The sequence below is a fragment of the Lygodium microphyllum genome, chromosome 5 (assembly GCF_053477565.2).
Source record: "Lygodium microphyllum isolate KBCC chromosome 5, Lygodium_microphyllum_v1.1.10, whole genome shotgun sequence".
Lineage (NCBI taxonomy): Eukaryota > Viridiplantae > Streptophyta > Polypodiopsida > Schizaeales > Lygodiaceae > Lygodium > Lygodium microphyllum.
The window spans coordinates 141894104-142179097 of record NC_141139.1 but is presented as its reverse complement, the minus strand read 5'-3'; the positions used below and the strand labels follow the sequence as shown (position 1 = coordinate 142179097).

Here is a 284994-nt window from a genome sequence, read left to right as displayed (position 1 = left end):
CCTTGAGACTTGCAATGGGCAAAACAAAACTTAAAACATAAGCCTCATAATTTTGAAAAATGTACCTATAAAACAAAAACTTGATTAAACAATTTTGAGATCTTGCTTAACAATAGATTACATTGAAACTTTACCAAAACATATGGATGCATACCATTGGAATTTTCTCTATTTTGTAAAGGGGCACATCCATTATGTAAATATCTCATTAAATTCCTCTCTCCAATATATGAATATTGCACACGGCTTCTAAAAATTTACATATTGCAAACAAAGTGATGTGTCTTGCACAACACCCATATGGCAACTCCCACCAAATTACATAACTATTATGAAACATAAATTAGGTTAAGCTTTGAACAATCTCTAATTTTGTTACCATTTTGTTAGTTGAGCTACTTATTAACTCTACATGAACCATTTGTTATCTTTTTCTACATGCATGTGATGGCAAGATAGTATTTGATAAATGGAAGATTTCAAGAAAACAGGGAAGACATGAACACATAACCAAAGACAAATCCAATGTTTAACACCATCTTTATGCATCATTTGTCATCAAAATTGAGTGTTTTTTCAAATGATTGGTTGCATTTGAAAAATGCAACACTTAATTAGATAGATTATTTTTAGAAAACATGTACACTAAGTTGCATTAAGCACTTCCAAAACATCATATACAAATTCAATGATCCATTACAATACTTGGTGTATTAAATTGATAGTGCAATGTAAAAAAATGAGCAACAAATATTTCCAATAGAAATTGGAAATGCTTTCAATCCAGCAAAATTTGCATGGAATACAGTAAGTGAAAACAAGATTGGCACATTGTGTAATGTATTAATGTGCATATGGCTTGTTAATGGTAGGCACAATCAAGTAATATATAGAAATATGGATATATGTGGCTTAGGGTTTTTCTCTCCTTCACTCAGTGTGATACCTATACTTGTTTGGATACATTCAAAGCCTAGTCATTGCATATGAAGAGTGTGCTAGAGCTTCTATTGGTTTTGACATTGCTATTCACAATGCTGCTCCTGCAACAATACATGATGCTTCTACAATGCATGATGCTTCTAATCGTGTTATTGCTTCTACAACAATGATTGTTCTTTTTCATGCTACTTTTGTAGGATTGGGACTCCTGTGTAATTCTGTAGCAAATGATGCTCATCTTCATGCTACTTCCACAATTAATAATGGTGTTTGTGGTGTTGCTTTAGCAACACATAATTTTTGATTGCACTACTGCTTGTGCAACTAATGATGCTTCTGTTCATGTTGATGGTGCTGAGTTTTCCCATGCTCAACACCATGTGCATATTTCCACCATGTGCACATGCCTCTCTCCCTACACCTCTCTATTGTAGAGAGATGAATCTACCTGCATGCACTTTTAGCCCTCCACCCTCATCGTCCTCAGAATGTTGGCCATGACTAACTTCTTGAATCCACACATGCTCCCTGCCATGAGAAACCTTCATTCATCTCTCTCCTTGCACAACCTCACAATACCCATTGAACTCTCCACCTCTCTCAACATCCTATGTTGCAATGAAAATGTAAGAGGAAGCATCTTAAGTATAATAGCTCGAGGTATTGTTGGAGAGAGAATCTCAACTTGAGTTATCATTGGAGAGTGTAAAGATTGCAAGCTTATGTGTGTGAGAGAGAGAGAGAGAGAGAGAGAGAGAGAGAGAGAGAGAGTGCCTCGTAAGGTGGGGCCACACAAACACCATAAAGATGAGATTATATAGATACATACATACATAAGACATCACAACCCTTAAGTGGTGCAATGAAGAACTTTGTCTGCATAACTTTGTATATGCAAGCTAAGCTTCCAAATGATGTATGTGCTGGGCTCTATATGCCCCTTATATGCCATGGCAATCTCTCCTATAGGCCCTATCAGGAGGATGTGAAAATTTAGTGCTTTGCTTAGCATTTGATTAAAAGTTAATAAAATGTGCTAATGTAGCTTGCACATGTGAGGTTTAAGTTAATTATTTTACAGTGCGGGACCCAGGATTCCAAGGTATCAATTGGTGACAAAGACAAAAGTTGTAATAAGTTATGTTTAACATGTACAAGGTCGTACTCGGTGTCACATTTTGGCCTATATGAATTTATTCACCACTAATGGTAGTGGTCACATTAGAGACTAAGCATTAATTAATTAAATTAATGTTGATCTAAGGGCTAATAATTGCTCAGGGATACTTGCAAGCCAAATTGGCCTAGCCAATTTAATTATTGGCTAGTGGATTTTTTTTTGGGAACTAGAATAATTATTAAATTAATTTTCTCTAACACCTTAAAGGAAGACTATATATATATATATATATATGTATATATATATATATATATATATATATATATATATATTGTGTGTGTGTGTGTGTGTGTTGCTTGAATGAACTACATGTGGCATCGCATGCAAGTGGGGTTCTTTATAAGTCTTGATAAATTAAATTTTAAGATATATATATATATATATATATATATGCTAGCCACATAGGATTTTGTCAAGTTTGGTGATAGGTCTGGTTGATTGTAAACTAAGAGATAGTGTGTGTATTTAAAAAAAAAAAGACAGAAGAAGGTTGAGTATATAAGAAATAAAGAGGCATTTTCTTTTGAAGGGTGATATGATGATGAAAAGAGGAGACGTGAGCCTTTGAAAAGCTATTTGTGACTCTCTCAATCTCTATCACACACGCACGCACGCACGCACACACACACACACACACACACACACACACACACTCTCTCTCTCTCTCTCTCTCTCTCTTTCTCTCTCTCATAGATACATTTCTTTTCTATGAATATATAGTATGAACTAATATTTTAGTGGTTAACACATGCATGTAATGTGTGCATATTTTGAAAACATCCACAAATGTACATATACTATAAAAACACACACACAACATATATACACACGTACACATGTATGCATGCACATATATGTGTAAATATATACACTCATGTATATACATATGCACACATGCTTGTGTACATGAAAATCTATGAGTGATAAATAAATAAATAAATAAATATATAGAGAGAGAGAGAGGAAAAATCATTGAGAAGAGAGAGAGAGAACCATGAAAGAGAGAAGAGAAGAAATAAAGAAGAGGAGAGAGAATGGATACAAACTTATAAAACATGCATATACACACATGCAACCACATATATCCATGTTAAAACACATACCTACACACATACATGTATGCATACACACACATATATAGACATGCACACACATGTACACAATATGCATACACATGAGGTGAAAATCTTTACCATTTATTACTTAAAGGTTTGCTCAGGTCACTCTCGAACCAAGGATAAAACTCTATAATAGTTTGTGGTACAAGGAGGAGAGACTTGGTATTCAAGAAATAAAGTGGATTTTTGGAAGGACAAATTAATAATGAAAAGGAGAAAGATGAGTCTTTAAGGTTGGTACATGGCTTTTTTTTTTTTGAAACACACACAGTCTAAGAGAAAGGTTGAGTATACAAGAAATAAAGAGGGGTTTTCTTTTGAAGGGTGATATGATAATGAAAAGAAAAGATATGGAGAAAGGTTGGTATAGTGGAGTCCACCATCTACACTATAGGGTTGCAAAGGAGGTGTTGTAGAAAAATTGAAGGCACTATAGGAGGAGATACTAAGTGGACATGTGGTAGGACACATGGCACGAAGGTGAGTAGAAAGGGTGTTTGCGTGCGTGCGCGCGCGCACACACACACACACACACACACACACACACACACTCTCTCTCTCTCTCTCTCTCTCTCCATATGGCAATGTAGAATGTTAGAAAGAAATTTTAAACCATTAAAAATCACAAAAAACAATAATAGTTTTTGAGTCTTTGTTACTCAGTAGTGATAAAAGAAAAGTAAGGCTTGTTATTTTCATTTTGTTTTTGAGGAAAAGAGGAAAGTGGGGTTGTTTCTGGGTGTTTTTTCTGGTTAATTTTTGGAAAAAAGGAAAGGAAGTAGGGTAACATAGAGGGAAGAAAGAAGAGGAGAGTAGCTGACCATCATCAGTAGCAACAGATGTAGTGGGAACTCATGCTCGATCGCTAAGACCCACCGACCACTTATTATTTCAAGCATTTCAAGCCAAATGCAATGGCTATCTCTCACCTAGCCGTACATGCTCTCAACCTACAAGTGTAGTGAGCTTACCTCCATGCCCGACCGAGTTGCCTCCTCTCATGAGCACTTCGGTAGCTCCACGATCCAAGTGCAAGCTTCAAGCGAGCTCGATCCTCAAGCTCCACACTCCAAGCTCCATTGCCACGAGCAAGAAAAGAAAAGAAAAGAAAAGAAAAGAAAAGAAGAGAGGAGAAGATGGAGAGCTTCTCCACCACAATCCCTCACCCTAACATACTCACTCCTCACACTCTCACACTCCCTCTCTCAAGCACAAGCTCAAGCAAGCAAGAAGAAGAAGAGAGCTACTTTTGGCCGCACACAAGAATGAGCTTCTTCATTCAATTTTTGCTTATTATACAAAATCTTAACCCTAATTCTCTTTGGGCTCTCATCCCCTTTTTGGTCTCGCATTCCTCCAACCCTTCTTCTCCTCTTCCCTATTGGCATGGCCTCAACCCATTCCTCTAACCATTTGCAATTTGCACGGGTGAGAGCTCGATGCTCTTTTACAAAATAAATCATGGTGTGCATTGCGCTCTTTTACAAAAGTATTGTCTTGCACTTTTTCTTGTGCACCTCTCTCCTTGATTTATGACTTTTTTGCACTTGTGTTTTCAGATTTTTCTTGGCGCGCCTTCGTCTTCCATTTCACTTTTGCCTTGGCCTTGTCTTCTAGTTTAGATTTTTTAGATTTTCCACCTTGTTTGTCTGAGGGTTAACCCGTCTCCTAGATGAGTACCAGTCCCATGGCACTCTTCGTTGTAGGTAGCAGACTTTGGCATGCATCGAAGATGTGGGTGAAAGGGACTGTTGTGGTTTGCCATGGAGGAGTTTTGGTGGTGGTGCATATGAAGGTCATTGATGGCACTTTGTTGGCCTCATTGGCTAGTGATAGAGTGATAGGGTTGTTGGAGTTGGTGATAGGGCTATTCTTTGTTGGGAGTTGCACTCTTGGCTGGCACAAGCATGGTGTTTTGGGGATTCTGCATATAACAATTCTTTGGTGGGCTTGCATGATGATAAAGGACAAGAGTTCAGAGTTGTGTTGATGAAGAGTTGACAGTACTTTCATCGGAGTCTTCAATACCTGCAATTGAAAAACTCTCATATGGTCTCTCCATAGGGGTTAGTCCTAGTCTTCTTATCGTGCACAAGACGTAGTTTGATTAGTTTGGGAGATAGGTCTAAGCAAGCCGAGAGTATTGTCCATCACTTGAGGACCCAAACTATGTATAGATTGTGATGCAGATATTATATGAGTGCACGTGCATACTTAGATATTACGTAGTTAGAAGACTACTAGGCTAGTTCCTTGTAGCAATGTGTGGATGAAGCGAGGGTTCAATGGGGTGGAAAAAACTGTCAATGTTGAGGAGAAGTACACTTGAAGGCTTCTTGAGACATCAGTTGTGATTTTGACAACATGATGTAGCATAATTAAGCTCATTGACACCAAGATTAGATTGCGGAGGTCGAGATTAGATTTAATCAAGTAGTGGGGGCCTTCAATATCGATGGTTGATCACCATTGTTGAGTATACATGAAAAAATAAAAATGAAGTGCACTACTTGGGGGTGTGCCTACCTCATTGTGCAATGTTGCATGGTGTCCATGCTAGTGAAACTGGGAGTTTGGTCGGGAAGCCTGTGGTGTTGTCCCATACTTGAGAACCCAGTTTGTGTACAGGGGAGGTGCTTTGGGTGTCACTTAGGGAGAGATATCTAACCATAGGTGAGCATAAACTCCCTAGGTGTGTCCTGCACTTGATGTGCCCTAAGTGTGAGGTGGGGGGACAGGAAGGGCTAGGGGATTAGACACGGAGCCAGCTGACCAAGGCCACCAGACATGCCTAACTTGAGGACCCCTAGGTGCAGTGTTTGTGGCACTCTGATACATGGAAAAGCTCATTGTTTCTTTCCTTTTTCTTTGTGTAGGTATTTTGTTTGTTTTCTCTTTTCTTTTTATTTCTCTTTTATTTTTGTTTTGGAGATGCATTGGGAGGGGGCATGCTAGACATCATCCTTATGCTCTACAGTAGTTACATTTTCGAGGGGGCCTAAAAGATTTACCAAGAAATGCATGGCTTGGTATGGAGCCCTTTTCTCTTTTAAATGTACTTGTTGTGGCCATGAAGAGGGCTTAGTTCTTGCACTCGTTCTTTTTTTTTTGTTGATTTGATTTAGAGTTACGTCCTTCTTCTTGGACTGGCCGGCTCCAATGGCTCCTGTTGAGGTGGCTGCATTTGCTGTTTTAGCTCCCCAAGCCCTAGCAAGGAGAGTTCCTATGAGGTTCAGTGAGTTGAGATTAGGGGAGCATGTTGTTCCTCTACTCCTAAGCTAGTGTTAGACTTTAGGTGTTGCGGCATGGAATCCATGTTGGAGTAATGTGCCAGCTTGTAGGCTTAATCTTTGATTCCATCTTCGTTAGAGCAATCTCCTCCTCCCTTTTGTCTTAGTCGTTCTTCCTCCTCTTCTGGCATTTTCTTGCGCTCTTCTTCTAGTCTCTTCGATTCCTCCTTCACCCTTTGCAACTCATTGTTTTCTTTCAATGTGGATTGAGTTCTTCTTATGTGATTTTGAGAGTGTGAACTTTTCCTCTCCCCTTGGCTTGACAATTTTTTAGCCTTGCTGCTCACAGATTGTCCTCTTGCTCTCTTACTGTTGAGATAATTGGTCATTCTCCTTTTTATTAGTAACTCTCTCCATGTTGTCTTGCTATTCCTTGTAGACTTCGTCTTCCCCCTATTCTCTAGCTGCTAAAAGTGAGATGGTTGGGCTTGATGGGGTGGGAGAGTGATGCTCCTCTCGGATTGGTGATAGCTCCCCAGGATCTTCTCTACTACTCTTTTTGCCTCCCCTAGATTTTCCTGAATGATGGCAATTAACACTCCTCCAAAGCATACAATCAAAGCCTTGGAGGCAGGTTGTTTCCTCTTGAACTTTGCTATAGTAGCCGAAGACTCGTTTTTTGCCACCCTTGGTGCTGTGGCTAGTACCTTTGCCGATGCTTGTATTGTCCTTCGGACGTAGGCGTTTCAATTTTCCTCGTCTAAGGCATTGGCTGCAAGACTCTCTAGCAATGGTACACCTATTTTGTTCCAGAGAGCATTACATCTTTGGCTTGCAAAAAGAGGATGTGGGCCATTTTAACTTGTAGGCGAATAGTGGGGTGCTTGATGGCCATCGTGTTAATGTTCCTTCTTTTATTGAAAGTTCTTAGGAATTCTATTCATCTCCCGTAGTCGATTTTTTGGCCAACCTTCTCCATGTATCTGTGGGGATTGCAGTGGTGGACTATTTGTCTCATCGTGCCTTCCTTATTCACCAGCTCTCTCAAATTGTTGATGATGCACTACTTTGGTTGGTTGTAGACTTGTGTTTTAGTGGCCAATCGATACCTGTTGTTCTCTTCCTTTGAGAACGAAAGTTGGCCTACCATCTCGAGTTTCTCTTTGTAACATATGAGACATTAGAATAATTGAGGTAGCAATTGGAGTGAGCTGTGCATGGACAAGGGACAGAGCGTTTGGCGAATTGAATCCTGGTTGATGAAGAAATGTTTGTTAATGTTGAGAGTGTGGCTCCTACGTGGATGTAGAGTTTGGCCAAGAAAGGGAGAGTAGCCAATGACTATGCTTTGGGCCATGCTCAAATGCAATGTGTGTAATCTACAGGGGTGATTTTCTCTTCCAGTGGGGATTGTGTCATGGCTCTTTGTTTCTTGATATTTCTGTGCTTTCTCCATAATGGTTATTGTGGGGTTGGTGGCCTTGTGTTGACTTAGACATTGAACACTTTCTTATAGAGACATGTGTCATCCTACATTCACTTGGCAACTCATGAGAGTACATGAAAGTCATATGCTTTAACCATAATGAACATGTCCAGCTCAAAAATACATCACTTATCTGAATCCCATAGTGTTGACTTCGATGTATATCACCTGCACTTGATTATCATTGCTTGTGTGTGTGCGCTGACTTTGCTACTTTTGGTATTATTTATATACAATCATAAAATAATTTTTTTATTTATATACATGTTTATGAATCCATGTCATTTCATGAGGATAAAAAGCAATTGTAGAACTCAGGATTGTACTGGAGTGTGGCATACGTATCTAGTAATCGTGGTAGCCTACTCAGTAACAACAAATATTTTGCAACATCGAGTAGCATGGTGCCTTGTCTGAGTCTACTAGTAACATGTAGCTCCTCCTCAATGAGAATTTTATCAATCAGAGAGTTCTCTTGACTAGTTCCAGCCAAGTCCATACCTTGAATGGTAGTTAGTACTTGAAATGAAGTTCACACTATATAGATCGGGTCTCTTTGAGACCGCCATTTGGCTAGTTGCTCCTCTAAGATTGGGCTCCAAGTTTGGCCATTGTCATGTGGTTTCCAAACCAATGTTTTTCAAATTGACTTCGACCCTCTGATTGTTGCTTTAATTGCTCTATCTCTAAGAGATTCGGTTGGCAAAGCACTTCATTGAATGTCACAGTTAAGCGTATTTCATTGGCTTCCTCATTAGAGATGAGTTGCATGCTTTCATGTAGGAGCTTGTCATAGTGCTTGTTAAGATATTCTTGCTCTTCCCGGGATAGTGGATATGACAAATATTCTTCAAGCTTCTCCCTAGGTAATGTGCCCATGTTTGCAAGGACATAGGCACGTGCGAATAATTTGAGTTTAGCATCCAACTCAGTCAAGCACTGTGTTACACTTCTATGTTCGATGAGGGCTTGCTTGGTTGCTATCTCATGCAAGGTTTTGGGAGTTTTCCTAGGCTTTAGCATAGGTGGGGGACTCAGGCCTAGATGAGAAAGATTGGTCAATGCTAGGATTGCTCATGTCCTCCAGGTTTTCATGTTTCTCCTAAGGCTTTGCTGCTATTGTGTTATGGTTCTCCTCGGATGTGACTAGTATAGTTTCGTCAACCTGTTGTGACAGTGTTGTATCCACTCTTGATTGGTCAATGTACGTTCTGTTATCGGTGGATTGAGTGTTGCAAGCAACTGTTGATGTAATGGTTTCTTTGATTTATCAAAATACATGGATGTGTCTAAGGTTTCACCGCCATTAGGAGAGATGGAAATGGGTTCATTTGTGGTGGGTGGACTCGATTTTTTATTCCTTAGCTCTTCAACACTATTGGTCTCAATCTTCTTGGTGTCTACAGCCACTTGCAACTACCTTTTTTTGTTGATTTCTTGTCTTTTTCTTGGGCAATCGAGGTATATCCTTTAAAGACTCAGGATTCTGAACTAGGTCAACCATTGATGTGCTTGGTTGGGCCTTAACATTCTGTTTTTCTGGTGTGTCCTCGTAGGACATAGCCACAGCTTGCTGAAAAGCCGCACTAGGTTGTGAGGGTACAATTGCTTCTCTTTTTGGAGAGTCCAACTCTTAAGCTAATTCCCCTCTGTTTAGCCCCTCATCCGATTTCATTAGCAGTTGCTCTTGGTTAGGGCATTTGCTCTAGACTCTTGTTCTTACCCATTAAAACATGCCTCTATTGCTTCTTATCAGAGCGGGTGTTGTTTAGAGCTATTTTTCTCTTGCTCTGGAGGTTTGGGTGACTCTAGTGTAGAACCAAGGTTGAGGTAAAATTGTCATAACTTTTGATATGCTACTCCAATTGGGGCATGCCACATGTTGAAACAGAGCTGATGACGAGTACTTTCAGCCCAGGTAGGATGCACATTCTTGAGATTTGGACAAGTACAAAACTATTTTAAAACAATGTGTAGTTTGCATGCAACAACAGGGGGTGGTCAAATGGGGTCATAACTCGCTAATCTTCAGCTTGTTGGGCCTCTCGGGGGTGAGAAAATTCACTGACAATAGGCTTGTGGGCGCCAAGAGGCTTCTTCCAGGGGGGGTAGGCATTGCCATTTGATGAGGTACTCCTTGATGGATCGAGATCTTAAGTGCTTATCTCGTTGCCTTATGATTGCCTCAGGGATATAGTGAATGATACCTTCTTTATCTATGGGTGGAAGCTCTTCCATATAGTCCACTAAGGTACCAATGAAGGGTTTCAATTGGGTGACATGAAACACATTATGGATCTTGGTAGTCTTTAGGATCTAGTAGGGGCCATAGAAGTAGTGGGCCAACTTGTTCCTACTGCCCTTTTTGAGAGTAGAGTAGTGGGACTTGGACACTTTCAAGTGGACTAGTTCCCCTTCTTGGAATTCCAAATGCCTTCTTTTCTCATTAGCATAGAGTTTCATGTGGGTTTGTGCATTTTGAAGATTCACTTTGCATTGCTGAAGTAGGTCTTGCATGCAATCCAACTCGGCTTACTTTTGAGGGTTGATCTTATCATTGAATAAGACTATAGGGAGGGGGACCTTATACCCATATAATGCCTCAAAAGGGAAAACCCCAATGGTAGAGTGGGTGGATATATTATAGGCAAACTAAGCCAAGTGGAGCCATGTATCCCAATTGTGTTGTACATCATGGCAAAAGTACCACAAATATGTCTCAAGCCATTTGTTTACTCTTTCAATCTGGCCATTAGTATGGGGATGGTTTACAATGGATGGAGCAAGCTTGGTACCCATAGATGTGAAAACTGTCAACCAAAATTTGCTCATAAACTTAGCACCCCGATCATGTGCTATGACTTGTGGGTAAGCCATGCAACTTGAAGATATATTCCATAAATTGAGTGGCCACCTGAGAGGCAGTGTATTGTGTGTTAGTGGGGATAAAGTGGGTAACTTTGATGAGGTGATCAACTACCACATATATACTGTTCCAACCTTTTTTAGTCACGAGGAGGCTAGTGATGAAGTCCATTATGATATGAGTCTATTTCCCTTTAGAAATAGGGAGAGGCTACAAGAGGCCAGCAAGCCTAAGTGTGCTGTCCTTGTTCTATTGGCATGGGACACATTTGGTCACAAATTCCTTGACATCCCTCCATAAGCCTTTTCAATGATGAAAGCTCTTGGCAATCCTGTCATATGTTTTTAAAACACCCAAGTAACCAGTAGTGGGACAAGAATGTATCTCTTCCATGATCTTTTGTGTGAAGGGAGAAGTGTGTGGGATGATGATCTTGCCATGGGACCAAATAAGGCCATGCTTGAGCTGATATTGGGAGTTTTCACCCATGACCCCATGCTGCAATTTCTGGAAGATGTGGTTGAAGTTATCATCTAACAAATAAGCTTCTTGAATCTCTTCAATCCAATCACTATGTAACTTTGAAATAGAGGATACTCTGCATGCCCACATTCGAGAGAATCAACCACTATATTATCTTTTCCCTGAGTGTGAGAAATATCAAAGTCATAGTTTTGCAATGTTGCCATCCATTGCCTTTGCTTAGGAGTCAAAGTGGACTGAGTTAGGAAGTACTAGAGGACTCGATGGCCACTTTTTACTTGGAAGTGGTTGCCATACAAATAGTGGTGCCATTTCTTGATAGCATAGAGGATGGTCAATATCTCATGGTCATACACATTCATTTGCGGCTCCTTATCATTAGGCTTGTGGCTCTCAAATGCAATCACACCATGCTCTTGTAGCAATACTATAGCAATACCCCTGCCACCCACCATTGGTATCGCCAATGAATGGTAAACATCTTATAGAAATCAGGGCAAACAATATGGGGGTAGAAGTAAGCATTTCCTTCAACTATTTGAAGCTATGATCAGCAATGGCATCCCAAAAGAACGATTCCTTCTTTAATCGATCAGTCAAAGGTGCTGCAATGGTGGCATAGCTCTTAATGAAGCGTCTATAGAATGAAGAGAGACCAAAGAAGCCATGTAATGAAGTGGTGGTGGATGTGGTGAGCTAGTCCCTAACACATTGCACCTTCTTAGGGTCAATATGTATGCCATTTTTTCTCACGATGTGTCCCAAGTAATCCACACATATCTGCATGAAGATACATTTACTCTCCTTAGCAAAGAGTTTATGCTCTCTCAATATGTCAAACACCCATTTGACATGTGCCAAGTGCTCCACTTGTGACTTGCTGTAAATGAGGACGTCGTTAAAGAAAATGAGCACAAACTTGAACAGAAAGGGTTGAAGAATTTATTCGTGAGACTCTGAAATGTGCTAGGGGTGTTAATCAACCCAAAAGGTGTCATTAGAAAATGAGAAAGCATGATCAGCCTCCTGAAGGCCGTTTTGATCTCATCTCCCTCACTCATACTATGAATTTGATGGTAGCCAGAGCACAAATCAATCTTAGTGAAAAAACATGCCCCCTTCAACTCATCCAGCAAGTTATCAATCCATGGGATGGGTAGCGGTTCTTAACTGTGATTTTGTTCAAGTCTCTATAGTAATCGATCCACATGCAGAAAGAGCTATATTTCTTCTTAACTAACAGGATAGGGGATGCATAAGGGGAAGAACTCGATTCAATGAAACCCATCTCCAACAGCTCCTTGACTTGCTTTGCAACCTCTTCACATTCACAGTTGGAGAGTCTATAAGGTGGCTTGTTTATTGGCTTGGAATGGGACTCTAAATCAAGTGGATGGTCCACTTGCCTCTTAGGGGGAAGGGTTGTAGGCATTTGAAATAGATCACTATACTCTTCAAGTAGGGCCTACAAATGAATCCTTAGATACTTCAAAGGGCTGACTTGAATTGTCCTTATTCAATTGCAAGGCAAAGATCTGTGAGCATTTTTAAAACTCCCATTTGAGTTTCTTTGTTGTAATGATCTGAAAATTAGCATGATCTTGAATTCCCTCTAAAAGCGGATGAGCTGTCTATGCATCACAAAATCCATGTAGAGCTAAGAGAAGTCCATAGCAATTTTCCCCAATTGTTTCAGGCAATCACAATCCCAGACAACATCAATGGAACCTATATCTAAGGCAATTAGGTAAACCAATGACACATAATTTTCAGCCAAGCATAAGGGAGCTGTGGGGCATACATGTGTGGTGATTTCTTCCTCTCCATTGGCTACTTGGACCTTCAAGGGGTGGTGTAATTATATGGGGGTGCATTTCAACAGGTCAATGGCTGATTTATTAATAATAATGTGAGTCCTACCACTATCTGCAAGGATGAAGACATGCTTTCCATGGATACTGCCTTGAATGCGATGCAAGGTGCTGGGGCTCCGTGAATCCGTCCAAGCATCCAAGGAGATGGAGCAAAGGGAGGTGGTAGTCGGGTGGGATGTTAGATCCAATATTTGGGATGGACACCTGCTCGGATCAAAAGGGAACCCATCCTCCAGATCCTAGATTTGCTTGTGATCCACATCCTTACCATGCTCAACATAGTCAATGGGTAAGTCATCCTCATCATTGTGCCAATCTCCCATGATATACATGCTATGAACCTTGACCTTAGCTCTCTTGTAATGGGAACTTGAAGGCATGGTCGACAATGTATTTATTCCCACATTTAAAGCATTTCGTTCTTTCACAACATTCGATGAAATGAACTGTTGGCCATCCACTAGAGCCATGGGAAGGTGTGATGTAGTGGATTTTTTATTTTCAGCATACTTACTCTCAGCATTAGGAGCCAAATGTTATCCCAAAAGTGCCCTATTTTCTTTTAGCATGGAAGGCGGGGTAAGAGGATATTTTGTGGCTGTTATTAGGCGTAGAGCTGCATCAAAAACCACCTCCATATGGGGCTGATCTTGAAGGGATACGGGGATGTCCATAACCTTACAAAAAAATTCATTGTTACAATACTTGCATATCTCTAAGCCAATTCAATTGCTTCAAATAGTGTGGTAGGATTTTGGGCCATGATATCCATCGATGGACTGGCTTACAACCCCCCATAGATATACTTATGCAATTTGGCATAATCATCGCTAATACTCTCCACATACATGGTTAAGTTCATAACTAATTTGTGTACTCACACACACAGTGAGATAAAGTTGGTCAAGAGTGTACCATTGTCTTGCCAACCACTCTTTTTCCATAGGGGACACAAATACATGAAGCATATGCATTTTAAAGTTTTCCCAATCAATGAATTGATGATTCTCTTGATTGATATAGCCCCACCATGTGTGAGAAAATCTTTCCAAGTGAAGAGAGGAAAATATAATGTTCTAATCATCAGTACGGGGGTAGATATTGAAGTAGGAATCTAACTTGGACATCCATTCCTCCAAGTTCGATGGTGAGAGGAAAAGAAGTGATGACCTACTAGTTTAGCCATTCTACCGTGAGATATGTCTGAGTCTCCAGCCATAACTCTTGCTTGATCCAAAAAGTTGAGACTAACTGTTGTCCTTCCTGCTCTACCTATGCCTATAACTTGAGTAACTAGATTTTGGGATTTGAAAAGGGAGAAAGGAGAAAGAAGAAAAGGACCAAAGCTTGATGCTCTAATACCACTTGTAACGAATGAAATCGAGAGGAGAGAGGAGGAATAATTGAAGAGAGAGAAAGCCAGAAAAAAGAAGAAAAAGGAAGACTAGAAGATGAGTGAGAAAGACAGAAAATAAGAGAAAAAGGAGAAAGCCATGGAAGCTGAAGATGAAGGTGAAGAGTATGTTCTTCATAATAGCTGGTTGCCCTAAGTTGGGACTCTTACACCTTATATACCCCGGTTAGTGTGATGGCTATCTAACCTCTAGTTTCTATGTATCCCGCTCGTTACAGGAGTACATCCACAAGGTTCTTGAGTAGTTTTATATATAGGATATTAAGCCTATATTGGATGTTCTGTATCTTTTCATGTAAAGATTAGTTGGCCGATTGTTTGCAGTTTGATGAGCAGAAGATGGCTAAGATCCTTTATGTATCCCCACAGTGGGAAATTTGATATATGCTATAATAGCCACGTGTCCTAACATAGCATTTGCAGTGGGAGTTGTGGCATGCTTTATATCTACACCTAGCAGATGACATTGGGGTATGGTGGAGTATCATGTGGTACCTTAAGGACACTCTAGATATGTGTGTATGTTATGGTGGTTGGGATATATGAATTGTGAGGTACACTAACTCTGATTATGTAGGACATGTAGACAGTAGAAAGTCCACCTTTAGCTATGTCTTTACCTTTGCTGGAGGTGACGTTTCTTGGATGTCTAGGGTACAAACATGCACAACCCTATGCACTACAGAGGTAGAGTATATTACACCCACTTAGGTTTGTGAGGAGGCTCTCTGGTTAGGTCATCTCATTGCAAACCTTGGTATTACTAATGTGGTCCCTACACTATATTCGGATTCTATGAGTGCTATTCAATTGGCTATGAATCCAGCCTTCTATATGAAGACAACACATTGAGGTGTCTTAAGTAGTCCATTAAGCTTCTCAAGATCTGAAATGACCACAATCTTACATATTTGCTCACTAAAAGTCTCTCAGTGGAGCGTTTTACATTTCCTAGAAAGTTAATGGGTATTGGATGAGATGACGTACTTCCTCATCCTATTGTATTTGATATACATTCGTACTTTGTTACTTTTTTCTTGTTCTCTTCTCACTAGGGGTGCATTCGCCTTTAAGTGTAGGTTGTTGGAGTAAAAGCACACGTGTCTAATTGCCTGTGTATTCATCATATTGATAGTATCCACACACTTGTACACTACAAGTGGCGAGCACCCATTATATCACTTTATTTTTTATTTTTTCAGTGATATTTGAATAAGGGAAGGCTAGTCACACATTATGACTATTGGAGTTCCCATATCTTGTGTCTCTTGCTCTTGCTCTCTTGCTCCTTCCATCATAGCTCGTGCTTCCACTTGCATGCTTCCACTTAGGGCTTTCCCCTTCATCAACATAACATGGAAAGTAGTACCTATATTGATGCTATAGATCAACTTGGATATATGAGGCCCAAAGCCCATGATCTGTATGAGATCTGCAAAAAAAGGCCATTCTAACAACCTTCTACTACATGTGTTTCACATACTCTATAACCATTTGTGCATTCAAGATATTATGAATAATGTTTTTGCCCTTAATAAAGACATATTGATGAGGATGAACAAGATCATGTTAGTGTTTATGGAGATAGTTTGCCAACACTTTTGCTAAGATCTTATACATAGATCCCATCAATCAAACCAATCTCCATTGCATAAGTTTTGAAGGGGAGGTAACTTTAGAAATCAATTGAATCACCCCCTCTTTCCATGATTAAGGCATACTATCAAAGTCCCAAACTTGTTAACACATGACAACTAGAGGTTTTGCCAATAGAGATGCATAGGTGCCAAAGAATTCATTAGTGATATAATCCTAGTCAAGGTGCTCCAACTGCTAGAATGACCACTATTCGCATACTACTTGCAATTGATGCTCATAAGAAATGGTTAGTTTACCAAATGGATATTAAATCAACATTCTTGAATTGTGACCTTCAGGAGGAGGCATATGTGGCTTAGCCACTAGGTACCAAACACATTGAGATCCAATATTACTATGTGCATGATTTGATCAAGGATGGGATAGTAGAGTTTTTCTACTATCCAGGAGCAAATATCTTTACCAAAATGATTATGAAGGATCTACTTCAAGCTCATCTTCAAAGACTTAATGTTGGGTTGAGGATGTAATTCATCTATGGGTGGACATTGAGGGGGGTGTTAGATATGTTCAATGCCTCACCCTCCTTTTAAGGTGCCACTTATGATCCATGGTGCTCTAAGTTTTAAGGTCCCCATTATGAGAAAAAGCCATGTGTGAGCCCAAACATTGATTGTGTCCTAACTTGTATTTCAGATGAGGTCTATGTGATTGGATGGCAAAAAGGAAATCTTTGTGGATCTAGCCTTAGGGTTAGATAGAGTAATTATATTAGTAGCAACTCAAGGCACTATGCATCAAGTTACAAGGTGTGGAAGGTATCAGTGGGGGGGTCTCAAGGGGTCCAATGAACCCCCTAATATAGGGGTCTGATGGCAATACCCTCTGCTCGATAGTAAATGAAATAGTCCTTTACTGATCAAGAAAGGTTCATCATATGGTTAGACAAGCCACCTAGACTACCTTCTCGAGCTACAAAAGGAAGACCCCTCCAAAACCATTATCAATCTATCTTTCACCTAGTTGGAGTTCGTTCAGCTAACCTTAAGCTCTTTACCTATCACCTATCTCGATTGCCATCTAAGCTTCACAATAGAAGTGCATGTGTGGATAGATCCATCTTTGTATCAATATTTTGAAACTAAAGCAAATTTTATTATTCTCATACATTTTGTGTACTCTTTACTCCTTGCTTAGATTCTCTCCACTGCATTGTGTAATTTTTGTAACTCCTCTATGGGGCTTCCATTTCAAGCTCAAGACTCTATCACATGAGAAGAAAACCATCAACAAACAATGATGGACTAGAGATGGAGTTTTATGATGGATGGGAATATATGGAGTGACCATTGGTCAACGCCACATGAGATTATCAAAGCAAAGATGGGGGCATCATCTATGGTGGTTGATGTCCTAATCTAGGTAGTAATACCATATTAGAGAATTTGGGAATCTCCCATGTTCCTCTTTCAAATAAGAAGTAAAGATTTCATCAAGTGGCTAAATCTTAACCCCATATTTGGGAGTGGGACTCAGGGGGATTGCTTATATAGTATCTAGGGAAAATTTCACCTTCAAGTGTAAGTTGGTTTCATAAATATATATGGATACTGAGCTACCACATGGGTTACATATAGCTATTGAGCAAATCTCCACTGCAATGCATCACTTAAGGATTGGGATAGGAAGATGGGAGGGTATGGAGATTGAGGATCGCATATGCCAACTTTGTGATAGAGAGCTAGAGACTGAGGAGCATTTCATTTGTCAATGCACAATATATTATGATATTTGAGGTAGATACTATTATATATTTTGAGAGGGTTTTGGCTCTTTAGGACATGTGATGTAGTTTGAGGATTAGAGATGTTTGGAATTTTTTCTTTTGGAGCTTCATAGGCATAGAACTACTATTCTATCGAATAGAAACCCCCCATAGCCAACCACAATTAGACAAAGGGCCATCACTGACCTTTTTACTATCACACTGTCACCAGAGTGGCCCACCATCACCAATAGATAGCTAGCAAGGCCAAGTCATAAAGGAGCTTCACTTGGAGGGGATATTGGATAGATCATTAGCACTTAGTCGAGTGAGATGCCCACACCCACCTAGAAGGAGGCCTAGACGCCCTAATCATACAGAGATTAGAGCTATCATTGAGCTCCATAGAAGACAAATTTGAGGCACCTTGACCACAGAGGGCTACATTTCCACTTGAGGAAGATCCTTCATTGAGGAAAAAAACATTTCTATATTTTCTTTTTCATCTTTCTTAGTAGTATTAGGTACATCTGCACCACACATATATTCTTATAGAGCATATCGCCTAACATCTAGTCTCATAGGCATATCTTGATCATTTATCATTTATATTTTAAGATGAGAGATACATTTCTTTGTATGTTTTGGTGTAGTCTCATAGGCCACATTGGCCTTTTAGAGACCTTAGTACACACAAACACACACACAGAGTGTGTGTGTGTGTGTGTCTACACATGCACATAGACATAATGGGTAATTTGTTTTTTTTTCTGTGGTAATAGTTGTTAGCCTAGCTTGTTAGTAGATAAAAAGGTAAAGCTTATGAAATCATGAGTGACACTCTAAAAGATTCCATAGAAAAGTTTATCATGCATTAATTTGTGAGTTGTCACAATAGAAAAGAGGTGTTGAAGTAGTTGGTTCATATATTCCTAAAAACTAATGTTTGAAAAGTATTTAACTTCTCCAACAGTTCATCCATCACCTTGATGATGTTGCTTTAACTACTATTAAGGCTAGTGTCACTCTTTCTAGTCCATACATAAAAGAATAAGGTGATGCAATGTGATATTATTCATAGTCCCTTTTTTCTCCCTCAAGCAACTCAGTGTGTGGGCGAAAGCAATCCTCACCTAGGCAGACGTATCAACACACAAGTAGCAATATATGGGTGGTGGATACCCAGCCACATAGGCATCTCTAACATCATCAACAATAGAAGGGGGAAGGGATAGGGGTACCCCTAGAAGTTTATTCACATCCACTTTGAAGAAGAATATTACCCCCAAGAACCCATATAGAATCATGCAAGATGAATGGGATCTTGTTCAATAATCCACACTCCATCATTTTTCATTGAGGAATGCCCAACTCAACCAGCACTATAATAAGTAAAGTTACCACTTAGAAGTTGTTCAACAAACCACCAACAATCTCATAGCTTGTGTGCATATCCTTCAAGTAGCCATAGAAGAAGTAGAAGCTATTAAGAACGCAATCAAGGTGGTGGTGTAAGGGCAGACTTAGAAACAAGAATCCTCTCCTCTTACATTGGATTCCAATGCACACATTGTTAAGGCGGCACATAAGATGTAGAAACAAGTTGTGTGTCCAATTCAGAGATCTTCGTGTAAGATGGTGTGAAGATATTGAAGAGGAGTTTGGAAATACTAAGTACCAAGAGAAATACATTGAAACTTGTCACCCCATGCTAAGATAAGCAATGTCTTTGAGAATTATGGTTTATTTTGTGTCCCAAGCCATGAGAGATCCAAAAATGAAGGGAGCATCAATCCACCCTTGTTCTTGGTGGGCTTGATAGTGAACTCAATCCTTTGAGATAGGGTAATAAGCTAAAGTGCACCAAGATGTGGGTAGCACTTGAGTTCACACCAAATGAGCTCAATGAGGATAAACTTGGAAGGAAGGCAAGTGAGCCTTATGTCATGCAAGCAAGACTCTCATCTAAGAGTTTCAAGGCCCCCTTAGAAGAGGGTCTCTTTTGTTACGGCTCAATCATTTTTCAATTAGTTCTATGCAATAAACACCTTGAAGTAGATTGTATTTGGACATCAAATGAATATGGGGCTAGTCTTATACCTGTATGAGGTATCTTAAAGGACATCAACAAACTTTCTTCAAGTAGACAAGATTTCTTCTTTTCTTATGCTTGCCAAAGGGGAGAGATAAAGATTTGACATAGCAAGCATCCTATCCAAAATGCCCTTTACCACACTAGAGATACTATAGTAAGATCTTGGCCTTTGTTTCTTACAATAGAGACCAAGCACATACTCAAACACTTTGGTCTCAATGAACATATTCACACTAAGGCCTAGATCATAAGCAATGTGGGAATTGGTGGCTAAATGTACCTGTTTCCACGACTTTTTCAGCCACAACTAGTTTCAAACTCCAAAGCACATCAAGTGGTGAGTGAGGGCATGGTCTACAATAATTTGCAACTACCTCACTAACAAAGATGATGTATATATTCATTATTCTTGTTACACATGCAACTGAGTACTAGTTTTTAGCTAGAATTTTCTCATTGTCATAGATTTTTTTTTACAAAAGCTATTTTCCTACCTTTTCCTCACATTTAATTGAAAGCACGAACATAAAAGGATATGCTTTTTGGTTTATTTATTTTCTACATTTAACATTTATTACATTACAACTTTATTAACAACATAGTTCATAATGAGATTTTTAATGTTGTTAAAATAATAACTAACCACGTCTATTTTAGGTTATTCACGTTATTGATTTAATAATTAACATTAAACCTAAATTTAATAAATAATAATAATAATACTATTTTACATTTAATACTATTAGTCTATTATATGCTAATTGCTTATACATACAAAGTTAATACACACAATTGTTAAAATTTATATGATCATAAAGAAATAATTTATATTTTAGGAGTTAAACCATGTAATTATTGTTGTCTATAATGCTTATAAGTTAGCTAAATGTTTATTATGACTCTCCCTCTTTGTGTCTTTATATGTAGTACTATGTTCTTACAAAGTTATAGTACAACATAGTAAACACACAAAGCTATATTTTACAAAGTTTGTGAAAATACTAAAATATATAAAGCCTTTAAGCAAGTCTTTCATTTGTTTTCATTATCTTTTGTGAGAAGTTACTCATCAACAAAACATCACAAGCCACATGAGCGAAGCAAAACATCTACTAGTTGCATGCAATAGTAGTGCTCATGCCATAACTACATGTGACAATGGAAGAATGGCTCGACAAAAGGAGTAACGATGATAGGACAGGTGGTGGAGGTGAACAACAAGTGAAAGGGACAATGGTGGGGCAGAATGGGTGGTGAAAGAAGCACTGGTTGCTAGTAGTAGGTAGCAGCACATGCTTGAAGCTTGGCATATCATGGATGTGATATATATATATATATATATCCAAAATACATTTAGGTTTTTTTGATGTAATTGAAATGAGAAAGATAACTTTAGAGAGAGAGAGAGAGAGAGAGAGAGAGAGAGAGAGAGAGAGAGAGAGAGAGAGAGAGAGAGAGAGAGAGAGAGAGAGAGAGAGAGAGAGAGAGAGAGAGAGAGAGAGAGAGAAGAAGAAGAAGAATAACTTGGAATGAGAGAAATGGTAACATAAACTTACTCTATATTGACATAAGAATGATAGTGTTGTGGTTGAGTGCGTGAATAGGAGGGAATGCCAATGTCCATAGCACCTTATACAAGAAATAAGAAAACAAAGACAAACGTTAAAGAATAAAATTCCAAAATTATAAGAAAGATGCACAAGCACTTTAACAAACATTTCAACATAGAACCATGCTAGCATGGTATTCCCCAAGGGTTTATAATTATGGGGGAGAGTGCTCTTCCCCTATAAAGTAATAATATTGCAATATACTATGCTATTCTTTTCTTTTCTTTTGTGCATTGTGGTAGAGACCAAGAAAAATAAAAAACTTACATTGATATTTGGTGTTTATCTTGTTATCAATATATTGGTTGTTTGTATATTGGTGTGCATCCAAAAGTAAAGCTTCTTAACCTACAACAACACTAAGCCAAGAACAAAAAAATATTTAAGATATGGTTTAATCATTTAAATATATTATAACAACTAGTTTTACATATAAAATTGATATCAAGAATGAATTTTTGTCTTCATTATCATCTACGAAGCCTCTAGACAGCACATAAGACTTGATTATCAATATCCATTTGTCATCCATCCTTCACATATATAATATGTAACTAAAATATGAGCTAGGAATTTGAATTTATTGTATGAATTGGTTTTATACATTAAATTGAATATCAAAAATTTCCTCCCATCTTCATTATTAGGCATGAGGCCATTGAACATCACATAAGGCTTGATTATAAAATCTTATTGTCAACCATCCTTCATGTATTAATATGAAGTTTAACAAGATATTAGTAGACCATGAGAAAAAAAAAGGGTGTAACATCACATGCTATGATGGAGAAAAGTTGTCACGCACCTTCCCAAGGCAAATGTAACACTTGGTTCATCTTAATGTCCATATAAAGGCAATTGACAATAGTGCTCTATCCTAAGGATGTATATATAGAGGATAAAGACATAGAAACATTTTACAATGATTTCTAACTAGTAATAGTCACATATTTGGACTTTTCAAGCAATCGCATTAGTGGTAACATACCTAAGGAGTTATGTTTGGTCAATGAGTTACACAATCTCAATCCTTCAAGAAATTTGCTAACACGAAGAATCCCAACTAGTCTTGCAAGTATACACCTTAGAGTTATTGGATCTCTTGAATAATTCCCTTACCGGTTCAATACCAACTCAACATTCAAAGTTGACATATTTTGAAAATTCTAGTCCATCTTATAACAATCATCTATTTGGTCCAATATTAAGAGGTGATCCTATGACTTGTTTTGTAACTTAAGTAGCACATCTATTAGTGAATTTGATGTGGATCATAATTTAAGCATATATTTGAATAAATGTTGTGCATATCATTGTGAATGTGCAATAGGAAAACAAATTGACTCATTCAACAATTAATCATATTTGAACAAAAAAAATCTCTATGGTGTCCACTTTTCGTTGCCCTCAAAGGCCAATGTTGGACACCATGGAGGGACAAGCCATATACATAAATCAATCAAACTTAGGATCATTGTCAAATGCATATAGTTACAACACTAGGAATAGGTGCCATTGCTTTTGTTGCTCAAGTGGTCATGAAAAGGAAAAATAGGATTAATAAGGACAAAGCCCATTTGAGTTTTTATTAATACTTTGCATCCAAGTGAACTTTTTTGAGGCAACAAATGCATATCATATTTCCAACATTATTGGTTAAGATGGTGTCAACACTACTACAAAACTGTGTTTGAGGCATGGAATAGTAGCTATTGTCAAAAGATTTGAGATGTTTAAGGTGGACAAGGAAGATAAAAGCTTCAAGGCAAGTATACAATCTTGGGTAAAAATCACCATAGAGAAATTGTGAGAGTTGTTGATGCCTTCATATTAAGGAATACCAAAGCTATGATTCTTGTATTCATAGATAATGGGATTTACATATAAGTCCCACACACTTATACAAAGCTTGTTGCAACATGGATTGAAACTATAATTTCAAAGTTGCATTGGGAGTGGCACATGGCATGTTTTACCTACATAATGACAGAGGATGTTGAGATCTTCAAAAAAGAAATACTACAATCTATCTAACACTTTATTTAGTGCATTCTTGCAGGACCCAAAAATTGGTAGTAACTAAAACTCCTCCAGTTTGTGAAGGTGGCTTCTAAGTCCTCATTAAACTAAACTACTATTAACTAATGTAGTTGTTAAACTAGCTTAACTAAGTATTAAAACTATTAAATTTAAAAATCAAGTATCAAATGAATTATTAAATTAACTTTGAGATATATTGAGTTAAACATGTAGGACCATGTAGGCAATGCAAGACATGTTGATATGCTTTTGAAATTGGTAATGCTTGGAACACTTTCAAGCAAGAAAACTAGCAAAGAAAGCTCCATGGGCCTCCTCAAATGCCAATGGTACCCTTGTTAAAACACCTCTATGCAAAGAGAGCATGAATTACAAATGTAGTATGCATGTGGCAATGCATATCGACCTAGTAGAACATAGAGGCAAATTGTATCTATCTAGCTACCACTAATCTTGAAGGTACGACTTTGATATGGTTGAATATCCTTTTTATCTTGATAATATTGATTGGACTTGGCTATGCTGACATTGGAATCAATAGTTGAATGGAACTTTGATGTCCATCTAGTGTGCACACAAACCTGTTGAAGAATAAGATAGGAAAATAAGTTTTCTTTCCTTATACCTTAAATACAAACAAACATGTTTGATGTCCAAGAGGTTCGAGTTTTGCTTTTGCTTCTCCAACAAGTTTCAACAAAATCAATCTCTTCTAATTTGCTAAATACAAGCAAACACATTTTTTCCTTATATACAAACTTGTTGGAGAAGGAAAAGTAGAAATCGATTTGGTGATACCTTGGATTAGGATGGTTGACTTACGTTTTAGGCATTAGAAGCTTGGAATGTATTGAGGAGTCAGCGTGAAACACGAAATCAAACAAGGATTGAGAACTTGGAGAATCAACCAGTACTAGAGAAGTTTGTTGAAGGAGAGACACTTGAAACATTCATTACTTGAATCAAGAATGTGCATGACCAAATGACTCGTGCTAAGATACAAAGACTAGTGAGGATCTAGCTCAAAGGTCTCTTCAGGTTTATCCACCAAAGTTTGATGGATTGATAATTTCCCTAAATACTCAAGTGACACCCCAATCTTTGACATTTGAGGAAATTTGTGCACTACTAGTGGAGAAGGAGTTGTAGCTTAAAGCTCGAGAAGGTAGCAATAGTGCAAATGTGGCATTCTCACTAAGGTGAAAGCCAAAGGTGGTTCCTCTACCAATGGTGAAAAAAAGGAAAACAGTGGTAAGCAAAAGTTTCAAGAAGAGTGCTTCTACTCAAAGAAAAAAGGACATGCAATTGTAGATTGTCATATCAAGAAGGCAGATGAGAATAATGGCACCATGAATATTAAAGGGAAGGGGATTGTCAATACAACTAAAGCATTGGAGTTATTCATGGTAGTGACCATTGAGGAAGTGTGTTCCTTGGTGCAAGAAATATCTACCACTAATTAAGGGTATTGGATAGTGGTGCATCCTACCACATGACCAATAAGAAAAGTCTATAAGTATCCTTTGCAAGAATCCATTACTATAATGGTTGGCTATGATGCAAAATTTCCCATTGAGAGAACATGTATTGTTTCCTTTGTTATTGCAAAATATAAACTCAAAAATTTTTCAAATGTATTGTATGTTCTAGAGATTAAGAGAAATTTGTTATCAATTTTTCTATAGTGCAAAGATTATCAACACTATTGGCAAGGTTGTCTTCAAAGGAGAAAGAATGAATAACCTGTATGAGATAAGTACTCTTACAGCCACCACTAGTGTGGGCACAAGTAAACTTTGGCATGAAAGATGTGGTCACAGTGGTTTTGTAGTGTTAAAGGAGATGCATAAGCAAGGTATGGTTGCTCACCTACTTGTTAACTAAAATGAAGGAACCATGTGAAGCTTGTATAATGGGCAAGCAAAAAAGAAAGGCATTTTCACAAGAAAGCAAGAATAGAGTGAAGGCTCCTCTAGAGTTGGTGCATGTTGACATGTGTGGTAAAATGCCTACACAAGCCTTTGGGGGATATTCTTATTTTATGTTGATTGTCGACCACTAAAATAGGAAGATGTGAATGTCCTTCCTTCATGATAAGGCTCAAGCTTTTGATAAGTTTAAAGAATGGCTAAAACTTATTGAGAATGAAACATGGAAAATTGCGAAGAAGTTTAGAACAAATGGCAGTGGTCAGCAGAGTTTGAAGACTTTTGCAAGAGTAAAGGGTTTAAGCAGAAATTGACGACACCTCATATAACTCAATAGAATGGATTTGTTGGATGCCAAAAGCACACCATTGTGGGAATGGCTGGATACATGCTTAAGGGCAAGGGAACCAATTTGGGTGGAAGTTGTTAATATTGTAGTCTATATTCTCAATCAAAGCTACATATGGGCTCTTAAGGGAAAAACTCCTCATGAGGTCAATTCTAGTAAGAAACCATCCATCTTGTACTTTAGAACTTTTACATATGAATGTTGTGCACATGTTCCAAAGGATAAGAAAAACAAGTTGAAACCACATACAAAATATATATTCTTGGGTTATAGTGACGAGCACAAGTATTATAAATTGTATGGCCAGAGGCAAAGAAGATCATAGCAAGCTATGATGTGGTGTTCAAGGCCACCTAATGCGGAAACACTTCTTCCTAATGTATTAGTTGATATTTCTCCTCTTTGCTATTGAAGCCCTTGCCTATTACTCCTTAGAGCCCCCTCGTTTCTAATACCAGGTAGAAATTACACGGTATAGTGGATAGAATCTGAGCAAGAAGTAAATAATATATAGCAAATATGAGAAGAACAAAAACTACTTTCATTTCAAAATATTGATATAAAGATGGCTCTGTCCACTCTTGGGCTTCCATTGTGAAGCTTAGATAGCAATCTAGACATATGATAGGTGAAAAGCTTAAGGCTAGCTAGAAAAACTCTGATTGGGTGAAAGATAGATTGATAGTGGCTTTAGAGGGTCTTTCTTTTATAGCATCCGAAGGTAGTCTGGTCAACTTGTTCAAGTCGACTTAGCTAGGGAATATTTCACAAAATATTTCCATTACCACTGGGTTGGGATGCTGCCCCCAAACCTTGCCAGGGGGGCCATTGCCCCCCTTGAGACCCCTCGATTTGATAACTCCCACACCCTGCAACTTGATGCATTATGCCTCGAATTGCTACTAGCATAACTACTATATCTAACCCAAAGGCTAGATATGCAAAGGTCGCCTTTTTGCCATTTGGTCACATAGACCTCATCTAACATACAAGTCAGGATCCTCACACATGGCTTCTCCTCATAATGGGAGCATTACAAATTAGAGTTTGGATCATTGGTGGCACCTTATAAGGGTGGGTCATTGAGTATATCTAATAGGAGTGTGGGTGTAACAAATGTAACAAAGAGCCATAATTTGGTGTATGGTTCATGGAATTGTATATGTGTACACTGTCTCTCCAAAACATCCAATGATGCATATGCTCATGCTAGTCGAGCCTCCAACGTCTCTCTTCAAGAAAATTGTTGCCCTTTGAAAATGACTCCCAAGTATACACACTATCTAACAGGCTCCAATAGCTCTCCATTAAAATTAGGCAAATACTCAAATCTAGTCACCCAAGTGGTTGAGGTGTTGAATATCATAACCTAGGTTTTCTCAAGGTTCACCTTAAGTTCTCTATCTTTGCAAAAGACTATTAATGCATAGAACAAATACCTTTGTAGTCCTTTCAGTGAGTTGGATATAAGCACAATGTCATCTACATAAAGCAAATTTGAGACCATCACTCTAGCTAAAGCGGCTCCAACCTTTTCTTCTCCATTAATATAATCTGAGATGTCATCTTCTATGCAGGCCCCAAAAATGGTGGGTGAGAATGTGCTTCCTTATTTCACATCGATAGTATTGTTGATTGAGTTTGAGATATCCCCTAGTGCCTATACTTTGCTTGTCACTGTCTCTCTAGAGCATAAATACTCCATTGTATCTCCTTGAGGAAACCAATATCTTGTAATCTCCTCATGAGTTTGGCACATGGTACCATATCAAATGCCTTATGGAAATCCACAAAGCGACAATATATCTTTTTCTTGTATGCTTTACATTTCTCAATAATAGCCCTGAGAGTGAAGATATGGTCAAGTGTGATATATTCATGTTTGAAACTAGCTTGACCTCTCGATCTTATGCCATGCCCCTTAGCCAGTCATTCAAGGCTTACTTCAAAATGGATCTATATATCTCATCTAGCATGTGTCTATGTGTGTGTGTGTGTGTGTTTTTTTTTTTTTTTTTTCAAAAAAGGCCAATGTGGCCTATGAGACAAAACCAAAGTACATTTCTATCCAATGTCATCTCATCATGAAAGTGAAAGAAACATGCATCCTAGTATAAGGGTAACATTTAAAGATCTCTATGTCCAAAAAATTGAATGTATAAAATGTCTAGCTACAGTAACTCCTCTCTAAATATCAAGATCAACACATGATCACAACCATGATATGATTCATGTAGCCCTGCTAATGTATCAAGGGGTGAGTCTCCTATGTCTCGTAATGATGGCTTTGATCTAACTATAGTATCGGGTCCTCACTCAATTGGTCACGTGGTCGAGGTCACCATGCTTGACAAAGTGCAATGACCCTATTTAGTGTGACTCCGCAGTGTGGAGTAGGGGTAGCCTGGCAAGATGGATCTATGTCTAGTGAACTAGTAGTGCCTATGTGGTTTGATCTATGAAAGAAACCTGTCATCGCTCTTTGCGTGGGTCTCTCTAGGCGAGCTAGTCTCTTGTCTCGTAGCAGTGTTGTGCAATGTCTTTGGAGCTCCAGGACTCATATGCCATGACACGACAAAGAGGTCCAAAGCTCTCATAGAAAAGATAGTGATACCTTCCCTGCATGTCATAGTACACAGTACATCTACATATATAGTGCTCCTCAGTCTCAAGCTCTTTATCACCCATAGAGGTGATATATCCTATCCTCTATTGGAATATCTATCCATCTACTTGACTCTATCCTCAATTGATGGGAGGAGGTGCACATTTGTCCAATAATAGCTTGCATAGTGTAGGAGAGGTGCATGTCCATATACTATGGTTGGACAATAAATCCATCCTAAAAAAGGTGTAGGAAGTGGCTCCAATAAAACTCCATCTTTGGTCCTAGAGGGAGTGATGGCTAGGGATCCAAGTCCTCCTTGTCTCAATTCCTAAGACATCGGCCCTAATGACTAAATTTGGCTCAGATTGACTAAGAAATACCATATTAGAGAATTTGGGAAATTTCCAAGTCCCATTTTCAAATAAGTGATAAATATTTGACCACGTGGCTAAATCTTGATCCATATTTGAAAGTGAGTAGGACAATCCAAGTTATAGTCAAAGGGTAGGAATCGGTTTAGGGTTTAGGAATTCTTTAATTTCATGAACTTTTTTGGAGAGAGAGAGAGAGAGAGAGAGAGAGAGAGAGAGAGAGAGAGAGAGAGAGAGAGAGAGAGAGAGAGAGAGAGAGAGAGAGAGAGAGAGAGAGAGAGAGAGAGAGAGAGAGAGAGAGAGAGAGAGAGAGAGAGAGAGAGAGAGAGGAGTGTTGGCAACTTGCCACGATTGGCCCTTTGCACCACCTTATCTCACCCTAGCTTGTTCCACCTACGCATAGAGAGAGAGAGAGAGAGAGAGAGAGAGAGAGAGAGAGAGAGAGAGAGAGAGAGAGAGAGAGAGAGAGAGAGAGAGAGAGAGAGAGAGAGAGAGAGAGAGAGAGAGAGAGAGAGAGAGAGAGAGAGGCTCTGATTGCACCCTGCTCTTGCACGCCTACCCCACTTCGTCGACTTGGTTCTATGCCGCCCTGCTTTGCACTACTACCATTTTTGCTATGTGACTTGACCTTCGTCCTATGCAGAGATTTTTTGACTGGAGCACATCGAAAGGGCTTTGGGGTATTAGTTGCAAAAGCGTATTCATTCCCAGGTTGATCTCATAATTGGTATAGTGCACACACAGAGCTTGTATACGTAGACCGATTTTGTTCAAAACTGAGATAATTTATCAGGGTTTGAAAACAAAGATTATAATAAGCATTAAGCTTGGTTATGGAGAATCTCCATGAGTCAAATGGTATTGATATGGCCTTTCTTGACCAGAATATCGAGAATGGGGATGATAAAGATTTGTTCGAATCGAATGGTGACTCATTAGCAAAAGATTCTGGGTAGTTGATGGTTGGGGATGAGATGGGTAAACATCGTAAAATGTTGATTGATGAACCAGTCTTGTGTACCTAGAATTTGCCTCAGCCAAAAGTTCATGCATCATGTTCTCAGCCTGATGGGCCTCTTGAGTTTGTGCTGGCCACTACCAATAATCTAATGTCGGATTATGCTCAAGCCAATGAGGGTAAATCAAGTTCTTTACCGAAAGGGAAAATTACGGGAAGGACTCCTTTGATCACTAGAATTCATGCCTGGTTGCAGTCAATGCTTGTCAGTGCTGAGATGGGTCAAGATGATGCTTTAGGACAAGTGCAAGCCCCTCTTGCTAAAGATATTTATGCTGGATTGAAGGGGTTTTTTGAAGTCCTTTTTCGTTCCCTAGAAGTGCATGCTTTTATTATGCAACATATCCCTTTGTTTATGGATTGTCAGTTAGTACACATGGTCCCTCGGGGACCTATGGAAAAATTTAAGGAGGTACTTAGGCACGTATGTCCAATTTGGGTTGAGGTGGTTGATTTTCTTGCACATCTTTGGAGACTTCTACCTTTGGTATTGAGAACTCTTGGTGAGGTGTTGGTGGAGCCTCGATTGGCCTCTTGCAACAGGAATACGGCCTGCATGCTTTGGGATATAGGGAAACCTCACCCGCCGGTTTGAGGTTCCAAGATTGCAATAATTAGTTTACGAGCTGAAATGGGGTACATTTGCTGGTCACTATTTTAGATGTGGCCAATTGGGCCATTTCATTTATGAACGTGATAGAAGCCCAAATGTTTTGCAGAGTTCAATGGTTCTTGACATGGATATACATGAGCATCATCCGCACCAACAAGTGGTTGACTAGCCAGAAGCTGATCATGTGCCCCTTGTCCAACATGGACATGATGATGGAAAGAAGGATGCTTCTCAAATTGGTATAGAGCATGCATCACTTTTGGTTGGTCGAAATTCGCCTCTGTAGGATAATTCTTGGGTTACTCTGGTTAGGACGCAATGCTAGACGAGAGTTTCATTTGTCTGCTACCCATCCACCTCCGCAGCCTATCACTCAAACTTTTCAACGTAGATGTAGGGTTCTCTACATGAAATCTCAACCCTCATGTTCTCCTGCAGTCACTGTGGAGGATAAAAGGGCTTTTTATTCTACTTTGTGCTTTGATGCGTGTGGGGGGCTTGAGCCTCCTCATGATATTTTCCATTCTTAGCAAAAGCAGTTTCCTTCCCATGATTCGATTGCTAGTTTGCAGAGAGGGCAGATCTGGTAGATGTGATCCGAAGTAAGATGGAAAAATTTTAGGAAGCTAAAGCTGTTGATATGAAAGGGAAAGGGGTGGTTCAATAGTTTTCTTTCTCTATTTTATCATGAGAAATGCTTTATGGAATGTGAAAGGTGTTTCTTTGGATAATAAGTAGTATCGGTTGTGGAAAGTTGTGTTAGTTGGAAATTGGGACGTTTTTTGTGCTTTGGAGTATAAACAACATGCTTTGCCAAGATCTACCTATGTATACAAGGATTATTCAGTTTTTTTAGTGGTTGTGTTCCACATAAATTTGGAGTTATGTTGGTTGTCAAATCCTCCCTACAACCATCTATGGTTTCTTAGGACCATCACAGTAAATTTATGATTTTGGAAATCCTATATGAGGGAGAGGTTTTGTGGCTAGTAGAGGTGTATGCTCCTTCTACTACTCACGAACATCGTCAACTCTGGGATGATTTGCACTGCCTTTCGATGGCTCATCCAGTCTTTGTTATGGGTGACTTTAATGCCTGTGTATCTATGGATCATGGGACTTCATAGTACTCGGTCATGGATGGTCCTGAGGGACAAGCTTGGGATGCTGTGGCAGCTGTATCTTTGAAACAAGACATATGGTCTTGGATGCATCCTTCTCATGTTGGATATACTTATTACTGTTTGCATGGAGAATGATTTGCAGGCCTTGGGCTGTCACGGAATTGTGATTTCTAAGGGAAACATAACCAGACACTTGGGCTATCCTATTGGTGTGGATGTAGATCCCCGTACATTGCTGGATTGGATGTCATCTCGTATTCATGATCGGTTCATGTACTGGAAGTCTCAAGGCTGGCCTCTTCATGTGAGACTTAAGGTTTCTCAATGCATCATGATCAGCATGATTTCGTTTTTCCTGCCTTTGCTTCATTGGACCAAGAAGTCTCTTTTGGAACTGGTTCAACCTATTTGATTCATGTTGTGGAAAGAGAAAGGGAATTGCTTGGGCCAAGTGTGGATTTCGTGATAACATATTACTACTCCTAAAAGGAGGGGGGGGGGGGAGCAATTTTGTTGGATGTTAACTTGCATATGGCAGCCTTGAGGCTAGCTCTTTTGTAGGTGTTATGTATAGAGAGTCATCCCTGGTTAGGTATTGCAAATTTTTATATAGAAAAGACTGGAATCTCTCATGGTAGCACGGTTATTCATGCTTCTTGGTGGCATGTGCTTAATTTCACAAGACCAGTAAAGGTCTCCCAGTCTTTTCTCCTTTCTCATTTGATTGCATTTTGGTAGGTGATGTTACATTTTGCAGTTTGGTGCCCTCCTGATTCTCGTAAGGAGGAGAATTCGATGCAATGTGAAGTGTTGGCTACTTCCACATTTTTAGATTGACTTGATAAATATTTCTATAGAGATAAGTTTAATCGAATGGCTCATTTGGGGTTGCAGATAGTCCTTGATAGTGTCATTCCTAGACATGCCTGTCTTTATTCTTTTCAACATATCCGTTAGCAGTTTTGAGTACCTCGAGGTTATCATGACATTTGGTTGTCTATACAGGACATGCTTTTGAGGTTCTCCCCTTTGCCAGTATTACAACCATTGTCTCCCTGGCGTGATTGGAAGTTTGTAATTCCTGATGATTTTGAGAAAAGATTAGCTAACCAGATTTATCATCAAATGGTGGAGGCCAAGAGATGGGTCATGGGAAAGGCTAAGAAATTGTGGCATATTCGGGATAGAAAAAAGAAGTGGTAGGAAAGATTCATCTAGCTTCGGAAGTCTAAGCTTCCATATCAAGGTAAAGTGTTCATGTGGAGGCTGCTTATTGGTAGTCTTTCAATTGTTGATCTGATGCATGCTCGCAAGATCTTTGCTGGTTGTTGTGTATTCTACACTACATGCGATGAAACAATGCTTCATCTCTTTGTTTCTTTCCTTGTCAAATAAATTTGGAGTTTTGTTTCCCATGTGTGGTTTGCTACAACTCAGCACCGGATATGAGTTAGTTTGTGGCTTATGGGAAAGATGACTTATTCGTCCTCTTTGCACTCATATTATTCCTACCTTTTGCATTTCCTTAGATGGACAACCTTGTGGCATATTTGGCATACTTAGAATGCCTTCAGTTTTGATTCAGTATTCAGTATCCATGGTCATGTGGCCCGTGTTCGTGGTTTAGTGTTATGGCAAATCTCCTCTATGGTCTCAGTTGATCTAGTCCTTCCTGACATTGCTGCTCTGTGTTTGGATATTGTTTGCTCCACTCCAGCTGTCCTTTCTGAGTAACATTTCTATGTTAGAGTTGTGGTAGACTTTTAGTTGCATCTGTGCTTTTTTCTTTGCTAACCTGATGGTGTGTTACAAGAAATGGGATATATAATGATATCTAGTATACTAATTTAGGTGTATCTAATCATATGACCAATCATATTGAATGGTTTGGTGACATGTAAGAAATCCAGGTTATATGTAGATGAATGATGATTTATACCAACCAATTTCACACACTAAAAAAGTTTTATTGTCCTTGCATGATGGCCGGATAAAGAGTTTATCAAATGTATTACATGTGCTATTAATAAAAAGAATTGAATGTTCGTTGGCCAAGTGATAGAACAAGGGTTGCATGTTTGATTTAATGCAAAATGTTATTTTGTAGAAGACTTTAATAATAAGTGTAGGTTGGTTGTAAAATAAAGTAGAGTTGTTCACTTCAAATAACTGAAATTCTTACTATGAGTGCTACTAAATATGCTAAAGAAAAAGGAGTGGTTGCAGACACTAAAATATGACACAAATATATTGAATATGTAAATGTGCAAATATTAAAATTAATACAATATAAAGGATTGGTTAGAGGGTTGCTTGTTTTTAGAGTTGCAAAATTTTATAAAATGTGAAGCATATCAGTTTGATAAGTATGTAAGACAACCTTTTTCACATGATAGAGATAAGAGTAGAAATATACTTGATGTTATGCATATAGATATTTGGGGACATATACAGAATGTATCTCTTGGTGGCAATAAATATTTTGTCAGGTTTAATGATGATTATTTAAGAAAGTTATGGATATATTTCATGAAGAAAAAGAGTAATGTATTTAAGTATTTCAAAACTTTCAAGGTTGCTATTGAAACAAAAGAAGGCTTGAAAGTTAAGTGCTTGAGGTTAGATGGAGAGGGGGAGAGTACATCTCTAATGAGTTCAGTGACTTCTTGGGGTCTCATGGGATAAAGAGACAATTTACTTGGAGGTATATCCTACAAGAAAATAGGGTTGTAGAAATAAAAAAATAGACATATTGTAAAAGTTACATAACCTTTGATAGCTAAAAAGAATATGCCAAAATATTTTTGGTTTGAAGGTACTCATACTACTCTCTATATTATGAACAAAACTCCTACAGCTGCAATTTATGGAATGACTCGCAAAGAATGCTTTATAGGCAAGAAGCTCGATGTGTCATACTTGAAAATGTTTGGTTGTATTGCATATATCCGCATGCTAGATGAGCTACAAAACAAGCTTAATCCAAATACTAAAAAATATATACTTTTATTGGATACTTTTTAGAGCAAAAAGAGTATCGTTATTATAATTCTATCACATGTGAGTTCAGAGTGAGCAACGATGTTATTTTTTATGAGATGAGTAGTTGGTATGCATCTAGTAGTGATGCATTGAATGATGATGATGATCATGATAGTTAAATGTAGAAAGAAAGGCAAGAATCATAGTCTTAGTGGATCAGAAACATCATCTAGTACTCTATCTAAAGTTAGCGATTGGTTTGGGAGACTACAGAGTAGTCCCACATCTTCAAGTGCATCTATAAGTGTTGTTGGTAAAGACAATGAGAATAAGAAAGTATCGGATAGTAATGATGCATCTACTAGTCATTTGGGATTTGATGGAGATTCCAGTGGTTCAAAGAGTTTGGATGATGAGTTGTATTCCTTTAATCAGGATAGCAGGTGTACTAAGAATACATGGTAATGTAAAGGCTCCATTGAGTGATCCAGTTGTACGCAGTCTAGTAGAGTCGGATACACTGTTAAAATATTTGGTTTTAAAGGTTATATAGCTCACCATTATGCTTATGTGGTAAAGGTGTTTGAGGATGCTGAGTTCATTTATTTTAAGAATGATGTTAGTTATGCTCATTGGGATGTATCAACAGACGAGGAGATAGCTACATTAGAAGCCAATAAGACTTGGGATCTAGTACCATTCTCTAAGGGAAAGAAAGCTATTGGAGCAAGTTATGAAGATTTAGAGCATCCCACATATGTGTGCATGTTAAAAAATGTGCTCTATGGGCTGGAGCAAGCACCTAAAGCATAGTCTCACAAGATTGGAGAGTATCTTGTCAACATTGGCCTTTATGTTTTTGATGTTGATCACTCTATGTGAGAAAGGTAGATGCAAGCTTGGTCATCATAGTTATCTATGTGGATGGCTTGATTATTATAGATGACAATGACAATGGGATTACTAAAGTCAAGGACCTTTTGAAGAAGAAGTTTGAGATAAAGGATTTGGGTAAGTTGAGGTATTTTCTTGATATTGAGGTGATTAGATATGATAATGGTATATGGCCGTCCCAAAGGCAGTATGGCTTGGATATGTTATCCAAGTATGGTATGCTAGCATGTAAGCCTCTTTCAATGCCATTGGAGAAAAATGTGAAGTTGAGTGTTGATGTTGGGGATGAGATAGAAAACCCTACTATGTTCAGGAGAATAGTAGAAAGTTTGATTTACATGACTATTACAAGGCGAGACTTGAGCTATGCCGTTGGTCTTGTCAGTCAGTTTATGCCTATAAAGCCTCATTTGGATGTAGTTGATGTATGTGAAGTCCACTCTACATTATGGACTTTTTTATGAGGCAAGTAAGCATATATAGGTGTTTAGATACACAAATATAGATTGGGCTGGTAGCATGTCCGATAGAGATCTACCAATGGATTAATGTTTTTTCTTGGTAGTGCAATAGCTACATGGAGCAGCAAGAGGTTGTGCTCCATTCTCCTTCGGCATGAGATTTGCTTCTTGCCCATGCTTCTTGCCCATGCTTCTTGCCCAACAACCCCTCTTCTTTGAGAAATAGGGACTAGTAGATAAAACCATAAGTACAGAACTGCATAATCGAAAGATGGATGTTTGCCCTGAATCCTATCAATACAACGAAGTCAACAAGCCACAATAGATAATGAATTATTTCCATCAAAAGTTCTCTTACAACTAGTTCTAACTAGTGGTCTCTCAATAAGGGTCAACAAAGTTGCTCCTCTAGTTCTTTGATATCTGAGAACACATTGAAGTGGCATTACTATCCCTACTAAGAAGAGAATGATTAATGTAGAGGCTAGCACAAATTGATGTAGAACCTGATTGATACATTGATATAAAGAACGAAAGCCAACAACCTATTTGGTAAATTTTAGATATGGAGGGTTTACACTAGACCCATAGACTTGGGTTCAAACTGGAAACATATCATTCCCAAATTGACTTAAGAGATGCACATTGTTCCATGGCATCCCATGGCAGATTTCCAAGGCTTGCTCAGGTAGGCATGCCCATATGGGTGAAAGTTGAGTATTGCAGAATGGTTTATTAGGCCCTTCTTAAGGATGATATGGCTGTAGTGGGCCATGTGTTAGTGCATGCTAGTTTGAATGCAAGTAATAGAAATTGACTATGCATGCTATGGGACACAACTAGAAAGAGACCTAATTGGTTGCACCTCAATTGTGGTGGTATGAAGCCTCTTTGGTTTTGCCTCAAGTGGGGAATTTTTGCTAGCTACCAATGTTTCTCCTTAGGTTAATTGAGTCACTTTATAGCGGAGTGCCCACGCCAAAAAAGCATTCTAGTGGATCATCTTGTGGGATACTTTTGCTAGCCACAATTTCTCATGTGGTCAATTAAGTCACTTCACAATAGAATGCCCACACCGTAAAAGTATCCTAGTGGATTAGCCTGATTAAAGCAGACCCTCCTGTTCTATTGAGTAGCAAATTATTCGACCTATCCAATCTTGTTGAGATGTCAAGCTCTACATGAGATGACATCCACTACGTGTCTTGGTGATGTGGCACGATATTATTCATTAGCTTGTTAGGTGATCAACATAAGGATACGCTAGTGATTCTAGAACTGGACTACACATACATAGGTCATCCTTGGTTATGGCACATTTATTGTGCTACCTCTTCTTTTCTAGCGGGTTCACACTTAGTGATCACGTGTATATACGCTATAATACTTTCATATTAGTCTTTAATCATGTTGTAGACTCAGTTATTTTGTGTGAAAGACGAAGAAAGAATAATAAGTTTTTAGCCCTATCTCTCTGTATTCTCAAGTCTCCATTGCTTTTGTGTGTGTAAGCTATTGGGTGTTTCACCTCTCTTCTCTCTTGTCTGTGTTCATAGTATCAAAGCCATCCCAGGGTTGCGCGGATCTCAATTGAAGGCTGAGGTGAAGGCGTTGGAGCATGGAAGTAAGTAATGTAGTAACACGTAAGAAGCTCTTCCACCTTACTTGATTTGCCTTACGTTATAACTGTAGGAGGCTCCTAAGGGTGATAGGGCTGCATTCTCCAATTACAGTGAAACTTAGTAAGTAGAAACAACGATGTATATATTACAAATATGCCCTTTAGGGCTTCATGCTATGACTGTTGGCATTTGAGGTTATTTCGACCTCCGTTCTAGACCTATAAGTGGTTCGAAAAGTAGTTTCTAGATATAGTATAGTTTCGACTATGTCCGCCATTTACAGATGTATAGATTGTAGATTTCGAATCTATAAGGTTTTAGGCATTTCCTGTTTTATAGATACAAAAGGCATTTGCATACAGATTGCAAATTACACTTATTGTTTTATAGTTAGTGAAAAAGGCTGCATACTTAGTTGTGGTGCACCTAGTATCAACTTACTTATAGATTACAAGTTTTTGCAAGGTTTTCAATTTTGTCAAAATGTCTAAAAACTTCGACTAGATTGTCAATGAGAAGCTTGATAAAAACAATTATCTTCATAGTTTAAGATGATAAATTTATAGAAGGGAAAAGGGTGACACTTGAAGTTCCTGCATGAAATGCTACTACAACACTGTTAAAGGCTAAGAAAGATTGGGAGTAGACACAATGTAAAGTCATGTATTGGCTCTCTATCAATGTCACAAATAATATGATGGTCTATTTGCAGGAATGTGAAATTACCTACTATTGCATGGAAGAATTTGGCAAGGCTGTTTGAAGTAAATACAAAGGTCAAAAAGTTGCAGCTTAAGTCAGAGTTGAATCAATTGAAAAGAGGGAACCTGTTTGTTAATGATGATGCCTTGAAGATTAAGAGTGCTATGGAAGCTCTTGGATCTATTAGGATGGTAGTTGATGATGATGATGATGTACGTGCATGCTTAGATGGACTTGGAGATGAATACAAGAGCTTCAGGTCATTTATAAATACGAGGGATGATATCCCTTATTTTGGAGACTTGGTTTATATGTTGATAGTTGGGAAGAATAACCTTAGCTTGGATTTATCTTTTTCTCAACACAAAAACAAGTCTCAACAAGTGTTTTACTCTACTAATAGAGATAGAGGTTGTGGTGGAGGCTAAGGCGGTGGTCTTGGTCAATATTATGATGTGCAACAAAATAAAGAAGGACAGTCCCAAGGAAGGAGAAGCCAAAGAGGACAAGTTGCAGATTCTAATAGGCAATAGAAATTTGTGATAAGAGAATGCTGGCATTGTGGTAAAAAAGTCCACATTTCTAAAAATCTCTTAAAAAAGAAAATTGAAATTAGAAATGGAAAAAAGTAGCAAGGTAACTATGCATCCACTAGTAAAAACAATGATGATAGAATTGAACATTTGTTTGTTATGCAGGACTTTATGAATACTATGACTGCTGATGGTTCCTCAAAACTCAAAGAATGATGTATGATATGTAGATTTAGGTACCTCTAACCATATGGCTTCTCATGGAGAGTGGTTTAGAGAGATACACAGTCGAGAGTCTTTGGGTAATATGGAGAAATGGGATGATATAACTCATCCCATTACTCATGTTAAAAATGTTGCTTTGAGTAATAGGATGACAAAACTAGGTACTTAGTTGATGTGTTGTATGTACCAAATATTATAAAAAACTTGGTTTTTATTGATAAGATGGTAGAATAGGGATTGTAGCTTGGTTTACATCTAATGCTTATGCAGAATATCTAAAAAATAATTACATGTTGATTGCAAAAGGGAAACATATTGGCAAATTGTTTGCTCTTGATGTAAGTCTACCTAAAATGGATGTTGCCATGTTTGTATAAGGTTTATGTGTTATAGCTAATATTGAAATTTGACATAAGAGAATTGGTTATGTGAATGTGCAATGGTTGAAAGACTTGCAATCAAAACAAATCGTGGATGGAGTGCCTAAGTTTATAGTTAATGGGATGCATAAAGTATATGAAGCATGTCAACTTGGAAAGCAAGCAATGACGTGTTTTCACATAAAAAACATGTATGCAAGAAGTCACTTGAATTGATACATTCTGATGTCTGAGGTCCTACAAAGACTATGACTTTGAGTGGTTGTAGGTAATATGTTTCCTTCATTGATGATCATACTCATAAAGTATGGGTTTACTTTATGTGTGAGAAAAGTGAGGTATTCACTCACTTTGAAAGCTTTAAGGCTTGGTTGAAAAGGAGACAAGGTTGTATATTAAATGCCTAAGGTCAGATGGAGAGGGAGAATATCTCCAATGAGTTTTTTAAATTTTTGTAGAAAAATAGTATATAGAGACAGTATACATGTAGATATACTCTACAACAAAATGGAGTTACTGAGTGAAAAAACATGCATATTGCACATGTGGCTCATGCACTGATGTAAAAAAGAAACGTACCTCATTACTTCTGGGTTGAAGCAGTTGCTACTGTTGTATATATTATGAATAGGACACTCATCATTGTTGTTGTATATGGTATGACACCTAAAGAGAAGTTTATGTGTAAAAATCCAAATCTATCCCATATGAAAGTAATTCCATATATTCCTTATATGCACATTCTTAATGAGTTGCACAGTAAATTGGATCCCAAAGCATAAAAATGTGTATTTATTAGATATTCTCTTGAGCAAAAGAGATATAAATGTTATAACCCTATTACACGTGAGCTGAGAGTTAGTAGGGATATTGTTTTTTACAAAATGAGTGGTTGGTACGATAATGTATAGAATGCAATTAGGATTGATGATCATGCGAGTGTGGTTGTGTAGAAAATACGTTAGCAATCACAGACATTGAGTGGATCACAAGAGTCTCCTAGTTAGGGTTCTGTTGATAGACCTTAGAGTGGCAAATTGAGGTCATAGGTTTCACCACTAAGTACATCACATACGACAAGAAAAGCTAAAGAGAAAGTTCGAGACTCACCTATTGTGACAGATATATCATTAGGTTTCTCTCATGTTGATGTTGATTCAGATGGCTCTAAGCAGAGCTTAGATGAATAGTTTGGGATTCCATCTGTTAAAACACTTGGCATGCGGAAGGTATAAGAGGATGTTAAAGCATTTGGTAGTGATCTAGGTCCATGTAGGTCAAGTAGAGTGAGAAAGCCAACACAGCAATGACATATGATAACTATGTAGCTCATTACTATGCATACAAGGCTAAGGTTATACATGATGTGGAGCCCATTTATTTTGAGGATGCTGTGGCTAATGAGTATTGGAATTATACTATGCATGAAAAAATGACTGTACTTATGAATAATGATACATGGGAGTTAGTACCCTTGCTTGAAGGCAAGGAAGCTATTGGATGCAAATGGATTTACAAGATCAAGCATAAATCAAGACGGATCTATTAAGCACTATAAAGCACGACTGGTTACCAAAGGGAATACACAAACTCATGGCATATGAGGAGACCTTTGCTCTAGTTTGAAAATGGTACGAGTGTCATAGCAGTGGATGCATTAAAAGTCTGCATCATGCATTGAATGGATGCTAAAAATGTCTTCTTGCAAGGGGAGTTATAAGAAGAATTTTATGTGGAGCAACCACCTGGTTATGTGAATGAGAACCATTTAAATTATGTATACAGGCTTCGTAAGGCCTTGTACGGATTAAAGTAAGCACGTAGGACATAGGATCACAAAATATCTTGTTAGCATTGGATTATGTAGAGCACAGGCTGATGATTCACTCTATGTATGTGAGAGTGATGCAAGTATTTTGATCATTACTATATATGTGGATGATTTGATCATTGTGGGTGATAATGAGACGGAGATTGACAATGTAAAGGGTCTTCTCAAGGTTGAACTTGAGATAAAGGATTTGAAAGAGCTGTGGTATTTTCTTGGCACAGAGATAATTAGAACTCTAGAGAGTATATGGTTATCACAAAGACAATATACACTGGATATGTTGAAGAAGTATGGTATGGTTGATTGTAAGCCTATTTCTATATCTTTGGATGTTAATGTTAAGCTTAGTGCACATGAGGATGACTTGATTGAGGATGTCACTATTTATTAGAAGATTGTGGTCAATCTTATCTATTTGATGATTACTAGGCCAACATACCTAAACTATACGATTGGTTTGAAGAGTCAGTTTATGCAGCTTCCATATAAGCCACATTTAGATATAGTATGATGCACATTGCGCTATGTCAAGTCCACATTGGATTATGCTTTATTCTATGGTGCAAATGTACAATTTGGATGCTTTGGATGCAATGTGACACACATTGTGCTATGTCAAGTCCATATTAGATTATGCCTTATTCTATGGTGCATGTGTACAATTAGACTTGTATGGTTATATAGATGCAAATTAGACTGGTAGTATTTTAAATAGGAGATCTACTAGTGGTTTTATGTTTTCCTTTGGGAGTGGTGTTGCTACTTGGAGCAGCAAGAAACAATCGACAATTGCCTTGCCTAGTACGGAGACAGAGTACAAAGATGCTACAATTGTAGCATGTGAGGTAGCTTGGTTACGCAAGCTACTTGGTGATTTAGGAATGCAAGTGGATAACAAGGTTATCATCTACTATGATAACCTTAATTGCATTCAATTGGCTAGAAACTCAGTATATCATGTGTGGACCAAACACACAAAGGTCCATTACCATTTCATTCAAGAGCAAGTTTTGGCGAGTGATATTGACTTAGTTTATGTTGATACAAAGGAGCGAGCTGCTAATATTTTTACCAAGGCCTTGGAAGCTGAGAAGCTTCAACGCTTCAAAGCTATGCTTGGAGTTCACGAGCTCATGCTAACATCCAAGGGGAGTGTTGAGATGTCGAGCTCTATATGAGTTGACATTCACTACATGTCTCGATGATGTGGCACGATATTATTCACTAGTATATTAAGTGACTAACATGAGGATACACCAATGATTCTACAACTCGACTACACCCACATAGTCCATCCTTGGTTATCACACATATTGTGTCACCTCTTCTTTTCCAGTGGGTTTACACTTAGTGAATGCGTGTACATACGTTGTGGTTCTTTTATAGTAGTCTTTTATCATGTTGTAGACTTAGTTTTTTTGCGTGGAAGAAGAAAAAAGAAAAAGAAGATTTCAACCCTATCTCTTTGTGTTCTCAAGTCTCCATTGCTTTTGTGTGTGTATGCTCTTGAGTGCTTCATCTCTCTTCCCTCTTGTTTGTCTTCACGTTTAAGGTCAAGCAACTTGCTTTTCCATCTGTTTTGGAAACACATGGATAGAGGCTCAATGAAATAAAGATAGAGTAAAGGAGGCCCCTATGCCCACAGTACCTACTGATCCTTATTCATTGCAGGACTCTTTGTAGTTCTTTGCATTACCAAGACAAGTCTTCTGATACGATTTCTCTTTGAGTTTCTACTACCCCCAAGGATCCTTAGCCTCCCAAACAACAACCACCACAACAACTAGCTTTTGATGTTGTTGCCCGAGTTATCACACCTTGGGATTGCAAGTATCCAAGCTCTACCTCCCACCTTGTAGATGGGCCTTCCTCACAAACTGAACATCAAAGGCCCAACCACTTCATTGTATTAGAAGACTTCTTTGAAGATAGTATATTGAAGATATTGACATCAAAGGCCCATGCTCATGTGGCCAAATCCCATCAACACTTAAATCCTTTTTGTTTGTTTAGTCACAGGGTGCTTTTTGCACTCTCGTGCTTCTCCACTTGCTAAATCCATTGTATTTGGTTCATACATGATGGCCTAGATTTACCTTGTACTTTGGAACCGTGTTATCTTGCACTTTTTTTATAATTAATATAATTACTAATTGAGAGAGAGTCTCTTGCAAGAATTGTTTCTTCTGTACCATTGTAGTGAAGTCTTCCCGTCACAAATTCATTTCTAGCTCTTTTGCTTGGAAGATTTGGACTCTTCTCTTGAACACTTGGCTTGTGGTGGTGGACACAAGGATGCATTGCTTGACTAGGTTTTTGGAAAAGCTAAATATAATGGTTTGCCTCAGCCTAACCTGAAGATTCTATTTCACTTTTTCAGATTTTGGGATTGCTAGCATATTTGGGTCACTCACAAGGAATTCAACATCATGTCCAAACCTTAAGGATCTTCTCCAGTGGAAGCTTAACCTTCTACAACAAGGTGATATCTTGGTCAGAGATGATTTAGTCCCTTGGCATATGGCAATCTTCTCTATTCCTTTGCCATGGCTTTCCATCTTTTATGCACGATGGACTAGAGCCATCTTGCATCTTGTAATCTTGCAATCTTGTACTCGTATTTTTTTGTAATTAATACAATTACCTGAGAGAGAGAGAGAGAGAGAGAGAGAGAGAGAGAGAGAGAGAGCTTAATATTTACGAAAAAAAAAGAGAGAGCTTAATAAAAAAATAAAGGCATTGCGTGTACACAAAGAGAGCTTCCGTACTTGAAAGATCTTTGCAGGCCATGTTTTTTGCACTACATGTGATGTGACATTGCTTCACCTCTTTGTCTCTTGCCTTGTTGTGCGACAAATCTGGAATTTCATTTCTCGAGTGTGGTCCTTGGTAACTCAGCACCACATACCAGTTCGTTCGTGGATTATGGGAAATATGTCCTCTATGCCTTCTTTGCATTCAGATTGTTCCTGGCTATTCCATTTCCTCAGATGGACAGCCATATGGCATATATGGTGTACTCGCAATGCCTTTATTTTTGATTCAGCATCAGGTATCCATGGGCATGTGGCCTGTGTGTGTGGATTAGTGTTATGGCAAATCTCTTCTATGATGTCAACTATCCTGGTTCTTCCGGATATTGCTGCTCCCTGGCTGGCGATTGTTCGCTCTACTCCAGCTGTTCCTTCTGTGTGATTTATTAGTACTATTCATGTAATAGGTTGTTCTGAGAGCCTGCACGCCTCATGTAAATATTTCTGGTGAGAGAGTTTATGTCTGTTAACTCTATGCTGACCTGATGGTCTATTGTAAATATTTACTTCTTAATACAATTATCTTCACAAAAAGAAAAGAGAGAGAGAGAGAGAGAGCTTAACTGCCTAGTACTTGTACTCCTTGGTAAAGATCAACTTGTGCGATATACATATTTACATCTTGCAACAGTTGTTGCACTGAGAACAAGCACAGGGTATACAAAAAAAATAAATAGTCTCGGATTGAACCTTCAAATAGATATACAAATGAAAATTTATGAATACTCTCATGCCTGATGTTTTGTGTTATATAACACTTGACTGGCCTGTGGCTTCTCCTGCCTAGGGTTTTGATCATTTTGGTAGTGTACATGTTGAAGCGATTGTTGTGATCCAGACAGAGTAAGCCTTTCCATAGAAGTACACAAATATACAGCATTTCCAGCGGCTGTCTTTGACAAGTACACATTCTTTGTTCGTAACTTGAGGAAACTTCCTTCGGCCATGCACCAGGTAGTTTACCCCGCTTCTCTATATCATGATCTCAAATCAGTGTCTCAGATTCATTAAGGCAATACTCAGTAGTGGCTGATACTTCCACATTGTTGAAATACTCAAGTCAGTGTCTCAGATTCATGAAGGCAATACTCAGTGGTGACTGATACTTCCACAATGTTGAAAATGAAGCCTCTTCAGAAGACCTCATGGTTTGTTTTAGTATTATATGTGCTGTATGTAAGCATAAGAAACACAATTTAGGCATTTATATCTGGATATGTTGACAAAAGGGGTTCATGGCTACTGTTTTCAGGCAGGTTTAAGCTCAAAGGCTTCAAATGTGGAAATAGATAAGCTGTCTTCAGTTCTTGGAGTATCTCTTCCTTGAGGCCTTTTTGTTCGTCTTCCAGATCTTTTGTTGATGTCATCTGTAGCATATGACAAGCAACATGAATCCAGCAATATGACAAGTACGACTGTGATTTCTAAATCACCAAATATATGTTTTGTTAAGTTCATTGTTAAGACAAAAGACAGACAATTGCTTTTTTAATATTCATAGGTTTGTTAAGTTGATTGTTAAGACAAAAGACACTGATAGTTGCCTTTTTGATACTCATACTGCAAATCTTTTATCAAGATTGATGTCATTAGTCAGATGTACTTGATATATATACATGAACACTTCATACACACAGACTAACCTGCACTGAGATGTCCCGGAAGATTGGAAGAAATCGCAAGTTGCAGTAATGCTGGAATATGAGTGTGAATACTAGAAGTGGAAATGACAATGAAGAGGCAGTTGCCTTAGACTTCACCCCAAACATGCCAACAGCAACAATCTGCATGAGAGATATTGAGAAAACCACACGATTGTGGACATGGGGCCAGTATTGGCCACCTGTTTCATACGCTGGCTCATACTTATTAAATACCTGCAAAGGACAGCCCAAATTCCACAAATATCAAAAGAGAGAAATTCAGTAAGATCGTGCACTGAACAGATCCAATTGAAGCACTGAACTGCAAGGATTATTTGAAATGACACTTTTTCTAAACAGTTAAGATTGAGTAATTAAATAGCCAAAATGCCGCTCAAAATGCCAGGAATACAAACATGTTTGCTAACTGTAAGGGCATGCCTAATGTGTCTAACTACACAGTCTTGAATGAGGCAAACATGAGTGCTAGAAGCCATACAAAAGGATAAAAATTAGAGTTCCATATGAAGCAAACAGTCAACTTTCTAGTAGCAACAAATGGAAACCTTTATCGAAATTTTCGGATCCTTGTTTCTCATTTTATTGTTTGGTTTATGTTCAGTTTTTTTTTTTTTTTTTGCAAGTAAAATGTGGCTGATTATATTACTCAAAAAAGCTGATTACAACAGAATGCTTATGCTCAACAGACTAGCTGGAGCTGATGCAAAGTCACCAATACATCATGTATACAAGCCTCTCAAGGCGGTCTGGGGGGGATGGGGGCAAGAAGCCATTGGGGGGGGGGGGGGGGGGGGGGGGGGCGTGGTATGTTGCCAACTGAGGCTACCTGCCTACATCACGAAGAACAGACCTTGGCCGCCCCAAGTACGCATGAAGTGACCGCGGAGCTCCTGTCGAACCCTGGACTTGCCCTGTACCTGATCCCATCGGCTGCAGAGGGAGTGGATGATGGAGGTCCAGAGCTTTGCTAAGGTTGCATGTGCTGAAAGTCTCTCTCCGCCGAAAGCCTCCTGACACCGCGCCTTCCATATATGCCATCCTATAAGACTCCCTATGCTCCCATACCTCCGAGCAGTCTGTTGTGGGCTCCAGTACTTGGCGGATGGGTAGAGCCTCCAGACCGACCACTGCACACAACCTTGCCTCGATCATGAATATCGTGTCCTGTATCCAGGCCTCATACAAAAGGTGACGGCCCTGGCTGACTGTCTGCCACCAGAAAGCTCCCCATGAGATACACCCAAGGCTGGGTGTTATACGGCGAAGGATGCGGCATGCTCCTCTCCACACGAACTGCACCTCCTCACATGAGCAAAGGCAGTGCTTTGGGGTTTTCAAAGGCTGCTGTGTGCAGCGCTTACAACCTCCCTCCTGCATCTGGACAAGCCAACTTTCCACCGCCAAGCCTCCATGTGTCACCAGCCATAAAAAGTACGACACCCTCCTCGGCCTCCAACTATCCCATAGGTGGCACCGGAAGGTCCATTGGAAGGGCTCCGTGATGCTGTGTTCCGCCCAATGCCTGCTGTGTGACGGCGCCCAGTCCATATTCTCTTGCATCAGTACATGTCTCCCAATCCTGGCAGTGTACTCTAGGAACCTAGCTGGCTTCTTGGTGACCGTAGAGGCCGGCCATAGCCACTCTCTTGGATCCCACTCCAACTCATCAAGTGGTCTGCCCTCACAGATCCAAAGGCGCCACTCCTTGAGCTCCTTCTAGAAAACATAGGGATCCAGTTGCCATGTCTTCCCCTTAAGGTCCACCACCCGAATCCTCCTCCATGAAAGGGTGGCGATCCCCTCATCCTGCTGCCCTCTGTTAAGGGCTAGACGTCCCCCCTCCTGAACGGCGAAGAAAGTCCCCTGTGGGGCGCTACCCACTCTACTTGCCACCTGAAGGGGGATGCTTGCTGGTGAGAACCTAGCTGCCCATACCTCCCCGGGCTCTATCGGCTCTCGTATCGAGGGAGCAAGCCACTCCGGAGGTATTGCTGCGTCTATCTCTCTTCTCAACTCCACTCCTCTTTGGCAGCTTGATACTTGCTACAACACCTCCTCGTCCACCATCTTGTATACCTCTTGCCATGTCTTGATGGTACGAGCCAGGCCGGCCTCCCACCCAGCCCACTAGATGTGGGGGCGCTCACCTATCTGTGCCCCTTCCCGATCTTTGACTTGGGGGTTCGAGATCACCGGCTGACGGTCTATTTCCTCCTGGCAGCTTGGGGGGCTCTGGATTAGGGCCTTATGGAGGCCTTGCCACATGCGGAGTAAGCTGCGAAGGAAAGGTGATCTGGACTGACGTGAAGACCCATCTCAAGGACGGCCTCCACTCACCGCCAAGTCTCGGTCTACAATCCTGAAGGCCCTCCTACAAAAAGACCTTCAAGGTCTGCCCACGTGGTGTGAGACCACCGACAACTAGCTTGCCCAAGAGGGCCATACTCTGATACTCTAGGTCTATGATTCCAAGCCCTCCCTCTGACCTATGTTGTATGATGGTCGCCCACACCACCTTGGCCCTGGAATCCTTGGAATCATCACACCTTGACCAAACGTCCTCTAGGCTAGCAATGGCTGCTCGCGCGCGCACCTCCTATGCGTGGAGGGTGGGATCTCCTGGTGCCTCCTGCAATAATCTCTGCGTGGCTGCAAAGTCCCGCCGGAGTGCTCTCTCCTCCTCCCAACACTGTTGCCTGGCTTGTATGGTTGCCTCTTGGCAGATTCTACATGACTCGGCTAGGACCTCTGTAACCTCCTCTGCTATCCGGTTCCTCCTGTCCCACTCTCTCGTCCAAATCTACTCTATCTGTCTCATCACCTCCTCCCTCCTATAGATTGAGTCAAGGATGACAGGATCGTGTGTCTAGGGCGGATGCTGGGGGGTCAAGTGTCAAGAGAACCGGGCAACATGGTGCCTGCTAACTGCTCAATCTGGCCTCCATGAGAGTCTCCCTACTCTCCCACATAAAACTTGTCCAACCGCTCCAGCAGGACTCCACCTAGCCGCCTGTATCCCCAAGAGAAGTCCAACGACCTCTCCCTCCTGTGGAAGGCAGGGTCTTTCCAGGCGTCACGTGCTCTGACTGCAAGCAAAAATACCGCCCATGCCTCCTGTTCCTCCCCAGCCATGCCCTGGAAGTTTCTGCCTCTGCCCTGCTGGTCCTCCAGGGCCTCTAGGTTGTTGAAATCTTCTCCAACAATCCAGGGGTCCACCTTTGGGAGTCCATCTGCAATCACCCAGAACTTGCTACCTGCCCTAACCTCCGTAGGGGCATAGACATTGAGGACTCCAATACACGAGTCCCCAATATCCAATCTGATCCATAGAACCCTTCCTGCCACTATCGTCCCATGGTCTCGTACACAGGCGCTGAGACTCGGGCCAATAGAGGTGCATACGCCTCCACTCCTGCTGTGGGCAACTATAGCTTACTCTTAGTAAGTGTGAAAGCCTCCCGGAAGTACCTTCCCAACCCGTTGGGCCTGGGTAGGGGTGAGCTTGTGCTCCTGTAGAAGCAAGATGTCGATCCGTCTGGCAAGGGCAGACTGGAACTACTGCTGAACAATCAACTTCCTAGAACCATGTGCTCCACTGTAGTGGAGACTATTCACATTCCAAGATGCAAGGTGTAAGCTCATGGGGAAACCTGACTGACCAAACATGCATCTGTTCGGTGTGGATGCTGCTGAGGAGGAGAAACTGTGAGGCATGTAAGCGCGCTTTGCCGCCGGTCTGAATGGTGAACTTAAGTCCCCCATGGTGGCCCTCAACCATAGGGGTGATAGATGCTCCAGGTGATACTATCAATACATCTATCAGCCATGTTGAGAATTGCGTCTTTGTACACTGGTAGAAACGGGTCGCCTATACTGGGGGCCACTTGATCACGTCCCTCAGAGCTCTCCACTGTGGAGGGGCTTGAAAGATAATGCTCACGTGTGGGACCTCGGCACTAGCCCACCAGTTAATGTCCATCATGTAACCTGGCCACTGTTGTGCAAACAGTGCTAATCCTTCATCTCCCATCCACTGAGAGATGTGATCCGCCACCTGACTCTTCAACTCCTTAATCTGTGTAGTCGTCCACTCCCTTGAGTAAGAGGACTGAAGAAAAAAGGCGTAGTTTTGGTCCATCCGGTGGTGCTAGTAGATGGACCTTGCCCCTCCTTGACTTACGAACCACGAAGATCCCCACCTCTAGAGGTAGTGGGAACTCTCCGTGCTCCGCAACTCTCAGGTAGAACCATGGGCCACTGCGGAAGAACTCATGTGACAATAGCTGTGCCTATCTTGGGAAGGTGTGGCGGGTGGCAGGGGCGGATGAGTTGATGGCTATGTGGGAGCGGGAAGACTATTGGTGTGCGGAGGAGGTAGGTGTGTGTGGTTCATCACCTCCTATGGGAGAAGGGGGGGTGGGTCTGGGGGGGCTCACCTAACACGGGTGCGGATCAGGGGGGGTGCTCAGTAGGGGGGATGGTGGGGGGGAAGAGGATCGAGGGATGGTGGGATGGATGGAGATGCATGGTGGGTGTTGGGGGGGGGGGGGGGGGGTTTGGTGGACCTAGCAAGGGGGGGTTGTGGACCAAGGTCAGTGGAGGGGGGGGAGGGGGGGGGGGGGGGGTGGGTGAGGGGAGTGTGGGAACTCAGGTGAGGCAGTCTGTGGCGCGGGTGGAGAATGTGGGGGGCTGCGGTCTTGTCGGGTGGGACGGACGGGGGGGCTGTGGAGTGCTCTGCCGAGGGGAGGTTCCTCGCTCGGCCTTCACTCTGCTGACGAGGTTGGGTCTGAGGAGCTGGCTGTGCCCCCCCTTGCCGTCTCCCTCTATCGTCTCTGGATCCGTGTGAAGCCATCAACGTCCACCTACAGATCTGTGGGCAGAGTCGCCTTGGCTCCGAAACGCGTACAACCTGCTATCTGATGCCCAAAGTCATGGCAGCGCAGGCACTGCCTTGGTTGCCTAGTCCAATGACTTGCTGTCTAAAGGAGTTCCCGCTTGCCTCAATATCTAGGACCTGTGGAATATTCTTGACCTCTTTCATTGCCACCCGTACCTTTAGGACTCCTGCTGTTGTCACTGCATCCGTGAAAGATGCGGGAAGGACAGTGCCAAAGAGCCGTCCAAATTTTTCCACCAATTGGCGATACTCAATTGCCAGGCTGGGGAAAAGAAGGGTGATCGGGTGTCGAAGAAACCTGTTGTGGAGTGCAAACGCCTCCACAGTAAAGCCACTGTACCGAGGGACCATGTATATGACCCCCTTTGTGGACGCATATGGTGAACTGGCGAGTAACTGGCGAGTTGCGTCTGTCGAGCTGAGCCGGACCATGAAGATCCCTTGGCCCAATAGAACCGCCTCCACGATTTGTGCTGTGCCGATGCGCAGCGTGGAGTGAAGCCAGTCCCGAAGCTGGGCCTTGGCTGGGGAATGTCCTACTACCTGACCATAAATCGTTGTTTCCATTAGCTCTAGCTCCTTAGCTCGGACGGCTAAGAGCTGCTTCTCAGAGAGGACTACGTGCAAGGTGTTTGACTGGGGGGCACTTGTTGAGTGCGCCGACGTCTGACCATAGGTTGCCATTGTACGTCCCTACTGGGAACCTACCTATCACGCTGCTGTGCTACCGGAGGGGGGAGTTACTGCAAAGGGAGGGAGCAACTGGAGGGGGGGGGGGAGGGAAGTTACTGCTTTCGAAACAGGTGGTGTGTCTGCCAGGCCGGGCCTCACGGCGGAATAGGCGAGGGGTAGCGCGCGGGGGAGGGGGTGGCGGCCAAGGGGGGGGGCGGGTGGCCAAGGGTCATGGCGGGAGGACAGCTCCTCAAGTGGGAGGACCGGACGGGATCAGGCGGGGGCGGGGGGGGGGGGGGGGTTTCCAAGCAAGGGCGAGCAGGTGGCGTGACCAAGCAGGCGCGGGCGGAGGCATCGAGTAGGGGCGGGGCGACGCTGTGGGGTGTCAAGTAGAGGCGACAATGAGTAGGGGAGAGGGGTCAATTAGAGGCGGAGGCGGAGGCGGACGGGGGAGTAGTGGGACAGAGGCGGGGGAGCTAGCGCGATAGCGGGGGGTTGGAGCGCAGCGAACCCGACGGGGGAGAGCGTTTAAGCAAAAAAATCAGAAATTTCAATTGCTCTTATCACTTTCAGAAATTCAGCTTTAAGCACTAAATACGTTCATGGACAAACGTACTCTTAAAACACGATTCAGGCTAGGTTCTTCTGCATCTATGCTCATGCTGAATGTGATAAGAATAAAGATGTGTTAAAATCTTATCACAGCTTTAAGTATTAAAATATGTTCATGGACAAATGTACTCTTAAAACACGATTCAGGCTAGGTACTTCCGCATCTATGCTCATGCTGAATGTGATAAGAATGAAGATGTTTTAAAATCTTATTACAACTTCCATGGTTTTCATTCAAAAGCCCAACCTTTGTCTCACAATGCAAAATGGATGGCTGAATGCATACTACTGGTTTTTCTTGTAAATGAAATGCTCATTTTTTCATTATTGGATAATCCCTTAATTCAAGGACTTGCAGTAGGCTTCAAAACATAGATCTTCTCCTCCAAAGTACCATTTAAGAAGGCTGACTTGACATCCAACGAATTCACCAGCCATCTCATATGGCTGGCTAAGGCAAGAATTTCCTGAATAGTATCTGTGTGTTGTAGGGAAAAGTGTCGTTGAAGTCCACATCCAGCCATTGTGCAAAACCTTTGGCAACCAACCGTGCCTTGTGTTTATCTAGTGTGCCATTGCTGAGGTACTTGGTCTTGAAGACCAAGTACTGCAGCCTTCTTTAACTTGCATATCTTGTCATTTGAAGGTGAGAACCTAGGGGCTAGGAGGCTTCTCAACATAGATCATCAACTCCAAATCACCATTTAAGAGGGCTAACTGGACATCCAACTAGTTCATTGGCCATCTCCTATGGCTAGCTAAGGCAAGCACTGTTTGAATAGTATCCATGTGTGTTGTACGAGAAAAAGGTGACGTTGAAGTCCACACCAAGACATTGTGCAAAACCTTTGGCAACCAACTCTGCCCTGTGTTTATCTAGTGTACAATGGCTAGGAACCTGGTCTTGAGGACCCATAGTCATAAGTAATGCAAGGGACAGACCTTTGGGACCCTAGGATATTGTCCCCGTGATGACTCCATAAGGCAAGGGACAGGATGTTGGGATCCCTAGCATCCTGTCCCCATGACGACTCCATACGACTGGAACACTTCACTTTTGAAAGTGACATCACTTTTCCAAGTGTCACAAGGTGATGGGAATGGGACATGTCACGAGACAGCTCAAGCTAGTTGTGATGGGAATGTGATGGAGGTCTGTGATGGGGGTGTCCAATGTCTCTAAATTGTAGCATCGTTGATTGATACATTTTGTCCATAGTGTCTACCTGCAACATGGCCAACTGCAAAGGAAACTATTACAGTGCTGCGTGGAAAAGGTATCATACTAATTGAAAACACAAATGCCTATTGCAAACAGCCCAACTTCTCACTTGTCTACAGCCCTTGTCTACAGCCAATACAGCCAACCCCTACAATTATTTGCAGTCAAACATCTTCTGCAGCTAGCCCCACGACTTCTCGCCTGTCTACAGCCAACGCGGAGTTCAAGGAAACTTTTTTGCTATGCACTTTGCCTGAACGTTGGGACACTTCTAGGACAGAGATCAGTAATTCTAATACTATGCTGCTATATTCACATGTGGAGAGCTTTTTACTCATTGAGGAGCTCAATAGGTAAAATATTTCAGTAAACAAGTCTTCCAATGCGCTGCATACTATAGACAAATCCCAACAAAAGGGCAACTCTGACAACAAAGCATGCAGCAAGTCTTGTGGTAAAAATGTGGTGTGCCATCATTGTGGCAAGAAAGGGCTCTTTACGCGGAATTGCTTTAAGTGGAAGAAAAGGGCAAAGGCAAAAACACTGATGATAACAAAGATGAGAAAAAGGACAAGCAACATGCAAAGAAGAGCACTGCGAAGATACAGGAAGCCAGAGTAGTCAGTCATGAGAGTGATAGTGGTAGTGATGTACTCTTTGCTTCCTCTTTTAATGCACAGTCATTGATTGCAGATTCTAGGATGATGACATGCACACCTGGATTCTTGATTTAGGTGCTTCATTCCATGTAACACCACACTATGAGTGGCTCTTTGACTATAGTGGTGGTAGACCTCATGTTGTCTAGTTGGGGGACAACTATGCATGTGACATTGTAGGACATGGCAGTGTGGAGTTGGCATCTCAACACGGTTCAATGTTCACTTTGCATAATGTGAGGCATATACCCCAGCTCAAGAAGAGTTTGATAAGCATAAGGTAGCTAGATGATGAAGGCTATCGCACCGCTTTTGGGGATAGCAAATGGAATAGATGTAGGGTCTCCAAGTTGTTGCTAAATGCTCTAAAAGGGATACTCTGTATCCATTACATGTATGGATTGTGCGTGATCGAGTCATCGCCATAACTAAGTAGCCAAGTGTGTCTTTGTGGAATAGCCGATTGGGGCATATGAGCCACACTGGAATGAAATTGCTTTCTCGTTTGGTTTATTTGCCATGTTTGAGGTATGCTGATTTTGACCAGTGTGATTATTGTATTTTTGGCAAGCTTGCTCAAGCATCACATAAAAAGTTTCTTTCATTAAAATCTTCACTCTTAGAGTTGGTACGATGCAACGGTTGTCTCTAGGGGAAAATAAATATTTTCTCACTTTTGTTGATGATGCCACACACAAAGGATGGGATTATCCGATCAGTCTCGTAAAGACAAGGCTTTGGATAAGTTCAAAAAATTCCTAGCACTTGCTGAAGATGTGACTAGCAAGACATTAAAGTGTCTTTGCTCTAACAATGGTGGGGAATATGTATCAAAAGCCTTTTAGGCCATTTGTGATAGCAAAGGGATAAAAAGGGAGCTCATTGCCCCTTATAATTTGGCCCAAAACGGTGTTGCAGAGCGTATGAATAGAAACATTTAGAAGAAGCTCCATATCATGTTGTCTCATGCTGCATTACCTCATGAATTTTAGGAAAAAGGCTGTTATAACAGCCATATACTTGGTCAATTGGTCACCAAACAGGTTTTTGGGAAAGAGAGTCCCTCAACAAGTGTGGTCGGGCAAGCCACCTTTGTATATACACTTGAGAGTTTTTGGCTGCAAGGCATTTGTGCACATATGCAAGGAACAATGCAACAAATCGGAACCAAAGTCCTTTAAATGCATTTTCCTAGGATATGGTGACGAGGGTGAAATGGGGTATAAATTATGGGATCCTGAGAAAAGGAAAATTATATGTAGCAATGATGTTATCTTTTACGAAGATCGCATGCATAAACAACCCGAAAAGATAGAGGAAGTGAGAAGGGTTGTGTTCCGAGAAGAAATACCTGTTGGATAGCAAAGGGTGCCTGTTGTACAACAGCAGATACCTGCTGTAAACGACCCTATAAATGTAGGGAATGATGCTGAATTTGATTGGCAAGAAGTTGCCCATGATATACCATAGTTTCAGTAAGAAAATGTGCCATTGGAACAATCGAATTAGGCAAGACTGTTAGCAGTCATGTTTGTCATGCCTTGTCATCTCCTGCTTGTGAGCCTCAGTCTGAGTCAGACGAGGACATTAGGAGCTCTAACATGTCTGTCATGTGTTTTGATGGAGGAGGCTAGTCACTCTTGACTGGCTGTCAGTTTGCATTTCTATGCATTCCCTTTATTTGTTGGGGTCCAGTGTGCATTTTTAGGGCAGTTTTTGCATTTCCTGGGCTGTCCACACCTGCCAGGTATTGTCCCCCTGTTTCGGGATTTTCTGGCCCCAGATGTGCCACCTCAGCATTTTGCGACGGACTGCATTAAATGCAGTCGGCCCAGTATTTAGGGCCCTTGGGGCAGGTCGGCCAGTTTTGGGCTCTTTGCTATATATAGCCAGCCCCCCACACTTGGCAGATCATCTCTCAGTCTTCTTCCTCTTCAGCAGGTGCACACTCCGACATCCTTTTCCTCCGTGGTGGTGCTGCCATCGTCATCAGCCTGATCTGGTGCCCTCACTGACGCTGCGGGCTGCGTGCAGGGACTGATCAATCTCCTTCTGCTTTCCCGTTTGTATCAGCATTCTTCTTTTCTTCAGTGCAGATTTCATTCTTCATTTTCTGCTTTCTCTCTCTCTCTCCTCCTCTGTGTTCGTGTTTCTTCTTTCGTTGCGCACTCTCACATGGTATCAGAGCCAAATTGAGAGCACGGAGGTCTTCATCGACTGGAGAGACACCACACCTATCATCTGTTGCTGCCCCCCTTCTCTCCAACAGCCAGGCGGCCCCTCCAGGTGGTCTATACATTTGCGTTTGCTGCATCAGCCCCTTCCAGAGGCTGCCACGTCATCAACCAGCCCCTGTCTACTTGCGTTTTCAGCTGGGCGGCCTTCTCTTCAGCTAGGCGACTCCACTACAGGCTGCGTTTTGCATCCAAGGTGGTCGTTTTCACTCCTGGCGGCTTCTCTCCAGCTGGCGCTTCTCTTCTTGGCTGTGTTTTGGTGCCTGGCAACTTTCCCTCCGGATTTTGTGCCCTACACAGCTGCTTTTTCACCTCCTGGTGATAGGCGACCTGATTTCTTGGAGTTTGGTGGTTCTTCTGGTGGTTGGTGACCCTTCTGGTGGTCATTCTTCGGCATCGGCACAGTTTTCTTTGGTGTTTGGTGTTTTGCAAATTTAGAAGATGTCTTATCATCAGTTTACAGGTTTTGATGACTCAGATGATGAGCTTTTGTCTGGACATTCATCTGAACGGAGGCGTGATTTCTATGGCGAGGATCGTCATACGAAGTCTATTCCTCGTTCTCGTCCCCCTTCTATTCATGTATCTCGGCACGCCCCTTCCAATGGGCCGAAGATGCAGCCTTTGGTACCCCCTGTACAGGTACCCGTACTTCCTCAACTGCCCAAAGAAGACCGGTTGGATGGCTCCAACTTTTCTCTATGGTCCAGCAAGGTGGAGTGTATCTTGGACTCCTTCGATCTTTGGGAGCTTGTTTCTGTTCCTATTCCCCGGCCTAAGGTGGATCCCGCAGATGGGACATCTATGGATCGTGCAGCCTTATGGGATCAGCTTAATTCTAGAGCCAGATCTTTCCTCTTTCTGAGTTTGCAGGATTCTGTCCTTGTTCATGTTCACAGGTTGAAGACTGCAGCAGATGTGTGGAGAAAGCTCGCGTCTCTCTATCAACAGAAGACGTTTGCCCACTGGATATCTCTCGAAAAGAAGTTGCGGATGCTCGCTATTGATGATAGTCCTTCCATGAAGGACCACATCAACAGATTACAGGATATGAGGGATGAGCTTGCCTCCCTCGGCCGGACGATATCTTCTGAAGACATGGCTATGATTCTTTTGACTCAGCTGCCATCACCTCGGTTTAATGTCTTCTACACCAGCCTTCTTACATCGAGGACCCGTGAGAAGCTTCTATGGGAGGAGCTATCCCCGCTTGTCTTGGAGCATGACGAGCGACTGAGAGAGATCAGTGCTCGTGGATCCGACTCCACTAGAGCCTTTGTTGCAGGTTCGGGAGGACAGAAGAAGAAGAAGAAGTCAAAGGCTAAGAAGAAGGACAGTTCTTCCGGCTCTGACTCAGATTCAGAGAGACCGAAGTGCCCACACTGTGGGAAAGGGACACATCCGGAGGAGAAATGCTGGAAGAAGTACCCTCACCTTCGTCCGGGAGCGAAGGGTGGATCTACATCGGAGCCTTCTTCTACCTCTATACCAGCTGTTACCCATGAGTCAGTGTTCCTTCATATCCATGCTTTGGAGGAGGATCCTTCTTCCGTGGCTGCAGTGTCTTCTGCGTAGCCTTGGTTAGTGGACAGTGGTGCTTCAAGTCATATGACTCCACGAGGTGATTTGTTACAGGATCTCCGTCCATCAGAGGGTTCAGTCACTGTTGGTGACATTTTATCGGTGCCTATTAGTGGTGTTGGCACATTGCCTTTGTTTACCGACCGACCTTCGAGCTCCTTTTCACAGGCCCTACATGTTCCGGATTTGGGTCTTCCCCTCTCAGTTTATGGCCTTAGGAGGCTTGGCACACGAGTGATCTTCACCGAGCATGCCGTTGTTATTGAGGATTCTTTTACAGGAGCTGTCTTATCTACAGGTTGGCAGGAGAGCGGGCTTTACAGGCTCCATTCCCCTTCTTTGATGCAGGGTTCTCCAAGGCAGTCTATTGCTACACCCATTCCCGCTTGTGCACCTTCTATTCCACAGGTTCCTTCCCATCCCCCACCCTCTCCTCCGGTGGTTCCCTCGTACCCCCCATCCCTTTCAGAGGGGGACGATCTCGATGATGCGGCTGTGGATTCCCTGGCCCCTAGTGTTTTAGAGGGGGATTTCCAGGATCGTGAGGAGCTCCTTCAGCAGCAGTCTACTTCGACGGACTTCATCGACATTGGCATTCCTCTTGCCATCCCCGGATCCATTTCTTCTTCGGCCTTCAGCCACATCCAGGATCTGAGAGGGGGTGTTAGCAATCATGTTTGTCATGCCTTGTCATCTCTTGCTTGTGAGCCTCAGTCTGAGTCAGACGAGGACATTAGGAGCTCTGACATGTCTGTCATGTGTTTTGATGGAGGAGGCTAGTCACTCTCGACTGGCTGTCAGTTTGCATTTCTATGCATTCCCTTTATTTGTCGGGGTCCAGTGTGCATTTTTAGGGCAGTTTCTGCATTTCCCAGGCTATCCACACCTGCTAGGTATTGTCCCCCTGTTTTGGGATTTTCTGGCCCCAGATGTGCCACGTCAGCATTTTGCGACTGCATTAAATGCAGTCGGCCCAGTATTTAGGGCCCCTGGGGCAGGTCGGCCAGTTTTGGGCTCTTTTGGCTATATATAGCCAGCCCCCCACACTTGGCAGATCATCTCTCAGTCTTCTTCCTCTTCGGCAGGTGCACGCTCCGACATCCTTTTCCTCCGTGGTGGTGCTGCCATCGTCATCAGCCTGATCTGGTGCCCTCACTGACGCTGTGGGCTGCGTGCAGGGACTGATCAGTCTCCTTCTGCTTTCCCGTTTGTATCAGCATTCTTCTTTTCTTCAGTGCAGATTTCATTCTTCATTTTCTGCTTTCTCTCTCTCTCTCCTCCTCTGTGTTCGTGTTTCTTCTTCCGTTGCGCACTCTCACAAAGACAGCATGCTGAACCCTTGGAGCAGTAAGCTGTTAATGCACATTTGTAGGTTGAACAACTAGCAAACATTGATCATTGGGTCCATAGGTCTACCAGAATACCAAATAGCCAGATAGGTTTGTTCCTGGTGCGAATTATATTGCTGATTATGTCATCTTGATAGATTGTGGTAAACCCTCATGCTTCAAGGAAGTAATGGACAGATTGTGGTGAACTCTCTGTCCATTGCTTCAGAGAGGACAGCAAGAAATGGCATAAAGCTATGCTCTCACAGATTGAATCTCTAAAGAAAAATGGTACTTGGTATTTGGTGCATTTGCCTAAGGGGCAGAAAATCCTACCATGCAAATGGGTTTACAAGATCAAGGTCACTTCTTTCCCATAATCCATGAATGAATTGATATCCAGTGGTGAGTTGCCGTGGACCACACATGGGAAACAAAATTCCAAATTTGTCTAGCAACAGGGGAAGAGACAAAGAGATGAAGCATTGTTTCATCACATGTAGTACAGAACACACGACGACTAGCAGAGATCTTGCGGACACGCAACACATTGCCAGTTGGAAGACACCCAATAAGTAGCCTCCACATGAACACTTTACCCTGATACGAAACCTTAGACTTCTAGAGTTGGATGAATCTTTATTGCCACTTCATTTTGCTATCCCGAATATGCCATACTTTATTAGCCTTTTTCGTGACCCATCTCATGGCCTCCACCATTTGATGATAAATCTGGTTGGTTGGCCTTTTCTCAAAATCATTAGGAGTCACGAACCTCCAATCACGCTAGGGAGAACACGGCTGTAATACTAGCAAAGGGAAGAACCTCAAAATCCTGTCCTATATAGATGACCAAATGTCATAATAACCTTGAGGTACCCAGAAGTGCTGACCGATACACTGAAAAGAATAAAGACGCGCCTGTCCAGGAATGACACCATCAAGAATTATTTGCAATCCCAAACGAGCCATTCGATTAAACTTATCTCTCTACAAATCTTTATGAGGCCAATCCAACAACCTGGAAGTAGCTAGCACTTCATGTCCCAACAAATTCTCCTCCTTACGAGAGTTAGGAGGGCGCCAAATTGCAAAATGTAACATCGGTTACCAAGAGGTGATCAAATGAGAAAGAAGTAAAGACTGAGAGACCTTTACAAGTCTTGTGGAATTAAGCACATGCCACCAAGAAGCATGAATAACCGCGTTGCTATGAGAGATTCCACTCTTTTCTATGAAAAATTTTGCAATATCTGACCAAGGATGATTCTCTATACATAATGCTTGCAAAAGTGCTAGCCTCAAGCCTGCCATATACAAGTTAGTATCCAACAAAGCTGCCCCCCCCCATCCGTTTAGGAGTAGTAATATGTTTCCACGAAATCCACACCTAGCCCAAGCGATTCCCTTTCCTTTTCCACAACATGAATCAGATAGATTGAACCAATTCCAGGAGAGACTTCTTGGTCCAAGGAAGAAGAGGTCGGAAAAACGAAATCATGCTGATCATGATGCATTGAGCAATCTTAAGTCGCACATGACGAGGCCAAACTTGAGACTTCCAGTACATGAACCGATCATGTATACGGGATGACATCCAATCCAGCAATGTACAGGGAGCTTCATCCACACCAATAGGATAGCCCAAATGTCTAGTTATGTTTCCCTTAGAAATCACGATTCCATGCCAGCCCAAGGCCTGCAAATCATTCTCCGTGCAAGAAAGCAGTGTAGATTTCTAAGTGTTAATATGAAGTCTTGATGCAATAGCCAAAATATTCCATGCAACCATTGCTCGATTAACATTCGAGCGATCAGCCTTAAGAAACATGAAGGAATCATCAGCCAAAGATTGCCCCAAAAGTTGGGCCCCACTATGAAGAGTCAGACCAACAATCTCCCCTCGATCAGCCAACTTGTCCAATAGTGAAAACATCAGATCAGTGACTAAAGCGAATAGCAAAGGGTTGAGAGGGCAGCCTTGTCAAAGAGACCAACACAAGGCAATTTCATTCGTGATCCCTCCATTAAGTGCGATGCGGGCTACAACACCCTGACTAATAGTATCCACGAGAGAAATCATACGAGGCCCAAATCCCATGGTGGTCATTAGCTGCCGCAAAAATGATAAGCTAACACGATCAAATGCCTTTTTCAATATCAAGCTGAAGCATAACCACTTGTTGGGCTGAAGCTTTTGGGCTGAAGCTTTAGCATAGTCAATCCCCAATTGAAAATTCAAAATATTGTGCATTATATTCCAGCCCTTAATGAAACCGTCTTGGTGTGGATGAATTCACCGTAACACCTTGCTCATCCATCAAACACACATCATTTTCACGAGCATATTTATGATGCAATCAAGCAAAATATTTATGGGATTGATAGTTATTGTTGTCTAAAGCTTCTGAACTGGCCAGCAATTTGTATTTAGCATATTCCACTTCCTGTAAAGATTGAACTCTGTCTTTCAACCATTCAATGAATATGAGCAAGTCATCATTGGAGTCCCCCAGCTGACACAAAGACAATGAGTGGGTCAACAATGCTTGCGCATGCTACAATTCAGCATGCAAAGAGGAAGCATGCTGAATACCATACTGTCGGGATAATGATCAAGCATTATCCCTAAATACAACCCATGCTTGCATCCCTTCAATGAGGACTGATTTTGCAAAGAAGTAAGGACATTGGAGCTAAAAGCAGTAATCAGTTGCTGAATATATTCCAAAAACTGATTTTGCAGCAGAAAGGACTGATTGAAATGAAGAGGCAAATGGGCAAGGAGGGCCTTAAAGGCATGGACAGGTCTGTGATTAAGCTCCAAGACCAAAGGATAGTGATCTAACAAGACATGCTGTTTCTCCACCCACATATCAATAACTTCAGGAAGAAAAGAATCACTCTGGCAAATATAGATCTGATCCAGTCGGGCCCAAGTATTTGGGTGCTAAAGAGAGCGATAAGTATATCTGGCGGCCAGAGAAGGATGCAACCAAGATCACATGTCCTGTTTCAAGGATACAGCTGCCAGAGCATCCCAAGCCTGTCATTTAGGACCATCCATGACCGAGTACTATGAAGTCGCCTGATCCATAGATACACATGCATTGAAGTCACCCATAACAAAGCTTGGACGACCGGCAGTGCAAATCATCCCAGAGTTGACGATGTTCTTGAGCAGTAGAAGGAGCATACACTCCCACTAGCCACAAAATCTCTCCCTCATATAGGATTTCCAGAATCATAAATCTACTGCGATGGTCTTGAGAAACGAAAGATGGTTGCAGAGATGATTTGATGGCCAACATAACTCCAGATTTATGTGGCACATGTCCACTAAGAAAAATTGAATAATCCCTGTATACATAGGTAGATCCTGCCAAAGCATGTTGTTTATGCTCCACAGCACAAAAAACATTCCAATTTCTAGTTAACAAAACTTTCCACAACTGATGCTGCTTACTGCTCGAAGAAGCACCTTTCACATTCCATAAAGCAATTTTCATGATAACAGAGAGAAAGAAAACTACTGAACCATCCATTTCCCTTTCCCTTTCCCTTTCACATCAACAACTTTAGCTGCTTGAAATTTCTCCATTTCACTTCGGATCACATCTACCGCATCTACTCTCTGCAAACTAGCAATCGAATCATGGGAAGGAAATTGTTATTGCTGAGAGTGGTAAACATCACAGGGAGGCACAAGTCTCCCTTGTGGATCAAAGTGCAAAGCAGAATCCGAAGTCCTTTTATCCTCCGCCGCGACTGTAGGAGGAGAGCGTGAGGGTTGAGGTTTCATGTAAAAACCCCTGCCTCTACGTTGAAAAGTCTCAGTGATAGGCAATGGAGGTGGGTGGGCAAAGAGACAAACGAGACTTCTATCTAGCATTGTGTCTAACCATAGCAACCCAAGAATTATCTTGCAGAGGCAAATTCCGACCAACCGAAAGCGATGCACGCTCTACACTAGTTTGAGCCACATTCTTCTTACCATCATGATGCCCATGTTGGACAAGCGGCTCATGATCTGCTTTTGGCTGCTGAACCACTTGTTGAGGATGATGCTCATGCATATCCGTGTCAGGAACCATTGAACTCTGCAAAACATCAGGGCTTCTATCAAATTCAGAAATGAAATGGCCCAATTGGCCACATCTGAAACAGTGACCAACAAGTGCACCCCATTTCAGCTCATAAACCAATGTTTGCAATCCCGGAACCTCAAATTGGACTTGAGTCGTGGGCGAGGTTTCCCTATATCATGAAGCATGCAGGCCCTATTCCTATTGTGGGAGGCCAACCGAGGCTCCACCAACACCTTACCAAGAGTTCTCAAAACCAAAGGTAGAAGTCTCCAAAGATGTGTAGGAAAATTGACCACCTCAATCCAAATAGGACATGCCTACCTAAGTATCTCCTTAAATTCCGCCATAGGTCTCCAAGGGACCATATGTATCAACTAACCATCCATAAACAAAGGGATACGTTGCATAATAAAAGCATGCACTTCCGGGGAGTGAAAAAGGACTTCAAAGAACCCCTTTGGTCCATCATAAATCTCTTCAACAAGCGGGGCTTGCAGTTGTACTCAAGCATCATCTTGACCCATCTTAGCACTAACAAGCATAGACTGCAGCCAGGCATGAATTCTAGTGATCAAAGGAGTCCTTCCCGTGAAGTAGAAGATGGCTGCCCTCTCACGGAAGGCAGCAATCTGCTGTAAAGCCAGATTTGTACCCTTGACATTTACCACATGTTCGCCTTCTAGTAAAGAACTCACTTTACCCTCATTGGCTTGAGCTTAATCCGACATTAGATTATTAGCAGTAGCCAGCATAAACTGGAAATGCCTGTCAAGCTGGGAGCATGAAGCATGAGCATTTGGCTGAGATAAATTCTGGGCACACAAGACCGGTTCATCAACCGACTTTTTACGACGTTTACCCATCTCATCCCCATCCATCAACTGTCTAGAATCTTTTGTTGACAAGTCACCATTTGATTCAACTGAATCTTTTTTTTTTTCCCAAGAAAAGAGAACTCTATTAATAACACCTCGGAGAAAGTCCCCCTAAGGTAAATACAAAGTACAAGAAACTCTATGAAGAGTAACTAAGTACATCAAAGATAGAATGGTTGTGTAAACAACCAATTTGGTGGGCTAAAGTGCCAAATCATTTGAGGGGTAGTGTGAAAGAAGGTGTTTGAATCCCCAATCCTCAAGAAAGCCTCTCTTTTCTTCCTCATCCTCTCAGAGCTACTCTGCAACCTCTCCCATCTCCCATGGAGAGCATGGACTATCTCTGTTCAAATCCTCGATAAAGACTCCCCAGTGGGTATATCCTGAAGATCAATGACCTGGCTACATCTCACAGTCCATATGTACCAAGCTATAATGCTGGAAATCAGCTCCCATCTCTGACAATGTCCCTGAGTCCACTGTGTCTGTGAGTAGTCTGGGGTAGGTATCCTTCTCAGATGCTGTCCAATGATTAGAAAAGAAATGCTCCCCTGAGTGTTCTCATAGCCGCAAGCTCGACCTTTGTCTGTGACCCAAGCTGCAACCCCCCATGTCGCCACCATGGATTCTGCTGTACCATGGAATACTATCCTAAGAGTTCTCCTCCAAATCTCTTGGGCTCTAGGACAGTCCCAGAGGCAATGTCTCTGTGTCTCCTCTTGCTCACCACATCGCACGCAAGCCACTGGGTCCTTGCCATATCCAAGCCAAGTGCCAACTGCTAAACTCCTATGGGCTAGAAGCCATAGAAAGAGAGATATCTTCCTGGGCCTGAAGCTATCATGTAGCCGCCTCCAAAAGTCGTATAGGAACTTATCTCAGACTCCCTCTCTATGCCAATGAGGGATGGTTGCAGGCTGTGCTCTAATCTTGCTCATCTATATCCTTTGTCCCAATCTAGTAGTGTAGACAAAGAAGGGGATGTCGGATGGCCTATCAAGGAAGGGATCCCTCCACACCCACTCTCCTGGATCCCACTGAAGTCTCTGTAGAGGCCTCCTCTGGTATGCCCAATATCTCCATCCATCTATAAGACAAGTGGTTGGGTCTGGGTCTATGTGCCATTTTCTTTGAAAGTGTGCCACTACTTTGATTCGCTGCCTGGAGCAGCCACTAAGTGCTGTAAGGTCAAGGTCCTCTTATTGGAGGCGGCCATCCTCCTCAACTGTGAAAGTGAATGTCCTATCTCTGCTAGATGCAATGACTGCTAGAAGGATATCCCCTCTAGAGAAAAGACCAATCCAAGTATGAGAGGAAGCTGTTTCAGTTTGCCAATCTGGTGGAACCCCTTCGATCATCACGGCCTCAATCATAGCCCCGAGACCATGTAATCTCTGCCTTTGGGTCTTCTGTGTAACTCCTGAAATGCAAACCACTCCCCCACTGATGTAGCGACCTGTAAAGAGAATCTCCCCCATGCTAAGTGTGTCCGCTGCCCAATGGTGTGGCCTGACTCTGATCTCAAATAATGATTAAAGAGAAGAGGCTGTCTCCTCTTCTCTTCAATAGTAGTCGGGGGGAGCTGGTGGATCCCTAGAGATACAAATCTCCAAGCTCTAACAATGGCAGCTGCAAATCTGACCTCGAAGCTCCTCCCTAAATCTCTGGTGCTCATATCCTAAAATATCCAGTGAATGTTGGGCTGCCATGGTCCTCCATGTATAGGTGTCAAGTCCTCTAGCCTCCCCATTAGAAGTTTCTTCCAGGGCTCCTCTCTTGGAAGCAGACCCCTAACAATGAGCTTGACCAATAAGGCTTTGCTTTGACTATCTGGGTCTATGATCCCCAATCCTCCTCTGGATATAGGCTATATGATGACATCCCAAGCCATGTTTGCTTTGGCTGGACTCCCATCTCCTCCTGGCCAAATGAAGTTCCTAATGAGGCGTTTCACCATACACAACCTAGAGAATGCCCAACGAGAAGTGATGTACCACATGGTTGCAAGAAGAACTTGGTTGGCAACCACTACTCTTCTTGCCAACGAGAGTCTTGCCAAGCTCCAATACAAAAGCGTATGTTTGATGCTCAAAAGGAGGGGTGCTAGCTGGTGGTCTGAGGTAATGTCAATCCCCACATGGCATCCGAGATATCTCACAGCGGTCCCGCCGAGAACCCATGTGAAATCCTCATGTGGTCGCCACTCTAGCTGTCCAGTGTCACATATCCAAAATCCAAAGGATTTGTGCCAATTAATTAGTGCTCTTGATGCTCTGCAAAATGTCTCCATGGCTGTTACAAAGGCTCTAAAGTTGCCCTCATTCCCATCCAAGTAAATTGCTCTATCATCAGCAAACTCCACATCAAGAAGCTCCTCAAATTCAAGGATGGGAAGCCTGATACCTCTGATACCTATAGACCTCTCTCTCAAGAAGGAACTCATGGCCTCTGCTACAAATAGAAACAAGAACGGAGCAAGTGGACATCCCTGTCTAATTGATCTATGGATGCTGAATCGATCTCCTCTTGCCCCTCCAATCGTGACCTGGCTATGTGTTGAAGAATAGAGAACTGCTACACCCTTGACCCACTGCTCTAGAAAGCCCATCCTAAGCATTGTGCCCTCCAAGAACTCCCAATCCATGCGATCCTATGCCTTCTCAAAGTCGAGAAGGAGCACAATAAGGTCTTGCCTCCTCGATCTAGCCAAAGCTGTGGTCTCCCAGAAGGTGAAGACGTTGTCCAAGATGCTGTGCTCTCGGACAAATCCTGTCTGAGTGGGGTGTATAATATCTGACATCAATGGTGCCAGCCTGAGACTAATTGCCTTTGCGAGGATCTTATAGGCAGTTCCAAGCAAGGTGATCAGTCTCCACTGTGTGATCTCCAATCTATCTCCACTTCCTTTCAGGATAAGATGAATCAGCCCCTCAGAGAGTCTCTTTGGCATAGTCCCTAATGCCATAATCTCCTGAAAGGCTGAATGAAGGCCTTTTTTGATAAGATCCCAGTAGCTCACAAAGAAGGATTTATCTAGTCCATCTTCCCTTGGACACTTGCCTGAGGGTAGTGCCTGAAGTGCCTCCTCCAACTCCTCCTCTCTGAAATGGGCCATCAGATTTCTGCTCATCCTGTCTGTAACCACCCTCTGCGTGCTCTGCCAAACTGCTTCTCTATCTCTCATATCCAGGGGGTCTAGTGGTGGATCCTAGTGGGGATGTATAGTATTGTGTGGCCACCTGTCTCGCCTCTAGAGGGCCTGTGCAATGGATCCATCAGCTCTCCAGAGTCTCCGAACACCCTGTCTAGAGTGTTTAGGCCCTGTGGTGCGGAAAAAATCCCTATTAACCCTGTCCCCAGATTGAGTCCAAAAAGAGGCTCTCGCATGAAATATGTACTCTGATCTAGCTTCCTTCATGGAATCAATCTCTGCCCTGGCAGTATGCATCCTCTCAACTATCCATCTGCATCCTGGCCGTGTCTCCTCCTCCCTCTGTAAGGCAACCAATGATGCCCTAGCAGCTCTTTCCTTCTCTAGAAGGCTCTGTCTCCTCCTTGTGGCCTCCTTTCTGAAGAGGGAACTAATATCCTGTAGGCTCTCATCCAAGTTACTAGCTGCCTGTCCAGCTGAGAAGGGTCTAGATCTCCAACACTGTGTGATTGTTTCTCTAAGATCATGCTCATAAAACAAGTGCTCTGGAATCCTGACACTGGAATGGGGTCCCCCTACTCTCTCAAGAAGAAGTATCTGAATCTGAGTGGTCTGAGAGGGTCGTGCCAGGTATGATGCCTGTAAGGCCGCCTCTGTTGCAGGCTCAGTCATCCACATAAAATCGATCAATCCTGGAGAAAGTCTTGGCTCCTATCGCCCTGTCTCTCCTGGAGAACTGAAATGAGCCTGTGGTCTTGCCAAACTCTGCTGTGAACCATGGGTCCTGGCCTCTAATCTGGAATAAGAACTCCTCCCAAGCAGCCTGCTCTCCTCCCCTAATGATTTCTGTGCATCTGCCTCTCTTGTCCTCAAGAGCCTCCACCATGTTAAAGTCACCACCTACCATCCAGTGATCAACCTGTGGTACTGACTGAGGGTGGTCCAAAACTGTCTCTCGTCTCGTTGGCCATTCGGGGCGTAAATGGCCAACAAACCAATGAGTGCCTCCTTCACTCTCACCGAGACCCACATGGCTCTCCCTGGAATTAGAATACCCCAGCCCTGTACCGACTGAGTCCACTGCCCCCCAATACATATACATACTCCAGCCTGTATCTCAGTAGCACCTATAGCTGCTACCCAGTAAGCATGACTCTAACCTGGCAACAGCTTCCCGCAACATTGGGATATCCTGTCTGCTGAAAGATGGTGCTCCTGTAACATTAGAAAATCAATCGATCCTCCTATTAGAGCTCTGTGCAGATCCTGTCGCATGAGGCTCCTGCCCTGCCTAAAGTGACAACCTCCGAAGCCTCGTACATTCCATGAGAGTATCCTCATGGAGTGTGTCTCAACCTCTCGGACCGGCGTGGCTATACAGCCCATGCCTGCCTCTGCTGCCTCCTAGTATATACCCGATCATGTGTCCTCTCCGCTATCTGTGCTGCGGGGTGTAATGGGGGGAAGTCCTCAGAGTAGGCATCTGAGTCCTCTACCTCCTGCTCACTGTCCTGGGCTATCAGGGCCTCTCCTGCTTGTTGTGTGTTGGCGGGTACCTAATGGAGCAATGGTCTGGGGGACTGTGGATTCCACTGAATCTTTGTCATCTCCATTCCTGATATGCTCGTCTAGAAAAGCCATGTCAATACCATTTGACTCCTGCAGTCTTTCTTTTTTCCGTAATGGATGTTATATTTATAAAGTACTAAACGACAAAAGAGTTACAAAAGTCATGGCAAAGATGCAAAGGAAATTGCCATATGACAGGGAAGTAAGTCCTCCCGAGGAAGTAAGTCAGAGTGCCAAATGAGATCTATCTGCCAATGCAAGAGACCTTTAAGCCTAGCAATATGTCCCTGAACATTAGAGGCTGAATCAAAAAGAAAAACATTCCGAATGGTCCAATTGTGCCAACAGCCCCAGTATCTAACAAAGTGAAACAAGATCTTCATATGCGACTGTGCCAGTGTGGGGTATTTGGGCCGCACAAAAACCCAATCAAAAGGGCTTAGCGAACCGTGGCCACAACGGCTGTGGCATCCTTTAACAGTGGCCAAATAGACAACCGGAGTTTTCCACTTCAACCCATACCGGGCATTCGTGTTGAAGCAAGCGTTGAAAATCTGCCATTGGGCGCCATGGCACAACATGGACCAAACGGAAATCAAAAGAACAATGATAGTTTAGTCACGATGCTTCTCAGATTTCAACAGCACCTCATAAAAGCCTCGAGGCCCAACAAAAATCTCTTCAACACACTCCCCTTGTAGTAGACTTTGCAGCCACTAACGAATATAAGAAAGCACTGGGATCCTACCACTGAAGAAGAGTATAACAGCACATTCATAAAACACTGAGAATGAGTGCAAAACATTTTTAGGATCCACAATGGCTTCTAGAACATCTTCAGTTTCAGAGTTAGAAAACGCTTCATGATTATGTTGAACATAATCACCAAGCAGAGTGTTGGCAAACTCCAACAAATGCTCCCAGTCAACATCCTCAGAATCCACAGAATCAGAAGCAACCTGAGCATAAGAACGTTTTTGATGATCCATTGTATCTTCCGAAGTATGCTTGGTGCGTTTGCCCGTAGGCTGGAAGTCAGAACCAGGTGGCATCTCCTCTGTGCAAGGAACCATATCCTCTGGTTCCTCTGTTTCAGAATCCGGACCAAGGGCTGCCACCGTTTGGTCAATAAAAGCCATGTCCAGACCAGCCATGTTGTATCACCACTTTAACAAGAGATTTGAAGCTATTTGCAGGGCGCTCTCTCTCTCTCTGTGCACGTGACCTGTGTGATTAGGCACTCCCTTTCTCAGATGATGTCACTTGCTGGCTAGGGTTTACTGCAGCACGGCGCCACTCCAGATTTAAGACAAGCATGATCACGAGAGCAGTTCTACGGTCGAATCTAGTGGGCATCTGTAGGGCAAAACGTTATAGGGCAGGAGATCGGTGCTTCAAGCCACAGCTCTGTCCAACAGCCCGGGATTAGAGTAGGTCGTCAGACCCACGGAATCAAATGATGCAGAACAGGATGTCAAGGAATGTCTGAACAGGTCGATGATGATAGACACGAGTAGGGTAGGAGATAGACGAGCAAGGCCGAAGACAGGAAGGCAAGAGGTAGTCACACGACAGTCTGTAGGGAGTCTCGTCCTTCCACAGGTAGGTAGGTGTCCGCAGGCAGGTAGGTGTCGCAGGGTAGGGAGTGACGACGTCCGTCTTATGCAGACTACGCTAGACAATATAGGCAAGGGTTTGATCAAGTCGATGCAGAAGGGCAGTCGCGACAGGTCGCCATTCTCTTGACTCCTGCAGGCTCTCTCTCTCTCTCTCTCTCTTTTCATGAAGATAATTGAATTAAGTAGTAAATATTTACATCAGACCATCAGATCTGCAAAGAAGTAACAGACATTAACTCTCTCTCACTGGAAATATTTACATGAGGCCTGCAGGCAATCAGAACCACCAGAAACATATTACATGGATAGTAGTAATAAATCACATAGAAAGAACAGCTGGAGTAGAGCGAATAATCGCCAGCCAGGGAGCAACAATATCCGGAAGAAACAAGTCAGCTAACATCATAGAAGAGATTTGCCATAACACTAAGCCACGCACACAGGCCACATGCCCATGGATGCCTGATGCTAAATAAAAAATAAAGGCATTCCGAGTATGCCATATATGCCACAAGGCTGTCCATTTGAGGAAATGGAAGAGGCAGGAAAATTTTGAATGCAAAGAAGGCATAGAGAACATATTTCCCATAATCCATGATCGAGCTGGAATGCGGTGCTGAGTTACGGAGGACCACACTCAGGAGATGAAATTCGAGATTTGTTGCACAACAAGGCAAGAGACAAAGAGGTGAAGCAATGTCTCATCACATGTAGTGCAGAAAACACAATGACCTGCAGAGATCTTTCACGCACAGAGCACATGTTCCATTGGAAGATCCCCAATGAGCAGCCTCCACATAAACACTTTACCCTGATACGGAACCTTAGACTTCCAAAACTCGATAAATCTTTCCCGCCACTTCTTTTAGCTATCCCGAAGATGCCATAACTTATTAACTTTCCCCGTGACCCATCTCTTAACCTCTAGCATTTGATGATATATCTCATTAGCTAATCTTTTCTCAAAATCATCAGGAAGCACAAACATCCAGTCACACCATGGATACAATTGTTGTAACGTAGGCAAAGGAGAGAACCTTTGAAGATTGGTCTGTGTATGGACGACCAAATGTCACTATATGCACGAGGCACCCTAAAGTACCGAGCGAATACGCTTGAAAGAATAACGACGGGGTTGCCCAGGAATAACATCATCAAGGATTGTCTTCAACCCCAACCTAGCCATCTGATTAAACTTGTCTCACTGCAAATCTTTTTGTGGCCAATTCAACAACCTTGAGAAAGCCAGTATTTCACCTTGCAGCGAATTTTCCTCCTTACGAATATCCGAAGGACGCCAAACTGCAAAACGAAGCAACTCTTGCCAAGATGCAATCAAATGAGAAAGGAGAAAAGACTGGGAGACCATGCCACCAGGAAGCATGAATAACCGTGATACCATGAGAGAAGCCAGTCTTTTCTATGAAGAATTTAGCAATATTTGACCAAGGATGACATTGAATACATAGACTCTGCAAAAGGGATAACCTCAAAGCGGCCATATGCAGATTAACATCCAACAAAGCTGCACCCCCCCCCCCCCATCGTTTTTGGAGTAGTCACATGCTACCACGAGATCCATACCTGACCAATCGATTGCCTTTCTTTTTCCACAACATGAATCTGACAGGTTGGACCAAATCCAAAAGTGACTTCTTAGTCCAAGGAAGCAATGGCAGAAAGAATGAAATCATACCGATCATAATGCATTGAGCCAGTTTTAGTCTGACATGTAGAGACCAGCTCTGAGATTTCCAATACATGAACCTGTCATGAATTTGGGAGGCCATCCAATCCAGTAAGGCAGAGGGAGCAACCTCCACACCAATAGGATATCCCAAGTGTCTCGTTATACTACCCCTTGGGATCACAATTCCATTCGAGCCCAAGGCCTGCATATCATTCTCCGTATAGGAGAGAAGGATAGATTTTTGAGTATTAATGTGAAGACCCGAAGCCAAAGCAAATAGTCTATTTTTTTTTTTTCGTGAAGATAATTGAATTAAGTAGTAAATATTTTACATCAGACCATTAGGTCGGCTTAGGACTCTCTCTTCGAAAATATATACATCAAACCATTTGGTCAGCATTCTCACTAAATCTCTTACATTCCGTTACAACAGACCATCAGGTCATCAAAGAAAGTGACGAAAGACTATCAAGACTTTAACAGAAAGAGAAAATCACACTGCTAGTGTAGAGCAAACAATAGCCAGCCAGGGGGCAGCAATGTCAAGAAGAACCAGGTCAATTTATATCATAGAAGAAATGCTATACCACTAAACCTCGCATACGGGCCACATGACCATGGATGCCTGAGACCGAATAAAAAATAAAGGCATTCTAGTACGCCAAATATGCCACAAGGCAGTCCATCTCAGGAACTCGAACATGCAGGAATGATTAGAATGCAAAGAAGGCATGGAGGGCAGATTTCCCATACTCCATGAACAGGTTCTTATCTATAGTTGAGTCGTAGAGTGCCACACGCGAGAAATAAAACACCTGATTTGTCGTGCAACTGGACAAGAGGCAAAAAGATGAAGCAATGTTTTATCACATGTAGTGAAAAATACACAACGACCAACAAAGATCTTTCGAGCACGTAGCACCTCTCCAGTTGGAAGACCACCAATTAGCAGTCTCCACAAGAAGACTTTTCCTTGATAGGGAACCTTAGACTTCCAAAGCTGAAGGAATCTTTCTTGCCACTTCTTTTTGCCATTCCTAATATGCCATAATTTATTCACCTTTGTAGTGACCCATCTCCTGGCCTCCACCATCTGATGGTATATTTGGTTAGCAAACCTCTTCTCAAAATCATCCGATATCACAAACATCCAATCACACCATGGATACAATGGCTGTAGCACTGGTAAAGGAGAGAACCTCTGAAGTTTGACTTGTATGGATGACCAGATGTCACAATATCCTCAAGGTACCCAAAAATGTTGACGAATACGCCGAAAAGAGTAAAGCCGGGACTGCCCAGGAATAACACCGTCAAAAACTGTCTACAACCCCAAATGAGCCATCCGATTAAACTTCTCCTTGCAGCGAATTCGCGTCCTTGCGAATCTCAAAAGGGCGACAAACTGGAAAACGTAAGATCTCCTACTAGGATGCAATCAAATGAGAAAGGAGAAAAGACTGGGTGATCTTAACAGGCCTCGGGGAATTAAGCACATGCCACTAGGAGGCACGAATGACCGTGTTACCATGGAAGATGCCAGTCTTTTCAATGAAAAATTTTGCAATGTCTGACCAAGGATGACTCCGTACACATAGCGCCTACAAAAGTGCCAACCTCAAGGCTTTCATATGCAAATTAACAACCAGCAAAGCTGCTCCCCCCATTTGTTTAGGTGTAGTCACATGCTGTCATGAAATCCAGACCTGACCCAAACGGTTCCCCTTCTTTTTCGACAACATAAACCTGATAGGCCGAACTAGTTCCAAAAGGGACTTCTTAATCCAGGGAAGCAGTGGCAAAAAGAATGATATCATACTGATCATAATACTTTGAGCAACTTTCAGTCGCAAATAGTCTCTCTCTCTCTCTCTCTCTCTCTCTCTCCCCTGCAGGCTATGCAAAGCAGTCTGCAAGAAGAAACGCAATCCCAGAGTCGGGTCCAGCACTCCCCACAGCCCAGTGCCCTGGACAGAATGTATGGTATGGGTCTGCACCCAGCGTGTGCCAATCCCAGTCCCAAAGCTGACCTGCACTAGCAGTCAGCACTGCCACTCGTGTCTGCTGCCCTGTGCCAGCAGTCATGACCTGGACACGTGACTGCCTGAACCGGCAGTCAAAGTGGCTGCTGCTGCACATACCTGTCCTGCACGGGTCTTCCCTAATTTACCTGACGGTTTACTGACAAACTTGCCGGTCTGCAGAAGGATTGACGCCCCTAGCCCTGTGTCCTGCTGGTCTTCAACCAGTGAATAGGTAGCTGGCAGGCTTCAGGGTGTTCCAGCAACAGTCGCAGGCCCCAGGGCAGTGCAATCTCAAAACGATTCAGGTGGGGGGTGCCAAGCTGTCCCTCTCTTTCTCGCTTGCTGTGTGGCTGTCGGGTGCTGCTACATCCCACTCCTACACGACCAGGTGATAGGCAGAACAGGAAATGGAGGCATAGGTCAGCTCGTGGAAGCACAGATCAGGTGGCAGTGATGGGGGACCATTGCACAGGCTAGATTCTCTCGCTCTACTCTCTTTCTCTCACTCTCACTCTCCCTCTCTCTCTCTCTCTCTCTCTCTCTCTCTCTCTCCTCTCCACTCACTCTCTCTCTCTCCTCTCTTTTTTTTTCCGTAAAAGGTAATTGTATTAATTACGAAAAAAAGGTACAAGGTTACATGATTACAATATACACGATGGCTCTAAGCCATCATGTCTCTCTCTCTCTCTCTCTCTCTCTCTCTCTCTCTCTCTCTCTAAAGTGGTAAACGACAAAAGGGTTACAAAAAGTCATGGCAAAGAGGCAGAGGAAATTGGCATATGCCAGGGAAGTAAGTCCTCCTGAGGGAGTAAGTCAGAGTGCTGAACGAGATCTAGCTGCCAGTGCAACAGGCCTTTAAGCCTAGCAATCTGTCCCTGAAGATTATAGGCTGAATCAAAAAGAAAAGCATTCCGAACAGTCCAATTGTGCCAACAGCCCCAATATCTAAGAAAGTGAAACAAGATCTTCATATGCAACTGACCCGGTGTGGGGTATTTGGGCCGCGCAAAAACCCAGTCAAAAGAGCCGGTAGAGCCCGGGGAGGTATGGACAGCTAGGTTTTCACTAGCAGGCATCCCCCTTCAAGTGGCAGGTAGAGTAGATGGCGCCCTGTAGGGGACTTTCTTCGCCGTTTAGGAGGGGGGACGTCTAGCCCTTGACAGAGGACGCCAGAATGAGGGGATCGCTACCCTTTCGTGGAGGAGGATTCGAGTGGTGGGCTTTCAGGGGAACACATGGCGACTGGACCCCTATGTTTTCTGGAAGGAGCTCAAGGAGTGGCGCCTTTGGATCTGGGAGGGCAGACCACTTGAAGAGTTGGAGTGGGATTTAGGAGAGTGGCTATGGCCGGCCTCTACGGTCGCCAAGAAGCCACCCAAGTTCCTAGAGTATACTGCCAGGATTGGTAGACATGTAATGATGCAGGAGGATATGGACTGGGCGTCGTCACGCAGCAGGCACTGGGCAAAGCACAGCATCATAGAGCCCTTCCGAAGGACCTTCGGGCACCGCCTATGGGATAGTTGGAGGCTGAGGAGGGTGTTGTACTTTTTATGGCTGGTGGCACATGGAGGCTTGGCGCTGGGAAGTAAGCTTGCCCACGTGTAGGAGGGAGGTTGTAAGCGCTGCACACAGTAGCCTTTGGAAACCCCAAAGCATTGCCTTTAGTCATGTGAGGAGGCACAGCTCGTGTGGAGAGGAGCATACCGCATCCTTCGCCCTATAGCACCCAGTATTGGGTGTATCTCATGGGGAGCTTTCTGTTGGCAGGCAGTCAACCAAGGCCATCACCTTTTGTATGAGGCCGGGATGCAGGACACGATATTCATGATCGAGGCAAGGTCGTGCGTAGTGGTCGGTCTGGAGGCCATAGCACACCGCTCGGAGGTATGGAAGATCATAGGGAGTCTTACTGGATGGCATATATGGAAGGCGTGGTGTCGAGAGGCTTTCGGCGGAGAGAGACTTTCAGCACATGCGACCTTAGCAGAGCTCTAGACCTCCATGATCCACTCCCTCCGTGGCCGATGGGATCAGGTGTAGGGCGAGTCCAGGGCTCGTCAGGAGCTCCGTGGTCACTTCATGCGTACTTGGGGCGGCCAGTGTCTGTTCTTCATGATGCAGGCAGGCAGTCCTAGTTTGCAGTCCTAGAACCTCAAAACAAATTTTAGTCCAGTGAGGTTTCCCTGTATCCCAAAGCATGCATGCCCTGTTCCTATTGCGGGAAGCCAGTTGAGGCTCCACCAACACCTCGCCAAGGATTCTCAAAACCAACAGGAGGAGTCTCCAAAGATGCACAGGAAAATCAGCCACCTCCACCCAAATTGGGCATGCTTGCCTCAACACCTCTTGAAACTCAGCCATGGGCCTCCAAGGGACCATGTGAACAAGCTGCCCATCCAAGAAAAAAGGAATGCGCTGCATAATGAAAGCCCTCACTTCCGAGGAATGAAAAAGAACCTCATAAAACCCCTTCGGACCGTCATAAATCTCTTCAACAAGAGGGGCCTGCACATGCCCTGAAGCATCATCTTGGCACTGTTCAACACTTACAAGCATGGACTGCAGCCAGAAACGAATCTTGGTGATCAAGGGAGTCCTTCCTGTAAAGTAGAAGATGACTGCCCTCACATGGAAAGCAGTAATCTGCTATAGGACCAGTTTCGTTCCCATGATTGCTACTACATGATCCCCGTCTGGTAAAGAGTTAGCTTTGCCCTCATTGATATGGACACAATCAGACATAAGATGATTGGCAGTGGCCAGCATGAACTGAAGAGACCCATCAGGTTGTGAACCAAAAGCATGAATCTCTAGGTGAGGCAAATCTGGGGGGCATAATATCAGTTCTTCAACCAACATCTTCTGACGTTTACCTATCTCTTCCCCATCGGCCAACAGCCCGGAATCCTCAGCCAACGAATCACTATCTGAGTCCAGCAGAACTTGGTGATTCCCATTCCCTATTTGCTGGTCGAGAAAAGCCATATTGATACCACTTGTCACCTGCAGATTATCCATCACAGAGCTAGATGCTGAGCAGGAACTTTCTTTCTGCCCCCTGTTGCAGGTTTGTTAGGACGCACTCTGTCATAGGAGGAGCTACTGGACTCAACCTTGGTTTTGAAGCTTTGCCTGAGAGCCGAAAGCAGAACAGGACGCCACGAACAGACCTTGCGCAGGTCGGATGGGGAGCGACGATCCGCAAGTCAGACAACCTTCAAGCTTGCCAATAGTTGCCGGGGCACAGGCGAGAGCTCCCTGTGCAGAAGGCGCAGGTACCGAGTACTAGGCAGTGCAAGACAGTTTAGCGGTAGGGTGGGTAGTCAAAAGGATGGGCAGTTGAAAGGGCGTAGCTAATCCTTGTTTGCCCTCTCTTTTAGACGCAGAGTTGGGTGTAGGTCATAGAGCAGGGCTAATCGCTGGGCAGGTCCACTGGTCGCAACAGGCGGACTCTCCTTTTTTTTTTTTCGTGAATGAGTGTATATTAATATTGGAATATTTACATCGGGCCTTCAGGCCAACCAAACACAACTGATATAAGTCTCACATTTTTACATCAGACCATCAGGTCAGCATAGAAAAAAACAAAGATAGAACTAAAATTCTATCACAATTCTGACTCTGAAATGTCACTCAGAAAGGACAGTGGAGTGGCGCAAACAATATCCAGCCACGCAACAGCAATGTCAAGAAGAACCAGATCAGCTAAGACCATAGAGGAGATCTGCCATAATACTAAACCATGAACACGGGCCATATGACCATGGATACCCGATATTGAATAAAAAATGAAGGCATTCCGAGTACGCCAAATATGCCACATGCATACTCTCTCTCTCTTTTCGTAAAAGGTAATTGTATTAATTACGAAAAAAGTACAAGTTTACTTGATTACAAGATACATGATGGCACTAAGCCATCATGTGAAAAGGTTCCAGTACTAAGAGTTACAAAGTCATGGCAAAGATGTAGAGGAAATTGCCATATGCCAGGGACGCAAGTCCTCCCGGGAAAGTAAGTCAGAATGCTGAAGAAGATCTATCTGCCAATACAAGAGACCCTTAAGCCTAGCAATATGCCGCTGAACATTACAGGCGGAATCAAAAAGAAAAGCATTCCGAATGGTCCAGTTATGACAACAGGCCCAATATCGAAGAAAGTGAAACACGAGCTTCATATGTGGCTGTGCCGGTGTTGGGTATTTGGGCTGCACAAAGACCCAATCAAAGGGCCTTAGCGAGAAACCAATCACCGCTCTCCAAACGGCTGACAAGAACGACCATATTTTCTTAGCAATAGGGCAAGAAATAAATCGGTGACGGGCGGATTCGACACTGGTGGTGCAAAAGAAACAGTTGCCATTGGGTATTCGTCGCTTGGAAAGAGCCGAAGCAAGCGGAAAACCCCCAATCATCACCCTCCAAAGAAAGACATTATATTTGAAGGGTGTCTTGTTCAACCACCCTTCCATCACAGTTGCCCTCCACCATGACCGGGATTTACGAAATCCCCATAAAGCATTAGCTTTAGTAACCAGCCATTGATGATCTTTAATCAGAAGATGATAGACCTGGTTAGCCGAAGCTTTGCCTAAACTCAGCTGGCCTTCAAAGTCCCAATCCTGCCAAGGACGATCCGAAGCAAGGGCAGGAAAGGGTTGTTTGCTCTGGAGCACCATCAAAAGCTGTTCCCATAGATGCCTGTATCCACGAGGGATCCTAAAAATCCTCCTGGCTGTACGAAATGATATTAACACATTGCGACTGGCAAGGGTGGTATCCGCGACTGAAGTTAAGCCCACATATGCCATACGGTTGAATTGTGGTCGAAGCTCTTGTTTACCTTCCCATGAAAGTAACCACGAGACTGCCAGCAATTCTAGTTGAAAAGAATTAGCAGCTAAGCGATCCTCCGCCGGATGCCACTGAGCCTTCCGGAGGACCAGTTTCCAGGAACATACCAAATGGGCAAGCAGTGATGAAGAGAAACTAGAGAATCGAGAATCGGCATTAAGAACATGCCACCAAGAACTCTGGATTTGGGTATTGCCATGCCGAAGCCCATGCTCCTCAAGGAAATAATGGGCTATAATGACCCACGGATGATGATCTGAGCACATGGCGCAGAAAAGAGACCAACGGAGGGCCAGCATGTGAGTTTGGGCATCCAAAATAGCTCCTCCACCCATGCGTTTGGGGGTGCACGCATGCGACCAAGAAATCCAGGAAATGCCAGCATGCAAGGAATCTTTCTTCCATAACATAAAACGAATAAACTGAGTCAGAGCATTCAGAGTAGTAGTAGTCCAAGGCAGCAAGGGCAAGAAATATGTGAGCATCGGCAACATAACTGTCTGGGCTACTTTGAGGCGAACATGGAATGGCCAGGCCTGAGACTTCCAATACAGGAACTTAGCTGCCAGTTTTTGAGAAATCCACTGTAGAAGCTGCTTTGGGGCAACATCAACACCCAAGGGGTAGCCAAGATGCCTGACAATGGAGCCACGAGGCACAACGATACCCTGCCAGTTCAATGACTGCAAATCCGAACTCCGTGCAGCTGAGAATGACTGATTTCAACGCATTGATGCGAAGGCCAGAAGCCTGACCAAAGAGAGTCCAAACATCCAATGCTTTGTGAAGGTTATCCTTATCCGCCCGCAGAATCATAAAGCTGTCATCAGCCAAGGATTGACTAATGAAATGTTGTCCAGAAGGAAGCGACAATCCAGCCAACTGAGTGGAAGCTGCCATATGAGATAACATCGAAAGAACTGGATGAGTCGCAAGGGCAAAGAAGAGAGGGCTCAATGGGCACCCCTGTCTGACAGAGCGGGCAAGGACAAATGGCTCGGTAACGCCTCCATTCAACATGACTCGCGAAGATGCCGCTGCACTAATTATGTAGATCAGTCGAGACATCCGATCACCAAAGCCCATAGCAGACATAAGCTCTGCAACAAAAGACCAGTCCAGATAGTCAAAAGCCTTTTCCAGGTCCAATTGAATCAGTACGACCTCCTGATTAGAATGCCTTGCATACTCTCTCTCTCTCTCTCTCTCTCTCTCTCTCTCTCTCTCTCTCTCTCTCTCTCTTTTCGTAAAAGGTAATTGTATTAATTACGAAAAAATACAAGATTACTTGATTACAAGATAGTTGATGGCACTAAGCCATCAGGTGAAGAAGTGCTCTCACTCTCTCTCTCTCTCTCTCTCTCTCTCTTTCTGATTACAAGAGGCACGAAGGCCCTAGGCCAACGTGTGGGAAATCCCCGTAGTAATGCACTAAAAAGTTACACCAATCATGGCAGCGACCCAGAGGCAATTGCCATATGCCAAGGAAGCAAATCCTCCCGAGGGAGCAAGTCTGAGTGTCTGATGAGATCTAGCTGCCAATGCAAGAGGCCTTTAAGCCTGGCAATATGGCACGGTACATTAGAGGCCGAATCAAAGAGAAAAGCATTGCGCGTGGTCCAAATGTGCCAGCATCCCCAGAATCTGAAAAAGTGAAATAAGATCTTCATATGCAACTGTGGCGTTGTGGGATACTTCGAGCGCACAAAAACCCAGTCGAAAGGAGATAGTGAGGACCCCACCATAGTGCGCCAAATGTGCGACAAGAGTGACCAGATATTCTTGGCCAGCGGGCAAGAAAGAAAACGATGTCGGGCCGATTCCGCCATTGTGGTACAGAAGAAACAAGTGCCATTCGAGATGCGACGCTTGGCAAGGGCCGAGGCAAGAGAAAGACCACCAATCATTACCCGCCAAAGAAAGACCTTGCATTTGAAAGGTGCCTTATTCAGCCAGCCCTCCATCAGCGTTGTCTGCCACCATGTCAGCGATTTCCGCAGTCCCCAAACAGTATTAGCTTTGTCACCCAGCCATTGGTGATCCTGAATGAGAAGATGGTACACCTGATTAGTAGAGGCCTTTTCCAGACTCAGGCGGCCTGCAAGGTCCCAGTCCTGCCAAGGGCGATCCACAGTCAAGGCAGGAAAGGGTTGCCGACCCTGAAGCTTCGACGAAAGCTGCTCCCACAAATCACGGTATCCACGCGGGATCTTAAAGAGTCGCCGAGCAGTCCGAAATGATACAAGGACATTGCGAGTGGCAAGGGTAGCATCCGCGACCGACGTCACACCTAAATGGGCCATGCGGTTAAATCTCAGTCTAACCTGATGTTTATCTTCCCATGAAAGTAGTCGCGATACTGCCAACAATTCCAGCTGAAAGGAGTTAGCCTGCAAGCGGTCCCCTCCCGGGTGCCAACGGGCTTTTTTGGAGCACCACTTTCCAAGAGCCAACCAAGTGCAGTAACAAAGCGGAAGAGGGACTGGAAAAACGGGAGTCTGCATTAAGGACATGCCACCAGGAGGCCCGAAGCCGGGTGTTACCATGGCGGAGCCCGCTGTCCTCAAGAAAATAACGGGCTATGATGGTCCACGGGTGATGATCCACACACATGGCACGAAAAAGGGACCAACGGAGAGCTAGCATATGATTTTCTGCATCCAAAAGAGCTCCACCACCCATGCGCTTAGGGGTACATGTATGTGACCAGGAAATCCATGAAATGCCTGCCTTCAGTGAATCCTTCTTCCATAGCATAAAACGGATGGGATGAGTGAGAGCCTTCAAAGTAGTAGGCGTCCATGGCAACAATGGCAGGAAATACGTTAGCATTGGGAGCATAATTGACTGAGCCACTTTGAGGCGGACATGGAAGGGCCACGCTTGCGACTTCCAATACATAAACTTTGCCGCCAGTTTTTGCGAAATCCACTCCAGCAGGTCCTTTGGCCGTACATCCACCCCCAATGGGTATCCCAGATGCCTGACAATAGAGCCACGGGAAACCACCTGGCCTTGCCAGCCTAATGACTGTAAATCGGGCTCCGTGCAACTGAGAATGGCTGACTTAAAGGCATTGATGCGAAGCCCAGAGGCCTGACCAAAAAGCGTCCAAACATCTAATGCCTTGCGAATGTTGTCCCTGTCCGCCTGCAAAATCATAAAGGTGTCATCAGCCAAAGATTGGCTAATGAAGTGCTGGCCCAAAGGAAGAGACAACCCTGCCAGCTGAGAAGAATCTGCCATGGAGGATAACATTGAAAGGACCGGGTGAGTTGCCAGGGCAAAGAAAAGAGGACTCAAGGGACAACCCTGTCTGACTGAGCGTGCAAGGACAAAGGGCTCTGTAACCCCACCATTGAGCATAACTCTGGATAAAGCCGCAGCACTAATGGTGTAGATCAATCGGGACATCCGGGTACCAAAGCCCATGGCAGACATGAGATCTGCAATGAAAGACCAGTCCACATAATCAAACGCCTTTTCCAAGTCCAATTGAATTAATACCACTTCCTGACCGGAGTGTTGCGCATAGTCAATAGCCATTTGCACATTCAAGATATTATGCAGAATGTTGCGGCCCTTAATGAAACCATATTGGAGAGGATGCACAATAACGAGAAGATGCTTGTGAAGCCGATTTGCCAGCACTTTGGAGTAGATTTTACACATGGAGCCCATCAAAGAGATTGGTCTCCAGTGTTGCAGCTTTGACAGCGAAGGGACCTTTGGAATCAGTTTGATAAGGCCTTCTTTCCATGAGGAGGGCATGACCCCTGTTTCCCAAACCTGCTGAAACATGACCACCAATGGCTTCACCAGCTGTGTGGCCGAGCTCTGAAAGAATTCATTAGTGAGACCATCCCAGCCAGGACTTTTATCCGTCGGCAGATGCAACAAAACATCCATAACCTCCTCCTCGCAAATATCCGCCTCCAAAGTGACTTGCATATCCAATGGAACCTGCTGGCGGACCAAATGATAGAAGACCGAGCGGGCATGCGTATCCTGGCTAGAAGGCAAGGGAGAAGAACCAAGAAGTTCCATAAAATAATTTGTGCACATATTGACAATGGTCTGCGGATCAGTGACCATGCGACCCTCCGAATCCTGGAGTTTGGTCATATTGTCGCGAGCCGGAGGCGCATGCAAGGCGCGAAAGAACTTATGAGACTGGCAGGCACTATCTTGCAATGTGTCAGTCAAGTTATGCAGCTTGGCCTGCTGATAAGATTTCAACTGAAATACTTGAAGAAGATGGGCCAAACGCCTCTCCAATGACAGCAGAAAATCATCATCCGGGGAATCCAGGAGCAAGGAACAGACCAAAGCCAGTAACTCCTCTGCTACAGATCGACGACGGCGACAAAGCGAGGCATGATGGATCCCATACTGCCGAGCAACCCGCTGTACATTAGAGAGCAAGCGTGCAAATGAAGGCAAGCCCTCAGAAGCGAAGTCCAATAAGAACCTCTCAATCAATTGCTGCATATAGCCCTGAAAAATTGAATGCTTCAAATAAGAGGAGTTGAAACGTAAAGGGAGCCGGTCCAGCAACTGCATAAAAGGTGCAATAGACTGTGCCCGCATCTCCAGCTGGAGGGGGAAATGATCCGACAACGCATACTGCTGCAAGACCTTCATTTCCAACATCTCAGGAAGAAAATCGTCCCCCTGCATGATATACATTCTGTCCAGCCGCGACCAAGTAGTTGCATATTGTGCGGAATGAAAAGTAAACCCTGAAGAAGAAGGGTGAAGCCCCGACCAAAGATCCTGCTTGAGTACGTGCAAAGCAAATGAATTCCACACCCGGCTTTCCGGCGCATCCATGACCGAATGCCCTGAAGTGGACTGAGAAGAGTGAACACACATATTGAAATCTCCCATCAAAAACCCCCTTCGGCCAAGGGACATGGAGGCCTGCAAAGTGGACCAAAGATCCCGTCGGGATGCAGGATCATTCTAAGCATAGAGGCCCAATAACCATAAAATCTCTCCTTCAAATAAGACTTCGATAACCAGAAAGCGGCCCTGCACATCATTTTTAATAAGGACAGGCTGATATTTCTCATGGACAATCATCAGCATGCCTGAATAGTGCGTAGCATGGGTGCCTGCATAAAACAGACGGAAGCCATGACAATCCACAACTTTTCCTGCTTCACCATGACTTTTGTGCTCAACTGCACACAACACATCCCACTGGTTCTCATGCAAGACGGTCCACATGGCATGTTGCTTATGGCGAGAGCAAATGCCTCGCACATTCCACGTGGCTAGCTTCATATATCTTCAAAAAAGGAAGTCAGGAACGAGGCGCCTGTTGCCTCGATTTCACCTTTTCCGCAAGAGCATCCAGGACGCCCTCATCCAGAAAATCAGCCAGTACTGCAAATGAATTCGGGCGACCTGCTTTAGAGGTAGAAGGGAAATCCACTGGCTTGGGAGTGGGGCGGGGATAACGCCGATCCCAGGGCGTAATCACATTGCCTTTGGTATCAAACACCAGCTTAGCAGGAGGGCCTTTGGGGCGGTCGGTATAGGCTTTCCTTGGCGACTGATTACGGGGGGCAGACGGGGCCGTGGTACGCGCAGCCTGTTGTGAAGTGACCATTTCTTTTCTGCGCGTATACGTGCGCACGGAATCCTGGGCAGCAATAGGCCCAGGATCCGCCAGGCCTGCATCCAACTTTTTACCTTTTTTGGACGTGCCTTAATCCAGTCAGTGCGACGGGAATCCAAACCCAAGACCTGTTGTTTGCCTTTATCCATGACATGAGGTGACTGAAGGGCTTCCTGGGGCGGGGCATCAAGCACCATGTCATCCTTGGGCAGCACCACCTGCGCATCCTCCGAAGACGGTTGCCTTTCAGGGCATTCAGCCATGAAATGCCCCAGTTTACCACATGAGAAGCAGTGTCCCGCAAAGTTGCCCCATTTCAAGCGAAAATGCAGAGGATGCATGCCTGAACAATTGAGGCAAAGCCACGAGGGCCTTTTCCTGGCCGTGTCCCATAACATGCATAAACGGTTGCGGTTCATTGCCCTGAGGCTTGGGGGAACCAGCACTGTTCCCACAACCGCCATCGCATCCTTCAACATTGGCCAATAGACCGCCGGACAATTTTCCACTTCCACCCACACCAGGCATTCTCGTTGAAGCAGACGCTGGAAGTCGGCCATGGGGCGCCATGGTACCACATGGACCAAGCGACGATCAAAGAATAGTGGCAACTTGGATAGGAGCTCAGCTCGATGCGTTTTCGATTTCAACAACACCTCATAAAAGCCGCGAGGACCAAGGAAGATCTCCTCAACACACTCCCCTTGCAATAAATGGTGCATCCACTGGCGAATATGCGACAGCACTGGGATCCTGCCAGTGAAGAAAAGTATAACTGCACGATCATAAAATACTGAGAAGGATCGCAAGACTGATTTGGGGTCCACCGTGGCTTCCAGCACATCATCCGTTCCCGCTTCAGAAAAAGATTCATTATTATGCTGGACATAATCGCCAAGCAGAGTATTGGCGAAGTCTAGCAAATGCTCCCAGTCAATTTCCTGCGAATCCACAGGATCAGAGGCCACTTGCGCATAGGAACGTTCCTGAGGACCCATTGGCTCATCAGAAGTATGCTTGGAGCGTTTGCCAGCAGGCGGCAGTTCAGCACCCGGCAATTCAGAATCCGGAGGCAGCTCCTCCGTGCATGGCACCATATCCTCTGGCTCTTCTGCATCGGAATCAGGGCCAAGGGCTGCCACCGTCCGGTCAAGAAAATCCATATCCAGGCCAGCCATACTGCTGTCTTCTCGCTCGCGCTCTCTCTCTCTCTCTCTCTCTTTTTTTTTTCCGTAAAAGGTAATTGTATTAATTACGAAAAAAATACAAGATTACTGGATTACAAGATACATGATGACACAAAGCCATCATGTGAAGAGGTTTTCTCTTTCTCTCTCTCTCTCTCTTTTTTCTGATTACAAGATACACGAGGGCCCTAGGCCAACGTGTGGGGAAGCCCCGTAGTAATGCACTGAAAAGGTTACACCAATCATGGCAACAACCCAGAGGCAATCGCCATATGCCACGGATGCAAATCCTCCCGAGGGAGCAAGTCTAAGTGTCGGATGATATCTAGCTGCCAATGCAAGAGTCCTTTAAGCCTGGCAATATATCGGGGTACATTAGAGGCCGAATCAAAGAGAAAAGCATTGCGCGTGGTCCAAATGTGCCAGCATCCCCAATATCTGAAAAAGTGAAATAAGATCTTCTCATGCAACTGTGGCGGTGCGGGATACTTCGGGCGCACAAAAACCCAGTCGAAAGGAGTTAGCGAGGATCCCACCACCGCGCGCCAAATGTGCGACAAGAGTGACCAGATATTCTTGGCGAGCGGGCAAGAGAGAAAACGATGTCGGGCCGATTCCGCCGGTGTGGTACAGAAGAAACAATTGCCATTCGAGATGCGACGCTTGGCAAGGGTCGAGGCCAGAGGAAGACCACCAATCATCACCCGCCAAAGAAAAACCTTGCATTTGAACGGTGTCTTATTTAGCCAGCCCTCCATCAGCGTTTTGTGCCACCATGACAGCGATTTCTGCAGTCCCCAAACAGTGTTAGCTTTCTCTCCCAACCATTGGTGATCTTGAACAAGAAGATGATACACCTGATTAGTGGAGGCCTTTTCCAGACTCAGGCGGCCTGCAAGGTCCCAGTCCTGCCAAGGGCGATCCACAGTCAAGGCAAGAAAGGGTTGCCGACCCTAAAGCTTCGACGAAAGCTGCTCCCACAAATCACGGTATCCACGCGGGATCTTAAAGAGTCGCCGAGCAGTCCGAAATGATACAAGGACATTGCGAGTGGCAAGGGTAGCATCCGCAACCGATGTCACACCTAAACGGGCCATGCGATTAAATCTTGGTCTGAGTTGATGTGTATCTTCCCATGAAAGGAGTCTCGATACTGCCAACAATTCCAGCTGAAAGGAGTTAGTCTGCACGCGGTCCCCTACTGGGTGCCAACGGGCCTTTTGGAGCACCACTTTCCAAGAGCCGACCAAGTGCAGTAACAAAGAGGAAGACGGGCTGGAAACACGAGAGTCAGCATTAAGGACATGCCACCAGGAGGCCCGGAGCCGTGTGTTGCCATGGCGGAGCCCGCTGTCCTCAAGAAAATAACGGGCTATGATGGTCCATGGGTGATGATCCACACACATGGCACGAAAAAGGGACCAACGGAGAGCTAACATATGAGTGTGTGCATCCAAAATAGCTCCTCCACCCATGCGCTTAGGGGTACATGCGTGTGACTATTAAATCCAGGAAATGCCGGCCTGCAGTGAATCCTTTTTCCATAGCATGAAACGGATGGGATGAGTGAGGGCCTTCAAAGTAGTAGGCGTCCATGGCAACAAAGGCAGGAAATACGTTAGCATTGGAAGCATGATTGTCTGGGCCACTTTGAGGCGGACATGGAATGGCCATGCTTGCGACTTCCATTACATAAACTTCGCCGCCAATTTTTGTGAAATCCACTCCAGCAGGGCTTTTGGCCGTACATCCACCCCCAATGGGTATCCAAGATGCCTGACAATGGAGCCACGGGAAACCACCTGGCCTTGCCAGCCTAAGGACTGCAAATCACGCTCCGTACAACTGAGAATAGCTGACTTAAGGGCATTGATGCGAAGCCCAGAGGCCTGACCAAAGAGTGTCCAAACATCTAATGCCCTTTGAATGTTGTCCCTGTCCGCCTGCAAAATCATGAAGGTGTCATCAGCCAAAGATTGGCTAACGAAGTGCTGACCCAACGGAAGAGACAGCCCGGCCAGCTGAGCAGAGGCTGCCATGGAGGATAACATTGAAAGGACCGGGTGAGTCGCCAGGGCAAGGAAGAGAGGGCTCAAAGGACAACCCTGTCTGACCGAGCGTGCAAGGACAAATGGCTCTGTAACTCCACCATTAAGCATAACTCTGGAGGAAGCCTCAGCACTAATGGTGTAGATCAATCGGGACATTCGGGTACCAAAGCCCATAGCCGACATGAGGTCTGCAATGAAAGACCAGTCCACATAATCAAACGCCTTTTCCAAGTCCAATTGGATCAATACCACTTCCTGACCGGAGTGCCGCGCGTAGTCGATAGCCATTTGCACATTTAAGATATTATGCAGAATGTTGCGGCCCTTAATGAAACCATATTGGAGAGGATGCACAATAGCTGGAAGGTGCTTGTGGAGCCGATTCGCCAGCACTTTGGAATAGATTTTATACATGGAGCCCATCAAAGAGATTGGTCTCCAGTGTTGCAACTTTGACGGCGAAGGGATCTTTGGAATTAGTTTGATAAGGCCTGCTTTCCATGAGGAGGGCATGACCCCCGTTTCCCACACCTGCTGAAACATGGCCACCAATGGCTTCACCAACTGCGTGGCCGAGGTCTGAAAGAATTCATTAGTGAGACCATCCCAGCCAGGACTTTTATCATTTGGCAGGCGCAACAAAACGTCCATAACCTCTTCCTCGCAAATATCCGTCTCCAAAGCGGCTTGCATGTCAACTGGAACCTGCTGGCGGACCAGATGATAGAAGAAGGAGCGGGCATGCGTAACCTGGCTAGAAGGCGAGGAAGAGGAACCAAGAAGTTCCATAAAATAGTTTCTGCACATAGTGACAATGGTCTGCGGATCCGTGACCATGCGACCTTCCGAATCCTGGAGTCTGGTCATATTTTCGCGAGCCGGAGACGCATGCAAGGCGCGAAAGAACTTATGAGACTGGCAGGCGCTATCTTGCATTGTGTCCATCCAGTTGTGCAGCTTGGCCTGTTGATAAGATTTCAACTGAAACACTTGAATAAGATGGGCCAACCGCCTCTCCAGAGACAACAGAAAATCATCATCAGGGGAATCCAGGAGCAAGGAACGGACCAAAGCCAGTAAGTCTTCAGCTGCATGTCGACGTCGGCGGCATAGCGAGGCATGATGGATCCCATACTGGCGAGCAACCCGCTGCACATTCGAGAGCAGCCGTGCAAATGAAGGCTAGCCCTCAGAGGCGAAGTCCAATAAGAACCTCTCGATCAGCTGCTGCATATAGCCCTGGAAAATTGAATGCTTCAAATAAGAGGAGTTGAAACGTAAAGAGAGCCTATCCAAGAATTGCAGAAAAGGTGCAATAGAGTGTGCCCGCATCTCAAGCTGGAGGGGAAAATGGTCCGACAACGCATATTGCCGCAGGACCTTCATTTCCAGCATCTCAGGAAGAAAATCATTGCCCTGCATGATATACATTCTGTCCAGTTGCGACCAGGTAGTTGCATATTGTGCGGAATGAAAAGTAAACCCTGAAAAAGAAGGGTGAAGCCACGACCAAAGATCTTGCTTGAGCACGTGCAAAGCAAAGGAACTCCACATCCGGCTTTCCGGCGTATCCATTACCGAATGCCCTGAAGTGGACTGAGAAGAGTCAACACACATATTGAAATCTCCCATCAAGAACCCCCTTCGGCCGAGTGACATGGAGCCCTGCAAAGTGGACCAAAGATCCCGTCGGGATGCGGGATCATTCGGAGCATAGAGGCCCAATAGCCATAAAATCTCTCCTTCAAATAAGACCTCGATCACCAGAAAACGGCCCTACACATCATTTTTAACAAGGACAGGCTGATATTTCTCATGGACAATCATCAACACGCCCGAATAGTGCGTAGCATGGGTCCCTGCATAAAACAGACGGAATCCATGACAATCCATCACTTTTCCTGCTTCACCGTGACTTTTATGCTCAACTGCACACAATACATCCCACTGGTTTTCGTGCAAGACGGTCCACATGGCATGTTGCTTATGGCGAGAGCAAATGCCTCGCACATTCCACGTGGCTATCTTCATGTATCCTCAAAGAAGGAAGTCAGGAACGAGGCACTTGCTGCCTCGATTTCACCTTTTCCGCGAGAGCATCCAGGACACCCTCATCCAGAAAGTCAGCCAACACCGCAAAAGAATTCGGGCGACCTGCTTTGGAGGTAGAAGGGAAATCCACTGCCTTGGGAGAGGGGCGGGGATAACGCCGATCCCAGGGTGTAATAACATTTCCTTTGGCATCGAACGCCAGCTTGGCAGGTGGGCCTCTGGGGCCGTCGGTATAGGCTCTCCTTGGAGACTGATTGCGGGGGCCTGACGGGGCCATAGGACGCGCCGCCTGCTGTGAAGTGGCCATTTCTTTCCGGCGCGTATACGTGCGCACGGAATCCTGGGAAGCGAGAGGCCCACGATCCGCCAGGCCTGCATCCAACTTTTTACCTTTTTTAGGACGTGCCTCAATCCAGTCAGTGGGACGGGAATCCACACTCCGGACTTGTTGTTTGCCTTTATCCATGACATGAGGAGACTGAAGGGCTTCCGGGGGCGTGGCATCAAGCACCATGTCGTCCTTGGGCAGCACAACCTGCACATCCTCCGAAGACGATTGCTTTTCAGGGCATTCGGCCATGAAATGCCCCAATTTACCACATGAAAAGCAGTGGCCCGCAAAGTTGCCCCATTTTAAGCGAAAATACAAAGGATGCATGCCCGAACAACTGAGGCGAAGCCACGCAGGCCTTTTCCTGGCCGTGTCCCATAGCATGCATAAATGGTTGCGGTTCATCGCCCTGAGGCTTGGGGGAACTAGCACTGTTCCCACAACTGCCATCGCATCCTTCAACATGGGCCAATAGACCGCCGGACAGTTTTCCACCTCTACCCACACCGGGCATTCGCGTTGAAGCAGACGCTGGAAGTCGGCCATGGGGCGCCATGGCACAACATGAACCAAGCGGCGATCAAAGAATAGCGGCAACTTGGACAGGAGCTCAGCACGATGCGTGTCCGATTTCAGCAGGACCTCATAAAACCCGCGAGGTCCAAGGAAGATCTCCTCAACAGACTCCCCTTGCAATAGATGGTGCAGCCACTGGCGAATATGCGAGAGCACTGGGATCCTGCCAGTGAAGAAAAGTATAACTGCACGGTCATAGAACACCGAGAAGGATCACAAGACTGATTTGGGATCCACCGTGGCTTCCAGTACATCATCCGTTCCCGCACCAGAAAAAGATTCGGTATTATGCTGGACATAATCGCCGAGCAGAGTATTGGCGAAGTCCAGCAAATGCTCCCAGTCGATTTCCTGCGACTCCACAGGATCAGAGGCCACTTGCGCATAGGAGCGTTCCGGAGGACTCATTGGCTCATCAGGCGTATGCTTGGAGCGTTTGCCAGCAGGCGGCTCTTCAGAACTCGGCGGCAACTCCTCCGTGCATGGCACCATATCTTCCGGCTCCTCTGCATCGGAATCAGGGCCAAGGGCTGCCACCGTCCGGTCAAGAAAATCCAAATCCAGGCCAGCCATACTGCTGTCTTCACACAGAGGGCGAGCTCTCTCTCTCTCTCTCTCTCTCTCGCTCTCTCTCTCTCTCTCTCTCTCGTGAGGCAGAGGTGCACGTCTGTCTGCCTCAGTCGTGGCCTGTCCAGAGATAGTGTAGGTGACGCAGAGGGCAAGGCGCAACCCTAATGATGCAGGGTTACGAGCACGATTCGCAGGACTGAAGGGCAACTGCAGGGACCACGGCGTGCAGGGACCACGAGGCTCAGGTTTGATGGCGACAGCAGGGACCTCGAATCGCAGGGCTGACAGGCGATGTCTGCGATCAGGACCCGCAGGTCAAACGGCCCGCGGCAGGGACAGGCAGTCGACAGGCGACGGCGCCCAGGACTGACGCGACGGCAAGGACTCCAGCACGCAGGGCGGACGGGTGACGATGACGACTAGGACCTGAGGTTGACTCGCGGAAGGTGTTGTCGCAGGTCGTGGAGGCTGAACGGGAGCAGGAACGCAGACGTCTGATACCGCGATGGTGGAAGCGAAGGGCGGACAGGTCAGACGACCAGGGTGACGAAACGTGTGCACGCCACAGGCAGCGGGCCCTGCGGCGCAAGCCCAGGCAAGGGGACGCGACCCTTAGGCAGCCGACTGTGCGCAACGGTACAGGCAAGGGTTTTGGCAGGTCGAGGCAGGACAGTCGTGACAGGTCGCCATCTCTCCTCTCTCTCTTTTTTCGTAAAAGGTAATTGTATTAATTACGAAAAGTACAAGATTACTGGATTACAAGATACATGACGACAATCTAAGTCGTCATGTGAAGAGATTCTAAGAACTACAAGTTACAACGTCATGGCAAAGATGCAGCGGAAATTGCCCTATGCCAGGGACGTAAGTCCTCCCTAGAGAGCAAATCAGAATGCCGGAGAAGATCCAACTGCCAATACAAGAGGCCCTTAAGCCTCGCAATATGCCGCTGAATATCATAGGCGGAGTCAAAAAGAAAAGCATTCCTAATGGTCCAGTTATGCCAGCAGCCCCAATATCGAAGAAAATGATACACGAGCTTCATATGTGGCTGTGCAGGCGCAGGGTATTTGGGCTGCCCGAAAACCCAATCAAAGGGGCGCAGGGTGAAGCCAACCACTCCTTGCCAAACAGCCGACAAAAAGAACCAGACTTTCTTTGCGATGGGGCAAGAAATAAATCGGTGGCGGGCGGATTCCACAGCCGTGGTGCAAAAGAAACAGTGGCCATTGGAGATTCGTCGCTTGGAGAGAGCCGAAGCAAGCGGAAGACCACCAATCATCATTCTCCAAAGAAAAACTTTACATTTGAAGGGTGTCTTGTTCAACCAGCCCGCCATCACAGTTTCCCTCCACCATGACCGGGATTTACGTAATCCCCATAAAGCATTCACTTTGGTGACGAGCCATTGATGATCTTTAATCAGAATATGATACACTTGGTTAGCAGAAGCTTTGCTTAAAGTCAGCCGGCCTTGTAGGTCCCAATCCTGCCAGGGATGATCCGAAGCAAGGGTAGGAAAGGGTTGTCTGCTCTGGAGCACCCTCAAAAGCTGTTCCCATAAAGGCCTGTATCCACGAGGGATCCTAAAAAGCCTCCTGGCTGTACGAAAAGATATAAGCACATTGCGACTGGCAAGGGTGGCATCCGCCACTGAAGACAAACCCAAACGCGCCATCCGGTTGAATTGTGGTCTGAGGTCCTGTTTACCTTCCCAAGCAAGTAAACGCGAGACTGCCAGCAACTCCAATTGAAAAGAGTTAGTAGCTAAGCGATCCTCCGCTGGGTGCCACTGAGCCTTCTGGAGGACGTGTTTCCAGGAACACACCAAATGAGTAAGCAATGACAAAGAAGAACTGGAGAACCGCGAATCAGCATTAAGAACATGCCACCAAGAACTCCGGATCTGGGTATTGCCATGTTGAAGCCCCTGGCCCTCAAGGAAATAACGGGCTATATCAACCCATGGATGATGATCCGAGCACATGGCGCGGAAAAGCGACCAACGGAGTGCCTGCATGTGAGTGTGGGCATCTAAAATAGCTCCGCCACCCATGCGTTTGGGGGTGCACGCATGTGACCACGAGATCCAGGAAATACCTGCATGCAATGAGTCTTTCTTCCATAGCATGAAACGAATAGACTGCGTAAGAGCATTGAGAGTCGTAGTAGTCCAGGGCAACAATGGCAAGAAATATGTGAGCATTGGCAACATGATAGTTTGAGCCACTTTGAGGCGGACATGGAAAGGCCAGGCTTGAGATTTCCAATACATAAACTTAGCCACCATTTTCTGTGAAATCCACTGGAGCAGCTGCTTAGGGGGAACATCAACGCCCAAAGGATACCCAAGGTGCCTGACAATGGAGCCACGAGGAACAACCAGACCCTGCCAATCCAAGGACTGCAAATCCGACTCCGTGCAGCTGAGAATGGCTGATTTGAGGGCATTGATGCGAAGGCCGGACGCCTGACCAAAGAGGCTCCAGACATCCAATGCTCTTCGAAGGTTATCCCTATCCGCACGTAAAATCATAAAAGTATCATCCGCGAGGGATTGGGTAATGAAGTGCTGTCCTGTAGGAAGCGACAGTCCAGCCAACTGAGAAGAGGCTGCCATATGAGATAACATCGAAAGAACTGGATGTGTTGCAAGGGCAAAAAATAGAGGGCTCAAGGGGCACCCTTGTCTGACAGAGCGGGCAAGGACAAATGGCTCAGTAACACCTCCGTTCAGCATGACCCGCGAAGACGCTGCAGCGCTAATAGTGTATATGAGACGAGACATCCGCGGACCAAAGCCCATAGCAGACATAAGTTCAGCAACGAAAGACCAGTCTAGATAGTCAAAAGCCTTTTCCAGGTCCAGTTGAATCAGTACGACCTCCTGATTGGAATGTCTGGCATAATCAATTGCCAGTTGAGCATTCAATACATTGTGTAGGATATTTCGGCCCTTAATAAAACCATACTGTAGAGGGTGCACAATGGCCGGGAGATGCTTATGGAGCCGATTCGCCATTACTTTGGAGAAGATTTTGTACATTGAACCCATCAAAGAAATTGGGCGCCACTGTGTCAACTTAGATGGGGAAGGAGCTTTTGGAAGCAGTTTAATAAGGCCTTCCTTCCATGAGGAGGGCATGATCCCTGTTTCCCACACCTGCTGGAACAAGGCCTGCAATGGTTTCACCAGTTGGGTAGCAAAAGCTTCAAAGAACTCGTTAGTGAGGCCATCCCACCCCGGGCTTTTGTCCTTAGGCAAGTGTAACAAGACGTCCATAACCTCTGCCTCACAAATATCGGACTCCATAGTAGTTTGCATGTCCTGCGGAAGCTGATTGCGGACCTGGTCATAAAAAGCCGAACGGGCCTGAGTAGTTTGGGCCGAAGGTGGAGAGATGGAACCAAGAAGGTCACGAAAATAATTCCTGCACATATGCACAATAGTCTGTGGATCCAAGATAATGTGGCCTTCTGCATCCTCGAGTCTGGTCATATTTTCTCGAGCAGGAGAGGCATGGAGAGCTCGAAAGAACTTATGGGTCTGACATGCACTGTCTTGCAGCGTTTCCGTCAGATGTTGCAGTTTGGCCTGCTGATATGATTTCAACTGGAATGCTTTAATAAGATCAGCCACCCGCATGTCCAGTGCGAGCAGAAATGCATCATCCGGAGTGTCCACCAGCAGAGAACGAACCAAAGCCAGCAGATCCTCCGCTGCCTTGCGACGCTGCCGACAAAGCGAGGCATGATAAATTCCATACTGCCGAGCGACCCGCTGCACATTAGAGAGCAATTTTTCAAAAGACGCAGTGCCCAGAGAAGAGAAATCCAAAACGAATCTGTCAATCAATTGCTGCATATAGCCCTGAAAGAGTGCATGCTTCAGGTAAGATGAGTTGAAGCGCAAAGGGAGTCGGTCCAGAAATCGCTTGAAAGGTACAATTGGTTGGGCAAGCAGCTCAAGCTGCAGCGGGAAATGGTCTGACAAAGCATATTGCTGCAACACTTTGATGTCGAGCATCTCGGGAAGAAAATCATCATTCTGCATGATATACATACGATCCAGTCGCGACCATGTTGTCGCATACTGGGCCAAATGAAAAGTAAACCCTGTAGAAGACGGGTGTAGCCAGGACCAGAGATCTTGCTTAAGAACAGCAAGAGCCAACTCATGCCACATACGACTTTCGGGCGCGTCTGGCAAGTGACAAGGAGGTCTGCAAAGTTTGCCAAAGCTCCCGACGAGATGACGAATCATTCGGAGCATAGAGGCCAAGTAACCATAAGATTTCCCCTTCGAATAAAATTTCAATCACCAAAAAGCGGCCATGAACATCATTTTTAATAAGCATAGGCTGATATTTGGCATGTACAATCATGAGCACTCCCGAATAATGCATGGCCTGTGTCCCTGCATAGAACAGTCGAAAGCCATTGCAATCCACTACTTTTCCGGCTTCACCGTGACTCTTGTGCTCAACAGCGCACAGGACATCCCACTGATTTTCATGCAATACTGTCCACATGGCATGTTGCTTGTGGCGAGAACAAATTCCTCGCACATTCCACGTGGCGATTTTCATGTGTAGTTAAAACCAAATCAGGTACGAGGCACAGCTTGCCTCGATTTGACTTTGTCAGCAAGAATGTCCAGGACTCCCTCGTCCAAGAAATCCGCCAACACAGCAAAAGAGTTCGGAGGACCAGATTTGGAAGTAGATGGCATATCTGCTGGCTTGGGGTTGGGTCGGGGGTAATGACGGTCCCACGGGGTAATGACATTACCTCTGGTATCAAATGCCAGCTTAGCAGGGGGACCCTTTGGACGATCTGAATACATTTTTCTGGCGGGCTGATGACGGGGGACAGAGGAAACCATAACAGGAGCAGCGCGCTCGGAAGACAACATTTCCTTCCTGCGCATATATGTACGCGTGGAATCTTGTGAGGAAGTAGGCACAATATTTTCCATGCCAGCAACAACCCTGTTGCCTTTTTTTGCACGTACTTCCACCCAATCAGTGGCGCGGGAATCCAGACCCGAAACCTGTTGTTTACCTTTGGCCAGAACTAGGTGCTGGTGGATAGCATCCAGCGACGAGGCATCACACACCATTTCTTCCGTGGGCGGCGCAGCATGGCCAACATCGGAGGTGTGTTGCTGCTGTGGGCATTCAGCCATAAAATGCCCCAACTGTCCACAGGAAAAGCAATGCCCTGCAAAATTTCCCCATTTCAATCGAAAGTGCAACGGATGCATGCCCGAGCAGTTGAGGCGCAACCAAGCAGGCCTTTTTCTTGCAGTGTCCCATAGCATACACAGGCGGTTGCGATTCACTGCCCGGAGACTGGGAGGGACAAGAACAGTGCCCACCGCGGCCATAGCATCCTTCAACAGTGGCCAATAAACAGCCGGGCAATTTTCCACTTCGACCCACACAGGGCATTCACGTTGCAGCAGACGCTGAAAATCTGCCATTGGGCGCCATGGAACCACATGAACCAACCGGCGTTCAAAAAATAAAGGCAGTTTAGACAGGAGAGCAGCATGGTGCGTCTCTGATTTCAACAAGACCTCAAAAAACCCCCGGGAGCCAACAAAAATCTCTTCAACACATTCCCCTTGTAGCAGACTGTGCAGCCACTGGCGAATACGAGAAAGCAGCGGGATTCGACCAGTGAAGAAGAGTATCACAGCGCGATCATAAAATACTGAAAAGGAGCGTAGGACAGTTTTTGGGTCGACGGTGGCATCCAGAACATCTTCAGGTGCGGAGTCGGAAAAGGCTTCCTGATTATGTTGAACATAATCGCCAAGCAACGTGTTGGCAAATTCCAGCAAATGCTCCCAGTCAACCTCCTGGGAGTCCACAGGATCCGAAGCAACCTGAGCATAGGAACGATCCTGAGGAACGCCTATTTCTTCCGAAGTATGCTTTGTACGTTTGCCCGCAGGCTGAATGTCGGGAGGAGGGGGCATCTCTTCGTTGCACGGAACCATGTCCTCAGGTTCCTCGGCATCAGAAACCGGGCCAAGTGCTGCCACTGTTTGGTCTATGAAATCCAGATCCAAACCAGCCATCGTGTGACAATTTGATCTTGAAGGAGGACTGACCCTGTCTCTCTCCCGCTCTCTCTCTCGCCCGCTGGTCTGAACAGAGACGCTGTCCCGGGGTGTACTCTGCAAAGACGGCTAATAAAAGCTGAGCTGTACCTGTCACCTTGCAGGGGCAGAAGGGCGAAACAGAGCCTGTCGGTCGCAACGGCAGGACGGGACAGGCTGAGGTGCCGGGCAGGGATCCGTCAGGTCAAGGGACAGGGCGGCAAGGGCGGCCGTGGACAGGGCGTATGAAGCCGAGCGTTAGAGGCGGCTACAGACAGGGCGCCAGGCGTAGAAAGCGTGGGCGGTGGCAGGCGTAGGGCGGCAGGAACCTGCACACAGGGCCGAGGCAAACCTGCACAGGCCCGAGGGAAGGCCTCAGGCTGCACAGAGGGCAGGGAAGTGTGCCCGCAACGGGGACGAACCAGGGCGGACGGGCGCAGAGCCTGCACGACAGCGGGACGGGACAGGACGGGACGGCCGTGAACCAGGGCAGACAGGCACGAACCAGGGCGCACGGGCGCGGAGCAAGGCGGACGGGCGCAGAGCCCGCAGAAGACAGAGAGGCGAGTCAAGCGACGGAGGCGATGGGCCCGACGACGGAGGACAGGTCGCGCCGCATCCCGTCAGTTCCCGCCATTTCCCCTCTCTCTCTCTCTCTCTCTCTCTCTCTCTCTCTCTCTCTCCGTGCTCTCTCTCTCTCTCTCTCTCTCTCTCTCTCTCTCTCTCTCTCTCTCTCTCACACACACACACACACAGTGCAAGGAGTTGTCTGTCTCTCTCTCTCTCTCTCTCTTTTTTTTTTTTCGTAAAAGGTAATTGTATTAATTACGAAAAAAGGTACAAGATAACTTGATTACAAGATACATGACGCCAATCCAGGCCATCATGTAAAGAGGGGCTAAGTGCTACATGTTACAAAGTTATGGCAAGGGGGCAGATGAAATAGCCATAAGCCAGGGACGGAAGTCCTCCCTAGAGAGCAAATCAGAATGCCGGAGAAGATCTAACTGCCAATACAAAAGGCCCTTAAGCCTCGCAATATGTCGCTGAACATTATAGGCGGAGTCAAAAAGAAAAGCATTCCTAATTGTCCAGTTATGCCAACAGCCCCAATATCGAAGAAAATGATACATGAGCTTCATAAGTGGCTGTGCAGGAGTGGGGTATTTGGGCTGCCCGAAAACCCAATCAAAGGGGCGCAGTGTGACTCCAACCGCTCCTTGCCAAACAGCCGACAAAAAGAACCAGATTTTTTTTGCGACAGGGCAAGAAATAAATCTGTGGCGGGCTGATTCCACCGCAGTGGTGCAAAAGAAACAGTTGCCATTGGAAATTCGTCGCTTGGAAAGAGCCGACGCAAGCGGAAGACCACCAATCATCACTCTCCAAAGAAATACTTTACATTTGAAGGGGGTCTTGTTCAACCAGCCTTCCATCACAGTTGCCCTCCACCAGGACCGGGATTTTCGTAGGCCCCATAAAGCATTGGCTTTGGTAAGTAACCATTGTTGATCTTTGATCAGAATATGATAAACTTGATTAGCAGAAGCTTTGCTTAAAGGCAGCCGGCCTTGTAGGTCCCAATCCTGCCAGGGATGATCTGAAGCAAGGGCAGGAAAGGGTTGTCTGCTCTGGAGCATCCGCAAAAGCTGTTCCCATAAAGGCCTATATCCCCGCGGAATCCTGTAAAGCCTCCTGGCTGTACGAAATGAGATAAGCACATTGCGACTAGCAAGGGTGGCATCCGCGACCGAAGACAAGCCCAAACGAGCCATCCGGTTGAATTGTGGTCTAAGCTCATTTTTGCCTTCCCATGCAAGTAAACGCGAGACTGCCAATAATTCCAATTGAAAAGAATTCGTAGTCAAGCGATCCTCCGCTGGATGCCACTGAGCCTTTAGAAGGACCCGTTTCCAGGAAAATACCAAATGATTGAGCAGCGGCGAAGAGGAACTGGAGAACCTCGAATCAGCATTAAGAACATGCCACCAAGAAGTCCGGATTTGGGTATTGCCATGTAGAAGCCCATGGCTCTCAAGGAGATAACGGGCTATATCGACCCATGGATGATGATCTGAACACATGGCGCGGAAGAGAGACCAACGGAGTGCCTGCATGTGAATTTGGGCATCTAAAATAGCTCCGCCACCCATGCGTTTAGGGGTGCAGGCATGCGACCACGAAATCCAGGAGATACCTGCATGCAATGAGTCCTTCTTCCATAGCATGAAGCGAATAGACTGAGTAAGAGCATTGAGAGTGGTAGTAGTCCAGGGCAATAATGGCAAGAAATATGTCAGCATTGGCAGCATAATTGTCTGGGCCACTTTGAGACGAATATGGAAGGGCCAGGCTTGAGATTTCCAATACATAAACTTGGCCACCATTTTCTGAGAAATCCACTGCAGAAGCTGCTTTGGTGGAACATCGACACCCAAAGGATACCCAAGGTGCCTGACAATGGAGCCACGAGGAACAACCAGACCCTGCCAGTCTAAGGACTGCAAATCCGACTCCGTGCAGCTGAGAATGGCTGATTTGAGCGCATTGATGCGAAGGCCGGAGGCTTGCCCAAAGATGCCCCAAACATCCAATGCGCGCTTGAGGTTGTCCTTGTCCGCCCGCAAAATCATAAAAGTATCATCCGCCAGGGATTGGCTAATGAAGTGCTGGCCTGAAGGAAGCGACAGACCGGCCAACTGAGAAGAGGCTACCATATGGGATAACATGGAAAGAACTGGATGCGTCGCGAGGGCAAAGAATAGCGGGCTCAAAGGGCATCCTTGTCTGACGGAGCGGGCAAGTACAAATGGCTCAGTAACACCTCCGTTCAGCATGACTCGCGAAGATGCCACAGCGCTAACGGTGTAGATTAGACGAGACATCCGGGGACCAAAGCCCATAGCCGACATAAGTTCAGCGACGAAAGACCAATCCAGATAGTCGAAAGCCTTTTCCAGGTCCAATTGAATCAGTACTACCTCCTGGTTAGAATGCCTTGCATAATCAATAGCTAGTTGAGCATTCAATACATTGTGCAGAATATTTCGGCCTCTCTCTCTCTCTCTCTCTCTCTCTCTCTCTCTCTCTCTCTCTCTCTCTCTCTCTCTCTCTTCGGTAGAGCGGCGCTGTCCAAGGGCGGATTCCACAAGCATAGGCGATGAAACTTGAACTTTACCTGTCAGCCTCAGTCGTGGCCTGTCCCAAGAACGCGTGTGGCAGGGCGGAACCCCAAGAGAGCAGAGGCTTGAGGGTGGAACAAAGGGCTGGCAGTTGATGGCAGAGTGGGATAGTCGAGGGCGCAGGGCAGGGGCCTCGCCCGCAGAAACCCTAACGCGCAGGGCGAACGGGCGAAACGCAGGTGCAGAGCCCGCAGCTCAGGCGGGCGCTAGCAGGGCGAAGGACGGAATCGAGGGACCTACAGGCAGCCAGGTGAGGGGCTCAGCCGTAGGCGACGGGCCTGCAGGCGACGACGGCATCAGAGGATGCGACGGGCTTCAGAGGTAGGCGACGGGCCTGGCGGGCACGGGCGTCGATGGCGGATTCTGCGGCTCCACAGGTAGGCGCCCGCGTGCAGGAGGACGCTCGCAAGCAGGCAGCGACGATGCAGGCGATTTAGGGCTTCGTCTGAGGGCGCAGGGGCAGGACACTAACGGCCGCCATCTCCACGCTCAAACCCCTCTCTCTCTCTCTCTCTCTCTCTCTCTCTCTCTCTCTCTCTTTTTCGTAAAAGGTAATTGTATTAATTACGAAAAAAGTACAAGATTACATGATGACATGATTACAATAGACACGAGGGCCCTAGCCCAACGTGTGGGAAATCCGCGTACTAATGTACTACAAAGGTTACACCAATCATGGCAACGACCCAGAGGCTATTGCCATATGCCAGGGATGCAAATCCTCCCGAGGGAGCAAGTCGGAATGTCGAATGAGATCTAGCTGCCAATGCAAAAGCCCTTTAAGCCTGGCAATATGTCTCGGTACATTAGAGGCCGAATCAAAAAGAAAAGCATTGCGCGTGGTCCAAATGTGCCAGCACCCCCAGTATCTGAAAAAGGGAAATAAAATCTTCATATGAAATTGTGGCGGCGTGGGGTACTTTGGGCGCACAAAAACCCAATCGAAAGGAGTCAGTGAGGACCCCACCACCGCTTGCCAGATTTGCGACAAGAGAAACCAGATATTCTTGGCGAGCCGGCAAGAGAGAAAACGATGTCTGGCCGATTCCACGGTAGTGGTACAGAAGAAACAGTTGCCATTCGAGATTCGACGCTTGGAAAGGGCCGAGGCAAGAGGAAGACCACCAATCATTACCCGCCAAAGGAAGACCTTGCATTTGAAAGGTGCCTTATTCAGCCAGCCTTCCATCAAGGTTCCCTGCCACCATGTCCGCGATTTCCGCAGTCCCCAAACAGTATTAGCTTTCACACCCAGCCAGTGGTGATCTCGAATGAGAAGATGATACACCACATTGGTAGAGGCCTTTTCCAGACTCAACCTGCCTGCAAGATCCCAGTCCTGCCAAGGACGATCCACAGCCAGGGCAGGAAAGGGTTGCCGACCATGAAGCTCCAATAAAAGCTTGTCCCATAGACCACGGTATCCGCGCGGGATCCTGAAGAGTCTCCGAGCAGTCCGAAACGATGCAAGGACGTTGCGAGTGGCAAGGGTAGCATCCGCAATCGACGTCAGACCTAAACCGGCCATGCGGTTAAATCTCGGTCTGAGCTGATGTTTGTCTTCCCACGAGAGTAATCTGGAAACTGCCAGCAATTCCAGCTGAAAGGAGTTAGACTGCACACGGTCCCCTACTGGATGCCAATGGGCCTTTTGGAGCACCACTTTCCGCGAGCCGACCAAGTGCAATAACAAAGAGGAAGAGGGACTGGAAAAGCGAGAGTCAGAATTAAGGACATGCCACCAGGAGGCCCGAAGTCGTGTGTTACCATGTCGTAGCCCGCTGTCCTCAAGAAAATAACGGGCTATGATGGTCCATGGGTGATGATCGACACACATGGCATGAAAAAGAGACCAACGAAGAGCCACCATATGAGTTTCTGCATCCAAAATCGCGCCGCCACCCATGCGTTTAGGGGTACATGTATGCGGCCATGAAATCCATGAAATGCCTGACTGCAGGGAGTCCTTCTTCCATAGCATGAAACGAACAGGATGAGTAAGAGCCTTCAAAGTAGTAGGCGTCCATGGCAGCAATGGCAAAAAATACGTTAGCATGGGTAGCATAATGGTCTGAGCCACTTTGAGGCGCACATGGAATGGCCACGCTTGCGACTTCCAATACATAAACTTTGTTGCCAGCTTTTGTGAAATCCAGTCCAGTAGGTCCTTTGGCCTTACATCCACTCCCAACGGGTAGCCAAGATGCTTGACAATGGATCCACGGGAAACCACCTGACCCTGCCAGCCTAATGACTGTAAATCAGGCTCCGTGCAACTGAGAATGGCCGACTTAAAGGCATTGATGCGAAGACCCGAGGCCTGACCAAAGAGTGTCCAAACATCTAATGCCTTTCGAATGTTGTCCTTGTCTGCCCGCAAAATCATAAAAGTATCATCAGCCAGAGATTGGCTAATGAAGTGCTGCCCCAAAGGAAGAGACAATCCGGCCAGCTGAGCCGAAGCCGCCATTGAGGATAACATTGAAAGGACCGGGTGAGTTGCCAGGGCAAAGAAGAGAGGACTCAAAGGGCAACCCTGTCGGACCGAGCGGGCAAGGACAAATGGCTCTGTAACCCCACCATTGAGCATAACTCTTGAAGAAGCCACAGCACTAATGGTGTAGATCAATTGGGACATCCGTGTACCAAAGCCCATTGCAGACATGAGATCTGCAATGAAAGACCAGTCCACATAGTCAAAGGCCTTTTCCAAGTCCAGTTGAATCAAGACCACTTCCTGACTGGAATGCCGCGCATAGTCAATAGCCATTTGCACATTCAAGATATTATGGAGAATGTTGCGACCCTTGATGAAACCATATTGGAGGGGATGCACAATAGCTGGAAGATGCTTGTGAAGCCGATTCGCCAGCACTTTGGAGAAGATTTTGTACATCGAGCCCATCAAAGAAATTGGTCTCCAGTGTTGCAGTTTTGACGGCGAAGGGACCTTGGGAATCAGTTTGATAACGCCTTCTTTCCATGAGGAAGGCATGACCCCTGTTTCCCAAACCTGCTGACACATGACCGTCAATGGCTTCACCAACTGCGCGGCCGAGTGCTCAAAGAATTCATTAGTGATACCATCCCAACCAGGACTTTTATCCTTAGGCAGATGCAACAAAACATCCATAACCTCCTCCTCGCAAATATCCGCCTCCAAAGTGGCTTGCATGTCAAGTGGAACCTGCTGACGGACCAGATGATAGAAGGCCGAGCGGGCATGCGTAACCTGGCTAGAAGGCGAGGGAGAAGAGCCAAGAAGTTCCATAAAATAATTCTTGCACATGGTGACAATGGTCTGCGGATCAGTGACCATGCGACCGTCCGAATCCTGGAGCCTGGTCATATTTTCGCGAGCCGGAGAAGCATGCAAGGCGCGAAAGAACTTATGAGACTGGCAGGCACTGTCTTGCAATGTGACAGTCAAATTATGCAGCTTGGCCTGCTGATAAGATTGCAACTGAAAAACTTGAATAAGATGGGCCAAACGCCTTTCCAGTGACAGCAGAAAATCATCATCTGGGGAATCCACGAGCAAGTGACGGACCAAAGCCAGTAAGTCCTGTGCTGCCTGTCGACGTCGCCGACAAAGAGAGGCATGATGAATCCCATACTGCCGAGCAACCCGCTGCACATTAGAAAGCAGGCGCGCAAATGCTGCCAGGCCGGCAGAGGCGAAGTCCAATAAGAATCTCTCAATCAATTGCTGCATATAGCCTTGAAAAATTGGATGCGTCAAATAAGAGGAGTTGAAACGTAAAGGGAGCCTATCCAGCAACAGCGTAAAAGGGGCAATGGAGTGTGCCCGCATCTCAAACTGGAGGGGGAAATGGTCCGACAACGCATATTGCTGCAAGACCTTCATTTCCAGCATTTCGGGAAGAAAATCATCCCCCTGCATGATATACATTCGGTCTAGCCGCGACCAAGTAGTGGCATATTGTGCGGAATGAAAAGTAAAGCCTGAAAAAGAAGGGTGAAGCCAGGACCAAAGATCTTGTTTAAGCACGCGCAAAGCAAAGGAATTCCACACCCGGCTTTCCGGCGTATTCATTACCGAATGCCCCGAAGTGGACTGAGAAGAGTCAACACACATATTGAAATCTCCCATCAAAAATCCCCTTCGGCCAAGTGACATGGAGTCCTGCAAAGTCGACCAAAGATCCCGTCGGGAGGCAGGATCGTTGGGAGCATAGAGGCCCAGCAACCATAAAATTTCTCCTTCAAATAAGACTTCGATTACCAGAAAGCGGCCCTGCACATCATTTTTAACAAGAACAGGCTGGTATTTTCCATGGACAATCATCAGCACGCCCGAATAGTGCGTAGCATGTGTCCCTGCATAAAACAGACGGAATCCCTGACAATCCACAATTTTGCCTGCTTCAGCGTGACTTTTGTGCTCAACTGCACACAATACATCCCACTTATTCTCATGCAAGACAGTCCACATGGCATGTTGCTTATGGCAAAAGCAAATGCCTCGCACATTCCAGGTAGCTATCTTCATATATCTTTCAAAAAAGGGAGTCAGGAACGAGGCGGCTGTTGCCTCGATTTCACCTTTTCCGCGAGAGCATCTAGGACACCCTCATCCAGAAAATCAGCCAATACTGCATACGAATTCGGGCGACCTGCTTTAGAGGTAGAAGGAAAATCCACTGCCTTGGAAGCAGAGCGGGGATAGCGCCGATCCCAGGGTGTAATCACATTACCTTTTGTATCAAACGCCAACTTAGCAGGTGGGCCCTTGGGGCCGTTTGTATAGGCTTTCCTTGTAGACTGATTACGGGGGCCAGACGGGGCGATAGTACGCGCAGCCGGCTGTGAGGTGAACATTTCTCTCCTGCGCATATACGTGCGCACGGAGTCCTATGAAGCAGTAGGCCCAGGATCGGCCATGCCTGCATCCAACTTTTTACCTTTTTTTGAACGGGCCTCAATCCAATCAGTGCTGCGAGAGTCCAAACCCAGGACCTGTTGCTTGCCTTTATCCACAGCATTTGGCAGCTGAAGGGCCTCCTGTGTCGGGGCATCAAGGACCATGTCATCCTTTGGCAGCACAGCCTATGCATCCTCGGAAGACGATTGCCGTTCAGGGCATTCGGCCATGAAATGCCCCAATTTACCACATGAAAAGCAGTGGCCTGCAAAATTGCCCCACTTCAAGCGAAAATGCAAGGGATGCATGCCAGAACAATTGAGGCGAAGCCACGCAGGCCTCTTCCTGGCTGTGTCCCATAACATGCATAGACGGTTGCGATTCATAGCCCTGAGGCTTGGGGGCACCAGCACTGTGCCCACAACGGCCATCGCATCCTTCAACAATGGCCAATAAACTGCCGGACAATTTTCCACTTCCACCCATACCGGGCATTCGCATTGAAGCAGACGCTGGAAATCGGCCATCGGGCGCCATGGTACAACATGGACCAAGCGGCGATCAAAGAATAATGGCAGCTTGGACAGGAGTTCAGCGCGATGGGTTTCTGATTTCAACAGTACCTCATAAAAGCCGCGAGGTCCAAGGAAGATCTCCTCAACACCTTCCCCTTGCAATAGATGATGCAGCCACTGGCGAATATGTGAAAGCACGGGGATTCTGCTAGTGAAGAAAAGTATGACTGCACGGTCATAAAAGACTGAGAAGGACCGCAAGACTGATTTCAGGTCCACCGTGGATTCCAGCACATCATCAGTTCCCGCATCCGAGAAAGTTTCATTGTTGTGCTGGACATAGTCGCCAAGCGGAGTATTGGCGAAGTCCAGCAAATGCTCCCAATCTATCTCCTACGAATCCACAGGATCAGAAGCAACCTGCGCATAGGAATGGTCCTGAGGACCCATTGGCTCGTCAGGAGTATGCTTGGAATGTTTGCCCGCAGGCGGCAGTTCAGAGCCCGGAGGCGTCTCCTTCGTGTAGGGCACCATATCCTCCGGCTCCTCGGTATCGGAATCAGGGCCAAGGGCTGCCACCGTCCGGTCGAGAAAATCCATATCCAGGCCAGCCATACTGCTGTCTTCTGGCGTTGCCCGCTCTCTCGTCTCTCTCTCTCTCTCTCTCTCTCTCTCTCTCTCTCTCTCTCTCTCTCTCTCTCTCTCTCTCTCTCTCTCTTGCGCGCAGAACAGAGACGGAAGGTCGCACGCAGGGAGGCAGCACGGGTCGAGAGGACAGACAACGGCAGGGTAGAACGACCTGTGCACGAGGCTAAGGGGGGACGTCAGACAAGACGCAGAGCAGTGAGGCACGCTCGCACAGTAGGGTTCCGATCTGGGCAGACGGCGAATGGCCAGGGCAGAAGGCGGGAAGGCAGAAAACGAAGCAGAAACGAGGCAGAACGTGCAGGTACGGGCGTCGAAGCAGAAACAAGGCAGAACGTACAGGTACGGGCGTCCGCAGCGACTTGGAACCAGCCACAGGTAGGCGCCCGTGAGCAGGTCGACATCCGGCAGCAGGAGGCGAGAACGCGGCGGCTCAGGTCGTCGTCCGGCAGCAGGAGTCGAAAACGCGGCGCCTGAGGTCAACGTTCGGCAGCAGGAGACGATAGCGCGGCGGCTCAGGTCAACGTCCGCGGCAGGAAGCAGCAACGTCGGCGGCTCAGGAAGCGGGCGTCCACACGTAGGTCACGGACAGGGCATGACGGTCCTCCATCGCCAGCGTGCTCTCTCTCTCTCTCTCTCTTTTTTTTTTTTCGTAAAAGGTAATTGTATTAATTACGAAAAAAAATACAAGATTACTTGATTACAAGATACATGACGACAATGCAAGTCATCATGCGACGAGGTGCTAAGTACTACAAGTTACAATTTCATGGCAAGGATGCGGAGGAAATTGCCATATGCCAAGGACGGAAGTCCTCCGTAGAGAGCAAATCAGAACGATGGAGAAGAGCTAACTGCCAATACAAGAGGCCCTTAAGCCTCACAATATGTCGCTGAACATTATGGGCTGAGTCAAACAGAAAAGCATTCCGAATGGTCCAGTTATGCCAACAGCCCCAGTATCGAAGAAAGTGTTACATGAGCTTCATGTGTGGCTGTGCGGGAGAAGGGTATTTGGGCTGGCCCAAAACCCAATCAAAGGGGCGCAATGTGATACCAACCACCCCTCGCCAAACGGCCGACAAAAATAACCAGACCTTCTTAGCGACGGGGCAGGAAATAAATCGGTGGCGAGCGGTTTCCATAGTAGTGGTGCAAAAGAAACAGGTGCCATTGGAGATTCGTCACTTGGAAAGAGCCGAAGCAAGCGGAAGACCCCCAATGATCACTCTCCAAAGAAAGACTTTATATTTAAAGGGTGTCTTGTTGACCCAGCCCTCCATCACAGTGACCCTCCACCAGGAACGGGATTTACGCAATCCCCATAAAGCATTCGCTTTAGTAACTAGCCATTGATTATCTTTAATCAGGAGATGATACACTTGATTAGCAGAAGCTTTGCTCAAAGGCAGCCGGCCTTGTAGGTCCCAATCCTGCCAGGGATGATCCAAAGCAAGAGCAGGAAAGGGTTGTCTGTTCTGGAGCACCGTCACGAGCTGTTCCCATAAAGGCCTATATCCACGAGGGATCCGGAAAATCCTCCTAGCAGTACGAAAGGAGATAAGCACATTGCAACTGGCAAGGGTGGCATCCGCAACTGAAGACAAGCCCAACCGTGCCATCCGGTTGAATTGTGGTCTAAGCTCATGTTTACCTTCCCACGAAAGTAGACGCGAGACTGCCAGTAATTCCAATTGAAAAGAGTTAGTAGCCAAGCGATCCTCCGTTGGGTGCCACTGAGCCTTTCGAAGGACGTGTTTCCAGGAACACACCAAATGAGTAAGCAGCGATGAAGAAGAACTGGAAAACCGCGAATCCGCATTAAGAACGTGCCACCAAGAACTCCGGAGTCGGGTATTGCCATGCCGAAGCCCGTGACCCTCAAGGAAAGAACGGGCGATAGCGACCCACGGATGATGATCATCCGAGCACATGGCGCGGAAAAGGGACCAACGGAGTGCCTGCATATGGGTGTGGGCACCTAAAATAGCTCCGCCACCCATGCTTTTGGGGGTGCACGCATACGACCACGAGATCCAGGAAATACCTGCCTTCAATGAGTCCTTCTTCCAGAGCATGAAGCGAATAGACTGAGTGAGAGCATTCAGAGTCGTAGGAGTCCAGGGCAACAATGGCAAGAAATATGTGATCATTGGCAACATAATTATCTGGGCTACTTTGAGGCGGACATGAAAAGGCCAGGCTTGAGACTTCCACTACATAAACTTGGCCATCATCTTCTGAGAAATCCATTGCAGAAACTGCTTTGGGGGAACATCAACCCCCAATGGGTATCCAAGATGCCTGACAATGGAGCCTCGAGGAACAACCAGACCTTGCCAGTCCAAGGACTGCAAGTCCGACTCCGTGCAGCTTAGAATGGCTGATTTGAGTGGATTGATACAAAGGCCTGACGCCTGGCCAAAGAGACCCCAAACATCCAATGCTTTTCGAAGGTTATCCTTGTCCGCACGCAAAACCATAAAAGTATCATCTGCCAGGGATTGGCTAATGAAATGTTGCCCTGTAGGAAGCGACAGTCCGGCCAGCTGGGAAGAGGCGGCCATATGTGATAACATGGAAAGAACTGGATGTGTCGCAAGGGCAAAGAATAAAGGGCTCAAAGGGCACCCCTGTCTGACAGAACGGGCAAGGACAAATGGCTCAGTAACACCTCCGTTCAGCATGACTCGCGAACCGCAGCACTAATGGTGTAGATCAGACGAGACATCCGAGCACCAAAGCCCATAGCAGACATAAGGTCAGCAACAAAAGACCAGTCCAGATAGTCAAAAGCCTTTTCCAGGTCCAGTTGAATCAACACCACCTCCTGATTAGAATGCCGGGCATAATCAATGGCCAATTGGGCATTCAAAACATTGTGTAGAATATTTCGGCCCTTAATGAAACCGTACTGGAGAGGGTGCACAAGGGCAGGGAGATGCTTATGGAGCCGATTCGCCATTACTTTGGAAAAGATTTTGTACATGGAACCCATCAGAGAAATGGGGCGCCAGTGTGTCAACTTAGATGGCGAAGGAACTTTTGGAAGTAGTTTAATAAGTCCTTGTTTCCATGAGGGAGGCATGATCCCCGTTTCCCACACCTGCTGAAACAGAGCCTGCAATGGTTTCGCCAATTGGGTAGCGAAAGCTTCAAAGAACTCATTGGTGAGACCATCCCAACCCGGACTTTTATCTTTAGGCAAGTGTAACAAGACATCCATAACCTCTGCTTCACCAATATCTGACTCCAGAGTAGCTTGCATGTCCTGGGGTAACTGATTGCGGACCAGGTCATAAAAGACCGAACGGGCCTGAGTAATTTGGGCTGAAGGAGGAGAAGCGGAACCGAGAAGGTCACAGAAATAATTCCTGCACATATGCACAATAGTCTGTGGATCCAGGATAAGGTGGCCTTGTGCATCCTCGAGTCTAGTCAAATTCTCTCGAGCAAGAGAGGCATGGAGGGCTCGAAAGAACTTGTGGGTCTGACATGCACTATCTTGCAAAGTCTCTGTTAGATGTTGCAATTTGGCCTGCTGATACGATTTTAACTGGAATTCTTTAACAAGATCGGCCACCCGCAGGGCCAGTGCAAGCAGAAATGCATCATCCGGAGCGTCCATCAGCAGAGAGCGAACCAAAAGCAGCAGGTCCTCCGCTGCCTGTCGACGGCGCCGACAAAGAGAGGCATGATAGATCCCATATTGCCGAGCAACCCGCTGCACATTAGAGAGCAATCGGTCAAATGAGGCAGTGCCCTGAGAGGAAAAGTCCAAGGAGAATCTGTCAAGCATTTGCTGCATATAGCCCTGAAAAATTGTATGCTTTAAGTAGGAGGAGTTGAAACGCAAAGGGAGTCTCTCCAGAAATTGCTTGAAGGGGGCAATGGGTTGTGCAAGCAACTCGAACTGCAGAGGGAAATGGTCCGACAAGACATATTGCTGCAATACTTTTATTTCGAGCATCTCAGGCAGAAAATCATCATTCTGCATGATATATATGCGGTCCAACCGCGACCATGTTGTGGCATACTGGGCCGAATGGAAAGTGAAGCCTGGAGAAGACGGGTGTAGCCAGGACCAAAGATCTTGCTTAAGAACAGCAAGAGCCAAGTCGTGCCACATACGACTTTCTGGCGCATCCATGACCGAGTGCTCCGATGTAGACTGGGAAGAGTCAACACACATATTGAATCCCCCCATGAAGAAGCCGCGTCTACCAAGTGACAAGGAAGTCTGCAAAGTCTGCCAAAGCTCCCGGCGAGCTAACGAATCATTCGGAGTATAGAGGCCAAGTAACCATAGGATTTCCCCTTCGAATAAGATTTCGACCACCAAAAAGCGGCCATGAACATCATTTTTAATAAGAACCGGCTGATATTTGGCATGTACAATCATGAGCACACCCGAATAATGCATGGCCTGTGTTCCTGCATAGAACAAACGAAAGCCATGGCAATCCACAACTTTACTAGCGTCAGTGTGACTCTTGTGCTCAACCGCACACAGGACATCCCACTGATTCTCATACAATGCAGTCCACATGGCATGTTGCTTGTGGCGAGAACAAATTCCTCGCACATTCCACGTGGCTATTTTCATGTGTATACAAAACACAATCAGGTACGAGGCACAGCTTGCCTTGATTTGACTTTGTCGGCGAGAATGTCCAGGACTCCCTCATCCAAGAAATCTGCCAACACCGCAAAAGAGTTCTGAGGACCAGATTTGGAAGTTGAGGGCATATCGGCTTGCTTGGGGTTGAAACGTGGGTAACGACGGTCCCACGGAGTCATGACGTTGCCTCTGGTATCAAAAGCCAGCTGTGCAGGTGGACCCTTGAGACGATCTGAATACATTTTCCTGGCGGGCTGGTGGCGGGGAGCTGAAGAAACCATAGCAGGAGCAGAGCGCTCTGACGACATCATTTCCTTCCTGCGCATATATGTTCGCATGGAATCGTGTGAGGTAGAAGGCCCAGTACTCTCCATGCCAGCACCAATCCTGTTGCCTTTTTTGGCGCGTACTTCAACCCAATCAGTAGCACGGGAATCCAAACCCGAAACCTGTTGTTTACCTTTGGCCAGAACGTGGGGCGGGTGGGTAGGATCCAACGGCGGGGCATCACACACCATATCTTCCATGGGCGGAGCAACATGAGCTGTATCTGAAACGTGTTGTTGCTCGGGGCATTCAGCCATAAAGTGCCCCAACTGTCCACAGGAAAAGCAATGGCCAGCAAAATTGCCCCATTTCAAACGAAAGTGTAACGGATGCATGCCGGAGCAATTGAGGCGTAACCATGCAGGCCGTTTCCGTGCAGTATCCCATAACATGCACAAGCGGTTGCGATTCACAGCCCTGAGACTGGGAGGGACCAGAACCGTGCCCACAGCGGCCATAGCATCCTTTAATAGCGGCCAATAAACAGCCGGACAATTTTCCACTTCTACCCACACAGGGCATTCACGTTGCAGGAGGCGCTGGAAATCTGCCATCGGGCGCCATGGAACCACATGAACCAACCGACGATCAAAAAACAAAGGCAGTTTAGACAGAAGAGCAGCACGGTGCGTCTCTGTTTTCAAGAGGACCTCGAAAAAACCCCGGGATCCAACAAAAATCTCTTCAACACATTCCCCTTGTAGCAGACTCTGCAGCCATTGGCGAATACGGGAAAGCAGCGGAATGCGACCGGTGAAGAAGAGTATCACCGCGCGATCATAAAATACCGAAAAGGAGCGTAGGACAATTTTTGGCTCGACGGTAGCTTCCAGAACATCGTCTGGAGCAGAGGCAGAGAAGGCTTCCTGGTTGTGTTGAACATATTCACTAAGCAGAGTGTTGGCAAATTCCAACAGATGCTCCCAGTCCACCTCCTGAGAGTCCACCGGATCCGAAGCAACCTGCGCATAGGAACGATCGGGAGTAACGTCCATCTCTTCCGGGGTGTGCTTGGTACGTTTGCCCGCAGGCTGGATGTTAGGACGCGGGGGCAATTCTTCAGTGCACGGAACCATATCCTCGGGTTCCTCAGCATCAGAGTCCGGGCCAAGTGCTGCCACTGTTTGTTCTAGGAAATCCAGATCCAAACCAGCCATCGTGTATGACGAACTGATCTCACAGAAGGACTGACCGACACACACACACTCTCTCTCTCTCTTTCTGTGCACAGAGCAGAGGGCACGCGATTCCGGACGCTGCCTCTCTGACGAAGGTCAGGTTTAGGGTTTTCACAGGAGCTAGGAAACAGGGCGTCTGGACAGCTCCGGGAGCAGGCGTGACAGTCAGCAACAGACGTCGACTTGTAAAGGGGCTGAAATCTAGCAAGGCGCACCTCTGCAAGATGTGCGGGCGGAGCTGGGGCAGGGGGGGCACTCTGGCGAGGTGTGGCCTTCTGGCGACAGCGGCGGGGCCTGCAGGCAACGGCGGCAGGACCTGCAGGTGACGGGACCTGCAGGCGGGACGACGGGGCCTGCTGCGGGACGACGGGACCTGCGGGACGACGGGACCTGCGGCGGGACCTGCAGGTGAGGGCGACGGGGCCTGCAGGCGAGGGCGGCGGGGCCTGCGACAGGCGTAGCAACGGCAGGAACCTCTCTGTCGGTGAACGGGCGTAGGGCAGGGCAGGGCGAACGGGCGAACGGGCAGGGCAGGGCGAACGGGCGCAGGGCGGACGACGAAATGCGACGGTCAGACAACCGTCAGTAGCGCGACCAACTCAGGCGACGCCATTCTCTCTCCCTCCCTCCCTCCCTCCCTCCCTCCCTCCCTCCCTCCCTCTCTCTCTCTCTCTCTCTCTCTCTCTCTCTCTCTCTCTCTCTCTCTCTCTCTCTCTCTCTGTGTGCCATTACCATTGCTAACCATAGTATCTCCATTGCGCAACCATCACTTCAAATCCCTCCCTTTGCACAAAAACAAGCCATATCATGCGAAATGAACTCCCCACCTTGGTTGGATCTCACTCTCTTCAGCTTTCACCCAAAACGGTTCCCCTAAAAAATAAGCTAGTTTTGGAAATGAAAGAATGCTTTTAACTTCAACTTCAAAAATAGGCCTGAGTCATCATGCTAAAATTATCAACAATTAGCATGAAATAAAGTCTCCTCTTAAGGGACTCTCATAGGTCCACAAATCAGTGAAAACAAGCTCCATGGGCTCAGTAGCTCACTCAAAAGCTTTGCTAGGAATCAAACCATGTGATTTGTTCTTCCCAAATATAGGACACGGAAGTTCGATGGCTCATCCCAACATTTGGCAAACCACCATGAACAAGCTAGTCACAAGTTGCCTTCGGAAGGTACTCCTAGTTGAGGTGGTCGAACCAAGCATGCCATAAGTTGTTATGTGTTTTGAAGAAAGAAGAAAAGATGTAAGGGCTATGAAACTCCACATCTTGTAGACACCATTCTCCTCTTGCCCTTGGTACAACACTTGCTTGACCTTGCCATCAAGAATCCAAAAAGAGTTAGCACCAAACTCCCCTGTGAGGTCGAGCCCACAAATTTTGCTCACTAAAAGAAGGTTATGTCCTATGCCTAGTACATAAAGGCCCACCAAAATATGAACAGTGCCACATTCATCCCAAATAAGTTGCATGTGACCTATGCCTTGTAGAGGAATTGAAGAGCTATCATCATTTGCATCCTTTTTATCCTTGTCAAGGCAGTCTTTCTTCCAATGAACCACCCCACCAAAAAAAGGTATGCTTGTGTGGTGCAACACTCATCATTGTACCAATTCTAACCTGTTCTGTTATTGGATATTTGCCTTGGAATGTTGATAAATTAATCTGGATAGGTGCCTTCAGTCATTAGGGAGTGTACAACACAGCTACATATTTTGTGATAGAATTCCTATTGCATGGACACAAGTGATTCTATCATGAGCACTTCATGGCCAGTTCCATGTTTTGGTGTAAGATAGGAATTTGAATTTGGTTCTTCCAAAGAAGCGTTGATCCTTAGTTTTCTTGGTTTTTTTGACATGTTGCTTGCAGTTTAAACAATGTAGAGCTACCTTCAATGTGGGTCAACCATCAACAGATGAGCTCTTGTAGTTTAAACCATGAAAACCTCTTGAGTCTAGGACTTAGTTCTAGACTCAATGTTGCAAGTTTGAGTGTAGGATAGATGGGCTGTTAGGAATGGAACATTTTGAATCATGTGTTTTGCCGATAAATAGCTGACTCTACCCATTACTTGGGAGCTTTATGTGTATATATTTCCTGCTATTGATGCTCCATAATTATGAGGACTGTACATTGAACTATACACATGTGCAACTTTGGGAGCAACTCTGAATCAGTTGAAGCTGACTAGCTCAACTCTTTTCACTACCTGGATGTTTGTTGTTTTACTAGTTCAATCAAATACTGGATCTTGCTACAAATGTTGATAATGATCTGGTTACTGATATTGTGAGATACAATAGAGGCTTTATGAGTTTTCCACACCACAAACAGCATGCTCTTGAGGGCTTGTGAACTGTGAGGGCAGTTCAAGGCCTATGCACATAACCAAGTGCATGTATTGAGGGACCTCAAACAATGTTGCTGATTTGCAGCTACCTTGACTTGCTGTCTGGTGTTTAGTTTGATATGTCCTCCAGCCACTAGCTGCATTTTGTCATAAATTTTTCATAGCTACAGGATATTTTTGTTTTTTTGTAACACCAAAAAAAGAATAAATGTGATTTCTAAAAATTGTAATCAGCTGATACAGAAGTTAAAGCAACAAAATAAGTTTCTGACCTTCAAACAATCTGTGGTAGACATTTATCTAGCCCCCTACTGAACTAAAAGAGCTAGCACCAGGAATGTATCTATTAAACAACATTTTATTTTCATGTTTGAATAAACCCCCTTAGACAAAATATCCCAAGGCAAAGTAAAAGTTAGCCCTCAAAGAAACTTCCAAGATACAACAAACATAAACAAAAGGGGAACCTATTATTAGGCCTGGGTGGAATCGTAAGAAAGGCATCTCTCCTCATAGCTATTCATTAAATACCTTGCTTTCTAAGCTTGCAATTCTAAATGCTAGCAAGTTCTTTGATTGACATCAATGACCAAAAGCAACAACTAGAAGCCAAGTAGAAGAGGTGACATGTGCAAGAAGATCACCTGATTCCGGTACACAAGATAACCCAGTATGAAATATACCATCAGAAAAGGAAGCATTAAGGGTGCCAAAATTGCATACATAAAGCCTATGAATATGAAAAGCAACAGATTGGGTAATGCTTTAAAATATGGCAATGGCTGCACATGTGGTCCATGATGTCGCTTCCTACCCACATGCCTCCAACAATACCCTATTAGGAGCAGATATGGTTGGAGAATTTCTATTGCAAAGCCTGTCCATCCTTTTGTCATAACAAAGTTCATAAAGAAATTCGCCTGCATAGCAGAAAAACACCAAAATGTTTTTGAACCTTTAACCAGAACATAGAAGAATATCTGTGTAGCACAACAAAGTTGAACTTTACAGAATAAAGCTTGAACAATTATATGTGAAGAAAACATATGCATAATGTTAGATGGGCAAACTCTAGTCAGGAAAATAGTGACAATCATCAATACTTCCAGCTTGCTAGACAGAAAAATCTTATGCTGCTGCCTGCCTCCTTCCCCAGTACCTTGTCAAGCATCCTACCCACTTTGGTAAGACTTCTCTACCATCCTCCTGCAGAGGGGTCACCTATTCCACTTCCTGGTCCAACCACTGTGGCTTAGCACCAACCTGTTCCAGTTCCTCCCCATCCCCACCTAGCTCTCTCCTGCCTGTTACGCTCCAAGCATTTGATAGCCTCCTTAACTTTCTCCTGTTCATCACTTACTCTGTCATCTGCATCTAGTTGGCTGCTTCTTCACATCATTTTGTTATCTGCTCCATTTTCAGTCACTAGTTTTCAAGGTGCATGAATCATGGTCAGAGCTGTAGGGCAACTCCATGGAAGCATATCCACTCACCTTGATGGACCTCAGATGTGCTTTAACCCTTAGTTGTGTGGGATAACAGATCCTCTTAAATTTTTTAGTCTCCACTAGAAGTTTCTCAAGCATTCAGGTTTTTCATTGTATGGAATATCCTCCAAGTATTCTCGAGTGTGGATCAGTTGGTATCACAACTTGCCCGCATGGCTATACCTAATGGACCTTTTGGTTATGTTCCAGTGCCCCAACTAACAATTAGTTAGGGTTGTCGGGTTCCAGTGCCTCCTCCATCATCGACACCTTATGGAAACCCTCATCCCAGTTCTACCTACCCATCCTATCCACCCTTCTATTCTCCTTACCCATCTTTCCTGACACCTCATAGTTCTCCATCCTTATTAGCCAAGCATGCATTCACTGAGAAGACTCGTTTCAATGAGTCTAACTATAAGACTTGGTGAAATCTGATAAGACATGTCTTAGACTCACAGAATTGGTGGGACATTGTACAAGAGCTGGAATGACAATCAGACCATGAATGCCGGATAACGAATCAAAAATGAAGGCATTCCGATTACGCAAAATATGCCACAAGGCTGTCCATCTAAGGAAATGGAAAAGGCACGGGTAATCTGAACTCAAAGAGACCATGGAGGTCATCTTTCCCATAATCCACAAACGAGGTGATATCTGTTTCTGGGTCAACGAGAGCCACACACAAGAAACAAAATTCCCAATCTGTCTTGCAACAGGGTAGGAGACAAAAAGATGAAGCATTGTCTCATCACATGTAGTACAGAAGATACATCGCCCAGCACTGATTTTACGAGCATGTAACACATTCCCAATAGGAAGAGTCCCAATAAGTAGCCTCCACATAAGCACTTTTACCTGATATGGAACCTTAGATTTCTAGAGCTAGAGGAATCTATCCTGCCATTTCTTTTTGCTGTCCCGAATATGCCATACTTTATTAGCCTTATCCGTGACCCATCTCTTGGCCTCCGCAATCTGATGATATCTGATTAGCTGACCTTTTCTTGAAATCATCAAGAATAACAAACATGAAATCATGCCAGGGAGACAAAAGCTGTAATGTAGGCATCTCCCTCCCTCCCTCCCTCTCTCTCTCTTTTTTTTTTCCGTAAAAGGTAATTGTATTAATTACGAAAAAAATACAAGATTACTTGATTACAAGATACATGACGACAATCTAAGCCATCATGTGAAGAGGTTCTAAGTACTACAAGTTACAACGTCATGGCAAAGACGCAGAGGAAATTGCCATATGCCAGGGACGTAAGTCCTCCCTAGAGAGCAAATCAGAATGCTGAAGAAGATCTAACTGCCAATACAAGAGGCCCTTAAGCCTCGCAATATGCCGCTGAACATTATAGGCGGAGTCAATAAGAAAAGCATTCCGAATGGTCCAGTTATGCCAACAGCCCCAATATCGAAGAAAATGATACATGAGCTTCATATGTGGCTGTGCCGGAGTGGGGTATTTGGGCTGCCCAAAAACCCAATCAAAGGGGCGCAGGGTGAAACCAACCACCCCTTGCCAAACAGCCGACAAAAATAACCAGACTTTCTTAGCGATGGGGCAAGAAATAAATCGGTGGCGGGTGGATTCCACAGTAGTGGTGCAAAAGAAACAGTTGCCATTGGAGATTCGTCACTTGGAAAGAGCTGAAGCAAGCGGAAGAGCACCAATCATCACTCTCCAAAGAAAGACTTTATATTTGAAGGGTGTCTTGTTCAACCAGCCCTCCATCACAGTTGCCCTCCACCATGACCGGGATTTAGGCAATCCCCATAAAGCATTCGCTTTAGTAACTAGCCATTGATGATCTTTAATCAGAAGATGATACACTTGGTTAGCAGAAGCTTTGCTTAAATTCAGCCGGCCTTGTAGGTCCCAATCCTGCCAGGGATGATCCGAAGCAAGGGCAGGAAAGGGTTGTCTGCTCTGGAGCACCCTCAAAAGTTGTTCCCATAAAGGCCTATATCCACGTCCCTCTCTCTCTCTCTCTCTCTCTCTCTCTCTCTCTCTCTCTCTCTCTCTCTCTCTCTCTCTCTCTCTCTCTCTCTCTCTCTCTCTTTTCGTGAAGATAATTGAATTAAGTAGAAAATATTTCACATCAAACCATCAGGTCGGCTTAGAACAAATGGAAAAAAAACAATCATGAAGGAATGTCTACACAAAACTATCACACTGAAAGCACAGCTGATGTGGAGCAAACAGTGTCCAGCCAGGGAGTAGCAATATCAGGAAGAACCAGGTCAGCAGACACCATAGAGGTGATTTGCCACAACACTAAACCGCAGATTCGGGCCACATGACCATGAATGCGAGATATAGAATCAAAAATAAAGGCATTTCGATTTCGCCAAATATGCCACAAGGCTGTCCATCTGAGGAAATGGAAAAGGCACGAATAATCTGAACTCAAAGAGGTCATGGAGGTCATCTTCCCCAAAATCCATGAACGAGCTGAAATCCGGAGACGAGTCAACGAGGACCAGACTCGGAACACAAAACTCCACATCTCTCTTGCAATAGGGCAGGAGACAAAAAAATGCACTGTCTCATCACATGTAGTACAAAAAATGCATCGCCCTGCAAAGATCTTACGAGCACGCAGCACATTCCCAGTAGGAAGAGCCCCAATAAGAAGACTCCACATAAACAATTCCCTAATACGGAACCTTAGATTTCCATAGCTAGATGAACCTGTCCTGCCACTCCTATTTGCTTTCCCGAATGCGCCATACTTTATTTGCCTTGACCGTGACCCATCACTTAGCCTCTACCATCTAATGATATATACTGATTGGCCGATCTTTTCTTGAAATGATCAGGAACCACAAACATCCAATCACGCCAGGAAGACAACAACTATAATGTAGGCAAAGGATAGTAGCTCATAATTGTGTTCTGTATGGCTGTCCAAATAACATGATACCCTCTAGGCACCCGAAAGTGCTAGTGAATACACCGAAATGACTAAAGACGGGCCTGTCCCAGAATGACACCATCCTGGACTGACTGCAACCCCAACCGAGCCATGCGGTTAAACTTGTGTCTCTGGAGATCTTTGTCAGGCCAATCCAGCAACCTGGAAGAGGCCAGTACTTCGCCTGGGAGAGAATTCTCCATTGGGAAGAGACAGCCCAACCATCTCACCTTGATTGGCCAACTTATCCAACAAAGAAAGCATCGGGTAAGTAACTAATGTAAACAATTGAAAGTTCCGCCTACACGTCGCACTGTTGTCCCCCCGCCCGACATGCGCGTCCGACTAGTTGCCCGTCCGATCACGCCTTCCGTTTCGACTCACCCACGGTCCGACTGTCGCGCCATCCGACTGGTCGTGGTTGCTGTCCGACTGTCCTGCACGCTGTCTGACTGATCAAGGCAGTCTTTGTTCGGCTCGCGCGCCCTCGCCCCCAAGGTGTGTAACGGCCGCCTATTCCCCCTCGTGCTTGGCTATCCCCTGGGTTGACCCCCCCCCCCCTCTTTTTTTGTCCCTTCCCCTCCAGTTGCTCCCTCCCCCTGCAGCAACTCTCCATTCAGCGACACAGCAGTGCGATAGGTAGGTTCTCCCAGTAGGGACGGGCAATGGAAACCTTTGGTCAGACGCCGGCGTACTCACCGAGTGCCCCCCCAGTTGAACACCTTGCGCGTAGTCCTCTCTAAGGAGCAGCTCTTAGCCGTCCGAGCTAAGGAGCTGGAACTAATGAAAACAACAATCTATGGTCAGGTAGTAGGACATTCCCCAGCTAGGGCCCAGCTTCGGGACTGGCTCCACTTCACGCTGAGCATCGGCTTGGCGCAGATCATGGAGGCAATCCTATTGGGCCAAGGGATCTTCATGGTCCGCCTTAGCTCGGCAAACGCAGCTCGTGAGCTACTCGCCAGTTCACCTTATGCATCCACGAAGGGGGTCATATACATGGTCCCTTGGTACAGTGGCTTCACGGTGGAGGCGTTTGCACTCCACAACAGGTTTCTTCGGCATCCGATCACCCTCCTCTTCCCCAGCCTGGCGATTGAGTACCGCCAGTTAGTGGAAGACTTTCCGAGGCTCTTCGGCACTGTCCTTCGCGGATGCAGTGACAGCGGCAGGAGTCCCAAAGGTACGGGTGGTAGTGAAGAAGGTCAAGAATATCCCACAGTTCCTAGAGATTGAGGCAGGTGGGCATTCCTTTAGGCAGCAAGTCATTGTGACTGGGCAACCAGGGCAGTGCTTGTGCTGCCACGACTTTGCGCTGCCAAGGCGGTTCCACCTATGGGTCCGCAGGTGGATGCTGACGGTTTCACAAGGGTCCAAAGGCGACAGAGAGGGAGACGACAAGGGGGGGCGCAGCCAGCCCCTCAATCCCAGCCTCGTCAGTAGAGTGATGGCGGATGAGCGCCCCCCTCTCAGCAGAGCACTCCACAACCCCCCCTGCCTGCCCCACCCGGCAGGACCAATCCCGCCCATTTTACCCACATGAGCCACAGACTGCCTCGCCGGAGCCCCCACAGGCCCCTCACCCACCCACCCCCCCCCACATCCCATCTCCCTCCACTGACCATGGCCCACAGCCCCCCCTTGCCAGGGTTACCACCCCCTCTCCACACCCACCATGCATCTCTAGCCACTCCACCATTGCGCGATCCAATCCACCCCCATCCCCCCCCCCCCCCACCGAGCACTCCCCCCTGATCCACACCCAAGTCACGTGAGTCCCCCCTAGACCCACTCCCCACCATGCATCTCTAGCCACTCCACCATTGCGCGATCCAATCCACCCCCATCCCCCCCCCCCCCCACCGAGCACTCCCCCTGATCCACACCCAAGTCACGTGAGTCCCCCTTAGACCCACTCCCCCTCCTCCCACAGGAGGAGATGAGCCACACACACCTACCTCCTCTGCACACCAGTAGACCCCCCTCGTCCACACAACCACCAGCTCATCTGCCCCTGTCACCCGCCTTACTTTCCCGAGACAGGCACAGCTACTACCACAAGAGTTTTTTCACAGTGGCCCATGGTCTTACCAGCGAGTTGCGGAGAGTTCCCACTACCTCTAGAGGTGGGGATCTTCGTGGTTCGTAAGTCAAGGAGGGGCAAGGTCCACCTACTAGCACCACCGGATGGACCAAACTACGCTATCTTCTTCTAGTCATCCTTCTCAGAGGAGTGGATGACTACACAGATTGAGGAGGAATTGAAGAGTTAGGTGGCAGATCACATCTCCCAGTGGATGGGAGATGAAGGACTGGCACTGTTTGCACAACAGTGGCCAGGCTGCATGATGGACATTAACTAGTGGGCTGGCGCCGACGTCCCGCATTTGAGCATTATCTTTCGAGCCCCCCCACAGTGGGAAGCGCCAAGGGATGTGATTGCGTGGCCCCCGGCACAGGCGGCCTGCTTCTACCAATGTACAGAGTCACAGTTTTCAGCATGGCTAATAGATGCATGGACAGTACCACCTGGAGCATCTATCACCCCTATGGTCCGCCCGAGGGCCACCATGGAGGACTGGAGCTCACCATCCAGGCCAGCGGCAAAACGTACCTGCACGCTTCGCAGTCTCTCCTCCTCATCTGCAGCTTCCATGCCGAAGAGATGCCTATTCCGTCAGTCACAAGTTTCCCCATGAGCCTACACCTTGCATCCTGGAATGTGAACAGTCTCCGCTAAAGTGGGGCGCATGGCTCGAGAAAGTTGATTGTCCGACAAGAGCTGCAGCCTGTCCTCGCCGGACGGATAGACATCTTGCTACTGCAGGAGCACAAGCTCACCCTCGCCCAGGCTCAAAGGGTTGGGAAGGTATTGCCAGGCAGTTCGCATACTTATTGGGAGCAAGCCATAGGTGCCCACGGCAGGAGCGGAGGCGTATGCACATCTATTGGTCCGAGTCTCACCACCTGTGTACGAGACCACAGGACGATAGTGGCAGGAAGGGCTCTATGGATCAAACAGGATATGGGGGACTCCTGTGTTGGAGTCCTCAATGTCTATGCCCCTACAGAAGTTAGGGCACGTAACAGGTTTTGGGGGGAAATTGTAAATGGACTCCCTGAGGTGGACTCCTGGATTGTTGGAGGAGATTTCAACAATCTGGAGGCTTTGGAGGACTAGCACGGCAGGGGAAGAAACTACAAGGGCATGGCCGAGGGGGAGCAGGAGGCATGGGAGGTCTTTTTGCTTGCAGTCGGAGCACGGGATGCCTGGAAAGACCCTGCCTTCCACAAGAGGGAGAGGTTGTTGGATTTCTCTTGGGGATACAGACGACTAGGCGGAGCCTTGTTGGAGCAGTGGGACAGGTTTTATGTGGGAGAGTGGGGAGGTCCTCGTGGAGGCCAGATTGAGCAGTTGGCAGGTACCACACTATTCGATCACTGCCCGGTTCTCCTGGCACTCGATCCCCCAGCATCTGCCCTAGATACACGATCTTGTCGGATCCCTGACTCGATCTATAGGAGGGAGGAGGTGTCGAGACAGATAGAGCAGATCTGGACCAGAGAGTGGGAGAGGAGGGAAAAGATCGTAGAGGAGGTCGCAGAGGTCCTAGCCGAGTCAAGTAGAATTTGCCAAGAGGCAGCCCTACAAGCCAGGCAGCAGTGCTGGGAGAAGGAGAAAGCACTCCGGCGGGACCTGGCAGCTACGCAGAGATTGTTGCAGGAGGCACCAGGGGACCCCATCCTCCACGCACAGGAGGTGCATGCGCGTGCAGCTATTGCTGGCCTAGAGGACAGGAGCTTGGAGTTCTCTTTCCACAATTTAGCAGCTTTTTGGGCGCGGAAGGGAGACACCATGTGTAAGGAGTTCTTCCAAGTGCACCAGCCCCGCACCGCGGGAGAGCAGATACGTAGCCTTAGGGATCAGTATGGGAGGACCCGTTCTAGCCCTAATGAGGTGATAGAGATTGCCACCGACTATTACACACGCCTCTTCCAGCAGGAGACAGCTTCAATTAGAGGAAAGAGATGCAGGCAACAGGTATGGGATCACATCGTGTCCCTCGTCACAAAGATAGGGCACGCCCTCCTAGTCCCCTTCACAGAGAAGGAACTAGAGGAGGCTTTCCGTACACAAGATGGGCAAAAAATGCCCGGCGGAGGATGGCCTCTCTAAGGCCTTCTTCACTACATACTGGGAGGTGGTGAAGGACCCCCTACTGAGGACTTTCCAGGAGATATTCTCCTCAGGACAGATGCCAGGGAGGCTATCGGCAGGCCTTATCAGTCTCCTCCCCAAAGGGGGAGACCGGTTGGAGCTATCCCAGTGGAGACCGATCACGTTATTGTCAGTGGCCTATAAGGCTCTAGCAAAGATGATTGGTAGACGATTACGCCATGTGCTTCCAGACATCATTCATGACACACGGTCAGGCTTTGTACAGGATAGGAGCATCCTAGACAATATATTTACATTCTTTGAGGCGCCAGAGTGGGCTCAGCACAGTGGGAAAAGACTGACAATATTACTATTGGACTTCGAGAAAGCCTACGACAGGGTGGACTAGGATTTCCTAGAGGGTACCATGGTGAAGTTAGGATTTCCCCACGCTTGGATTCGCGGGGTCTCCGGCCTGTACAGATCAGCCACCAACAAGGTTCTCATAGGAGGAAGGCGAGGGGAGGAGGTCCGAATGGAGAGATCGGTCCGACAAGGTTGCCCCCTGGCCCCATACCTGTTCCTATTTGTCGCAGAGGCGATGCCCTACTTCCTCAGGTCACGTGTGAGTGGACTACGCAGCCTCCGACTTCCAGTGAGAGAGGAGACTGAGTTGCTAGACTGAGAGTACGCAGATGACACAAGACTCTACATAGAGGATGATGAGGTGATGCTGGAAAGAATGAGGTTGGCTCTTGAGGTGTTCTATGTTCCAGCGGGTGCGAAAATCAACTGGTGAAAGTCGCTTGGCTTCCTCACAGACCCAGAATCCAGCACGGAGTGGGGAGTCCACTTGGGATTTAGATGGGTGAGCAGAGGGCAAACCGTCCGATACCTAGGGTTCCAGGTGGGACTTGATATCACTCCTGCCTAGCAGTTTCTTCCTGTTCTAGAGTCTATTAGGAGGAAACTGACCTATTGGAGCACAGCTCGCCTCTCACTAGCCGATCGAGCCCTGGTGGTTAACCAAGTCCTCCTAGCGACAGCCTGGTACATCACCTCGTGTTGGTGTTTCTCCTCATCATGCGCAGGGCAGCTTCACCGCCTGGTGCAAAATTTCCTTTGGTCAGGGTCTGATGGCTCCAGAGACTCCAGGGCCAAGGTGGCGTGGGCGACCATCATACGACATCCATCAGAGAAAGGGCTTGGGATCATTGACCAAGAATATCAGAGTAGGGCCCTCTTGGGCAAGTTAGTTGTCCGCGGTCTCACACCAGGTGGGCAAACCTGGAAGGTCTTACTGCAGGAGGGCCTTCAGAATTGTAAACCGAGGCTTGGCGGGAAATGGAGGCCATCCTTGAGATGGATCTTCACTTCAGCCCAGATTACCCCGCCCAGATTACTTCCGCGTGTGGCAAGGCCTCCGTAAGGCCCTAATCAAGAGCCCCCTGGGCTGCCAAGAGGAAATAGACCGTCAGCCGGTGATCTGGAACCTCCAGGTCAAAGATAGGGAAGGGGCACAGTTAGGTGAGTGCCCCCGCATCCAGTGGGCTGGGTGGGAGGCCGGCCCGGCTCGCTCCATCAGGACATGGCAGGAAGTGTAGAGGATGGTAGACAAGGAGGTGCTACAGCAAGTACCAGGGTGCTCGAGAGGAGTGGAGTTGAGGAGAAGAGAGATAGACGCACCAATACCTCTGGAGTGGCTTGACCCCCCGATACGAGAACCGATAGAGGCCGGGGAGGTATGGGCAGCCAAGTTCTCTCCAGCAGGCATGAGTGGCTTTACCGTTTAAAAGGGGGGATGTCTGGCCCTTGACAGAGGGCAACAGGATGAGGGGATTGCCACCCTCTCATGGAGGAGGATACGGGTGGTGGGCCTTTAGGGGAAGACCTGGCGACTGGACCCCTATGTCTTCTGGATGGAGCTCAAGGAGTGGCGCCTTTGGATCTGGGAGGGTAGACCACTTGATGAGCTGGAATGGGACCTAGAAGAGTGGCTATGGCCGGCCTCTGCGGTTGCAAAAAAGCCACCCAGACTCCTAGAATACACTGCCAGGATTGGTAGACATGTACTAATGCAGGAGGATATGGATTGGGCGTCGTCACGCAGCAGACACTGGGCGGAGCACAACATCACGGAGCCCTTATGATGGACCTTCTAGCGCCGCCCATGGGATAGCTGAAGGCCGAGGAGGGTGTCGTATTTTTTATGGCTGGTGGCACATGGAGGTTTGGCGGTGGGAAGCTGGCTTGCCCAGATGCAGAAGGAAGGAGGTTGTAAGCGCTGTACACAGCAGCCTCTAGAAACCCCAAAGCATTGCCTTTGGTCTTGTGAGGAGGCGCAGCTTGTATGGAGAGGAGCATGCCGTATCCTTCCACGTATAGCCCCTAGCCTTGGGTGTATTTCATGGGGAGCTTTCTATTGGCAGGCAGTTAGCCAGGGCCGTTACCTTTTGTATGAGGCCGGGATGCAGGACATGATTTTCATGATCGAGGCAGGGTCATGTGCAGTGGTTGGTCTGGAGGCTTTACCCATCCGCCAGGTACTAGAGCCCATAGCAGACCGCTCAGAGATATGGGAGATCATAGGGAGTCTTACTGGATGGCATATTTGGAAGGCGCGATCCAGGTGGCCTTCGGCGGAGAGAGACTTTCAGCACTCGCGACCTTGGCAGAGCTATGGACCTCCATCATTCACTCCCTCTACGGCCGATGGGAGCAGGTGCAGGGTGAGTCCAGGGCGCGTCAGGAACTCCGTGGTCACTTCATGCGTACCTGGGGCGGCCAGGGCCTATTCTTTGTGCTGCATGCAGACAGTCCTGTTTGGCGATATACCCCTCTCCCATGGCTCCTTGCCCCCATCCCCCCTAGACCGCCCTGAGAGGCTTGTATACATGATGTAGTGGTGACTCTGCATCAGCTCCAGTTTATTCTGTTGAGCTTGAGCACTTTGTTGTAATCAGCTTTTTGAGTAATATAATTAGCCACAATTTCTTGGGAAAAAAAAAAACTAATGTAAACAACAAAGGACTGAGAGGGCAGCCTTGACGGAGAGAGCGGGATAAGGGGAAAAAAAAAAAAAGAGAGAGAGAGCGCACCCTCTGCCTGGACGTTCCATCGCCCTCTGCCTGCTGCCCGCCCTGATCTGCCCATTTTGCCACCAAGGGGCCGCAGCCAGTCACACCCAGGTTGCCACACAGAGCGCGCGACAGCGTGAGCCAGCAAAGGGAACGCGCCCTTCTCTGCCTGCGTACGTGCCTTCTCTGCATAGCGGCCGTCTGTTTCTGCGCACGCGCTTCCCAAGCTTCTTCGTCGGGTCCATTTTGCCTAAGAAAGAGGGAGAGCGGCCTGCGCATTCCTACCTCCCCTGAGATCTTCATTCGGCCTCTGACCGGTATACGTAGTGATACAACATGGCTGGTCTAGACCTGGATTTTATAGACCAAACAGTGGCAGCGCTTGGTCCGGACTCTGATACCTAGGAACCCGACGATATGGTTCCATGCAATGAAGAGATGCCCACTGCTCCTGACTTTTAGCCTGCAGGCAAACGCACCAAGCACACTTCGGAAGAGACAATGGATCATCAGGATCGTTCCTATGCTCAGGTTGCTTTGGATTCTACAGACTCTCAAGATGTTGACTGGGAGCATTTGCTAGAGTTTGCCAACACTCTACTTGGTGATTATGTTCAACATAATCAGGAAGTCTTTTCTGACTCTGCACCGGAAGATGTTTTGGAAGCCACTGTCGACCCCAAATCTGTCTTCCGCTCCTTTTTAGTATTCTATGAACGCGCTGTGATACTCTTCTTCACTGGTAGAATCCCCCAGCTTTCCCGTATTCGCCAGTGGCTGCACAGTCTGCTACAAGGGGAATGTGTTGAAGAGATTTTTGTGGGGCCCCGAGGTTTTTTTGAGGTGCTGTTAAAATCTGAGATGCACCATGCTGCTCTCATGTCTAAACTGCCTCTGTTTTTTGATCGCCGTTTGGTCCATGTTGTACCATGGCGCCCAATGACAGATTTTCAGCGCCTGCTGCAACGGGAGTGCCATGTATGGGTTGAAGTGGAAAATTGCCCGGCTGTTTATTGGCCACTGTTGAAGGACGCCATGGCTGCTGTGGGCACTGTTCTGGTCCCTCCAAGTTTAAGGGCCGTAAATCGTAACCGCTTGTGTATATTATGGGACACTACTAGGAAAAGGCCTGCGTGGTTACGTCTCAATTGCTCTGGCATGCATCCTTTACACTTTCGTTTGAAATGGGGCAATTTTGCAGGACATTGCTTTTCCTGTGGAAAATTAGGGCATTTCATGGCCGAATGCCCAGAGCAGCAACACACTTCAAATGCAGGGCATGTTGCGCTGCCCATGGAAGATATGGTATGTGATGTCCCGTCGCAGGATGCTATTCACCCACCTAAAGCTCTGGATAAAGGTAAACAATAGGTTTCGGGTTTGGATTCCCGTGGCACAGACTGGGTTGAAGTACGTGCAAAAAAAGGTACCAGGGTGGTTGCTGGCATGGAGAATTCTTTGCCTTCAGCATCACAAGATTCCATGCGTACTTATATGCGCAGGAAAGAAATGTTGCCTTCGGAGCACTCTGCTCCTGCTATGGTTTCCTCTGCCCCTCGTCCTCAGCCCACTCGGAGAGTGTATTTGGATCGTCCAAAGGGTCCACCTGCTAAGCTGGCTTTTGATACCAGAGGCAACGTCATTACCCCGTGGGATCGTCGTTATCCCCGTTCCATCCCCAAGCCAGCAGATATGCCGTCTACCTCCAAATCTGGTCCGCAGAACTCTTTTGCCGTGTTGGCTGATTTCTTGGATGAGGGAGTCCTGGATATTCTCGCCGAAAAGGTCAAATCGAGGCAAGCTGTGCCTCGTACCTGATTTTCTTTTAAAACACATGAAAATAGCCACGTGGAATGTGCGAGGAATTTGTTCTCGCCATAAGCAACATGCCATGTGGACTGTATTGCATGAGAATCAGTGGGATGTCTTGTGTGTTGTTGAACACAAGAGTCACGGTGAAGCCGGAAAAGTTGTGGATTGCCATGGCTTTCGTCTGTTCTATGCAGGGACACAGGCCATGCGTTATTCTAGTGTGCTCATGATTGTACATGAAAAATATCAGCCTCTTCTTATTAAAAATGATGTGCATGGCCGCTTTATGGTGATTGAAATTTTATTCGACGGAGAGATCTTATGGTTACTTGGCCTCTATGCTCCGAATGATCCTTTATCTCGCCGGGAGCTTTGGCATACTTTGCAAACTTCCTTGTCACTTGGCAAACCGGGAATCTTCATGGGGGATTTCAATGTGTGTGTTGATTCTTCGCAACCCACATCGGAGCATTCGGTAATGGATGCGCCGGAAAGCCACAGGTGGCATGAGTTGGCTCTTGCTATTCTTAAGCAAGATCTCTAGTCCTGGTTGCACCCGTCTTCTACAGGGTTTACTTTCCATTCCGCTCAGTATGCAACAACATGGTCACGGCTGGACCGCATATACATCATGCAGAATTATGATTTCCTCCCTGAGATGCTTGAAATGAAAGTGTTGCAGCAATATGCCTTGTCGGACCATTTTCCTCTGCAGCTTGAGATGCTCGCACAACCCATTGCACCTTTTAAGCAATTTCTGGAGAGGCTCCCTTTGCGTTTTAACTCGTCTTATTTGAAGCATGCAATCTTTCACGGTTATATGCAGGAATTGATTGATAGATTCTTAATGGACTTCTCCTCTCAGGGCACTGCTTCGTTTGAACAATTGCTCTCTAATGTGCAGCGGGTTGCTCGGCAATATGGAATCCATCATGCCTCTCTTTGTCGACAGCGTCGGCAAGCAGCAGAGGACTTGCTGGCTTTGGTCCGTTCTCTACTGGTGGACACTCCAGATGATGCATTTCTACTAGCACTGGCAATGCGTGTGGCTCATCTTATTCAAGAGTTTCAGTTGAAATCGTATCAGCAGGCCAAATTGCAGCTTCTGACGGAGACTTTGCAAGATAATGTGTGTCAGACTCATAAGTTCTTTCAAGCCCTCCATGCCTCTCCTGCTAGAGAGAATATGACTAGACTCCTGGATGCAGAAGGCCACCTGGTCCTTGATCCGCAGTCTATTGTGCACATGTGTAGGAATTATTTCATCGACCTTCTTGGTTCCACTTCTCCACCTTCAGCCCAAACTACTCAGGCCCATTCAGTTTTTTATGACCTGGTCCGCAATCAGGTTCCGCAGGACCTGCAAGCTACTATGGAGTCAGATATTTGTGAGGCGGAGGTTATGGATGTTTTGTTACACTTTCCCAAGGAAAAAAGTCCTGGCTGGGATGGTCTCACCAATGAGTTCTTTGAGGTCTTTGCTACCCAACTGGCGAAACCATTGACGGCTTTGTTTCACCAGGTGTGGGAAATGGGGATTATGCCTTCCTCATGGAAAGGACTTATTAAACTGCTTCCAAAGGTTACTTCGTCGTCTATGTTGAAACATTGGCGCCCAATTTCTTTCATGGGTTCTATGCACAAAATCTTTTCCAAAGTAATGGCGAATCGGCTCCACAAGCATCTCCCTACCATTGTGCATCCTCTTCAATATGGTTTCATTAAGGGCCGAAACATTCTGCACAATGTATTAAATGCGCAACTGGCGATTGATTATGCAAGGCATTCTAATCAGGAGGTCGTACTAATTCAATTGGACCTGGAAAAGGCTTTCGACTATCTGGACTGGTCTTTTGTTGCAAAGCTTATGTCTGCTATGGGCTTTGGTGATCGGATGTCTCGACTGATCTACATCATCGGTGCAGTGGCGTCTTCGCGAGTCATATTGAATGGAGGCGTTACCGAGCCATTTGTCCTTGCCCGCTCTGTCAGACAGGGATGCCCTTTGAGCGCTCTCTTCTTTGCCCTTGCGACTCATCTAGTTCTTTCGATGTTATCTCATATGGCAGCTTCCACTCAGTTGGCTGGATTGTCGCTTCCTTCTGGACAGCATTTCATTAGTCAATCCTTGGCTGATGACAGCTTTATGATTCTGCGTGCGGACAAGGATAACCTTCGCAAAGCATTGGATGTTTGGGCTCTCTTTGGTCGGGCTTCCGGTCTTCGCATCAATGCGTTGAAATCAGCCATTCTCAGCTGCATGGAGTCGGATTTGCAGTCATTGAACTGGCAGGGTATCGTTGTGCCTCGTGGCTCCATTGTCAGGCATCTTGGCTACCCCTTGGGTGTTGATGTTCCCCCAAAGCAGCTTCTACAGTGGATTTCTCAGAAACTGGCGGCTAAGTTCCTGTATTGGAAGTCTCAGGCTTGGCCATTCCATGTTCGCCTCAAAGTAGCCCAGACAATTATGTTGCCGATGCTCACATATTTCTTGCCCTTGCTGCCCTGGACTACTACTACTCTGAATGCTCTGACTCAGTCTCTTCGTTTTATGTTATGGCAGAAGGATTCCTTGCATGCAGGCATTTCTTGGATTTCTTGGTCGCATGCGTGCACCCCCAAACGCATGGGTGGAGGAGCTATTTTGGATGCCCAAACTCACATGCTAGCCCTCCGTTGGTCTCTTTTCCGCGCCATGTGCTCAGATCATCATCTGTGGGTCGTTATAGCCCATTATTTCCTTGAGGAGCATGGGCTTCGGCATGGCAATACCCAAATCCAGAGTTCTTGGTGGCATGTTCTTAATGCCGATTCTCGGTTCTCTAGTTCCTCTTCATCACTGCTTGCCGAGTTGATAGGCCCTAGAAACTGGTCCTCCGGAAGGCTCAGTGGCATCCGGCGGAGGATCGCTTAGCTGCTAATTCTTTTCAACTGGAATTGCTAGCAGTCTCACGGTTACTTTCATGGGAAGGTAAACAAAAGCTTCAACCACAATTCAACCGTATGGCACGTTTGGGCTTAACTTCGGTCACGGATGCCACCCTTGCCAGTCGCAATGTATTAATATCGTTTCGTACAGCCAGGAGGATTTTTACGATCCCTCGTGGATACAGGCGGGTCTTCCGCTTGCTTCAGATCTTTCCAAGCGACGAATATCCAACGGCAACTGTTTCTTTTGCACCACTAGTGTCGAATCTGCCCGTCACCGATTTATTTCTTGCCCTATCGCTAAGAAAATATGGTCATTCTTGTCAGCCGTTTGGAGAGCGGTGGTTGGCTTCTCGCTAAGGTCCTTTGATTGGGTCTTTGTACAGCCCAAATACCCAACATCGGCACAGCCACATATGAAGCTCGTGTTTCACTTTCTTCGATATTGGGGCTGTTGGCATAACTGTACCATTCGGAATGCTTTTCTTTTTGATTCCGCCGGTAATGTTTAGCGGCATATTGCTAGGCTTAAGGGTCTCTTGTATTGGCAGATAGATCTTCTTCAGCATTCTGACTTACTCTCCCGGGAGGACTTGCGTCCTTGGCATATGGCAATTTCCTCTACGTCTTTGCCATGACTTTGTAACTCTTAGTACTGGAACCTTTTCACACGATGGCTTAGTGTCATCATGTATCTTGTAATCAAGTAAACTTGTACTTTTTTCGTAATTAATACAATTACCTTTTACGGAAAAAAAAAGAGAGCGGGATAAGGTAATATTATCATTGATGCCTCCATTAAGCGCAATACGAGCAAATGCCCCCTGACCAATAGTATCCACAAGAGAAACAATACGTGACCCAAAACCCATGGTAAACATCAGATGCCTCAAGAAAGACCAGCTCACATGATCAAATGCCTTTTCAATAATATATTCACCTTTGTAGTGACCCATCTCTTCGTCTCCACCATCTGATGGTATATTTGATTAGCAAACCTCTTCTCAAAATCATCTGCTATCACAAACTTCCAGTCACACAATGGATACAATGGCTGTAGCACTAGTAAAGGAGAGAACCTTTGAAGTTTAACTTGTATGGATGACCAGATGTCAAAATATCCACATGGTACCCGAAAGTGTTGATGAATATGCCGAGAAGAGTAAAGACGAAACTGCCCAAGAATAATACTGTCACAAACTGTCTGCAACCCCAAACGAGCCATCCGATTAAACTTGACTCTGTGTGAATCTTTGTTTGGCCAATCTAACAACCAGGAGGACCCCAAGACTTCTCTTTACAATGAATTTGTCTCGTTGTGAACCTCACGAGGGCACCAAACTGAAAGACGTAATATCTCCTGCTAGCATACAATCACATGAAAAAGGAGAAAAGATTGGGTGATCTTAATAGGCCTCCAAGAATTAAGCACATGCCACCAAGAGGCACGAATAACCGTGTTACCATGAGAGATGCCAGTCTTTTCAATGAAAATTTTTGCAATATTTGACCAAGGATGACTCTGTACACATAACACCTGCAAAAGGGCCAACCTCAAGGCTTTCATATGCAAATTATCATCCAACAAAGCTGCTCCCACCATTCATTTAGGCATAGTCACATGCTGCCACGAAATCCAAACCTGGCCCAAACGATTCCCCTTCTTTTTCCACAACATAAACCTGATAGGTTGAACTAGTTTCAAAAGGGACTTCTAAGTCCAGGAAAGCAGTGGCCAACCTTGAGATTTCCAATACATGAAGCTGTCATGAGTTTGGGAGCCTATCCAATCCAGTAAGACCCACGGTGCTACCTCCACACCAACAAGCTATCGCAAGTGTCTGGTTATATTACCCTTTGAGACCACAATTCCATGCCAGCCCCAGGCTTGCAAATTAGCCTCCGTACAAGAGAGAAGTGTAGATTTCTAAGTATTAATATGAAGACCAGATGCCACAGCAACAACATTCCACGCCACCATTGCCCGATTAACATTAGTGCAATCAGCCTTAAGAAACATAAAAGAATCATTTGCCAAAGATTGATGCACAAGTTGAGTACCACTAGGAAGAGACAAGCCAACTCTCTCGCCTTGATCAGCCAGCTTATCGAGCAAGTAGAGCATCGGGTGAGTGACCAAGGCAAACAACAAAGGGCTGAGAGGGCAGCCTTGCCTAAGGGACCGAGATAAGGCAATTTCTTCCGTGATCCCTCCATTAAGAGCAATACGAGCCACAACTCCCTGACCAATAGTGTCAATAAGAGAAACCATGCGAGGGTCAAATCCCATTGTAGACAATAATTGCCGCAAAAAAGACCAGCTAACATGATCAAACGCCTTCTCAATATCGAGCTGGAGCATAATTACTTGTTGTCCTGAAGCTTTAGCATAGTCAATTCCCAATTGAACATTCAAGATGTTATGCATTATATTGCGGCCTTTAATGAAACCATATTGGCATGGATGAACCAAGTGCGGAAAAACTTTCTACAATCTGTTGGCAATGATTTTGGAGAAAATTTTGTATAACGAACCCATAATGGAAATAGGTCTCCATTGTTTTAAAGAGGTTGGGGAGAGAACCTTGGGCAACAACCAAATGACAGCAATCTTCCAATCCAATGGCATGATACTAGAATTCTACACTTGCTGACATAGGCGAGTCAATGGGTGTTTAAGCTGTTGCACATTGGCTAAAAACAGCTCATTAGGAAGCCAGGGTTTTTCCTTCGAGGTAGGTGGGATAGCACTTCTTCCACTTCATCTTCTGAAATATCCGCCTCCATTAAGTCCACCCATTCTGGTTTGACCTAGTTGCTTACCAACTCGCAAATATATTGGCAAGCAACGAGTACAGCATCAAAAAAATTCTCTTGCGGACCCAGCAAGGACTTATAAAAGTCAACACATATACGAATGATGGAGGCCGGATCAGTCACCATAACACCTTGTTCATCCATTAAGCGCATAATATTCTCCCATATATATTTCTAGTGCAGGCGAGCAAAGAATTGATGGAATTGACAGTTATTATCGTATAAAGCTTCAGCTTTGGCCAGCAGTTTGTATTTTGCATATTCCTCTTCTTGAAGAGAATGAACCCTGCCTTTCAACCATTCAATGCATGTGAGCAAGTCATCATTAGAATCCCCTGATTGACTTAGAGACAAGGAGTGGGCCAATAAAGATTGGGCATTCTGCAAATCGGCTCATAAGAAGAAAGCGTGCTGAATACCATACTGACGGGATAATTTTCCGGCATTATCCCTAAAAACAACCCATGCATCCCTTCCTCCACATAGGACCTTCAACCTAAAGGAAGTGATTAGTTGCTGAACATATTCCAAAAACTCATACTGTTGCAGAAAAGATTGATTAAAACGAAGTGGCAACCAAGTAAGAAGAGCCTTAAATACATGAACAGGTCTATGGGTCATTTCGAAGACCAAAGGGTAGTGATCTAATAAGACATGCTGTCGTTCCACCCACATGTCAATAACTACAGGAAGAAAGGAATTACTCTGACAAACATATATCTGATCCAGTCTAGCCCAAGTGTTAGGATGCTGCAAAGATCGATAGGTATAACCAGATTGTGATGGATACATGCAAGACCACATGTCCTGCTTCAAAGATCCAGCTGCAAGGGCATCCCAAGCCCGTCGCTCAGGACCATCCATAACTAAGTGCAGAGAAGTAGCATGATCCCCAGATAGACATGCATTAAAGTTGCCCATGACAAAACCTTAGCGAGCCATGGAAAGCAATGCACATCATCCCAATGTTGACGACATTCCCTTGCCATGGAAGGAGCATACACACCCACCAACCACAAAACCTCTCCCTCATAAAGTATCTCCAGAATCACAAATCGACCTCGAGGGTCTTGAGAAACCAGCGATGGTTGCATGCAAGATTTGACGTCCAACACAACTCCAGATTTATATGAAACTCGACCACTGAAAAAAGAAACATAAGAGGATCCAGCCAAAGCATGTTGTTTATGCTCCACCGCAAAAAATACATCCCATTTTCCAGCAAACCCAACTTTCCACAACCAATACCGCTTGTTGCCTGAAGAGATACCTTTAATGTTCCACAAAGCAATTCTCATAATAAATCAAAAATGAGAATACTACTAAACCACCGCTTTTCCTTTCCCTTTTACATCTATAGCTTTAGCTGCCTGGAATCTTTCCATCCCGCTTCAGATTACATCTACAAGGTTTGCCGTTTGTAAACTAGCAATCGAAGCACAAGAAGAAAACTACTATTGCTGTGAATAAAAAACATCCCTGGGAGGCACAAGCCTCCCCTACACATCAAAGCGCAAGGCAAAATTGGAATTTCTTTTACCATCCCACGCTGGAACATGTGAAGATTGAGGATTCATGTAAAACCCCTTACCTCTGCATTGAAAGGTCTAAGGGATGGGGTGTGGTGATGGGTGGGCAGGAGCCGAACGAGAAGCTTGTCTTGCATTACGTCTAACCACTGATACCCAAGAATCTTCCCGAGAAGGCACATTCAAGTCAACCGGAATGGAAGTACGCTCAAGACCCGCTTGAGAAACCTCCTTCTTACCTTCATCCCGACCAGGTTGGGAAAGCATCTCAGGATCAGCTTGAGGCTGTTGAAGTGTGTGCGGAGGATGGTGGTCTAGCATATCCATGTTTGAATCTATGGTTTGTTGCAAAACCTCCAGATTTTTGTCAGATTTTGAAATGAAATGGCCCAATTGACCACATCTCTTTTCGTAAAAGGTAATTGTATTAATTACGAAAAAAATACAATATTACTTGATTACAAGATACATGACGACAATCCAAGCCATCATGTGAAGAGGTTCTAAGTACTACAAGTTACAATGTCATGGCAAGGATGCGGAGGAAATTGCCATATGCCAGGGACGGATGTCCTCCGTAGAGAGCAAATCAGAACGATGGAGAAGAGCTAACTGCCAATACAAGAGGCCCTTAAGCCTCACAATATGCCGCTGAACATTATAGGCGGAGTCAAACAGAAAAGCATTCCGAATGGTCCAGTTATGCCAACAGCCCCAGTATCGAAGAAAGTGATACATGAGCTTCATATGTGGCTGTGCGGGAGTAGGGTATTTGGGCTGGCCAAAAACCCAATCAAAGGGGCGCAGGGTGATACAATTGACCACATCTCTCTCTCTCTCTCTCTCTCTCTCTCTCTCTCTCTCTCTCTCTCTCTCTCTTTTTTTCGTAAAAGGTAATTGTATTAATTACGAAGAAAAATACAAGATTACTTGATTACAAGATACATGACGACAATCCAAGCCATCATGTGAAGAGGTGCTAAGTACTACAAGTTACAATTTCATGGCAAGGATGCGGAGGAAATTGCCATATGCCAAGGACCGAAGTCCTCCGTAGAGAGCAAATCAGAACGATGGAGAAGAGCTAACTGCCAATACAAGAGGCCCTTAAGCCTCACAATATGCCGCTGAACATTATGGGCGGAGTCAAACAGAAAAGCATTCCGAATGGTCCAGTTATGCCAACAGCCCCAGTATCGAAGAAAGTGATACATGAGCTTCATATGTGGCTGTGCGGGAGTAGGGTATTTGGGCTGGCCCAAAACCCAATCAAAGGGGCGCAGTGTGATACCAACCACCCCTCGCCAAACGGCCGACAAAAATAACTAGACTTTCTTAGCGATGGGGCAAGAAATAAATCGGTGGCGGGCGGATTCCATAGTAGTGGTGCAAAAGAAACAGGTGCCATTGGAGATTCGTCGCTTGGAAAGAGCCGAAGCAAGCGGAAGACCCCCAATCATCACTCTCCAAAGAAAGACTTTGTATTTAAAGGGTGTCTTGTTGACCCAGCCCTCCATCACACTTGCCCTCCACCATGACCGGGATTTACGCAATCCCCATAAAGCATTCGCTTTAGTAACTAGCCATTGATTATCTTTAATCAGAAGATGATACACTTGGTTAGCAGAAGCTTTGCTCAAATGCAGCCGGCCTTGTAGGTCCCAATCCTGCCAGGGATGATCCAAAGCAAGAGCAGGAAAGGGTTGTCTGCTCTCGAGCACCGTCAAAAGCTATTCCCATAAAGGCCTATATCCACGAGGGATCCGGAAAAGCCTCCTAGCAGTACGAAACGATATAAGCACATTGCGACTGGCAAGGGTGGCATCCGCAACTGAAGACAAGCCCAAACGTGCCATCCGGTTGAATTGTGGTCTAAGCTCATGTTTACCTTCCCACGAAAGTAAACGCGAGACTGCCAGTAATTCCAATTGAAAAGAGTTAGTAGCCAAGCGATCCTCCGTTGGGTGCCACTGAGCCTTTTGAAGGACGTGTTTCCAGGAACACACCAAATGAGTAAGCAGCGATGAAGAAGAACTGGAAAACTGCGAATCAGCATTAAGAACGTGCCACCAAGAACTCCGGAGTTGGGTATTGCCACGCCGAAGCCCATGGCCCTCGAGGAAATAACGGGCGATAGCGACCCACGGATGATGATCATCCGAGGACATGGCGCGGAAAAGGGACCAACGAAGTGCCTGCATGTGAGTTTGGGCATCTAAAATAGCTCCGCCACCCATGCGTTTGGGGGTGCACGCATGCGACCACGAGATCCAGGAAATACTTGCATGCAATGAGTCCTTCCATAGCATGAAGCGAATAGACTGAGTGAGAGCATTCAGAGTCGTAGGAGTCCAGGGCAACAATGGCAAGAAATATGTGAGCATTGGCAACATAATTATCTGGGCTACTTTGAGGCGAACATGAAAAGGCCAGGCCTGAGACTTCCAATACATAAACTTGGCCACCATTTTCTGAGAAATCCACTGCAGAAGCTGCTTCGGGGGAACATCAACACCCAAAGGGTATCCAAGATGCCTGACAATGGAACCTCAAGGAACAACCAGACCCTCCCAGTCCAAGGACTGCAAATCCGACTCCGTGCAGCTTAGAATGGCTGATTTGAGCGCATTGATACGAAGGCTTGACGCCTGACCAAAGAGACCCCAAACATCCAATGCTTTTCGAAGGTTATCCTTGTCCGCATACCATCAGGTCATCAGAGAATCTCTCTCTCTCTCTCTCTCTCTCTCTCTCTCTCTCTTCCAATGCTTTTCGAAGGTTATCCTTGTCCGCATACCATCAGGTCATCAGAGAATCTCTCTCTCTCTCTCTCTCTCTCTCTCTCTCTCTCTCTCTCTCTCTCTCTCTCTCTCTCTCTCTCTCTCTCTCTCTCTCTCTACAATGCTTTTCGAACATCCAATGCTTTTCGAAGGTTATCCTTGTCCGCATACCATCAGGTCATCAGAGAATCTCTCTCTCTCTCTCTCTCTCTCTCTCTCTCTCTCTCTCTCTCTCTCTCTCTCTCTCTCTCTCTCTCTCTCTCTCTCTCTCTCTCTCTCTCTCTCTCTCTCTACATTTTGTTACATCTGACCATCAAGTCTTCAAAGAAAGTGACAAAAGACTATCAGGACTTTATCACAAAGAGAAAATCACACTGCTGGTGTAGAGTGAACAATAGCCAGTCAAGGGGCAGCAATGTCAGGAAGAACTAGCTCAGCTGATATCATAGAAGAAATTTGCCATAGCACTAAACCTAGAATACGGGCCACATGACCATGGATGCCCGAGACCAAATCAAAAATAAAGGCATTCCGAGTACGCCATGCCATAAGGCAATCCATCTAAGGAACTAGAACATGCAGGAATAATCAGAATGCAAAAAAGGCACAGAGGGCAACTTTCCCATAATCCATGACCACGTTGTTATCCAGAGGTGCATCACCGAGAGCCACACACAAGAAATAAAACACAAGATTTATCATGCAACTAGACAAGAGGCAAGAAGATGAAGCAATGTTTTATCACATGTAGTGCAAAATACACAACGACAAGCAGAGATCTTTCCAGCACACATCACCTCTCCAATTGGAAGACCACCAATCAACAGTCTCCACAAGAAGACTTTTCCCTGATAGGGAACCTTAAGACTTCCAAAGCTGAAGGAATCTTTCCTGCCACTTCTTTTTGCCATCCCTATATGCCATAATTTATTCACCTTTGTAGTGACCCATCTCTTGGCCTCCACCATCTGATGGTATATCTAGTTAGCAGACCTCTTCTCGAAATCATCCGGAATCACAAACTTCCAGTCACGCCATGGATACAATGGCTGTAGCACTAGTAAAGGAGAGAACCTCTGATGTTTGACTTGCATGGATAACCAAATGTCACAATATCCACGGGATACCTGAAAGTGTTGACGAATACGCCGAAAAGAGTAAAGACGGGACTGCCAAGGAATAACACCATCAAAAACTGTCTGCAACCCCAACCGAGCCATCCGATTAAACTTGAGTCTATGCAAGTCTTTGTCCAGCCAATCCAATAACCTGGAGGAGGCCAAGACCTCTCCTTACAGTGAATTCGCCTCCTTGCAAATCTCAGGAGGATGCCAAACTGAAAAACGTAAGATCTCCTGCCAAGATGCAATCAAATGAGAAAGGAGAAAAGATTGGGTGGTCTTAATTGGCCTCGAGGAGTTGAGCACATGCCACCAGGAGGCACGAATAACCATATTACCATGAGATGCCAGTCTTTTCAATGAAAAATTTTGCAATGTTTGACCAAGGATGACTCTGTACACATAACGCCTGCAAAAGGGCCAACCTCAAGGCTTTCATATGCAAATTAACATCCAACAAAGCTGCTCCCCCCATTTGTTTAGGCATAGTCACATGCTGCCACGAAATCCAAACCTGACCCAACCGGTGCCCCTTCTTTTTCCACAACGTAAACCTGATAGGCTGAACTAGTTCCAAAAGGGACTTCTTAGTCCAGGGAAGCAGTCTCTCTCTCTCAATGTTAACTATTTTGGGACATGGGAAATGCCCTGAATTTTCAGATATAACAGTTAGGTCTCAAAGGCCAATTTGGACTTTTGTAGATGTTAATATAACTTTCTTTCTTCCTTCTTTCTCTCTCTATCCAACCCCTAGCCTCAAAAACGTTTTGCCCACTTGCAGGGCAAGTTTTGCCAAGTGGCAGCCTTTCAAAAGGTGCAGGCAGGAGACAGCTGGCCAGTGATGTCTGGGGGCTGTGCTGGACGGCTGAGAAGGAGAGTGGTGGCTACAAGAAACAGTAGCTGGCATCAGTTTAGCACTTTTCCAGCTTTCATCGTTTCAGCACCCTGCAATTTCTTTTTTGTGGTTTCTCAACAATCCAATGCCAAAATGGCATCTCATATGCAACTACAGAAAGGATAAAATTACTGATATGTAGCTGGGTCCTTGACAAGCCAGAAATGTACCATTAGGAAATATGATTAATGTAAGACAGTAAACAATAGCAATCTGACCAAACTGGAAACCATCATTTATAACTGTTGCAAACTCGCATAGAACCACAATCTGTAAGAAGTACACCTGGTTGAGTATAGAGTTTATGATAATTTATATTGCTCGATCAGGCAACACACCTGTCCTGAAACAGCTGATGCAAGAAGACCAGGTATTTGCCTTGGGCTTTCTATTGCTTCGGAGATGAGAGTCAGCAGTGAACCAATGGTAACAACAAAGAAGGAATTGCCTACCAAAAACAAGAACACTTTGCCACATGTTTTTCTTTCTTGACAACTGTTTGATGGATATCCCTCTAGTTGAGTCAATGACAACATCAGCGGAGGAATAAAATAGTATATGATGGTGAGCAGCAAGCTTGGAAGATATCCATTAACAATTGATCCCACTAGCGTACTGAAAAGCAAACAACCATATTCAGAAGTCAAATTATTTCATAACCATAGAATGTTTGATGGAGCACATGAGTCAAAAGCAAACAAACCATTGCATGAGAATGCACTCTCCAAGAAATATAATAATCATGTACAACATGAACCTAGGCTAGATTTGCAATGACATGATAAGCCCTTCTAAAAATGATCAAAGGCTATAGCACCCCACATGAAGCAAGTTCTATTCCATTCAATATTAAAATTTTGCAAAAATCACATTCCACACCAAGGGTGGCATTAGTGGTTAATGTTTGACAACAGTGTCAATTTTTACAAAGAATAGACTTACAGATTCATGGTTCTGCATTAAGGACTGCTGACTGACTGTTTGCCCGGCCCTGTACTAAATTTTATCGTCTCTTGATGTATAATTGAAGTTCTATCACAGATTATTTTCTACTTTACCTCCAAAAAACAAACTGGGAATCTTTTAATATACTTATTAAAAGGTTCATATTTTCTTCAAAACTCAAAAGAACTTGAATGTGACAAATGTACCATACCTCTTTTCTTCATAGTTACATGGATCAGGGAATGCACCCCCCTGGGGTGGGAAATCGGAATGGCGAAAACACCCGAAGTTAGGGAACGGAAATAAGGAGAACAGCATCACAAGCCAACACGTGTGTGTGCACACATTCACGCATGCACACTTCTTTTTCTTTCTTTCTTTCTTTGCTTTGTCTTGCTAAAGCATTGTTCACTATATCATTAATGTACAAGAAAAATAGACTTCATCACAGAGGCTATCCTTAAAAAATCAAAAAGTATGGTAAAGCACAACCAAAGTAGACTCCTGAATGTCACCCAACTGATAGCTATTATGTAATTATTACTTAATGAGGGATAAAAGAGAGCATCTGGCTGAATGACCTAATGGCCATATATGCCTGATTTTGCCGAGTCTAGATTATCCAAAATGCCCAAAATCTGACCCAATCAAAATTAATATTGGGACACTTCAGAAGAGAATCTACTAATCAAATGTTTTGTTGGGTATTTCACTCACGCCTCACTTACGCCTACGCTCGCATCGGAGTGTCAGTGATCAGTAGGACACTGGGGCACTTTTTACTCTCGGTAGGAGAGGTTTTTTCCCCCAAACTTATGGTATTATTTCGTATGTGCTTATGACACACACTTCAGGCACTTACCGTGTTTGGGTGTGAACACCCCCCTACAACCCTAAGGTTTAAGGGCTGTACCTTGTACTTTCAGTTTTACACTCTTTTAGTCTATTGCATTGGGTGTCGTGCTTCACTCTCTACTATCTACTGTTTTCTGTGCTGAGCTTCGATCCTGATCTCCACTCTCACATTTGGTATCAGAGCATTGGCTCTGTTTAGCTTAGCTCTGTTCAGCATTCGGGACTCTCTACTCAGGTCCAGCCTCAACCTTCAGGAGGAGATGCCCTGCTCCTCTGCAGTCACGTTGCCTCTGGCAATGCCCACCCCCTGGCCAGACTGCCCTTCCCGCCACACTTGTCCCAGTGACTCCTACCGGTACCGCCTGTCTGCTGAGCGCTTGTCCCAGCAACGTCTACCTATCCCGTTCACCATCTGCCACGACAGTCCAGTCTGCCCCGGTCCGTTAACTTCAGTCACCAGCACCGCCTGCCTGCAGTCTTCACGTCCGTCAACAATCAATCGCCCGTCAGCAGCGATGCCTCTAAAGACTGGTCCTCTGCGCCACCGGTTTGCCACTGTGCCAGCTCGCAGCAGCTCAGACGCCCACTCGCCTGCGACGTCCAGCCCGCCTGAGTGTCTTCACGTCAGCCACGTCACCCCCCCCCCCGGCACCCGCCTGTCGTCAGCGACAGCCCGTCATCACTAAGGTTTTTTTTTAATTATTCCTTTTATTCCAGAACAAAGTTCTGGTATTTCAGAACAAAGTTCTGGAAGAGGGGGTTCCTACGCAGCAGGCACAGCATACAGGATACATGTCTGGGACAAATTCGATGCAAATTTCTGGACACGTTCATCAAAAATTTTGGGGCTTTTATGTTTTCTGAGGACATTGGCATATGTACTGCAATTACAATCATTGATAGACTATTTTGAACAAATCTGGGGCAAGAAATTTTGGGGATTTTGCTGGTATAGTGTTGCTGAACAATGATTGCACGTTGGACTGCGTGCATAACAGACAGTTTTGACAGAGTGCACCTCTGAACACTAATTGCAGAAAGTTATTTTCTGCAATTTCTAGAAATTTTCAGATTTCCAGTGTAGTCCTGCTTCGACGTTGCTCTTTTGCATTTTTTTGGTAATTGAAAATCATGGCAAATCAGGGAGGAGATGTTTTCACCTATGCATCCAAGAAGGACAGATTGGATGGAAATAACTATTCACTTTGGTCCTTCATGATGAAGAATGTACTTGTGGCCAAAAATCTTTGGGATTATGTCAATGGAGAAGAAGCTCGACCTGGAGTTATGGCTCCAACTACTCCTCCAGGAGGACGTGCACCACGGGCACCTCAGCCTACTCCACTTCAGCCACTTCCCCAAAGAACGGCAGCTCAAAAAGCATGGGATACATGGGATGCACAGGCTTTGTCGTTGATTGCATTGGCAGTGCAGCGGTCATTGAGTACGGACATATCCTTATGGTTCTCGGCACCACACAAAGTCCGACATTCCTCCTATGCATTGCATGTTTTCATCATCTTTGTACTAGGGCACTTGGACAAGTGAACAATTTTCCCACGAGGGACACTGTCTAAGTAGCACCTGCTGCATGAGCATTCTTCAGCATGTAGCATTGCATCTCCACCTCACTCCTCTTGTTTCCCTTTTTGGGCCTGAGAGGGGGTGTTGAGAAACCCTTCACTCTTCACCCGCAGTTTGCGTTTTTGTGTTTCTGCGTTTTGCGTTTAGGGTTTGCAGCCCCAAAAAGGGGCGCTATCCTAGACTAACTGTGCCTATTTATACGCCACTCTTTCATTCATTCCTCACGGCTGATTCATTCAATCCGTCACCTCTTCTCTCCAACCTCTCCACTACCCTCACACCCCTTCAAGAGGACATTGCGGTTCGTGGTTCGTGGCTGTCTTTATCATCTTCTTTGTGCTACAGCACCCTGTTTCCCTTGTATCACATTCACTCCATGATTCAGAACTTCATCATTCCATTCATCAAAGTTTCTTCTCTCTTCTCTTCCCTTCTCCATGTTTGCCGAGTTGTGTTCCTCCCCGCCAACCCTATTGTCTCGCTGGTACGTCATCTTTTGATAGTGAGATGCATATTAAAGCCTCTCAACATGCTTTTATGGCGAGATAGAAGGGCAACGATAGCCAGTCTAGAAATGATCCGTAGAGTTCTGGAAGTTCAGATACTTCATAGAGCAACAAGAAACAAGGGAGCACACAAGCCAAGAAGGACAAGTACCATTATTGTAAGGAGCCACGTCACTACATCACAGAACGTAAGAAGCACGTTGCCAAGGAGGAGTTAGGGATATTTATTTCTCATGCACCTCCTACTGCTACAGAGTCTGCATCTTTTGTTGTAGACTTACAATTAGTTAGCTCTACTGAGGATGCTAGCACTTGGTTCTTTAATACTGGTGCTTCTAAGCACATTACATTCCGCATAGATTTTTTTTTCTCTATTATTGCAACTCCTATTGGTAAGTCTATGCAATGTGTTAACAATGAATCTTACCTTGTTAGAGATGTTGGGGGGATTGTCTTGAAATCCATTGATGGCTCTACTCTCCGTTTATAGGATGTATTATTTGTTGTCCATTTCTTCTTTAGCAAAGTGTGGTATGTAGGTCACATTTGACAATGGCATATGCATGGCCAGGGATAAAGAGTTCTTGACTTTGGTTTTGACTGGCATATTATGTCATGGACTCTATGAGTTAGATGCCTATTTGATTCATTAGTCAGTCTATTTAGCATCTACTCTTACTCCTACTATGTCACAGGTAGAGTTATGGCATGCTCACATGAGGCATGTAAACTATGCTAGTTTGATGTTTATGCAACATACTCAGATGTTAGATGGCTTCTCTCTTTTAGAGAGACCTCTTGAGCATATTTGAGGGATGCATTTTGGGAAAAATGCATCGATTCTCGTTTCCTCGTGATGTTGCTTTTAAGGCAATAGCTAGATTACACATTGTACATTTGGATGTATATGGACCTATGCAAACAAAGTCGTTGGGTGGATGTTATTATTTCGTCACCTTCATTGATGACTTTACTCATTTTTGTTGGGTTTACTCATTGGTAAAAAAGTCAAAGGTATATGATGCATTTTTAGCTTTTGTTACACTTGCTGAAAATCAATCTAGCTACAGGATTAAGACTCTCTGTTTGGACCAAGGGGGGAGAATACATGTCTTCCTTGCTGAATAAATTTTTGAAGCAGAAAGGCATTGCCCATCAATACACTACTATATATACTTCGTAGTAAAATAGGGTTGCAGAAAGGAAAAATCGATCACTCATAGAGATGGCCACATGTATAATGAAAGCTAAGAATCTACCACATGGTTTTTGGATGGAAGTAGTTATATGGGCTTGTCATGTTTTAAACAGGTACCCTACCAAGGCATTGAAAATTTTCATGCCTTTTGAGACTTGAAACAATAGAAAACCTTCAATTTGCCACTTTTGTACTTTTGGGTGTCTTGCGTATGCTCACATTCCCAAAGTACTAAGAAAGAAGTTGGACAACAAGGCTGTCAGATGCATTTTTGTAGGGTACAGCAGTAAGAGCAAAGGATACAGACTGTATGATCCTGTTTCCAAGAAAGTCTTTGTTAGTATGAATGTGATTTTTGATGAAAAATAAGAATTATCCCTTACTGGTTTTAGGCTGCAAATGATGTGTTTGAAGGGCTGCTGCCCATTTCTTTTGGTAATACAATTGGAGTTTCAGTAAATGAACAAAATGATCAGCCAGCTGCTCCATTGAGCAATGCAAAAATTCAGCCTATGGCTGATCTAAATATTCCGCAACATGCTAAATTTGAGGTTCAGCAAGAGCTTGTACATAATTAGGAAGCTCGGTAGATGCCTCGATGGTACTTGCAGACTATGAAAGATAGTCATTTGGATACTCCTATTGCTGGTCATACTAGAAGACAAGCCCGTCTACATGCTAATACAATGGAGTTTCTTATGATAGCACACACGCTAGATAATGAGGAGCCTGATTGTTTTGAGAATGCACAATAGAGTGTGCATTGGATGGCAGCAATGCAAGTTGAATTTGATTCTATCATAAAGAATTAAATATGGGATTTAGTGACACTGCCTATTGGAAAGAAAGCCATTGGCACAAAATAGGTCTATAAGTTGAAAATAAAAGTGAATGGATCTATTGATAAGTATAAAGCAAGGCTTGTGGCAAAAGGATACGTGCAAAAGAAGAGCATTGATTATGAGGAGATATTTGCTCCGACGTCCTGTATGACCGCCATTCGGTGTATGGTTGCACTGGCTGCGCATCATGGTTGGACTGTGCACCAACTTGATATTCAAACTACATTTTTACATGGGAAACTTCAAGAAGAAGTGTATGTACAGCAGCATATTGGTTTTGCAGTTGAGGGATCCAAACACTTGGTATGCAAGCTAAAAAAGGCTTTGTATGGTTTAAAGCAAGCTCTAATTGATGCCTTTTTACTTAGCCAAGGGTTCATTAACAATCTATGAGAGTCTATTCTTTACATATGCAAGGAGCGGGGATCCTTGCTGGTCATTTTTCTTTATGTAGATAATCTTCTGCTCATAGGGACACATGCTAATCAGATTTCAGCATTCAAGAAAAATTTGTAGCAAAATTTTGAAATGTCAAATTTGGGGCCTTTGCATTAGTACTTGGGAATTCAATTTATCCATGATGCTAGAGGCATTGGATTGCCCCAAACAAGATATATTTATTGATGAACTTCTTGAAAGATTTGGCTTTTAGGATTGAAAGCCAGTTAGCACACCGATGGAGACTAGACTCGAGCTGTCTTTACATGATGACAGTGATTTGTTTGATGTTTATACATATGCTCCAGTAGTTGAATGTCTCATTTATTTATGCAACACACAATGAGATATTGAATTTGCAGTTTCAGCCTTGAGCAGATATATGCACAGCCCATGCATCTCACATTGGCAAGCTATGCAGCGGCATTTTCATTCCTTATAGGATACTAGGACTCTCGGACTGTTTTATGCCAAGGGGGGACCACTGCAATTACATGCTTACAGTGATTCAAATTGGGCTGGTGATTTTGATTCACGTCACTCTACTAGTGGAAACTATTTTTTTCTTAGCTCATCTTGCATCTCTTGGCTTAGCAAGAAACAATCCACTATTGCCACATCATCTTGTGAAGCTGAATACAAGGCAGCTTTCACTACCATAGTTGAATGTGTATGGCTGAGACGTTTGTTGGCTGATCTTGATGTATTTGTCACAAAATCTACTCCTTTGTTTACTGATGGTCCGAGTGTCATTGCAGTGGCACAAAACTTGGTGTTTCATGCACACATGAAACACATAGAGATCCACTATCACTTTGTCAAAGAGAGACTACATGCAGGAGTAGCAACTGGCAGCCTGGCAGATGTGAGAGAACACCAACCAAAGGGTCGAGATGGCCAGGACATCAGTGCAGTGACCCAAATTGGGGCGGCAGGATCAGCTCTAAAAGGGAAGCCTGAAGCAACCTAAATTGAAACAAATTCGGGCTATTGAAAGCACACTTTTATTAACATCATAGTCATAATTTGTCAGCATGAAGTCATTAGGAGTTTCAGAAAGAATGACTTAACAGGGATTGATGAGTTGCTGCTGCCCAAACCTGCTGCAACTTATCTGACCCCACCTTGCAGCTACAACCCTTCCCTCTGTGTTTCTTTCTTTTCTCGATCTGTCACCCTCTGCCTTTGCCAGTTGCCTCAGCCCCTCCTGCCCCCACCTTGCAGTCACACTTCCTTACACGTTTCCAACCTTTCTCCAGCCAACACCCTCTGCTTTGCCCACTCCCTTAGGCCCTCCTGCACCTCCCCTGTCAACAGAATCTACGTCTCTTTCTCCTCTTGACCTGCTATCAGCCTTCTGTCTTGTACTCTGCCCTGTCTGACTCCTCACCCCTTCTGAACCAAACCTCCTGCTGATAAAATCCCCCTCTCCCACACAACTTCTCCCAGAAATAGCAGCAAGTGAAGCTATTTCTGAAGAATTATAAAGAAAACATTAATCCATAGTTCAATCGTTGCATAGCCACCTGTCCTCTACCCACGGTACTTGTTTTCAGTTCAATACAGTGCACTGGTGTAATGTCTTCAATGACATGTTGCTAAGTGATTTATCCCCTATGTTTCAAAATGCTGAATGAAAGTGAGAAAGATACTTACATGGACAGAATGCTTTGTACAAAGGGAAACCACTTTTCCAAGTTTTCAAGAGTAGCAAGTGTGTACACCAGGCCAACTGGAATAAAGAAAAGAATGACGATGCAGAGAAAGATTACTCCAATGACCAGCCTGACCATCCATAATTGTGAGTAGTGTGAAGAAAGGCTGGACCAGTTGACATCTCTTGGCTCTGGTGCCCATTCTGTAACCCAAATCAAGGGATTTGCAGTTTGTTTAGTCTGTGCAGCCACTGCTGCACTCCACCGGGTTTTGAAAGAGACAAATGCTACAGGAAGCTCCTGAAGGAAGATAGTCAATCTTTAAAACATTGGTGTTGAACAGATAGTTTATGCCAGAGATGTTAAGGGATCAACCCAACTTACCTTTTTCTCACGGATGAAATCCATCTGAGAAACTTTTACACTCTGGCGTATTTCTTCAAACCTGTTGATTAAAAAGTCGAGTGGGTCTTCCTTTCTTCCAAAAAGCCCCAAAAAACCTTCTTTCTGTAGTCTCCTCTGGGAAGCTGGAATTGATCTCAAATACTGCACCTCCCTCAACAACCACTGAGCTTCATCCTGCAAAACACATTTGTTAGCTGCCTGGAAACAAAACAACAGGCTAGTTCATAAGCATTACAGTTGTCAACATCTCAATGAAAATACTAAGTCACCTATAATTTCAATGTTCACTTTTAATCAATGCTTTCACCTAGAGTCCTGCATTTCTCTGAGAGAGAACAAAAGGGGCTTTTCATTATGTATTGACATTTTCAAAATACTCACTGACTGTTTGCTATGTGCATGCCCCCTCCCTTTACCATGTACTTGATCGACCCCCTCCATCTCATTCCCCGAAGCCTCGTCCCACTACTTCCTCCCTTTTCAACACTACCATGGTAGGTGGAGCTATCCACCACCTGCAGAATGAGAAAGCCTAGAATCATGATGGGTTGCAGCCAAAACATTTCTCAAATGGTACAGATCTTTGCCCTCTTGCTAGCACAAATGTTTAATAGAACCCTATGTGAGGGGTTCTACACTAGTTGGGCACCAATACCATAGTACCAATCCATAAGGCAAGCAACCCTACCAAGTCCAGCAACTATAGGACAATCATGATTTGTCATACTGTGGATAATATTGCTCTACTCTTGGTCATGGTCAAGTATATGGGTTGAGAGTCATGAGCACAGAGCCATTGGACATGCTGGTTTCAAAGGAGGACACTCCACTCTTAGCCAATTTTTTTCCTTACACGCCATCATTGAGGAGGGCCAGACAAAGGCACAAAGACCTAGGTTATATTGCTGCTTTGTGGACTTCAACAAGGCATTTGACTCACTCAAGCCAGGCTGGTACGTTGATTCCAGGATATAGGAGTACCATCTGAGATGATGTGGGGGATCCTCAAGGCTCAAACTATATAAGTTGCAGGCAGTGTTTGGGCACTGGGCAGGATGTCTCACATGGTCCAAATCACACTCTAGCGCACCTACTGCATCAAATCAAAACATTCATTTTGCCCCAGGAAAGTTTGATTGGTCAGCTTTCCACCATTCTAACTGAAAATAGGCCAAGCATTCAAGCCCTCTAAATGCACATGATGGTGAAATTGAAAAACCACCTACTGCATCAAATCAAAACATTCATTTTGCCGGGGAAAATTGATTGAAGCATAATGGTAAATGCCCCAAATGTTACATTTACGGTTGCAAGAATATGCACACACAGCTTAGAGAAGAAGAAGCTTGAAAGCTCACAGCACAAAGTGTATTGAGGGGTATCAATAGAGATGATTTACAAGACTAAGTGCCTTGTTTATGGCATGGACCTAGTGGCAGGTGCAAGATGTGGAGAGTTAGAGGAGACTCAAAGGCATTGTCTACGGGATTGTCCCACAACCCAAGAGGTGTGGAGGAGAGTCCTCAAGGTCATCTTTCATGACACAATGAGACTATGATAGAGACTTGAGGGGCAATAGCTTGGCTCACAGACAAAGCCCAACATGTATATATGAGCATTTTCAAGGAAGCCACTCTTTTCTAATCATTGGCCAGCATTTGTGCAAGATCCGCACTCTAGATTACTCACAGTCACTATGGACTCCAGGGCATTGTCATAGCACAATGGACTCAATGGCACTATCATAGTGAAAGCCGATAGCTAGTATCATCGTTTGGTTCATTTGGGATGCAAGGTGTAGCCACACTATTGACCTTCAAGATGTTTGAGCAGGAGATGGGAGAGGTTGCATGGTGGTTTTTAGCAGATGATGAGGACAAATGCTGTCATGCAGATATGGGATTCTAGCACCTCTTTTCCCTTAGGTCTTCATATAGTTTGGCACTATAGCCCACCAAATTCACAGTTCACTCAAATATTGTATTCATAATATACTTAACCAAATTCGCAGTTCACTAGAATATTGTATTCATAATATACTTAACCAAATTCGCAGTTCACTAGAATATTGTATTCATAATATACTTACACCAAATTCATAGTTCACTCAAATATTGTATTCATAATATACTTAGTTGCTTTTCATTGGACCTTTCTTTGTACTATATACTTTTACCTCAAGGGGACTTTTCTCCAAGGGATCATTAACAGAATTTTCTTATCTTCCCGAAAAGATTAAAAAAGCTTACATATAATCTAGTCTCCGGTTTCTCATGTATGCGTTGTCATAAAGTATTGTAAGGAAAGAAAAAAGGGAAAACTGCTGAAGTCTTTGTCACAACAAAAGCTTTACATACCAAATCTTTTTGGAACTTTCCATCTTCATATAACATTTGATGTAAGAGATATGTGTCAGGATAATATGTCTGAAAAAATTCCTCTACTTGTTTTCTGTAACTTTGATATCTGGAGCTCGGAATGGCCCGAACAAGAACACTAAACTGGTCAGGTTGAGGTCGAGCAGCAAACAAAAAATCTATTCTCTTCTTTGCAATATAGTCATATTCCTGTATGTCTCAGAAACAATCCACTTATCAGACAATGTAAGGTTAGGATGCTAGATAAAAGCTACACTTCTAATATATTCGGTTACTGAACACAATTATAGAACAGCAGATTTGAGGGCCACAAACACCGAGCAAAACTGCTACGATAAAAAACAGCCAGCTCATAAGACAGTCAAACTGGAAGTTGAGAGGTTCTGGACATAATAAGAAGGTAATAAATCAAGGCACCTGTATTGGATGGAACCACACAGTAGCTTATACACGTCGGTAATTCAAGGTTTCAACTATATTTATCTATCTAAGAAAAATTTCATCAGCAATACAACTTGAAAATCAAACAGTGGAACTCTGTTAGTGATTCTGAAGAAAATGAAGATTATAACATTTAAAAACCAATCAAAAAGCAACAGTCTGCTCAACGAAGCAGGTCCACTCTCTCAAATGGATGATACACTCCAACACACTCCCTCAGTCCCCCTCCCACAACAGTCATCAATTGTTGGACTGCTCTGCCTTTGAGCATTGTGTGCTTCCATTCATTATTCAGAATTCATCATTCTTTCAATTTCATCTGCATTCTTCCTTATTTTACAGTTATGCATTTTTGTCTAAGGTATTGCATTTCAGTCCTGTTCGTCATACATTCTGTGTTTTTCAGTGCAAACCCTCAGTCCCCCTCCCACAACAGTCATCAATTGTTGGACTGCTCTGCCTTTGAGCATTGTGTGCTTCCATTCATTATTCAGAATTCATCATTCTTTCAATTTCATCTGCATTCTTCCTTATTTTACAGTTATGCATTTTTGTCTAAGGTATTGCATTTCAGTCCTGTTCGTCATACATTCTGTGTTTTTCAGTGCAAACCCTAGCATATCTCCACATCTTGTTCTAGAGGCAAAATCCAGGAAGAAAGGGGCATCACTCTTCTTCTTGGCCCTATGCAGTAACATCCACCCCTCTATTGAGCTAAAAATGCATTAGCCTAACTTACACATCCCTAAAACATGCTTAATTAATGAATATACCTTGTATTTTAAAAAGAAACATGATCCTAGAGAGTTATTGTGTCACACATGCCAAACCCTAATTTGGGTGTCCCAAACTTTCTATAAATAGGCATGCAACCCACCACTCTCTTAAACTCGTTTTTGCAAGTTTCAAGAGCCGTATCTCTACTGCCCACACCTTGTTCACGGAGGACATTGCGGTTAGAGCTTCCCTTTGCTATCTACTACCATCTAGTGCTAGATTCCAGCCTCCATCACCCCACATCCAACTATCAATTGCTGATTGATCATTGCCAAATTTGTGTTCCACTAGGCGTCCATCTCTAGTTGTTGGTGTCATCATTTAGGTTGCATTTATTGTCACCAAGGCCTTGTAGAGTTGTCGTCATCATCCACATGTTGTCGTCTTGACCAGATTGCCTGTGTTTGATCTTCTCTCTCCTCCGTGGGGTCATCCTGCACTCTGCACCTATCGCCCACATCAAATTGTTTGCGTTTTCATCGTACAACTATTGCCAGGTTTTCTCTCTCCTCTACAGATTTGTGTTTGCTACATATTTTCTCTCCTACTACCTGTCAACATCAAATCTAGTCTTCTGTGGCTACATTTGCTTGTGTTCAACACATGGAGGCTACCTTGCTCCATTTCGGGATCCATTCGGATTGCCTTGATCCCACAGATACGAGAGTTCAAGGTTCAGTATTTATTGCATAGTGTGTTTGTTGCATGAGCATTGTATATTCAAGTCATTCACTTCATTAGTCATTGTGTTCATTGTCTCTGAGTTACCCTACCCTAACTACGTTTTATGTTTATCAATTTGTGCTTTGTCAAATGATTGGTTTTGTGTTTTCTCTGTTTAGAGCATTTCTTCACATGGTGTCAAAACTAGGTACTCTCTGAGAAACATTGGCCTTTGATTGAAAAGCTCATCCACAGAAGCAGGAACAACAGAAGGGTCTGACAACTTTGAATGCATTCACGCCACAACTCCAGTCTCCACAGCAACATGGAAAGAAACGATCAAGAGTGGGCCTCCCAAGTCGCTACTACAGTGCACCTAATCATGTTCCCCTTCCACGGTAATCTCCTCCACCCGTTCCTTCTCCTCCTATGGAAGTGAATTCCAATCTAGCAGATGAACCCCCTACCAGATTCATTCAAAAGAAGTGCCATACACATGGTCCTTCTGATCCTCTACCTATTCCAACCCTTGTGGTACAAAGTTCGATCCCCGAGGTGTCGGGTAGTTTCATCTCTCACATGAAGGGACTTAAGGCACAGCTTGCCTCAGTACAAGCTCCAATACATGAAGAAGATGCTATTCTATTCTCCTAAAAGCTATAAAAAATGTGTTTCCTACCCTTGTAACCACTCTTACCAACATTCCAAATCCTAAATTGGCAAGTACCATCCAATCCTATTTGGATGAAGAAAAGAGGAACCACAAAGAAGGCAGCACTAGTCAAGCATCTTCAACTTCCTGTGATTAAGTATTGGTACATACAGTTCTCACTAGATGTTCTTTCTGTAAGAAAAAAGGACATCTTGTAAACAACTGTTGGAAGAAGTATCCCGAGAAAATGAAATGTAACAAATGCAAGAAGACATGGCATATCACTAGTAAGTGCCCCAACACTCCTGATGTACCCAAAGAACTGGTGGCCAATCCGACTACCATGGAATCCGCAGACCATATCAGATTTCTGCCACTGAGTATGGTCTCATCCTTGTGCACAAGGCTTAGCAAGAGATTGAAGGTAAGCCAAAGTTTCCTTTAGATCCGCCGGTGCATAGAACTAATGATCTTGCAAGACCTTCGAAATCTCCACTACAGACTAGCCATCCGCAAGTGAAACTTGACTCGGATTACACTCCACTTCCACAATAGTTCTTTTCTCCAATGCCAAGTACGAACCCTATTATGTCAAATTCTATGCCAACCACTTCTATATTTTCTATTGGATTGAGGGATGCTTGTCAAAAAGGAACTCTTCAAAATAACCTTTGGTTTTTAAGTGATGAGAGAGACATGTATTTTTTTATAAACTCAAAACTAGGTAAAAAGCTAAAAAAAGAACTTGTAAGTATTCCATCCCTTTCTTTTCTTCTTATTTATCATGGTAAATCTAGAGTAGGTGTATCTTCATCCCAATGCATTTAATGGACAAAAGGAATCGATCATGTTTTCCACAACACCAATCACAAATCCATTTGGGCTCCCACCTATCTCTCCCTCATCTTCTGCTACACCTTCCTTTCTGCTTCCATTAAGTGCACCACATTTACCACCACACACCACACTAGGGGGTCATACACATTTAGGCACAGCCTTTGGGATCCCTACATGCCCATTTCTGAGTAGTGTACCTATGACGGAGGCTCAACCTCCCATACACACTTTCGGGTTATTCCTCTAGGAGTGCATCCCAAACATACTTGAGTGTGGATCGTTTCGTACCGCAGTTTGCCTCTATGGCTTTACCTAGTGGACCATCCAACCATTTATGTTATACCCTAGCCAACATTTGGACAAGGCTATCGTGTCCCAATGCCTCCACCTCCATCTACGGTACCATATCAAACTATGACAGTTTCGATACCTCTGCATCAATCAGCACTCATTAGACATCACCAGCCTATTTCTGCCTATCCACAATTACCCCCTCTTTCTTATCCACCACCACCATCATCTTATCCTCCAGACTACCCACCTATCCATCTTCACAAACATCTCATGGTTTTAGCTCCTCATCCGCCAAGCATGCTTTTAATGAATAAACTCGTTGCAACGGGTCAAACTACCACTTGGTCTAATTTGATGAGGCATATCTTAGACTCTCAAAACCTATGGGATTTAGTGCACCACTTCAAACCCCAATCCAATCCCACGCTTCTTTCATACGAGTTCATCCACTCATGGAAAGCTCGTAATGCCTCCGCTATTGTCAATCTTATGTAGGGCTTATTGCTTGAGTTTCACTCTCAGCTCCAACATTTCAACTTAGCATCCAAGCGTTGGGCACACTTGACTAATAACTATGCAGCTCAAGATAGGACCCGTCCCGTCAATTTGGATCATGAGTCAAGTTGGCTAAGTATCGGGGTCTCCTCGCTGAGTTCTACACTACTAGGGCTCCTGCGTCCTATAATGATCAGATTACCATGTTCCTTAACAAGCTGTCAAGAAAATATTTTCATTTTGTGCAACAAGTGATTTCACAACCTCAAATGCCCACATTTTATGAGTTTGAGTGTCACCTATTGCATTATGCATGGTTGTTCAATCCATTTCATAACACATCCTTAATAGAGGAGGCTCTCGTTGCATCTTCTTAGAAGGGGTAGCAGAGCAAGGGCAAACAAAATTCAAATCAAAAACAAAATCAAAGCAAGGCTAGTGAATCGCAAGGAACCACACAATCTACTCTCAAACCTAGATGGTAGAATGTACCTAAGAAGAATAGGTACTGTCAACATTGTCAAAAGGCTGGCAATTATGACGAGTGTCGACCTAAGGCAAGAGGCACATAGCCAAAATCCAAGAATCATGCCCCACACCCCAGTCCAATAACCCCAAGCAGGGGAAGCGAGGTCGTGGCAAACCCCAATAGGGGCAATGGTGAGGCCGAACCCACACTACCACCAGCCAGCCATCATAGTCGGCAAACTACTCAACTCCAGAGGGTTTGTTTGACTGGTTTGCAAAGGCCCATATCGTCTCCTTGGAGACATCGAATGCAAGTCTCGTTCACATCTCCAAGTGTCTCCCAAAGAGGTGACTGCAAAGGCCCACTCATCACAATTGAGCACATCAGCACTTGTTTGGCTTGTGGATAGTGGAGCTACCCATCACACGACTCCTATAGAGGACATTTTCATTTCCCAAGCCCCTGCAGCCAAGAGAGTCTACGCAGGAAATAACCCCTTGATCAAGATTTAGGCCCAGGGTCGCATTAGTTTTCCCACTGACTAGGATCCAGATCTAGCTTTGTTGTATGATGTCAATCATGTCCCCCAGCTTGGAGTGAACTTGTTGTCCATTTAGCAACTTTGCCAATTGGGACAAGCAATTTTCTTCACAACAACCACAGTCAAGGTCCTTCGACTCTCAAACTGGTTTAATGATTGCTCGCGGCCAGGCACAACCTAATGGTCTTTACCACATGACCTATTTTCTTACCAAGCCGACTGTTGATGATTCAAAGTTCCATCACTTCTAGCGCTTGGCCACCACACAAGAGACCACAAACTTTATGCATCTTTGGCATTTTCACTTAGGTCATCTTGGCTACGACTCTCTTTACGAGTTGTCACATAAAGGGATGATTGAGGGCCTTCCCTATCTTGACAGTTCTGTAAAGCATGTCAACTAGGTAAGCAGCATTGTACACCCTTCCCTCAACAATCTACCACCCATGCTTGCTGAGGAACCCCTTAGGCTCATTCATATAGATCTTTGTGGTCACACATCCACTACTGCCTTGAATCGTGCATTGTACTTCTTTTTTACGGTGGATAATTTCTGTAGGTACATGTGGGTGTACTTCCTCAAGCACAAGTCAAATGCCTTTACTTCTTTCAGTGCTTGGGTGCTGCTAGTTCATAACCAAACTAGACATAGTATGGGTACTATGAGGAGTGACTCTAGTGGTTAGTTTACCTCCCACAAGTTCTCTGAGTTTCTATAGAAGCAGGGCATTGCATGCCAACTGACCTCTATCAACTGCCCTACACAGAATGGAGTCATAGAGCTAGATAGCCATGAATATGACACTCTATACTGTTCACCACAACAGAGTTCCCTAAGCGCCTTTGGGTTGAGGCTACTAACACTTTGGTGTATATTCTTAACTGATGCCCCACTACATTGGTCCCTAAAAAGACTCCATATGAGGCATTTTTTTTTATCTTTGCTTGTTTCTCACTTCAGAGTCTTTGATAGTCATGCTTACATACACACTCCGAATGACAAGATAGGAAAGCTCACCCCTCAATCACATCTCTTGATCTCTATGGGCTATTCTTCCAAAGCCAAAGCTTATGGTTTATTCAATCCTCAGACGAACAAAGTGATCTTTGGGAGCAATGTCATCTTTGATGAGAGGGATATAGTACCGTCTTTTACACAAGACTCTGCGTCCTCACCCCTACTCACATTACATCAAATCATGCCTTCTGAGCTAGGTCTATTGCGTGCTCCTAACCTTCCTACAAACACTTCAGCTCCCAAGCCCCCTCCACAAGACCCATTACCTAGATGGTATCAATAGACCATGTGGGATTCCGAAATCCTTCCACCACATTCCACTCTAGGGGGCCCTAGAAAGTCTGCTCTTAGGCTTCATATGCATCGTTATTTGCAACTGATTACATTGTACATTCCAAGAGGCTCTCCAGGACCCTCTGTGACATGAGGCCATGGAGAAGGAATTGGATAGTATTGAACAAAATGGGACATGGACATTGGTGGATCATCCTCATTACAAGCCGGTCATCAAGACTAAGTGGATTTTTAGGACAAAGCTAGAGACTAACAGTACTTTAGACAAATACAATGCTTGCCTTGTAGTGTAAGGTTTTCGGCAAAAGCACCGCATTGACTATGAAAAAACTTTGCATCTTCTACTCGGTTGACATCATTTCATCTGTTGGTTGTGCCCGCCGCTCAGCACGATTGGCCAATCTATCAGATGGACGTCAAAAGTGCCTTTTTGAACGGTTATTTGAAGGAGGACGTCTATGTGGAGAAACCTCCTGACTTTTCTTCTACTGACTAAAACGATAAGGTATTTCGTTTGTGGAAATCTCTTTCTGGACTCAAGGAAGCACCGAGGTCTTGGTACCACATGATGAATGAGTTCTTACAGACTTATGGATACCATTCTATCCCCTATGATCCAAATCTATAAGTGTGCACTGCTAGCGCAAGGGTCAGCTATATCCTACTATACATTGATGATATACTCCTCACTGGCTCAAATTCTACGACAATAGCAAAAATCAAGGCAAAACTTTTCACTACATTCGAGATGACCGCTGACTTGGGTTTGTTGTCTTATTTCTTAGGGATGAAGATTGCTCAATTCGAGGAAAGTATTCTTTTGCCACAACAGAAGTACACCCTATAGCTGATGGGACAATATTACACTAATCAGACATGGCCTATGGCCACACCTCTTAATCCACTATCCATCTACATAAGGATACCTTGAGTCAGCCGTTTGATGCTCACACCTATCATTCTGTTGTAGGGAAACTACTTTGGTTGATTCATATGAGGCCAGATCTTACATACTTGGTTAGTTTGCTTAGTTAGTATTTTAATGTACCTAGAATGTCTCATTGGATTACCTGTATTAGCATATTAAGATATTTAAGATACACCTATAATTATGGACTAACTTATGGTCATGGTTTATGCTTATAGGGATACACTGATTCTGATTAGACGGGCGATCCTGACACCTAGCATTCCCATGGCAGCTACCTCAATACCTCGAGCACGGTATCCATCTCTTGGGCTAGCTGTAAGCAGGAGACGGTAGTGGGTTCTAGGATCGAGGCAAAGTATCAACCTCTCTTCGATGGTACCACTAAGACTAGCTATCTAAGAAACTTGTTGGTTGTACTTTACTTTCCTTGTGAGGCGCCTATAATTATCGACTGCAACAACCACAATGCCATTGCCCTTGTGGGCAATTTGATCATCACCTCTCAAACATGCCACATGTTGGTTCACTGTCACTTCACCAAAGATCAGGTTGAGCTACGTACTATTTGCCTAGAGTTTGTACTATCCAATGACAATTTTGCAGATATTTTGACTAAGGTAGTTAACATGCCGACTCTACAATACCTTTACCTCAATTTGACTTGGATATACCTCCTCTACTTCCTCAAGTTGACAAGAAGAGGGTGCTTCCCTCTTACTTCTCCTTCTAGTTTGAGAGGGGGAGGTTTCCTTCTCTTAATAGTGACAATGATGATGCTTAGAGTTTTTCACATACCCACATTTATTTATTTTGTATTCTATATTATAGGCATTTTTAACTTCATCCGCATTGTCAAGATGACATGATTGTAAAAGAACACTTGGACAAGTGAACAATTCCCTTGTAAGAGCACTATCCAAGTGGCATTGTTGCATCGTATTCTGCATGAGCATGAAAACTTGTATCTTCCTTTGCATTACCCCATACATTGGCATTTTGTTCATGTAAACATGCATCTATACACATTTATCTCTTTTCAGTTACCCTTGGAGTGATCGTATTTGGATCCACCATACTCGTAGCTTTGCACATGGCACTCTCAAAAGTCAATTTTTTTTTCTATACTTACATGCTAGCTTTGCTTGTCTTGCTTGCTCCCATATCAATCATGCTTGTTTTTCCACATATTCTCCATATGACTAGCACACACACACCATTAGGTAATCCCTATGCATTTACCCTAGTAGTATGTGGGATTGTTTTGCCTATTTTCCAAAGGTAGTGGGGCTATTCATCCTTATTTTCCTTACTTCGCGGCACAGTGACTCAATGGGACGAATACTAATTTGAAACCCTCACTAAATGCTAGGTCTTGTGACAAGCTAAAACAAAGCCCTCCAACCAAAAAACAAAAACCCAAAAAAAAAAGCCCATTGTTGATTCCATCTGCCTTCGCATGACTTGAGGCCCTTGGGCAGCCGACGAGCACCCTTAGTCTGATGCCGTGGCCTATCTAGAGTGATCACTTAGGCTCCCTTGGTAAGATAACCATCACCTCTATAATTTTGATAGATTACTGGGCAGTCGATACACACCGTTTGCTCGATGCCCTAGCTGCTTTGGGATGGGATGCCTTGGGGTAAAAGAAAATAACCCCATGGGCTTATTTCTCAATAGGTATAGATTTTTTCTTTTTATCTCAAAGTTGGCTTAGTTTTAGGCCTAAGAGGGTATATTGAGCTAAAAATGCATTAGCCTAACTTAAACAATCCCAAGACACGCTTAATTAATGAATAAATCTTATCATTTTAAAGAGAAACACGATCCTAGAAATTCATTGTTTCCCACATGCCAAACCCTGATTTGGGTGCACCAAACTTTCTATAAATAGGCATGCAACCCACCACTCTCTCTTAAACTCGTTTTGTAGGTATCACGAGCCGCATCTCTATTGCCCACATCCCGTTCACAGAGGACATCACGGTCAGGGCTTCCTTTTGGTATCTACTACCATCTAGTGCTGAATTCCACCCTCCATCACCCACATCTAGTTGTCGCTTGCTAATTGATCACTGCTAAACTTGGGTTCTGCCTGGCGTCCATCTCTAGTTGTTGGCATCATCATTCAGGCTGTGTTTACTGTCACCGAAGCCTTCTCGAGCTGTCACCATAATTGAGCCAGTATCACTTGTGTTTGATCTTCTTTCTCCTCTGCGGGGTCATCCTCACTGTCACCTACACTCTGCACCCTGTCGCCCATATCAAATTGTTTGTGTTTATCTTCTACTACCGTTGCCAAGTTTTCTCACTCCACTACAAATTTGTGTTTGCTACATATTTTCTCTCCTACTACTTGTCTACATCAGATCTAATCTTCTATGGCCGCATTTGCTGGTGTTCGACACACAGAGGCTGCCTTGCTTCATTTCAGGATCCATTCGGAGTACGACACACTCTCCAGCTCATAACCTCTACCTTGATCCCAAAGATTTAAGAGTTTGGGGTTCAATATTCACTACATAGTGTGTTTGCTGCATGAGCACTATATATACAATAGTCATTCACTTCATTATTCATTGTGTTCACTATCTCTGAGTTACCCTAACCCTAATTGTGCTCTTTGTTTATCTATTTGTGCTTTGTCGTACAATTGGTTTTGTGTTTTCTATGTTGAGAGCATTTCCTCACACCCTCCACCTAGATCGCGGCCTTCCTCAAGCAGATTGACAAACTTGGCCAACACCAAGTTAGCTGCAGCCTTTTCCCATGAATCATTAGCCACAAATTCCCTAGACCAGAATTAAGCACAAAACAATTTCAACTTTATCAAATTTCACTGCTTAATCAGAGAATAATCAAATTGTTCAAATTTTCCAAAACCTCAAACTCAGCCACTTACATATTACAAGTCAAACAATCTTTTAAAAAGTAAACAGAAACATGTATTTGAACAAGTTTCAAACAATATTATAAGGAATATCAACATCAACCTTTTTGAACATCATCAACAGTCAATCCACACCAGGTAGATGAGCTTATAACATATATTAACATATAAATTACTTCCTGTGTGTTTTTCTGCACATTACAAATTTATCATACAATGCAATGCAGATTATATTTTGATTCTGTTTAGGTCTTCAGCAAGAAATTCTATGTTCAATTAAAAATGATCCATGCAGAACCTTTTAGCGAGTGTAATGAAAGGAAGAAAAATTTCCATACCAAGTATAGAAGCCCATAAGCAAGGAATGAAATAAAGTAGAGGCTGCTAAAGTGCACCCACAGCCTGTTGCAGACATCTCATTTTAGCTGTTTTCAAAAGCCATTAAGACTTGAAGGTAACTTTACATGCATCTATAAAAATGCCATCCAAACATAATGTTTTTTTGGGTGCAACAATTGCAATAAATTATGCCCAAACATACACATGCTTTTATTTTAGTGAAGGTTCAATAGTAGCATCACCAAAAACCACATGGTTGCAAGATTTTCAAATGGTTTAGAGTGTCCAAAACCTCATCCAGGCAAAGAAAACACGTAGTCTAAGGACAAACACACCACTAGCAAATAAGAACTCAAAGATGGAATGAGAATGAAGAAATGAAAGAATCTAATGAACAAAACAAGTACAAGAGGCATGATACAATAGATTCTCAAGGAGCAGAAGGCTGTCTCTCAAGGGATTTGGGCTGAGGGATATTGAAGGAGTGTATTGTACTCTGATGCAAGCAGCAGTCACCTGGTCCCTTAGGTACTCATCAGCTGATGCAGAGGGAAGACAAAAGCACCACAGATGGTGATCGCTCTAGGGAGGAAAGTGGTATAATGTAGGATGAGAGAGTGGCTACACAAAATCCCCTTCCATAAAACCTTTTTAGCCAGTTTTCTTACCAAAATTCTTGAGTACCTTCTTTTTCATTAATTGTCTTGAATTTCAGTTTTGGTGCTGTACAAGAACCGAAGAAATTAGCTAGTAATTTGTGATATTATATTAGGCTAGATCTGTGGTAGCCTAACACCCCATTCAGCAAAACCAAAAAAAACAAGGGGAATGAGAAGAAATCTTCTTGCCTGACCCAAAAAGATCCCTTGCCAAAGAGGCCAAGGCATTGGACAAAGGGTTCCATAAAAGACTGCCCTGGGTCCTATTCTCATCACAGCATGTTGATTATCTTCTCCTTGGTCCTCTTTGTTTTTTTTCCATGGCTCATAGATACATTTTCTTTTAAGTTGATAGAAAGGGAACCATAGTGCCAAGCCCAACACATAAGTGGCAGAAGAATACTTGATGACCTTCACTTCACAGAGCTGCTTTTGGTTTCACAACAGGTACAAGAGTAGATTGGCTGACTGGGACTCCATCATGGCCTTGTTCCAAGGACATCTCTTTCTATTGGTCGCCCAGACATACCCACAATCTGTCAGTTTCCCAATTATACAAAATGCTTATCATCCTTAGCCATGGTCAACCAATCAAAAGTGAGTGAGACCCTTGTGATGCTTCTGGCAAGTTCCATCTACTTTGGTAGTAACCATATTTGCCGCATCGGTGGCAGATTACTAAGCAATTGAGGGCAGTCCTTGGAGTTGAAGGGCAAGGACAATATGCTAGAGCAAGACATTGTGAAGCTACAATGTACAAGTTAAGGAGGCATAAGTGGATGCTGAAACCAGAGAATAACTAGGAGGGGTTACAACAATAGGAAGATCCCTATAATTCGAATGCAACCCCATCCTAATAACCCCTCTTGGGTCTATAAGGGTAAGGCCCTGGACGTAGTGGGAGGTAGAAGCGCCAAAGTTTGAATTGCTTAGAGTGTTTCCGTGCTATAGGCTATAGCTTCTGAAACCCTTTAAGGTACTCTAGGTCTGTGCAACCTACTTGCTGACAAAAACTACAATACTTTTGTAGGGGCACTCTGGGTGGGAATGGCCCGGATTGTTGCAAGAGGTTTATCAAAGCTGCATTGGCTGATTTTGTATTTTCAGTCATTAAATATTACAAAAAAATACAAGAAAAATAGGGAAAAATAGGAAAAAATTGAGAAAAATAGAGGAAAAATGGATTTTGAGTGCCGAAAATTAAGGAAAAATAAAATTCATGTTTGTAGATGTATGGGGGGTCTGAAATATGAGGTTTAGCCTCAGTTCAGCCCTATCTTTATGTTTTAGTGAGTTTTTATGGCTTTTTATACAATAAAAATGTGGAAAATGAACCCTAAACCTATGCTGGATCCTTCCCTTTCTTCAATTCTTCAATTTCCTTTCTTAGTTGAGGCAAGGCAAACACTTCCTCCTCCTTGCTTCTGTCCAACCTCAAGGATTGTAGTGGCCTATCAAAGTAATCACTGGAAGGTGAAAGACAGTTGTCGAGAGAGCAGGACCACTGTCCTCTGATGTTGTCAAAGATGTGGAAGATGATCACCAGTTGTCCAGGGAGCTAACCACAATCCTCTGATGCCGAGGAGTGACCTAGGCAACAAAACACAAATCCCACAGTGTCAGAACTATCAAAAACAAGAAGAGCAGCCTAGATGTTGATGCCACGTGGATAATGATGATGCCAAATAATGGAGGATGAGATGAGTGACGCCAGGTGATGGAGGAGAAGCCTAGCTGCAAAAATGCACGTCCCAATGGCCCTATGCTAGACGTGATAAAATCACTAATGCTTGGTGATATAGATTGCTGCCAAGGGCTAGGATGCTAACACCAAGCCGGAGTTAATGACATTAGGCAAGGAGAAGACCTCCAAACTAAAAAACACAGGTAAAGGTGGAGCTTGAAGGAGAAGGGTGCTGACACAGGGCAAATGATGGTGATGCCAGGTTGAAGATGCTCCAAACGCAAGGCTTGACGCTCGAACAGGGCACCTAAAGCAAAAGAGGAATGGTGAAGGCAGCCACAAGCCATGAACCGCAATGTCCTCCGAAAGGGCTATAAGAGAAGTGGAAGGAGCTCGTGAGGGAATGGAAGTGGTGGTGAAGAATAACTAAGGAGAGAGGTGGTAAAGAATGAATGAAGTGACTGTCTATTTATAGGCATAAGCTATCTAGGGTGGCAAGCCACTATGTGGGCACCCACTAAAAAAGTGGCCAAAATGTGGACAAGTAAACGCAACCAAGGAAGGTTGGATTTGATGCAAATGGCAGTGAAGGAGAGAGAAAGATTAAAAACGTAGGTAAGGAGAGAGAGAACAGCAAAATGCAACCTATTTAGGCTGGGTGACAGCTGTGCAGGAGAGAGAAAACTATCAAACACAACCAGCAAAGGCTAGGTGACAACTAGGAAAACCAGCAGCAACAATCAGCAAGCTCAAATCAGCTCCGAACAGTGTGTGGTAGGCTGCAAACAAGCGCCAGACCATTGTAGACAGTAATGGCCAGCTTGGACCGCGATGTCCTCCATATCCGGGATATGGGCAACAAGCTGAAAGACCTAAAATCTGCAAAAAAGAGATTAAGGAAGAGTGGTGGGTTGCATGCCTATTTATAGAAAGTTTGGGGCACCCAAATTAGGGTTTTGCATGTGGGACACAATGACTCTCTAGGATCGCATTTCCTTTTAAAATTAAATGTTTGCTTCATTAATTAAGCATGTTTTGGGGTTGTTTAAGTCAAGCTAATGCATTTTTAGCTCAACCCCTCCTACTTTTCCTTCTTCTCATGCCTCTTCCTTCAATCTTATAATGAAATCTTATAATGATCATCTATGAAGTTGTAACATGTTCAAACTTCATGAATCATGTAACATGAAGTCATGAAGTTTTGTGTGAAATTTGAGTAAATGTTGTTATGGGCATTGATATATATAAGCACCTCAATATGGATTTAATGCTACAATCCAAAACTCCTCCCCCCGTTTCCAAAACTAGTCGAAACTCTGAAACTGCAAAACTCTGGTTTTTGTTATTTCCATTTCCTGAAATCCCCTATACTATGCTATAGATACCTATAATTGGTAACAAAGCAAAATATCTTTGGCCTATATACAAGTCCTCTACTAATCACAAGATTAAGCATCAGGTAGAGGTCTTCTACATTAGAATTGAATTGAAAACAGGTATTTGTTGTTTCCATTTCCCCCATTTCTGAAATCCCCTGTACTATGCTATAGATACCTATAATTGGTAGCAAAGCAAAAGATCTTTGGCCTATATACAAGTCATCTACTAATCACAAGATTAAGCATTAGTTAGGTAGAGGTCTTCTACATTAGAATTGAGTTGAAAACAGCTGTTATATTCCCAGGAACACATGAGCATCAAAGCAGCCACAGCCCCCACACTTCTCTACCACTTTTAGCATATCATTCATCACTCACCTATAAAATACTCGCATGCGTAGTATACCAAGAGTTCAAGTATGCTTCAAGTATGAGTAACTAAAGAGTGTGTCATCACCAGCACAACTAGACCTCCACCATGGTTGTGCAAGCCGGGCAAGAGTGCCACATGGCATGCAGCACTTTTTCACTGCATTATTTTATTGTTTTTGTGTCTTGCAATTATTTTTGCAACAATTGGCCAATTTTTACTGAACCTGGTCATTTTTTGTCATTTTCTACGGCCTATTTATGGCTGGCCTGTCCCCCCAGTCATTGTCACTTGTGATTTGCAGGTTGAGAGAGATCTCCGGCAGGGAAACATTCAACAGCCCATTGTACATATCTGCTCCCTTCATTCAGTATTCACTCTTGTAGAATTCTGCATTCTTCTGTCTCTTTCTCTCTCCCTTCATTCAGCATTCACTCTTGTAGATTTCTGCATTCTTTTGTACCTACTCAATTAGTTTATCATAGCATCAGATGGTAGCTTTACTGGGACCTGGAAAGTTTCCCTGGCATTTTGTATGTAACGTTTTGGTCTCATAGGCCAACTTGGCCTTTCATAGACATTAATATAACTTTCTTTCTTTCTTTCTCTCCCTTCTCTCCATATTTCATTCTTTCTTTCAATCTTTTCATATGCTTCTGCATTCGCTGCACTCTGACAGTTCTGCCCTGTCATACAGCTGCCACATCATCATCTACTGCTGCATTTGGACCTACAGCTGTCGCCTACTTTTCTCTTGATAGAATTAAACTGTTTGCTGACCATCGTGACTAATCCAGCTCCTACTGCTGTATTTGCTACTGCCAAACATTCTCAAGGCTGTCTACTACTTTTTGAGATCCGTCAGAGTATGACACTCTCTCCTACTCATACTCTCTGCCTTGTTCCTTGAGACATGGAGTTCAAGGGTCAGTATTTCACCTTTGCAGAGCATGTTTGCTGCATTGAGCATTGTATATATTCAGCATTCATTATCGTCTTCACTGTTCATTCTCTTTGAGTTACCCTATTAACTATGTTCTTTATCAATCTATGCTTTGCCGTATGATTGTGTTTGTTATTTGTAGACGAATATTTCTTTACATGGTATCAAAGCTAGATGCTCGTTAAAGAAACCTTGGCTTTTGATTGGAGAGCTCGTCATCAAAAACAATTTCATAGAGGGAAGATGATTTTGAACCTGGCTTCACCACTTAAGTCTCCAAAGCCTTTCGTGCCAAGAAATGAGCAAGAATGGGCCTCACACCTTGCACTGCAAGGATCCGACTTGGATAGGGAGACATTGGACTACCATGGAGTCCAAAGACCATATGAGATCACATAAGCCAAGTACGACCTTATTCTTATGCATCAGGCTCAACAACAATTGGAAGATAAAAATGAGTTTTTCCCTTTAGATTCGATGCACCAATCTACTGATTATGCAAAAATGGCGGAACCTCCATGTGGAACTCGCCATCTTATTGGAGACACCAACACAAAGTATATGCCTATCTCTTCCTCTCCTTCATCTACTCCTATGCCAAGTATGCATACATTTGCTTGTCAATCTTGTTTAAATGTTTCCTCTTTCAAACATGAAAACGGTGATACCCTGGATAAAGGAACTCTTCAAAGCCATTATTGGTTCCTATGTCTTGAAGAAGATAAGTATCTCTTTGTAAAAACAAGAAAAGGAAAGCAAAAAGTGTTGAATTCTTCTATAAAATTTCTTTCTCCATCTTTTCCTTCAAAATTCAGATTTTGCTTCTCAAGATCAATTTGAAGTTGGTGATTCATCTCATTCTTCGTTCCAATTTCAAACATTAAATGCTCAAAAGGAATTGAATCATTTCAATGCATTTCCATCCCCATCATCCACACCTAATTTTCCATTCGCACCCAACCCACCCACTTCTTCCACTGCATCTTTATTTCATACACCACCAATGACATCTCAGATCACACCAAGGGGTTCACAAAACATAGAGACATCTTTTAGGACCTTTTTGGGTGGTAAAGATGTACCAATGAGGGAGGCTCGATCTCCATTTCACACACTTTTGGGCTTTACGTGTGGGATATCCTCCTAAGCTTTCCAAAATGTGAATCTGGTACCACAGTTTACCCAGATGGCTTTACCTAGTGGACTAACTAGTTATGTCTCAATTAGTTGGGCAAGGCTACTAAGTCCGAGTGCCTCCTGAGGTGGCAGCAATTGGACCATCCCAGCCTATGCCTACCTACCCATCTCCTTCTACTTACTACCCACCCTATCCCTATTATTCAACACCTCATAGTTCTTCCACCTTGTCAACTAAGTGTGCATTCACTAACAAGTCTTGTTTTAACAGGTCTAACTACACTACTTGGTCAAACCTGATGAGCCTATATCTTAGACTCTCAAAACTTGTGGGACATCATCGAAGGCTTGGAAACCGAACTAAACCCTCACCTGCTTCCATCTGAGGTTGTCCATTCTTGGAGGGCTAGAAATGCCTCTACTATCATTGAGTTAATGCATGGATTACACTCAAAGTTTCATTCTCAGTTACAGCATTTTGACCTTACATCAAAGCAGTGGAAACACTTAAATGACCATTATGTGGCTTGAGATAAGACCTATCATATAAATCTCGACCATGAGCTCCAAGATTTTAGGATCACAAATCAAGATGACCTTAAGGTCAAGTTGGCTGAATATCAGCACTTACTCACCAAGCTCTCCACCGCAAGAGATCCTAAATTCCTTGAAGACCAAGTCGCATTGTTCCTGAACAAGCTCCCCAAAAAATATTTTAGTTCCATATAGCAAGTGATTTCACAATTAACTATGCCCACATTCTATGAGTTTGAGTCTAAGCTATTGTGTTATTCTCGGTTGTTTGATCAATTCCATAGTATATCCTCCTTAGATGGATGTTCTTGTCACTACCTCTCAAAGGGAGCAGCAAGGACAAGGCAACAAGGCACAAAACCAAAATCAAAGTCAAAATCAAAACCAAAAACAAGAATAATCAAGTAAATCACAAAGGAACACCTTGTCTACTATTAAACTTGGGTGGAAAAATGTGCCTAAGAAAAATAGGTCTTACAATATCAAAAGGCTAGCCATTTTGACAAGAGTGTCAATCAAAGGCAAGAGGCACCCAACCTAAACCCAAAAATCTAAACCCCACTTCTCAATCAAGTAACCCCGAATAGGGGAGACAAGGTGGCAACCAAAATCAAAAGCAATGCAGGACTCAAACCCACTCTACCACCCACCCCAGTTATCACAACCAATTTCATTCTCAATGCTAGAGGGCATGTCTAACTAGTCTGCTAGACCAGAGGTCCACCTCATCTCCATAAAGACAATAGACGATGCAAGCTTAGTCCATATTCACTCACAAGTTCCCTCCTAAGAAGGCAACCACTGCAGAGGCCCACTCTACTCAACCAAGCACATCTTCACCCATTTGGATTGTGGATAGTGGAGCCACCCATCACTTGACCCCCATCCATGACATTTTTGTCTCTCAAGTCCCTCCAACTAAAAATGTCCAATATGGGAATAACTCCTTGATCAAGATCCATGGTCTAGGTCACGTCAAGTTTGACACTAACAAGGGCCAGGGTCTCACTTCACTAGACGATGTGTATTATGTTCTCCAACTTGGGGTAAACCTTTTATCCATTCTCAGCAACTTTGCTAATTTGAACAAGCAGCCTTCTTTACTACAACCACAGTCGAGGTGATAGACTCTCACTCTAGTTTAGTGATTACTGGCCTCTATATGATGACCCAGTTCCTCTCCCAACCAACTAACAAGAACTCTAAGTTCCACAATTTCGGAGCCTTAGCCACCACATAGGAGGCTACAAACAATGAGCACCTGATCCCTAAGCTGATCTTTTGATTTTTCTAGGATACTCCTCCAAGGTGAAAGCTGATCGCTTGTTTGATTCTCATACAAACAAGGTTATTACCCGAAGAGATGTAGTTTTTGACAAGAGGGATATCGTGCAACCTATTTCACCAACCTCCGAGCCCATTCCTTAGCCTACAACATTCTATAGAGTGCCATTTGAGCCAAGTCTACTACATGCTCCTAACCCACCTGCAAAGTTTTTTGCTCCTAGCCTCCCCCCGACAACCCGTTACCTCGCTAATAATACAAACCATGCAGGATTCGAGGATCCTTTCACTAAATTCCATCCCAAGGTGCCGAGAAGATCTGCCCAACTTACACCTAGTGTCTTATTTACGTTTGTCTTTACAACAGATTATATAGTGCATTTTGAGCCAAAGAGTTGGCAAGAGGCTCTAAAGCATCAACAATGATGTGAGACTATGAAAAAGGAGCTTGAGAGCATTGATTGGAACGGAACTTTGACCTTAGTGGATCATTTGAGCCACAAGAAGATCATTGGAACTAAGTGGATCTTTACGACCAAAATGAAAGTTCACATAACTTTAAATAAATATAAGGCTATGCAAGGTTTTCAACAAAAGCATGGCATAGATTATCAAACTTCACACCCACATTGTAGTTTACATCATTTTGTTTGTTAATCGCACTAGCTGCTCACCACGGTTGGCCAATTTATCAAATGGACATCAAGAGTGTCTTTCTGAATACTTATTTGGAGGAGAAAGTCTATTTCGAGCAACATCTTGGATTTTCCCTTGAGGACCATAAAGATGAAATCTTTTGTTTGCAGAAAGCTCTTTGCGGACTGGACCAAGCATCACAATCATGGTTCCATAGGATGGATGAGTTCCTAAGAACTCGTGGTTTTCCTTCTATCCCTTATGACTCGAACTTATATGTGAGATCTACTTCATAGGGGGTCAATTATATCCTTATATATGTAGATGATTTACTTTTCATAAGCTTAGATTCTGCCACCATTGTAAATATTAAGGCCCCACTAAGTTTTACATTTGAGACAACCGACCTCAGTTGAATGTCTTATGTTTTGGGAATGGAGGTAGTTAGAACTGGGAATTCCATTTTTGTCTCTCAGCAGAAGTATACACTTTAACTAGAACAATTTTGTGTTGATCAAACACGGCCTGTGGATATACCTCTAGATCTCAGTATCAAACTAGCTAAGGATTCTCATCATCAGCCCTTCAACAAGGACACATATAGATATGTTGTAGGAAAATTACTTTGGTTGATTCTTACTAGAACAAATTTAGCCTACTCTGTGTCTTTGCTTAGTTAGTATTTCAATGCACCTAAAATGTCACATTGGACTGCTTATTTGCGTGTCTTGACATATATTCAATGTACCTTTGCTTTTGGACTGAATTATGGTCATGATTTGGATTTACAGATTATACCGAATTTGACTAGACAAGAGATCCCAACACCCGTGGAGACTACATCTACTCTTTGGACACAACTCCCATTTCTTAGTCAAGCTATAAGACACAGTGGCTACTTCCACCGCTCAGGCCAAAAAAGTATTGCACACTCTTCGATGATACCGCAGGGCTATGTACTTCAGAAGCTTGCTAGTAGCACTTCATTTTCTGTGTGCGACATGGACCGTCATCACACTACTATCTGGTAACTCAATCATCAATCCACAAATGAGGCACATTGGAGTCCATTGTTACTTCCCTAGAGAGCAGGTTGAGCTAGGCATTATTATCCGCCTAGAGTTTTTGTTATCATTAGACAACATTGCAAACATTCTAACCAAGCCAATAATCAACAAACTAATTCTTCAGTACTTGCTACCACGGATTGAGGTGGATGCTTTTTTCTCTTCTGCTTCAAATTGATGGGGAGAGGGGGATCCTTCTAGCTTTTTCTTCCATATTGAGCGAGGGTGGCCTTTTACTCTTGGTGGTGATAAAACTTTGATTATACATTGTTCATTGACATTATTATTCTTTGTATTATTATATCACCATCTGCATCATCAAGATAACTATGATTGTAAGAGGGTGCTTACACAAGTCAACAATTCCCTTGCGAGGGCATTGTCCAAGTGGCACCATTGCATAGCATTTGCCATAAGCATGACGATTTGCAATGCCCTTTGCATTACCCCATGACGATTTGCATTGACTACCCTATGCATTGGCATTCTATTCTTGTAAACATGCCTTAATGCGCTTTGGATCCACGATATTTGCAACAACTCACACAACAATCTCCTAGGGCAGTCTTTTTACTTACTTTTCTACCATATTGCTTTGGATCCACCATATTTGTAGCAGCTCACATGGCAATCTCCTAGGATAGTCTTCTTACTTGCTTTTCTACCATATACCCCTCCCCCATAGCTTCCTTCTTCATTGACACCCATGCATTAGCCTATCCATTTTGTGATGTGTTGGGTCTAAGTTCTAACTATCCCTTTTATTCTCCCCTCAAGGCACAAAATTACTCAATAGGACAAAAACTATGATTTCAAACACTTTTTTTTTAAAACAAAAAAAGTAACATTCAACATAGTTCCATCCGCCTTAGTAGGTCCTAGTAGGCCACTAGGCATCCAAAAAGTATACTTTGTCCGATGCCTTGGCCTATTCACGGTGATCACTTGAGCTCCCTTGGTAAGATAACCATCACCTTTGTCATCTTGGTAGGTCACTACATACCGACACACACCCTTTGCTCAATGCCCTAGCTGCTTTGGGATGGGACACCTTAGGAAAAAAGAAAAATTGGGCTTGAGCTATCTTGACTATCCCTTCCTTGCTCCAGTTTTGGGCCTAAGAGGGTGTATTGAGCTAGAAATGCATTCTAAACCTAATTAGCTCTTAATTACAATCCAAAAACTCAAAATTACTAAACTTTTATTAAAAAGAAACACGATTCTAGAGTTTGTCTATGTCCCATGAGCCAAACCCTAATTTGGGAAGACCCAAGTCCCATCCATCTATAAATGTTGTTCACACCTCGCATAGAGGATATCTCAATTCGAGTTGCTGTCCACTGCTGTTTGCTGTGGTGCCTGCTTCTTGACACCTTGTGGCTGCTGCAACTTCTATCCAACCTCTTTCCACCTTCTGGCTGCCTATCTTCTGCCCCTGTTCACCTTCTCCAGCCTGATTTCACCGTTCAGCACCCTGACTATCTGCATTTACTATTGCGGAAGCCTGATCAACTTGAGTTTTATCTCTAGGAGCAGTCATGTACTACTGACAACATCAGATCTGCTGCATTTTGTTATAGAATTCCACTATTTTCTGCCCCTCTATCACTGATCCAGCTCCTATTGCAGCATTTGTTGCTACCAAACATTCACAAAGGCCAACTCCTACTGCGTTCTGGGATCCATTTGAGTACGACACACTCTCCTACTCATACTCTCTGCCCCGCTCCTTGAGACACAGGAATTCAAGAGTCAATATTTCACCTTTGCATAGTGTGCTTGCTGCATTGAGAATTGTATATATTCAGCATTCATTATTTATTCATTATCTTCTTCAATGTTCATTGTCTCTAACCTAACCCTAACTGTGTTCTTTATCAGTCTGTGCTTTGTCATACGATTGTGGTTGTTATCTATAGATCATTATTTCTTTACATGAGCAATTCATCTATGATTGCTCTTCCTGCAACAATAATGACACCAACACATCAAATGTGTATCCGGTAGTATCTCTCTGTGCAAGTAAGTGAAGTGTGGTGGCAAAACTTTGATATGATTCATATAGCCCAACCAAGACTGTAGAAACAAGAGAAGCATCAGGAATAATCTCATCAATGTTTGCAAGCTACTTTGTTATATTCTTTATATATGTAATATAGGCATCCACCAAATTACCCTCTATCATGTACTCCATCTCATGCTATTTATACAAGTAGGCTACATAACATAGTACCCTGAAAGAAAACAGCCATTTCGGACTGAAATGGAAATAGAGAAACGTCGTTTCAGCATCCTACAGGGAAACGAACAAATAGGTTATCCAAAGAAAAAATGGGCTTCATTTCACACTTTCACCTTCTCTTCAATGTGTTCGTCTCCTACGCTCCAGCTCTCTACCTCTTGCAGCTCCAGTCGTCGTCCTCCTCCTCCTTCTCCTCCTCCTCCTCCTCCTCCTCCTTCAATCTTCTTCTAAGTTATTATTACTTACCCTCTTTCCAAATTCCCATTACCTAATCATGGCACCAAATTCATTTTGGAGGCACGTCACTCCAATCAAGGGATACGAGGGCTTCGTTGGATTCAAGAAGTGGCCGTATAACTATCGTGGATTGGAGAAATCGGATAGCATAATGCATGTGAAAGACCACTTGGCGTGTGCTCCCAAACAAAGACATCAAGCCTTGTGCAAATGTGTTAGAGGAAGTAACAGTAGGTCTCCATCTTTGGCACCAAAAGCATATGGGTATTGAACTAGAAGAGGATGAATCCTCTCATCCAATACCACATCGGGCTAGTGAAGCACAAGTGGGGCAAGGAGAGGCCGGTGAGCCTAGTGGCACTAACCAAATTGGAGGTGTAAGTGGCCCATCAAAAATAAGTGCATCCATATTCGTATTGGATCCAAGTACAAAAAGAACCCTCTTGCCATCTTCTAGTGGTGGTGAGCAAAGGGGCTCCTTGCATAGTAGAAGTCTCCATGCATGACTTCAAAGGTGGACAATTATGGATGCAACTAGAAAACTCACACACTTATTTATTCAATGTGCTATCCCTTCCAATGTGGCCACTACACATCAATGGAAAAAGACAATCAAGGTAGTGAGCCACACACGGCATGAGTGAAAAGGCCCATCCACATATACATTACACACATGGAAGCTTCGAAAGGAAAAAGCATCCATAGAGGCTCAATTAGAGCCCTTGAAGGAGACATAGGCAAAATATGGATACACAATATTATCTGATGGATGATCGGACATGCATTGAAGGAATGTATATTGCAAAAGCACCATGTTCATTAAGGCCATCAATACCTCTGTCTTAGGTCTTACCATCATTGGAGCTTTCATTTGGGAGCACATGCTACAAGTCATCATAGACATAGAAGTCCAAAATATGGTGCAGGTAGTGACAAATAATAAAAGCAATTGTGTGTCTATGAGACATAGACTTGAGAAGGAGTTTTCTAGCATAGTATGAACTCCATGTGCATCCCATTGCCTTGACTTGCTTATTGAAGATGTTGGGCAAATATCTTGGGTGGATGACATTTTCAAGACAGCAATAAGCATGGTAAGATTTATTAAGAAGAGGCCACCCATCACAAGATGGCCCTCTGTGACTAGAGTTTCTTATATATTTATTATATTGGAGAGGTTGATACGGTTCTGTCCAAATTTTATATGGACCATTGCACGCCAGAAGTGCCTCACATGGAGTGAGAGAGGGTCTTCAAAGGCTCTTGTGTTTAGGCGCAATATTTCAAATGAGAGTTGGTGGATTGAGGTAAATGCATTGGTAAAAAGTCTCACTCCTATTTACACTGTATTGCACATTACTGATATGGAGACAAGTACTTTGGGCCTTCTATTTAAATGTATGGATAAAAATGGTGAGGCCTTGCTTCGCTACAGCTTTTTGCCCCAAGACAAGTAAGTTACTATTTAACTTTTATATATGTAATTATTTAGTGTTAACAACTTATTGATGATTGTTCTGACTTCTAAGTTTCTAACTTATTTTATCTATGATCCATTATCCTTCGCTCTCAAAGATTGATGAGATTCGTGCAATATGGACCGCACAATGGAATTCATTCCATAAACCAATCCATGTCGTGCATATCTTACATTCCCTTTGGTACAATGAGGGCAATACACTACCAAGGAGTTGGAGGGCTTCATAGAGTACATGAGGCACCTCACAGAGAATGATCTAGATATAATGAGGAGAGTAGAGGATAACTCACTAACATTCCACAATCATTCTCTTCATTTTGGCCAACTCATAGCTAGGCTTCGAGAGACATAGCTTTAGCATGTCTCTTGGTGAGAAAAATACAGCAATTGTGCTCTATTGTGCTAAGAAATGCACTTAGCCACTTAAACAGCCCCAAAACATGCTTATTTTAGGCTTATTTTAGCCAAAACTCTAAAAAGGGGAGCGGATCAAGAAAGTTAAGTAGGAGAGAATCTAGAACCCTAATTTTCTATAAATTGGCAGCCAGCCCTCCACTCTTTTGCTATCTCGTTTTTGCAGGTTTCAGGTGTTACCAGCTTGCTGCCTACACCCCAGTCACAGAGGACATCTCAGCCCTTGCTGTCCATCACTGTTCCCTACAATCTGGCGCATGTTTCTAGCCCTCCACACGCTGATTGCTGCTGTTTCTGCCTGGCGACTGACTGTTGTTCATCTGCACTGCTGTCGTACAGCCTGCCACGCCAGCCAACTGCTGCGTTTGCAAGCTCCAACTGCCGCCCTGACAGTTTTCTCTCTCCTGTCTGCAGTCTCTGCAGTCTTTCTCTCTCCTACAGGCTCCGTTTTTAGTCTTTCTCTCTCTTGCAAGCTGTCCTGCCAGCATTTTCAGTCTCTCTCCTGCAGGCTCCATTTTTAGTCTTTCTCTCTCCTGCAAGCTCTCCTACCTGCGTTTTCAGTCTTTCTCTCTCCTGCAGGCTCCGTTTTTAGTATTTCTCTCTCCTCACTGTTGTTTGCATCAGATTCAGCTTCTCACTACTACATTTGTTGGTGTTCGACATCCGGAGGCTGCCTTGCTATGATTTGGGATCCGTTCGGAGTACGACACACTTTCTAGCTCATTACCCCTGCCCTGATCCTAGAGATACAGGAGTTCGAGGTTCAGTATTCATTCACTACATAGTGTGTTTGCTACATGAGTATCGTATTATTAGTAGTCATATCATTTCATTTATTCACTGTGTTCATTGTCTCTGAGTTACTCTAACCCTAATCCTAACTGTGTTTTTTTTATCAGTCTATGCTTTGTCGTACGGTTTCTGTTTATGTTTCTGTGTTAGGGTATTTTTCTTTGCATGGTATCAGAGTCTAGTACTCTCTGAGAAACCTAGGCCTTTGATCTGAAAGCTCTTCGCAAGAAGCAAGAACAACAGTAGATTCAAATGACTTCGAACACATCAACATCGATTCAATCTCCAGATCAGCCTATACTGAGAACCGAGCAAGATTGGGCCAATCAGCTTACTCCACAAAGTTCCGACATGGTGGGAGAAACATCTAAGTACATGGAAGAAAAGATAGGCAAGCTGATCTTTGAGGAATATAAACTGATCATAGCCTATCGACAAAAGAAGATTGAGGAGCTCAACCAAAGGCTTGCCCTTCAAGAAAAGCTTCTAAATGAAGATATGCATGGTTTTCACTCTTCAGATGTTGCGCGTAGGTCTGATGATGTTGCAGGGCCATCGAGACCTCCATCAGGGAGGCCCCCTCTTGGAGAGCAAGATCTGGAGTATGTTCCATTTTTTCAGACTCTTCCGTCCTCTCCGGTGCAAGGTACTTTTGATTCGTCTTTTGTGTCTTCTTCTTTTATCTCTCTGTTTTGCAATATAGTGGTAGAGATCATGTGGAAGAAAGAGTCCAATCTATTGACTACGGAAAAGGTTCTCTAGAGGACCAATTCTTGTATGTTAACACACGTCGCGGGGATTATAAGAAAAAGCCAGGTAACTCTTCTTCTGCCCTTCCTTCTTTTTCATCTACTTCACATAATCAAATTGAATTTGGTGTTCCTTTCACTTCATTACATGGTGTATCATCATCTTCATAGTTTCATTTTCAGTCTTTAAATAATAAAAATGAACAAAAAGAATCTACATCTCATACACCTCACTTTCAAAACCCACCCATCCCACCACATTCTTCCGCTGCTTCACCACTTCCATTTACACCATTTACATTTCCATTTCAGACATCTCATGTCGCACCACATATCACACCGGGGGGTTATGGAAACATAGGCACATCCTTTAGAACCTTATCCTTCCCTCAGCCGGGTGGTGTTCCACCTACCTCATACACACTTTCGAGATCATTGCAGCCTAGGTGTCCCACTCAGTCTCTCTCGAGTATGGATTTGTTGCCTCCACAGTTTGCCTCCATGGCATTGCCTAGTGGACCTTCTGGTCATAATGCTGTGTCCCAACCTTACTTTGGACAAGGCTATTGTGTCCCAGTGCCTCCACCTACACCGGCACCTTATGCAAACATTCATTTTCCAATGCCTCCGCATCAATCGGCACTCATCGGACACTCACAACCTACTTCTGCCTACCCACCTCTTCCCCCTCCTTACTCTTATCAGACACTCTCACCTCTACCATCTTTCCCACCATCATCTTACTCCACCCACCCAACACCTCATGGTTCTAGCTCATCTTCTACCAAGAATGCATTTAATGACAAGACTCGTTTTAACACGTCAAACTTTACTACTTGGTCAAATTTGATGAGACATGTCCTTGATTCACAGAACCTATGGGATCTAGTGCAAGGGTTGGAACCCCAACCCGATCCCGCATGTGTTCCATACGAGGTCGTCCGCTCATGGAAGGCTAGGAATGCCTCCGCTATTGTCGAGCTGATGCAGGGCTTATTACCAGAGTTTCATTCTCAACTTCAGCATTTTGACTTAGCGTCAGAGCGATGGGCACACTTGACTGACCGCTATGAGGCTCGAGATAGGACCCGTCGTATTAATCTTGACCATGAGCTTCAGTTTTTCAAAATCACTGACCGGGATGACTTGAAAGTCAAGTTGGCTGAGTATCAACGTCTCCTCACTGAATTCTCCACTACGGGGACTTCCAAGTCCTCTGACGATCTAGTCACATTGTTCCTAAATAAACTCCCCAAGAAATACTTCAATTTTATGGAAGGAATAGTTTCAAAGCCTACCATGCCTACATTCTATGAATTTGAGTATCAGTTGTTGTGTTACGCACGATTGTTCGATCAGTTTCATATGAATTCCTCTTCAGAGGGGGCCCTTCTTGCTCATTCTCAGAAATGGCAACAAGGGAAAGGCAAACCAAACCAAATCTCCACTCAAAATCAAAATCAAACTCAAAAGTTAAATCAATCTGGGGATTCTCAAGGAAACTCCCAGTCGCAACTCAAATCTAGGTGGCAGAATGTACCTAAAAAGAATAGGTATTGTCAACATTGTCAAAAGGCTGGCCATTTTGACGATGAGTGTCGATCAAAGGCACGAGGCACAGCACCAAAACCTAAGTCTCAGACCCCCGCCCCTCAGTCGAACAACCCCCAGCAGGGGAGGCAAGGTGATGGCAAGGGGCAGTTTAAAGGTCAGACTCACACTACCACCGCACAGTCATCTCAATCGACAACGTTCTCAACTCCAAAGGGCTTGTCTGACTGGTCTACAGAGGCCCATATCGTCTCCATAGAGACATCAGATGCGAGTCTCGTCCACATCTGTGGGTTGCCTCCCGACGAGGTTACTACAGAGGCCCACTCGTCACAGTCGAGCACTTCAGCTCCAATTTGGATTGTGGACAGTGGAGCTACACATCACATGACTCCTACAAAGGACATTTTTCGTACCCGAGCCCCTGCAGCCGGGCGGGTCCGTATAGGAAACAACTCCTCGGTCAAGATTCAGGCTCAAGGTTGCGTCAATTTTGCCACTGACAAGGGTCCAGATCTAGCTTCGCTGAACAATGTATATCATGTTGCTCAGCTTGGGGTGAACTTATTATCTGTTCAGCAGCTTTGCCGGTTGGGGCGAGCAGTTTTCTTTACAGCGACCACAGTCGAGGTCCTTGACTCTCTGACTGGTTTAGTGATTGCTCGCAGTGAGGCACAGCCTAATGGCCTATACCACATGATACACTTTCTGACCGAGCTGAATGTCGAAGGCTCCGTGTTCCATAGCTTCCAGGCCTTAGCCACATCTCGGGAACCTACGCACAATGAGCGTCTTTGGCATTTTCGCTTAGGGCATCTTGGTTATGACTCACTTTATGAGTTATCAAGCCGTGAGCTGGTTGAGGGCCTTCCACGCCAGAAGCTAGCTCGAGATGTCTGTAAAGCCTGTCAACTCGGAAAGCAGCACCGTACCCCATTTCCTCAACAGTCTACACATAGAGCTGAGGAGCCTCTTAGATTGATTCACATTGATCTTTGTGGGCCGACATCCACTGCTGCTTTGAACAGCGCGTTGTACTTCTTTTTTAGAGTAAATGATCATTCTCGATACCTGTGGGTGTACTTCCTCAAGCATAAGTCAGATGCTTTCCCACATTTTTCTGCTTCGGTGCTGCTGGTTCATAACCAGACTGGTCGTCGTGTTGGGTGCATGAGGAGTGATAGAGGTGGTGAGTTTATCTCCCACGAGTTTTCTGAGTTTCTACAGAAGCATGGCATTTCTCGCCAGCTCAACTCTACCAACTCCCCCTTTCCGAATGGAGTCATAGAGCGTAGGAACCGCACAGTCATGGAATTGGCACGCTCTATGTTGTTCGTAGCAGAGCTTCCTGAGCGCCTTTGGGTTGAGGCTGTTAACACTTCGGTGTACATCCTCAACTGGTGCCCGAGTGCGGCTCTTCCTCAAAAGACCTCGCATGAGGCATTTTTTTGGCTCTTAGCCTGTTATTTCCCATTTCAGAGTCTTCGGGTGTCGTGCGTACACACACACGCCTGATGACAAGATAGGTAAGCTTACCACTTCGGATTAGACACGGCCAGTGGCCACGCCTCTTGATCCTATCGTCCACTTATCAAAGGATACCCTAGGACAGCCCTTCAATGCACACACCTATCAATCTATTGTAGGAAAACTTATTTGGTTAATTCCCACTAGGCCAGATTTAGCTTACTCAGTAAGCATACTCAGTCAGTATTTCACAGCACCTAGGATGTCACATTGGATTGTATCTCTTCGTGTGTTGCGTTATTTGCGGTGTACTTTTTCTTATGGCTTGACATATGGTTCTAATTTATGTTTGCAGGGGTACACTGATTCTGATTGGGCAGGAGATCTTGACACCCGGCGTTCCCATGGCGGCTACCTCTTTACCTGGGGCACGGCTCCCATTTCTTGGTCCAGCCTAAGCAAGAGACGGTGGCGGCTTCCACGGCCGAGGCTGAGTACCGGGCTCTCTTCGATGGCACCACCAAGGCCATCTATCTGAGGAGTTTACTGGCGGCGCTTCATTTTCCATGTGACTCTCCCACAATTGTTTACTGCGACAACCAGAGTGCCCTTGCTCTTGCGGGCAATCCGATCATCACACCACAAACACGGCATGTGGGAGTTCACTTCCACTTTTCCAGAGAGCAGGTTGAGCTAGGCACTATTCGCCTAGAGTTTGTGCCTTCATCAGATAATTTTGCAGATATCTTGACCAAAGTGGTCAACCGGCCGGTTCTTCAGTACCTACTACCCAAGATCGGCTTGGCTACACCCTCCCCTACTTCTTCAGCTTGACAGGGAGAGGGTGCTTCCCTCTTGCTTTCCCTTCCAGTTTGAGAGGGGATGGCTCCTACTCTTGATCGTGACAGTGATGATGCTTACACTTTTTTAGACATTACATTCACTTATTCTTTTGTATTGTTATGGGCATTTGTAACTTCATCCGCACTATCAGGATGACCTGATTGTAAAAGGGCACTTGGACAAGTGAACACTTCCCCTGTGAGGGCACTGTCCCAGTGGCACCGTTGCATAGCATATTGCATGAGCATGACATCTTGCATCTCCCTTTGCATTACCCTATGCATTGGCATTCTGTTCATGTCAACATGCATCTGTGCGCATTTATCCCTTTTCGGTCTTTTGGAGTGGTCGCCTCTAGGATCCACCTTATTCGTAGCATAACACATGGCAGTTCTCCTAAAGGCAATTTCCTTGCCCTTGCTTGCTTGCTTGCTTTGCTTGTCTTGCTAAGCCCACCGTTTTTTTTTGCCTCTCACATATTCAACACATGATTGGCACATACACTCACTTTTATCACCCTTAGGCACTTATCCTCGTCAGTACAAGGAATTGGCTTGCTAGTTTTGTGAATAACTTGGGTTTAAAACTCTCTTTATCTTTTCCTATCTGTCACTTAATCGGCCACTGATCCTATATTACTTATGTATTTTCAAAACACTTTTCAAAAAAAAAAAAACAAAAACAAAAACAAAACCAAACAAACAAGTCCATTGTTGATTCCATCCGCCTTTGTAGGCCTTAGTAGACCCTTGGGCAGCCGACGAGCCCTTGGTCCGATGCCCTGACCTCTCTAGGGTGATCACTTGGGCTCCCTTGGTAAGATATCCATCACCTCTGTAATCTTGGTAGGTCACTGGGCAGCCGACGTGCACCTTTTGTCCGATGCCCTGGCTGCTTTTTGGAATAGGACGCCTTGGGGTAAATCAAAATTTAGGCTGGCCTACTTTTCTCGCCCTATTTTGGGCCTGAGAGGGGGTATTGTGCTAAGAAATGCACTTAGCCACTTAAACAGCCCCAAAACATGCTTATTTTAGGCTTTTTTTAGCCAAAACTCTAAAACCGGGAGCGGATCGAGAAAGTTAAGTGGGAGAGGATCTAGAACCCTAATTTTCTATAAATTAGCAGCCAGCCCTCCACTCTTTCACTATCTCATTTTATCAAGGTTTCAGGTGTTACCAACTTGCTGCCCACACCCCAGTCACACAGGATATCTCAGCCCTTGCTATCCATCATTATTCCCTACAGTCTGGTGCCTGTTTCCAGCCCTCCACACGCTGATTGCTGCACTGCTATCGTACAACCTGCCACGCCAGCAAATTGCTGCGTTTGCAGGCTCCACAACTGCCCTGACAATTTTCTCTCTCCTGTCTGCAGTCACTGCAATTTCTCTCTCCTGCAGGCTCCGTTTTTAGTCTTTCTCTCTCCTGCAAGCTGTCCTGTCTACGTTTTCAGTCTTTCTCTCTCCTGCAAGCTCCGTTTTTAGCCTTTCTCTCTCCTGCAGGCTTCATTTTTAGTCTTTCCCTCTCTTGCAAGCTGTCCTGCCTGCGTTTTCAGTCTCTCTCTCTCCTGCAGGCTCCGTTTTTAGTCTTTCTCTCTCTTCATTGTTGTCTGCATCAGATCCAGCTTCTCGCTGCTGCGTTTGTTGGTGTTCGACATCCAGAGGCTGCCTTGCTGTGATTCGGGATCCGTTCGGAGTACGACACACTCTCTAGCTCATTACCCCTGCCTTGATCCTGGAGATGCAGGAGTTCGAGATTCAATATTCATTCACTGCATAGTGTGTTTGCTACATGAGCATCGTATTATTAGTAGTCATATCATTTTATTTATTCACTGTGTTCATTGTCTCTGAGTTACTCTAACCCTAACCCTAACTGTGTTCTTTTTATCAGTCTATGCTTTGTCGTACGGTTTTTGTTTATGTTTCTGTGTTAGGGTATTTTTCTTTACATGCTCCTACTTTGGTATGTGACTTGTGACTTTTATGTTTTGAATCTTGATAATCTAATGTATTATGCAACCTAGATAACACGTTCTATAATCTATTGTCTACTTAAATGTCGATTTTGCGGCTTGCCTATTGGCAATTACCTAACCTCAATCTCTTAAATTTAAATAGAAACGCATTGTCATTCATGTCATCTCGCAAGATTGTAGTTCAAGGCCTGCTATAAGAGGAGTTGGAGCACATGGGCCCTCTTCCACACCAAAAAGAGAAACAAGCTTACAACTTCCCAATTGGAGTGTTTAGTATTTTGCCATTGCAATCTCCAACTTCTTGAGAGGACCGCTCTGTCCCCTGAGCCTTCATAGATAAATTGGTAATGAATGATACTATGTATAACTGACTTTTTAACCTTAACACTTATCACTACTTGAAAGTTGGATTGTAAATTGTGATGTGTATAAGCATTAAACATATTGAATCTTCTCTCATATCTTTATCTCGTTCACCTTTACATGTGAATGTTGACAAGATTGATACAAAGAAGATGCATCATATCTCGAAGATACCACAAGAGGAGTAGAATATCTATTCCATACTCTATGAGAAGCTATTGACGCTATTGCGTAAGACTCTTGCACAAAGGAGAACTAGAGTCACTAAAATGAGGGCCACACATGGTCATGTATCACAAGCAAAGGCAGAGATAGAGTCTAAGGCTGAGGCTGAGGCTACTTCATCTTCTCGCGATCAGGATCCTCGTAGTCGAGGAGATGGTGCACAGATCCTCAAAGTCCAGATGAGTCATGACTCGTGATACTCAGGAGTCAATTTAGCATTGTATACTATAGTTGCCAATCGTTCATTGATGTTGATACTAATTACTCAGTAGTTACTAGTACAAAGTGCTCAGTGCTCACTGGACTTTGGAGTTTGGACGGATTATTCACATGACATAGTTACATGTATCATTGCATCTTGGATTTACTTACTATGCATCTTGTTCCACTGTTCTTGATGTCAATCTTCACTGCTCTTCAAATCATAGATGATTTATGAGTCATAAATTATAATTCATTTTGTTGTCTTAATTTTTGAAAACTGAGTCTTAATTGTGTTAAGTTGTCTTAAGTTTTAACCATTGAGTCTTGACTCTTCACTCATGAGTTGTGACACGTATAATGAATCATGATTTCAATTATATGAAATAAAGACTCAAAGTTTTGTATGAAATTTGGGTACATATTTTTGTAGACATTGATATATTTACATACCTACGTAATACCGTATTAATTTCAGTGTACAATCTAAAACACCATTTCCCCTTTCCAAAATTTGATCGAAACTCTAAAACTCCGGCTTTTCCCATTTCTATTTCCCCGATTTCTGAAACTCCCCTGTACCATGCTACATAAGCCTCATTGCGCACTTGATACAAAGAGGTAAGTTTATTCCAAGTATCCCCTTCTCTAGCTAGAAGATAAAAAGTACTCATGGATAAGGAAGCATTCGCATGAGAGCTATAAAGGAGCACGATAAGTGTAACATTTTGTTTGCTAGGTTTTTTGTACACTCTTTTTTTATCTTTGTTCGAGCATTTCTTTACGATGGCTCCTCGATGTGACTTGGATACTTCCCATTCCTTGCCAATGCTTCACATCATGGTGGCTTCTATGACAAAGAAGAATGGATAGGTCTCCTCTAACATGACCATGCATGTCTACCTCCCTGGGATAGCTTGGTGCTACGGAAAGTGGTGTTCTTCCTTTGTCCACTCTATAGCGACTTTGATTCTCCTCCAACAAATTCCATGGTTGGAGGAGACAATCTTTTCCTATACTAGTGAAGTGGCACTCCTCACATGTTCTCGAGCCAAAGAGGGATAGTGACAAAGTGGTGGTTAGGCGTGTTGCGTGTTGATAATTGACACATTATTGTTAGAGTGAAGCAATGCGGAAGCGAATGACCATGACAAAGAGTGAACAAAGAGAAAAGAGAGAGAGATATAGAGACAGTGAAATGCAGAAAATCTGCAGTGAAGAATGTTGTATAAGGATGCATTATTATACACTTGCAGAAAAAATATCTACGTATATCTCCACCTCGAGGACCTCGATCTTCGTCAGCCCCGAGAGCAATCTCCACAGTCAGCAGGCTGAAATCTGTTAGAGACAATGTGTCAAGACTGCTGGAACTCAGCCTTTTAACGGCTGAAAATACCCTCAAAATGCCCTGAAATAATGAGGTCGGCTGCATTAAATGCAGCCGACTGCAGTCAGACTGTCCGACTGCTGCCACGTGGCACCCTGCCACATGGCACTGTTGATGTGGCCACAAGAAATGACTCTCAACACCCCCTCTCAGATTTTGGACAAGGCAGTAGACGGAGGGATCTGGAATGTCGGTGAAGTAAAGCCTGGGGAAGTGCCTTCGCAAACAAATCGGCAAGATTGTCTTCGGTCTTACAGTATTCCACATCGATGGTCTCATCCAAAAGCTTCTCCTTGATGAAGTGATACTGGATCTCGATGTGCTTCGTCCGGGCATGGAATACAAGATTCTGTGCCAAGGCAATGCAACTCTCATTGTCACATCACAAGATAGAAGGATGAATCTGGGGGCGTCCAAGCTCATCCAACAATCGCCAAAGCCACATAGTCTCACATGTGGTAGAAGACGCAGCGCAATACTCTGCCTCAATCGAAGATAGGGCTACCATGGGCTGCTTCTTGCTACTCCAAGAGATAGCACCAGCACCCAACGTAAAACAATAACTTGTAGTAGACCGCCTTTGATCCACATCGCCAACCCAATCTAAATCACTCCAACCTGCAAGAACAAGATTAGAAGCACCTGTACCCGCTAGATAGAAAATCCCGAGGTCGGAGGTCCCCCTCAAAAACCGAAGTATCCTCTGAGCAGCCTGTTAATGCACCTGCTAAGGTGCACTCATGAACCCAACCAAAAGACCTACAGCAAAACATAGATCAACCCGTGTGTTGAGGAGCCAAATCAATGATCCAATCAGCTAATGGTAGCGGGTAGCATCCGCCAAAGGAGAATCTGCATATGAAGTGGCCTTCCAATTCAGATCCATAGGAGTAGAAATGGACCGGCAATCCTCCGTCTCAAAAGTCACCAAGAGCTCCTGTACATATCTCTCCTGAGAGATGAAAATCCCTCTCTGAGATTGATAAATCTTGTGGCCCAAAAAGAAATGGAGAAGTTCTAAATCCGTCATCTCGAACTTCTGATGTAAGGCTGCCTTCATCTCATCGACTTGCTGGGCATGATCACCTGTAACAATCAAGTCATCAACATACAAAACAAACAACACACGACCACCCTCGGAAGTGTGCACATAAAGCTACAGATCGGCCCTAGAGCGCCGATATCCCAACTTGGCCTGGAGAAACAAATCAATCTTCTCGTTCCAAGCACACGAAGCCTACTTCAGGCCATACAAGGCCTTCTTCAACTTAAAAACCTACCCATCTGAGAAACCAAAGCCATGAGGCTGCTCAACATAGATCTCCTCCTTCAAATCACCATTCAAGAAGGCCAACTTCACATCCAACTGAAAAACAGGCCATCTCCTATGACCAACCAAGGCAAGAATAGCTTGAATAGTCACCATGCGAGCAGTAGGGGCAAAAGTATCATGGAAATCAACATCTGGGCACTGTGCAAAACCTTTAGCAACAAGGCAAGCCTTGTGCTTGTCCAAAAAGCCATCACTATGGTACTTGGTCTTGAAGACCCATTTGATACCAATCACCTTCTTATGAGAGAGACAAGGCACAAGGGACCAAGTGCCATTCCGCTCAATAGCCTCCAACTGCTTTCTGCCAATGATCACAAAACTGTAAAGCCTGCTTCATTGACGTAGACTCTCTTATCCTGCAAAACACGGGACATCAAACAGTAGTTAGAGTAAACAAGCTTCATAGTATGTATCTAGTGCCGCCGTGACCTCCGTGGTCCATCTTGCAATTGCCACTCCTCAGGGACCCCCGCAATCCCTGAATCTCGGAGCATGTCATAGGCCCAACGAGAAGGAGGCCGAATCTCACCTCGGCACTCTCCATCTGTTGAAGTTTCGAGAAGGTCCACCATCAACAGAGGACCAGGCGATGAATCCAGTGGCTGGGTAGTAGGCTCCTCATCCCAAGAAGAGTCCTCAAGAGACACTGGCTCGAGAGGAACAGGCGCTAGGGCCCAGCTATCAGCAGGATCTCCAAGTATAGGGTGATCATCACAAAAGAAGACCGCAACTTGTAGACTCCATTCTCCTCATAACTTGAAGAAAGAACCGCTCGCGATCCTCGATCAAGAATCCGAAAAGAATCCACATCAAATTTGACCAAGATGCTGAGGGCACAAATCTTGTGCACCGAGAGAAGATGATATCCCAAAGCCGGCACATAAAGTACCTCAAATGCATGGGTACCACCACGCTCATCTAGAATAAGATGCATGTTGCCCCATCCCTGAATAGGAATAGACGAACTATCTCTAATAAGAATCTAAACCATGAGGAGGCCGCAAATGAGTAACACCTGCTGAAGAAGGAGTCATGTGCCTAGAGGCACCATTGTCAACAATCCACTCCCAAGTAAATGGGGCGGTCAACGGAGAATCAGAAGCCAGGATAGTCGAATCCTCAACCACCTCCAAATGGAGGAAAGCAACGGATGAGGGAGCAGCCACCGCTCCGGAATCCTTTGAAGATTTCTCCTTCTCCTTGTCGGGGCAATCCTTCTTTCAGTGACCTGTTTTGCCACAAATGTGACAAGTAGACTCCTTGTCTTTGTCCTTCTTAGATTTGTCTTCCTTCTTCTTTTGGTCCTTCTCTTTCTTCTAAGAGGATTGATCAACCAAAGCTTCAGATTTCAAAGCATTGGTGCCTTTCAGTTGCTCCTCTTGGTCCAAGACCATAGGAACCAACTCTTCCCACCGAAGAGTCTCAGACTGCCCTGAAGCGATCAAGACTAAATAAAAACCACTGAAGCAAGGCGGTAACTATGAAAGGAGAGTTATCGCCATGTCTTCAGAAGTAATCACCTTCCCTGCGTTTTGAACTTGCATCTGAAGCTACCTTAGCTTGTTTATATGCTCCCGCATGGATGATGACTTGTTGATACTCATAGTCCTCATTTGTCATTTGCACTTTCAAAGACACACGCTTCATCACGGTCATCCGATTATACATCTGATCCAACTCCAGCCATATCTCCCTAGCCACCATCAAATGCACTATATGAGAGATAATAGCTGTAGTACATGAGAGAAATAAAAACAAACGAATGTGTGCATTGAGTTTATTCCAATGTGCCTAAGCCTTTGCCAACTCCACCTTCTCACTGGAAGAGAGTCTAGACTCATCTCGCGAAGAAGGACGATTGATAGCCTCTATAACAAGCTCCGCCAAATCATAGGACTCCAATATGGCAAGCATCATAACCCACCAAATGCGGTAGTTCTCACCATCAAGCTTTTGATCTGAAGGAAGAGCCGGTAGGACAGGCACCTTCCGGCCCATGATCACCTAAAACTCTGTCTCGGCCTCAGAAGACATCTTCACCTACAATGCCTACACAAAACACAAAAAGTAGTCCACCTCTAACTGTGTAAATACAGCCTACTCGGGCTGAGGTTCGCTCGTTCCGTTCCTTCTTCACCCACCGGAGGCGATAAAAAGGTAAAATCTGCACTTGAAGGCCAAAAACGCAGCCTTCTTCCTTCTCTAACAGCAAAAACAGCAACAGCTTCAGCAAATCTTCCCTTTTCTCGCGTGCCCATGCTCGCCTCAACCTTGTTTTGATGTGCAGCCCACCTACTCGCACTTGAACGCTGAAAACACAGCCTTGTGTCATGCTGAAAACTCCTCTTCAGATAGATCCACCCTAGGTCAGTCTTTCAATGCTTTGATACCATGTCAAAGTGAAGCAATGCGGAAGCGAATGACTATGACAAAGAATGAACAGAGAGAGAAGAGAGAGAGAGATAGAGACAGTGGAATGCAGAAAATCTGTAGTGAAGAATGTGTATAAGGATGCAGAATTATACACAGGTGCAAAGAAAATATCTGCATATATCTCCACCTCGAGGATCTCAATCTCCGTCAGCCCCGAGAGCAATCTCCGCAGTTAGCATGCTGAAATATGTCAGAGACAATGCGTCAAGACTGCTGGAAACTCAGCCTTTTGAAGGCTGAAAACAATACCCTCAAAATACCCTAAAATAATCAGGTTGGCTGCATCGGCAGCTGCCACGTGGCACTGCTGACATGGCCACAGGAAATGACTCTCAACAATTATATGACGCGGTTGCTAATCATTTTCTATGGGATGGTTATGAAACCCTGAAGTTGGTGTGACTCTAGGTCCATAGGTTTTGTGAAGATAATGGACTTGCTTGTGTGTTGTACCTAGATGGGGAGACACTTTGGTAGATGGCTAAAGGAGGGGAATCCATGGTACAAATTGAGCTTCTACAAGGCTATACATGACACACTTAGAGATTATGATGTTGCTTCTTTCTATGGTCATGGATAGCTATGCTTGGCATCGACGTGATGCTTCTTCCCAAGCGCACCCAACATAGTCAATAATGCTAGGGTAGCAGATGGTGCATCTGATGGAATAGCCATGAATGCTATGATGCTGAGATTTCTTGGTGATTGCTATTGTTTGGCCAATGGACATGATGAACATGCCAAGGGTCTTATAGGATGGTTGATTACAAGCACTATATCATTGTATATTTCATTGCTATGAGTACGCATGATCTAAGAGAGGGTGTTAGGATCCAGGTGAGCAAGATCAAAGTGATACCAGTACCATCCCTGCATTGGATGACATGGGGCATATTATCACCTTTCCTTGCTAGCTTCTAGAGGAAATTGGAGAACAATTTTAGACCTAGTAAGATTTCACTCCTATTGTTACTAGCATACAGGAGTTCAGCAATTGGTACATGGCTTGCTTATGGCAGAGATGACCCCATAACGACTGATTTAAAAGATGAGAACATGCATGGAGCCAAAGGAGACGCTAAACCATTGCATTGGGATTGCCCAGGGCTCAAGAGCTGTGGAGGAGAGCCCTTAGATTGGTCTTCCATGGCACTACAGACTAATGATTGTAGCATGAGGGACAGTATCTTGGGTCACAGATAGAGGTGCAGCTTGTGGATATGAGGATGTACAAGAATGTAATGATTACCTTGTCTAGGGGCAACTTGTGAGCAGGGCTGTTATGCAAGATTTTTCAGTGTGTGTGCTCATGGACATAATCATAGATGGGAGCTCATAGGCTATAGCTAGCATTATTGCTTGGTATATATGGACTGCTGGATGTATCTACTATAGAGACTCTCTCTAGAATCTAGATGGAGATTGTATGTACTCTCTGTAGGTGGGAGAGGATACAGGGCAGCAGCTTGGACACTATGAGGAGGAGGAGAGATGTTGTTCTAAGGACATAGGATTTTGGAACTTTCTTTCATTATCAGCCACATATGGTCTAGCACTACATACCTCTTGATTGGTTATTTATTCAATTCTTGTATAATAGACTTCTGCTTCATAGTACTTTTTTTAGTTTTGGAAGTGCCTTACAGGGCTGTTTGTATACTGTATTTTACCTTGTCATACATTGTCTTGAGGGGATTTATTAATAGAATTTCCTTTTCTCATTAAAAAAAGGCTTGGCTGACAATCCTGGTCATCATGCATTCTATTCGCATGGAACGTCGTCCATTTGGATTTACAGCCATAGTTTACCCCACCATTGTATAGATCAGCATGCTAATACTCGTCGTTAGCATATGAATAAACCACTGAAGTGGCAGAAACCAAATCTTGGCAAAATCTGGAAAATAAATTAGCATTTAAATAAAGAACATGCCTTTGGAGATAAAAGAAAAATTGCATAGAAGGCCATTTATTTGGAGAGGAGTGCTTCCAATTTGATAAAAACTGACTGAGAGCTTCATTGCCTAGCCTTACTGTCTTTGATGCTCATACCCTATGGAGACGATATCACACCTACATTGGTATTGCCCAGCCAGTAGGGTTCTTTTGGATAGAATATCAAGTCAGTAACATGCTACTATTCCTTCCGACAGGTTTGGGAAACATGTTTGGTGGTTTGGCAAATTCCTTTCCAGATTATTAAAGTACTCTAGGTTGTTGAATCACATCCTTGGGCACTCAGAACAGTACAAAAGAACGGAATCACACACTTGTTGGAGTTTGATGCCTAGAGTTTCTTTATACACTCATTGCAACAAATCCCTGTGTGTTAGCTGCTATGTTAGTGATATGCAAATTTCTAACGTGGCTGTGTTTTACCACTGTAACTGACAATTTTCTTCAGATAATACTTGCTTTGAGAACTAGTACCTTTGCATGCTTATGAATTAATGCATAGTGGTTTCACCAAAAGAAAAGATGCTTAGAATAAGTCTCAAGCGTTTGAATCACAAGAAGAAAGTTTCTAACCCAAATGGACAATAGTGACTCGGTAATAATAGAAAGCATCATGTGTTTACTCATCAGACAGCATGAATAAGGAACCAGATGCAAACTAAAGGCACAATTCCAAACATAAAGATTAGAAGCATAATATTGATAAGGATTCACACTTCAGAGCTTACTGATTATGCAACATCAAGACTACACTGAGGTACATCTAGAAACCAAAGATATACTGTCTGCATGAACAAGATCAACAAGAACCGTTATACCTGTCTGATCCACTTGGCACGTTTGAGATTGTAAATTTGTCTAATGTATCATTTCCTATGTTGTTAATGTCGATTTGTCCCTCAATATAATTCACAGGTAGCAAGACAAAAAGTCCAAGCAATGTACAAATCCCGAAAAAGCGAAAGCTGTATGCAAACATCCAGTTAAGTTATTAGACATAACATTGAAATGGGAATCCATGAATGAGAATGTTTCATCATCATATGTGATATCAAAAAGGCAGTTGCCTTCCTTCTCAGATAATTGAAAATTTGTGCAGTTTGGACTAGCAAGAAGCCAATAGCCCTGAGTAAGAATAATTTCTATTAAAAACAAAATAAGACACAAGCTCCTTGGGCTCTATACCTTCAATCTGTAACCTGGTAAGTAACTGAGTCACGAATGGAAAAGCATCTGACTTTGACCCAAAACAGATCAAGAAGGATTGTCCTTATCAAAGATCAAGAAGGATTGTCCTTCTCAAAGATCTACTGTCTCCTAGACTGCTTGACTGTCACTCTAGACTTGATCGATACATCCTAGCAGTACAACTTTCACCAGTAATATTGCTTGTCTAGTACAATAAGTGGTAGACTTAAGGTTGGACAGATATAGCAGTTTGTAAACATTGTAAAGCATCTGCATTTGTTTTGACTCCTGAATCTTCTCCTTTTGCCTCATGGGCCTTCTTGTACAACATGGGATTTGTCTGAATGGCACTAACTGCCTGTTTTTGCAAGTGAATGGCAGGTCATCACAACACAACAAGAAAAGTGCTTGTATAATTTTTAATAAATTTGCATAATCAATTAGTTATTGAATTTATTTCCTTTGTGATTGATAGATATCCAGAAAAATACATTAGAGCTGGCTATTGATGAGTGGTCACAAGTTATGGTGGGCCCACATAGTGGGTTAAAAGAAAGATGGTACAGACTTCCACCTATACGACCCAATTGGGCTCCTATGACCAGGACTCAAGCATATTGTGTGCCAAATTCGCACACAAAAAAGAACTAATGCCTTGGAATGTGGGCTAGATCTACCAAAACAGACAATTACAATCAACAAGACGGCATGATCATGAAAAGTTTGTACAATGTGCATATATAGGCTGAAAGTTTAGTATGCACATAAATTTGATAGAAAAACCACGCAAGGATTCTAGTATTATTTTTATAAAGTACCCCAAAAGAGCTTTCACACAATGCCCAGCAATATCACTTTATACCAAGGTAAAGCAAAAACCTCTACATGATCTCCACGAATCTGAGTCGCCTTCTTGATGTGAATCACTCCAACCTGTTTATGACTCCCATACATGATGTGTGTCATGGTACCCTACAAGTTCTGCAAAACCTACAAGTGGCTCGCCAATAGGGTTGAAGGTACCTATTTATTAAAGAACTTGACATGACAACTAAGTAAGAAAATCCAATCTCAAATGAATCAGTTGAATCGATGACACACAAGACACGACACAAGCCATACCCATAGCAAAGGAAATATAAAGGGAATGGACATCAAACTTAAACTCCTAGCCATAGAGCCAAACAAGTTCACCCTCGAGCTTGGGAGCTAAAGACATTGGATCACGACCACATTCCAAGAGTTGGCCTCCCGTACCACCAATCCACATCATCCCAATGAATGGACATGTCAACCTACAAGCCAAGAATCTAAAAGTGGTGACCACACAATGGTATGCATAATGGGGTCTTGAGTCTCACACACACACACACACACACACACACACACACACACACACACACACGCACACGTGTGATTCAACGGCCCAAGTGTCTCTAGTACATTCGCACTAGGTCACCTTATGATCACGACCAATGCTATTAGCACCTCTAAGGATGTAGCCCATGGACACATCGGCCTACGGCCATACAACCTTGGTTCCTATAAATAGGACTCGATTGCCCTAACCCTAAAGTGCCATGCATTCAAACTAGGTCACTTTATGTCCACATTGATCAATACTAGTAGTACCCATGTAGATGTCCAGGGACATAAGACCAAGTCCATGGGGGACGAAATAGGCCTACAAGCAATTTTCCAACCAGTCTCTCATGCCTAGTAACATCACACTCTGATCATACTCAGACAACTTGGATCCTCGGTCCATGGGGCACAAAATAGGCCTACAAGCTATCAAGCCACAAGCTATCAACAGCTCAACCACATATCTCTCTTGTAAGATGAAAAAGCCCTTAAGCAACTAAATACCTCAACCCCCAAGAAATAAGGAGATATGCCAAGATGTGCCGTCTCAAAATCCTTGCTCAGCATCTACCTTATGTGCACTATGTGCCCACATTAGCTCCCTATAATGATCAAGTCATCAACATTACAAGGAGCTAATGGCTATTCCTAGTGAACCCTCTAGTTATGTTCTAGTGTCATAGCCAACATTTGGTCAGGGGTATGAGGTTCCAAGGCCTCCTCCGTCAACATCTTGTGGAAACCCTCCTGCTAGTTCTACCTACCCATCCTTTTCTCCTTTCTAAACCCCTATCCTTATTACTTGACACCTCAATGTTCTATCAGCCTACATTTTGTTAATCTATCATCTCCTAGTTGTGAGCTCTATCAAAGTCTAACAGAGACATAGGAGCTCTAATTGTCTCAGCCCCTTTTGTTTGCATGCATTTCTTTTTCATTGAGTTTCGGGAGTGTTCACAATATTAGAGGTCAGTTTCCAACCTCTGCATTTCTTTTTCAATGGCTGGAGGACATATTCATATTGGTGAAGTGGCAATTTCACATTGCAGGCTGCAATCAACATTTTCCTTATAGCAGTGATCTTGGTGGCAGCATTCATTCATAGTTTTCTACTGAGGATTGCCTCAGCACACTCCAACTTCAGCCTCTCTCTGTTTCTAGTGCTGCCATTGATCATCAGCTTGATCTAGTGCCCTTGTTGATGCCTTGGGCTGCATGCAAGGACTGATCAGTCCATCATTGTATGCAGCTTTCCATTCAGATTCAGTGCACAATTATCACTTCATTATCTTCTCTCTTTGCAGTCTTTCCCTTCCCTTCTCTCTCCTTGTTCATGTTTCTCTTCCCTTGTGCACTCTCACATGGTATCAGCAAAGTGAGGACTCAGAGACTTTACGAAGAGAATATCACACCTAGTCGCTGTCTGGAGCAGAATTGTCCTGGAGAATGTGACCTTGCTGATTTGTTTGGGGCTTTTGCAAAGTGTACAGGACACCTACAACTTCTTTTTGCAAGGCATGACTAATTTTTCTCTTATTCCGGCTGCTTGGCACCAGAATGCATATTTTTTGAGTGTGTTTGCAGGTCTACAAGAGTTAGGGAGTACCACCAGTTCAATGGTTTTGATGACTTAGACAAGGAGACTGTCTATTCTTCAAAAGACAGATGCTCATAGCTGTCAGGTTGTCGCAATGAGCGCAATGATGATAGAAGAGCAAAGGCATCTCACTCTGACAGGTCTCAAAGATCAGAGCGGCAGTCTTCCCCTTCCACTTCTCTACATGTTTCTCATAGGGCACGTACATCTGGCCCTTATATAGCTCTTACAGCACCCTGTGTATAGGTGCCAGTTCTTCCTCACAAAAAGAAGATCGACTAGATGGGTTGAACTACTCCCTTTGATCTTGCAAAGTGGAGTGCATTCTTAACAGCTTTGATCTATCTTTTGTTACTACTCCTATTCCTCAACCAATGAAGGATCCCAAGATTGGTTGTACAATGGACCAAGCTGCCTTATGGGATCAGCTCAACTTTTGAGCCTGATATGTTCTCTTTATGAGCCTACAAGATTCTATTCTTATCTATATATGAAGACTTTTGGCAATCGTGGAAGTATGGACAAACCTCTCTTCTCTCTACCATCAAAAGACATTTGCCCTCCGCATTACCCTACAGAAGAAACTCAAGATGCTCTCTGTTGATGATACTCTATGAAGGATCACATCAATAAGTTGGAGGATATGTGGGATGAGCTTGCATCCCTTGGTTAGACTATCTCATTGGATGACATGGCAATGATTCTCCTTACCTAGTTGCCATCTCCGAAGTACAATGTTTTCTGCACCAACTTGCTTACCTCCAAGGTTCATGAGATACTCTCCTTTGGTGGGAAAAGCTAGCTTCGCTTTTATTAGAGCACGACAAGAGACTCAAGGAGATAGGAGCTAGTGGATCCGCCTCCATGAGGGCTTTACCACAGGTGCAAGAGGGGGGAACAAGAAGGTTAATAACAAGAAGCAGGATGATAAGAGGGATGAGAAGAAGGATGAAAAGAAGTCCAAGCCAAAGTGTCCCCATTGTGGGAAAGGCACACATTGAAAGGAGAAATGTTGGCAGAAGTACGCCCATTTGAGCCTAAGGAAGATTCGAAGGATTTAGAGGCAGCCCCCACTACTAAGTCTATCTTTGCTCATTTGTTTGAGGTTAAAGATACACCACTTGCTTCTTCCACTAAGAAGAAGCCATGGCTTGTGGATAGTGGGCCTCTTCACATATGACCTACCGACACAATTGGCTTCAGTACATGCATACCAAAGGGGGTTTTGTCACCATTGGTGACAACTCTTCCATTCCAATTCAAGGAGTTGGGACTGGTTCCCTATTACCAAATCATTTGGATTCTTCACACAATGTTCTTTATGTACCAGATTTGGGTCTTAACCTTCTGTCCATGATTTTGTCACACTGAAGCATTGCGGAAGCGAATGACCAAGACAAAGAGTGAACAAAGAGAGAAAAGAGAGAGAGAAAGAGAGAGAGAGAGAGAGAGAGAGAGAGTCGAGATCGCGATGTCGTCGCCTGAGCGCCCCGCCCTACCGCTGACCTCCGGGTCCTGGTCGCAGTCGTCGCCCGTCTGTCCTGCGTGTCGGGGTCCCTACTGTCGCCGTCAGACTTCGGCGCCGTCGCCTGTCAGCCCTGCGTCGTGGTCACTGCTATCGCCGTCAGACCTGAGCATCGTGCTCCTCAGCGTCGTGGCCCTTGCAGCTGCCCGTTGGTCCTGCCATTCGTGCTCCTAAACCTGCACCGTTAGGGTTGCGCCCTGTCATACGCATCATCTACACTCCCTATGGACAGGCCACAGCTAAGGCAGACAGGTAACAAACAGGTACATAGCACTTAGGGCAGTGTGCAGCAGCGTGGAGAAGCCAAGCAGTGTTCACACTACACATGTGACTGTGGACAGGATCACCTCAGACAGTGTTCAACAATCAGAGAGAGAGAGAGAGAGAGCTGTTGAAGTGGTGATACAACATGGCTGGTCTGGACATGGACTTTATTGACCAAACGGTGGTAGCCCTTGGTTCGGATTCTGAAACAGAGGAGCCAGAGAATATGGTTCCTTGCACAGAGGAAATGCGACCTGCTCCTGACTTTCAGCCTGCGGGCAAACGCACAAAGCATACCTCGGAAGATACAATGGATCATCTCGATCCTCAGGGACGTTCTTATGCTCAGGTTGCTTCTGATTCTGTGAATTCTCAGGATGTTGACTGGGAGCATTTGTTGGAGTTTGCCAACACTCTGCTTGGAGATTATGTTCAACATAATCATGAAGCGTTTTCTGACTCTGAAATTGAAGATGTTCTCGAAGCTAATGTGGATCCTAAAAATGTTTTGCGCTCATTCTTGGTGTTTTATGAACGTGATATTATACTCTTCTTCACTAGTAGGATCCCAGTGCTTTCCTATATTCGCCAGTGGCTGCAAAGTCTATTACAAGGGGAGTGTGTTGAACAGATTTTTGTTGGGCCCCGTGGCTTTTATGAGGTGTTGTTGAAATCTAAGAAGCATCGTGCCGATCTGTTGTCTAAACTGCCACCGTTCTTTGATCGCCGTTTGGTCCATGTTGTGCCATGGCGCCCAATGGCAGACTTTTAGCGCTCGCTTCAACATGAATGCCCGGTGTGGGTTGAAGTGGAAAATTGTCCGGTTGTTTATTGGCCACTGTTAAAGGATGCTATGGCTGTTGTGGGCACTATTTTGGTTCCCCCAAGCCTAAGGGCCACGAATCGTAACCGTTTGTGTATGTTATGGGACACTGCTCAGAAAAGGCCTGCTTGGTTAAGTCTTAATTGCTCTGGCATGCATCTTTTGCGCTTTTGTTTGAAATGGGGTAACTTTGCAGGGCATTGTTTTTCTGTGGAAAATTGGGGCATTTTATGGCCAAATGTCCAGTGAAGCAACCGGCTTCAGATGCTGAGCATGTTTTGCCTCCCATGGAAGATATGGTGCTTGATGCGCCATCGCAGGATGCGACCCAGCCACCTAAAGTTTTGGATAAAGGCAAACAACATGTTTCGGGTTTGGATTCCCATGACAATGACTGGGTGGATGTACATGCAAAAAAAGATAAAAGGTTTGATGCTGGCATGGTGGATACTATGCCTAATGCTTCACAAGATTCCTTGCATACTTATACGCGCAGGAAAGACATGTTGTCTTCAGAGCACACTACTCATGCTAGGGTTTCTTCGGCTCCTCGCAATCAGCCTACTAGAAAAGTATATACGGATGGTCCGAAGGGCCCACCTGCTAAGTTGGCTTTTGATGCTAGAGGTAATGTGATTACCCCATGGGATCGTCGTTATCCCCGTTCCATCCCCAAGACAGTGGATACACCATCTACCTTGAAATCTGGCCGTCAAAACTCTTTTGCCGTGTTAGCTGATTTTCTGGATGAGGGAGTTATTGACATTCTAGCAAAAAAGGTTAAATCGAGGCAAGCCTTGCCTCCTTCCTGATTTTCTTTTTGAATACACATGAAGATAGCCACGTGGAATGTGTGAGGCATTTGTTCTCGCAATAAGCAACATGCCATGTGGAGTTTATTGCTTGAGAATCAGTGGGATGTATTGTGTGCTATTGAGCACAAGAGTCACGGTGAAGCAGAAAAAGTTGTGGATTGCCATGGGTTTTGCTTGTTTTATGCAGGGACACATGCCATACATTATTCTGGTGTGCTTATGATTATCCATGAGAAATATCAGCTGGTTCTTATTAAAAATGATGTACATGGTCGTTTTGTGGTGATTGAAGTTTTATTTGAAGGAGTGATCTTATGGTTACTTGGCATCTATGCTCCAAATGACCCTTTATCCCGCCGGGATCTTTGGAATACTTTGCAGACCTCCTTGTCACTTGGCAGATGGGGCTTTTTTAGGGGGGATTTTAATATGTGTGTTGATCCTTCGCAATCCACATCAAAACATTCGGTGATGAACGCTCCGGAAAGCCGTGTATGGAATGTGTTTGCTCTTGCCGTACTTGAGCAAGATCTCTGGTCATGGCTACACTCTTCTTCTACAGGGTTTACTTTTCATTCGGCGAAGTATACAACTACATGGTCGTGGTTGGACCGCATATACATCATGCAGGATGATGCTTTTCTTCCTGAGATGCTGGAAATAAAAGTGTTGCAGCAATATGCCTTGTCGGACCATTTTCCTCTACAGCTTGAGATACTTGTTCAATCCATTGCACCTTTTAAGCAATTTCTGGATAGGCTCCCTTTGCGTTTCAACTAGTCTTATTTGAAGCATTCAATCTTTCAGGGTTATATGCAGCAATTGATTGATAGGTTTTTATTGGACTTCTCCTCTCAGAGCAATACTTCTTTTGAATGATTGCTCTCTAATGTGCAGCGGGTTGTTCGGCAGTATGGGATCCATCATGCCTCTCTTTATCGGCGGCGTCGACAAGCAGCGGAGGAATTATTGGCTTTGGTTCGTTCTCTACTAGTGGAGACTCCAGATGATGTATTTCTGCTGCCATTGGCTTTGCGTTTGGCTGATCTTATTAAATAGTTTCAGTTGAAATCTTATCAGCAGGCCAAATTGCAAAATTTGACTGAGAATTTGCAAGACAATGCTTGTCAAACTCATAAGTTCTTTCGAGCTCTCCATGCATCGCCTGCTCGAGAGAATATGACTAGACTCCAGGATACAGAAGGTCAAATGGTCATTGATCCTCAGACTATTGTGAATATGTGCAGGAATTATTTTCTAGACCTTCATGGTTCTACTCCTTCACCTTCGGACCAAATTACTCATGCCCGCTCAGTTTTCTATGATTTGGTCCGCCATCAGGTTCCACATGACATGCAAACTACTTTGGAGACAGATATTTGTGAGGCGGAGGTTATGGATATTTTGTTACACTTGCCCAAGGATAAAAGTCCTGGTTGGGATGGTCTCACCAATGAATTCTTTGAGGCTTTTGCTATCCAACTGGTGAAACCATTGGCGGCTATGTTTCAGCAGGTTTGGGAAACGGGGTTCATGCCTTCCTCATGGAAAGAAGGACTTATTAAACTGCTTCCAAAAGTTCCGTCACCGTCTATGCTGAAACATTGGCGACCAATTTCTTTGATGGGTTCTATGTATAAAATCCTTTTCAAAGTAATGGCGAATCGGCTCCATAAGCATCTTCCTACCATTGTGCATCCTCTTCAATATGGTTTCATTAAGGGCCGAAACATTCTGCATAATGTCTTAAATGTGCAAATGGCTATTGACTATGCAAGGCACTCTAATCGGGAGGTGGTATTGATTCAATTGGACCTAGAAAAGGCTTTTGATTATCTCAACTAGTCTTTCATTGCAGAACTTATGTCTACTATGGACTTTGGTACTCGGATGTCTCGTTTGATCTACACCATTAGTGTTGAGGCTTCTTTGCGAGTTATGCTGAATGGTGGTGTTACCGAGTCATTTGTCCTTGCACGCTCTGTGAGACAGGGTTTCCCTTTGAGTCCTCTCTTTTTTGCTCTTGCGACTCATCCGGTTCTTTCGATGTTATCTCATATGGCAGCTTCTACTAAGTTGGCGGGATTGTCTCTTCCTTTTGGTCAGCACTTCATTAGTCAATCCTTGGCTGATGATAGCTTTATGATTTTGTGTGCGGACAAGGATAATCTTCGCAAAGCATTGGATATTTGGACTCTTTTTTGTCATGCTTCTGGCCTTCGTATCAATGCTTTGAAATCAGCCATTCTCAGTTGCACGGAGTCAGATTTACAGTCATTGGACTGGCAAGGAATGGTTGTTCCCCGTGGTTCCATTGTCAGGCACCTTGGGTACCCGTTGGGTGTTGATGTTCGGCCGAAGCAACTACTTCGGTGGATTTCACAGAAACTCGCAGCTAAGTTTTTGTATTGGAAGTCGCAGGCTTGGCCCTTCCATGTTCGCCTCAAAGTGGCTCAGACAATTATGTTGCCAATGCTCACATATTTCTTGCCACTGCTGCCTTGGACTACTACTACATTGAATGCTTTGACTCAGTACATTCGTTTCATGTTATGGAAGGACTCCTTGCATGCAGGCATTTCATGGATTTCTTGGTCGCATGCATGTACCCCCAAACGCACGGGTGGTAGGGCTATTTTGGATGCCGAAACTCATATGTTGGCACTCCGTTGGTCTCTTTTTCGTGCCATGTGCTTGGATCATCACCCTTGGTCTTTATAGCTCGTTATTTTCTTGAGGATCACAGACTTGTGCATGGTAATACCCAAATTCAGAGCTCCTGGTGGCATGTTCTTAATGCAGAATCGCGGTTTTCTAGTCCATCATCCCTGCTTGCTCATTTGGTATGTTCCTGGAAATTGGTTCTCCATAAGGCTCAGTGGCATCCAGCGGAGGACCGCTTAGCTACTAACTCTTTCCAACTGGAACTGTTGGCAGCCTCGTGATTACTTTCTTGGGAAGGTAAACATGAGCTCAGACCAAAATTTAACCGCATGGCACGTTTGGACTTGACTTCAGTTGCAGATGCCACCCTTGCCAGCCGCAATGTGTTGATATCGTTTCGTACAGACAGGAGGCTTTTCAGGATCCCTCGTGGATACCGTGATTTATGGGGTCAGCTTTTGATGGTGCTCCAAAGCAAACCACCCTTTCCTGCCCTTGCTTTGGATCGTCCTTGGCAGGACTGGGACCTTGCAGGCCGGCTAAATTTGGAAAAGGCCTCAACTACCCGGGTGTATCATCTTCTGATTAAAGATCATCAATGGCTGCTTACTAAAGCTAATAATGTATGGGGTTTGCGTAAATCTCAGTCATGGTGGAAGGTAACTGTGATGGAGGGCTGGTTGAACAAGACACATTTCAAATGCAAGGTCTTTCTTTGGAGGGTGATGATTGGTGATCTTCCTCTTGCTTCAGCCCTTTCCAAGCGTCGAATCTCCAACGGCAATTGTTTCTTTTGAACCACCAGTGTGGAATCGGCCCGCCATCGATCTATTTCTTGCCCTCTTGCTAAGAAAATCTGGTCACTCTTGTCGGCAGTTTGGCGAGCAGTGGTTGGCTTCTCGTTAAGCCCTTTTGACTGGGTTTTTGCGCGGCCCAAATACCCCACACCGGCTCAGTCGCATATGAAGATCTTGTTTCACTTTCTTAGATACTGGGGCTGTTGGCACAATTGGACCATTCGGAATGCTTTTCTTTTTTATTCAGCCTATAATGTTCAGAGACATGTTGCTAGGCTTAAAGGCCTTTTGCATTGGCAAATAGATCTCCTTCGGCACTCTGACTTACTCCCTTGGTAGGACTTACTTCCCTAGCATATGGCAATTTCCTCTATGTCTTTGCCATGACTTTTTGTAACTCTTTTGTCGTTTACTACTTTAGAGAGAGAGAGAGTTTACACATGATGGTTTAGAGCCATCGTGTATCTTGTAATCATGTAAACTTGTACCTTTTTTTTGTAATTAATACAATCACCTTTTGCGAAAAAAAAAGAGAGAGAAAGAGACGGTAAAGAGAGAGAGAGAGAGAGAGAGAGAGAGCGATGGCCGTCCACAAGAGAGAGAACTGAAGTGTGTCACATCCAGGTCATCACATCCAGTTCGTCAGCACCCAGGTTGTTCACAAGCCTGTGCAGTTTTGCCTGGGGCAAAACTGCCCCTGTGTAAACAGCCTTCACACTGCTAGTCAGGTACAGACATGTTGTGCGAGCGGCGGGATCTTCAGTGCAGACCCTATGCGCCCTTCTGCGGGCAGTCAGGCATACATTTTGTCAAGTATACAACTCCTGCTTCAGTTCAACACACACCTATGCAAGTTCTTGCAGGGTATAAACACAGACAATTACGGGCCCCTAGACTTACAGGCATAGACCTGCAGTGATATGGTCCTGCAGTCAAAAGGCCTCCATACAAGAATTTGCAAGGACAAAGGAACCTGATTGCAAGGACAGGTCACAACAAGTGAGACTTGCAGGCAACTCACAGGCAGCAGGCAGAGACAGAGAGAGAGAGAGAGAGAGAGAGAGAGAGATGGCGGCCACACAGCGAGAGCGAGAGCGTGAGCGAGCAAGGGAAAGAGGCCTCGTGTTCCCTGCCTGTGGACGTGCCCAGCGGGCGTCTGTTCCTACTCGCCCGCTGCCTGAGCCCCTTCGTCAGTCTTCTGCCCGAGAGAGAGAGAGAGAGAGAGGCCTGCGGATGATGGAGCCCCCGTCCCCGTCGCCTGAGCGCCCGTCGCTGGCCTGTGCCCCCGTCGTCCGTGCCCTCGTCGCCTGAGCCTCTCGGCCCCCGTCGCCTGGGCCCCCGTCGTTCTGGTCTGTGTCCCCGTCCGCCGTGCCTTCGTCGCTTGAGCTCCTCAGCCCGCGTCGCCTGGGCCCCCGTCGTCCGTCAGAGGCTCCGTCGACTGCACCTCCATCGCCTGAGCTCCCGCCCTCGGCCCGCGTTCCGTCAGTTGCTGTCGACAGCTGCTCGTCTGAGACCACGGCTGTTCTGTCCGCCCCCTGCCCTACGCCTGCTGCCCGCGGGTGCCTGCCCTCTGCATCTTGCGGTGCCGTGACAGGGAAAGGAAACCCTAATCTGGCAGCGCGTGACAGCAACCCTAATCGCCTCCGAGATCTGATCTGCTCTTGTACAGAGAGAGAGAGTGAGAGAGGGAGAGAGAGAGAGAAGAGAGAGAGAGAGAGCGAGCCCTCCGGGACTTGCACAGAGCGAAAAAGAGAGAGAGTGAGGGAGCGAGCGAAAGCGAGAAGACAGCAGTATGGCTGGCCTGGATATGGATTTTCTCGACCGGACGGTGGCAGCCCTTGGCCCTGATTCCGATACAGAGGAGCCGGACGATATGGTGCCATGCACGGAGGAGCCGCCTCCGGGTTCTGAATTGCCGCCTGCAGGCAAACGCTCCAAGCACACTTCAGACGAGCCAGTGGGTCCTCAGGACCGTTCCTATGCGCAGGTTGCCTCTGAGCCTGTGGATTCGCAGGAAATTGACTGGGAACATCTGCTGGACTTTGCCAATACTCTGCTTGGCGATTATGTCCAGCATAACAATGATACTTTCTCTGCTGCGGCTGCGGATGATGTGCTGGAAGCCACGGTGGACCCAAAATCAGTCTTGCGGTCCTTCTCGGTATTCTACGACCGTGCAGTTATACTTTTTTTCACCGGCAGGATCCCAGTGCTCTCACATATTCGCCAATGGATGCACCATTTACTGCAAGGGGAATGTGTTGAGGAGATATTCCTTGGACCTCGCGGTTTTTATGAGGTGCTGTTGAAATCGGAATCGCATCGAGCTGAGCTCCTGTCCAAGTTGCCACTATTCTTTGATCGCCGCTTAGTCCATGTGGTACCATGGCGCCCTATGGCTGACTTCCAGCGTCTGCTTCAACGAGAATGCCCGGTGTGGGTGGAAGTGGAAAACTGTCCAGCGGTATACTGGCCATTATTGAAGGACGCGATGGCGGTTGTGGGCACAGTGTTGGTTCCCCCGAGCCTCAGGGCCATGAACCGCAACCGTTTATGCATGCTATGGGATACGGCCAGGAAAAGGCCTGCGTGGCTTCGCCTCAATTGTTCAGGCATGCATCCTTTGCATTTTCGCCTGAAATGGGGCAATTTTGCCGGCCACTGCTTTTCATGTGGTAAACTAGGGCATTTTGTGGCCGAATGCCCGGAACGGCAACCGTCTTCTGAGGAGGCGCAGGTTGTGCAGCCCAAGGATGACATGGTGCTCGATGCCCCGGCACAGGAGACCCTTCAGCCACCTACTGTCATGGATAAAGGCAAACAACAGGTCCGGGGTTTGGATTCTCCTAACACTGACTGGATTGAGGCACGACAAAAAAAAGGTAAACAGTTGGACGCAGGCCTGGCTGATGCTGGGCCTAATGCTTCTCTGGATTCTGTGCGCACGTACACGCGCAGGAAAGACATGGTCACCCCACAGCAGGATGCGCGTACTATGGCCCCGTCCGCCCCCCATTATCCGTCTTCAAGGAAAGGCTATTCAGCAGGCCCCAAGGGCCCACCTGCTAAGCTGGCATTTGATGCAAAAGGTAATGTGATTACACCTTGGGATAGGCGTTATCCCCGCCCTACTCCCAAGGCAGTGGATTTCCCTTCTACCTCTAAAGCAGGTCGCCCGAATTCGTTTGCAGTATTGGCTGGTTTTCTGGATGAGGGTGTCCTGGATGCCCTCGCGGAAAAGGTGCAATCGAGGCAACAGGCGCCTCGTTCCTGACTTCCTTTTTTGAAAATATATGAAGATTGCCACGTGGAATGTGCGAGGCATTTGCTCTCGCCATAAGCAACATACCATGTGGTCTGTCTTGCATGAGAACCAGTGGGATGTATTGTGCGCAGTGGAGCACAAAAGTCATGGTGAGGCAGGAAAAGTTGTGGATTGCCATGGATTCCGTCTGTTTTATGCAGGGAGACCTGCTAAGCACTACTCGGGCGTGCTGATGATTGTCCATGAGAAATACCAGCCTGTTCTTGTTAAAAACGATGTGCACGGCCGATTTCTGGTGATTGAAGTCTTATTTGAAGGAGAAATTTTCTGGTTGCTGGGGCTCTATGCTCCGAATGATCCCGCATCCTGACGGGATCTATGGTCGACTTTGCAGGGCTCCATGGCACTTGGTCGCAGGGGATTTTTGATGGGAGATTTCAATATGTGTATTGACTCTTCTCAGTCCACCTCAGGGCATTCGGTTATGGATACGCCAGAAAGCCGGGTGTGGAACTCCTTTGCTTTGCACGTACTTAAGCAAGATCTTTGGTCGTGGCTTCACCCTTCTGTTTCAGGTTTCACTTTTCATTCTGCACAATATGCGACCACCTGGTCGCGACTGGACAAAATGTATATCATGCAGGGGGATGATTTTCTTCCCGAGATGCTGGAGATGAAGGTCTTGCAGCAGTATGCGTTGTCAGATCATTTCCCCCTCCAGCTTAAGATGCGGGCTCAACCCATTGCACCTTTTAGGCAATTGCTGAATAAGCTTCCTTTACGCTTCAATTCCTCTTATTTGAAGCATCCAATTTTTCAGGGTTATATGCAGCAATTGATTGAGAGGTTCTTATTGGACTTCGCCTCTGAGGGCTTGGCTTCGTTCGCACACCTGCTCTCTAATGTGCAGCGGGTTGCTCGGCAGTATGGGATTCATAATGCCTCTCTTTGTCGCCGTCGTCGACATGCAGCAGAGGACTTATTGGCCTTGGTCCGTTCCTTGCTCCTGAGCTCCCCAGATGATGATTTTCTACTGTCCCTGGAGAGGCATTTGGCCCATCTTATTCAAGTATTTAGCTTGAAATCTTATCAGCAAGCCAAGCTGCAAAACTTGACTGACACATTGCAAGATAGTGCCTGCCAGTCTCATAAGTTCTTTCGCGCCTTGCATGCTTCTCCGGCCCGCGAAAATATGATGCGACCCCAGGATTCGGAAGGTCGTATGGTCACTGATCCACAGACCATTATCGATATGTGCAGAAATTATTTTATGGATCTTTTTGGTTCCTCTTCCTTGCCGTCCAGCCAGGTTATGCATGCCCGCTCGGTCTTCTACCATCTGGTCCACCAGCAGGTCCCATTTGATATGCAAGCCACTTTGGAGGCGGATATTTGCGAAGAGGAGGTTATGGATGTCTTGTTGCACCTGCCTAAGGATAAAAGTCCTGGTTGGGATGGTCTCACTAATGAATTTTTTGAGCACTCGGCCACGCAGTTGGTAAAGCCTTTGGTGGTCATGTTTCAGCAGGTTTGGGAAACAGGGGTCATGCCTTCTTCATGAAAAGAAGGCCTTATCAAACTGATTCCCAAGGTCCCTTCGCCGTCAAAGCTGCAACACTGGAGACCAATTTCGTTGATGGGCGCGATGTATAAAATCTTTTCCAAAGTACTGGCAAATAGGCTTCACAAGCACCTTCCAGCTATTGTACACCCTCTCCAGTATGGGTTCAATAAGGGCCGCAATATTTTGCATAATATCTTAAATGTGCAAATGGCTATTGACTATGCACGGCACTCCAATCAGCAAGTGGTCTTGATTCAATTGGACCTGGAAAAGGCGTTTGATTGTGTGGACTGGTCTTTCCTTGCCGATCTTATGTCTGCTATGGGCTTTGGTATCCGGATGTCTCGATTGATTTACACCATCAGTACTGAGGCTTCTTCAAGAGTTATGCTTAATGGTGGGGTTACAGAGCCATTTGTCCTTGCACGCTCGGTCAGACAGGGTTGCCCTTTGAGCCCTCTCTTCTTTGCCCTCGCGACTCACCCGGTCCTTTCAATGCTATCCTCCATGGCGGCTTCTGCCCAGCTGGCAGGGTTATCTCTTCCTTTGGGGCAGCACTTCATTAGCCAATCTTTGGCTCACGACTCCTTTATGATTTTGCAGGCAGACAGGGACAACATTCGCAAGGCATTAGATGTTTGGACGCTCTTTGGTCAAGCCTCTGGTCTTCGCATCAATGCCTTTAAGTCGGCCATTCTCAGTTGCACGGAGCCGGATTTACAGTCGTTAGGCTGGCAGGGCCAGGTGGTTTCCCGTGGCTCCATTGTCAGGCATCTTGGATACCCATTGGGGGTGGATGTACGGCCAAAGGACCTGTTGGAGTGGATTTCACAAAAACTGGCCGCGAAGTTTATGTATTGGAAGTCGCAAGCCTGGCCGTTCCATGTCCGCCTCAAAGTGGCTCAGACAATTATGCTACCAATGCTGACGTATTTCCTGCCATTACTGCCATGGACGCCCACTACTTTGAAGGCTCTCACCCATCCCATTCGTTTTATGCTATGGAAGAAAGATTCACTACAGGCAGGCATTTCTTGGATTTCATGGTCACATGCATGTACCCCTAAGCGCATGGGTGGTGGAGCTATTTTGGATACAGAAACTCATATGCTGGCTCTTCGTTGGTCTCTTTTTCGTGCCATGTGTGCGGATCATCACCCGTGGACCATCATAGCCCGTTATTTTCTTGAGGATAGCGGCCTCCGCCAGGGCAATACACGGCTTCGGGCCTCATGGTGGCATGTCCTTAATGCTGACTCTCGATTTTCCAGTCCCTCTTCCTTTTTGTTACAACACTTGGTCGGATCTTGGAAAGTGGTGCTCCAAAAGACCCGTTGGCATCCAGTAGGGGATCGCTTGCAGACTAATTCTTTCCAGCTGGAATTGTTGGCAGTATCCAGATTACTTTCATGGGAAGATAAACATCAGCTCAGACCAAGATTTAATCGCATGGCCCGTTTGGGTGTGACTTCGATTGCGGATGCTACCCTTGCTACTCGCAATGTCCTCGCATCGTTTCGGACCGCTAGGAGACTTTTCAGGATCCCGCGCGGATACCGTGATTTATGGGAGAAGCTTTCGTCGGAACTTCAGGGTAGGCAACCCTTTCCTGCCCTGACTATGGATCGCCCTTGGCAGGATTGGGACCTTGCAGGCCGGTTGACTCTGGAAAAGGCCTCTACTAATCAGGTGTATCATCTTCTTATTAAAGATCACCAATGGCTGGGTGAGAAAGCTAATACTGTTTGGGGCCTGCGGAAATCCTTGTCATGGTGGCAGGCAACACTGATGGAGGGGTGGCAGAATAGGGCACCTTTCAAATGCAAGGTCTTCCTGTGGCGGGTAATGATTGGTGGTCTTCCTCTTGCCTCGGCCCTTTCCAAGCGTCGAATCTCGAATGGCAATTGTTTCTTTTGTACCACTACGGAGGAATCGGCCAGACATCGTTTTCTTTCTTGCCCGCTCGCCAAGAATATCTGGTCTCTCTTGTCCCAAATCTGGCGCACAGTGGTGGGGCCCTCACTGACTCCTTTTGATTGGGTTTTTGTGCGCCCAAAGTATCCCACGCCGCCACAGTTACATATGAAGATCTTATTTCCCTTTTTCAGATACTGGGGATGCTGGCACATTTGGACCACCCGAAATGCTTTTCTCTTTGATTCGGCCTCGAATGTACCGCGACATATTGCAAGGCTTAAAGGGCTCTTGCATTGGCAGCTAGATCTCATTAGGCACTCTGACTTGCTCCCTCGGGAGGATTTGCATTCCTGGAATTTGGCAATTGCCTCTGGGTCCTTGCCATGATTGGTGTAGCTTTTCTAGTATACTAGTTTGGGGATTTCCCACACGTTGGCCTACGGCCCTCGTGTCTCTTGTACTCGTGTAATCATGTAATCTTGTACTTTTTCGTAATTAATACAATTACCTTTTACGAAAAAAAAAAAAGAGAGAGGCCTGCGCCATTTTTGCCTCCCGTGAGCTCCTGGCTTGGCATCTGACCGGCACAAGTAGTGATACAGCATGGCTGGTCTGGATATGGCTTTTATAGACCAAACGGTGGCAGCTCTTGATCCGGATTCTGATACAGAGGAACCAGAGGATATGGTTCCTTGCACAAAGGAGATGCCCCCTGGTCCTGACTTCCAGCCTGCGGGCAAACGCACCAAGCATACTTCGGAAGAGACAATGGATCATCAGGAACGTTCTTATGCTCAGGTTGCCTCTGATTCTGTGGATTCTCAGGATGTTGGACTGAGAGCATTTGCTGGAGTTTGCCCCGAGGCTTTTATGAGGTGCTGTTGAAATCTGAGAAGCATCGTGCTGATCTGTTTAAATTGCCATTGTTCTTTGATCGCCGTTTGGTCCATGTTGTGCCATGGCGCCCAATGGCAGATTTTTAGCGCCTGCTTCAAAGTGAATGCCCGGTGTGGGTTGAAGTGGAAAATTGTCCGGCTGTCTATTGGCCACTATTAAAGGATGCCATGGCCGTGGTAGGCACTATTTTGGTCCCCCCGAGCCTCAGGGCCATGAATCGTAACCGTTTGTGTATGTTACCTGCTTCACAAGATTCCATGCGCACTTATATGCGCAGGAAAGAAATGTTGTCATCAGAGCACACTTCTCCTGCTATGGTTTCCTCTGCTCCCCGTAATCAGCCTACTAGGAAAGTATATACGAACGGTCCAAAGGGTCCACCTGCTAAGTTGGTTTTTGATACTAGAGGTAACGTGATTACCCCATGGGATCGTCGTTATCCCCGTTCCATCCCCAAGACAGCAGATATACTGTCTACCTCCAAATCTGGCCGTCAGAACTCTTTTGCCGTGTTAGCTGATTTCTTGGATGAGAGAGTCCTTGACATTCTAGCAGAAAAGGTTAAATCAAGGCAGGTTATGCCTCGTACCTGATTTTCTTTTTGAATACACATGAAGATAGCCATGTGGAATGTGCGAAGCATTTGTTCTCGCCATAAGCAATATGCCATGTGGAGTTTATTGCATGGGAATCAGTGGGATGTGGTGTGCTGTTGAGCACAAGAGTCAAGGTGAAGCAGGAAAAGTTGTGGATTGCCATGGGTTTCGTTTGTTTTATACAAGGACACATGCCATGCATTATTCTGGTGTGCTTATGATTATACATGAAAAATATCAGCCTGTTCTTATTAAAAATGATGTACATGGCCATTTTGTGGTGATTGAAGTTTTATTTGAAGGAGAGATCTTATAGTTACTTGGCCTCTATGCTCCAAATGATGCTTTATCCCGCCAGGATCTTTGGAATACTTTGCAGACCTCCTTGTCACTTAACAGACAGGGTTTTTTTATGGGGGATCTTGCTTAAGTGACCAGAGATCTTGCTTATGGAATACTTAAGCAAGATCTCTGGTCTTGGCTACACCCTTCTTCTACAGGGTTTACTTTCCATTCTGCGCAGTATGCAACTACATGGTCGCGGTTGGACCGCATGTACATCATGCAGAATGATGATTTTCTTCCTGAGATGCTCGAAATGAAAGTTGTTGCAACAATATGCCTTATCAGACCATTTCCCTCTACAGCTTGAGATGCTTGCGCAACCCATTGCACCTTTTAAGCAATTTCTGGATAGACTCCCTTTGCGTTTCAACTCATCTTATTTGAAGCATTCAATCTTTCAGGGCTATATGCAGCAATTGATTGATAGATTCTTATTGGACTTCTCCTCGGAGGGCAATGCTTCGTTTGAACGATTGCTCTCTAATGTGCAGCAGGTTGTTCAGCAGTATGGGATCCATCATGTCTCTCTTTGTCGGCAGTGTCGACAAGCAGCGGAGGACTTACTGGCTTTGGTTCGTTCTCTGTTGGTGGACACTCCAGATAATGTATTTCTACTGTCACTAGCGATACGTTTGGCTGATCTTATTAAAGAGTTTCAGTTGAAATCTTATCAGCAGGCCAAATTGCAAAATCTGATGGAGAATTTACAAGATAGTGCTTGTCAGACTCGTAAGTTCTTTTGAGTTCTCCATGCCTCTCCTGCTCGAGAGAATATGACTAGACTCCAGGATGCAGAAGGTCAAATGGTCATTGATCCGCAGACTATTGTGAATATGTGTAGGAATTATTTTCTCGACCTTCTTGGTTCCACTTCTCCACCTTCAGACCAAATTACTCATGCCCGCTCAGTTTTCTAAGATTTGGTCCGCAATCAGGTTCCACATGACATGCAAGCTACTTTGGAGACAGATATTCGTAAGGCGGAGGTTATGGATGTTTTGTTACACTTGCCCAAGGATAAAAGTCCCGGTTGGGATGGTCTCACCAATGAGTTCTTTGAGGTTTTTGCTACCCAACTGGCGAAACCATTGACGGCTATGTTTCAGCAGGTTTGGGAAACGGAGTTCATGCCTTCCTCATGGAAAGAAGGACTTATTAAACTGCTTCCAAAAGGTCCTTCGCCGTCTATGTTGAAACATTGGCGACCAATTTCTTTGATGGGTTCTATGTATAAAATCTTTTCCAAACTAATGGCGAATCGGCTCCATAAGCATATTCCTGCCATTGTGCATCCTCTCCAATATGCTTTCATTAAGGGCAGAAACATTCTGCACAATGTATTAAATGCGCAACTGGCTATTGACTATGCAAGGCATTCTAATCAGAAGGTGGTACTGATTCAATTGGACCTGGAAAAGGCTTTTGATTATTTGGACTGGTCTTTCATTGCAGAACTTGTGTCTACTATGGGCTTTGGTGCTCGAATGTCTCGTCTGATCTACACCATTAGTACTGCGGCTTCTTCGCGAGTCATGCTGAATGGAGGTGTTACCGAGCCATTTGTCCTTGCCCGCTCTGTGAGACAGGGTTGCCCTTTGAGTTCTCTCTTTTTTGCCCTTGCGACTCATCCAGTTCTTTCGATGTTATCTCATATGGCAGCTTCTACTCAATTGGTTGGATTGTCTCTTCCTTCTGGACAGCACTTCATTAGTCAATCCTTGGCTGATGACAGCTTTATGATTCTACATGCGGACAAGGATAATCTTCACAAAGCATTAGATGTTTGGACTCTCTTTGGTCAGGCTTCTGGTCTTTGTATCAATGCTTTGAAATCAGCCATTCTTAGCTGCACGGAGTCGGATTTGCAGTCATTGGACTGGCAAGGAATGGTTGTTCCCCGTGGTTCCATTGTCAGGCATCTTGGGTACCCTTTGGGTGTTGATGTTCCGCCAAAGCAGCTACTAGAGTGGATTTCACAGAAACTGGCGGCTAAGTTTCTGTATTGGAAGTCACAGCCTTGGCCCTTCCATGTTCGCCTCAAAGTGGCTCAAACAATTATGTTGCCAATGCTCACATATTTCTTGCCATTGCTGCCCTCGACTACTACTACATTGAATGCTCTTACTCAGTATATTCGTTTCATGTTATGGAAGAAGGATTCCTTGCATACAGGCATTTCATGGATTTCTTGGTCGCATGCATGCACCCCCAAACGCATGGGTGGTTGGGCTATTTTAGATGCCAAAACTCATATGTTGGCACTCCATTGGTCTCTTTTTCGCGCCATGTGCTTGGATCATCACCCATGGGTCGTTATAGCCCGTTATTTTCTTTAGGATCACGGGCTTCTGCATGGTAATACCCAAATTCAAAGTTCTTGGTGGCATGTTCTTAATGCAGACTCTCGGTTTTCTAGTCCTTCATCATCTCTGCTTGCCCATTTGATATGTTCCTGGAAACTAGTCCTCCAGAAGGCTCAGTGGCATCCAGCGGAGGACCGCTTAGCTACTAACTCTTTTCAACTGTAATTGTTGGCAGTCTCGCGGTTACTTTCTTGGAAAGGCAAACATGAGCTTAGACCAAAATTTAACTGCATGGCACATTTGGGCTTGACTTCAGTCGCGTAGATGCCACCCTTGCCAGTCGCAATGTGTCGATATCGTTTCTTACAGCCAGGAGGTTTTTCAGGATCCCTCGTGGATACAGGGATTTATGGGGACAGCTTTTGATGGTGCCCAGAGTAGATAACCCTTTCCTGCCCTTGCTTCGGATCATCCCTGGCAGGACTAGGGCCTTGCAGGCCGGCTGAATTTAGAAAAGGCTTCAGCTAACCACGTGTATCATCTTCTGATTAAAGATCATCAATGGCTGGTTACTAAAGCTAATACTTTATGGGGATTGAGTAAATCCCGGTCATGGTGGAGGGTAACTGTGATGGAGGGCTGGTTGAACAAGACACCTTTCAAATGTAAGGTCTTTCTTTGGAGGGTGATGATTGGTGGTCTTCCTCTTACTTTAGCCCTTTCCAAGCGGCGAATCTCCAACGGCAATTGTTTCTTTTGCACCACCAGTGTGGAATCGGCCGGTCATTGATTTATTTCTTGCCCTCTCGCTAAGAAAATCTGGTCATTCTTGTCAGCAGTTTGGCGAGCGGTGGTCGGTTTCTCACTACGCCCGTTTGATTGGGTTTTTGTGCAGCCCAAATACCCCACACCGACACAGCCACATATGAAGATCTTGTTTCACTTTCTTAGATATTGGGGCTGTTGGCATAATTGGACCATTCAGAATGCTTTTCTTTTTTATTCCGCCTCTAATGTTCAGGGGCATATTGTTAGCAGAGTATTTGTCAGCTCATGTGTGAGTCTGAGCTTGATCTGGGCTGGGCATTTTTTATTAGGTATTTTAGGTATTTTTCTGGTGTGGCATTTTATGCCAGTGGAGCATTTTATGTACCAGTCGGCCAGCTTTAATGCTGTCCGACCAGCATTATTGCTCCCCACTTTTTCAGCCTATTTATACTCAGTGGCTCCTCCTCAGTCAGTCACTTCATTTTCACCATCTGCAGACTCTGTGGAGAGAGGAGCCAGTGCCAGTGCCCACGCAACCAGTGACTCACTGTTGTATGCGACTGTCTCGTGTTCAGATATATGGATTCCATTTCCCGTGCATACATCTGAGTTCTCATCTGTATCGTGTTCTTTCTTTTCTCTTTTTGTCTTGTGTTTCAGCAGTTTATTTCAGCACATGTTTATGCTTCCACCGCTGCTCCACTTCTGACACATATTGCTAGGCTTAAAGGTCTCTTGCATTGGTAGATAGATCTTATTCGGCACTCTGACTTGCTCCCTCGGGAGGACTTACTTCCCTGGCATATGGCAATTTCCTCTGCGTCTTTGCCATGACTTTTTGTAACTCTTTTGTCGTTCAGTTCTTTTAGAGAGAGAGAGAGTTTTTACACACGATAGCGTAGAGCCATCGTGTATCTTGTAATCATGTAAACTTGTACCTTTTTTCATAATTAATACAATTACCTTTTACGAAAAAATAAGAGAGAGATGGCAAATCTGCAGGTGTCAAATGGTATTGATATGGCCTTTCTCAACTGGCATATAGGGCATGGGGATGATAAATATTTGGTGGAATCGGATGGTGACTCGTCGGCTGATGATTCTGGGCAGTTGATGGATCGGGATGAGATGGGTAAACGTCGTCAAATGTCGGTTGATGAACCAGTTTTATGTGCCCCGAATTTGCCTCAGCAAGATGCTCATGCTTCATGCTCATAGACTGATGGGTCTCTTCAGTTTATGCTGGCCACTGCCAACAATCTTATGTCGGATTTTCATGCCAATGAGGGTAAAGTGAGCTCTTTATCAAAAGGGATCGTGTGGTTGTTGTCATGGGAACTAACCTGGTCTTACAGCAGATTGCTGCTTTCTCTGAGAGGGCAACTAACTTTTACTTTACGGGAAGGACTTCTTTGATCACTAGGATTCGTGCTTGGCTGCAGTCCATGCTTGTCAATGTCAAGAGCATCATCCCCAGCAGATGATTCAGCAACATCAGAAGCTGATCCTGTGCCGCTTGTCTAGCATGGACATGATGATGGTAGGAAGGATGTTTCCCAAGCTGGTATTGAGCGTGCATTGCTTTCGGTTGGTCGGAATTTGCCTCCTCATGATGATTCTTGTGTCACTGTGGTTAGACATAATGCTAGACAAGATTCTCATTTGCACCCACCTCCGCACCCTATCACTCACACTTTTCAACGCAGAGAAAAGGGGTTTTATATGAAACCTCAATCTTCATGTGTTCTTGCAATTGGTGCACATGATAAAAGGGCTTCTGATTCTACTTTGCACTTTGACGCACATGGGAGGCTTGTGCCTCCTCAGGATGTTTTCCATTCTCAGCAATGACATTTTCCTTCTCATGCTTCAATTGTTAGTTTGCAGAGGGCAAATCTTGTAGATGTGATCCGAAGTGAGATGGAGAGATTTCAGGCAGATAAAGCTCTATTGATATTAAAGGGAGAGGGAAAGTGGTGGTTAAATAGTTTTCTTTTCTGTGATTTATCATGAGAATTGCTTTATGGAATGTTAAAGGTATTTCTTCGAGAAGTAAGCAGTATCGGTTATGAAAAGTCTTGTTAGCTGAAAATTGGGATGCTTTTTGTGCTGTAAACAACATGCTTTGGCAGGATCTTCTTATGTTTATAAGGATTATACAATCTTTTTTAGTGGTCGTGCTCCACATAAATCTAGAGTTATGTTGGCTGTCAGATCTTTCCTACAACCGTCTTTGGTTTCTCAGGACCCTCACGATAGATTTCTTATTTTGGAAGTCTTATATGAGCAAGAGGTTTTGTGGCTAGTAGGTGTGTATACTCCTACTACTCAAGAATGTCGTGTTGGGTGTAAAGTCCCTTCGTCTCCGTGTATATAGTCATACGGATGTGTAAACACTCTTATTGTACCCTAACATATAAATACATTATTTTCTTTTTGTGCACCATCACGATCTGGTACACCTATCTCTGTGTTCACTCTCTCTAACACTCAGCTCTGCCACTCGCGCCTCAATCTCGCACTCCATTGCGCACTCTCTTCCCTTCAAACTAGTATCAGCTCGACAGTCCAAGCTGGCAGATGTGACAGGCAACACTTATAGTTTATAGGCACAACCAACACTCAACAGTCGATAGGTGCAAGCAATAGTAAGCACTCACAGTCGATAGGTGTAGGCGATAGTTGCAACTACAAGTGAGTGGGCAACCAGTCATTGGCACACGAGGGAGCAAACAGTTGTCGGTGACCAGCGTGACAGGAGCAGGACCAACGATAGGGTTGAGTATAGTCTCGACGAGACTGCTGTGTGACAGGCGACAGCTTCGTGATAGACGACAAGCAAGCAAACAGTCAACAAGGGACAAGCCCCGTCGACAAACAGGCGACAGGCATCATCGGGGTTCCAAGCCACGCGATTGACGGGTCGCACAATTGGCACGCGGGGCTAGACAGACTAACGAAGGCTAGACGGGCAAGTCAACGGCCCTCTTTAATAAATCAGAAATTTTCAATTTCATTATTCCTTCTTTTCTGGGGATTCGCACGCGCAAGCACAGTAGTCAAATTTGTGCAAATTTATGCCCACAAATTTGGGGCTTTTCAGATTTAGTGCTCTTCATGCATAATTGAGGCATTTGCATCAAAAATTGTAGACATTGCATGTGTTTAAATGAGTAAATTTCTCAACATTGGACCCATAAAATTTGGGGCTTTTGCTATATTGGTGAAATTTTGTTCAGCTGAGTCAAATTGGCTCACATTCGTGCACACTTGGACCCAGAAATTTTGGGGCTTTAGCAAAATTTTGTGAAATTTTGCTAAATTTGCCCATTTTATGCTCTCGGAAACATGTATTAATGCAATTGGGGCAGAATTTTTCAGGCTTTTGCTGAAATCTGAGGATTTTGGCAAAGTTGATGCGTGAAATGCACTTTGGGAATATTGTTGAAGCAATCTTGTTGCCATAAGCAGAGTGATTTGAGCATTTTTATCTCCCACTTGTGCGATTTTGGAGAAATTGCAGAGATCTCTTGGTGTTTTGTGTATCAGAAGTTGATACAAGCACATATGTATGCAGTACACATGTTGGGCAGCTCCCATTGAGTTGATGTATTGCTGATTATTCATGTTGCAGCAATAGTGATCATTTGTAGATCTGGGATTGTTGCAAAATCCAAATGTATTTTTGGTGATATTGTTGAAGTGGGAGTTACCTGGCAGTGATGTATGCACTTAATGCATGCTGAAATTGCAGTCATACTGCTGAAAGTCATTTGTTCTACTGCTACACATGTACTTGGACTAAATCTTGCTATTATTTGCTGAAATTTTGAGCTGAAATCAGCTGAATACTCAGCTCATTTTTGTTGTCATAAATTGCAGCATTGAATTTCTGGTGTATTGCTGAAAAATGGCTGCAAATGCTTCTAGCAACAATGACACTAAATCCCTTTTTGAAATCAAGAGGTTTGATGGCACTTGCTTTGACTTGTGGAAGGATAGGATGCAAGGCATTTTGTTTCTCAAGACTATGAAGATGCTCTCTTGGAGACTAAGCCTGCAACTATGACAGGTGTGGATTGGGCTAAACTTAACAAGAAGGCCATTGCATACATTAAGATGGCAGTGTCTGATAATGTACTTACAAACATCAAGTGTCTTGATACAAGTTATGCTATATGGAAAAAGCTTAAGGACACTTATGAAAATACAACACCTGTGAACCAAGTGCATCTTATGCGTTAACTTGTGAATATGGAGTTGGATGAGTCTAAGCCAGCATCTAAGCATTTGAGTGCTTTCACATGGATTTTGAGCCAGTTGCAGGACTCTGGTTTGGCGGCTTTCGATGATAAATTAAAGCTATTTTCTTATTGATGACTTTGCCTGACAGCTGGGAATCCTTGGTTGTGTCACTTAGCAACATTCCCACTTTGACTTTTGATAGTGTTAGAGGTTCAATCCTTAATGAAAAAATCAAAAAAAAAGTCTAGTGGTGAAAGCAATGTCTCAGCTTACCATATAAGAGGAAGGTCTGAAAAGAGGGGTAATGTAGCCAGTAAAGGCAAAAGCAAAAGCAAAAGTAAGGGCAAACAGCAGGATGTCACATGCTATCAGTGTGGGCGTAAAGGGCATAAAAAGCCTGATTGTTGGTACTTCAAGAAAGAATAAGAAAGAAAGAAACAGCAGGGTAAGAAAAAGAATGATAATAAGAAAGATGATGACAGCTCTTCCTCAAAACAAGTTGCAAAGGTAAATGTTGCATCTAGTGTGGTCATTGAAGAGCTTCCTGACACTAAAGAGATACTTGTTGTAGCCTCATGTAATGATGCAGATATTATGGCAGCAGCAAGTGATATGCACATCATCAAAAAGGAGGTAATTGATGCCTTACTTTCAGCTCATGATGGGTAGTCACAATCATGGATAGTGGACAGCGGTGCCTGTTTTCATCTTACCCTCTCTTTGGAGTCATTTTCTGAATACATTGCAGGTTGCCTAGGCAAGGTTTACATGGGTAATAACTATGCATGTGAAATAAAGGGTATTGGCACCATTCACTTGGCCCTTGAAAATGGCCAAGAACTGATTTTGCAAGATGACAGATATGTACCTGGCATAAAGAAAAGTCTACTATCAGTTGGGCAGCTTGATGCTAAAGGGTATTTTACTACCTTTGGTGGTGGATCTTGGAAGGTCCATAAGGGCTCTATGCTGATTGTTAAAGGTAGCAAAAGGGGGACTTTATATTACTTGCATTGTAAAGCATTACCTGGCAAGTTCTTGGCTATGGCTGAAGTCCATTCACAAATGGAGCTTTGGCACAAAAGACTTGGTCATATGAGCCTGAAAGGCCTTCAAGTTCTCTCCTCTTTAGGGAGATTTGATGTAAAAGGCTTGGTCTCGAATTTTGTAATGATTGCTTATATGGAAAACATGCGAAGTCTCCTTATTACTCTGGTGTCATTAAGAAGTCTAATGCTCTTGACTTAGTACACTCTGATGTGTGCACTATGCCTGTTAATTCGTGTGGGCATGCACGCTCATAGTTGTCAAGTACGAAAAGTACGGTACGGTACGGTACAATAAAATACAGTACTAAATGGTACCTTAAGATTTTATAAGGTACAGTACGATATTAGTACGAAAAAAAAATAACTTCATTATTTTGAACTATAGATGATAGAACAGATGTTAAGAGTCTAAATAGCAATGCTATTGGAGTATATAAGATGAATACTTGAGGATAACACGCCAAAACCTCTATAGCATATGCCGCATGCGCAACATGCGCTACAACTTACAAGTACATACATAGGAGTGGATACATCATACAGGAATGATCATACAAATAAGAGGCATGTATGCTTGAGAGAGAGAGAGAGAGAGAGAGAGATGAAATGACATGAGATGCTTTATTAATGTCTACAAGAGGCCAAAATTACCTGTGAGACCAACAATTACCAAACAAACCACCAAAGGTTTTGGTAAAAGATTTATGAATTTTGTTATGGTTTTGTTTGGCATTGCTAAGGCTAAAGCAGATACCAATGGTACATTCACTAATTCGTGTACTCTCAGAAGGTACATTAGGCCAAGCTATCCTCTGGCCTAGTTTTATTAGCAATGCGTATTAATGCTTTGGGTTGGGTGGTGCAAAATGAGCTGTGAACAAAGGTAAAATCAATAGGATTAAGCTACTTAATGATTCTCAAATGGTGCTGAATTTATTTATTGATAACACTAACATATTGTGAAAAATGATGGGACATCAATTAGAAACGTTTGGAACTGCTTGAATACCTTATGTATGGCCTTTGGCTCTAGGACAAATCATAACAAAACATGTATGAGGAGTCTAATCAAGCTTCCACCCCCTTTCTTGGTTGATCGATCAAGGCTACAAAATCACCACCACTACTACAACAACAACAGTCAACAACCCAAACCACCACCAACAATAACCACGCAAAAAAAAAAAAAAAAAAAAAAAACACCCAAAAAAAAGTAATTGTTTTTTTGTATGAATTCGTATGGTACGGTACGGTATGAACCGTATAGTACGAACCAGTTCGTACTACGTACAAGTGCAACTATGTGCACGCTACTTTGTTACTTTCATTGATGATTTCAGTAGAAAGTCATGGATGTATATACTTAAGAGCAAAAAGGAAGTGTTGGATGCTTTTAAAAAGTTTCACGCTTTTGTTACCACACAGAAAGGGCTTAAGTTGAAAGCCATAAGAATAGATAATGGGGGTGAGTATGTCTCAAATGAATTTAACAAGTTTTGTGAGATGCATGGCATTAAGAGGGAGTTGATAGCCCCTTATAATCCTGCATCAAATGGCGTCACTGAAAGATATAATCACACACTTTGTGAGAGAGTCAGATGCATGTTGTCCACAGATAATCTCCCACAGCAATTTTGGGGAGAGACTCTTAAAACTGCAGTTCATATACACAATCACTCTCCCAATCGTGCATTGGAAAATGGCATTCCTAAAGAGGTTTGGTCTGGCAAACCTGCTTCATATGACCATTTTGCGTGTCTTCGATTGTGATGCCTTTGTGCATATACCTATAGAACAAAGGACCAAACTAGACATGAAATTCATCAAGGGCATCTTCATGGGATATGGAGATGAGGGAGAGATGGGTTATAGAGTTTGGCTTCCTCAAGGCAAGAAGATAGTATACAGCCGAGACATAGTATTTAATGAGGCAAAGTTGCTTAAAAATGCTACATATGGTGATCTTGACAAAAAGAAGGTCAAATTTCAGCATGAACGGCCAGCCATTTAGCAGCCATTAGCTGAAAGTTCTGTCCCTTTTGATGTTGAAAATGAGCAACAACCTATTAGGCTACAGCCAGAAGATCATGGACAGCAAATAGATGCACATGATGAAATAGGACAGCAAGAAGAACATGCTGAAAACAGATTACAGTAGTAAGAAAATGCTGAAAATCAACCACCTGGTGATGGTGTGCACATTCCTCAGGATGTAGGCCCACTGCCTGATAATACAGATCATTGGATAAGAAGGTCTACACGTGTCAGAAGGCAGCCACAGAGGTTTCAATCATCTTTGGATTGCATTTTTTTGACTGACGAGGGTGAGCCTCAGACATTTAAAGAGGCACAATCATGTGAAAACAAGAGAAAGTGAGAGCTTGCTATGCAGAAAGAGATGAAGTCTCTATATGCAAATAACACATGGGAGCTTGCACCTTTGCCCAAGGATAGGAAAGCGATTCCTAATAAATGGGTTTACAAAATGAGATGGGAAGCCCAAGTACAAGGCATGACTGGTTGCTAAGGGCTATACACAAAAGGAAGGCATAGACTTCCAGGAGGTCTTTTCACCACTGGTGAAGCTGACTATGCTCCGTATTTTGTTTGCTCTCACTACATCCTTGGATTTAGAGTTGGATCATATGGATGTGAAGACTGCTTTTCTTCATGGTGACTTGGATGAAGAGCTGTACATGAAGCGGCTAGAAAGATTTGCTATTCCACGAAAAGAGCATTTGGTTTGTAAGCTAAAACACAGCTTATATGGGCTGAAACAAGCCCCTAGACAATAGTACAAAAAATTTGATACCTTTATGCTCAGCCATGGATTTAAACGCAGCCATGCATATCACTGCTTATACACTAAAAAGGCTGATGATAGAAGCCATATTGTGCCGATTTTATATGTGGATGACATGCTGATTGCAGGACAGCATAAGAGTACTTTGAATGCTCTTAAAAGGCAGCTGAATCCAACCTTCTCTAACATTATTCAATCTTAGTAACTCAGAGACAATAAACATAGAAGAATAATGAAGAATAATAAATAAATACGATGCAGTGTCAAATGGAGCAAAACAGTAGCAAATCTGCAAACACAGCCAATGCGACAGCAGTAAATTGAAAAACAAAGGCTACATGAGCTGACATGGTAGGCTGGACAGCAAACGCAGGTGCTGATGATGATGTGGCAGGCATGTAACAAGCTGTAGACTATAAACGAAGGCTGAGACTGATCGTACAGCAGCAGACTGTCAGAGTGCAGCGATGCGGAAGCATAGGACAAAGACTGAGAGAGAGTGAACACAGAGAGAAGAGAGAGAGAGAAAAGGAGACAGTGTAAACGCAGAAAATCTGCGGGGTACCAAACCCTAACTTAGCCTGTCCAGGGGATGACTCAAATGCTAACTGTGAGAGTGCGCTGCGGAAGAGGAAATACGAACACGGAGGGAGAGAGAGAGAAAAAGCAGAAAATAAGGAAGAGAAATCTGCACTGACTGAAATGAATGCTGAATACACTGAAATGGACTGATCAGTCCCTGCCCGCAGCCCACAGCGTCAGTGAGGGCACCAGATCAGGCTGATGATGATGGCAGCACCACCACGGGGGAGAAGGAGTGTCGGAATCTGCAAGAAGACAAGTGATCAAGTGGGGAGGGGGGCTGCCTATAGATAGGCAAAGGACAAACCCTAACCCTAACCCTAACCCTAAAATGGGCGCAAACCCTAAAAGTGCCCTAACCCTAGAATGGGCGCCCCACAACAGTGACCAAAAAGTGGCCGGGCAGCCAGTGGCTGCCCACTAAAAGAGGCCAAAAAGAAATACACAACCTAAGATAGCCAGTCAAGAGTGACTAGCCTCCCCCATCATAACACATGACAGACATGTCAGAGCTCCTAATGTCCTCTTCTGACTCAGACTGAGGCTCACAGGCAGGAGATGACAAGGCATGACAAACATGACTGCTAACACTCCCTCTCAGATCTTGGATGTGGCTGAAGGCCGAAGAGGAAATAGATCCTGGGGTGGCAAGAGGAATGCCAATGTCGATGAAGTCCGTCGATGTAGACTGCCGCCGCTGAAGGAGCTCCCCACGATCCTAGGGATCCCCCTCTAAAACACTAGGGGCCAAGGAATCCACAGCCGCATCACCGAGATCGTCCCCCTCTGAAAGGGATGGGGGGTACGAGGGAACCACCGGAGGAGAAGGTGGGGGATGGGAAGAAACCTGTGGAATAGAAGGTGCACAAGCGGGAACGAGTGTAGCAATAGACTGCCTCGGAGGACCCTGCATCAAGGAAGGGGAATGGAGCCTGTAAAGCCCGCTCTCCTGCCAACCTGTAGATAAGACAGCTCCTATAAGAGAATCCTCAAGAACAATGGCATGCTCGGTGAAGATCACTCGTGTGCCAAGCCTCGTAAGGCCATAAAATGAGAGGAGGGGAAGGCCCAAATCCGGAACATGTAGGGCCTGTGAAAAGGAGCTCGAAGGTCGGTCGGTAAACAAAGACAATGTGCCAACACCACTAATAGGCACCGATAAAATGTCACCAACAGTGACTGAACCCTCTGATGGACGGAGATCCTGTAACAAATCACCGCGGGGAGTCATATGACTCGAAGCACCACTGTCCACTAACCAAGGCTGCGCAGAAGACACTGCAGCCACGGAAGAAGGATCCTCCTCCAAAGCATGGATATGAAGGAACACTGACTCATGGGTAACAGCTGGTGTAGAGGTAGAAGAAGGCTCCGATGTAGATCCACCCTTCGCTCCCAGACGAAGGTGAGGGTACTTCTTCCAGCATTTCTCCTCGGGATGTGTCCCTTTCCCACAGTGTGGGCACTTCGGTCTCTCTGAATCTGAGTCAGAGCCTGAAGAACTGTCCTTCTTCTTAGCCTTTGACTTCTTCTTCTTCTTCTGTCCTCCCGAACCTGCAACAAAGGCTCTAGTGGAGTCGGATCCACTAGCACTGACCTCTCTGAGTCGCTCGTCATGCTCCAAGACAAGCGGAGATAGCTCCTCCCATAGAAGCTTCTCACGGGTCCTCCATGTAAGAAGGCTGGTGTAGAAGACATCAAACCGAGGCGATGGCAGCTGAGTCAAAAGAATCATAGCCATGTCTTCAGAAGATATCGTCCGACCGAGGGATGCAAGCTCATCCCTCATATCCTGTAATCTGTTGATGTGGTCCTTCATGGAAGGACTATCATCAATAGCGAGCATCCGCAACTTCTTTTCAAGAGATATCCAGTGGGCAAACGTCTTCTGTTGATAGAGAGACGCGAGCTTTCTCCACACATCTGATGCAGTCTTCAACCTGTGAACATGAACAAGGACAGAATCCTGCAAACTCAGAAAGAGGAAAGATCTGGCTCTAGAATTAAGCCGATCCCATAAGGCTGCACGATCCATAGATGTCCCATCTGCGGGATCCACCTTAGGCCGGGGAATAGGAATAGAAACAAGCTCCCAAAGATCGAAGGAGTCCAAGATACACTCCACCTTGCAGGACCATAGAGAAAAGTTGGAGCCATCCAACCGGTCCTCTTTGGGCAGCTGAGGAAGTACGGGTACCTGTACAGGGGGTACCAAAGGCTGCATCGTCGGCCCCTGGAAGGGGATCGCCGAGATACATGAATAGAAGGGGGACGGGAAAGAGGAATAGACTCCGGACGACGGTCCTCGTGATAGAAATCACGCCTCCGTTCAGATGAGTGCCGAGACAAAAGCTCGTCATCTGAGTCATAAAAGCCTGTAAACTGATGAGAAGACATCTTCCAATCTGCAAAATACCAAACACCAAAAAAAACTGTGCCGATGCCGAAGAATGACCACCAGAAGGGTCACCAACCACCAGAAGAACCACCAAACTCCAGGAAATCAGGTCGCCTATCACCAGGAGGTGAAAACGCAGCTAGGTAGGGCACAAAATCCGGAGGGAAAGTTGCCAGGCACCAAAACACAGCCAAGAAGAGAAGCGCCAGCTGGAGATGAGCCGCCAGGAGGGAATACGACCACCTTGGATGCAAAACACAGCCTGTAGTGGAGTCGCCCAGCTGAAGAGAAGGCCGCCCAGTTGAAAACGCAAGGAGACAGGGGCTGGTTGATGACGTGGCAGCCTTTGGAAGGGGCTGATGCAGCAAACGCAAATAGTCAGACCACCTGGAGGGGCCACCTGGCTGTTGGAGAGAAGGGGGGCAGCAACAGATGATAGGTGTGGTCTCTCTCCAGTCGATGAAGACCTCCGTGCTCTCAGTTTGGCGATGATACCATGTGAGAGTGCGCTGCGGAAGAGGGAATACGAACACGGAGGGAGAGAGAGAGAGAAAGCAAAAAATAAGGAAGAGAAATCTGCACTGACTGAAATGAATGCTGAATACACTGAAATGGACTGATCAGTCCCTGCACGCAGCCCACAGCGTCAGTGAGGGCACCAGATCAGGCTGATGATGATGGCAGCACCACCACGGGGGAGGAGTGTCGGAATCTGCAAGAAGACAAGTGATCAAGTGGGGAGGGGGGCTGCCTATAAATAGGCAAAGGACAAACCCTAACCCTAACCCTAAAATGGGCGCAAACCCTAAAAGTGCCCTAAAATGGGCGCCCCACAACAGTGACCAAAAAGTGGCCGGGCAGCCAGTGGCTGCCCACTAAAAGAGGCCAAAAAGAAATACACAACCTAAGATAGCCAGTCAAGAGTGACTAGCCTCCCCCATGATAACACATGACAGACATGTCAGAGCTCCTAATGTCCTCATCTGACTTAGACTGAGGCTCACAGGCAGGAGATGACAAGGCATGACAAACATGACTGCTAACACTAACATCCCCTCTCAGATCCTAGACAAGGCATCAAACTGAGGGATCTGGAATGCTACCGAAGAAGAGCTTGGGGAAGCGCCTTCATAAACAAATCTGCAAGATTATCCTCCGTCTTGCAATACTCCACATCAATGGTCCCATCTAGAAGCTTCTCCCGAATGAAGTGATACTGGATCTCAATGTGCTTCATCCGGGCATGGAATATTGGATTCCATACCAAGGCAATGCAACTCTCATTGTCGCACCACAGAAGAGTAGGACGAGTCTGGGGGCAGCCAAGCTCCTCCAACAATCTCCGAAGCCGCACAACCTCACATGTGGTGGAAGACGCAACCCGATACTTCGTCTCAGTAGAAGAAAGGGCTATCATGGGCTGCTTCTTGCTACTTCAAGAGATAACTCCTGTACCCAAGATAAAACAGTAGCCTGTAGTAGACCGTCGGTGGCCCACATCGCCAGCCCAATCTGAGTCACTCCAACGTGCAAGAACCAGATCTGAAGCATCTGTACCTGCGGGATAAGAAATCCCTAAGTCAGAGGTCCCCCTCAAATACCGAAGAATCCTCAGCGCAGCCTGCCAATGCACCTATTTGGATTCTGTCATGAACCCTGCCAACAGACCCACAGCAAAACAAAGATCAACACGAGTGTTGAGAAGCCAAATCCGAACCTTCGAATACATTCTCCAGTGATGTTTTGCAACAGTTGGTGCAAAAATATAAATATGCTTATGCAGTCTTTGGAATGTGCACATTAGCGTCACACCCAAGGATCTTGAAATAAGAGACATCAGGGTTAGTCCCGAAGTAAGCCTCAAAAGGTGTCATCCTGTCAACAGCCGAAGTGGGAGATCAATTAAGGATGTGGACTGCGGTAGCCACTGCCTCGGCCCACAGAAACTGAGGTGTCTGTCGGTGCTCCATCATGGTGCGTGCCATCTCGATCACACTTCGGTTCTTCCACTCCAAAATGCCTTTCTCTTGGGGAGTGTTGGTATTAGCAAACTCCTGGTGAATGCCCCTATCTGCACAAAAACGAGCAAACTCATTAGACATAAATTCACCTCCCTTGTCTGAACGCAAGGTCTTCAATCGCCGGCTAGAATGGTTCTCCTCAAAGAGAAGCCAATCCTTGAAACAAGAGAAAGCCTCCGACTTCAAAGTTAAGAAATAGGCCCAAGTCATCCTATTGTAGTCATCTATGATCAACATGAAGTACAAGCTCCCCTTCAGGGACTCGGTCCTCATCGGGCCACAAAGATCCGTAGATACAAGCTCCATAGGTGAAGTAGACCTCCTAGAAGCTTTATTGGGAATCGCATCCCAATGCAGTTTCCCACGAATGCAGGAGACACATGGCTGATGGCTCATCACTATGTCCGGCAATCCTCAGACAAACGACCCTTGCAACGCCTTCCAAAGATACTCGTAGTTCAGGTGGCCAAACCGAGCATGCCATAGCTCAGACTGTGTCTGAGAAGTAAGAAGAAGAGAAGTAAGAGCTGAAGAAGGCTTCAATTTATAGACTCCATTCTCCTCATAACCTACACAGAGAGAACCTTCCTCGATCCACGATCAAGGACTCGAACAGTATCACTGTCAAACTCCACCAAGAGGCCAAGAGTACAAATCTTATGAACCGAAAGTAAATGATACCCCAATCCTGGCACATACAACACCTCAAAGGTGTGGGTACCACCACGTCCATCTGGAATAAGCTACATCTCACCCCGCGCAGCAATAGACACAGAAGAGCTGTCTCCAATGAGAATCTGCCCACGCAAAGGTCACAAATGGGCAACACCAACGCAAGGAGTCATGTGCCATAAGGCACTACTGTCCACAATCCACTCTCGAGCCTGGGGAGCTGTCATCGCAGCATCAAAAGTTGTCGGTGTAGAGTCCTCAATGACTGCTAAGTGGAGAAAAGCAGCCGATGAGGGTGCGGCCATCGCTCCAGAGTACTTCGTGTCCTTCTTCTTGGTATCCTTCTTGTCTTTGTGGGGACAATCCTTCTTCCAGTGACCGGTCTTTCCACAAATATGGCAAGTTGATTCCTTCTCCTTGTCCTTCTTGGATTTGTTGTCCTCCTTTTTCTTCTTTTGATCCTTCCCCTTCTTCTAAGAGACTTGACCAACCAATGCCTCTGATTTGGAAGCATTCTGTCCCTTCAATTGTTCCTCCTGGTCCAAGACCATAGAAACCAACTCTTTCCACTGAAGAGTTGACTCCCGCCACCCTGAAGCAATAAGAGCAAAATTAAAAGTACCGAATCATGGCGGCAATTGGGATAGTAAAGTGATTGTCATGTCTTCGGAGGAAATAGGCTTCCCCGCATTTTGAGCCTGCATTTGAAGCTGCCGAAGCTTATTGATGTGTTCTCGAAGCGAAGAAGACTTATTCATGAACAAAGTCCGCATCTGCACCTCCAAAGAAACCCTCTTCATCAGGATCATCCGGTTATACATCTAGTCGAGCTCCAGCCATATCTCACGAGCCACCGTTAAGTGCTCAATGTGAGTTATCACGGCTATGGTGCAAGATAGAAACAGAAAAGATGGAATCCTGGCATTCAGTTTGTCCCAATGAGACTGGGCCTTGGTCAACTCCGCACAAGCATTGGAAGAGAGTTTGGACTTATCCCTCATCGAGGGCCTGTTAATCTCCTCCATCACTAGTTCTGCCAAATCATAAGACTCTAAAATGGCCAACATCATCACCCGCCAGATGCGGTAATTGTCACCATCAAACTTTTGATCCATTGGAAGAGCCAGTAGGACAGGCATCTTCCAGTCCATGATCGCTTGGAACTCCAAATCAGTCTCTGTAGACATGTTAACTTGCAATACCTGCACAAACGCAAAAGCAGCCCCCTCTAACTGTGAAAACGCAGCCTGCTAGGACTGATTCCTCCGCTACCCAAACCTTCTTCACCCAGAGGCGATGAAAAGGTAAAATCTGCAATGGAAGGCCTCAAATGCAACCTTTCTCTCCTTCGAGCAGCAATAACCTGCAGCAAATTCACCGATTAGACTCCTTTCCCGCACGCCCACGCTCACTTTAGCCTTGATCCGATGTGCAGCCCTCCCGCTCGCCCTCGAATCCTGGAAACGCAGCCTTGTGTCGCGCTGAAATCTCCTCTTCAGATAGGTTCAGCCCTCAGTCAGTCCATTTTCACCGCTCCGATACCATGTCAGAGTGCAGTGATGCGGAAGCGTAAGACAAAGATTGAGAGAAAGTGAACACAGAGAGGAGAGAGAGAGAAAAGGAGACTGTAAATGCAGAAAATCTGCGGTGTAGTATGCTGTATAAGAGTGCAGAAATACACAAGGGGGCAGAGGAAATATCTGCATATGTCTCTGACTTGACGACCTCGATCTCCGTCAGCCCGAGCACAGTCTGTCTCAGCCAACAGATCTCAAGATCAGAATCTGAAATCACTGAATAATTTGCCAACAATGTGCTGGAGGACTGCTATATAAAGCAGAAATAAAAGGCATAAAATAAACAGGTCAGCTGCATAATGCAGCCAAAATGCAGTCGGCTGCAATAAAATAATGCCTAAAAACTGTCCGATTGCACTGCAGGCTGCCACGTGGCACCTGCACAGTCTGCTGACGTGGCTAGCTGCTGACGTGGCACTGTAATTTGTCTGCTGTCCGACTGCTGATGTGTCCTCTGTAATCTGTCTGCTGTACCAAACCCTAACTCAGCCTGTCCAGGGGATGACTCAAATGCTAACATAGACACAGACTGATCTGTAGTCGAAGATGGCTGATGAGCAATCACCAATAGGTAGGCAGTGTTTAATAGCAAGCATCAGCTGAAAACGGCAGTAGACAACAGCTCAAATTAAGATATCCTCTGTAGACAAGGTGTGAACAGCAAAGACAGGCACCAACAATCTACAAAACAGGAGTGCTCTGAGTGGTGGGCAGCCAGTCTATTTATAGAAGTGTGGATCCTCCCAAATTAAGATTTGGCTTATGGGACATAGACACTCTCTAGGAACACACACCGTTTAATGAAACTTTTGGCAATAATTGAGTTGTGGGGCTGTAATAGAAAGCTAATCAGTTTATAATGCATTTTTTAGCTCAGCAGGCTGGATAGAAAAGATGACTAACTCAGTGGAGAGTGGGGCAAGCACGAATGGCCAACACGTGAGGAAGTGACCAAGCTGGTTGACCTGCATTTAATTTAGCTCAGACTGGTCAAAATTCTGCCACCTAGAGGAAAAGTCTATCCAAGTCTGCCAGCCCATGGACAATGTGGCTGCCCTACCATGTGGCACAAATGGCTTCCTAGAACATGGTAAAACAGGCTGCATCGGCATGCATATGGACTGACTCCTGAGGAAATGCCATTGACTAAAAAGACCTACACCTAATATGTCTAGGAGAGATAAACTGACAAACAATTCTGTGTTAGAGCTCCTAACATGCTTGTCTAACAACTTAGACTGAGGCTTATTAGGCAAGAGATGACCATACAAGCCACACGTGTCTACTAACAATCTCCTCCTACCTCCCTACTTCTTCCTCCACCGCCTTCCTGCTTCCTGCTAATAGTCTGAGCAGTGCAAGCAACATTTGGAATACAAAGGCTGTGATTTGGGGTAGCTGATGGCTGTGTTTAGAAAACAAGACAGTGGCATAGAAGCAGAGAGTCCAATCATGGCAAGACCACAGCTAACGACAACCAAAAACAGGCTGTGTCTTGATAGCATCAGCAGCAGCATGAACACTTGGAGTAGCAGTCGTGATCACTTGAGCTATTGGAAGGGCAGCAAACGCCTGCATTTAGGGCAGGACGGCAGCTGCAGAAGCAAGGATGATCACCAAGGAGGTAGGAAAGACACCAAGGTGGCAAGTTGGCCTCGCCAAGCAACAGAGCAATTGTGGTGGTTGATGGGGCTGGCATGAAGGCTAGTCACTAGGTAGAAGGGAATGATGAGGCATGAAGCACAAAGATTTGGGATGAAGTGTAGTCGTCCCCCTTGGTCCCTTTCATAGAGTTTTCTTGAAGCTTTGTCCTACCAAAACTCAAATAAAAGAAATAATAATGAGCTTGTCCATTTTCCGGCTGTTCTTGAGTTGAATAAATTTGGCCAATAAGTTTGCAATTAAGTTTCGCCTAATTTTGCATGTCTTAACAGTGGCAGGCTGAAACATAGGAATTCACTACAGTGTATGCTTCTCTAACATCGAGGCAGTATGTGCAAGAGCTGACCTAAAGTGGACTCTCGTTGGGCACAATTACAAGCCCTACGACTGTATCTAAAGAGATCGACAGAAATACACACTGAAACTCATCTTGATCAAATTGCTTTTGCATTTCTTGTCTCTGCAGCTGGCCCGCTGGCATGACAACAACATGGGAGCAGTGGTGTTGGCTAATGCTATCAGAGAAATCAACAGAAATACACATACCGAGGCTCTAGTTGATCAAATCGTCTTGATGTTAATCACTGAAGATTATTCGGTGGCACGACAACACAAACGAGAAATGCACGTTGCCAGGATGTGTTTGTTGTCACTAGAGTACAATCAGGTGTACAGCATTGTGCACGACAGTTCACAACTCTCTCATCTACGTCTAGAACTTTAGGCCACGTTCTTTTCGGGTAATGAAGCCGCTTACCAGAACACGAATATTCTGAGGAAGACGACGCTATCGAGTCCGGTGTTCTCCAACAGGACGTCTTCGGAGAGACTCCAAGCCTCCTTGAGCCAGCTAGCGGACGGGAGGAAGTTCTTGAGGACAAAATGAGCTGCCTTGATGCCTCTTCTCCTCTTCTCCTTGAGGATTTGCCTTGCAAAGTAAATGCCGGCATTCCCGGGCTGCTTCCTGAAGACGGAGTAGAGCGCAAAGAAGAGGACCTCAAGGCCGATGTTGATCACTGCAGTGAGGACGAGGCCGGAGACACGGGTGGCAGCAGGCATGGCTTCCACGAGCTCTCTCTCTCTTTCTCTTTCTCTCTCTCTCTCTCTCTCTCTCTCTCTCTCTCTCTTCCTTCTGTCGTTGTGAGACCAACTATGCAGCGCAGTTCTTTTGCTGATGATTGGCAGAGTCTCTCAACTTTTTGGAGCTTGTCATTATTGGTCAATGTGACTTTTATTTTATACGAGACAGCCCATATTGCAGGATTATATGCGGGAATAAGAAAAGTCAAAGCTGTAAAAATTTATTGTTCCTCCTCTTAAGACAAGGACAATAGTTTTCAGTCAAGGGGAGGGCTTTTGAAAATCTAGGGACGTGGATTTTGGGGTGCAACAAGCCTAAAGATTTTGTAAATCTATCTCTCTCTTTTTTTTTCGTAAAAGGTAATTGTATTAATTACGAAAAAAATACAAGATTACTTGATTACAAGATACATGACGACAATCTAAGCCATCATGTGAAGAGGTTCTAAGTACTACAAGTTACAACGTCATGGCAAAGACGTGGAGGAAATTGCCATATGCCAGGGACGTAAGTCCTCCCTAGAGAGCAAATCAGAATGCTGGAGAAGATCTAACTGCCAATATAAGAGGCCCTTAAGCCTCGCAATATGCCGCTGAACATTATAGGCGGAGTCAAAAAGAAAAGCATTCCGAATGGTCTAGTTATGCCAACAGCCCCAATATCGAAGAAAGTGATACATGAGCTTCATATGTGGCTGTGTCGGAGTAGGGTATTTGGGCTGCCCAAAAACCCAATCAAAGGGGCGCAGGGTGAAACCAACCACCCCTTGCCAAACAGCCGACAAAAATAACCAGACTTTCTTAGCGATGGGGCAAGAAATAAATCGGTGGCGGGTGGATTTCACAGTAGTGGTGCAAAAGAAACAGGTGACATTGGAGATTCGTCGCTTGGAAAGAGCTGAAGCAAGCGGAAGACCACCAATCATCACTCTCCAAAGAAAGACTTTATATTTAAAGGGTGTCTTGTTCAACCAGCCCTCCACCATGACCGGGATTTACGCAATCCCCATAAAGCATTTGCTTTAGTAACTAGCCATTAATGATCTTTAATCAGAAGATGATACACTTGGTTAGCAGAAGCTGTGCTTAAATTCAGCCGGCCTTGTAGGTCCCAATCCTGCCAGGGATGATCCGAAGCAAGGGCAGGAAAGGGTTGTCTGCTCTGGAGCACCCTCAAAATATGTTCCCATAAAGGCCTATATCCACGAGGGATCCTGAAAAGCCTCCTTGCTGTATGAAACGATATAAGCACATTGCGACTGGCAAGGGTGGCATCCGCAACCGAAGACAAGCCCAAACGTGCCATCCGGTTGAATTGTGGTCTAAGCTCATGTTTACCTTCCCATGAAAGTAAACGCGAGACTGCCAACAATATCAATTGAAAAGAGTTAGTAGCTAAGCGATCCTCCGCTGGATGCCACTGAGCCTTCTGGAGGACCTGTTTCCAAGAACATACCAAATGAGTAAGCAGCGATGAAGAAGAACTGGAGAACCGCGAATCAGCATTAAGAACATGCCACCAAGAACTCCGGATTTGGGTATTGCCATGCAGAAGCCCATGGCCCTCAAGGAAATAACGGGCTATATCGACCCACGAATGATGATCCGAGCACATGGCGCGGAAAAGAGACCAAGGAGTGCCTGCATGTGAGTTTGGGCATCTAAAATAGCTCCGCCACCCATGCGTTTGGGGGTGCACGCATGCGACCAAGAGATCCAGGAAATACCTGCATGCAATGAGTCCTTCCATAGCATGAAACGAATAGACTGAGTAAGAGCATTCAGAGTCGTAGTAGTCCAGGGCAACAATGGCAAGAAATATGTGAGCATTGGCAACATAATTGTCTGGGCTACTTTGAGGCGAACATGGAAGGGCCAGGCCTGAGACTTCCAATACATAAACTTAGCCACCATTGTCTGAGAAATCCACTGCAGAAGCTACTTTGGGGGAACATCAACACCTAAAGGGTATCCAAGATGCCTGACAATGGAGCCACGAGGAACAACTAGACCCTGCCAGTCCAAGGATTGCAAATCCGACTCCGTGCAGCTTAGAATGGCTGATTTGAGCGCATTGATACGAAGGCCGGGCGCCTGACCAAAGAGACCCCAAACATCCAATGCTTTTCGAAGGTTATCCTTGTCCGCGCGCAAAATCATAAAGCTATCATCCGCCAGGGATTGGCTAATGAAGTGCTGTCCTGTAGGAAGCGACAGTCCGGCCAACTGAGAAGAGGCTGCCATATGAGATAACATGGAAAGAATTGGATGTGTCGCAAGGGCAAAGAATAGAGGGCTCAAAGGGCACCCCTGTCTAACAGAGCGGGCAAGGACAAATGGCTCAGTAACACCTCCGTTCAGCATGACTCGCGAAGACGCCGCCGCGCTAATGGTGTAGATTAGATGAGACATCCGAGCACCAAAGCCCATAGCAGACATAAGTTCAGCAATGAAAGACCAGTCCAGATAGTCAAAAGCCTTTTCCAGGTCCAGTTGAATCAGTACTACCTCCTAATTAGAATGCCTTGCATAATCAATTGCCAGTTGAGCATTCAATACATTGTGTAGAATATTTCGGCCCTTAATGAAACCATATTGGAGAGGGTGCACAATGGCAGGGAGATGCTTATGGAGCCGATTCGCCATTACTTTGGAAAAGATTTTGTACATTGAACCCATCAAAGAAATTGGGCGCCACTGTGTCAACTTAGATGGCGAAGAAACTTTTGGAAGCAGTTTAATAAGTCCTTCTTTCCATGAGGAAGGCATGATCCCCGTTTCCCACACCTGCTGAAACAAAGCCTGCAATGGTTTCGCCAGTTGGGTAGCAAAAGCTTCAAAGAACTCATTGGTGAGACCATCCCAACCCGGACTTTTATCCTTGGCCAAGTGTAACAAGACGTCCATAACCTCTGCCTCACAAATATCTGACTCCATAGTAGCTTGCATGTCCTGCAGAAGCTGATTGCGGACCAGGTCATAAAAAACCGAACGGGCCTGAGTAATTTGGGTTGAAGGTGGAGAAGTGGAACCAAGAAGGTCGCGGAAATAATTCGTGCACATATGCACAATAGTCTGTGGATCCAGGATAAGGTGGCCTTTTGCATCCTCGAGTCTGGTCATATTCTCTCGAGCAGGAGAGGCGTGGAGAGCTCAAAAGAACTTATGGGTCTGACATGCACTATCTTGCAAAGTCTCTGTCAGATGTTGCAATTTGGCCTGCTGATATGATTTCAACTGGAACTCTTTAATAAGATCAGCCACCCGCATGGCTAGTGCGAGCAGAAATGCATCATCCCGAGTGTCCATTAGCAGAGAACAAACCAAAACCAGTAGGTCCTCCGCTGCCTGGCGACGCCGCCGACAAAGAGAGGCATGATAGATCCCATACTGCCGAGCAACCCGCTGCACATTAGAGAGCAATCTTTCAAATGACGCAGTGCCCTGAGAGGAGAAGTCCAAGAAGAATCTGTCAATCAATTGCTGCATATAGCCCTGAAAGATTGCATGCTTCAAGTAAGATGAGTTGAAACGCAAAGGGAGTCTCTCCAGAAATTGCTTGAAAGGTGCAATGGGTTGTGCAAGCAACTCGAGCTGCAGAGGGAAATGGTTCGACAAGGCATATTGCTGCAACACTTTTATTTCGAGCATCTCGGAATGAAAATCATCATTCTGCATTATATATATACGGTCCAACCGCGACCATGTTGTTGCATACTGGGCAGAATGGAAAGTAAACCCTATAGAAGACGGGTGTAGCCAGGACCAGAGATCTTGCTTAAGAACAGCAAGAGCCAACTCATGCCACATACGACTTTCCGGCGCATCCATTACCAAATGCTCTGATGTGGACTGGGAAGAATCAACACACATATTGAAATCCCCCATGAAGAAGCACTGTTTGCCAAGTGACAAGGAGGTCTGCAAAGTCTGCCAAAGCTCCCGACGAGATAACGAATCATTCGGAGCATAGAGGCCAAGTAACCATAAGATTTCCCCTTCGAATAAAATTTCAATTACCAAAAAGCGGCCATGAACATCATTTTTAATAAGAACAGGCTGATATTTGTCATGTACAATCATGAGCACACTCGAATAATGCATGGCCTGTGTCCCTGCATAGAACAAACGGAAGCCATGGCAATCCATAACTTTTCTGGCTTCACCGTGACTCTTGTGCTCAACAGCGCACAGGACATCCCACTGATTCTCATACAATGCAGTCCACATGGCATGTTGCTTGTGTCGAGAACAAATTCCTCGCACATTCCACGTGGCTATTTTCATGTGTATTCAAAACAAAATCAGGTACGAGGCACAGCTTGCCTCGATTTGACTTTGTCGGCGAGAATGTCCAAGACTCCCTCGTCCAAGAAATCCGCCAACACCGCAAAAGAGTTCTGAGGACCAGATTTGGAAGTAGACGGCATATCTGCTGGCTTGGGATTGGAACGGGGATAACGACGGTCCCACGGGGTAATGACATTGCCTCTGGTATCAAAAGCTAGCTTAGCAGGTGGACCCTTTGGACGATCCGAATACATTTTCCTAGCGGGCTGAGGACGGGGGGCAGAGGAAACCATAGCAAGAGCAGAGCGCTCAGAAGACAACATTTCCTTCCTGCGCATATATGTACGCATGGAATCTTGTGAGGTAGTAGGCATAGTATTCTCCATGCCAGCAACAACCCTGTTGCCTTTTTTTGCACGTACTTCAATCCAATCAGTAGCACGGGAATCCAAACCCGAAACCTGTTGTTTACCTTTTGCCAGAACTTGGGGCGGGTGGATAGTATCCAGCGACAGAGCATCACACACCATATCTTCCATGGGCGGCGCAACATGGCCAACATCTGAAGTGTGTTGCTGCTCCGGGCATTCGGCCATAAAATGCCCCAACTATCCACAGGAAAAGCAATGTCCTGCAAAATTGCCCCATTTCAAACGAAAGTGTAACGGATGCATGCCAGAGCAATTGAGGCGTAACCAAGTAGGCCTTTTCCTTGCAGTGTCCCATAACATACACAAGCGGTTGTGATTCACAGCCCTGAGACTGGGAGGGACCGAAATAGTGCCCACAGCGGCCATAGCATCCTTCAATAGTGGCCAATAAACAGCCGGACAATTTTCCACTTCTACCCACACAGGGCATTCACGTTGCAGCAGACGCTGAAAATCTGCCATCGGGCGCCATGGAACCACATGAACCAACCGGCGATCAAAAAACAAAGGCAGTTTAGACAGGAGAGCAGCACGGTGCGTCTCAGATTTCAACAGGACCTCAAAAAAACCTCGGGACCCAACAAAAATCTCTTCAACACATTCCCCTTGTAGCAGACTGTGCAGCCATTGGCGAATACGGGAAAGCCGCGGGATTTGACTAGTGAAGAAGAGTATCACGGCGCGATCATAAAACACCGAAAAGGAGCGTAGGACAGTTTTTGGGTCCACGGTGGCTTCCAGAACATCGTCAGGTGCAGAGTCAGAAAAGACTTCTTGATTATGTTGAACATAATCGCCAAGCAGAGTGTTGGCAAATTCCAGCAAATGCTCCCAGTCAACATCTTGAGAGTCCATAGAATCCGAAGCAACCTGCGCATAGGAACGATCCTGATGAACACCTATCTCTTCCGAAGTATGCTTGGTACGTTTACCCGCAGGCTGGATGTCAGGACCAGGGGGCATCTCTTCGGTGCACGGAACCATATCCTCAGGTTCCTCAGCATCAGAATCCAGGCCAAGTGCTGCCACCGTTTGGTCTATGAAATCCAGATCCAAACCAGCCATTGTGTATCACGATCTGATCTCGAAGGAGGACTGACGCACAATGCAGATCGCTGTCTGCTGAGTTAGAAATCTTCACCCCTGTAAGCTCGTTTCTCACACGGTGGAGGACGACCCTCTACTGTATCACAGAATTCTTTCTGTTATGCCAGAAACCGAGAAGAGGTGAAGTCTGCAGTGCAGCCGCCTGAGTGGTGGGGCAGAGTGCGCGCAGGACTTGACCAGGACGTCACACGAACAGGTTGCATGCGTTGACGGGCAGAGGTCACGAAAGGCAGGTACAGACGACAGGTGGTAGGCATGCAGGGACAGAGCTCGCAGGAGGACAAGGCCAAAGCTCGCCGAAGGCAGAAACGGCACAGGCAAACACACAAAAGCAGGGACCCGCAATACCTGGTTCCGTCAATGCCCAGGAAAAGAGGCCGGAGTGCAACGGCAATATGGCAATACTTGTATTTTTAAGATCTTACCTTTTCGAAACCACACAAGAACATGAATCATGGTATTTCATAAACTTGACCAAATATCTAGAATATCTACGAGGCGTTCTAGTGGTCATAAAGTCAATGTCTAGAATAAGTGTCAGTGGTGATGCTAGTCTAAGGGTCAACAGAGGTTGGGAACCACTCCAAGATGCAAATGGCCTAGGGCATGTTTAGTTTTGGGTAGGGTCAAAAGGGCTGAAATTAATTTTTAGAATTAATTAATTCTGAAAAATTAACCTAAAAATGATTAGCATCTTGTAATTGAAGACATTGAGAGAGAGAGTGAGAGAGAGAGAGAGAGAGAGAGAGAGAGAGAGAGAGAGAGAACAATGTGGCAACTCCATAAGGAAGAAGAAGATCAAGTGGCCATTAGACTATGCACTCAATGTGAGTCCTATATAATGTACCAACTCCTTCTCTCCTTGCATGTGATTAGAGGTTGTTACAAGACATGTCAAGAACATGGACTAGGCAATCAAAAGGAAGCAAAGGAAGACCAAAAAAGTCCAAGTCAGAAAGAGAATAAAGAAGCTCATTCTACCCAGGCAGAAAAGTGGAGGAGAAGGCAAGCTCAGAAAAAACGTGGGAGAGCACTGAAGATTCTAGCAAGGCTCTCTCAAGAATCAAGGATGCTCTCTCAAGGATGAAGGAGAACCTTCGAGGTTTCTCGCAAGAAAAGTACAGGGTGCAATGTAATTCATTTTATAAAAGCGCCAGGTTCTCTCTTGTGCAAGTTGTAAAGTCTAAACGAATATGGGTAAAGGGATAAGGCAAGGGGATGGGTGCCCAAGGGATTTAGGGTTTTGTATATAAACTCAAAAAGTGAATGAAAAGCTCATTCTTTGGTATGTGGAAAAAGTGATCTCTTCTTCACTCATTCTTATTTGCTTGTGTGTGCTTAAGAGAGGGAGTGTGAGAGTGTGAGGGAGTGAGTGTGTGAGGGTGAGGGATCAAGGAGAAGAAGCTCTCCATCATCTCCTCACTTCTTCTATTCTCTTCTCTTATCTTGTCTCATGCACGGCTATGGAGGATGGAGCTTGAAAGTGGAGACTTGAGGTTGCTTGAGCTTCCATCTTGAATCATGGAGCTATTGGGTTGCTTGAGGGAGGAGGCTACTTGTTTGGGCATCAAGGTAAGCTCACTACACCCCTGTAGGATCGAAGACGCATTGGCTAGGTGAGAGATAGCCATTTATGCTTGCTTGAAACGCTTGAAGCAATAAGTGGTCCTTGGGTCTTGGTGGTTAAGCGTGAGCTCCCACTACATTTTGGTTCTGTTGCCGAGACCAACGGATTCAAGCTTGAGCACTTGCGCGCCTCAAATCGAGTGTCAAAGTAGGGTTGCATTCCCAAACTGGTGCTTGAGATAGGTAGGAGATTTGGGGTTTTAAGCTTCAAAACAAGTAAGTATTTTGGGTTTTTGATGAGCACACAAGTAGGAGGATGCATTTTAGTATTTGTGTTTTGATTTTTGTTGCATTTAGAGTAGGATAGGAGCAAGAAATCAAAGCAAAAAGCTTTAGGGTTTTTGTTGTAAAACATGCCAAAATAGGGCAAAATCAAGAGAAAAATGGGCTTGCACTCTATTAACAAGGCTTGAGCACTAACAGGATAGCACTTGGACATTAGGACAAGGGCTTAAGACCCAAGGGGGGTGGAAGGCTCATTTTTAGTTTCTGCAGTAGAGAGAGAGGGAGAGAGAGAGAGAGAGAGAGAGAGAGAGAGAGAGAGAGAGAGAGAGAGAGCGCTTGAGAGTTTGAGAGAGACTTGGAGCTTAGGGCAAATCAATCAGCTATCATAGGAGTTTTCCGTGTGTATTAGGTATATAGAACCCTCCCTGTGTATGCACTCTTACATTCTGAAGTCCCTTACTTGAGGGCATGGCCAAATTTGTGGCCACAATTCGAATTTTTGTTGTCATTGTTTGCATGTCGGCGGAATCGAACACGATCCATAGGGGTCCAATTTCCAGAATTGGACACTTGGATGTCTGATTCCTGGAATTTAGACATTCTAACTAACTTGGCTGTCTGATTGAACATTGTCCATCCAATCCTAAAAATCGGACTATCCCTCGCCTATCCGATCGGACATTTACCCTGCCTGATTAGAATCGGACTCATTAGGATCGGACTCATTAGAATCGGACTCGGACACTCCACCACCATCGACCATTCGAACAGAGACAAAAATTGGACCTAGTCAAAATTAGACACTTGGTACTCAAACATGCCAGAATCGGATACTTCAAAATCGGATAGCCAAAATCTGATGTTCGACTCTAAGAATCAGACACTGTCAAATCAGAAAAGAATTCTGATAGAAGAAACTGACAAATCTAGTGCATCCTAGGCGAGGCAGAACACCTCTCACTAACCAGGAAAGGCTCCGAAAGCCTTATAGACAAAATTGGCCCTAGAAATTGCAACTAGACGACTAGACACGACCGCTGATAGTCGCATCAACTTTTAGTCCCTATTAGAGCCGTGAGATAGACCCTAGACCCCCATTTGACCCTAATCAAGATGAACAATGTAGCACAAATCCTTGAGACTAGAGAAAGCAGCCAATGATTGAGCATAAAGCCCTATTCGACCGAGAACTTAGATCGAAGTGCGAAAGCTACACTTATTATACTGTGTTCGCACCCACATTGTTTTCGACACTTGAAGTGCACTTGGAAAAGTTGCAAGCCTAATTGTGCATAGTGCATGGAAAAGAGCAACACACACACACTAAGTGAACTAAAATTTAGGGTTAGTTGTCAATAAAAAGGAACACACTCAAACCAAATTAATAGAACGAACCCACCAATAGGAGGTGACTCTCAAACCTAGACAGGGGATCAAGCGACCCTGATCGATAGAGCCAAGTGAAAAACACATCATGAAAGGCCAAACGCATCAAAGGAGCAACACCATTGGAAGCACAACACTGCTCGACCTAATCAACCTCATCGACAACTTGGTGGAGCAGGAAACTACAGACATGGAGGCACCCGGTGTAAACCGCAAAAATGAGAAGCTCGACCTAGGAGATTTCTCTATCGAAATCTAGTGGATGGTGAATGCATACGACGCACAAACCAGGGTATACCACCATGGCAAACCATTAGAAGACATCATAGCAGACCTTGAAGAGGAACGAAAACTGGCACAGAAAGTCCTACAAGGCATAGCAGAATACCATTAGCAACATCAGGCTAGGATATTGCGACATGGCATAGAAATGCGAGAAGTCCATCGAGTGCTAGCCCTAGCAAATAGAAATTGAATAGGGTCAAATGCAAAAAGGGAGAGAGTGCTAGAGGTAGACTTGACTCTAAGTGAGCTTCTCACAAAGCTGTTTATAGACAACATGTCAGTGGAGCAAAGCGCAACAACACTAGCAACATCATTGCTGGCAGGATTAGGAGTTACCCAAGGCTCCAAGAGCTAGTCGTCGAGGATCCATTTGGTTGCGAAACAACTAGATAGTACCAATCGAGCAACAACCCATATAGTTTTGTGGAGCAGCTTGAGCAGGTCTGCGAGGCTAATGGCCTCATGGATCTTGCCCAGCACTTGCAGGCTTTTGGCCTATGCTGAGGCAACAAAGAATGGATGTGGTACATTAGTTTGGGCAATGCTAAACACAATGACTTCAACACCCTCAAGATTCTCTTCATCAAGAGGTTCTCTGAGACGGGATACTTTGACAACCTCATAGTTAGATTAATGAATGTCAAGCATAAGGACAAGGAGGATATCCGAGACTACGTCATTCAATATCCAAGACTACATCACCCATGTGTGAAGTCTTTTCAAGAGAATACCAATTGCAAAGAGACCTAGCAAACGAGAGCGAATGAGCGGTCTCCATTGTGTTTGTAAGTGGAATCTGAAGTGAAGAGCTTTACAAAGCCTTGGTGAGCAACTCAACCCTTCAAAGGGACATGCTAGCTAGGGTCTTCAAAGAAGCCATACGAGTAGACAATCTACTCAAAGAGAGGAGCTCAAGAGCCACAACCCGAGACATCATTGCTCTTGGAACCTCAGGAAGAACTCCGATCACTAATGACGAATCCAGCCAAGGCATCCCAAGAAAAAGGAAAGAATGTCGATCAGAGCCAGGACTTCGTTGACATGAAGCTAGAGTTGGCCAAGCTACAGGAGATGATGATAAGGCTTATGTGGTCGCATGTCCAATGTGTGTATTGCGGTGGAAACCACCTTCCAACTAAGTATCAGGACCCTAGGTCCCAACCTTGCACCAATTCTGATAGGTTCGGACACGATGCCATGCACTACAAATTGCCGAGGAGACTTCCATATTTGCAGCCTCACAACCAGCCTTATCTAGGGAATAGACCTTCAAATTTCTTCAGGAGAGGAGCTCCATTGGCCCACCCAACACTTAATGATACAAAGCCATCCATCCCTAGGATAGAGATCAATCCCACATGCATACCTAGTCTACCTGGACCCTACATAGCCCATCCACTGAGCGATGCTCGGGTCTACTACGTGGAGGAGCTAACGATGAGGAGCTCTATGTGAACCCTGATGTCTCATACGATGAAGAGGGAAATCAAGTCCTCATGGTCTATCGACTAGTGCCAGTGATGGCATTAGAAAGAGGGAGAGGCAGAGGCTTAGGAGCGCATGCCCAAGAACCAGAACTTGTGGTCACCTTGGACACATCTCTTTGTGCTACCTTGAGAAGGAGCAAGAAAATCGAGATAAGGCATTTGTGCGATTGGTATCACTCTGTATGATAGCCAGGAACTCTAGTAATCGACCAACACTAGTGCACCTACCACAAGCGCCTCCAATGCTAGAACCCCCTGCAAATGTGAGAGTAGCCGCCACCATCACTGAGATCGAGAAAGACGCATGTAAGTGATTGCCCAGAAGATGCACCTCTTTGATGCACTCATTGATGAGGGGGCTGACTGTAACATCCTTACGCATGATCATTGGACCCTCATTGGTCATCCTCGGCAACTGACCAACACTAAACTCAATCCATTTGGAGGATAGTCCTACTCACTACTAGGAAAGTGCAAAATAGTGGTCTCTATTGAGACTGAAAGCCTACCTATGATCTTCTACGTGATGCCTAACACCAAGGCCGCTGGTAATATATTGTTGCTAGGACCCACATTTAAGAAACAAGTACACTACAATGTCAACTATGACTCGCAGGGCATTCATCTTGCCATTGGCAATTTTGGATAGTGACGGCTTTCAGCAAAGGTAGCTCGACTCCATCAAATCTTGTGATCTCACTGGTGGAGGAACCTAATGCAAGGTCTAAGGAGGGGGGTCGTAACTTGACCCATCCTGCAAAGACAAGTTGGCTGCAGTTTAAGGGAGACACACCAAAGATCACTGAGTAAAAGCTCAAATGGGTGCCCAAACAACAACCGTAGCCTCCTAGAAGCAATCCGCACGAATCCATGAATACATAATATCATGACCTAGGCCTTGGAAGCAAAGCTAGCGCTACCAAAGTAGACGAATGGTCAAGCTGCGATGGGTGTCCAAAGCCCTATTGCATGCTCAAGGCTACTATGAAGGCAACAACAAGATTTAGATACCCAATACGAGAAAGGGTACGTACGCTCCTCAAATTAGGCCCTCCAGCCCATCTCCACAAAGTAGTGAGCCAACTAGGGATGAGAAAGCCATTGCCTCAAAAAGGACCAAATCCATAGAACCTCATGGAGCCCAAGACTAGAAAGGGTACGTACGCTCCTCAAATTAGGCCCTCCAGCCCATCTCCACAAAGTAGTGAGCCAACTAGGGATGAGAAAGCCATTGCCTAAAAAAGGACCAAATCCATAGAACCTCATGGAGCCTATCAACCAAAGCCGCAATCATTCGGCCCTAAGCTAACTCAACCTAACACTTCCAATGTCATCCCAACTGCTCCACAAGCCAGGAACAATACGTCAACTGAGCCGGATGACCAAGCTATCACACAAGCAGTTGACAGACACCCCATGGAACCACCCATGAGGTAGACATCAAGCCATCTAGCTCAACCATCCCATAGGCCTTAGACCCTCCTATAAGCGTCAATCTATCCTTTCGATGGCCATGGACCTAGCTGCGAATACAAGGGATGATTTAGTCACCTGCATCAATTCTTAAGCCTCCTTGATGAGACATTAGCAAGGGAAGTACGCTCCTTGCCATGCAACATGCCAAGAACTAGCAGAGTTTACAAAGCTAGTCAACTCTGACTCTTCCTTTCTGTGGAAGTGGTATGCTTGCATCTTCAATGGGAACAAGTGGGTTGCCAAATCATGACCAACATTGAGTAGAGACGCGCAATCAAAACCTCTGAGTACGACCCTACCTATGTGACTCCTACCTCACTCCAAGTCTTGGCCATCACGTGCAAACAACCTCTAGAGGAATATGTCATGGCCCACCCCTATTTCGATCGAATCCTAACTAAGGAAGAACTACATGCTGCTAGTAGGATGAACTCCAGTGACTTCCTCACTAATGTCCTAACCTACATTATGCATGTAGGCATTAGACCTCATGACATGGACTATCACGCCCACTTGGAGTATAAGCCAAACTTCTATGACAAGCTCATGATGAAGTAAAGCATGCCAAGAAAGCGCTTAAATGCCCTTAACCCTTCATCCTCCAATCTTAAAAGGATTATTATCATTCTCGAGGGGGGAGGGGGTAAGAAGGAAAAGAAAAAGGGAACATGACTCGAACTTCAAAACTTCAAATTGAATGTCGAAAAACGTAGGTGTGAATGGTATGAAACATCATGGAACATAAAAGGCAAGGAACATAAAAACAAACCCTAAAACCTCAATCAACATTCAAAAGCAGGAAAGAATGCGTAAAAATCAACTCATGATTGAGTAAAAGTGTCAGAAATTTTTGTGGAATGCATGGACTGTTTTAAGGAAAAGTGTCTTTTTATTTAAGCAATTCAGTCTCCATAAGCATTTTTTCCATTTCCTACGCGTCCTTTTGCAAAAAATTATCCTAAGGAAACTAATAGTGAGCTATGGTATTATGATAGGTACCTACAATGACAAGTTAAGAGAAAAGCAGCAAACTTCCATTCTTGGAGGAGAAGCGGGCAAAGTACGGCCTCTTGTTTGAAACAAGGGCTTACAATCAATTCAAATTAAGACATATCTTGAATTTGGAAGACATAGTCATGGAGGAGCCATCCATCAAGTAATTGGTGAAGCATTGCAAGCTATAGAAGTATGTGGAGAAGGTGGGCCAAGTCATGGACTACGAGAAGTGTGCGGAATTCCTTTGAACTTTCCACAAGAACCACGGCACCATCACGGTGTGTCAAGAGAATGAAGCCCACCAAGTAGAAATTGAGGTGAGCCTTGAGTTGGTGTAGAGAGCATTGTGCCTACCCAACAAAGTGGAAAGAAGGCCAAAAAGGGATGTGTATGACATATTGGGAATGGACAAAGTGATAGTCCATACCAATGATGGTATCGGCCTAGTTGACATCCCCAATCCCGACATGCCAAAATGGTGCACGCCTTGTTCTCTAGCCAAAGGTACAATGCGTTGATGAGTAGAATCAACACGCCATAAAGACAATGGTCACAATAATAAAAACATTTGTAATCAAGAGGTGAAAGATATGCAAATGAGTAAGCATTTTCATTCCCTTCAAGAACATGTGCCCAAAATGCATGTGGTATATTAGGAACTACTAAAACATGGTCAAGAAACCTAGATATAAATAAAGGATAAAGACTACCAGCCTTGGCATCTTGAGCAAAGACAAGATTCCCATGGGTAATCTTCCATGTAGAATCGCCAAAAAATTCATAAAAGCCTACATAATCCAACAGACTATAGAGAGAAGGATTTTGGTAAACCCAGTACATGACATACATTATGCAAAGTAAAAGAGTTGTTTGAAGAAAACTATAGCCTTACATCCCATGCCAATAATATCCATTTCCCAGTTGCACAAAACGTGTCATGCTACAATAGGACTAAAACCAATCCTTATGTGGGGCAACATGAATGAATGTCGCCCATGCTAGCCCATCTAACACAACAGCCTTGCTCGCCACCATCCCTGCCTACAACCATCTTGCCCTCATCAACCCTCCCTTGACCACCACACCACATGCTACGCATGGATGCATCTTTAGCTTCATCCACCCTTGCAGCTTTATCAAGTTCCTTGCTTAAGCCACATCCATCTCCCCCACTTTGGCACATCCCCCTTAGGTGCCAGAATCACCAAAGTAGAGCTCGACACTAGTTGCCTTGTTAGAACTAGCACCGCAATTACATGGTGATAGTGCATTGCTCGAGATAGCAACCGGTTCCCCACGACCACTAGGGGGCTCTAGTACATTCCCCCCCACATAGTTGGCTGATGCCTTCCCGTCGATTTGCTTCACTCTAGACAAACCTAGCACCCAAGGATGGACTGATGGCCCTTGAGGCGTCTTGTCTAGCTTATAGATTGGTTGGAGATCGCTCGCCCATTCACATTCTCAATAACTCCATCTAGTTAGCTTTTATCAACACATTGGCTAGGGTCACACGAGTGGTACCCTTGGGGAAGGGGTGTTTCAAACTCCGGTTCAACTCACCCAAGTAGATTTAGATAGTGCTTGCTACCAGCTGGCTTGATGTCAGATCTTCAATGGCATACTTTGACAAATGGTTCAAGGGTCGAGACTACTTGTCACTCAGAGATGGCATTGCCATCACCATCTCTTTTATTGGCCTTAAAGAGTACTTCATGCCATATCTTTGTGAGATTGGCAATGCGTTTGGCCATGTTATAAAGAGAGAGAGAGAGAGAGAGAGAGAGAGAGAGAGAGAGAATCTTTACCAATGCAATCTTGGAAGACCCATATAGATACCCTTCAATTTGAGTTATAGTTCCCGTAGAGTCCTTATATTTGCTCCATCCATGGGGGTTTTCTTACTTAACCTATCACATAGATAAAACTCCCTGTTGGGGATAAAGGCACCTACACCTAGCTGCCCGTGTATTACTACACTGACAGTACCCGCCACTGCACACTGTAGGTGGCAGGTGCCCATCATTGTCACTTGATTCTTTATTCTTTCAGTGACTGTTTGAATAAAGGAAGGCTCGGTCACACATCGTGATTGTTGGAGTTCCCATTTGGTCTCTCTCTCTCTCTCTCTTTCTTACTCTTACTCTCCCGCTATAGCTCTTCCAAGCAAGCTTCGATCCTTCTCCTCTTTCAATTGGTATCAGAGCATGGATTCATGACTACTCGAGCTTGGTTCATGGTCTCTTCAACTTCCTATTGATTACCTATGCTCATTGGGTCTCCTTCCCAATAGCCATAGCCAACTCTCTCGAGCTCTTGTCACTCCCCGACTTCCCAAGCACCTTTTTGGCCCCCTTGGGCATCCTCAAGGCATTCCAACAAAGGTATTCATTCACTTGCTTCAGGGTTTCATCGAAGTTTATATGTACAGCATGGTTTGCAAGATCAAGGGCAGCCATAGCTCCCACCATTGGAGCTTATTCACATCATATCTTGCATGAAGCCTTTGTAGGCCAGCTTGGGCTTGTACTAGGCCCTCAGCATGATTTGTGCCTATTTTCTGTAGCCCCTGGATGACTCCTTTGCTCTTGCTGATCATCATGCTTGGACACTTGGGCATTGTGGCACTACTTGGATAGATCCTTGCCATGCTTTGAGCCTTGTAGAGGCTTTGGGGCACTAATATTTAGCTCCAATTTGACTGTCTATAATCAAACCTGATGTTTATATCTGTCATAGACCTTTACATGAAGGTTGGAGCTCATCTACACTTCTCTTGATGCCCATATGCTAGGCCATTGATGCCTATTGGTTGGTGGATGTAATGCTAGTGCTTTGACATGCCTTTGGCCTAATCTAAGGGTTGCAAATACTCAGTTCTAAGTAGTAAATCACTGTTGTATAATAGTGGGATAAAGCCTATTACTTCATGTTTGCTTATGCCTCTTGGAATCAAGACATGCTTTGGAAATATACATTGATGTATTGATCATCGGGGATCGACTTTGAGCTTGATATTGCTTTAGATCATTGGTTGAGCTTGAGCTCTCTTTGCATAGCATTTGGATCTCCATCTTTGATGTACTTATGGCATGTATTTTACTTATGTCTGAACAGTCTTGACATGCTTGGCCTATGCCACTACTACATGCCCATTACATTGTTTGGAGTTGGATGCTACTGAGCCTTGCTTTGGCTTGACATTTTATTTCTCAAAGCTTACTTTGGCTATTTCTTGGCTTGCTAGAGTTATAGTTTGGATGTACTTGATGTCTATGGATGCTATGTACGGATGCTACATGGCCTATATGCTCATGAGGTGTTATTGATGCTTGATCTTGGAACTTCTGGCACTGGTGCTATCATATGCCCTTGTTGAGGTTCTTTGCTTGATATTTTCGGCTTTTGTGCCAGTGGAAGCATCTTGATATGCTTGACAACATTGAGCAGGTAGTTTATGCTACTTGAGCATTCGGATACTTGAGACTAGGATCTTCACATGGATGTTGCATGGTTGATATGTTGTGGTCCTCACATATGTATTTGGGGTAATTTGGGCTTTGCACTTCTGGAGCATACACCTATTTGTATCAGGTCTTGCCAGGGTTGTGTACACTCTGCCCTATCTAATAGGGGGCGTGCCGGCTTACTAATGGATTCATTTGACATGCTTGGGTGTTTGCTCAATGTCCATATGACTGTCACATGCTGATTTATGTCCGCTTAATGTAGGTTATGCTTTGACAGTTAGTGGTTGACTTGGTATATTCATTTTGCCTATAGTTTGCTCTCATTGTACCTGGCTGTAATTCATTACATTAAGTAGTTATGCATGGATTGACGTTGAATTTTCATGTTGAATCATCTTGATTTTATGTACTTTTGATGGTACTTGGTGGGCAACATCATTAGCTATCAGTTCGTGGTCATTTTGCCTTGGTTTTGGTGGTATTTTGGTTGTTTACAATAGAAAACAATGAGCAGTTTTGAACTATTCGCACCATTTTGGATTGCAGTATGTCATCTTCTTCCACTGATAGTGCTATCTTCAACATCACTAAGCTTGATGGTATGAATTATGCCTATTGGAAGAGCCAAATTTGGGAGGTATTGGTGCAAAAATCTCAGATCAAGCCACTAAGGATGCATGGCAAGCAGCCTAAAACTATGATTGATGATGAATGGGATGAGCTTGATGAGTTATGCAAGTCCACCCTCATCTTGTCTCTCACTGAACAAGTGCATTACAATGTGGTTGAGAAAGCATAGAGTGCTTGGTAGCTTTGGGATAAATTTAAGAAGCTATATGACAATAAAAGTCCAGTAAGTCAGATGTATTGGGGCTGAAGCAACTTTTGGACCTACACATGAAGGAGAATATGACAATGTCTGCTCATTTGAGCCAGTTCCATGCTATTCTTAAGAGCTTGACTTTGCAGGGCATTACCTTTAATGATGAGGTTACTCCATTGTTTTTACTTGGGACTCTTAGTGAGTCGTGGGATGTATTCCCAGTGCCTTATGTGCTCCTACCACTATTCTAAGCTTGCTTGATGTAGAGAGTGCTCTTCTGAAAGAAGAGATCAACGGTAAGAACTTGGATGTCTCTTGTGTGTCCCATGCTTTGATTGTTAGAGGCAGAGATGGTAATGGAAAGAATGACTGTGGGAATGGCCATGGCAGAGACTCACATAAGTCTAGGTCTAAGTCACATGGTAAGTCACATAGCAAGTCTCGTGGGAAAAATGCTAATGTGACATATTATCATTGCAGCAAGAAGGGTCATATACACCCACAGTGTCATGAGTTGTGCAATGAGAAGCGAAAAGAGAAGGGGAAAGACAAAGTACATGAAAAGTTCTTTGATCGTAGCATGGTACCTATGAAATCTAGTGTGAAAATCAAGGAGATAAATGTCATGCAGACTGATGATTCCGATGGGGAGTACATACTTCCAGCCAGTTCTTCTGATGCTATGCTGTTGATTGAGGTTCACTCTATGTATGCACAGTGCTGGCTTTTGGATTCTGGTGCTTCATTTCATGTTACACCATGCCGTGAGTGGTTCCATTCTTAATGCACTCTCTCTGGTTCAGTTCGCTTGGGTGATGATAGGTCACTTGCTATTGTTGGCATTGGGGATGTACAGCTACAGTTCTCTACTGGTAGTACTTTTCTATTACAGGATGTACGTCATGTACTTGCATTTACATGCAATCTTATGTCTACAGGGTAGCTTGATGATGCTGAATTTCATGTTTCATTTGGGGATTTTGCTTGGAAGATCACCCGTGGCAAACTTGTGCTTGCTAGAGGTGCCAAGGTTGGCAATCTCTATCCTCTTGTAGTTGATGGGTCCTCTGTTAACCATGTTTTGTCAGTGGGTTCCATCCCACATGTATCTCTTTGGCATGCCCATTTGGGCCATATATCTTTGAAGGGAATGAAAAAGATTTTTGGTTTGCAGTACTTACCGCCCCTTGACTATTCATGTTTTGATTGATGTGAGCATTCTCTTTATGGCAGACATACTAGGAATATGCATAAGAAGTCTGGTTGGACACGCATGGGTGAACCCTTGGCATCAATACATTCGAATGTCTATGGGCCCTATCAGTCTATGGGTGGTACAAAGTATTTTGTGATATTTATTGACGATTTTTTGTGTAAATTCTAGGCTTATCCCATAAGTTTACATTGGTTGAGAACCAGACTGGGCATAGGCTAAAATGCCTTAGGACTGACAATGGGGGAGAATATGTGTCACATGCCTTTGAATAGCTATGTGACGAGAGGGGTATTAGGCATCAATTGACCACCCCCTATATGTCACCCCAGAATGGTTTGGCTAAGAGGATGAATAGAACCATCCAGAAGCATGTACGCAGTATGCTTAGCTATGCAGGTCTACCATAGAGATTTTGGGCTGAGGCAGTCAGTATAGCTGTGCATATCATAAATAGATCACCTTCTAGTGGTTTGGATTTCTAGGTTGCAGAGGAGATATGGACTAGGAAACCTCCATCTTATGCACATCTATGTGTATTTGGATGCGATGCATTTTGCTATGTGCCCAAGGACAAGCGTACTAAGTTGGATCCTAAGAGTGGCAAATGCATTTTCCTTGGTTATGGAGATGCAACCGAGATGGGTTACCGCCTATGGGATCCGCAGGCACAAAAAGTCATCTGCAGCCATGATGTAGTCTTCCATGAAGACAAGATGCATCGGCAGCCTGAGAAGGTGGTAGAGATACACAGGGTTATATTCAGGAGGAGCCCAATGCTCTAGTACAGCCTACACAGCCAAATGGTCAGCCTATAGCAGCAATCGATACATATGGCTAGGGTGTTGGATAGGCAGTAGAGCCTATCATGAGACAGTGGTCTACTAGATATAGACGCCCACTCGATAGATTTGAGTCCTTGATGCATTATGTCTTAGTTACAGATGCATGAGAGCCTCTTACCTATGATGAGGCTATGTGTAGGGGTGACAGTCACTCCTGGGAGAGGGCTATGCAGTCTGAGATAGACTCCTTCCATAAGAATATGACTTGGGATTTGGTTACCTTGCCTGCTGGTAAGAAGACTTTGCCATGCAAATGGGTGTACAAGCTGAAAAATACCCATGGACACCCCAAACTGGCTTATAAGGCAAGATTTGTTGCTAAGGGTTTTAAACAGGAGCATGGAGTTGACTTTGATGAAGTCTTTTCTCATGTGGTCAAGATGAACACCCTTCACTTGGTTTTGGCCTTAGTCATACAGCTTGACTTGGACGTGTATCAAATGGATGTCAAGATTGCATTCTTGCATGGGGATTTGCATGATGAGATTTACATGAAGCAACCTAAGGGCTTTGCAGAACCTGGTAGGGATCACCTAGTGTGCAAGTTGAAGAAAAGTCTTTATGGCTTGAAGCAAGCACCTAGGGAGTGGTATCATAAGTTTGATGCCTTTATGCAGTCATAGGGCTACAGAAGGAGTGCTATGGATCCGTGTTTTTATATGAAGAAAGCCCATGATGGCTCATTGCTTATTTTGGTACTTTATGTGGATGATATGTTGATAGTAGGGAAAGCTCATGATAAGCTGGATGCTCTTAAATCTCAGCTGAGGAAGAGATTTGAGATGAAGGATTTGGGATAGGCATCTCACATTCTTGGTATGCGCATTAAATGCAATAGGCATCAGGGACTGCTCTACCTCTCTCACAGAGGGAGTACATTCATAAAGTCCTTGAGTGTTTTTGCATGCAGGCCGTGAAGCCTGTTGGCTATCCATTACCTTCTTGTGTAAAGGTCTTACACACCGATTGTCCACGCAGACAGATGAGTAGAGGACCGATTGTTTGCAGATAGATGAGCAGAGGTCTCACATGACAATTGTCTGCAGATAGTTGAGCAGAGGGCCGAGATGGCCAAGATCCCTTATGCATTAGTCGTGGGCAGTTTGATGTATGCCATGATAGCCACTCATCCAAATATTGCCTTTGCAGTTGGTATTGTGGCACGCTATATGGCTACACCTCGTAAGAAACATTGGGATGCCATGAAGGGTATCATGAGATACCTGAAGGATACAATAAATATGTGTATTTGCAATGGCGGCTAGGACATAGGAGTTGTGGGGTACACAGACTCCGATTATGCAGGACATGCATATAGTAAGAAGTCCACTTCTGGCTATGTATTCACCTATGTTGGAGGTGCTATCTCTTGGATGTCCAGGGTTCAGAAGTGTACAACTCTCTCTACCATTGAGGCCGAGTATGTTGCAGCCACCAACTGAGGCTTGCAAGGAGGCCATATGGTTGGGTCGTTTGGTTCATGACCTTGGGATTGATGCTATATCTACGCTGCATTTAGATTCTATGAGTGCTATTCAGCCAGCCAAGAATCTGGTCTTCCATGCGAAGATGAAACACATTGAGGTGAGGTATCACTTCATATGTGGGTTTGTGGAGGACAAGTCAGTTGACCTTGTCAAGATCTCCACTGACAAAAATCGTGCAGATTTGCTCACGAAAAGCCTCACTACTAAGTGATTTTCCTTCCTCAGGAGATTGATGGGCGTTGGATGAGATGACGCTTTTCCTCATCCTATTGTACATATGTACATTGTACTATCTTTTCTTTTTCTTTTCACTCCTTATTGGGGCATATTCACCTTTAAGTGGGAGGTTGTTGGGGGGTAAAGGTGCCTCCGCCGAGCCGCCTGTGTATTACTACACTTACAGTACCCACCACTGCACACTATAGGTGGTGGGCGCCCATCACCGTCACTTTATTCTTTATTCTTTTAGTGACAGTTTGAATAAAGGAAGGCTTGGTCACACATTGTGACTGTTAGAGTTCCCATTTGGTCTCTCTCTCTTTCTTGCTCTTGCTCTCTTGCCATAGCTCTTCCAAGCAAGCTTCGATCCTTCTCCCCTTTCATTCCCAGCTAGTGCTTCATATGTAGGATGATTGGACATCTTCCAGTGGGATACCCTAAGACTCACCAGCACAAGAGCTCCTTCAAAGATGAGGGAGGTGGTAGACCTATGGCACAGAGGAGCGATGCAGAGAACTAGAGATGGCGTAGTGCTAGATAGAGGAGGAGACAGTGCCAACGATAGTGAGAGTGCACACAAAAGGGACAAGGGCAAGAGCAAAGTGGCCTTGAGCTGAGACATGTGAAGGGACAATGAAGAGTGGTCAAGGACCTTCAACTTCCAGCCCATAGGCTACCACCTCGACCTCCTCAGACTTCTACAATCATTCCCCTAGTTATCAAGGAGATAGAGACTCCACATCAATCGACTATAATAACACCATAGATTATAGCTATAGCACATAATACAATAGCACAACAAATAGATGAGACACAACCCATAGAGGTAGTGTTACTAGTAGTGATTTAGGAGATGCAGCAAGCTGCGGATGCACCATCTCACTAGGTGGAGATCCCAGAGTTGATCCCCTCACAAGTACCCAACACCCAATAGAGAGGCTAGGGAGACATAGGAGAGTGAGAAAGAGCTAGAGGACTTAAACACATACTTTGAGGACTTCCCCCCACCCCACCACACTTGGCATAGTGGAGCTAGCAGAGAGGACACATGAGAGGGTGTATGCTAGGAGACAATAGTGACAAGCATGGGTGGCAGAGCCACACCAATTTGACAGGTTGAGATGCATTCCATGAGAATACTCTCATGGAATGTACGAGGCTTCAGAGGACAACACTTCAAGCATGACTAAAGCCTCATGAGGTAGGACTTACGTAGAGCATTAGTAGGAGGAATAATTAATTTCCTCATGCTGCAAGAGCACCATCTCTTGGCAAAGAGGATACGGGAAGTTGTTGCAAGGCCAAAGTCACACTTATTCGGTAATAGTCATGGGAGATATAGAGATGCATGCTAGAATATGCATATGCATTAGGGAGAAATGGGCCTTATTGGAACAAGGCTAGAGTATTGTGATTCCAAGTAGAGCCATGTGGGTCTCAATGAGAGTGGATGAGTCACTTATTGGAATGTTGGTCATTTATGCCCCGAATGGCCAATGAGATAGAAGATAGTTTTGGACTACCCTTAGTCTACCCTTAGTCAATCCCTACCACAGGTGGATCATTGGATAGTAAGGGGTGACTTTAATATGGTGGAGGCTCTTGAGGACAGGAGAGGCATATACGTGGAAACTACTAGAGGAGGAGAGTAGGTTGCTTGAGAGGAGTTACTATTTCAAGTAAGAGGTCAAGACCCATCATTCATAGGAGAGTTTGGTAGGTCCACATGCTCACTCCAGTTCTAAAGGAGATAAGGGAACTAGGAGCTAGGACTTTCTCTAGGATTGATTGATTTTATGTAGATGATTGGGCTTGAAAGTGATAGGGGAAGCCTAACATGCGTCATACTTGGCATGCCTCTCTCAAACCACTCATCAATTAAGCTACTTCTCTTTGAGAAAGTTGGAGGACCTCACTCTAGTGTTAGGATTCCATAGCACTTACTCTATGAGGGTGATCTCAAAGAGACGATCACATAGTTGTGGAGATCCAAAGCCTTCTCAATTGGACGAGTAGCTACTATTGACTTGTATGAGAGATTCTAGGAGGTTAGCTCCTTGTTTAGAGAGGAGGCCATGATGAGGAGAGAGGCCCTTCTAAAGAGGAAGAGATCTGTCAGAGCATCATTGGTTGTCCTACAAAGGAGAGAGGAGTGACAGGCAGGGTGCAGATGGAAAGTTGAGAGGATGCGCATTGCCAAAATAGTGATTGATGCTATGGAGGAAGCTAGATCAGCATATAGGTTTCACTTGAGAGCTTCATTCTAGACGTAGTCAGGTGATAGGATTAACATGGATTTTATCTAGAACATTATGCCAAAACACTCTTGATAGGCTATCATGAGGCTTAGGGGAGCAAATGAAACTATTGCACATGGTCATTTGGAGGTGAGACAGGTGCCTACACAGTACTACATAGCTTTGCTTCGGTTCACTACTAGGCCCCTAGGATATGAGAGTGATAGGGAGACTAATATGGCAAAGAACAAAAAAGGTGATTATAAATTGGATGAGCAGATATTTGATGGCCCATTTCACAGAGGAGGAGGTGTAGAACATGCTTCTGGCATTGCCATGCAAGTGGATAACTTCTTCTTTCAGACCTATTGGGATCTTATCAATATAGGCTTTATCTCAGCTTTCCAAGAGATCATAGCAACAAGGGTTATGCTAGGGAAACTTTCAGAGGGATTGATTCACCTCATTCCCAAAGGAAGTGGAGACAGATTGGAGACCATATAGTGGAGGTTGTTCATTTTGTTTGGAACTACCTATAAGATCCTTGCAAAGGTGATTAATCTCAAATTAGCCCCATTGATGCCAAACATCATTCACCCCACACAGATATCATCTTGGACAACATCTTCACTTTCTGGAAGTCGACAACTTTGGCTAGATCTAGGAACCATGATCTTATTGTTCTACTTCTTGACTTTGAGAAGGCATATGATTGCATCGACTGGGAGTTCCTAGTAGGGGGCACAATGCTGAGGATGGGATTTTGAAGTAGTGGATCAAGGGAACAATGGCTCTTTACTCCTTAGCACACAGCCTGGTTATGACTAGTGGGGCATGAGGAGATATATTTATCATTTAGAGATTTATTAGATAGGGTTGCCCAGTAGCTCCCTTGTTTGGTTTGTAGCAGAGGCCATGAGCTCCTTCATTAGAGACATATCTACATGTATTAGAGGCATCAACTTACTACCCATCCTTGAATTTGAGGAGCTTTTAGATGTGGAGTTTGTGGATGACACAACAATCTATCTAGATGGGGATGAAAGTAACTTTAGGGCTTTTGTAATAGCCATGGAGATATTTTGTAGAGTAGGAAGTGCCTTAATTAGTTGGCACAATTCATATGGAATTTGGGTGTGCGACACTAGGCTGCCAAAGTAGTGACCACATGAGGATTCACATGGGTTTCCCACATGACTACACTAAGATAACTTGATTGCCATGTGGGGATTGACATTACCTCAAAATAGCAGCTGGCACCCCTCCTCTTGAGCATAAGATAGAAGCTTCTTTACTAGAGCTCAACATGACTCTCATTAAGGGAGAGTAATGGTCACAAACCAGGTCCTTCTTTTGCGATTATGTGGAACATCATTTCTTGTTGGGCATTCTCTAGGTCATGCATTAGCCAAGTGAAGCTCCTTATTAGGAACTTTATTTGGTTTGGAGGAGACGAGAGCCCAGCCGGGACAAATGTTGCTTGGGATGTCATCATATAGCCTCAATCTAGGGGAGGTTTGGGGATCATAGACCTAGACAGCTAGAGCAAATCCTTGATGGGGTTGAGCTCATTGTTAGGGAGTTTACTTCTAGGTGAGGAGCCATGGAAGAAACTTCTAACAGGGAGGCTACAAGCTATGACACCTACACCATATGGAGTACCATAGTAGCCTAACATCCACTAGATTTTTCAAGAGATTAGGACCAAAGACTTAGGGAGGAGCTTTGAGGTTAGATTCATAGTTTTTATTATCAGTGCCTAAAGATCTGTACTACAAGGGCTTCACCAGATAAACCCCACTACATTCAAAGAAAAGAGAAGGAAGCCTTTGCTTTCAATCACCATTTGAGATTAGACTTTGACCATGCTTTTGGATAGAGGATATATTCAATGTGGGGGAGATTCTCTTTACATGTTGCTATATTATTGGAAGATTGGTTTGCACTCTGATAGCTACTATAAAAGACTTAAAAACAGAGACTACATGGGCTCAAGGGAGCCAGAGTCATGATGGAGGCTATGGACAGAGGGAGTTCCACCATATTGGAGGATACATGTAGGCACCTCCTAGACTTGGGTTAGTCTCTTCTCTAGAGGGAACATTCTTCTAGCAATCTTTGTGACTAGTAGAGATAGGACATTTACTTTTATGGTTGAGGAGGATGGCCATCTCCAACAAGAGGACCTTGACCAAACAACATTCATTGGATACTCTAGATAGAGGATTAGAGTAGTTGCTCACTTCAAGAAGGGCACATTCAACCACATTTCTAGTTGATGGATGGAGAAATTGGGTTTATGAAAGGATACCTCTACAGAGATTAGAGTGGGATCTAGCAAGAGAGTGGGTGTGAATAGATTCATTCATTGATAGACCTTGTGATGTGCCCATCTTTGGCTGCACTACTAGGTTGGGGAGGAGAATACATATGAGCAGGATCGGAGCACAACAAGTAGCTTCCCTCCATTGACTCAAAGAGGGAATCACAGAGGAGTTCCTATGCAACTTTTGGAGGAGGCTACACGATAGCTTTAGGCCTAGGAAGATTCCTATCTTCCTATGGATTATAGCTTACAGGGACCTAGCAGTTGGCGTGAGGCTTGGATACTACAGGGACCTAGTAGCATGTGTGAGATAGATGTGACAAGCCAATGGAGACATAGAGACATTGCCTTTGAGATTGCCCTAGAGTCCAAGAGGTTTGGAGGAGAGCCCTAAGGATGGTATTTCATGGCACAACAAAGACCATGCTGGCTACATGGGGGGTTGTAGCATGGGTCGTAGATAGAGGCCCAGCATGTGACTATGATGATTTTCAAGGGAGCTACTCTTTTCTCATTATTGGAGAGCATCTAAGCAAGATTCTCACTCCAGGTTACTCATAGGCCTAGTGGACTCAATGACATTGCTACACATGGGAGTTGATTGCGAGTATCATAGCCTGGCATATTTGGATTGCAAGATGTAGACATGCTATTGATCTTTTGGATGTATCCATAGCGGAGAATCTATCAAGAATTTGGATAGAGATCATTCACGCTCTTTGAGGGATATGAGAGAGGATGCATGACAACTTTGAGAGGATGGGAAAGAGAGGAGAAAGGTTTTTCTGTAGATATGGGATTCAAGTACCTTCTTCCATATTGTCCCTTGTATTGTTTGGCTTGGGTTGCTCACATAACCATTGTATTTGTGATGTCCTTAGTTATTCTTCACAAAGTTTCTTTGTATTTTACCCCAGGTTATTCACCAAGGTGTTATTTATAGAAATTTCTTTTCTTGGAAAAAAAGACATGAAAGGAAGCCCTAAAATCAAGAAGCAAACATTAAGAATATGTAGACAAAGTATTAGTCAATTGAGAAACATCAAGAGAGGAAACTGCTAAGATGTACTCATCATCTGACTCAAACTACACTACATTTATCTCTTCACTTTACATTGAACTTACTAGGGATGTACTGTGATCATCAAACTTTTCTTTCACTTTGCCTTTTCCTTTCTCTTTGCACTTATCATCACACATCTTATGACACAACAACTGAATATGACCCTACTTCCCACAATAATGTCATGTTAGAGAGGGCTTATATCAATGGGACTTATTGCAAGATTGCTTGCAAGATTGAGACCTTTGTGAGTCTCTACCATGGTAGTGATTATAGCTCTTAGCATCATGTTTACCCCTAACATCATTAATCTTCTCTTTGAGCAAAGCACCCTTGACATATTGGAGTTTCAAGCCAACCTTTAGGCATATTAGTGAACATGGTTGTATGAAAAGTGTCCTGTGACTCGAGAAGTGTCACAAGGAAAACAAGAGAGGTAGATTCTCCTTGAACTCAATGCCTATGAAGTCAATTGGTTGAAAATTAAATGAAATTCATTCAAATGTAAGGACACACTAGTGCATTTCTTCATGTGAAGGTCCATAAACTATTTCAACCGATACATTTGTGGTCCAAGAGTTTTCTTGTCATAAATATTACATATCTTTTCCCATAATTGCCAGGCATAATCCTCAAGTGCAACAACATTTAAATAAACTTGTATAAAAAATGACAATATAAGGGTGGATTTACGTAGCTCATCCAACTCATCCCAATCATCTTGATCCATGCCTTCAAGCTTTACACTCTTGGTTTTCAATGGCCTAACATGCTTCTTTTGAACCAGTACTTGCCATATCTGTGTCTTCCAATAGGTGAAATTTTGTGGCATCAAGCTTTTCAATATAGAAAATAGAATTTTCATTCGAAGTACTAGCCATAATGGCAGTATACTAATGTAAAATCCAAGAGAACGGGATTCTATAAAATGACTATAAATCAGTTCCAAGATAGCCAAAACAAGGGAAAAATAGGAGGGAATACCAAAGTATAGAGCTATCCACCAACTGTAAGCAATAGACTACCAAAGTACAATGTTTGGTCTCAAAGACAATGCTAATTACAGCAATGCTGAAATAAAGATAGCTATATATATCAATCCAATTGTGGGCAAATAACCAAGAAAGAAAGCTCCCATTGCCAAGTATATTCAAGTATCAACCAGGATACAAAGAATGCAACTAGTGGTGACTAAGCATAGGCCATTGGTACCAAATACTGTCATGAACTCAAAGTGTTAGTAAGCCATATGTCCCATAAGCATATACATCACTAACAAATTGGAGAGAGATAAGTGGCAATGCCCAAAGCATAGTTAATCAAATTAGCCCAGAAGCGGGAGTATCTGCATCCAATAGCATATAGGAGAGCATCTTCATGAACCAAAAGTTCCATTGTCTCAAAGAACTAAGCTCTACCAAGTAACTATAAGCATTTTCCACTAGAAACAAATCCAAAATGCAAAATGAACCATGAAAGCTCCAACACATATACATCAAAGCATTCGGGATATTTAATATATCTATAATCTCCTCAAACACACCCAAAATGAAGGCAAAGGATATTGATGATGATGTAAAGAGAAAATGGGATGTCCATTGGATAAGAAAGTATGAGGAGTTTGAGAATGCATTAGAGGGCCTAGTTGGGCATTCATTTTAAGGTGCATTTTTAACGTATGGACATGGGGTGGACGTAAGAAATGCATGAATGTAAGTAAAGAGTTTGTCCTTGTCACAACATATTTGTTCCTAGACATCATGTGTGCATGGTCTATTGTATTATGAAGAATGCAAATGTGATGGAGAGGAAGATATTGTTAGCTGTATCTCATGCAAATAGGTGATGTAGTGTTGTAGTGTGTGTAAACCTTATGATACTACATTGTCATAAGAAATTGACACTTGTTTTCATATCATTCAATTGACTCGCTATTGTAGGCTAGTGCAATGTGGGGTTGTGACCACCACATTGTCAAGTTTTTTCTTTAAAGATTTTCATTGTCTATTTACTAAATAATAGTAACTACAACACATGTCACAATTATGGAGATGCACTTCTTTTTATATTTGGTAATGGAGTGTATGTTTGGTAAGTATGATTACTATTATCATGGGTGCTACTCTTGCATGAATTTATTTGTGCTTATAGGAAAAAATATTTATCATTTAATTATGGAAATTGATTTTTTAAGTTTAGATTGCTAGATAGATTCTAAATGAATTATTAGACAAAAGTATATCATTCATACATGGAAAGGAAAAAGCCCAAAGGGATGCTTTTCATGATTTTTGAGCAAAAACCTTAGAAATACAAATCCATAAATACATGCATGAGGGATGTGCTCACTCATGCATGGGGGGAGTTTATAGTCATTCTCATGTTGTGCACTCTCATCTTAGATCCTCTCTTGCTCTATTATGTTCTCTCAATTTTTGGTTAAGTAATTACAATTGTATAGTGAAGAAAAAAGCACATAGACCATTGAATAAATATATCCCATATCCTAAAGATGAGAAAGATTGGATACGACCATCATTCATTCTCTCTTAGAGATGGAATAATACAAACTAGCTCATGAGAGACTAATTGTCAAAGAAGAGCTTGCAATGGCTTATCAAGCTAAACTTGATGAGGTATCCTTTGTGCTAGTTTACGTGTCATACTTTGTTCATTGCTTAGTGATAGATTTCCAAGAATGCTCTATAAGATACCACTAAACAAGTTTGAGCTAATTAAGGCAATGGAGTTTCTGTGGGGAAGGTTTAAGCCCAACTACTTAGCATAACTTAACCAATTGGAGGAGCTTACGAAAGTACCAACATGGAGCCTGACTAAGGTGCATGACTTGAACTTCATGTATGGTTGTAGACCCTTAGAGCTAAGTAGACAATCAAGTGCACTAGCAAGCTAATTGAAGGACCTACCAAGGTGAAATAGCTAAATCTAGCTAGAGAGGATGAAAAATTCTGACTTGCCAAGGCAACAGATGTAAATCTAGATAGAGATGATGAAAAACCCCAAATTATTTTCATTATCAATGACCTCATCGTGACAAAGAGGAAACTAAAATATTATATGTCTTCCTAAATGAATATTTGGATGTCTTTGCCTAGTTGTATGAAGATGTGAAAGGGATAGTTGTCGCTGCAACATCATCCCAAATGATAGCAAATACCAAACTAATGAAACAAAAGTGATATCCAATCAACTCAATGCATGTGTATGCAATAAAAAAGGAGCTTTACAAGTGTCTCATAATTGGGCTTGTATATGAGATTGAACATATGGATTGGGTGCTATTGATAGTTATGGTGCTCAAGAGGAATGGCAAGATGTAAGTGTGTCTCAACTATAAAATGTTGATATCACTACCAAGAGTAAGAACTATCCACTGATGTACACAAAACACAAACTTGAATACGTGGAAAAAAATAACATTTGTAGCTTCATTGAGAGATTTTCAAGTTACAATCCCATGCAAGCCCACTTCGCAAGAAACCACCTTTTCTAAATTCTTGGGTGGTAATGAATTGATGATAATATGCATGGCAAAAGCCATCAAGGCCAAGATGCCAACTAGGGAGAAAGATAGATTGAAGGAAAGAAATGTATGCTTTCAAGCACATGGGAGGACAATATAAGGCTACCTAGTTGTGATTGTATGGAGGAGGTGAAACTAGAGAGGTCATATTGGAGAGGTCTTTTATGGAGTCACAATCTCAAGAAACTGAGGAATAAGCCAAGATCTTAATGAGGAAAGGGAGAGAAGCTTTGGATTTAGGCCAAGGTGGCTAGTTGAAAAGATGAAGGTGATTAGAGAAGAAAGAAGGGTCCCATTAGCCATGATATTATGGAAAGAGGAAGTAGGGGTTGATCCTTTGGACCTCTAGAAATCATCATAGAAAGTTTTTGAAGGTGTGGAGATTATTTGAAGTAGCTATTTGTGAGTTATCTTATTGAGAAGGTTGCGGTAGTAGTGTATATGGGATCAACAAAGCTTTTGGGTGCAAGCTTCTCCCAATTGAGATTGGTGAGATGAACTCTGCTTTCCCACTTCTGCAATAGTGAATTGCAATGTTGATGCCCTTTATGTACTAGCCTTGGGTGGAAAAGATATCCCTTTTCAATTTACATACAAAGGAGCTCTCATATCCAATTAGGAAAGTTACTTTGTGTTTTCCAATGTCTTTTCCCATGGTGTCAAGGAGATCTACTTGATTATTGAATAAATTGTACAATTACATACCCTTATACATGATGCATCACTTAGTTGCAGCATTGTTTGTGAGCATCGATAGCATCTTTGACTATTTTGTTTGTGTTTCTATTCCAATGAGTCCTTTAGAAGAGATGTCTTATTATGTGTTGTTGTTTTATTAGGGTGGTTTAACACCATGAGGGCTCTAGGATAATATTCCAATTGGTATATTGCTTTTGGCTCTTATAATGTCTTATTGTGTGTTGTTGTTTTATTAGGGTGGTTTAACATTGTTAGGGCTCTAGGATAATATTCCAATGGGTTTCTTGCTTTTGTCTCTCATAATGTATGAATGATTTCATTGGTTCTCACAATGCATGGCATCCACCATGCTATGATAGAAAATTATGCATAGCAGCATTGAACTTTTCCTAATGTTGATTATCAAAGACCATCTTCGAAAGTAATGGAACCGATCTATTAAGACCAATCCAAACATTGACTTCTTCCACCCTTGTTTTTTCATCTATGCTATGGTTTGGAACCACAATGTGTAATTTTTTCCAATCCTCTTAGACTTCCAACTTTCATACTGTGATATTACAAAATTATTTGGCAGTTGAAATTTCTAGCTTTGGCACCTCCAAAATAAGGTGTCTTAGGCACATTATCACCATTTCTTGACATTTTCTTATCCTTCTCAATTGCTACTTAATATTTGTGTTGCCCAATGTTTGATAGAACTCTCTCCATCTTCTTGCACTCTTGTATCAAGTTCTCATTAATCTTTGGAATCTCATTCTATTGTGTCATTGTCTCCTCATATTAGATCTCAAGATCATGGATGGTATCCTCCATTTCATTCATCTCATTAATTCTCTTTCATTTACTAATCCATTGACATGCACAACTTGAGTTGATAGTGATTGAATCATGGCATATCATTCATTGATATAAGCATGCCAACTTTTGATGGTGTTCTTGCTTCAAGCATTTATCATTGTACCTTTACTAGACATAAGGAGTATTTCAACAAGTTGTGCTCTCTAGAAAAAGGAATCACATTCAACATCTATTTGAATGTGTAGATTCTTCTTTCTTAAACTCCTTTTCTTCTATTAGAAGACAACTAAAAGTGTATATAAGGACAATAAACCACAAAGAGCCCAATGGAGGTAGAGAGAATGGGTGAGTGATAGAGCGCAATGAAGGTGGTGAGAATAGGTTGAAAACTCAAAAAATTTCAAGTAACCTCTAAAAGTACATGTTTTTATGAAAATATATATCTATTGGCTAAAATTTAAGGTATTAAAAACCCACTTCAAATCCAAGAAGAAACTCCCAAAATATCACTTGATTATTTTTACTCAAAAGATGATTTCAAACAAACTACTAATTATTATGAACTTAAAAAGGAGATTTGCACCATGATACACTACTTGGATATACATTTCCTTCCAATTTGACTATTCAATGAGGAGATATGAAGAACTTGAGAAAATCTATTGTGGATATGCTAGAAAAATATAAAACTACATTGTAGAAATAGAGAGAAAAGAGAAGTATTTTATTATTTTTCTCTCCACCTTTCCTTGATTTAAGGATGAGAGAGAGGGGCCTAAAGTGTCCAAAATAGAGTTCTTTTTTTCTTAGTGAAGTCCTATGGAAATTGCTATCCATGGACCCTAGGGCAATAAGAGGCTAATATTGTCATGCATGCACTAATCTTTTTACTTAGTTTGCATTCGCATTTGTTGTTGTTTTACTTTTGGGATATTTTCCCCCCAATTTTCTCGAGTCTCCTTGAATTCCTTTGATTGTTGGTGTTCTTCACTTCCTTCAATCACTCATCGATAATCTTGGAATCCTAATGACATTAGCTCTCTCAGAGGTTTTTGCCGGTCACTTTAGTATCACATTGACCATTGGAAGGGGTCTTCATTTGCATGAGTGGATATCCACCAAATCTACAAGAAGAGAAGTGCATCCTAGGGGGGTTTGTTTGTTTTGGATTGGGGACGCATGTGGAAGTACAATAGGAAGAAAGTCCAACACTTGAGAAGAAAGCACTCATGTATGTCCCAAGCTTAAGGATCCAATTGGTGATTTCTTAGGGTGTGTGCCATGCAAAATAGGTATGTCAATAAGCTAGAGACATGTCTTGGACTCAATAACCCTAGAGTTTGAGTGGGGGAAACAGCTAGGGAGTTAACAAAGGAGCAAGTTTACTCAAGGTGTTTGAGAACCATTGAGTCAAAGTTGCTATAATGTAGTGGCTAAGTGTGCCCTATAGTATGTATTCTTATTGCTTTTATCCTTCTTTTCCTCTCTTTTCCCTTTATGTTTGTAACGTGCCCACCTATCGGCTATCCAAGCACGTTTTTAGTGGTCCATTGAGAGAGGAATCTAAGCGTTGTTGCCTGGCACTCCCATGGAATGTTATGGGGTTTGTCGCCTAGGGTTTCTCAAGATCACCTCACAATGGAACATTTGAGATCAAAGCCATTGGGATCGACCTGAAATTTGGGTTCATAGTGGTAAAGGTCTCCTGACAACATTATAGCGTCGGGTCTTGGATATCCTAATTTACACAGAGGTACCCAAGCCAAAGCAGATCCATGCCGCTTTTGGTTCAAAGAGAATGGGAAATGAGAGGGATGCGCTGCTCAACCTCTCTACCCGTAGGGCATAGTCCTGTTTAGGTCCCCTAAAATGGCATAAGTCGGGGTTCTAACCTAATAATTTCTAAGGGTCGGATGTCAGTAAAACCTTGTGAGAAGCCTCCTAGTTCTCTGGGACCACCTTGCCATATAGGATGTGGACCCTGAGGGGTTTTGCGCACCCGCTTCCTTCAATAGGAGTTCCTTAGTTATTTAATTAGGTCCTACCACATTTATGTGTGACCTTTTAGGAAACATGGTTCGTTCATGTAATTTATAGCATTGACACGAAAATAGAGCAAGTAGTCTTTTTAACAAATGAGTTCAAATAAGTTCCTTAACTTATCTTCAAGTTAAACTTTGTCTCCTACCCATACAGGAGAAATTATATGTCCCTTCTGTCCTGCAGAAGTAACTGGTCCAAATCACATGGCACCAGAATTTCCATCCTTTATCTAGAATAGGATCTTCCAACTCCACTAACATTGGGGCCATGGAGGTCTTTCAACTCCGTTCGGGACTTGGTAGATGTGTCCAGAGTCCACCTGACCCACAAGTTGCCTAGGAGTGAAACATTATTTCTGTGGTTGGCCTTTTCACCACTCAACCTTCGGCCCATGAATTGAGTAGTGCACTTTTTGGGTTAATCCACGGTGCGATCATAGAGGTGATCCACCCGTGCAAAGAATCTTTCCTTAATTAAATCATTTAAGAATCAAACACAATCAAGGTAGTCAGCCCTAATATCATCTTCCAAGAAAACATTCCTTTATTTCCATGGAAATTTGTCATCATAGACCCGTGCCATGAATTTACCATCAATCACAAGCACTTGGAATAATCATCCAAATGACAATCCAACAATCAGTTGAATGTAAAAGCATTTAGAATGTTGTTTGATCAACTAACAAAACCAATTGTATTTTTCCAAATAATGCAAGTATAGATGCGAAAAATTTCCATTCACATATTCGCTCTCCCCTTTGGGATCTAAGAGTGATACTATGCAAAATTTTACTTAACACTCACTTCCTTTGGCTAGGGCGCATGATGAGGTCTCCTACAACTGTACAATATATAAGCTCTATCATTTCAATGCGAGATAATCAATTTGGCAAGAGCATTTATGCCTCCTCTCTAAGTGACATTTATATTTTAGCATTTTTCTAGCGCAATACTATGAAGAATTTTAACTTGACTTTATCTTCCAAGTTTCTCCTAAGGCAAAGAATGTGAGACAAATTTGTAACAATTATAAGCTCTTATATGATGCAAGACTATCTTTCAATGTAAAATAATTCTCAAATTATTGTGCAAGTTATAATTAATTCATGGTTTGGAAACACAAGGTAAACTCTTTAACCGTTATTTAATGTGAAACCTTCACAAGATGGATGCAAGACTTTTAATGGAAGATCATTTCATGTACCATTGATGTATGTTTCATATAATCTTTCCCATGCATGTACTGTCTATGTGCATAAACCTCAAGGTAACCTTGTGAAGCTTAAACAATATTTTCATAAGTAAAGACTAATCGAAGACTTATGGATGCTTAATACTTTATTAGAGAGAGCAAAGAACTTGGATATGAGTGGCGAGAGGTGGGTGTTGCTCGTAGTTCCATCAGCTCTTGTCACACCTGCACTTGAGTTTGTTGCAACTCCCACAATGCTAGAGCTACGTCTTCTTTGGGCCATGACACTACATGGTTCTTCAACGAACCACCTCGAATGGCTTGATAGGCTTTTGCTTAGATAGGGCAAGCCCTTGTGGGGGACAAAGGAGGTCCCCCCCCTCTCTCTCTCTCTATGCCCGTTAGCGTGCCAAGGTCTCCCTCTCTCCTTGGATGGGGGGGTTTATAACGGGGAAGGTGCGGAGGAAGTGGAGTGGTGGTGGTGGTATGTGGCCTCCCCTCGTCATCATCATAGTCACCATCTTCTCCTTCATTGATGTCATCTCCCTCTTCCTCCTCGTTGTCGTCCACTCCTTCTTCCTCGTTGCCACCTGTTCGATGATGACAGGCGGGGGGAAGGAGATATAACAATTTTCAATTAATGTTATTTATTTTTAGGGGGCATTCCTATGTGGGGGGGGGGGGTATTACATCCTCCCCCCTTGGAGAACTCGAGATGTCCTCATCTCAGAAGAATCTGCGGATTTCATTCTGGAACTTGTGGGGTAGGACCCATGACACATTTGTTGCGACACTCTAACCACTCATAAGCATGCGGCATTTTAAAACAATAACTGATTGTATTTGATATATCCGAGCCTGGATTACAAGAGGAAAGTTTATTGTAGTTACATCTTATGAATATCTTCTAGGTTTCTTGTTGGGACAGTTGACGTGGATATGTTGCGGCACTAGGAGCATCGATTTTTAGGGTGCTTTGGACATTCCCTTTTGAAATGGCCTAACTCCTTGTAATAGAAACAACGTGGAACTTTATCACTTGTGGTCACAAGGTTCTTTGTTGTCTTTGGCAGAATTTTCTTCTTTAGACCAAATTGCCCTAGGATCCTTTTAGTGGACTGAAGTGGTCCTTTATCTCGGAAACTCTATTTCCAAATTGTCCTCTTTTAAATCTAGACTGAGACCCATGGATAATCCACTTTGCTTGTAATACTAAAGAATACTCTCAAGCTTTGACATTCTAGAAAGACCCAATCTATATTAGTTGAGAAGAAACAACTTAAGAAAAATTCATTGTAAGTTATAACTGTCATTCCTTGCTAAAGTATCTCTAATCACTTGCAAGTTCTAGATTCAAAATTGATGCAACTCATATTACTCGGGTTAACTGTAGTTATAAGAGTAAGGTTTATTCCAATACAAGTTGTATTACATATCAATAAAATTTCTAAGATTTCTAATCATCCTGAAGAGGTGTAGTGGATGCTGAGTCTTCTTCTTCATCTGATTCCTCCATATATCCAAAAACTACACTTGTGTAGCTTCATTTTCTTGGAGGCCCAATATCTTTTGGACTTGAGTCAAGGCAGTCTGGTTGGACATGCCCTAGCTCATTGTAGTGGAAGCATCAACGGTTGGGACATCTCCTATGGATGTGCCCTATCTCTCCACACATGTGGCATCTCTTATTCTGATATCAGGAATCATCTTTGTTACAATTGCCCAATTTAAGTTCTTGGATGATTGGCTTTGCTCGAAGTAATGCATTTTGCAAGTCTGTTGGATGCATTGCTTCAAGACGGTGGTTCAGAGGAGTGTTCAGGCCATGGCAAAAGTTGGATACTTAATGCGCAATATCCATAGGTGGTGTGTATTTTAGTAGGGTTACAAACTTTGTGTAGTAAGCTTCCAAGGTTAATTCTATCTGTTTGAGCTTGAAGAATTCATTCGTCCTCAAAGTCTAGTAGGTTGGCGGAAGGTATCGTCTGCGTACAACATCTTTCAGCTGGAACCCAAGTGACAGTGGCTTCAGAAATACCTTGATCTTTGCACCATTGCTTCCACCATATCTGAGGCTGGCCAACTAACTTAAGTTTGGCTATCATTGCTTGAATGGCAGAAGCAGTTCCTGCAGGATAGCGAAATAATCATTCGTTGACTCAATCCATATTTTTGCCTCCACTGCAACGTCTATTCCTTTTCCACCAAACTCGGGTGCTTGAATCTGCTTAAGAAGGAATTTCTTCTCTTGCATGTTAGTATTCGTGGGTGCAGAAGGTGTTTGTCAATTAAGCCATACCACTTAGGTTATTCTATTTAGGATATGTCTATGGACCATACATATCATCACAAAGTTTCACACTGATACCAATTGTAATGTGCCTCACCTATATCAACTATCTAGGCACATTTTTAGCGGTCCATCGAGAGAGGAATCTAAGCGTCGCTGCCCCGCACTCCCATGGAATGTTACGAGGTTTGTCACCTAGGGTTTCTCGAGTCCGCCTCGCAATGGAATGTTTGTGGCTAAACCCACTGGGTTTGACCTGAAATTTGGATTTCTAGTGGTTAAGGTCTCCTTACAACATTCTAGCATCAGGTCCTGGATATCCTACTTTACACAAACGTACCCAAGCCGAAGCAGATCCATGCCACACTTGGTTCAAAGAGAATGGAAAACGAGAGGGATGCGCCACTCAACCTCTCTACTTGTAGGGCATAGTCCCATTATGGTCCCTAAAGGTGCATGAGTCGGGGTTCTAACCTAACAATATCTAAGGGTTGGTAAAACCTTGTGAGAAGCCTCCCAGTTCTCTGGGACCACCTAGACCTGTCGGAGGTTCTGCCCACCCACTTCCCTCAATAGGCATTCTTTAGTTATTTAATTAGGTCCTACCACATTTATGTGTTACATTTGAAATCAACTTTCTTAATTAAGACTTTTAGGGAACATGGTTCGTTTTCATAATTTATAACAGTGATACGAAAATAGAGCAAGCAATCCTTTTGACAAACAAGTTCAAATAAGTTCCTTAACTTATCTTCAAGTTAATATTTATCTTTGCCCATACACGAGAAATTATATGTCCCTTTTGTTCTGTAGAAGTAAGTGGTCCAAATCACATGGCACCACAATTTCCATCCTTTATCTAGAATAGGATCATCCAGCGCCACAGACGTTGGGGCCATGGAGATCTTTTAACTCTGTTCTGGACTTGGCAAGGGGTGTCATGACCCACAAGCTTCCTAGGAGTGAAACATTATTTCCATGGTTAGTCTTTTCACCACTCGACCTTCGGCCCATGAATCAAGTAGTGACCTTCGGCCCATGAATCGAGTAGTGACCTTTTCGGGTTAATCCATGGTGTGATCATGGAGGTAATCCACCCGTGCAAGGAACGTTTCCTTAATTAAATCATTTAAGAATCAAACACAGTCAAGGCAGTCAGCCCTAATATCATCTTCCAAGAAAACATTCCTTTATTCCCATGGGGATTTGTCATCACAGACCCTTGCCATGAATTTACCATCAATCACAAGCACTTGGAATAATCATCCAAATGACAATCCAGCAATCAATTGAATATAAAAGCATTTAGGATGTTGTTTGATCAACCAATAAAACCAATTGTATTTTTCCAAACAATGCAAGAATAGACGCAATAACATTTTTATCCGCATATTTGCTCTCCCCATTGGGATCTAAGAGCTATACTATGCAAAATTTTACTTAACACTCACTTCCTTTGGCTAATGCGTATGATGAGGTCTCCTACAATTGTATAAGATGTACAATCTATCATTTCAATGTGAGATAATCAATCTGGCAAGAGCATTTATGCCTTCTCTCTAAGTGACATTTCTCTTTTAGCCTTTCCCTAGCGCAATACTATGCAGAATTTTAACTTGACTTACTTTCCTTTCTCCTAAGGCAAAGAATGTGAGACAAATTTGTAACAATTATAAGCTCTTATACAATGCAATACTATCTTTCAATGTAAAATAATTTTCAAATTATTGTGCAAGTTGTAATCAATTCATGGTTTGGCAGCACAAGGTAAACTCTTTAACTGTTATTTAATGCGAAATCTTCATAGGATGGATGCAAGAATTTTAATGGAAGATCATTTCATGTACCATTGATGTATCTTTCATATAATCTTTCCCATGCATGTACCATCTATGTGCATAACCCTAAAGGTAACCTTGCAAACCTTCAACAATATTGTCCTAAGTAAAGAATAATCGAAGACTTATGGATGCTTAATACTTTATTAGAGAGAGTGAATAACTTGGCCCTGAGTGGCCAAAGGTGGGGTGTTGCTCGTAGTTCCATCAGCTCTTATCACACCTGCACTTGAGTTTGTTGCAACTCTCACAAGGCTGGAGCTATGTCTTCTTTGGGCCATGATAGTGCATGGTTCTTCAATGGACCACCTTGAATGACTTGATAGGCTTTTTCTTAGATAGGGCAAGCCCTCGTGGGGGACAATGGAGCTCTCACAGTGTGCCAAGGCCTCCCTCTCTCCTTTGATTGGGGGGGGTTATAATGGGAAAGGTGGGGAGGAAGTGGAGTGGTGGTGCTGGTGTATCCTACCACCTGTTCGGCGATGATAGGGGGAAAGAGATATAAAAATTTTCAATTAATTTTATTTATTTTTAGGGGGGTTCCTATGCAGGGGGAATATTACAATGTTCTTGTGTTTTATCTCTCATTCTTTTTCAAATACATGCCTTGGGATTTACAAGTCTTGAGATGGAGATGTGGGGCTATGGTATTTAAGATAGACATGCCTCCCAAGAATGTATTAATTTTGGGATAACCTAAGGTAAAGGGGGAGCTATGGAGGCATGCATGATTGCATCTAGTGAACCTGCTCTCCCTCATTTTACTCTAAGATATCTATGCAATAGATGTGGATGAGGGCTACACAAAGGTAGAGATGAGTAATTGGCCTAGCCTTTATGCCTATGGTAACATTAGAAAATATCTCAAGGAGCTTATCCTTGTACAAGGTCCTACGCTAGCCAAGAAGGACTCAAAGTTGAAGATAGTTAATAGTGGTTAGGTCAAATTAGTCAAGACTTCTATGAAAGTATTAAAGAATGGGATGATGTTGAGAGAAACTAAATTAGAGATATTCAAAATTTTGGGAAAAATAATGATGACACTTTGAGCACCTAACGAGGACATGAACACTTTGGGAAAGTCACAATAAGAAGGATCAAAATGGTTGTTTGCATTGGTCTTGTAGTAAACTATCCATAGAATTTGGTTCTTCTCATAGGCTTCTTGGTGCTAAATACAGTGTATTCCCCAAACCTCTACTAGAGTTGAGTGGGAAAAAGCTCTCCATTTTTTGTTGTCAAGGCAAGAAGGTTTTGTACTTCATGTTTCTATGAGAGAGAGAAAAATGAATGAGAAGCTCATTCTTTGGTGTGTGGCAAAAGTTCTTCTTCTTCTTCTTCTTCTTGCTTGTGCTTGAGCAAAGGAGTGTGTGAGGGTGAGAGATCTTGGAGAAGAATCTCTCCATCATCTCCTCTCTTCTTCTTTTCTCTTCTCTTCTCTTATCTTGCATGTGGCTACGGAGAATGGAGCTTGAAGGTGGAGGCTTGAGGTCGCTTGAGCTTGCATCACGAATCGTGGAGTTATCGAAGTGCATGAAGGAGGAGGGTACTCAATCAGGCATCACACTAAGTTCAATACACTCGTAGAGAGGGATAGCGTGTCGACTATGTGAGAGGTAGCCATTAGTGCTCGGCTTGAAATGCTTGAAACAATAAGTGGTCAGTGGGTCTTGGCGGTCAAACATGAGCTCCCAACATTTTGGTTCCATTGCTGGGACCAACAATTCAAGCCTTGAGCACTTGCACACTTCGAATCCAGCATTGAAGTAGGGTTTCACCCTCGAACCAGTGCTTGATACAGGTAGGAGAATTAGGCACTTTGATCTTCGAAACAAGTAAGTGTTTGGATTTTTTGATGATGAGTAGACATGTAGATTACTTTGGCCCAGGGATTATTTTGTGATTTTTGGTTGCATTAAGGTAGATTAGGACCAAGAACTTGCAGGGAAATAGTAGGGTTTTGCTACTGTGAAATAGGTAGAATATGGAAAAGAAAAGGGAAACAAATGAGTTTTGGGATTTAATGCATGCAAGACATGGAGTTGGAAGGTTAAGGATGGCTAGACAGGACCCTCAAAGCCCAAAACCAATAGGAGAGAGCTCATTTCTGCACTTTAGTGTGAGAGAGAGAGAGAGAGAGAGAGAGAGAGAGAGAGAGAGAGAGAGAGAGAGAGAGAGAGAGAGAGAGAGAGAGAGAGAGAGAGAGAGAGAGAGAGAGAGCAATAGGGACAGATCAATTAAGCGTGTTGATTTCGAGTCCATCTTTCATTCCAGATATCCCTAGGAGGCCGATCTTGTGCTCTGTTTGCTTGTTTTGGAAGGTTACAGTTTATGTTGTAGACCCTAGGGACCCCTGACATCGATTGTGCCAACATTTGCGTTTGCGCCCACCATAGTCAGACCACCATCTCGGTGTTGTTGAGATGATAAGCTCAACACGTGCGGACATTGATGATGGACCGCCTGGCTAGATGGGTCCGCATGTTTACACTTAGCACGTTGGTGGCCATTATGATACTCACATGGTCACTGACTTATCACTTATTATATTTAGTTTGTTACACCTACATACAGCTAGCAAAGACATAGTGCCAGTCGATTAATGTAGTCAGTTATGCATTGTTTGACTTAGTAAGCCACTTTTCTTTATGTTGTATCTTATCTATACTTTGTGTACATTGTATAGTGTGTGAAAGAAGAAGAAGAAACCAGCAAGAAAACATTTTGGCCTCCATCTCTCTTCTTATGTTCTTAAGTGAGCTTCCTCTTGTGTATACAGTGTGTGTTTGGTGCAGCACCTCAAGCAAGTCCCCCCACCATGCGATTCATGACATGGTATCAGAGCCGCGCCACTTAGAGAGGCTAATTTCGAAGGAGGCTGAAGTGAAGGAGAAGAAGCAAGGTTTGAGCAAGCAAGCAACGGGTAAGAAGCTCTCCCATTCTTCCACTCTCTCTCTTGGATAGCGCCTATGGAGGCACCGAAAGCAGGGTCGAGCCAAAATCTCAGATTGCTGTGAGATTTGGTTTGAGGTTGTTTCAGGCGCAGTTTTAGAGCCGCAAGGTTGCGGACAACAGTTTCAGGGTATATTGTGATTTCGGCTATATTGGCCGAAAGTGGGTGCGCAGGTTACAGATTGCGAATCTGTAATTTTTGAGGTGTTTGCAGGAAGCAAACATAAGGTTTATCTGTAAACAGGTTGCAGATTACATGTACTATTAAGCAATCAGTGAAAAATGTTGCTTGATGTATTGCTATGCACGTGTTGTGGAAGATTGCATAAGACTAGCTTGCTATGTTATATTCTTGTTCGTGATAATGGCAGAGAACAGTGGAAATCCCATTATTAAGAAGCTCGATAAGAATAGCTACCCTTAATGGAAGTTCCATGTGACGAACTTCCTCATGGGAAAGGGCCTTTATGAATTTGTTTCAGGTGAAGAAAAGGAGCCAGAGTTGGGTATCCCTCCAACTGCAGATGAGTTAAAAGCATGGAAAGAGTGGAATGCGAAAGACAAAAAGGTGATGTACTGGCTATCTGGAGTTATTGATAATACTATGTTGGGACATATCAGGAATGTAGAAACTTCACATGCAGCTTGGACAATTTTTGAGAGCATGTTTTTAGTAAATACAAAGGCACAAAAGATTCATCTCAAGCAAGAGTTGAAAGCCTTGAAGAAAGGAAAAATGTTTGTCAATGAGTATGTGTTGAAGGTGAGGAGCATTGCAGATGCTTTAGCAGCGATTGATGCAATGCCAAATGATGATGATTTAGTTTCATCCACTCTAAGTGGCCTTAACAATGAGAAGGTATGTAAATCATTTGTTACTTTAGTATATGTATGGAAGCCATTTCCAGATTTTGATGAGCTGATCTCTCTCATGATTACTTAAGAGATCAATATGCAGGGTGATTCGTCTGAAAGAAATAGTGAACACGTCCAAGCTTTTTACTTGAGTTCATGAAGGGGACGTGGTAGATCCTCTTCGAGAGGCCGTGGTATGGGACATACTAGCGATAACCAACAAAACAGGTTCAATTAACAGTTCGGTGAAATGCAGGTTTTTGGAGGCAGAGGAAACTTTAGAGGTAGGGGGAGCTCTAGAGGAAGAGGTGGATGGCAGAATAGAGGTTCTGGAAATTCTGCTATTGTTTGCCATTATTGTGGCAAAATAGGCCATATTGCAGCCCATTGCTATGCAAAGAAGGATGATATTCGCAGTGGTAAATTGCAGTAAGGAAACTATGCATCATCTTCACAACAGAATGGAGATAAAAATGAGCGTCTGTTTGTTATGCAACATATCATGAATGCAGTTACAGGAAAGGGAACACATGATGATGTATGGTATGTTGATTCAGGTGCATCTAATCATATGACCAATCATGCTGAATGGTTTGGAGAGATGCAGGAATTACAAAATCTAGGTTATGTATAGACGGGCGATGATTCATGCCACCCAATTTCACACATTAGAAAGTTTCCCTTGTCCTTGTATGATGGTCAGACAAAGAGTCTGACAGATGTATTACATGTGCCTTCAATTACAAAGAATCTAGTGTCTATTGGCCAAATGGTAGAGCAGGGGTTGTAGGCCTGATTCAATGCAAAAGGTTGTTTTGTTGAAGACTTTAATGATAAGTTCAAGTTGGTCACAAAAGGAAGTAGAGTTGGCCGAATGTTCACTTTAGATGCTGGAATTCCTGCAATGGATGCTACTATGTATGCTAAAGGAAAAGGAGTAGTTGCAGATATTGAAATATGGCATAAATGTATTGGACATGCAAATGTGCAAAGGTTGAAATTAATGCAGTCCAGAGGATTGGTTACAGGGCTGCCTTCTTTTAGAGTTGCAGAATTGCATAAAGTCTGTGAAGCATGCTAGTTTGGTAAGTAGGCAAGACAACCCTTCTCGCATGATAGAGAAGTGAGTAGAAAAATACTTGATGTAGTGCATACAGATGTTTGGGGGCCTACACAGAATGTATCTCTTGGTGGCAGCAAATACTTTGTCACATTTATTGATGACTGTTCAAGAAAGTTGTGGATATACTTCATGAAGGAAAAAAGTGATGTGTTTGAGCACTTCAAATCTTTTAAGGCAGCTGTTGAAATAGAAACAAGCTTAAAAGTGAAGTGCTTGAGATCAGATGGAGGGGGAGAGTACCTCTCTAATGAGTTCAGTGGCTTCTTGAGGACTCATGGGATAAAGAGGCAATTTACTTGCAGGTATACCCCACAACAAAATGGTGTTGCAGAAAGAAAAAACATGCATATTGCAGAAGTTGCACGGGAATTAATGGCTGAAAAGAATATGCCCAAACATTTTTGGTATGAGGCTGTCCATACCACTATTTAGATTATGAACAAAACTCCCACAGTTGTAGTTTATGGGATGACTCCTAACGAATGCTTTACTACTGGCAAGAAGCCTAATGTATCACACTTGAAGGTATTTGGCTGTGTTGCATAGGTTCATGTGCCAGATGAGCTACGGAAGAAGCTTGATCCAAAGGTAGAAAAATGTGTTTTTATTGGATACTCTTTAGAGCAGAAAGGGTATCATTGTTATAACCTTGTCATAGGTGAGTTCAGAGTGAGCAGGGATGCTATCTTTGATGAGATGGGAAGTTGGTAAACACCTGTTGGTAATGTTTTGGATGATGATAATGATCAGGATAGCTATGTGCAGAAAGATAAACAAGAATCACGGAGTCTTAGTGGACCAGCAACATCATTTGGTACTACACCTACAGTGAGCCCTTGGTCTGGGAGACTAAGGAGTAGCCCCACACCTTTAGGTGGATCTATAAGTGTTGCAGGGAAGGACAAAGGAAAGAAAAAAGTGCTGGATGGTAATGATACATCTACCAGTCATTTGGGATTTGATGGAGATTCTAGTGGTTTGGAGAGTTTGGATGATGAGCTTGGCATTCCTTCAGTCAGGACGCCAGGTGTATAGAGAGCTCATAATGTAAAGGCTCCATTGAGTGATCCGGTGGTACGCAGATCTAGCAGGGTCAGATGCCCTGTTAAAAGATTTGGTTTTGAAGGTTATGCAGCTCACCATTATGCTTATATGGTGAAACTAGTTGAGGATGTTGAGCCCACTTGTTTTGAGGATGTTGTTGGTCATGCTCATTGGGATGCAGCAATGGATGAGGAGATGGCTGCATTAGAGCCAATAAGACTTGGGATTTGGTACCCTTACCTAAGGGTAAGAAAGCTATTGGTTGTAAGTGGGTTTACAAAGTCAAGCATAATGCAGATGGTTTAGTTAGCAGGTATAAGGCTAGGCTGGTTTCAAAAGGCTATGCTCAAACATATGGCATAGATTATGAAGAGACATTCAGTCCGGTTGCTAGGATGGCAACTATTAGGTGTGTGATTGCCTTGGAAGCAAACAAAGGTTGGAGTTTGCAGCAAATGGATGTTAAGAATGCCTTCTTGCATGGTGAATTGCAAGAAGAAGTGTATATGGAGCAGCCAACATGTTATGAGGATTTAGAGCATCCTACATATGTGTGCAGGTTAAAGAAGGCGCTCTACGGGCTCAAGCAAGCACCTGGAGCATTGTCTGACAAGATTGGAGAGTATCTTGGCAATATTGGAGATTTTATATTTTTGATGCTGATCACTCACTTTATGTGAGAAAGAGAGATGTAGGTTTGGTCATCATAGTCATCTATATGGATGACTTGATTATTACAGGTGACACTAACAATGGGATTGTTGAAGTTAAGGACTTCTTGAAGAAGAAGTTTGAGATGAAAGATTTGGGTGAGTTGAGATACTTTCTTGGAATTGAGGTGATCAGATGTGATGATGGTATATGGCTGTCCCAAAGGCAGTATGGCTTGGATATGTTATCCAAGTATGGTATGACAGCATGTAAGCCTATTTTAGTACCACTGGAGAAAAATGTGAAGTTGAGTGCTGGTGTTGGGGATGAGTTAGAAGACCCTACTATGTTCAGGAGGATAGTAGGGAGTTTGATTTACATGACTGTCACAAGTTCAGACTTGAGCTATGCGGTTGGCCTTGTCAGTCAATTTATGTAGATGCCTAGAAAGCCTCATTTGGATACAGTTAGACGTATATTGAGGTAAGTGAAGTCCACTTTACATTATGGATTTTTTTATGAGGTAAGTAAGGATGTATAGGTCTTTGGATACACAGATGCAGATTGGACTGGTAGCATGTTAGACAGAAGATCTACAAGTGGATTCATGTTTTCCCTTGGTAATGTAGCAGTTACATGGAGCAGCAAAAAGCAACCTACAGTTGCTCTATCGAGTACAGAGGCTGAGTATAGAGGTGTTGCTATGGTAGCATGTGAGGTGGTGTGGTTGCAAAAGTTATTAGGTGAATTGGACGTGCAGGGAGATGGTCCAGTTGTCATTCATTGTGACAACATGAGCAACATACAGCTAGCTAGGAATCTAGTGTTCCATGCTAAGACAAAACACATTGAGGTGCACTACCACTTTGTGAGAGAGAAGGTACTTGCAGGAGAGATTGACTTGGTATATGTCAGCACATAGGATCAGATAGCTGATATTTTCACAAAGGTATTGGGTGTAGAGAAGTTTCGAAAGTTCTGAAGCTTACTTGGAGTTGCAGAGATAGAGTTGAGCTTGAGGGGGAGTGTTGAGATGACAAGCTCAACACGTGCGGACATTGATGATGGACCGCTTGGCTAGATGGATCCACACGTCTACACTTAGCACATTGGTGGTCATTATGATACTCACATGGCCACTGACTTATCACTTATTATATTTAGTTTGTTACACCTACCTATAGCTGGCAAAGACATAGCGCCAGTCAATTAGTGTGCAAGACTGCTTTCGCCACCATTGAGTGGGGCATCTTTACCTACATAGTCATGCCTTTTGGGTTGACTAACACACATGCTACTTTTCAGAGGTTCATGTGCAAAATATTCAAGGACATGCTTAGGAAAGAGTTAAAGGCCTTTGTTGACACTCAACAAGTCTATTGGCCCAAACCATAGCCCGTTACTCCTAAACCGCCTCAACCTTGCCTTCCTAGTACCCCAACTACTGCCCAAGCATCTGGTAGCACACCGCCCACTGCACGGTCCACCCCTAGTGCACCGATGCTAGAACTGCAACCAGAGCTGCACCCGATAGCTGTTGAATTGTCTTGCCCCAACCAAACCTCAGCCACCGTGTGTTGGTCTTAGAATCTCCTACTAGTAGAGATCCATTCTAACCTTGGCTGCTGACTTAGCTAAGAATATAGGTGACGACTTGGTTGCCTGCCTCAGACACGTGGATGCCAGGTTTACCATGCTTGCTAAAAGTTACGAGTGGTACTTAGGTCTTTTGGACGAGCCTTTAACAATGGAAGTATGAGTGCTACCTTGCTCATGGGAGGAATCTGATTCGTATTTGTCAAAACCTCCCAGGTAGCCGAGGAACTCATTGCCACCGATCTCTCCATCATTGAACAAACACACAAACAATGCCTGATCACATCTTATGTCAAGGGCAAAGTCCTTGCCATACACCAGGAAATTGAGAAGTTGAAGTAGTTCACTACCAACAACTCCTCTTTCTTACGCAAATGGTATGCTCTTCAACTTCAATGGGAATAAGAAGGGTGCTAAATCATGACCAATGGTGAGGAATGACATGCCATTAAGACCTCTGAGTATGATCCCACTTACGTAGCTCCTACCTCTTTTAGGGTGTTGGCCATCATTGGCAATCGATCATTGGAAGATCATGTCATGAACCACCCTTACCTAGATCGAGTCCTTATTGAAGAAGAGCTACACATTGCTAGCAGGATCGACTTTGATGATCTTATCATTGATGTCCTCACCTATATCACACATGTAGGCACTAGACCTCACAATATGGACTACCATGCCCAGTTAGAATATAACCCACAATTCTATACGTGGCTTCTGCAAGGTAATATCCTGCCCAAACACGCTTAAACGCCCTTATCCCTTCAATCCTAGGAAGGATTCAAATCATTTCCAGGGGAGGGAGGGGGTAAGGTGGAAAGGAAACATGCATAAAAAGAAAACTAGAAAATAGAAAACGAACATGCCTTAAATGTCGATTAATGTCTAAATGACAAGACTTAGAATGTGGAAAAATTTATCATAGATATTTTTGAATTGTGTGGATTGCTTGAAGTGGAAATTTTACTCTATACTTAAGCATTTCACATTCTTAAGAGCTTTAATGTATGTTTTATCTATCTCCTTGTGGAAGTTGACTCAAGAAAACTAATGGTGCACCATGATATATGACATGAACCTAAAATGACAGAGCAAGATAAAGGTGGCAAGCTCCCATTCACGAAAGAAGAGCAACCAAAGTACGAATTAACGATAGAAATGAGGGGTTATAGCTAGTTCACATTCAAGCATGCCCTAAACCTAGAAGATGCCATCATTGAGAAGCCAGCCATAAAACAACTCGTGGACCACTACAGCCTCTACAGAAGTATGTAGAGAAGGTCAAGCAGGTTGTCGATTATAACAAGTGCGTAGAATTTCTGAGGAGTTTCAATGCTGAAAGAAACTATGGCATGGTGACAATAAGAAGAGGAGAAGAAGTCCACCAAGTAGAGGTGGAGTTGAGCCTTGCGATGGTGGAGAAGGCCTTGGGTTTTGCCCCAGCAGAACTGAGAAATGCCCAAGGAGGAATGTGTTTAAATTGCTAGGGGTGAGCAAGGCTATTGTGCACACAATGGATGGGATAAGCTTGGCAGACATCCCAAACCCTGAAATCAAAATGCACGCAAAGATGGTTCATGCCCTCTTTTCCAGTTAAAGATACAATGCTCTTATGAATAGAATCGGGGTACCATTGCTGGAAAGCATTGCAGCTGGATCCCTAGATGAGGTGGACTGGAATGACTTCGTGCACAAGACTATCAAAAACTCAGCAAGAGCCTTGGCCACAAGCACATCAGTAGCAGGTGGTGGGGAGTCCCCAACCTCCACAGCGAGGTCAGCTAGGAAAAAGTCATTCTCCAAGGCATCCACCATCAAGTTTTGAGAGCCATCATCCAAGAGGCCCTGAAGGACATAGAAGGAGGAGAAGGGGAATTAGGAGAGATCCCTGACCGATTGCCACACCCTGAGCAAGAGTAATCTAGTGAGAGGACTATAAGTGATAGGGAAGAGAAAGAGACACAGTCTATTGGCTAGAGAGAGCCCAGGGCACCTAAGAAGAGAACCCCATCGAAGCCATAGAAGGAAACAAAAGAAAGAATGACCAAGGAGGAACAAATCGAGTTGAAGAGGGCCCAAAGAGAGTCCAAGAGGGCCGAAGAGAGAGAGAAGGGAGAAGGAAGCAGCTGAGCTGAAGAGAGTGCAAGAGGAGTCAAGAAGGGCCGAAGAAGAGAGGAAAAGAAAAGCAGAGGAAGAGGAGAAGGAAAGATGAAGACATAGTCGAGGCCATGCACATGTCAGTGGAGGAGACTTTTGGCGTAGAGGAGTTAGCCACCATGATCCCCCAGAAAGAAGGAGAGCCAAGCAATAGTGCCAAGGCCTTAGAGGTTGAAGTAGTCCTGATAGTGTCAAGCACGGGCAAGGCCCCAATGCATTCCCTCCCATCAATCTTCACGTCCCATGCCATGATGAGCTCAACTGCCCAAGACATTGCAATTGCCATGGACACTAGCAAGTTAATGTCCATGATGCAGTTTTTGGTAATGAAGATGTAGGTGATAGCTTCGGATTCGAGAGTAGGAGCTAAGAGACCAACCATAGCCAACATCGAGTAGCCGAGGCTGGATCCCAAGAGGCAGAAGCTAGAAGCCTCTACGAGACTATAGCATCTCGCGCGACACCCACGGCCACAACATATGATGAGTATGTCAAAGAGCTTGTAGCGCAACTAGAAAAGGCTAAGGAAGAGAAGAGAGCGGTAGCAGAGCCGAGCTAGAGACTGAAAGAGAAGCCTTAGCAGCACTCAAGTTGGAAGCAACTCGCAGGTAGCAAAGCATCAATGAGAAAACCGTGAGCTAAAAGAGCAAATCGAAGCTAAGGAAGGAGAAAAAGGAAAGTGCGAAGCAAGGCTGGTTGAGGAGAAATATAACCTTGTGAGCATGCAACGACTTAATGAGGAGCTAGCAAAGTTGTATGAAGAGCTGCAAGGAGATATGAAAAACATCTTGGATGCCATGGAGGGGCTAGAGGCAACAAGAGAAGATAGGGCACATAGATATAAAAAAGAAATAGAATACTTGAAGAAGAGGATTGCCCTAGAGTTGGAGAAACATGAGAGATTGGAAAGGGAAATCAAATGCTTGGAGAAAGAGAAAGAAGAAGCCATCGAAGAAGCAATCCAAGGGCTACAGGAAGAGCTAGAGAACCTAGAATAGGAGGTGGAGGAGATAAAAACCATGGTTGAGTCTCAAAGACAGTGGCATGAAGGAAGCCAAGAAGCCCATGTGCAGAAGAACAAATATCTATTTAAAAGGCTATTAGAAACTTCCATGGAACTCTCCATGGTGCAACAAGCCCAAAAGATAGCCGAGGAGTTGCTGGAACAAGGAAAAAACACACATGCTGGAAGTATGTATTGAACAACAACAGGTGGTAATGATGCTATTTCAAAGCATGGAGAAGGGCAAGGAGGACTTAAAAGAGAGAGCCAAATAGTGGAAAGAGCACAACTTTGAATAGGTGTGAGAACTTGTCGAGCACTTGGCCATAGCAGAATGCGAATGGGTGTTGGCAAAGGCCAAAATCAAAGCCTCAGAAGCAAGTCCAGATGTGCAATGGCAAGCCTTCTTAAGAATGGTGCTCCAAATAATGCAAGTGGACAATGAGGATTCTGTGGAGAGGATGAGAAGGAAATAGAAATGTCCACTAGATCCCTAAAGTACAACCTGCAAGAGCATGCTCTTCCAACTTGCACTGGCCTTACGAGAAAAGAACAATGCCAGTATTTGAGGAAAGTCAGCCTCTCTACTGATGAGCTAAAGGAGCTAGGTTTTGAAGAGTAGGAATAGTCACATCGACCCCTAGCTCCAACCCCACAAGAGCAACCACAAAAGGAAGGGCCGGATTTCGAGTAGGAGCTAGAAGAAGAGCAACATGCCCTAGAGCTTAGCCCACCATTGCCAAATGTGCCTCAGAAAGATCCAAAAGGCACCAAGTACCCAAACACATCATTGCACCTAGAGAAGAAGATGGGAATTGGTGGAGCAAGCACAACAATAGTGGAATCTAGTCTTCCATGCAAAGATGGAACACATTGAGATGTGCTACCACTTCATTAGAGATGTCATTGAGGATAGGTCTATTGACCTTGTCAAGATCTCAATTGACCAAAATCTTATAGACCTTCTCATGAAAATTCTCTCAATAGTGTATTTTGCCTTCCTTAAGAAGTTGATGGGCATTGGATGGGATCCTCATCCTGTCATATTTATGTAGATTTGTACTTTGTCACTTTTTTCTAATTCTCTTCTCACTAGGGGCACATTCACCTTTAAGTGGAAGGTTGTTGGGGGTAAAGGCGCATATGCCTAGCCACTTATGTATTGCTACACTAACAGTACCTACACATGTGTACACTATAGTAGGTGTGGTGGGCATCCACACACTCACTTCATACTTTATTCTTTCAGTAACATTTGAATAAAGGGAAGGCTAGTCACACATTGTGAGTTTTGGAGTTCCAACATCTTGTGTCAGTCTACTATCTGTTTGTTTGTCTCTTTCTTGCTCGCTCACTCTTTCTCCTTTCACTATAGCTCTTGCTTCCACTTGCGTGCTTATACTCTAGTCTCACTCCCTTCAACAAACACCCTACATGTCATAAAGGTGGAATGAACTAGTTGCGAACAATGAAGGGGTCCTATTGAAAGCTATCCCAAAAGAAGAGTCAAGGGTCACAACACAGGTGAACAATGAAGGGGTCCTATTGAAGGCTATTCCAAAACAAGAATTAAGTGTCACAACACACACATTTCATCAACTCTTCACTTACAACAAAGCCACAATCATTCCAACAAGGATATCGAAGTGGTTATTTTGTCAGCAAGGATATCAAAATGATTATTGGAGGACATCATGGCAATAAATTCTATCAATTAGGATTTGAATACTATCTACTTGGAAAGTATCACTAGATCGATAGCCAAATCCCATAAGGTTCTCTTAAAGGATCTAGAGATGAATCTAAATTGCACAAAGGCAAGGAATAATATCATCCTATGATATTTTTCTCACTAGAATAATTGCCACCAGCTTACGAGTTTCCCTCTAGGAGATCTTGCCATTAGATTATATAAGCTAACTTGTGTAACAAAAGGGGCCCTTGACTAGAGTACAATGTCCTAGTTCTTACCTTTATACTATTTCCTATTTCTTTCTT

The 284994-nt window shown here is 44.5% G+C and overlaps 1 protein-coding gene across 2 annotated transcripts; it reads right to left on the bottom strand.

Annotated features, from left to right (window-relative positions):
* Nucleotides 1-44692: 44692 nt before the first annotated feature.
* LOC148036471 (hyperosmolality-gated Ca2+ permeable channel 2.3-like) lies at nucleotides 44693-232294 on the bottom strand. Of its 2 annotated transcripts, XM_087678457.1 has the most exons (10): nucleotides 231892-232291; nucleotides 192251-192397; nucleotides 162086-162149; nucleotides 151428-151637; nucleotides 149050-149244; nucleotides 148667-148965; nucleotides 140981-141257; nucleotides 115755-116030; nucleotides 45800-46033; nucleotides 44694-45523 (listed from the first exon to the last, which is right to left on the bottom strand). In XM_087678457.1, the coding sequence occupies exons 1-10, from the start codon at nucleotides 232191-232193 to the stop codon at nucleotides 45353-45355; spliced, it is 2175 nt and encodes a 724-aa protein (XP_087534583.1). In that variant the 5' UTR covers nucleotides 232194-232291; the 3' UTR covers nucleotides 44694-45352. The 2 variants fall into 2 exon arrangements, with proteins under 2 accessions (XP_087534584.1, XP_087534583.1); XM_087678458.1 differs by lacking the exon at nucleotides 115755-116030 and having other exon boundaries at nucleotides 44693-45523; nucleotides 231892-232294.
* Nucleotides 232295-284994: the final 52700 nt, after the last annotated feature.

Coding starts and splice junctions, on each gene's coding strand:
- LOC148036471 (XM_087678457.1), bottom strand. CDS start 232,193: ATGCCTGCTGCCACCCGTGTCTCCGGCCTCGTCCTCACTGCAGTGATC. Junction 192,398..231,891: donor CTCAGAATATTCGTGTTCTG/GTAAGCGGCTTC, acceptor GTTTGCATACAG/CTTTCGCTTTTTCGGGATTT. Junction 149,245..151,427: donor GAAAGTTCCAAAAAGATTTG/GTATGTAAAGCT, acceptor TGTGTTTTGCAG/GATGAAGCTCAGTGGTTGTT.